At 35.6% G+C, this 219,320-nt stretch overlaps 3 protein-coding genes across 8 annotated transcripts; 1 reads left to right on the top strand and 2 right to left on the bottom strand.

The window, feature by feature from the left end:
* Nucleotides 1–1,953: 1,953 nt before the first annotated feature.
* Nucleotides 1,954–13,574, bottom strand: LOC120624292 (A-kinase anchor protein 1, mitochondrial). Of its 3 annotated transcripts, none has more exons than XM_039890750.1 (8): nt 13,410–13,574; nt 11,408–12,243; nt 11,032–11,251; nt 10,515–10,654; nt 8,696–8,873; nt 6,734–6,952; nt 5,430–5,563; nt 1,954–4,598 (listed from the first exon to the last, which is right to left on the bottom strand). In XM_039890750.1, the coding sequence occupies exons 2-8, from the start codon at nt 12,215–12,217 to the stop codon at nt 4,527–4,529; spliced, it is 1,773 nt and encodes a 590-aa protein (XP_039746684.1). In that variant the 5' UTR covers nt 12,218–12,243; nt 13,410–13,574; the 3' UTR covers nt 1,954–4,526. The 3 variants fall into 3 exon arrangements, with proteins under 3 accessions (XP_039746684.1, XP_039746686.1, XP_039746685.1); XM_039890752.1 differs by having other exon boundaries at nt 8,696–8,867; nt 13,410–13,573; XM_039890751.1 differs by lacking the exon at nt 13,410–13,574 and adding an exon at nt 13,071–13,162.
* Nucleotides 13,575–19,030: 5,456 nt separating this feature from the next.
* Nucleotides 19,031–19,941, bottom strand: LOC120624773 (eukaryotic translation initiation factor 1A, X-chromosomal). The gene has a single exon (XM_039891500.1). It carries the CDS (start codon nt 19,825–19,827, stop codon nt 19,381–19,383), a length of 447 nt encoding a protein of 148 aa, XP_039747434.1. The 5' UTR covers nt 19,828–19,941; the 3' UTR covers nt 19,031–19,380.
* A 28,500-nt stretch (nt 19,942–48,441) lies between these two features.
* On the top strand, nt 48,442–170,374 carry LOC120624298 (ecdysone-inducible protein E75). 4 transcript variants are annotated; one of them, XM_039890759.1, is made up of 5 exons: nt 48,442–48,964; nt 155,595–155,683; nt 163,926–164,070; nt 168,147–168,382; nt 168,499–170,374. In XM_039890759.1, exons 1-5 carry the CDS (start codon nt 48,691–48,693, stop codon nt 170,035–170,037), a joined length of 2,283 nt encoding a protein of 760 aa, XP_039746693.1. In that variant the 5' UTR covers nt 48,442–48,690; the 3' UTR covers nt 170,038–170,374. The 4 variants fall into 4 exon arrangements, with proteins under 4 accessions (XP_039746693.1, XP_039746694.1, XP_039746696.1 ...); XM_039890760.1 differs by lacking the exon at nt 48,442–48,964 and adding an exon at nt 107,096–107,224; XM_039890762.1 differs by lacking the exon at nt 48,442–48,964 and adding an exon at nt 150,166–150,495.
* Nucleotides 170,375–219,320: the final 48,946 nt, after the last annotated feature.

Below are 219,320 nucleotides of genomic sequence, written 5' to 3'. Positions count from 1 at the left end.
AGCTTGATCAGTATTTCTGTTGACTGAACTGGGACTTTTTCCCCTCCCCGGAACTTATAGTTGTTTTCTTGACCAGGCGGCAGGGAATTATTGTCTCGATAATGCTGACACATCACCTAGCACAATATTAAGTTTATAATAGTTTGTTATTAAAATTTTAGTAGTAGTAGAGCTTCTACTACCGTCATACATACCGTGGTTGCCAGTGTTATTTCAGGCACATGAGGCTTGAGACCTAAGCCTCAGATTGATGGACACAGGGCCTGCGGGGGGTTATTGCTCTTTTTATAGGAAGAGGGGTTCTACTAACCAATAATAAGATAAATCGGTGGGTTCTAGTTGTTGTTTGGCATAAATGCTAAGTGGTGAAGGCGATGAAATAATCTATTCCTGAACCAACCCGGCATGTCATCTGATGTTAAATAATCACCTCCGCACTTCCCTTGGTTGATGAAGTGATCCTTTTGTGCACTTGTTTACATGTTCGTGAGACGATGGTTCATTGATAAACTTAAAAATGATGCTACGCGGGTTCTAACCGTGCCCGCCTAGTAAGAAGACAAAACAAACAGTGGCGTATTTTAAGATCCTACGCCCTGGATCAGTCGCCCCATATAATAATAATAAAAAGCAAAACAAAATAATAATCCAAGAATAATATACAACAGTTTGTTGATTTGTATGATGAAAACTAATGAAAGACAACACGCATATACAGAAACTGAAATACCATATATTTAATAATAGAAGGGCAGACTGTATGATGTATCCCTATTTCCCCACTAATGTTATAAATTATCTCACATTATCATTGTAAACTACATAAAGAGTAACAATTATACTTTTTACGTCGGGGAAACTAATTAAAAACCCGCAACTAACGGACGAGGACACGGAAAACAGTAAGTAAAAAGGTAGGTACCTATATTATTTTGAGAAAATGATTCCCTATAGTTCGGCCAACAAAATTAAAGACAGACTTAACGGATGATAGGAATTGTCGATGGCGTTTTGTGGAATAACCCTACTAATTTCTCCATCATCTACTTGGTTTTTTTATTCTACTACAAGTGGAAGTTGGTAAGTGATGATGCAGTCTAAGATGGTAGCGGGCTAACCTGACTACCATACTCCCTATGGTAGATAGGGAGTCATACTCGTAACCTGATTCTACACGACTTCGCACCGGAACACAAAATCGCTTAGCAGCACGTCTTTGTCGGCAAGGTGGTAACTAGTCACGGTCAAAGTATCCACCAGACCAAAGAAAATTCAGAATTATAAATTCCCAAATTGCCCCTGCCGGGAATCGAACTCGGGACCGCCTAGTTAAATTCAATGCGTTAACCGAGCGCCAAGGAGGTTTCCCATCGAGTCACACCTGTTACTTGTTGCGACTGTTTTTTTATTGATGGTTCCCAACGAGTCACACCAGTGCCTCGTTGAGAACTCGCCATTCAGACCAGGGTAAAATGCGATAAGGAACCCAAATCAGATTTTTTTTAACATTTGTCTGTTTGCATATATCACGCCACATGTACTGGCAATAAACGCACATTAAAGATCAACTTATAACTAAAAATACATTCTGTAAGGTTAGTTTTTTCTTTTGAGATCGACATGTAGACAATTTTCTAGCGATTTTCCATCGGAGTAGTCGTCCAGCAACATGATGCGAAATAGAATTAAAACCATTATAATTAAAGAACTAAAAATATTTTATTATGAATTTATAATACCTACTTCTAAAACCTACATGAACCTTGAAATCATGTTTGTTGTGGTATCTTGTACAACTATCAAAACAATTCAGTATAAGATTAGATAACTAGTACATTCAATCATTTAACAACAGTGACTGCTCTTTCATGCAGTATTATAGTTTTCCATTATGTCTCCTCTCCCGAAGGATAGGGTTACGAATTGTGAGGATTTTGGATGAAAAAACAGATACATTTTTAAAACGATAATTTATTGATTTAACCGCAAATATATTAGTTATATACAGTAAGGACGTCAACAAAATGCAAACGGAGAGCCAGCTACAAATCAATTCACACTCTGGTATCAGCAATTCAATGCGCAAACTCTGGGAGTGATCAACCTCAACTTAGGATTTTAATAATAATGTATCTGAAATTGCAGCGTATCGTCGAAACGCTCCTAAAACTACAAAAATCAAAATCGTCTAAGTTATCAATAGCCTGCCAAGTCTACTACGTAATACGTATACAAACTCAAAATACAAACAAACACGTCATTTCTCAAACGTACTAAAAATACTGAATAAATTTTAAGAACACAAATATATCAAATTGTTTTAGTATCTACTTAAACGTTCTATTATTTACATTATTATACTAAAGTCAGGAATATCGACATGCTCATTATAACAATAAAGATTTTCCATTTACTCAACCTCAATCAGCAGTATTAAATTAATATTATATCAATAATTTCATAATATTTGTAAATCGTTAAGCCGCCTGAACAGAATTTGTATGAATTTTATTTTTATAATATTGATCAGAAAGAAAATAGTAAATATTGCATCTAAGATGAACGTTTAAAATATGGTATCTCCATCATAAGTTACAAAAAGTAAACCTGCTAGCCGGTCATCTGTTATTGGTTTTTTATAAACGTAGAATCTGTGTAAATAAAATTGATATCGGAATATTGCGAATAAAAAAGTGTCAAAGTTGAACACTGTTTGTGTTATTTAACATATATTTTATTTATTAAAATGGAAACTAAAACGACCCACCAAAGACCCGCTCTATAATAGTTAGAATACCATATTACGAAGTTTCAAACCTAACCTAACCATTGCTTACAACTATTATCGTAAGAATCCCGACAAACGTGATGTTAGCGGCAACTCATATAATTAAGAACATACAGAAACTCTGTACACAAAACCACTCCAGTTTAGATTGGTTACTCGAAAAAAAGGTTAGTCACTTCATACCATTTAGCAGTTGACAGTAATTGTTTTACCTCTGTTCTCCACGTTCACCATAAAATGGGTAAAAATTGTGACCTAGCAACATTTCGCGAGTGTAAAGTGAGATGTGCGCGCGGCGTTTTCACTGGTTTTTGGACACAATGCGGCAACTATGTATTTTGAAATGAGGATTTTGTTTGAATTAAATTTCCAGTTTTTATTTTCACATATAAATTGATTCGCATAATGCATACCTTTCTCAAATTTTCGCAAACATTTTTAAAGTAATCCCTAACTCTAGAGCTTACTTCTGTTTCTAAAATATTATATATGTAACTTTTATGATACTTTGGAACAATTCAGTTTAGGCGACAAAACTGGTGGCAGCTTAAAAGCTTCAAAAACTTTCAATCATCTTTTTCATACCAAATATATTTTTAAACACCATTCAAAGCAATCACACAATACTAAATTGTACTCTGATATTTTACAAAATATTTAACAATAATTACACATTAAGAGTTATGCACGTGACAAGATTAATTTGTCACATTTAGATTTACAACCTTCTGTTTGCAAAATGCAGGCAGTACAATAATTTATTATACAATACATCATATACACATATCATAGCAAGATTTAGGGGAAGAATAGTGTATTTTAAAAGGCCACAATTAGAAAGGCGAAATCCAGAATTCAGTACAATTATTTATTATAAAAATTTGTTATATTATGTACGATTGCTATTGGCACTGCGAAAAATAAAAAGAAAACTTCTAAGGTAAAATGTTTATGTAAAATGCTGACGGCAGTGCTTTGTTATTGTATTATAATGAGCATCCTGACCAACTCTTAACAAGATTACTACCAAAACGGGTGGCTAAAAACGCAATATTATGATTAACTTACACAAGCGCCAAATTATAACTACAAGTCCATCTACGTAAAAGTATATTTCTTAATTTTGTCGTTTCTATTAACAACCTCTAGTTATAGTTCAATTGTAAGCGTATTGAATTTTAAATGTGTAATTTGTGGAAGTTCAGATACGAAGTAAAGCCAAGCGTCTTATTAGTACTGGATCGGGTCGATTCCTATCGCAATCTTTATTATTTGCCAATAATCAGTTCTGTCTAGATGAGAGTTTTGAGACCCATTTTTGAAAACAAAGATTACGGAGTACGTGACGCGGGGCGAATACCGCGAACTACATTCTTATATAACATATAATTTTAAAGTATATTTGTTCATATAAACATGAACTGGTAAAAATGTTATAACTAGTCAGCATTGGTACGCATCTAAGTCAACAATTAAAATATAAACTGTTCGAAATGACGTTTTTTTATTTCATTTCAAATAGGTACGTCCAAAACACAAGTCACCAAACGTTTACAAACTTAATCAGCTACGAGTGCCAATATATCCAAGGAACGTAGAAGATATACGCGACTCATAATATGGGATCGCTTCACCTCGCTTGTATGAGGAAGGATGGTGACACTGTGTGAGAGGCGCGCAATCTCATATTATTTATCGGTCGGCGCGAGATCGGGGGTCCGCGCTTTGGGCGGCGTGTTCACGAGTCTGGCGGGACGTCCCACTCGGCCAGCCCGCGGTCCACCAACTCTCTATTTAGGAATATTACTTGCTGCGAACAAAACACAAATAATGTTAAACTAAGTTTGCGAGTCGCCGTGAACTTTGTACCACCTCTATTGAAAGTAATCCGATTCCTATACAAGATTACCAATTTGGCTTTTTTTAACAGGCAATAAGGTAAGAGAAACATTCGATACACCATAACTTAATAATATAATTTAAGTCTAGCATCGACCTAAGTATTCCATCAGAAATAACGAGTTCAAACTGTCAATTGTAAAGTTCATTTTTAATGCTGGCCAGAAATGAAGTACGCTGACTGCGATATTGCGCTAAAATTAGCTGTTTGATTATCGAACCTACAAAGTGTGACGTGGGCTGAGCATCTAACTCATCGTTAGTATAGCCTGTTCTCTTTGGAGTAAGCATACTTGGAATTGATAAGAGGCGGATATTGGATTGAAGCGTACTAGAACTGCATAGAGGCATTACTTTGCGGATATATGCATATGTTATGAAAATTAAGCTTAATGTGCTATACTCCGCGAATGTATGGTGGAATTTTTAATTTCAATCTTTATACTCCACACCAAACAGATCTTCAGGAATGTACCTCACCATCCTCAGGAGATCTTGACTGTATTATATAATTGTTAAGTTCATTTGTTTCATAATTTATCATCAGAGTGAAATAAACACTATTTGCATTGTATTAAAGCTCGAATTTGCCTACAATTCTTGGGTTCGGGCTTTTGTCAGAACGTTAGTTAAAACGAAAATTCTGATGTAGGTTTTGAGACTGTAAAACGTGTGACTTAAGGTTTATTTTACCTTTACCAAGTATTCAAAGCCAGCGAATCTTGCACTGAGGGTACCGTACCTGGGGGTTGAGCGTGAGGTAGAGGTGCACGAGCGGCAGGCCCGCCTCGTCGTAGCCCGCCACCTGCGCGTGCAACAGCTGCCCCGCGGTGAGCCCCGCCATGATGCGCAGCGCCTCGCCGCTCCACTCCGCCTCTGCACATCATTCATAAATTGAATACTCGTATCGCACACCACACACCACAAAGGGGGCGTCCATAAATTACGTGAGGTGTTTTTTTTAATTTTCTGTCCCACCCTCCCCCCTGGTGAGATGTTGTGAGATTTTATTCAACCCGCTCCCCCATCCCCCAATCTCATGTAACGTAAGATTTTTCAAAACGTGGGTGTAAAAGCGTTGGATTGTAATTGTAAAAAGTATATTTTTTTTTGTTTCAATCAGAAAAAAACTTGTGTGATATTTGCCGAGACCTCTTTCTCCAACGTAAAATTAGATGAGATTTGACTCCACCCCTTCCCCCCATTAATTCACGTATATTATGGACCCCCCAAAGAAGCTAAACCTAAACATTTAAGCGTGCAAAGGCGGTCTTATCGCTGGAGCGAACTCTCTAGCAGGAGACAAAAGAATATATCCTATATATCCAGTGGCGTGCAATGGAATTTGGAACAGGGTAAGCATGAAGACGTTAAATGGCATAAAATGGCGAAATCCTCCTCTGATGCATGTATGAAGTGCACGCCACTGTATGTATCCTAGTACTTAATACAAGGGATGAAATTTACATATCTGCCAAAGCACGGCAACAAGAGCTAAGAGAAGTTTAAGATTATAAGTGTATTATTAACTAGCGTGGATATACATTTTATCTTTTCTAAAGAATGAAATTTCTTCACCAAATATCATTCATGTCAAGGTTTACACGATCATGGTTTCGTGTCCAGCGACTTCGATACCACCTCCTTTACATTGAGACCCTAAAACACCAAAGCTATTTTACATTCTTGCTTGCATTTCAATTCCAAACACACTTCTTTGTCACATGTAGTACAATAGAAAATTGGAGTACAATGAGGCAAGCGTATGTAGTGTAGATACAGCTTATACGATGATATGTGATGAATAAACAGAAAAGTGTAATATAGCTTCCAAGTTTGCAAATGACCAATTTAAATTGCAGAGTATCTAAAATGAACAAATTCAACACTAAGCACACCTTTAACTCACTGTTGATGTCAATCAAATCGGATTCGTAGTTGATTACTCTGCAAATTAAAGTCTCGCCATTTAATAAACTCAAAAAGACTCGCTATTAGGATTATATATAGCGTTTGAGGATTGGATTTACTGCATATGAATCTTACCATTGTTAGCTGGTTTGACAAACGCTAGAAGCGCTTCAGTCGCCTGGAAGGGAAGTGTCATGAAATCGGACCGGATCTGCTTGAGTTGGTCGTTGTCAACAGTGAGGTAGCCTCCAAAGTCAACCAGCTTCACGACAGACGTGTCATTCTCCTCCGATGTTGATATGACTTGTGCGCGGTACCAGTTGTTTTCCGTTGGGGCGGCACATATTGAGCCCTCTGTAGAAATAAAATAAATAAATAAATATACTACGACAGCCGATTGGCGCAGCTGCTTTCTGAGCCCAAGGCCGTGGGTACGATTCCCACTACTTGAAAATGTTTGTGTGATGAGCATGAATGTTTTTCAGTGTCTGGGTGTTTATATGTATATTCCAAGTATTTATGTATATTTGTTCGATGCCCACTAGTATGCATCGAAACCGGTCCGCGGGTCGCGGGCTCCGCGGGGGGCGACCTGCGAGCTCGAGTTACGTGGCCCACGCCTTCATTCACGCATTGGCGGTCTCAGTGCATTTACTAAACTTTGTAACAAAATAAATCCGAGTAAACCAGCAATAAGTTTAATTTCAATGCATAAACATTAATACAGTCCAAATTATATATACACACAACAATATTATTCATAAAAATATTCATCATTCATCTTAGTACCCATATCACAAGCTACGCTTACTTCGGGGCCAGATGGGGATTTGTTTATTGTCGTAGTATATTAAATAATTTATTTATTTAATAAGCTCCAAAGTAAGCATATAATATTATTATCATTATATTATTATTTTTATGAATATAGATAAATACTTATAAAGGCAAGTGTATTTTGCGCTTTCTCTCACACGCATAAATTATCTTATTTTATTGACCTTTGCTTATAGGGCTCATGCCTATAAGCAAAGGTCATTTTACAATCATTCAGATCAATATTCTGTCATCTGACTTTTGAAATTGGCATTTAAATTTCGCACTAAAAATTTTAAGTAAGTTACTAGATTCTTAAGATAAGAGGTTTGCAAGCAACCAAGTTTTACAATCGGCCCCCCAGATTTCCCCCTTACAACACTCGTTCGGTAGGCGTTTCACCACCCTTGGTACCTACTATTCAAGCTTCACAGCTTAACCAATCTTTATGTAAAGTTGCATTGACGGTGTAGAGTCTGGTGATAACCTTTTAAACAAAGATTCTTTCCCGCTTTGATGAAAGGTTCCCGCGGGATTTAAAAACAACCGAAACCATCGCCGAATATGTCGAGGACTTAGATAGTGTACTTATATGTAAACAGTAATTGTTTTTTGCAATCTTTCACAGAATTTGTTATATTTTATCAGATCATTTATATGTAGGTCAAGATTCACTGATCTAAATAAGAGGAAGCAGATCTCAGTATTGCATTACTGGGGCAAACTTGTTTTTTTTTTTTTTTTTTAAAAAGAGACACCATATTTTTGCACCTCATTTTGACCTTTTGGAGTATTTACTCCATGTACAAATAAAAAAAAAACCACACGAATAGCGAAATATATAAATATCCGTGTCCAAATATAAATTAAAAAGGCATAGATCATACCAAAAAAGTCTGTTAGTTAAGTAAACATAAAATTAATTATGTGTGACACTGACATTTTGTCTTATTAAATTAGACTTTAAAAGTAGATAGACAAGGACACAGTGTACATATTTATAATCTTCACCAATCGGCAAATGTATGCCTGGGTTTTGCATTTTCATTTAACATTTCATACATTTTAGTTTCCTGATATCGGAACAGCATCTGACACCAACATTTAAAAGAAAAATATATTCCATATAATTTTTACAAGTAAAATTACCTTGATATTATAAAGTAAGTTAAAACAGCTTGTCAAGACATATCGGTACATTTATCAAGTAGCAGTAGATACATAAACCAGTCGGTTACACAATTAATTATATTAAGGTAAAGGTTATTAGTATGAGATTACCTTTCACCGGGCGCGGCAACGCCGGCACGTCCGGATTCTGATAGGTTTCGGCCATGAGGCGATGCAGGGCGTGCAGTGAGGGGAAAGTGGGGTGCAGAGGCTGCTGTAGGAAGAAGTGCCCCGCACTCACCAGGCACGTCATTATCGTGTCATTGTTCACTGATTCCACCAGCTGCAACTGATAGTTTGAGCATACAATGTTCGCTAAGTTTGACCAAAAAATAATGTTGAACTACGTAATTAAATCTAGCTCAATTTTTCATTCAGGACTTTTAGTTCCCTGTTTGAATCGTGTTGAATTCAAAATTGGTAGCTTTGGTACCTCAAATATGTAATAAAAAATAATGCGTCCGAAATAAAATCGTTCTACTAATCGATAGCCGTAGATTGTAGTTTTACATTAGAAATACCGAAAAATCATGGTAGATGAGACGTGATAAAATGACGTTTGCTTTAATTAATAGATCAGTCTTTTGTCACGTCTCCACTACGCATCAGTGGAAACGCACGCTTTAATCATTTCACCTGGTAATGGCAGAATTAAAAAAAGAGCAAGGAAAATAAATATATACTAAAGTTGTTCTTCCTTGCTGTGGTATATAGAATCTGATTAAACTACTGCATCTACATCGTTTTTACGGATAAAGATTTACGCTCGAAATCAATCTAATATCTTTACATCACAGAAAAAAATAATCCATACCATCTTTATCTAAGCGCAGGATTGATATCAAATTAAACGCGGAAATTTTACGAATTACAAACTGCGCGGACATAGTTCCGGGCAGCCGCAAGAGCAATTATATATTTTTGGGTATCTTTCGTGTAGATACCAAAGCATGCTGCTGGATATATTTCCATTCGTTTTAGTCGTTACACTTTGCCATTCGCACCAAACCAAATATCGCGCGGTGCGAATGTACCGTGGCTGCACGTTGGTCCTTTATGTAAATTATCATTATCGTCTTCATCATCATCGTCATCATCATTATCATGAGTGTCAAGTTAAATTATGTAAAACATTAACATTATAAAATATTTATGTAAGTTATGACTTTTTCTGACGAATAAAGTTGCAACGCATTTTACGAGTTATTTCATTTCAGTATGTATGCGATTCTAGTCTGAAATAATAGTATATAAGTAATATTCCAGCGCGATGTTTATCATGCGATATTATAATAGAAAGATACAATTGTTACCGAATGAGAATAATGAGCTGAGAATTTTTATTAAAAGTTTCATTCAATAATTTCCCACACCACAATAATCTGTATCATCATATGAACCTATTGCCGGCCCACTACAGCGCACGGGTCTCCTCCCACCATTAGAAGGGTTACTCCTCCCACCGTAGTCCAACGCGCTGGCCCAGTGCGGATTGGTGGACATCACACATCTTTTGAGAACATTATGCTGACGTATGCAAGTTTAATCACGATATTTTAGTTCACCGCTAAAGCAAGTGATTTTTATAATCTGTATACCAAGGATAAAGATACTATTTCTTCATTTTAAGGAGTGGATAATGTTAGTATTATTCTTTGCAATTGCTGCAATATATTCTGTGTTTATATTTATCTCCAAACTTATACTAATTTGCTATAAAACCATAAAAAAATATATACACAATTTTGTCATTTTTCGGTTTGGCTGTTTCGCTTAAAGCTTGTTTAAGATTGCCCATGATTTCCCAAAAATGGACAAATAAATTAACAAAATAAGTCATGGTCATATCAAATATACAAAACATAAAAAACAATGCTAGAAAAACATGGAAAATAAGAAGGTTTTAAATTATTTCTAGACTATAACTTACTTGAAGAAACTCTGGTACTAAAGGAGTCAGTCTTTGATATAATTCTGCACTAATTTCTTGTGTAGAAAAGTTTGGGAATCGCTTCTCAGGGAATTTATCATTTATCATCTCTAAAGCAGCTTCAATTTCACCTTGAGTACCTAGAATACAAAATAAATATAAATAACATAAAACTATAAAAAGTTACACTTTTGCTTTATACTCTTTACAAATAATAAAATATCTGCTTCTATTCTTTTAACCCTGACAAACAGTAAAACAGAAATAAGCAGAGATGTGAGTAGCTGTTATGTGTATTATGAAAATAATCATTCCATTAATTTTTAGTGTCAAGTATATATTAAAAATAATAAAGACATTGATACGAAAACCCTTTTTACTAATTTGTTTATTTTGTCATTTTTATCTATTTTGAAAACAAACCTTAAACTAAAAAGTTAGTTATTTTGTTTACATAAGAATGCAAGTTAAAAAAACAGTAAAGAATATTTAAAAAAAAAGGAAAGTTAAAACACACCTTCAATTGCACAAATTTTTTGTTTGGATAAATCTGGATGTTTTCTGACATAAACTGTGGCACCAGTTTGTGCTTTAATTTTAGTAACAAATGAACCATATTTTCCTATTAATAGACCAACCAGTGTCTGTGGTATTACAAACTGGTGTATTCTCATGTTTATATTTGCAGGAGGTGGACTGGCTGCTTCTGAGCATCCTTTACCACTATCACTGGAACCCTAAAAAGACAAAATTACTTTTGAAGTTAAATATTCTATAATATGAATCAAGGTTACAATGATACATGATTTAATCTACACTGCAACCTGTGCCAAATATACATGATGACCTCAATAAATGGAAGGTTTATAAAAAAACTTTGACATGAAACTTACTTCACTATGACTATCTGAAAAATTACATGTAGAAGGGCTAGCTAACATAGGATCCACAGGGCTGTGGTTAGCAGAGTCTCTTTCTGAAATTGTCCTATTCTGTGAAGCTGAAAATCGGTTGCCACTCTCACTAGGCTCAATATTATCAGATTCCTCAACTACATCATTATTAACAGGTAATTCTTCATCAGTTACAATGCTCTCCTCAAATCTGTCTTCAGACAGAACATCACATTTTGTGCTGTCTGCCTGTAATGTCACAGAATCAACATTTATATTTTCATTTACATGTATATTGACATTGTCCTCATCTGTATTTTGACAGCTGATGTTGTCTTCATTTCTGTTGCAACTAAGCTCAGATTTGAAAGACAGACATACAGTAGCCTTAGAAGCTGTAACAATTACTGAATTTTGAGAACAGTATTGATCCATGTTGCTTTCTGGATTCAAAGACATTCTCTTTTCTTTATCAAGAGATTTTTTTCTTGAAATTTTTTCAATCTCTAAATCAATTTCCTCATCAGTCATTTCAAGGGGAGAGGATCGCTGGGAACCACTTCCATTAAGGATTATGTCTATGGGTGCTGATTTAATTACAGAGCGCTCAATTTTGCCAAGAGGAGAGGCTTGAATGAGTTCAGCTTCAGCACTTAAAGCTTCTGCAAGCTCTTCTTTTAAACTTTTTATTCTTTCTCTTCCACCTGGGTCAGATTTTGCGTATTCTCGCTTTTTCTTGAACCAAAAAATACCTAGCAGAACTGCTATTGATGGGACTGACCACATAAGTAAATGGCGACAAGGTGCCATTGTAATAAGCCACTTTTACAAACAAACTATAACAAAAGAAAAACATTTATTAGTTATTTTCTGAGTTATACCAAAATCAGGAGGCGAGCAAACCCGTTGTGGTTACCAATTTAAATATTACAATTGAAAATAAAAGAATTTAAAAGAAAGCACTTTTGAACTCTTATCAAATGATGTAGAAAAAATTAACCCATTACAAACATGTATGATGTATGTAGAAAATATCATTAAAAACAACTAGCCTCAATAAGTTAATTTAGCATTGTTGCATGCATAAGTTAATTAAGCGTAAAATTCAACAACATCATTATAAGCCCTAGGTCCCTGTTGGACCTCCTCTCCCATAAAAGAGGCTTAGATCTTAGATCCACCTACTTCCTATCAACTTTTAGTAGACAGATTTATAATAAACTAACCCAAGGAAAAAGTATTTTAGGTTACTGTTTTTATTTATGCCCTCATTATAACAGACAGATAACAAGAACAAAGATTGCAGAAGAAAATGTGACAATAGATAAACCTTACATTAATAAATTACAATAATTGTTATTTATCATATAAAATACAAAAACATATAGCAATACAAAATAACTATATGTACCTTATTCAAACATGTACTTAAATAATAACATAATAGTAAACGAATAAATAAATAATACGATGTAAGCATGTAGTAATTAGTATTTCTAATTAAAACTCATCAATATATTACAGTACACATTGCGATTTATGTGGCACATTTTTCAACCCGGCCAATGCCATACGGAATTTGTTAGAAAAAGCATGCATAGGCTAAATGTAAAAGTCGCTCAATCAATGATTAAGTTACAGTTATAAGACACGTATACATTACTTTCTCAGCCATGCTTAGAAATCTGGAACCATGTGCTTTTAATTTAAAATATTGAAACGTATTACGTTGTCCGACGAGGGTCACGAGCAGTGTGGAAACCTTCGCGGCCAACACGTAAGCATTTGTACCAAATTATAAAATGAAAGGTTACGCAATTATTTATATGTCAAAATTTATATCTCCAATATTAGTCCAACGTAGTAGTATATTTTAATACATTGAATAAATTAAATATTAACAATAACACAAAATTGACATAGGACAACCTAATCTGGGATCAACCATTTAAGCTAAATGTGGAATTATTACCGGCGTAAAGATACTCTTCTTAGTACTTACTTTAATATCCAACAAAGAATAGGGACACTTCCTAATTAAGAAATTAAAAAGGTCAAAAAACAAGATAACTTTTATAAATTACTTATAAATTTCACTCAATAAATTAAATTCCAACAATCCACGTGCTCACAATGTTTTCTACCGAAGCACAACAAAATTCAATATGGCGGTGACAGGTTGGCCACTATCTCAATCATTTGGCATCATAGACAATATTTAGCTTTTTAAAGATGAAGCACAGCTCAGAAATATTTGCTTTCAGATAAAGGTTTTCATTTCTATATTGCAAAAAGAAAGAATTTTTATATTGTGACGAATTTCTATTGTTTAATAGTCTAAGTCAGAGTTTGGATCATCATCATCATGTCAACCAATTTTTATATTATAAGTTTTCATAAATATTAAGTAATTATATTATTCATTAAAATAATCTTCAGTCATCTTAGTACCAATAACACAAGCTACGCTTCGTACACTGCTGGACATAGGTCTTTTGTAGGGAGTTCCAAATACCACGGTCTGTTGCCACTTGCCAGCGGCTCCTTCTGATTGGTTTGATGTCATCTGACCACCTGGTGGGGTCTATCATCGCTGCGTTTATGGGTGCGAGGTTACCATTTCAGCTTTTAGGGACTCTATCGTCCATCTGTTCTTCGAACTATGTGCTATTGCTCCTTAAACTTCGCTACTAGTTGGAGTACTAGAATAAGCTACCGACATAACTCTACTAGGTAGTAGAGTTATGTCGGTAGCTAAAGCATAGGTCTCTCCATCGCCCGCAGAGTGCCGGCTTTCTTATGAGATCCGTTGTAAACCGGTTGTTACGTTTCAGAGCCCTATGGCTGTCATAAAAAATGCGGTTCTAAAGCACGTTGGTATGGGTGCTGCGTGCTTGCGGCCTGCAGCACGTCATTGATGCGGGTGGGCGGACTTATTGCGTACGCCAGAAATCTTGTTCCCCCTTGATTCATTGCACTTAGGTACTAGACTACTACTAGAAATAGTAATTTCAATGATCTATGACGGATGCGAATACTTGGCTCCTAAGCAAGTTCTATTTCCGGCTGGTGCTATAATCTTTAAATGACTAAATTGTTATTATTTGGGAATCATTTTGAATAGTTCACGTACAATTTCAGGAGCGCTGATAGCCGGAATTATAAATGGTTGGTGCTTCGGCTTTCCTTTCGGGGTTCCCAAGTTCGATTCCCTTCTAGTACTTCTAACTTTTCGAAACTATGTGCGTTTCTAATTTAAGCAATTTAAATATCAATTGCTTTAACGGTGAAGGAAAATCGTCGTTAGGATACCTGCATGCCTGAGAGTTCTTCATAAATTTCTCAAGGGCGTGTGAAGTCTACCCACCCGAAATTAACCAGCGAGGGGAGCAACGCCTTAAACCTTCTCGTTTCTGAGAGGAGATCCGTGCCCTGTAGTTTCCATTATCACCCCGGTAATCGGTTGATAATTACAATGACGTACATTTTTACAATTTCCCACTACAAGCAAGAAATGCGAGGATAGTCCAGCGAATATGATCGGAAACTGGCATTACTTACTGACGAATTGAATGTGGCATTTTATCAGAGCTAGTTATACCGCTCTTACATAAAACATATCGGTAGAGATTTTCAGTCGCATGCATTTCGCTGACGACATTTTTCTTGTAAGAAAATGTCAAAAGAATTTGTAGAGATCCCTTGAAGAGCTTGAAGATCAGTTGAACAAAGGCAGGAGATGTTTTTCTTTAACAGCCTATTTCCCCACTCATCTTATTCTTTATTTAAGTTGTCTTAAATAGTGTACCTACCTACTTTCCTGTTTTGATTCTCGCCGTATCGACGGAGAAGTCAATATAAGAATAATATGGGGGATGTATGAAGGTGACAAGTCTCATTTGTGATACGCGACACACTAATACTCTTTAATAATTAGGAAAAGATTATGTGTCGATCGTTAAACCTGGCGTGTATTGCTTTATAATTCTGACTATTGGACAGCAAAAGAAACTGATAATAATAAAAAAAATGTGTGTGTAATTATTTGGTGTGACAAGAATGTATAAGACAAAGATAATTGTTGTAATTTACTTAGGGTATGGTTAGTTGTTATGTAATGCGTATAGAAGAAAATCACCTTATCAAAAGAATATTAAAAAATAAATAAACAAGAGAATACAGTTTGAAGAACATGAAAGACAAAATGGATGTATTCTGCGAAAGCGTATATGCGATTAAAAGCTGATGCTGAGGAGACTGCTGACAGGAGTGAAAGGATAGTGATGTACACATCATGTAGCACGACATACAGGCAAGAACAGAGTTGAGGCTCAGTGGTTAGATTGTTTAACTACGGATCATGGGTCTGATTACCGGATCGGGCCAAAAATAGCATAAATGGTTTTTTTGGTCGGAAATTCGTAGTAATAGAAAATACTAGCAAGTGATTGGAAATAACAATAATAAAAAGCTCGGCAACCAACATAGGAGTAGCTTGGTGGGTCGAATGTGGGCTAGTAATATTTCTTTATTTTTATTTATACTCTTTTTTTGTATAACGCAACATGCTAAGAAAATAATTAAAAAAAAGATCTTATAGGATTCTAAAGGGGAACTAAGCGCTCAGCGAACCGTGCCAGGCAACCTTAGGGTTAGAAAAAACTAAAAAGGAAATAAAAAGAAAATATACAAGCATACGAATAACTACATAATAATACAAATTATTCTATCTTTCTGTATAAATCTGCTAATTAACGGAATTATTTCTTTCAATCGCACTTGTAATCCGAATAAACAAACACATTGTTAAGCTTTATAATATTAAGTAGGTACAGATAGTAAGGAAAAAAGTACAACTTTTTTCAACATATTTCAACGATCAACTGAGTGGTGCATTAATAATAAGTATATCTCTACTTGTTCTTGGACCTCCTATCACCCAACTTTTTAAACATTGCAAATAGCAAATTACCGTTCTGTGGGCCGGCGGTGGACCTATGTATTTATAATAATAGAGAAAAAACCACTAAAAATAAGCTAACAATATAGTTCCATTCCCTATCACAAATGACTGTTAATAAGTGGCTTAGTAACAGCACCAAATATTAGTACATTGCGCTGGGTAGGCCAGTAAAACGATGGGTTTCGAAATCCAGAACCGAGCAAGCGATATGGTGGGATTATCGACTGCACAGCACGTCCACCCGTAGTGGTGGGCGATGAAAATGCAATACATTTAAATCTGTTAAGTAGTTTCCGCGTGATGCGCGAACATTATTCAGGGAGGAAATAGGGGATACATTTGTGGGGAAAATCCCACAGAATTAAGAACATACAGAACCCTCATTCGGCCATTTTTGCATGCAGTGTGTCCAAAAAGCTTGAAAACGCTCAATTCACACCCGCGGAATGTTGCTAGCTTTTCCTAATTTTCCCATTTCATAGTAAACGTTGTTTGACACATTATAGGTAAAATAATTACTGTCAAATACTACATGGAATGCAAACCGTTCTAAAGTGTAGTTAGTTGCTTCAATATTAGTCATGTACACAGTTTCTGAATGTTCTTAATTAATATGTGACCTATACTTTCCCCTAAAGCCTGTCAAACCAGCATTGCAGCAATGTGGTGGCTTTAAGCTCTAAACTTCTCACAGAGATGCCCATGCTCAGTAGTACAGCAGCAGATAAAATAAAAAAAACCCTATTTATTTTACATACCATGAAGTTCATTCAATTCAAGCAGGTTTACTTTAAAATTTCTAATGTCTTATGCTTAATACGAAGTAATTATAATGCAAAGGCGGAATTTTTTATTTGTTGCCTACATATATAATAACTACACCAATCTTGATGTAAATTTGGCACATATATGTATCAGATGGACAGATACTTTTAGAAAAGGTCCTGTTCACTCATACTATTCTGTGCTCCTTTTGCAATGAAAATAAAAATATTGAAGTAGGTACATACTTTGTAATTTATTATTAAAAAGCAATTGTGTGTCATAATTTAACCCCAAAGACAAAGACCTCACACAGAAAATTAAGAAAAACAGAAACATCCACTCCAGAAACTGTCTAGTTTAAAATCAACAGCCATTCTTACAGAAGACAACCATACTATTTAGTATCTCATCACCCTCTCACCTTTCAGAATAAGTAGGCTATCACTTAGTTAGTATCTCATGTTGTAATATAAATACAGCCACACTGCATTATCACGCAAGTCCAAGAATTGGCTTAAAACAGTTATAAACTAGTTTTTCAACTCCTACGACCTATTGAAAGATTCTTTTTTATATACTATGACAATCATTTACAATTCCATTTGAATATCCATTGAATTTAGTAATTCATATTTAACTATTACTGAAATAATTCTAGGACTGGCACAACTGTAATATAACAATTAAAAAGCAACTCAAATACAGCTTTTCTGAAATTGTGATTTGATTCAGTTTATGTTAAGATAAAGTTAATAATTAGATTTGAGGCTATTGTTATCTTAATAGAGTATCTCAAATATATTGATATTAAACTTGATTAAAAAAAGAATGCTTTTCATATTGCCATTTATCAATACTTACATAATTTACACAATTTCTTATTTCTTTATATGTGTTTGCAATTCATGAACAACGTTACTGATTTTGATATTTTTTTGTACTTCTGTGTTAATTGGATGGATGGTTATTGCTGTAGTTGTGCGACCTATCCAACAATGTTACCTGGACAATTATCTCTACGAGTTTGTTGTTATTGAATTTTCAACTATAGCTATACATTTATATGATAAACCCAATTCTGTTTTACACAAATCTGCAAAGTTAACTAAATTGACTAGTCTAAAAGTTTTGCCACTTTAATTGTTCTCTTTGGAAAAGGATAGCATAATTTTTTTAGAGACTTGTGGACAACTTCTTCACTTCAGAGAATTGGCACCATTATTTGTACAGTTATTCTTGAACTTATTTCACTGCTGGATCATGCCTAATAAATTTTGTTAGAAGATAACATCCATCCTGATTTTTTTCACTTGGTGGTACATATACCACCAGGTGAGATTGCAGTCATTGTTGATGATGACGATAAAGTGAGTCTAAGATGGCATCGGGCTAACCTGTTAGGGAGTATGTAGCCATACCCCTAATAGGTACACAACATCATCCCAGAACACTAAATTGCTTAGCGCCACATCTTTGTAGGCAGGGTGGTAACTAGCCACGGCTAAAGCTTCCCACGATATAAAATAAATATCCTACTACACCAATTTTAATGAAATTTGCCACATAAATAGCAAGCATCCTGTACAGATATTGCCACTGGTTTAAAAAAAATTGCCTTTGTTTTGTAAAAACAAATAATACACCAATCTTGACAAAATTTTGTACAGAGAGAGCATCTTGGTTATATATATATATTTTAGCCCAGAAGATAAACAGTTCTTGCAGTTTAAAAACAAATTAAAACAACTGCTGACAGAGACATGGGCATAGTAGTCTTGAGTATATCCTTCTTTGAAGCAGCAGCATGGATGTATAATACTAAACATTATAGTGATATATAGGAGGAATAGGAATTTAAACTCTATTGAGTCGTTCTTTAAGTTTGAAACAAATAATAAGTTTTGTGTTTATAGTTATTTAATTATATACATTCCTTACAATTTTATATTTCACATATGATTGTTTAAGGAGTTCAAGGAATGTTGCACTTTTTAATTTGGCTATAATACTATTGTAAACATAGTTTTGCTATTTTTAAAATAAATATTGGGATCATTGTCACCTTCCAATTTAAGACAACACTGGGCATCTAAAAATATTTAGATACCATATTTACTAGAGTGCATCATGGCTTACATGTAATTTTGAGAACAAACCTATTATCAAAATCACAAGACATTTTATTTATATTTATAACGGAAATAAATTTACATAGACTTACGGTAGCTGTAAACATAAAAAGTACTTAAATAGCATCAACAGCGTCTGCTTCGTCTTCAGAGCTAACCTCGTCTCCGAACTCAATATCTTCATCCAACCCATCTACAGAATACACTACTGTTTCATTGATGCGTACTGTTTCAGGGAATTCTCCGTACGTCTTCAGATTCCTGGCCTCATCGGGGGTGTACTTTAAGATGACGTCAGCTTTGGCGTCCTGGTAATCTCGCAAGCCAATGAGTATGATGTCACCTTGATTTATCCACACTTTTTTTCTTAACTTCCCTCTGATGTGGCAAAGACGTTTTATGCCATCAAAGCACATGGCCTCCAAGCGGCCATTACCGAGCATTTTTGTGACTTGGGCGTACTCCTGTCCGTCTTCTTTGAAGACTAACTCACGTTTCTCAGTTTCGTTCTCATTCTTTCCCCTCCTTCGGTTTTTACCACCTTTTCCTTTGTTTTTCGGCATAATTTATATAATCTTGAGTACAAACATATACAATTAAGACTGTTTCGACTACGAAAATCTCTTACATTAGTTGTGTTGACGGATCTGTCATGTGTCGGAAAGGCTGTCAATTGACAGCCTCTGTCATTTGAAAAGGAGAGTCATAGAGAAATAACGCAAGAGCTATTTAGATCACAGATTCGGAATACCTTCATAATAATATAATTTTTACTTTTATTTGGTAACTATGACCCATTTACACTATTACATATCAGAATAATTAAAAACTAAACTAAATCAAAAAAACTTATATGAAATATTAATATTCAATATACAAAAAGTTACAAATTAGAATGTTTGAGTCCAGGCAGCTCTACGTGGAGTTTAATATAAAGCTTTTACACTTTTACATAACAGTGTAATTAAAAACTAAACTAAATCAAAAAAACTTATATGAAATATTTATAATCAAGATACAAAAGTTACAAATTAGAACTTCGGCGTCCAGACAGCCCTATGTGGAGTTTAACATAAAGCTTGTAAATCGGAGAGTCTTATCTATTTATTAAAGCTTTCAGAATTACCCATGTTCTTATGTGGTGTTCTATTGGTTACAATTGGTTATATTGTCTATGTTATACAAACTATGACAAAAAAAAAGACCGTTTTAAGTCCGTTTATCTTATCTTTACGCGTGCGATGGCATGTTACCACTGCCCTAAGAATAATGACAGGACAGGCTTTTGTCATTCTGTTTCTCCAATTGATTGACACCATTTTGCCGCTGTACGTTGCAAAGCAATAATACGAGCTTTCAAAGAACTAATATTTTAATCCATCGGGGAGCAGGGATTGTATTAAACACATAATCGCTAATTATCAAGTTTTATGACATTACTAAAGAGACGTCTGCTAATATAAAAAAAAACAGAATACGCAGTACCCGCCCCGTCAATTTCAGGGCGCACATGAAATCATATAGTATGATTAGAGATAAAAAACTTGCTCTCACAAATGAAAAATAGATAAGAATAGGTATTTTTTTTATTCTACTAAAAGTTAACCCTTGACTGTAGTCTCACCTGCTGACGTTAAGCGACGATGCAATTTAAGATTGTAGCGGGCTAACTTGTTAGGGAGTATGGCAGTTACATTTAACACATACCCCTAATCGGTTTCTACGTGACATCGTACCGGAACGCTATATCGCTTAGCGGCACGTCTTTGTCGATAGGGGAACATTGTCTGGTGTGAATATTGTATGATGGGAGACCACCAGACAATATTTGCCAACCATTATTACTGGCAATTTAATTTTTCTCAGTTAGTAATAGTTAGACCCTTCATTTATCTTAAATGCTGGACACTATTTTTGCGAACGCACGTTTGAGCAAACGAGGGCAAGTTTTTAGCATGTTTGATGCCTAATCAATGGACTTACTCGAGTGAGATCTTCTTGTGATTGGTTCCACCCAGAAAACAAACACGCTCACCGATCGGATGCAGGGTGGACTGCTTGGTTAGACCTTGCCTCGAGAGTTTTGGTCGCACGCAGGACGCATACTTGAACCGCCACAAGTTTTAAGAATCGATGTACCTACTATATTATAATGATGTGCCCTAAGGGAAGAAAGAAGCGGAAACTATACTATAACTACAGGGCTATGTAGTATTGTATTGAAACGCTTGTAATTTTTCACATGACAAGAACGCTTTTCCACTATATCGTTTTCATATTTTATTTTTACCTCGAATTGATTTTTTTGATTGTTTTTCATTTTACGAAATCGTTAACGAGGAGACGGGAAGAGTACCACCGCGTAATAATAACTTATGTTGATAATAAAGACATAACATCGATTTCGAGGTGGCTACTGCTTTTGAAACCTTTTTTACAAACATTCCTGTCTCCACCACAATGTCATTGAACTCTTCACCAGATATTGCTCTCTCTCTATTAAAGGATAACGTGCCCGAGTGTAATAACGCATTTACATTCAGCCATGTTAGTGGCTCTGACGTTATTAAAGGCTTTAAATTAATAACCAATAAAAAAACCAACGACTTGTGGGGCATTTCCGTTAACGTTGTCAAATCATTAATTGATATTGTTGCACCCGATTTATCATTAATATTTAATAACTCTACAGACTGTGCTGTGTGGTGTGGTGTGTGGCTATCGACGCTGGTGTTGAGCTAATACAAAATATATTTCAAGCCTGGGAGGAATCTCGGGATGCGCTTGGCGTTTTCTGTGATTTGTCCAAGGCGTTTGACTGTGTTCAACATGAAACATTAGTCAGAAAACTACACCACTAAGGAATTCGGGGTGCAGCTCTTGACTTGATGAATTACTATTTGCGCGATAGAATTCAAGTGGTAGACGTGAATGGAAAACGGTCAAATGGGTCGGTTGCGAAAATTGGTGTCCCACAGGGGTCTATATTAGGACCTTTTCTATTCCTTATTTATATTAATGACCTTCCGTACCTTGCTAAGGATAATCACGGGATGGTGTTGTTTGCTAATGATACATCACTTATGTATAAAATTAATAGACGTGAATTAGATTGACGATGTAAACAACTCTCTCGCTAAAATAGTACAGTGGTTTGAAGCAAATAATTTGGTTCTAAATGGAAAAAAACCAAATGCATAAAATTCACATTACCAAATGTTAAACATGTGAAAACAACTTTACTACTTAAAAATGAGGAATTAAATCTGGTGGATACGGCAGTTTTTCTAGGAATAACGTTAGATGCTAAACTTCAATTCAAAGATAAATTTAAAGATGTTAAGATAATGACAGTTTTAGCCATTACATATTTGAAAATTTAATGTATGTGCACAAAAATATATCTAAATTTAAGAGAAAATGTGACTGTAATAATTTGAACATTAGAAGCAATAATAAACTTGCAGTCCAATATACTAGACTACATAAAATAAGTAATTCATTTAAAGGAAATTGTATACAATTTTACAATAAATTACCAGTTGATATATTGGAGATGTCTCTAAAAAAGTTCAAAGTTTGTATTAAACGTAAGCTTATAGAAAAGTCCTATCATAGTATTAAGGACTACGTCAACGATAAAAATGCTTGGGTGTAAATTATTGCTCTAGCCAGGTTGTTTCCTTTATTAGTTATTAAAGGACAATGTGAGATGGTGATAACAAAAAAAAAATAACAACCGGCTAAGTTTGTTGTGGGCTTTTTCTTAGACCAGGGCGCGTTTGGAACCCTCGTAGCTTTAGTTTTAAGTTGACGAATTTATTTATCGCCATTAACTCACTCCTATGTCATATTTTACATGTAATGTACGCATCAAAAGTGCCATCTATGGCACATAGAATTATAGATTAATAGAACAAATATTTGAATAAATAATTATTTGACTTTGACTTTGTTAATTTCGTTATTTCGATGCTAGATCTATTAGGCGTCCGATGCTGCGTTGCATATCAGCGACTTGCTTTTTTTTAATATTGAACGTGGTGTAAAAATCGCGCGTTTTACTTTGAAGCTGTGTTTGTTGTGCGTTGCGTAAAAGTGAAGCAAAGGGGATTAAGGAATTTATCAATAAAGTGATAAGCAGTGCAGCTTAATTCAAGTCAAGTCAAGAAGTCAAGAAGTTCCATCCATACATACCAAAGTCTTACGGTGCAGGCATTCGGACTTATTTCATTAATATTTTTGTTACAACGGACGTACTTTAAAGATCTTAACAATAATATGTACCTGACATTAAAATTGCATTGAATGGATTCGCACCAGTATTTCACGAGCTCTCTTGCGTAGTTATACTTAGTCGCTATTGTCTGTATCTTGGCCGCCATACATTTTCTAAGAGTGTTCATACATATTAAGTCCACTCACAAAAGCGGAGGAGACTGAGGAGAGGGACAATTAGAGCATGGACTCGCCACGCTACTCCAATGCGGGTATTTTTGTAGTTGAAAAATATAGTGAAGGGAGACGCCTACTTTAGCTACCTTCAATTGTAAGCTTAGTGCCAAATTATTTTTCTTTGGGCGTCGAGGCTTGTACCTATTTATAAGTAAGTTGGGTTGTAGGTTGCAGAATGGCAAACGTGCAGTCGAGCCGGCGTCAAGGGGCGAGCGTGGGTGGACTATAGGGGTGAGGCCAGACGGCGAATGAACTGCAGGAAGGGTTAATGTTCGCTTCCCCTGCAGCGGCTTGCGCTCGTCCACCTACGTTCAGAAGCTACTGAATACTTATTTTACCCACTCAAATTAGCGAAACGTCAAATGAGATCCTACCTACAACTTTTTAGCTATAATCTATAATACCCCTTTGTACAAAAATTTTGCGGACGGAGGAGTATGAAATTTCCCACACTAATAGTTTATATAGAGGAGTGCAGAAATTCTAGTTGTTTTAAAAACATTACTCATGTATTTGACACACACGCATTATAAACTCTTTTTCAGTAGTGAGTAGTGACATGAGACAAATTAACAATGAGGCCTGGTGAAATCTGTGATTATAATAGAATAATCTTTGACAAAAGAACTTTAATAATTTTCAAACTTATAATTTAAATTAATTATGGATGAATTGCGACCACTAGGCGACCACTTGTAATGATTATTTTACGTAGGTATCTGACCTTTTCCCTTTATATCAAGTAGGTAATATAATATGATCATTTATGATGACGTATTTACTTCTTTCAAAGTCTACTTAGAATATTTACTTTTGAATGATATTTTGCAATTCGGCTGTGATACAAATTCATTGGCTCTTGTCTAGGTATGCAGAAAATAAAAATAAATACGAAACAAAATTCGACAAATAAATAAAAATACTATACTACATTACACACATTGCCATCTAGTTCTAAAGATAGAATAGCTTGTGTTATGAGTAGATGACATAATATTTTTATGAATAATAAACATAAATACTTATAAAATATAAATAAACACCTAGACACTGTAAAACATTTATGTTTAACACACGACCATTTTCCAGTTGTAGGAATCGAACCCACAGCCTTGGACTCAGAAAGCAGGGTCACTGCCCACTGCGCCAATCGGCCGTCAACGTAAAAATTCGCAATTGTCTGGTTTTGAAATAAATAATTCAATTTTTTTTTAATACTTATAATTGACGGTTTAAGCAGATGATGGTAAGTGATCCATCGCCTATAAACACTCCAAAGGGCTTGAAAGGAACACAACGTCTTCAGAGATTTTGGACGTCTGAAATTCGTGATAGGATAAGAATGGAATAAAATTAGTTTGAGTGAGCGTTGTATAAGCGTGGCGTACAATACCTGGCTTAGTGGTAAGGATATCGAAATATCGGATTTGTTCCATGGTTGGGGCAATTTGGTAATTAAAGATTACTGGATTTCCTCTGGTCTATTCTTGTCACCCTACAGAACCGTGCCGCCAAGCGTTTTAGCGTTCCGATGTAATCATCATCATCATATCAACCGATAGACGTCCACTGCTGGACATAGGTCTTTTTTAGGGTGTTCCAAATTCCACGGTTCTGTGCCGCTGGGATCCAGCGGCTACCTGCGACGCGCTTAATGTCGTCAGTCCACCTCGTTGAGGGTCGACCAACGCTGCGCTTACCAGTTCGGGGCTGCCATTCCAGCACCCGGGGACCCCAACGTCCATCCTTTCTCCGAACTATGTTCCCGGCCCATTGACACTTCAGCTTGGCGACTCGTTGAGCTGTCGGTTGAGAGTAGGTAACTCTGGTTCTTCTACGAATCTCCACATTTCTGATTCGATCGCGTATAGATACTCCGAGCATAGCTCTCTCCATCGCCCGCTGAGTGACTCTGAGCCTTTTTATGAGGCCCATTTCCTGTCCCCGATATAATACCGCGGAAAAACTGATTAAGGGTGGGGATTTAATATAACTGCAATACACCTAATAGGTTAGCCCGATATACGAGCACTTAATGAAAAGTATAGAAGAGCATGGAAAACTTATGAAAGATAGTAAATAAGCGATGAAAGTTCTAACAGCAGCGATTGAAAAACAAAACGAAAGTATGAAAAACAGCACTTACGCGAATGTAGTAGCTGGAATTGTTAAAAAGGTGGGCCAGAACCTGCTGCATTGTACTCAGTAGTGGTATCATCAAAGGTCGACATAGAAACAAAATATGAGGTTCTGACTAGAGTAAGAACGGCGATAAATGCCAAAGATGGATGGATAAAAATCGACAGATTCAGGAAAGCAATTTCAAAATTCAAAATTCAAAATTCATTTATTTCAAGTATGCCTAATATAAGCACTTTTGAAACGTCAAGTCTGTCTGTGTGTAGTGACTCTACCACCGGTTCGGAAGGCAGATTCTACCGAGAAGAAGCCGGCAAGAAACTCAGCAGTTGCTCTTTTCCAACATTAACAATTTACATTTTACATTTCAAAATTCATTTTTCTATCTTGTGAGAGATGAAAGCGGAGCCGGATGCTTCCAAGCAACCTTGTCATTAAGAAATTCATCAATTGTATAATAACCTCGCTGTAATAAATGTGTTTTAACACATTCTTAAAACTTATGCACAATTTGTAGGTAAATTATGTTAAGTCATAGAAAAAAGAGTTACTGATAAACTAAAGAAAGCTATAGGACATTTATTGATCAGATAAATTAAGAACAAAGCTTTAATCGTGATGTTAAAGGATGTTTTGCAATATACTAGTGAACGACCAGAATATTTTTTTAACAAAAGAAGAACTAGGAACACCAGCCACATTTTAATCGGCGTTGAATTTAGTATTTCCTATTTGCTGCGGTTTCAAGAAGCGTACCTACAATATCTTACATACCAGAAAGAAAAGGTGGAAATTGGTTCACCATCATGCGATCAAAAGTAAGTAACTTGCAAAGTCCATCAAAATCTCATGTTCTTATTATCTTATAATGAATCAGCCGGGACAAACAAGAAGACCAGTTGAAGTATTTAATAAACCTTTGTATATATTATGAACATATCTCACTATAACTTAAATTGCCGGCCGATCGGCGCAGTGAGCAGCGATCCTGCTTTCTGAGTCTAAGGCTGTGGATTCCATTGTTCCGTTCCGTTGTCGTAGTAATTTTTTTTTTTTATCTAATATGAAGTTATTTCGAAGCATTAGTCAAAAACTATACATTCCAAAAGTGCAGTTTAAAAAAACATTATATTTAATTTAAAAAATACCTGAGTGACTGATATTATGACCAAGAAATCTCTAAAACAATCAAAGGCTACCAATTTGAATTTTTAAAAAATTATATTTTGCGAATTCAAAAAAAAAAATGGAGCATTTCCGCCCATGTTTAAGAAAACATTTACTAACATATTTTTCTTGAATTATTAAATTCGCCTCGTGTGAAAAATAAACATTTAATTTTATCTTATTATTTATCACAATAATATTAAGTATGTGAATAATAATTAGATGCATCTATATCTTACTTAACTATAAATTATGACTTGCGTACACGAAAAAGTTTTTTTTTAATTTTTTGCTTTTGACAGCCTTGCTTACAGTGCGCAGAGAAAAAACTTTGTAACGTAGTTTTACAATTTCAGTGTAAAAAAATATATAATCCATAAGATATCCTTAAAATTTCGCTTAGTGAATTTATTACGAAGGATAAATTGTCGTTCTGTATGTTTTTGACCTTCTAGAGGAGATATGAACAAGTGATCTTGAGGAAATTTGTTATTTGCTTTTAGCTGCTTTCTGGAGCTATAAGAATATATCACGTTTTTTTATAATAACAGAGTTCTATGTGAGACATAGGTCACATAGGGAGTAAAGTGACTCCCGGGTGAAATTAAAATGTTTCTGTCGGAATAACTTATAAATTTTTTGGCCCAAACCGGGAGTCAAACCCAGGACCCATGTTCGATGTTCAGTGTTCGACTATCCTGAAACTCCTAAACCAACCTAAGTTAAATAAAATTATATTATTTTTAATCTTATGGTTATATATGGCACCGTAAAAGCGAAATTTACTTTCTTTCTAATTTCGGATTTTATATGGCAAGAAAAAGATTCTACTGGCTCTACAAAACTGTTTATACGTTATGCTGGTGATGCTGCCATTGACTTGACTAGTTATTTAATAAAGTATCTATTTATAGTTACCACATATTACCGTTTATCGGGAAATGCAGGGTATGAGGATAAGCTGTGACGTCTTAAGCTAAATATGGATATAGTTGTTCTAACGTATTGTGAATAGAAGGTATTTAATTGGATAACTAAGCGACATTCAACTGTAAAATCATGTGAGAAGGTCCAATTCTCTCTCTCTACAAAGACGTTATAGCGGCATAATCTATGTACAAGGGAATGTTGATACAATTTATATAATAAATAGGGTAGGTAGGCAGTATATAGGCCTATTCTTTCGTAACAAGGTCAGGGTACTAGCAATAACGGCGCTTGCGCGAAGAAAGGTCAAGGTCGAATACCCTGGAAGATTTTCATTGAGTTCGTCGACCCTGGTTCGTATTTCAGGGCGAGTTGCTTTGGTACAAATTGGGATGTACGACCTTCACCGTGTTGACCGAACAACACGGCACGTGTATCTGTGCGTAGGTGTAGGTATACAGTAATGAACTAAATCCAGTAATATGGAACCTAACACGTTTGTAGCAAGACAGCTTAACCTATGTAATTGTGGCATATTATTTATAGGTACGTCAACTTTATATAATGAAGAATGGGTAGCAGCGTCTTCCGTTTTCTTCTTGTGGGTCTGCCCATCGTGGTGATTATGCGCAGACCCTTCCGTTGGGAGAGGCCTTTAGTCCACCAGTGGACATTTTGGCTATTCATGACCTATTTGTCCTCATGTCAGGTACTTTCTTCGCTTTGCTCATATATAAAAGATATTCCTATTTACAATTTACTTGTACAACTTTAAATTGTAGAAAACATGTTTTGTTTTGCTTTTTTGCTGTTTAACAAAGTCGTTTTTTTCGTCAAATTTTTTTTTAATATTCTGCGAAAACGGTTTCCTGTACTTTTCCAGGATATCTCCAGGATGCCAGCTTTCATTGTGTCAAAAATAATCAAAATCGGGGCGGCGTTGAAACGAATATAGAATACACAGTTTCGCATTTGTAATATTAGTATCGATGTTAGTGAAAACAACTGCTCTCCGAGGCAAGGGGGTGGACACCGTACTTTTTCGCACTTTGGTTGTTACAGAGATTTCGACTTAAAAGCCCAATACTGGGTTTTGTGTTCTATAACTTATACATCATTCATCAATGTGTTCTATAAACAGTTGCAGCATCTTACGTAAGTACATATTTGCATGAACTTCAAAATTTTATGCAAATTATATCAGGATGACCTATGGTTCCGAAGCAAGGTCGCTAACTATGGGCCTCATAAAAAGGCTCAGAGTCACTCAGCGAGGGATGGAAAGAGCTATGCTCGGAGTATCTCTCCGTGATCAAATAAGAAAAGAGTAGATCCGTAAAGACTACCGACATAGCTCAATGAGTCGGGAAGTTGCTGGAGTGGCAGCACCGCACTGGTAAGCACAGCGTTGGACCCTCAACGAGGTGGACATATGGCATCAAGCATGTGGCAGGGAGCCGCTGGACGCAAGCGGAAAAAAACCGTGGAATTTGGAACTCCCGACAAGATACTACGTTCAGCTGTGGACGGCTATCGTTTGATATGATGATGATGATGCAAATCAAATCTTTTTGAATTTCAAGTAAGTGGGTCTAATACAAGCACTTCTCAAAAGTCAAACTTTAAGTCTTGTTAGAGACTCGGTTTGTAGTGACTACTACCAATTCGGAAGACAGATTCTTATGAGTAGAAGCTGGCACGCAATTCAGCAGTGCACTTTTCCAACGTCGTCGTTAAAATAACGATATTGTGTGTGAATGTTGCAACTTGATAAGTTTAGTAAGACTTAAAAAATTGTTTACTTCTTTACCTATACTTTGCTTGGTATATGCCAGTGCTATGCAGTTTAAATTTTTAGATTTAGGTACTCTTAATGGTTTCCGTATGTTTTAAAACCTGTTCGAAAAACTGTAATATCTCACTGTCTCAAAGTTTAGGATGACCTCAAAATATAAGATTTAGAATAAGAAATTAGCCAGTGGCATGCATAGAGGGTATGCACAGGGTATGCCTAATGCAGATGAAATAAAATGTAGAAAATCTTCAGTAAGAGTTATAAAAAACTTCAGGATAGGCATTGTTAGAGTTATAAAAAAGCCTACCTTTAAGTATTTATAATTCGTACTGGAGATTTTCTTCGTTTTATATCATCTGCATACCCTGTGCATACCCACTATGCACGTCACTGAAATTAGCTAGTAACTAAAGTATATCATACGGAATTCTTTAGTGAAATCGCTATTTTACGACATATTTTCAGGTCAAAATTGAAGTATGAATATGAATGCAACGGGAAAAGTTACAGGTTAATAAGGTGATTTTATAAAAATTAAATAATAGGAAAATCATCTTATACCTACTTACATAAAAATTCCTTAAAGTTCTCCACAGCGGAAAAAAGGTATAGTTCTTATGACCATTAGAGAGGTTAGGTAGATTATTAGATAAGGTAAACATTTATAACTAACTTAAAGCGGTGATAGCGCAGTGGTTCGGACGGAAGTTTTGTGTAATTGTTTTAAGCAATTAAAATATTATTTGCAACAGTGAAAGAAAATATAGTGAGGAAACCTGCATTCCTGAAGAGTTCTCCATAATGTTCTCAAAGGCGTGTGGAGTCCACCAATGGGCCAGCGTGGTGGAATACGGCCGTAACCTATCTCATTGTGGGATGAGTCCCGTGCCAGGTAGTGGACCGGTAATGGCTTCATATGATGATTTCTAACTAAATGGTCATCTCCATCCAGTATACGAATAAATACAATTTTCTGTACAGAAACGAAAAGCAAAAGCTATAACTATAACACAACAAACATGTAGTGGAACTAGTACGAAACTGTGTTTATAGGCTAAAAGTACTGTACAGGATTAGACCTTACATTAACATCAATCTTCGAATGAAACTTGTGACACGCTGATACTTTCGAAACTAAATTATTGTTTTACTGTTTATGGTGCATGTCTTTTAGGTAAATCGTGGCGATTAATTCAGCGCATACAAAATGCTTGCGCCCAATTTTGCTTTACTATTCCGCCCAGATCTCACATCAGTCCTGTTTTAAATGACCATGACCTACTAAACATGAAAAATAGATATAATCTGCTAGTAGGCACTCTTCTTTTTGGTGTTGTTAAAACAAAAGAACCACCATACCTGTATAGGAAATAAGTTTGGCGCGACCCTAGCTACGGTTAAAGAACTACAGCGCCACCACTATCGATGCCACGCCACAGGTCTGCAGCATTTCGTGTCAGTTTTAAATATCTTGCCACCAAATGCTGGAACGACATCCCACCGCCTTTTAGAAATGCCAAATCAAAGTTTTGCTTTAAATTACATTAGTATCCGGAACATTAAGCTGAGTCAGAACCTTTTTATTGGCAAGACACATCATAAACTTAAGCTATTAATAATTAAGTACAAAATTTTAAGTTACTCCGTATGTAAGTCTGTTTGTGTTGTTCTGGTAAATAAACAAATTATATTCTATTCTATTCTATAAGCTAGTGGGGTTTTCATACCAAGTTATGATAAATATTATGTAGGGATTACTTTGGTTTTGTTTAATCTTATTTCAAAATTATCAACCCATTCGCAGGGTCTCCTCTCATTAATCAATGGGATGGGTTAAGACTGTAGTCCATAACGTTGGTCAAGAGCGGATTGGTAGACTCATCACGTCTTTGTGAACCTAATATTGTAATTACTTTTGCTACTAAAAATATTGCCAAAGAAAAAGCCGGGCATATCACGCTCTTAATGATTTTTCCTTCTCGAAGGAAAGAAGTTAGGTAACTGGTGAGTACATAATATTATAATGGTACCGCACGGGGGGTGCGGGGGGCGCAGCGGCTGCGAGCGTCGTCGGTCACGGTCGGGGACGCGGCCTTGACACGCGCAGCCTCCCGGGCTCGCTAGCACGCTTTACATAATTATTTCGTTTACATGCTAATGTAGAGTGTTTCTAACTCGAAATAAAACGTTTTATTGATAACTCTTGCCATATAATTTGATATATGTCACATAATCTAACTTAAGAGAAAACTTACTAAGATCACACGCTGTAAGAAATATACACTTTTACCTTTAATCGTAACGTTATCTATCAACGTATGTTACTTATGTTATATGCAGTACGAGGGCCGTGTAATGAATGGTTGGTATACTTTCTATAGCCATTACCCAGCCACGCTCGGTACGGCTCAGTCTGGTAATAATTCCATTTCCCGTTGGAACTCAGGGATAAAAAACCCAGAATACTATATTATATCTAACTAATAATGACGGTGGAAAATCAAGTTTTGATTTTTTCGTGGCTTATTTATAAGAGATAGGTAAATGGTTTTGGACCTTTATTTAGATCAACTATAGACCAATATTTTGTAGTACATAGTTATAATGTTTGACGTACCATTTAGTCAGCGCACGTGGATAAAGTAGCTCGGCAGCTATGTTACTTCCAGCTTTAAATAACTTTGTAATTGTGTAAGAACAATAAGAATAGATTAAGTAGTTTCAGAGTTTATCGATTACAAACATTAAAATAAACCTTTCTTTATGACTCACTAATTCGCGTCCAGAAAAAAGTGAGTCATTGATTTCTCTCACTATATTTTGATTTGATTTTTATTTATTAAATTTGATCTTCTTTAATATACAACATTGTTGGTGTGCTAAACATCATATTTGTTTTATTTATATTATTATTGAAACTTGACATTGTCGTTATAATAAATAATAATATATTTATTCATATATAATTATTTGACGGCCGAGTGGCGCAATGGGCAGCGACCCGGCTTTCTGAGTCCAAGGTTGTGGGTTCGATTCCCACAACTGGAAAATGTTTGTGTGATGATCATGAATGTTTTTCAGTGTCTGGGTGTTTATCTGTATATTATAAGTATTTATGTGTATTATATTCATAATAAAATATTCATCAGCTATCTTAGTACCCATAACACAAGCTAAGCTTACTTTGGGGCTAGATGGCGATGTGTGTATTGTCGTAGTATATTTATTTATTTATTCCCAATATCTCAATTACCGCCCTACTATAACGCAGGGATCTCCTTCCAGAATGCTTGTTTGGGCCGCAGTATAGGTACCACGTAGGCCAAGTGTGGATCGGTAGACGTCACACGTCTTTCAGAACATTATGGAACTAATAGGCACGCATTTATTCCTTCATTGTTAAATAAATTGATATTTTTTTACTCGAAACGCACATAACTCTGAGTAGCTAGAGGTGAGCTTGTACCCAGTGCCCCCAAAAGGGAGGCCATAGCCCTAACTACTAGGCTATGATTGCTTTATAGTGGAATGTCTGTGTCTGATTCTATTTATCTAAATTTGTCCCATACATACATACATACATAATTTCTATCCACATATATTATATTTATACAAAGGTTTTTTGTTGAACTATCGCCATAACAAATAACATGAAAGTTCCACCACGTCTTGAAGTGAGCTTCTGTGATAACCATCAATAATTACTACATTAACTAATTTTTATTTTGCACAGACTTAAAAGTGTTGTAGAAAATGTTTATTTCTTGCTTTTTAGTAAAATTTTACGTTACATTGTTATGATAGAGCTCAATACGTATGCTATGGAAAAATTTAGATTGTCGGTACGATAAACTATAGTTTATCGTAATGAACTTGTTAGTACTATTATACAGGTTCATCCCGGACGAGTCGCGGAAGCCAGATGGCAATCAATAATCGCTTCGTTTATGAACTGGGTAGCTTGCCAAATGCGCCTCAGAATATTGAGAATATACTATCAAAATCATAATATCTAATGTGTGCTTGATCGTAATCATGATTCACAATCAGAATCACGATGACTCTAATGCAATATTGAGTATTGGGCACTAGTAAAAGGAGATGATGTTTATTTTGCTGATGGTAATTTGAAAAATTCGTTACGGTATCCTACGAAATATGCTTGGAATATAATTAAAAAGCGAGATTTTTTGTTTCATGAATATGTTTCAAAAACAATTAAAGAGACAAATATAAGAATATTGAGAGAAATACTACTAGGTAAAATTAGCGGATGCCCGTGTTAGAATATTCTCGTAGTTTCTGACTATAAGAAAGTATACCTACTTATTTACGTAATATTACATTATTGTATTGTAATGTTAACATGACATTGAATTTAATTGTTAACATAATGTTATAAAATTATATCTATTACTCTGCGGTATTTTTGAGTATAGCATCTAACAGCACAAGTGCGTCAACACTTGTACTGTCGCATCTTTGCAGTTGGTTGACCATAACTGTAGTAGTTAAAGACTTTTTTATTCTTATTAATGTTCTTTATATTATAAGCATTTCAAATGTAGCAATTTCTTCGATATTATTTAAATAAATACAATTGATATGATATTATTATTATTAAACTCTTTATTTGTATACCACAACATTAACATATTTAAAATATAACAAAAACAGAAACATATCGAAAGAAGTAGTAATACAAAATATATATAATATTGAGATATAGCAATTAAGAATTAATAAATATTTACAAAATACTTTTATTGCTATAATCGTATTACAAAATCGTAGCCAATTGAGTCGTAATATTATGTACAGGTTAAGTAAGATTTGAGGGTAATCGTTAATGTTACTTTATTGTAAAAGCAAAGCTCTAGTAAAATTAGGTATTAATATTAAACAATTGAATAGTTATACTTTTAGGTATTTCTTTTCACCATGTTTATTGAAATATTTTATAACTTGACTTATATAATTGTTAGAGATATAGTTTTTACACTTTTAGACATTTATTTTGTAATGCAGTTATATTCAAAATGTTATTAATTTTGAATTATTTGCAAACGTTGTGAAAACCTGTAATAAGCTGAACATTCACTTCAGCGCACAACGTATTAACTTGGACAAGAAAAAATATATTAGCTGTTGGTTTTCCTGAATAAAGAAATGAATAAATAGAGACAAACACTAAGCTTTAGTGTACCTATTTGATAAACTGGCTGAGTTATTACTTTATAAGATAATCATTATTTATATTGCTTATTTTAGTTCACATAATTTGCTACTCCATCTTTTTTCTTTTTATCATGTTTTTACGTATCATTTTTATTGAAAGAAGTAATAACATAATAATTGTTAGAGTCAAACCCTAAGCTTTTATGTATTTGATATTTAAACAAAAAATTACAGCTAAGAGGTTTCTTGCCAAATTCTTCCTTGAATTAGGTTTCCGATTTGGTGGTAGAATCTTAGTATTTACATACAAATTTAAAATACTTAATAATTTTAAAGTGAATTAAAGCGAAAGATAAATCAGTAACTGCTTTCTATCCTAACGTTTAAAGAGAAATAAAACACTTAGATTTTACGAAATTATCATCTTTTATTTATTTCCTAAATCGGTGATAGCCCAGTACGACTTCGACTCCACTTTTTGTCTTGGCCGAATTTGAGTTCCAGCCATCCAACTCTAACTTTTCTAAATTATGTGCGTTTTAAGCAATTTAAATATCACTTGCTTCCTCGGCGAAAGAAAACATGTTAAGGAAACTGAGAAATGTTCACAAAGGTGTGTGGAGTCCACCAATCTACACCGGGCCAGCGTGTAGGACTACGGCCTAACCCCTTCTAATTGGGGGAGGAGACCCCACAATGAGAAGGGCATGCCCTGCAGTAGGCCGGTACTGGGTTGACGATGGTGATGATTTTTTACTAAGCCTTATTTACCTGACAACTTTGACGTGAGAGTCTAGCTCTGTATTTATCTTCTTCTTCTTCTTCTCTACCCTAAGACCCTTTTTTAATATCCGCATCTTCGTCTGCTTCACTGATATAACGTGACATTAAAAAAATAATCCCGCGGTGCCTATGCGCGACTCCAGAAAGCAAGCTACAATGACGAAAGTATATTCAAGGAAAATACAAAATTAAATAAGAATGTTTCCGCAAAATTGCAAATGTTTAATTTCAGCCGATTGGGCCTGTATTTCAGTTAATGAGAACAAAAACTTTTATGCTTATAATCACTATTGTGTGGTCATACGGCGGAACATAGGATCTTCTATGCTAAAACTATCTAAAATGACTAGAGTTGGATAGTGACTAGAGTTGGATCAAACTCCCCGCAGACAATTCGGTAATGCCCGATTAGTATCGAATCGATTGGTGGCTCTGACTCATGAGCTCGTTATACGATGGCGTTGCCAAGACCCCTTACTTATACCTTAAATTATTTTTAAGCGAACTTTGGCACCGAATGCTTGTCAGCGTTACCGTACCCTAATTCTTAATCATCATCAATATTCCTGTCATCGAGACACGTAAAGCTTACACCCATCACAGATTGGTGGGTAACAAAATAATACATCTTTAAATGTCAAAAAAGATTGTCTAATGCTTTCTTACCTTTGGTGCGAAATAGATTTTAAAATTCTTTAAATATTTCGTATTTTAACAAATCAAGACCTACGGATGCATTAAGTATAGATAGCACAGTAAAATTGAATTGTATAAAACAAACTAGCAGTTGCCCGCGACTTCGTCTGCAATGAAATTTTGTTTTGCCCCGAAATTAAAAGAAATCCGCGGGACAACCTACACCTATTTCAAGCACCTCAAAATCTATTCCATAATTATTTCGCTATCAAATCACAGTCAGGCAGTAATACATACTTACTCTCTGCAACTCTCTGTACTATAATATTATTATATCTTTATAAAAGCTCAAGCGTTTAATAAGGCTAGAATTCCAAAAACTGGGATAATAACTTGTAAAACCAAAGACTTCCATACGAACTTTAAGCAACTGTAGGTATATGTAAAACATATTTTCTTAGTGTGCGCACATCATACCAGAAACCTTTTATCGGAATTCCAAATTAAAGTCAAATCAAATATTTTATTTCAAAAACTTAACTTTTTACCGAACTGTTTGTTAACTTTCTGAATGTTATAAATCTAAATCTGTCATTATTTCAATTATGAAGTTTCAACCCTAGTTGTAATTTTTTATATCTAGATAAGCACATTAAGACTAATTGAATGATTCAACAGGATAAAATACTTAGACAGGTAAAAAGAACTTAATATGGAAGTATGTGATCCCGACTGTCAGCGTGTCAGTAATATTTATATATATACTTTGTAATCGTTTTCGTGCAACAAATAAACAAACATATAAACTGGAAGTGATGTAAAAACCGTCATTCACTGTGGCGATGGCGGTCGGATACGGGTTCCCGATGGACTGGTGCAAGGGGAGGAGAGAGCTCGGTGCGGGGCGAGGGGAGCCGGGAGTGCATCGGGACGTTGACTGTCTGGCTCCTGACTGCGTTATCTGCAGTTGCCCTTTCGTACGATGCACCGTAACCCGCCTTCCACCCCCACGAGACGGGGACAGCAGACTACTACAAACCCCTCAGCATTCTAGAAATCGAACCTGAAATAACTCCGCGCACATAGTTTTGGCAAAGTCATCGACTTCACTCAAATTATATTTTAGTTCGTTGGTAAGTTTAAATGTTTTACGGTTCTCAATACAGAAATACAGTGCTAAGTATCTAGGCAGGTATATTTCACAAACGTTAGTAAGTAACTGCTTGTATTTTAATATTAAGTAAAATGTAAAAATTACAAGTAGGTAAGGTAGGTAAGGTATTTTTTTCCCAGTTCGCTAGGAACGAGGTACAAAATACCTATATACGTAGTATTTTTATATTTTACTTAGCACCAGCTTAAATAGTTATATGTTGAAGATAACATTTATTTCTTGTTTTTCGTACTTATAATACCTTACTTAGTAGTTATAGTACGTACACTTGTAATAAAAGTAGTTTTTATTTTTATTAAGTTATAATAGACAAATTTGCGCATCATCTTTTACGCCATCGATTTAGTCTTATCCATTGAGGAGTTCCGTTCTCCATCTCTGAATTCATCAGATCTTCCCTATATTGAAATGAGACTTCGTCAGAAGTTCGGTTTATGTATATAGGCTTATTTCAAGTTGCTTATGAATACACAATTTATCAAGGTCCCCTACGTAGTTTTATTTGACTGTAAATTCTAAAATAGTATTTTGACTATTTAAGTTACGTTTATCAAACTTTAATAAACTTAAATATATATGAAACCATAATAATAATATATGTGTGAAGATGAAGATGTAAAATTTATTTACAAAAAAATAACGATGCCTAGGTTTGATTAAAGCACAGTTGCGAGAAGATCAAGTTTTCAAAAAACGAGGCATTTACTACTTACTCAAACCGCTTTGAGCAATTTACTCCTCTTTTTTAGCTCAGTTTCAAATATATGTTTGAGGTGCACTGTCATCCAGTAATGCAAATAATAATGAGATGAATTAATACAATGGATTTTAAAATAAAAACCCGAGAAAGTACTTACATTTGTAAGTAATCTACACCATCGGTCAACGGACCTATAGTTTATATAAAATCTTAGCCTAATAAATAATTATACTGTGATGCCAGTACCATGATATTTGGCACTTAAATATTGTCTTGTATCACGTCTGGTATTGGTTTTATGAGTTCGCGGACAAAGTCGCAGACAGCTCATAGTTTGTTTTATAATAAGTTAAAAACATACGCACAATGGACAATGTGTGAGGCATTGTTTCCTAGCCGTGGACTCGTGATAACGATATCATATTACTTATAGGCAGTTAAGCCTTGAACCCTAAGTGTATGGACCTTCGCGTGCCTTCGCTATTGTTTCAATGAACCTCCTTACATGCTCCGTAAATATAGCTTTAGTAATTAAAACTTTTCTTTATTCTTTTTTAAATTATTCCTTGGTTTCTACGTAATGTTTATTTAATACACAATGAAAACAATACATGCTTCCAAACTACGAAGTACGTATTTAGGGTACATTTTATCCGAAATTTCAGCACAGTTCCTTTAGGAGAGGTGGTAAAAGTGTTAAAACCGATTTAAATCATTCTTTATGTACTAGTTAGATCTGATGAATATGACTGGAGAAAGAAGACAGATATCCTCAGTGGAAAGCAGCAAACTCCCAAAATTAAGGCATAAAAATCAACTAACAATGCAATTTCTAGCGACTACTGTCCTTAGTTAGTGGGTCCAAAATCGGGAAACCATCCATTTAATGACTTGGGTAAACGTTTCTTATAGACGCTACGACGCTTTCGACAAATATGTAGTGCGGCCTTCATGCCACATATGTGCACTCTTTGTTCTTTTTTAGGGAATTAAAAGTATTTTGGTTATTTTCAACTAGCAATATTTACCTGATAGAAGTTTGAAATAGTGGGGGATAAAATAAACCCAAAAGGCAAAAAAAACTTATGTATTATTCACCCATGCCACAGTCGTTCGTATACATATGTTGAAAGGGTTGCTTTGAAGGTTTGTATAAACGAGTATACCAGCACGATTGATAAAGTCCACTGCTGGACATAGATCTTTTGTTCAGCGTTGCGAACTCCTCGATTCTGGGCTGCTTGTTTCTAACGGTTCCCCGCGACTCGTTTGATGTCGTCTGTCCACCTGGTTGGGGGTCGACCAACGCTGCATTTACCGGTGCGGGGTTTCCATTTCATCACCTTAGGACCCTAAAGTCCATCGGTTCTCCGAGCTATGAGCTGCGCCTATTGCCACTTCCGCTTAGCCGCACATTGATGTATGTCGGCTAGCTAGATGTTAATAAACTAAGCAAAACTAAATAATCAGTAAAACATATAATTTAATCTTAAACTTTATTGTTATTTAAAGATTCTAATTATTTCTAAATACGCTCAATTGAAATCGCAAGAAGCGGCTGGATACAAGCGGCACAAAACCCTGGAATTCGAATATTTTAAAAGAAACCTATTTTCTAAATTTCAGGTTTGTAGATTTAATAATGTAAGAACCTTCATCCCCTATTTTACAACCCTTCATTTTTTTATTCAAAATTACTTAACTAAATGCGAATTTTGGTGTTTTATGAAAACTTCGAAAGCAGGATTTTGATACAAACTTCCAACTTCTGTTATTACCTTTGGGGAGTAATTTTTCAAAACCGTTTCTTATCTGAAACCTACATCTTAGAAGGAACCTTTCTTTTAAATTTGCAACATTTAGGCTTTATACTTCCTGAGATTTCGTGATGAATCAATTATTGACGATTTTATATATATAGATAGAACGATTTAAAAGGTTAGAGACATTAAGTACAAAAGATAGGTTTCTTCTAAAGTGTTGGTATTCATTAAAAAAAGAATTTTACTAAAGTCTAAAGACAAAAGGGATGAAACGGGGGTTCAAAGATTGTATCTAAGTTTCATGTTTTTGTACTTGGATATATTTAAGTCGACTATAAAATTTACAGTTTTAAAAGAACTTCTTGTTAGGGTTTTTGATGGCCATTAAAGTTTGTATGTCAAAATGGTTGATACGCGGACAAAGTCGCGCGCAGTCGTTAGTCATACATAAAACCGATGAGCAGTTTTGGGCAGATCGACCTTGGAGTTGCGTCCTCGGGCCGTGTCAATGACAGCGGCCTCAGAGTGCCCCCTGTCCCTCTCACACCCCTGGTAAGGCGGCTTGCGAAAATTCAACCGACTGCAAATGGCCTTCCAATTTTGTACGCTGATTTCATTTGCTACTGATACATTTTGACGTTTGTTATATAGTATGGTTCGTATTCTCATAATGTGAATTAGACATAAATAGGTGAGAATTTATTCTTTGTTTACAAATAGGTACTTATTTGTAAACAAAGAATAAACCCGTGTTCTGCATTTTACTTTCTTTGGTATTAGGAAATCATAGAACCAGCATTCGCACTGAATAAATTTAGTAACCAGAAGTTGTCAATTGTACCGTGAACAGAATTTATTGTTTACGTTATTTCACTAGATTTTGAACGTTCTCAAAATGTGTTCGGGGTTTCAGTATAACCTTTTAACGGTGACGAACCTAACAATAGAAAAATAGAACCAATATAAGATCACTTTGTTATCTATCCACCAGCCTTTGGTGAAGGTCCTTTTTTATAGATGCTTAGATATTTTATGAAATATATTTTAATAGTCACGTATTACTGAAGGCACTTTTGATACGGCAAATTTAGGCGGAAGAGGAGTAGGAAAGGGATTTTAATTTCAGTGTTGAATTATTACTTATGGAAGATATCGATTAGCTGATCTTTATACGAAAAGTGTAGACAAAAAAGTACCTACTATATACCTCATCGAATAGTTTTACATCAATATGATGAAGAGAAGATCCAGATCCAGAAAGAGAAGGCATATTTCAGTTATTTCGCTTAATCGTTTAGAGTCCTAGCTTTTTCACCATTTTTACGATCTCCTCCTTATCTCTGAATATTGCAAAGCAAAATTTTTATCTGGAATAATTAGGATTGAACGAGGAATATTTATAATATAGAATAATATAATAAATAGCAGTTTTTAGATATTATTTTTGAAATGAAATGCGTTTATTAAATATTTTCCTTCCAAGTTGAACCTAACCTAAACCGTGAGACTGGTCACGGTCAAGTTAGCTTATGTTTGACAAGACTACATCGTTGCAAGTAATTCAATATTGTTTACTGTTGCACAGTCTGTGTATAAAATAAAAGATAATGTTAATGACGATTTTTCAGGCGTCGTAGTACGTCGATACGTACGACGTAGAGTCGGACGAACATAAGAGGCGACGGAAAATTCAAATTCGAATTTATTCATTTCAAGTAGGCCTAATATAAGCCTTATCCATTTGAAACGAATAGTCTGCCTGTTTATAGTAACTTTACTTTGCTTGTGTGAGATGAAGCGGAGCGGCCATCAAAGAAATTCATTAATTGTATATCTTTACAATAGTTTAGCGGCACAAGACCGTGGTATTTGGAACTCCCTACAAAATTTCTATGTCCAGCCGTTAACGACAATCGGTTGGTATTAGGATTCAATTAGACCTTTATGTAATGAGTTTTAATTAATAACATACCTCAATGCCACAAAACACCTCTTTAGCTTTCGCAGACGAAATGCACATGTAGAAAAACTCTCGATCAATTATTAATCGAACGTAGGCTTTGTTATGATGATATAAAGACCTTCCTAGTAGAAAGATGTCTACTAATTGTGCTTATATACATGAGGAAATTCCTTTTGTATTTGTGCAGATTTTACATTAAATGTACATTGTAAGTGTACATTTTCTATAACGATAAATGTTAATACATTTATGGTAAAATACTAAATTATACTTACGTTTTGCGATTGTCGAATAGTAATTAATATCACTATTATTCGGTTTAAATTAAATTAAGTTAATTTTAGAACGCCGCACATATAGAATCACGCAAATTGGCCCAATCATTTAAGACGGCTTAGGTACATTAAAAAATATTCATCGCCAAGCCCAATGTTTTACCGATCTAAAAAAGGAGGATGTTCTCTTCTCAATTAAATACTTTAAAGTCGGTATAAACCTTACTTAATAGCCAAAATCGACAGAAAATACATTAATTTGCCGTCAATCAGACAAACACAACTATTTGACGTAATTTTTATTAAAATCTCACGTAAAACTTAATAGGCCCTTATATTTATTGTTGTGACATTGAATGCTAAACAGTAAGACTGTAGGCTATACGTGTATATTTACTCAGATGCATTTTAAAAGAACTGTTGGAATGGGTTGCGGAGGAGTGAAGAGGAGGCAGGGTAGAAGGGCGACGACTGGCACCTAAAGTCCGACATTGAAATACCCTTGCAAGGGCATTCCACTGCTGCAGTCTTCAAGGCTGGTGGGGTCGAAACACTTGCGAACTATTTTCTGAGCTAAATTTTACAGGTTAAATGGATTCGCTGAATTGTTAGATTGCTTATAATAGAAAAAAAAATTACTTACTTTTCAAAGCATTGCTAATATTTTAATTTTAATTAACTAAGGTGAAAATTATTTAAAAAATAAGTATTCAAGTTTTTTATAACATATTCTACAAGGCTTAAAATTACTTATTTAATGACACAGATTATAGATATGGATATGAATATAAATATGTGCCTAAAATTGTATGTCTAGGATACTTTTTATTAATGTTTATGCTTTCATACACTTTACTAGTATAACAATCAATATTCAACTCTCACTTTTATGGTCAAGCGGTCTACTAACAATTATTTTTAATACTTCTCTGCGTCTAAGAAACACTTTCCTATAAAAGTGCTAAAAAGCTATAACACACTGTATCGCTTATATTAACAGTAGGTATAAGTACCAAGAGTTGTCAAAATTTTAATGTGGCAATTAACAATAACAATGCCTTATAGGATTAAGGCTCTGGTAACAAAGCTTGTGTAATCGCTGCATATTTTCCTGTGTCCGTAGGGAGGAGAAAATGTAATAGAGCTATATAACATTGTCGGTATTCCTTGTATTCAGGGGAAGAAATACTCGTCTAGCCGGTGCATATTGATCGCTGGAGGTCGCGACGGCGGGAACGCCGGGTGAAACTGAATGCAATTACACCGATATTGCAGGATAACCCCATTTGAGTAATCCTGCACTATATTTAACTTTTTTTCTTAAATTTGTATATAACTGTGCGCACGAATTTATGATGATCTAACCGGAACTACAATAGAAATGCCATTACTTTTTGCCATTTGACAGCCAACTGGCGCAATGGGCAGCGACCCTGCTTTCTGAGTCCTAGACTGATTGTTTTTCAGTGTTTGGGTGTTTATCTGTATATTAAAAATATTTATGTGTATTATATTCATAAAAATATTCAACAGCTATTTTAGTACCCATAACACAAGCTACGCTTACTTTGGGGCTAGAAGGCGATGTGTGTATTGTCGTAGTATATTTATTTATAACTATTCTAAACTAATCTTTAAACTAAATGAAAATTTTAGTAAAAATAGTGCGTTTCTTTTCTACTGGGAACATAACACAATGGATTTATTGCTATCTTGGAAATACATTAATTAGTTTATTTTTTAATATAATAACGTGCCGAAATACAAACCAAAACGTTTTAGTGTAGAGATAAGTTCGAATAAGGGCTCTCTTCATGCCTTGGAGACCAGGAAGCCATCAATAATATAATAGCTAAAAAAACCTCCAAATAAATAAAGTCATGTGATTAATAAAGCTTTGCTGTAGATCGACTAAGACCGCCAAACCACACTGTAGCTTTGTGGTGGGTCTGAGTTCTAACTTCTACATCACTCACTTTATTGAGAAAGGAGGTCAGTAACATTAAATATGCTGACGACTAGAAAAACAATATCTATTAAAAAGGTTGAATCAGGTGAACTACGAGCATTCATCTGGTTTCGTGACATAAGTATCAATCTATGTTATTGTATAACACCACAATCGCGGTATGATCTGGCTTAGAAGTTTTCTCTTTGCTAAGTTTAAGCTACTTATAAATTCACGTGTTTTAATAAATATGCTGGTCTTGTTTATCGTCGAATATATTATACATATAATCCAGCATATAGAACTATGATAGCGGGTTATGCTTGAATCTCTCCCCTATGAGAAAGAAGGCATGTGCCCAGAAGTTGGACTTTACTAGGCAGAATGATGCCATATTGATATTATAGAACATCTAAATTTTTTTAGTTTAAGTTTTTACTCAACTATAGTGGAAAGGCAGTGTTGGAAAGTCACCGTATAGCCAAAAAAAAATTTTTTGCAATAAATGTTCGAAGTTTTAATTTTTTGGCCACCGACTAAGCCTTTTTGTTAAATATTCAGGAGGATTTTCAGTTCTGGATTTCTATAAAAATTCTATTTCTCCGTAGTTATTGAACTTTTATTCTATACACTATATATTATTTCTACCAAAACATTTTTACAACTTTAGACATTCGGTGTGACACTAGCTAGCTAATGCATAAGCGTGCATGCACTGCGCATGCGGACTGCGTTGGCGGGAGTCGGGACCCCCTCGCCAGGAGCGTTTGTCCTCGTGCCCTTCCCGGGACACCCGACTTTCACTGCCAACAACTAAGTATACTACCTATCGACACGCAATGCGTACTGCCCCTGATATTTGATAATGTTGCGGAAGTGCTCTACCTACGTTACATGCAAATCAATTTAAATAAATCCTTGCAGATATTAATCGTAAATTGCGTAGTAGGCACTTAAATTGATAAGAATTAATATAATAAAACATTGTAGATATAAACGCGTATCTAGGAATTGTAGGTGGGAAGTGTCACGTCTTCAGGGCTCTTCCTTCTTAATTCACACGTATATTCATAGCAAACTAAGGCGTTATCGCGGAGGCCTGTACCCAGCTGTTTGCTGTGTGACATTAACGATGCTGATTATGAAGATTATAAATAATAATACAGCAAAACAAAAGAAGATCGTTACAATTTTGATTACAAATTTACAATTTTGATTACAAATAAGTAAGGCAACTAACTAACTAGGCTAACTAAGTAACTATGTGGCGTGCATACATACGAGTAATACAGGGTATGCACGAAGCGGGCAGATGATATGAAATGGAAAAAAACATCTGTACAAGTTACAAAAACTTAAGAGTAACCATTATTTTAAAAAGCCTATAAAATTTAATTAATTATTATATAATTATCTATAAATGCTCTCAAAAATTACAACGTGCATAATATTATTTTTAACTCAGCTATTTTGTTACAAAATAAAGAGTCAGACAACTTTGGATTCATAGAAACCTGTCGCCAAAATAGACAAGAACGTCGACAGCGGCCGTGAGCCGCCGGTGGCAGTGACCCGATCGCACCCTGCCATTGCACCACCCTTTTTCTCCCTCCGTGGCCAACGCCGCGTACCTAACCCTCCCCGAACCCCATAGACGAAAAATCCTGCTTAAGAATTTAGCCTACACCTTATGTGGGCGAGAAGAATTGAATCAATACCAGTTTCATAAACACAGAAGGTCTGTCCGTCTCTAGGTATCTCTTCGCGTAAGAGAAAATACAATTCCTACATTGTAATAGTAGTATTTTTTTAGAGATTTTTCGTAAAGCAGCTTTTGTAAACGCCATTTCAACTTCTAAGATGATTAGTACGGCAGACTGTGCAATAAAAAAAATTACCATACAGTGAACAGTATGCCTACCAAACAGTGCAATAATAAAATTATCAGCCTTCAGAGCTTGCTAGTTAAGGGTAGTTTCATATTTGTTTTGCTTACAAATTAGATTAAATAACAGCATTATGCACGTATGCATTTATGAATAATTATTGAGGTCGAGCAGATATTTGATATTTCCGATTAATAACAACGTGAGCTGAATCCAATCTTAATAGCAATTAATACATTATTTTGTAGGACACTTTCGTAGGACCGAGCCGAAGGATGGTACTTAAACGCCAGCGTTTAATCTATAGACCTGCTTACTCTCATATAACCTAAATTAAAGTAAAGTACTCTAGCATAGTTACTATTTGGAACTCATTAGATAGAGAAAATAAAAAAGTTAATCGCAAAAACAACTTCTACTCCAATGTATCAATTGTTAATAAAAATAACTCGATACTACAGGTGGCAAAGGGTATAATGTATTGAAATATGTATACTTAATTGAGTTATACAACTTTTCCAACATACTTTGCAATGTTTGTTAGAAAACGCCGAGTTCAGGGTCATATGAAAGGCTGAATATCAAACGTGTTAAATATACTCGTACATTGATAATGAAATCGTGTACTATCTTCCGTTAATGATAGATACAGATTCATTATTGTTTAAGCACATAAAAGATACCTCGTTCCGTTGCTGTGCTATCTGCTAGATGCTTATCAGATTGTTATCAGTGATCGTGTCCAAACGCAATTTAAGCATTGAACGCGTATCATGTTCTTTGTTGAAGTAACAGAGAAAAAATGTGCGTCTCTTATCAATATAAAACTAATTCAGATCTCGAAAAGTGGGCTTAAGGTTTTTATTAAAAACCTTTACGACTGCTATTCACGTGCAATGAACTATAGCAAGGTTTATATACCAAAATATAATTATAAGGCATAAACAAAAATCAAATCATTTCAAATAACTACATGGAATGGTTTAATGGAATGCATTATCTAAAATTGTAGTAGATAATTTAAATACTTACAAACATATAACACCTACAAGAAAAATTCAAAATTGGATAGGTAACACGGATTTATTGTGTTTATAATATTTTAATATAATTAACATATGTTGCACAATTTAATTTAAAGCAGCGTTTTTTCATCTAAACTGCGAGTAGAAAACAACTCTTACCGGAAAGCCTCTGATATGACACTTTAATATTTTTTATGTTGTTATTTTTTCCTGTGTCACCTTCAGGACAGACAAAGATCATGGACATTCAGTTGTGTCCATTTTTGAATAGACAATCTTCGTCTATTTACAATACTATGATAGTTTGATGATTTCTGGAAATGTGTTGTTAGCTAGTTTTTTTAATTTTTCTCAACAAGCTTTAATGTTTATAAAACATTAATCGCGGAAGGCAATATTTGTGTGAAGGTTATTACCTACTTTACGCATCAAGTATAATATAATATTGCTGATTATGTAGTAGATACAAGCTCTATATACCTGTAGTTGGATGTGACAATTATAATATCTGACCATAATAAATTATGTGTACAATTATAATAATAAATGATGTTCGAGATATTCAAGGTTATAAAAAAGTGATGTGTAAGTATAAATGATTTAAAATTAATACAGTCTCATATACAGTTTAAACTATTACATAATTTATGTACGTAACTGACACAAAGTACCTACCTACATTAAAAAAATATCATTTACGTTATTTCTTAAGTTAGTTAGTAGAAGTTAATTGTGTAGGTTGAAGTCCTAACTTTGCGCTCTTTAACAAAAAAAATATTTTGTTCTCAGTGGAAAACTTAAATACTTTAGAGTAGGTATGGCTGAATATGTATGTCGTAGGATGAGGTCTCCGCGGGTATCTGCAAAGAATGAGAAGTATTTAACCCGTATTCCATCACGCTGGTCAAGTGCGGATTGGTAGGCTTTATACAGTTTTAATAACATTATGGAGAACTCTCAGGCATGCAAGTATCCTTAAAATATTTTTCTTCACCGTTCAAATAAAGTTATAATATTTAATTGCTTAAATTAAAAACGCACATAACTTAAAGTTAGTGGTAAGGGGATTGAACTTGATCTCCCGAAAGGGAGGCTACTAGGGTATCAATGCTTCAATAGCGTTAGACGCTTATATAGCGTTAAACATTAATAATAGAATTGCTGTAGAATTTTAATAACGTATCGAAAGAGCGTTGCACTGGGGGTCAGGTATATAAGGTTAAAATTGACGACGGGCTGTTGCAGGCAGCGTGGTGTTGAGTGTTGGGCGGGCGGTGCAGGACACCTGAGGGCGCAGCAAGGGCGAGGGCGCGCGGGGACGCTGCAGATTCACTTTCGTCCGTCCGCGACCGCCGCCACGCCAGTGAGAGAAAGTTGGCCGCGGTGAGCGAACGAGTCCCGCGAGTTGAGCGGCGCGCGCCGCACCGACCCACTGTACGCGCGATTTCGCCCTTGTAAAGTGTAAACATACACTAGATGCACATGTAGTTAATATTGAAACATTTTTTCGTGAAGCAACTTAACATTTGTGAGAATAAGTTAAAGTTTTTGCGGAGAAGCGTAGACTTTTTATAATTTTTTTAAAAACTCTACTATATTTATAAAAGGAACAATGCAGTGCTACCCGAAGCTGTCGCCGAAACGCGAGCCTCCGGAGCACGACTATGAAATAGACATGATGATGGGTGGTGCTAGGAGACTGGAGTTACCAGCGCCTCCGGGTAAGGAGTTCCGCGCGCCGTGCTTGCTGCCGGCGCCGGCGCCTCCGCCGCCACCCACGCACTCGGTGATCCAGTGCATGCGACCACCGCCTCCGCCACCACCACAGCCGCGTCTCCACAAGCCGCCAATCTTCGAGGAACCTTCTAGCTCCATTCCTGATCTAGGTTAGTCTAATATTGTTTTGTATTAGATTTATTCCTGTAACACATATAGACCATCTCTCGTATGTGCGATATTCTCCAGCTGAATATTTCAAAGAATTCCAGGAAACCTAAAAGAAGAATAGGTCATCTAAAAATGATGAGTCGTGAAGGCATCATAAGTCAGATTAATAAAACCATGCAATGTTATATATTGTTTGCAATGCCGTGATAGGCTGCAATTTTACTTTGCCTTGACCATCGCTGGTTTCCATATTTCCTGCTTCGGAAAATTGTAACACGGCGTTTACAGTTACATAGCAATTTCCGGGTGATGACGGCGATTGATGAAGGTCGCGTTTATTCCGATTACGTGTAGTTGTGATCGCACTTATTATATATGTATAAATGTAAACATTTAGCAAGTTACGTATGCCCACCAATAGATAAAGACGATATAATGCCAAACGCAGTAAGAACGATATTAGTACTACTCTTGTTTGGTAAACATAAAACGTGTAAAATGGTAAAAATAAAATACTCATATGAAAAATTGCGATCATGGGCTCTGGGTTCTATTTTTAGACCATGACTTGATCAAGATCTTTACAATGCAATAAAAGGAATCAACTCAAAAAGTAAACTTAAAGGTGGTATATTATTTTCTAAGATATGAATTTTTTAGAAGTTATTTTAACCGCGTACACGACTAATATTGAAATTACAAACCAATCCACTTTAGTAGTGTTTCTCGAAAAGGCGGTTAGTCACTTCAATTCATTTATAGTCATTATTTTACCTCTAATGTTCCAAACGTTTACCATAAAATAGAAAAAGTTTGTAAGCTAGCAACATTCCGCGGGTGTGAAGTGAGAAGAGCGCGGCACGTTTTCCCTGAGTTACGCGCAACTTCACTTCAGGGCGGTCAAAAGGTATGCAGGCTGCTTTTTTAACCCACTGAATTACGTACGTTACGTTAAATTTTTACGTTATTCTGAAGAAAACTTTTCTTCAGAATGACGTAAAAATTTAAGTTGAATTCGAATTCAGAGTAATCATATTATTTCGATTCTGTAATAGTAGAAAAATAAGGTACAGATGACTTCTAAACTGTTAGTGACCCACAACGCTGCGCCAATCAGGGTTGGCGGGCTTTATTGTTGTATGTTTGTAACTAGCGTTGACGTGTTAACGTGATCTTCGAGGCAAGGGGTGGAAAATGTCAACTTCCTTAGAATTTGTGCATTTAGCCCTCGTGATCCGTTGACCTGCTAACGGCTAGACCAACGAGGGAGTTGTTGTAGTAAAACTAATCATTATTAGTACTATTATGACTAGCATTTTCTTTTGTGTAAATGCAATCAAAAGGGACTTTGATTTGCTATATGCAGAATACAGTTAGTCAACATACATTTCAGAAAACAGGGATTATATGCAAATTTCACACGTACGGCTTAAGGGCAATGGCCTAGAAAATATATCACTAAGTATTTATTTTGATTTATAAAAAAAAATCTCTATATTTAACATACTGGAATTACCTTCCTCGTTGATACTATGGTTAGCTCGTTACAATGTGGATATCGAGGTCCTAGGTACGATTATTAGGGATTGGGTTTTCTCGTCAAGAAATTCTTCGTCATCAGTTATCATCAATAGCCTACACTACTAGATTAAAGGCGTCTTCCCACGGGAAGGTTTGCCACTAATCACCACGCTGTATATATTTACTGTGACTCTGGACGGATTTGTTGGTGATCCAAGTAGATGGTAGTTGTAGCACAGAAGACGCTGCGAGTTGTACACCGTCATATTTCCCTGGTAGCTTCCTACCACAAACTCAGGAAGAGGAGGGATGGTGACAACTGTATACTGTTCTGCGTCAATACACCCGTAATTAGGCAACTTTCATTATCCATCCTTATCCCATGGATCAGAGAGCACGCTGCTGGTCCCGGCCATTATCACTAATATGTAATCATAAGCGTCAGAGCCCGCCAACCCGATCTGCCCCATCACTCTAGAGGATCCACCACGCGTTATAATAAATAAGAAGTAATAAGAGAAAAGGCCCGTGCCCAGCATAGGGACAAATAGGCTTAGGATGTTGAAGGTAGTTATTTATTCTTAAGCAATAAGCATTTGCTTAAGGATCCTTGCATTTTTTTCTGTTAGACACCGACGTGTATGAAAAATGATTGTGTAAACAAAATTTTCGCGAATGGTTGATTAAATAAATATCGCAAGGTCAGAGCGACGAACGCGTGGTGACGGCGCGTCATTCGGTGTCATTAAGGTCAGTGTGACATTGGTCCGATAACAGTGACAAAATAATAGTCGTCCGTATCTTATCACAATGTCAGAAGCGCGGGCGCAGGTGTGCATGACCCTTTGCACCCTAGTGTGTACCTGATTGAATATAAGTTAAGCATATGAATCATCTTTAAATATCGAGAGCTATTTTGTAAAGGCAAAAATGCATGTTTTTTCTTAATTTTTAACTTCTTAAGAGCCGCACATAGCGTTTACGCGTGTGTCTACGGGAGAAAGTCTGCGATTTGTTTACATTTCAATTAGCAGAGGAAAAATGGCTTAGATATAAGAATGTAGTTGAATCTCAAGATACTTCTCTAAATAATGTTTTACAGATGCACGTTTATAGTTTTTCAGACTGAAAATCTCGAATTTCCAAGAATGGTACATTTACTAACGCCATACTCGTAAAATATTAAAACTGTTTTAAAACATTTTTGTTAAACCTCAAGAGAGGAGATTCGTGCCCTATAGTTGAGCGGTAATGAGTTGATAATAATGAATGATGACATGAAGTATTAATGAATTTGTTTACAATAATTTACTATAGTAACTGAAAAACCATATACCATATTATGTTAAATCGAAAATATGTGTTATTCCGAATTCGTTATTCTCAGATAATACTGTATGGAACATACAGCGCAGGCTAGCACAAAACATAAATATAAGATAAAATATTTAAAAAAATCTTATGAGTCGTACCTTTTCTTTGTCTAATGTACTGGAACAACAGGTTTTTAAAAAGTTGATATTTTAATGCCAAGTAAAACAGATTTTGCGTTTTTATAACTTCTCTAATCATTTCCTAATAGGTCAATAATAACTATTGGTGATAATATGAGAGTCACACTAATTATTACTATTATTTGATAAATTCTGATTCAACGAGACTATTCGAAGATGAGTTATACATAATTTTTTCCATCTTAATTACGTTTAGCACATTACGTTATGTTATTATATATATACTCGTATATCTGGTTCTGGTTTCGCAATATTGTACAATGCGGCTGTGCATAGTATAATCCATATACAAGGCAAGAGTCAACCGTGGTAAATACCTAATATGTTATCAGCACGACCTTCTATAAGAGCAAATTACTTCCTACTGATATACATGATAAGTATCGTTTCGTATTTTTATGCTAGTTACAATATTACAAAGTACAATGTTAGCTCATTTTGGGAGTCACATCACTATTTTCCTTTACACTCATGGCTCTTTTATCTACAACCCTTTACCTTGTGAGAGTAACCATACACTCTTTGCAATGATACCATAGGAAGACAAGTCTATACTTGGATGTTCGCGGTAGGTTTTGTATTTGTATAAGTAGATATTTATTGGACAAATCAGTGACATGTTATTTATAACCTCTGTCCTGCAAAAAAAACTGACTAATAAGTCAAAGAATATTCGGTCTATTTAATAGCTGGGATATAATAGGAGATTTATTTTATGAAATTATGTAACTCTTGCGGTAGGTAATGCAAAATGAGTAAAAGAGATAGATGTAAGATGAATTAAAAATACTGCAAAGACGCAGCCATTAGTAGCTCCTTTGAAATGAAAGGATATTTAGGATAAGCTCGCTTCTTTAGTTCAGTAAAATATAAAATGCTCTTTATTTTTTATTATAGTAATATTGTTTCTTTAAAATATAAATATAACCTAAAATAAACTATTTAAAACTAAATAAAATTTAAAACGTCCTCGAAACCACCGCAGCGAGGCACAGTTCCTAAGATGCTGGCAGCATTGCCCCTTTGGATGGCCAAATTAATTCGTTGGCCAAGGTAACTGCCCGCTCTAGGATCACCGGTAGATTCGATAACCCTTTTCGATAATTCTTTGAAAAGGGCTCTTGCCTCCGGACCCCACGGTCCCAAAGTCTCTACTCCAAAAGGCACAAAAATGAAGCTGCTATCCAGGTTTTCATATTTACGCCTCTTGGCCTGCTCGGCACTGGATGCAGCCGCACCTACCATTGACGAGGTGGCCTGGATGTGTGATGCAGCTAGGGTATCAACACAAGTTGCATCCCACAGAAGTTACCTTCCAAGCCTCCAAGGTATGAGCGTGATACTATCAGGTCTCTTGCCATCGTTCCGCGCCAAACCAATAGGTTCTAATACAGCTGGTACGTGAGCGGTAGCAAGAGATCGTCGGATGAAAAATATATAAATTTATAAATGCTCTTTATTAAAATATTTTTAATATAATTTTATGATTACATTTGATGCGTAGCACTAACATCTACTGTGTCATATCATAGTTAGTTTACTAAGATAATTTTCTTGTTTTAGTTGTTACAATAACAAATTAAAATCCGTAGCAAATAACTAAGCATGTTTGTATAGCATATATGACAACGTACCAGTATAGCTAGGTAATAAACGATAGAATACACAGGGAAGTGGCATGCAACCTTGCCGGAGGTCACTTTGCGTCACTCGCAACACTTATAAATTGTAATACATTGCTTCATGGCGCAGATACAGTGTATCATATTAATTAGATCTAGCTATATAGATTTTCAAAGGTTTAGATTGTCTTCCAGAAACAGTGGTTGATGTTTGGTTCGCCTCGCCAGATTTAGTCATAAAAGTTTTACGTTTCAAGTACAGGGTCCGCATTCTGTGAAAACCGGTAGACAATTCACGGCTTACCCTGCTCTAAAAAATTAAGTAATATGATAAATGTATAAAACGTAACATAATCTACGTAAAAACAAATTTCATACTAAAATTTATAGTTAATGAAAATAGTATCGAAACAGAATTAGTATATACGCACATATGAGGCTCGATGCTAGAAAATAGGTACATAATTGCTAAAATTATTAAAAATATTAAATTGACTAAGTTTTACAATTGGTAGGTATGGGAAAAAGGAATAAGATTTCAAAAAGTTTCTAGGTATAACAGGGTGGCCGGTAACAAATAACAAATGAACTCGAGTTAAATACTCCCTACCGACCCTGCCTCCGACATCGGCCTTCACTTTGATCCCTGCCACCCCTTATTAATTTGACCGAGCACAGGTCACGGTCATTTGTATTAAACGTGTAATTTGATTGACATTGAAAATTTAAGTAAACGATCAAAGTAGGTACAATGTAAAGTAGTAACAATGGATTGTTTTTATTGCGCAATATATTTTGGTAGATCAAAACGACCATTTTTAACGCCGATCAATATTTGGAACCTAACGTACGTACCTAAAACTGAATCTTATGGTAAATATATAACCTATTGGTAGTTGGCTAAGTATTACATGTTATTATCTTGTTATGTAATAAATGTACAACATGCAATTATGTTTTTATTTAATTAACATTCCGGGAGTTATACAAAATGTGGCACAATTTTGGATAAATAAATTTAATCCACCACCAATTATATTTTCTAAATCTTCCTAACTTATTCGCTTATTGTTTCGGATAATAGATCATAATAATTAATAATACAAATCGCACTGGTGTGATTGGTAGTTGTGATGCCATGCCATGTTGAACATCAGTTGTCAGACCCAGAAGTTTTTTATCAAATATCTTTCATACAATTTCATGTAAATTTATTTTTCTTTGAGCATTTTTGGTGAGCTTTATATATAAGTCGTTTTCTATGTCACATCATTTTGCGTTTGTTTGCTTAGCTATCAAGTCTCTAGAAGGCGGTAAGCTTGAACATACCTCAATCAAAATTGAGTATTTTGGAAAATATAATGAAACAAGCAACACACAAAAACATAATGGCAATTTCTTAGTGGCTAATTACTTTTTATTTCAATACAGCAATTTATGTTCATACATATGCATATGGTCTGGCCGGGCTAACGCGACAAGTATAAGAAGTCGTGGGAATATTTCACCTTGAGACTTATTACATAAATTATTAGAAACGAAAAGAGCCAAAGTAACGAATCAATTTCCCACCAGATAGAGTGATTTGTATAAAGTTGTTACATATTTTTAGATTTGCACATCCGTCATCGGAGCGAATCGGTTGTTCTCATGGTCATAGCACACGAACTGAAAATACTGCCGGTGACGGTCTATTATAGGAAGCAGAATTAACCTATCATACATCCAAGTGTATGGCAAGGTCAAGGCCCGATCGTAACAAGCAATTTTTTGTCGGTTTAGTAGTCACCAGAGACGACCAAAATTTGGGATACATTGAAATCACTCGTAACAGGACTAAATACTATTTGCAGCCTGTGGTTAGTTTTTCAATGTATTTGTGATTTAAATTTAAATTATTAGTTTAGTAAAATTAGTAAAAAGTTTTGTACTCAAACTTTAAACTTGAGCTCGTATAATTGCGTCGAAATTTAACGTCAAAAAGTTCATAGTTTTCTACTGTGTTCCTTCTTACGCAACAATTTTTGTATTTGTTTATAATAAACAAAGTAACCCCAGATACTAATTGTGTACAGTAAATCTTAAATTGACTTTTATGTTCTCGTTGAATTTTTAAATAATAACATAATAAGCCCAATTTTACAAAAAACTACTTATTAAGTAGTAAACATAATAGAACACTAGTATTTTACTATTGGTGTTGTAGTAAAAGTAAATCTAATATTTGTTTAATTTTATCAGTTCATGGATTCATTTGAATTAAACTGGCAAAAATAAAGTAAGTAGCTAAGTAAATCTTACGCATGAAATCTTACATCTAAAAATACTGTTTTTTGCATCTGCACGATTGCTGTTGCACTGAAGGTCACTGATAAGAAATATCCTTATTGCAAACTGTATGCAGTTCACTTACACAAGTAACATATGCTTTATAGACGTAACAAAATACATTAATTGGAAGAGTTAAGTATAAAGAAAAGTCTAAAACTTTTCTCTTATATTTTATATTGGCTTGCACATCTAGTGCGTTATTGATCGTAGATGTTTACACCCATTTCCCCATTTCCCCACAGTATTTGGGTGATTTGCGTGAATTTTTATTGGGTAGGGGAAGCTTTAGGAGAGTTCCCTTTTCTTTAAGGTACGTTCATTCCCTTCTTTCTCATAACTTTGAAGTCGGTTGTTTTTACAAAAAGTACAACAACAATATTAAGCTTATTTATTTATTTATTCACTTCATTGCACAACCAAAAAAAAAATAGATTATAAGACTTACTGCTAAATTTGACTATATTATAAAAAAATTAACGGCATGATACTAAGAGTCATATGGGTGTCTTCAAAGTGCAATTTATGTAACTTGGTATTTTTAAGACGGATATCATAACATGAATACCATGAAGAAAATATTGTCGGATAGGACATGAAATTTGTATAAGTAGTACTGAATATGTACCTTATTAACAAATAACGGCAACGGGCAAGTTCTACGTATTATTTCGAAAAATAATTTAAAAAAGACTACAAGTGTAATACCAGATATATTATTAACTTAACTACCACCATAAACGCTAAGTTTTTTTTTTATAAATTAACAGGACAATTTTTTTTTCTGAAAGTGTTTTAACCTGACACATCGTATTTAATTTTAACAGAATAAAACGGATTTAATGAGTAGAACTCGAAAGACAATGCCAACGAAAAAACATTTCCTATAACCTTCTGCACTCAAAGGAATAGAGGACAAAACAATATTGCACTGTTAAAGACCTTAGAACTAAACTTTACAAAAAACTATCACTCAAACAACGGCAGAATATACTATAGACTTGACTGTTCTATTGCCAATAGTAGCACGCCCCTGACCCACGCACTCTGCGCGCGTTGCCATGGTCACGGTCGATCGATGCAGGGATGCACCCGGAAAGCGTCTGCTCAAGGCGTTCCGTCTCACGGTCGCTGAGGGGATGGTCCTTGATAAAAATACAAGTTGTTTAGTCGGATATTATGTCTGCGTGGCCAAAGGCTCGGTAACAAATCTTTTTGTAATATATCTAGTTAAAAAAATAAGATAAATAAATCTAATGCTTGATGCATTAGGAAATAGTTGTAAAAAGGAACTTTTAAAATTTCTATAGCCTAAATTTAAGTCTCGGTAATCAGGTCGGTCTAGGCAATCAAATGTTTTAAATAAAGGCAATCAAATGTTCTTATTAAAGTCTAATGGTAATGATATCCGTTTTGTACTATATCCCGTGTATACGCTTAAAAAAGATAGCAATACTTTTCAGATAAGTATGTCAATTTATTTTTGAAATAAATTAAACTTCAAAATTGGCACGAATTCCGTTGTACATACATAAAATATTTAAATCAAAAGAAACTTTGTTAAAATATAATATTCCATTGCGACTTAGTTTACATTCCAAAGTAGTTTCGTTTGTCTATTTTATATTTGTATTATATAAATGAAAAATATACTATTGTTATAATCGCCTTAAATTTTGCACCCGAAGAATTATAAGAAAATGGGTTGAGAAGTCCATTTTAAACATACATATTAACGTATATTTAGTAACGAGATAATTGTAGCTCCCTAGGCGATATTTTCGAACACGCCATATTTAGGGTGCTCTTTATTTTTATCCACGCGTACGTTGACCCAGTCGCCCACGTTACGTGTAATATATAAAACATCTATTGTTTAGATATTATACAGTTTACGAAACTACATACATTTCACTACACTAAATAACAAGGCTCATATGCATTCATCAAATGTTTTAAATACGTACTAAATTCGCATCTTTTCATATAATAAAAATAAAATAACTTTATTGAATTTAAGTGGCATTGAATGAAATCCGTTATCAAAAAATATGCTCAACATTTAGCTTATGATAAATAATTAAGTCACTTAAATACATCTTCGCTTAGTATTCTAAATCTATGTGGTATGAAGTAGACAACATGACATGACAGCGTCATTTAAATATTACGTTCTCTAACACCGGTCATTGCATTATGTTTGTTATAACTTATTTTAACTCCTCATAACCGCATCACTTATTTTACGAAACAATGTTATATTCATCGTTTCATAAATTAAGCATACCAACAAAATTTACAAATATATTATATGACTAGCGGACACGCGCGACTTCGTCCGCGAATAAGTCGACTTTAAAAAAACATGTCTATGCCTATCCAAAAAACCACGTCAATCTAAAACTCCGTTGCGCGGATTTTGAAACACAGATGGGAAAAAAATAGCGATCCTATCCTGTAGAAGCTCTTTGCTTTTCCGGGATAAAAATAAGCCTATGAGCTATGCCAGACTATATTGTAGGTATCTTTGCCAAATTTTAGCCAAATCGGTTCATTCGTTGTCGCGTTAAAACGTCTTAAGACATCTCCATCCATACATACATCCATCCATCCATCTATTCTCACATACTTTCGCATTTAGTAGGATGGTTCGCATGAATTCGATCGTTGTCCCATATGCCTTGCGACTTGCTGTTATCTGCGAAGAATTATGTCCTTGATCTCCAACAATATTCATCAGATCTTCATTAAAATTAGACAAAACATGCTTAGTAGTACACACTGTCAAATAAAAAAAGAATGATTAAAATCGGTACAAATTTAATGGAGATATGACGTAAAATTGATAAAAATTATAATCCCATTTCCCGGAGGAAGCTTATTGTTTATCGGGATAAAAAGTATCCTATATGTTGACACGGGATATCAGCTACCACTATACCAAATTTTATTTAAAGCCGTTCGACGAAAGGCGATGTTTCTGAACTGACAATACACATTACTTTTGATCTTAAAACGAACTTTTAATATAACAATAAAAGTTTTAAAGGACGTGTAGATATTTGATAATAACGTGTCGTTTAAAGGTCACCGCTAAAGTACCAAATAAGCTTGCAACTGAACTGCGTCTGCCATAAAGTGCGAAAGATGTGCACACATCACACATACGAAGCTTATTGCAAATAATTTTACTTGAAATCTACGATGTTCCAATGTAGCGTTTAGAAAGACAAAAAAACTTCTATCGCACTTTAAAACTTATCTTTGATATTATAAATATAGATTAGGTACATTAATCGTTTGGGTTTATATATTAAAAAAAAATAACAGCTTTTGACGAGATGATATGTTTTCAAAAACAAGTGAGCACTGAATGAACTTCAATGCAACAAACACAAACCTTGATTAAGATATCATAACACTGTCAGTTGAATAATATTGTCTTAATCCGTTAACAAACCTATTGTGTTACCGTCATGATTTAATTTCGTGGGAAAGCATTTAAATTAATGGAACTTCAATGAAATTGTAATTTGAAACATAGAGAGCAGATCATTATGGCGTCAGGCTGAGAATAAATATTCCTCTCGCTTTTACCTGATTACTGCACGCAGCACTTACGTGAGGCGTTTCTGCGTGCGTCAGATGATGTTGCTTTCTAAGCAGTGAAGGTGAGGTGCACGCTTGTCGGTGCACTTGTAGTTCAAGTTTAACGTGGCGCGGGCGTGGACCCGTCGGTAATAGTCGAGATCGTTGCACATATTCTAACGCCCCATGAAGGGGCAACGAACGCGTGCAGCTGCCCGGGAAATAGATCCCGTCCTGACTATTTCAGAACACACTTGCTTAGATACGAGTCCCTCTGCCTCTAGTCCTGATCCGTAATATAAGTAGCAAAAAATACACGCAATAAATGATAACATACACTGCGATATTTCTAGCTAATATAAAAGCTATGACGTCCCTTATATAGTACGTGTATCCGGTCGTAGTTATAGTTGCCATTAATCCAGCTGTTTTATACAAATATTAAGTAAACGATTAATTAAATACGCCTGTAGTAGTATAGTATAGCCTTACATATAGTAAGTATCGCGACGATGTTTATTCTCTATTGCTTAAGCTCTGTAATATGCGGCCCAGTTGGCGAAGTTCAGCAGGGCATTGCTCTTTAGATGTGCACCAGGCATCTAATGCGCCCGCGTCGAAAGTGATTCACGTTAGATACTCGTAGGAATCATTTCTCCACGCTATGATATTCTATTGACTCTACAAATAAACGTGCTATAATATTATTTCACAATTTGAGTTGGAGCTCCTATAAAATATCAGAGCTTGATTAAATTACTAAATAACTCATCATCATCATATCAACCAATTACCGGCCCACTACCGGGCACGAGTCTTCTCTCACAATGAGAAAGGTTTTATGTCGTATTCCACCATGCTGGCCCAGTGAGGTTTTGTGACGACGCAAAACCACGTTTATTTTTAAAGATGATATGGTATTTATAAGATATGATTTATGTCCACCAACCGTGTGTATTCCAACTTTTAATTAATAATATCCAGATCATGAAATTTGCTAGCCAAGTTAAAACCAAGCTAGCCCCTCACTTTGAGAAATATTAGGGAATAGTTAAATGAACATTAAAAACAAACAAAATTCTCATTTCTTGTGAAAGTATGTCTCTTTTTCAGAAATTGGAAGTTTTAATATAACGGTTCATGTCACTTCTTGGAGCTTTACCATCGCTTATAGCCTCTACATATTTTCTTAATTATACTACTTATATTAAGTGCGTCAAGGTATATAATATAAACTAAAAACATTACTACTTTAAGCTATTGTCGTACAGCCACTTGTCCTAGCTCGATTATTATTTTTATCCCCATTTCTTCTGTAGCCTGAAGAGTGGTTTACTTAGTGAAGTTCAACAGGGCGTTGCCTTTTAGAGGCGCATCGCTAATGTGCTTGCGTCGAAAATGATTCATATTATGTGTCTAGTTCATTCAATTATAAGTAACCCATAATACATTATGTATTGGTTACTTATACAGCAAAACATAAGGGGCCAGTCAGACTTAATAGAACAGGGGTTTATCGGACATCAGTACCGTGCAAACTGTCAAATACATGCAATTAACTAAGAGATATTATATTCCTTAGATCGGGCATCTTAAACCCAGTGGAATATCAATCCTTAGCCCCTTCTCATTGTGGAAGGAGACTCGTACCCTGTAGTGGGTCGATAATAGGTTGATATGCTGAGGATGGTGCAAAGCTGCTCTTTTAAGAATCCACTGAGATTTTATAGAAATAATTAATTTTATATAAATATTTGTTAAAAGTCAAAAACCGAAATGAAAACGTCTCTAAACTCAAATTCAAATTCAAATTCAAATTCATATTCAAATTCATTTATTTCAAGTAGGCCTACTTTATAAGCACTTTTGAAACGTCAAGTATGCATGTTTGTGTGACTCTACCACAAACGGCACCCAAACTGATAGTTTTTTTCCAAAATTGATATTATGGTATTGACACTTTACCCTAATCTATTAGTGGCACAGTAGCACGACCCACTTAGTGAAGTTCAGGCGGTCGTTGCACTTCTGACGTGCATCTAATGCGCGGGCGTCGAAAGTGATCCGCATACTAGGTTTACTCTCTCTGCGCAGCTAGATTTCATATCGCTCAATACTATTTAACGACTTGGAATGCTGCTAACTACTGAGCCCCAGCTATACTATAAACCGCCGCCTTAAAAAGAGGTGTGTTAAAAGTTAGGCCGCTTTATCTGCCTTTATGATTGTCTCTACCATCAAAAGTTGAACCGATTTTAATGTGACATTTTTTTATTCGATGGAGCGTTCAAATTGATTAATGGATTATTTGATTGTGTGATTTATAAACTCAATTTTTAGCTGGTTTGGGTATTTCTGATTATCTTCATCTTTTTTTTCTATCTATTTTTATAACTTTCTCTTGTCTCATCGTTTTAAAATTGGACACAATCTTAATAGGTAATCTGTATGTTACCTTAACGTGATGCTGCAACGGGGAAAGTTTCTGTACTCCTCACACTCCTCTGTCTTGTTTTTGGGTTCGCTTATTTAGCCTTAATAAAGACACGATTAAAGGTGATTGCGGTGCACTGCGGTTATTTGCCGGTTTTTCAAAAGATTTTTATTACTTGTAGATGATATAATTTAAAAGTGTATTTACAACTACGAACTCTAAGAGAGATCGTTGACTCTTCGGTATGTAGTTGCTATATACTATAGCTCAAACTCCAAAACAGGTTGTGACTTATACTAGTTGTGAAACTATTAAATCATTAAAACTACAAGTTGGCAGATTGACAGCGCGTCACGTTAAAACGTCACTCTGGTGGTTTCACTGCGCAGGGTGGCATTTATACAAATTACATAAGAATAAGTTTCTTGCCTATTATTTTATTATAAACCGTCAGTATTACGTTTATTACACTAAATGAACATACATTCACATTTATAATCGTACTTATTTGCATGCAATTTAAAAAATGATTTAATTGCGCAGGTCGATCGTCAGAAGTCTTGTTGCGACCTTTACCTACACGTGTTTGAACTGATGTGGTTCCTAACACAAGTGTTTTTTTTTTAGCATTATGCGTTATAAACTCAACTAGCACGCACTAAACCCTCCAATTTACTAACAATATGATTAACTATCCACTAAGCCTCAATATTTTTGGGGAATTCTTGCGTAGTTTGAAGGTATAGGGAAAAATTGGTAATTAAAATGCATTGAATATTAATTCAGTAAAAAAGCCCACCTTCAAAGAAAATCGCAAATTACTTACAAACACGATAAGACAGACACGTTATTATAACTCAATAATTGCTAAAACGATTAAAGAAAATTATACTTTTACCTTTAATCAATTTCTCAACACTTGTCTCATATTCTTCAGTTTTAAATATTCTTAGAAAATTCTAAAAATCAAGAAATAAGTCCTAAACTAGTTCCAACCGTCCTCTCTCACGCCGTACAGGGCTAGTTAACGTGCTCAGTACAAAAGCGGCATGAACCCTGTTGACTGGACTGAGCCCGGGAATGCGGCGCTAGAAAAAAAACTGCAATGTTAGAAGTATCTAAGCAAGTCGAGTGCAGTGCCCCGCACGGCGCAGTGCCACTGACCTGCACAGTGCTCGTGCGCCGCGCGTAGAAGTGCTACGAAGCGCCTACGATCTATTCGAAAAACGCATACACTATTACATAACGATTAAAATCTAGTCATATTTATATCTATAGTAGCTTACAACGGATACATCGCGAGAACTCAGGTCTATAAAAATCCCACGGCAAACCCAGCCAGGATTATACTGACTTTAGTCTTTAGGCACTGAGGGATTTTTGTCAAAAAGATTGTGTTATTCTTGCGTAATTGTATTAATGATGCCACTAAAAATCTAAAGTAAATTTTTACGTATATCGGCCGCAAAATAACGCCCTTTTTACATGTTGTGTTATAAATGTTAAAAAAACACGGTATTATTTTTTTTATTTTAGAATATTTTGTTAAATTTATTTTATACGTAACTTACTACTCATTGAGAAAGCTACGAAAAAATAAATTGATTATGATCTTTCTTACCTACGATCTTCAAAGATAAACATATCTTAGTTATACACATACATATGATATTACTTTAAAACAAAGCTAAATCTTACTGTTCACACTTTATGATAAGAGGGAGATTTCTTTTCTAAATTATACAAGGGTGAAATCAGCAACCCCAAGAAACAGACATAAATGCACAATCGCCCTCTTGGGATTCCATGACGTGTCTTTCAGATCAATAGTACCGGGAATCCCTCTCAAGTATCCTGTAGCGATGAATCATTGCCTACAATATCGTCAGACAAACTACAAAGTCAAACTGTTTTTTTATCAAATACAGATTATCATTTACAACTATGCAAATAGAAATATTGTTTTATATGTCAGCTACTTGAGTAATCCAACACAAAAATAAATAAATAACCAAGATTAGTGGATTTGTCTTTTTAAAAGTATAAACATTAAATAGTGTAGATTTATTTTGAAGTCTCATTTAGTTACACCAATCCGATATAAGTATAATAAATAGGTATGTCATAAGTTTATTTTATTTAATAACCTGAATCTTTGATGTAAAAAACCCTATGTGTTTGGATGCACTGTTTGAGACTACATAATGATGATGAATGACTATATCAGGCTAATCTTGAGATCCTCTGCTCAAGAGACAAAATCTCTCTTAAACAAAGGAGAAAGGTATAAATTACGCGAGCAGTGATGAGCAGCTTGTTTGGATCCACCCATTTGCTCGTCTTATCTCATACAAGTTGGACGAGTAAACGGTAGACCAATTAATACCAAATCAAAAAGCCCAAAACCGACACAAAACAAACACTGTCGTAAGTTAGGTATTCTCAGGAGATCTTCGTGGTTGTAGCATCATAGTCGATTAATCACACTATTGCAGTTCCTCAGTGCATAAAATTCCACCATTAGATAACTGGATGTAATATAATATAAATATCGATTGTATGATTGCATAACACAAATTCCTACACGTACTAAATCCCACCTCTTCCTTTCCTTAAATTCTTCAGCTCACAATCATTTTTCCTCTGTAACGGCTCATCATTACCCACCATGTCTCTTGAATTCGGTTACACCAAAGAATAAATTTATGGTAAGTAAGGACAAATCTATTGATAGAATCGTGGGACAACTGGTAAAGAATTTTTTGTGGTCGAAAAATTTGCAGTCTTTAAAAAGGTACATTCACACTATAAAATATGCGCTATTTCACTGCGTTTGTGAGTGTTTTTATTTTTAAAGCGTAACGGCATTTATCGCAAAGTCACGATTGGAATTTTTAAAGCTTAAGTTAACGAAAGTAGTTATCACCAACATCTCGCTGCAATGCTAGAGCTTGACTTTTACTTATTCATGTTACAAGTATTCAATGTAATGAACTTCTTCGTCTTGTAACTTAAAAAATTTACCCATCCAGATTCATCTACCTAACCTAGATGGGTTAATTTACTATACTAACCTTAGTATCTTAAATAATCTTCATGGAGAATCAAGATTGATGATAATTTTCTATTACATTTAAATATCAACTGCACATTTTTTGGCGTGAATTTGACTCTTCTACATACAATTTCGAAGTCAAATAATCTAACAGTAACAGTAACATGTTAACAGGTTATACAATCTGGATTTACCCTTAGATGTTTTCTTGAACATTGATTCAAATGACAATGGAATGATGGCGGCTATCACATTCAGTGAGTTGCGCGGGCAGTTTTTGCTGTTAAGCCGAGTTCGCATACGAAATTAGCGATGCGATACGACCGCTTCGCCGCCGCGACCCGGACGACGACCCGTCCGCGATGCACGGCGTTGACCTCCGCTGCCTGAGCGTTTGCTCAAAGGCAAACCGAGTCAAACATGCATGTATGGCCAAAGACAATCCCTTCTTCTTTACATAGTATAAAACAAATTCGCCTCCGCTGTTTGTACGATTAGATTTTTTAAACTAAGCAACGTATTAGGAGGGTTTTAAAAACATATTTTAGTTCGCTTACAATACGCTTGGCTTTGGGTTACCTTAAGAGATAGATTAAATTCATTTATTTACTACGGAATTGTGTTATTAATGTTTGTTATGATTGTTTGGATGTTTGCGGAAACTTGAGACGACTGCTTTTACGCCACAGTGCGCAAACGTTGTGGCTCCCTGGTGCTAAGATTGCGGGGGAGCACCAACAGCATCCTGAAGATTATTGCTAGCAGGTTGGACTGCAGGTATATGAATCACTGCTGTGCTGTGTTTATGACTAACAAAAACAGGCGTTAATGCCTGAAATAAAGACATTATTATTATAATCCCTCCAAATGTCAGGGACATTGCAGCCGTGGGATATCGGAGCGTGTCTATAGTATATTATAAATGCGAATGTGTTCGTTGGTTTGTCCTTTGATCAGTACAGAGCAAAGATTGACGCGTGATTGTGAGGAAATAGATTAGGGCCCGAGAGTAATATAGGCTTCTATTCATCCCGAAATAAAAATAGCGAATAAGGTAATAATGGCTGAGAGCAATTTTGTTATGTTATGGGAAATTTGATAATACGTCTGATATAATCTTATATCCTGGAAATATATATATATAAAAATAAACCATTTGAGAGTTAGTTTATCGATATTATCTGTTTTTCACGTATTGCTTATATCAAATGTATAACATTAATAGGTAGGTAGGCATTCACAAATAAATTACGCGAGTGAAGCCGCGGGCAGGACTAGTTAAACATGTATACATTTTATAGCACAAAAATATAAAATAGTTATATAGTTGCTTAAATGGTTTGTAGGACTTTGACACTGCTAAAGGTTTTCGAAATCTAGCATAACCTGTCGTTATTGATTGTAATAACATATTTTATTGAAGAGTTTCAGCATGGTTTGCTTTTTATGCATACCATGAGTAGGATCGGAGGAGGTAGGTTGTTAGTATGCGAATCGAAATCTCGGTCGTTTATCCTCTTTCTACCGATGAAGTGCAAGTGAGATGCCGAGTGAAGCATCTCAATATACGTATGTATCGAGACATTGTAATAGGGGCGCCGCGCTGAACAGGCGAGAGTCGACGGCCCCGACCAAGGCCCGTGCGGTCAGGGACGCGCTATCTAACTCGATTACGATTACAGTAGCAGAATCGTGTTAGAATATATTACATTGTACCTACTAACTTTTCATAAAAGTGGTATTGGACTACTATACCCATATAGCTTTATTTACATTTTTGAATGATTTAAATAAAATGAACAACGTCATTACAATATCTGCGCAATAGTCGAATTTTAAAGTTAAGACGTTTACCTAGGATATTCGTAATATATAACGCTTTCGTAATTTCATCTACGCACATGTTTTTCTTCTGATTTTTGTAAGAATTCATGGAGTCCTAGGCATAACATATTGCTGCATAACTTCATGCTGCACAAAATAAATCTGATTTTTTTATTTTTTTTATGTAAGATTGCGACTGTTATTTAAAAATTTAACTGCCTGCCTGCACTGTGAAAAAAAAAGTTTGTTTTTTACAGTGCAGGCTAGCTTTGTTGGCCTTACTTATTTAACATACCATACAAGTCCAGTGGCGTGCATATAGGGTATGCACAGGGTATGCAGATGATATAAAATGAAGAAAATCTCCAGTTCGAGTTATGTAAACTGAAGGGTAGGCTTTTTATAACTCTTACAATGCCTAATCCTTAACTTTTTAAGTCATACATTTTTCTTTTTTATCATCTACCCGTTTAGTACGTATCCTATATGTACGTCACTGCATACAACAACAACTCAACAACGATTCGACACAATTTGATTAGGCATAAAAATTAAAATTTATGGTATGTTAAAAAGTGAATGAAGATAATATAAACTTTTTTTTGTTATTAACAAAATCGTGCAACTATCTCCTGATGGCGTATTTCCCATTTCTAATGCCTCATCCGTTTAATAGCTGTACAAAGAGTAAAAGATAAATGCTGTATACTGGGGGAGACCATTTGATTGAGTTAAAGGTTTTATGCATAAAAGCTTTAAGTCCTTTCAGTGTAAGTGGGTAGATATTATAATAGGAAACATATTCATTTCCTCCCTCTGAACACCGAGGTATCCCCGTATTCCTGTCATTAAACGAGGAAACGGGCTCTTTTGAAAGATTCGTCTTGTAAGTTGCGTGACATAAAGCTCTTTAAGAGATCTTTTTATAGTACACCCGTAACAGCTAGGCATTGTGAGGTGTAATCACACGGCGTGTGTAATGCAAGTCTGTATGTATGTCGACACGTCGTTGCGGAACTGGGGTGCGTCAGGCTTCTCCCGTCTGGCCCCAAACCCTCTGCCGCCCTGTCTGCAAGCCCCCATCGCCTCCTTTGCACCCTGCCCCCCTGTAATTCACTCTCACTAACCCACTGCAGCACAGTCAATCATGCATATCGTACCGTCTAATTCAAGGCGATGGTCATGTCGTATAAAAAAGCTTGGGAAAATATTATAGTTATAGAAGCGTTAAACGAAATTCAAAGATTGTTAATAATAATTTTAATTTTGTTAAAAGTACCATTTACCATTTATGCTCTAATAACAGTAGAGATTTATTTTTAAATTATTTTATTTTAAGTCCATAAATACATCCATATATAATTACGGAAATGTACTTTCCAAATTACGTATGGGAGGGGCGAGCAACTTTAATCTACAACGTCTATTGGTCTACCTTAATAATAACAGTAACTGCACTGTAGGTCTGGTGGTTGGCTTTATCGACTACAGGTCGTTCGCAGATCGGGTCAAGAAAAGTTCGTTATTGGGGAGTTTCATTGAAAGTTCTCAGTGTCTTCTAGCCCGGAGTTGGATAATGGTGATGTCCATCCCCGTGCTTTGGAAAGACGTTAAACCGTTTGCAGTTACTGTCACTAACATATTTTTATAACCGATAAAGCTTGGAACCCTTGTGGGTCTATGCTTTAAAAGCTCTCAACCCAGCAACGGTAACTTAATATAATGATGATAATGATGATGATGATGATGATGATAATGATATTAGTAACTAAAACGATATCTACATACATACATTTCTATATTTTATTGTTAACAAAGACAATAATGATAAACTGAAATACATAACTTAAAATTAAACATAACTTGAAGATTCTGGTATGCACCAGCTCATCAGTTAGCACGCAAGTACTCGTATCACAAATCTGTACACTTAGCATGAAGCTGAAGAGCTTTTTAACGCGGTAATCTAGAAAACTACCAGTCAGATTTAAAAAATCTTTTTTGCATTTGATAGTCACAATCTTCAAGAAAGTCATAGGTGATTTAAGATCACGCCATCTCCGGTTTGAGTAGAGTAACAATAAAAGATTGTTATAGGATAGGCAGATATATTCAAACTTGCTACATGAGAAAGTTTATAGATGTTTGGTACACTATTACAAAAGCTAATATATTTTAAAAAGTTTAGTTCATTTTTGCGTTATCATACCAATAACCTTTTGACGTATACCCTAGCCACCAATTAATTAGAAACAAAGTTGTATTTGTGGGTAAATTTACTATATCTGAATAAAGTTTGTTTTAAATAAATGTGAGAGCAATTAATTACACATTATCTTGGTCGGCAATAATTTTGTTTGGCTTTAATTTGGCATCGGTTGATTGTTACGTAAACGGTTATTTTATAAGAAGAACCGCAACATGATAATATTTTAGAAAATCAAACAGTTCCCAATTAAAGCTTTACGTTAAAATTAACCTAGGGAGTATTAAAATGCTTAGTTCATTTATTTAGTCGTCATCGTTCAAGTGGAACACGAGAGAACTTTTTGTAATTATTGCTGAAACGGGGTTTCATTCTCCAGCAGGGTTTTGTTCATGTCACACACTTCATAAGTTAAAAGCGTCGATGCATTCTGTTTTTATAATGTCTGCAAGTCGTCGGTGAAAGCGTGAGGGTGGTAGCGGGGGTGAGGTGCGTAGGCGGGCGGACAGGGGAAGTGCCCCCATGTCTAGACTGGGTCGGTAGTTTTCCGGGATTCAGCCAGCTTTAACTGCAGTCTGTTCACCCACTCACTGCACCATTATACATGTACGTGTACATACAACCGTCTGAGGACCCTCGTCGCATCAGACGCAGTTTTTGTATTACCTTTTCTTTATGTAGGCGGCTAGCACATTCAGGGAGGAGCGATGAATGCTCTTGTCTGCAAGGGATCCTTGGGGCGGTGGGACAAAAAGGAGCCAAGTTGCTTGGTAATATTAGCTGTCTGAGTTTTAGGTATAAGGGGAAATATCCGGTGCATACACGAGTAGCCACTTAGACTTTTGAGCGACAACAGGTAATCAAACAAAAAATAATGAAGTGTATGTATCTTGAAACCCATTTTAGATGATACATTTGCAAAAATATTTGTTTTGCTAATAACCAAATAGACTTGCACTGATAAAATGCTAGTTAATAAAGAAAATCAGTAAATTTTAATGTTACTGATGGTCATTGGGCATTGATTGAATATGTCACTATTGGAAGCTAACTTGTATGTAATAATGACATCTCATCCCACTGATGATGAATACGATTTATAATGGAAAGGGGTATGGGAAACTTTACCCGAATCCCTGATTGGTTTATACACAGCATCGTACTGAGACGCTTTATCGCTGTGAACGCTGCTAGCATGGTGAACTGCAAAGTCTAAAGAGTTATTTAGACGTATTTAAAAATTATTTTATTAAAAATTTAATAAAAAATTATATTATGAAAATGATTTCACACGTTGGAAAGTATCATCATCGTCTTCTCCAGCATGTTAATTTCTCACTGTTGGACAGAGGCCACAGTATTCGAACTTGGCCATCCACACTGCTTCGATGCGACGATTATTATAGTAAGTGGGACCGAAGCGGCGGTAGCCCAGTGTGAGGACTTTGGCTTCACTTTCGGGGGGCCGAGTTCGAATCCCGAAATTACTTTAAACGCACATAACTTTTCTAAGTTATGTGCGTTTTAAGTAATTAAAATATCACTTGCTTAAACGGTGAACAAAAATATCATGCATGCCCGAGAGTTCTCCATAATGTTCTCAAAGTCGTGTGAAGTCCACACTGGACCAGCATGGTGGACTACGGCTTTAATCCTTCTCATTGTGGGAGGAGACCCGTGCCCTGTAGTGGGTTAATATGATGATGATGATGAACAGGGAACGCAAGCTTAACGTGCTTTCCGATGCACGAGTTTGGACTACATCAATTACAAAAACGGAGTGTTTTTGTTTGACAAAAAAAAGACTATAAAATACACTCTTAAAGAAGCAACCTTAGCACAGTCAATATTATTTACAATATGAATATTATTTTTTATCAGTACTTAAAGTCTTCAATACACCCGCCCTGGACACAGGCAATATTATAAATTATATATTACAATATTAAAAATTATTCAATTTTAAATCAAGTCAGGGTTCTGTAGATTATCATTTTATATAACTTGAGTAGTTTAAAAGTTTCCACCTCCCTGACCACTCCCTTAAATACGAATACGTTGTACAATAAAAGTCGACTTACGTACTATATCATTGGGCATTAAAGGGCACGTCGTCTTTCTGACACTTTTGCCCTTTAGCATCGTGTCTATCCACCAACTATCTGGCTAGACAAAGATGCTATATGTAATGTATGTAGGCAGCTAACAAATGTTTTAAAAGTCCTTGTGATCATTTAAATTTTATTCATATCATTTGGCCATAGAGATTTATAGAGCCAGATTATCTTATTACCTTTGGTTAAATGATATAAATAAAAGAATATATAAGACTAACGTTCGGATTATGTAGACGTTTAAAAATGCCATGAGAAATGTAAAGCAAAGTACCTACAAAATTGTTTGATTCATTTTGTGCATAAAGAAACGACCAAATTAAAAATCACATCTCACTTGTTCAATCACAAATTTATAGGTTTTTCATATAAATACCTCAACATAGATCATAGACAAATCATCAAGAAAATATATACTACGACAATATGTGTTATGGGTTCTAAGATGACTGATGAATATTTTAATGAATAATACACATATATACTTATAATATACAGATAAACACCCAGATACTGAAAAACATTCATGTTTATCACACAAATATTTTCCAGTTGTGTGAATTGAACCCACGGCCTTGGACTCAGAAAACAGGGTCGCTGCCCACTGCACCAATCGGCCGTAATTTTATCAGGTTATCATGAATAACTTCAGCTTCAAGTCTGCAAGGCTTGATAAAGAGTATACCGATGGTTTGCTGCTCTCTCGAAAAAAATGGATTTAGAACTTAGACCATATTTCATTTCGCGAGTTAAAAATAACGTTTAACATTTTTATTCTTGTACTTATAATGCTGCCCACCTGCGGAGTTTGTTAGAAGCTAGTTTTATAAACAACCCGTGCCTAAAATAGACAATGCATTCGACTAAAGCCACCTATTCCATGTATTTTCAGTTATCACTGTTACCACCGGACATCGAACGTCAGCTTTATCAAGGTTTCTAGTTGCACGATAAACAATTCATCGCCGTTCATCAATAGAAAGGTGCCATGAACTAGTAACAATAGACCGTTTACCAGTAATACGCCTTTGTCACAACTCTATGAATTTATAACTGAAACCTAAAGCCTAAGTGAATTCTAGAACACAAATTAAAACTTATTGGTTATCTAACTACATCTTACTTTTAAAAATTTATGTCAAGAGTCCTTGATAACTTTTCCTTGATAAAATCTACGTTACAATATAATATTATGTTGACATGATTCTCATACAAAAAACCGGTGAATTGCGAGTTTGATTAGCAGTCGAACTATTCCGTATCAAGTTGCAATATGAAGAAGATAGACGGACGGAAAGGCGAACAGTAATTTTTTTATAAATATTCAAAAAATTCATATGATTTTCGGACCGATTACTTGGATACTCACTGAATGGAACGGCTAAATCGGTTTTGACAGGAATTTCACAAGTAGATAACTACGCATAGTCTACGTCATGACAAACAAAGTCGCGGATGAATAATAAGTATACAGTTTGTATTGGTAGCATAAATATGTGTTACACGTATTTGTTACTCCTACACGAAATTGTAGATTTACATCTGCATATATTGCTTTTGACGAAGTCGCCTAAAATAGATCATCTCGTACAGAATTACTTTAGTATGCTGCTCCACTTATAGATTGGAAGCTTGAGCATTTGCTTAATCTTCATGCCATCGTCGGACGATTACAGTCTCGAAATAGTCAGGCTAATTGTGTTTCATAATAGAAGTCTGAAGGGAATAGTAGGAGGTATATTAGGCGAGTGAGGAACTAAAGGGGGGTGAGGTGGAGCGGGCAGGGTGACGCGGAAGCGTAGGGCGGGCGGAGGGCGTTGACCGTGAACGTGGGGCGGCATCGATCGGGCGGCCATACCCTCGCGCAACGGGAAAGTGTACCCGCACCGCCGCGCGTCTCGGTGCGTCTGGTGCTCTCTCAAAGAAGTTGGGCGCTGCGCAAACTGATACACTTTAGAATCTTGAATTGTATACAAGCTATAAATACCTTTAATAGTTTTAGTTTTATACAATAAACTGAGCAGAAGTAGAGAAGGCTGGTGTTCAGTTGCTGCCATATCGACACCTCGGTTTGCTAATCAAAAAGTGGTCCATATAACAAATAAGGAATATTTATAATACAACAAACTACTTTTGTTTAGTTAGAAACAAACATTGAACCTAGTGTCAAACTGTTACAAGTGTCGAGAAATATGTTTTGCTAATCAAAGAGTGGTCGGTATATTTAGCGAATAGAACAAATAGGGTCTTATATTTGCGCATCACCTAACGCAGTATATAAATCATTGTTTATTGGTTTCAATGTATTGCAATCAAATCAATTACTGAAAAGCAATTACATCATGTCACAAAACGCAACAGTCGATCGAAATGTTATGTAATGTTTTAACATTTATCTGAGGGGAAACACCATGTCGTTTGACTTACGGAAATATTGAATAATCATCAATTGGTATTTGTGTAAAGTTTTTTTGCTGACTATAATTTTAAGTAAGATTCTCAAGGAAATAAGGAACCCAAGTAACATAGGAAACACATCCAAACAAAACGATTATAATAAATCAATTTCTCGAGTACTTAAGAAGAGGTCGAAACGATGGGGTTAAAATTTTAAAGTGGCGATACTAGGTCAAACACTGTGATATAAAATTTTAAAATAGCCTTTATTTTAATATAAAACCACCCCCCCTTTGATCTCTGAAGTTTACCAAGCGAAACCGAAATAAATGGCGTAGATAGATATTTATATAAATCATCACTCCTTTAGAAATAAATAATCCAATGTACAAACAAATTTAGTAATACGGATGCTGTGAAACGATAAAATAATTATTGCCGTTATTTTTTATGGAACTCTCAGTGCGCGATTCTGTCTCGCACTTGACCGGTAATTCTAACATTGAGCTTATAAAATAAAGTAAAAAATAAATAAAAAAAAACTAAACTGATTTTTGTTTAGTTTAGCAATTTGGTAGGTTGGTAATATAAAATGTTCGCCTAGAATTGAAAACCTTATCCAAGTAAGTTGAATATTTCGTAAAAATTATGCTGCATTTCGATACGCGAGTTGTCTTGACTCGGATCCCTGTTGCCTTCCTTCCCTCAATGTTTAACGAAATTAAAGTTAGTAGGGTGCCTCGGTCAGGAGGGTAAATCGGAAATGTCTATAACACACACAATTGTGATCACAGTGAGCAGTTTCTTTATTTATTACACAACTGCCAAAAAAAGAGGGTAATGTTATCAGGTTTTATGTATCTGTACGTTCTATCAGAAATGCTTATTCAATAGATCGGCTTCATATTACAAAAATTTGCAACAAACAAAACTAAAAACAAGACTAAGGAACATACGCAGTGGTGTTTTTATTTTTCTTTTAAATAACGTTCTGGTTTTCTACCTGAGTTCCATGAAAAAACTAAAAAAAATCCCTCTGTTTTCTCATTGCCAGCCTAAAGCGAGACGAAGTTAAGTGTTTTTCGTTTTCTGTTTAGTGTATAAAAAATTCATAGCGTACATGAATCAGGCTGTCAGTAACTAATAGCATGAAAGGTCTAATGTCTAAATTATTCCCTATTTATAAGAGGGGTGGCCAGTAAAGCTAAGACTCACCACGCTAATCCAATGCGGTTTGGTGGACTTTTACAATTATAACATGTTAGACCCAACCGAAGAGACCAATGCGATGCATCAATGTACTCTACGAAGCAGGGGAGGATACTGGACTAAGCTAATATCCACCAACACATTGCTTGGTTACAAATCAAGAGTTCGCAAGATAGCGTTGCGTGCGAAACTTGCGACTCTTGCGGCAATGTGCAGCCTGCTTTTTAGTGCGGGTGCGTAGTTCGCGCGGTTATTCTTGTACCTGACCTCGCCGCGCTTCAGTTAGTTTTTCACATGGTTTTTACCAGATCTGCAATTGAACTGTGGCATTTAGTTTTTTCTTTGGTAATTAAGATATTACTTAACCATGCGTCAGCAGTGCAGGAATGGTGACAGTGGAAAGCAGTGTCGTTAGATCCCCTCAAGGTGGACAGATATACCAAAATCCACAAGTATCATTGTAAATATGTTTTAAGGAGATATGATTACTTTAACAATGACAAAAGGAACTAAATAAAAATAATCATGGATCGCGATCACTCCTACCGCACCCAAATCTCCTTACAGACAGCGAGATGTGTAGTGATAACGCACCGGGGCGCGAGCGGGTGGCCATGGCGAGTGGGACGGGGAGTTGAATGTCGGGCAAGGGCGGCGTGAGTCACGGCCGCGATCAATACTGCAGCAGGAAGTAAGTGCGTACTCCACTCCACCCGCCTTGCCCGCTGCCACCCGCCGCCCGCCTGCACTTTGACACTGCCTCTACTGCCCCTATGAGTTGAATTTGGCATAGCTATACTCATCGAGTACCATGCAGATTGCTACTGAATTGTAAACGCTGTGCGTGACATCTCTATATCTGCGGTATGGGCATTATGCTTTTACAATATGATTCGCGGCTAAGTCGCCTCGTGGTTAGGTTAGGCCTGCCTTTCAGGGTGACCAAGTTCGATTCTTAGCACTCACCGTAGAGTTTTTAGAGTAACAGAGAAATATTTAACAAAGAATCAAGACAACGTGAGGAAACCCGCATACCAATCCGCATGGCCAGCGTGGTTGATTATGTCCAATATTCTTCTCATTCTGAGGAGACACTTACCCTGTAGTGAGCCAGTAATGAATTGATAATGATGGTGATGATTCCTAAGATAATTTTGGACCTATCAATGCATAAGTTTAAACCTGGTTCTATAACACATTTATTAACAGCGAGGTTATTTTACAATTTATGAATTTCTTATCGACAATGTTGCTTTAAAGCTGCCGGCTCCACTTTCATCTCAAAACAGATTAATGAATGTTAGGCACATTGTAAATTATCAACGTTTTAAAAGAGCAACTGCTGTGTTTCTTGCCTGTTTCTTCTCGGTAGGATCTGCTTTCATATCTTGTAATAGAGTTTCTTCTTCTTTTGCTTTTTTTGGCATAATTGAGTTTTTATAAGCAGATTGACTTGACGTTTCAAAAGTGCTCGGTGCCAAAATTCAAAATTCATTTATTTTAATTAGGCCTAATATAAGCACTTTTGAAACTTCAAGTCTGTCTGTGTGTAGTGACTCTACCACCGGTTCGGAAGGCAGATTCTACCTAGAAGAAGCCGGCAAGAAACTCAGCAGTTGCTCTTTTCCAATATCAACAATTTACATTTTACATTTTAAAATTGATTTTTCTATCTTGTGATAGATAAAAGCGGAGCCGGATGCTTCCAAGCAACCTTGTCATTAAGAAATTCATCAATTGTATAATGACCTCGCTGTGATAACTGTGTTTTAACACATTCTTTCAACTTATGCATTGGTAGGTCCAAAATTACCTTAGGAATCATATTATAAAAGCGTATATTCAATCCCACAAATGACTTCTGCACCTTTCGCAGACGATATGCAGATGTCACTAATTTATATCCACTTTTTGTTTATAAAGACTAATATGTTGTCTTACAAATACTATATTGTTATAAATATATTGTGAGGCTACCGTACCTATTTTCTTTAAATTTTTCACAGAGGGATTCACGTGATTTAAGTTTATATATTGACCGTAAAGCTCTTTTCTGCCATATGAATATAGTTTCAATATCAGCAGCTTTGCCCCATAATAAGATCCCGTAAGACATTAAACTATATCGCAACCCGTAAGACATTCCGCAAAGTAAACAAGTATTGCTGTTTCTACGTCAGTAATCTGTCTAATTTTCCTGACGGCGTAAGCAGCCGAGCTTAGTTTACCTGCTAGTGTATCTCTATGGGTACCTCACTGAAGCTTACAATCTAAGGTCATGCCCAGAAAAACTGTGGAATCTTCCATTTTTAGTGATTCTCCATTTATTATTATATTGTTATTAACTTTCTTTACATTTCGTAAAATAAATTCCACACACTTAGTTTTTTTGCATTTAAAAGTAAATTATTGACAGTAAACCAGTGCGACACATGCGACATAGCACCGCTTACATCGTCAGAGGAACTATATTTGAAATAAATGTATTCTTAGTTTGAATATATTGTTTGGTACTTTTTATATCACATCATTTACTTTGAATAAGATTACCAATGCTGCGGTTACGAGTTCGGGGTGCCTGGACCATTCATCACCTCTGCAATCTATATTTTGTCTGGTTCGGTGGTGGCTATATGCTACCCTATCGCCAACGAATTAACACCGAGCGATTTATACGGTACGATGCCGTGTAGAGGCGATTACGGTATGAGTTTTATTTAACTGCTAAACACGTGACGTTGTACAATCGCGCTGATATAATAAAATACTATAGACACCCTAAAAACCTAAAAAATAAAATATAATTAACATCTTGGTCTTATTTCAGACCTCAGTTAAAAAATTAAATCAAGATAACAGCGCTAAAGCTATAAAATATATTTATAAAATGTCCATTATTGCCTGAGCAACACAGGCATACACGCACACATCAACACGGTCCGTACGACGCAGAACATTTAACGCCAAATACTGTCTTCTATTCTTCTAAAGTAAAAATTCCATTGCAGTTACAAAATATATATGTAGGTAAAAAAAAGGCCGAAGGTGTCACCGCTGCAAATATCACCTTACCCATTTGATATTGAGAGGGTATCCTTTTTTTGTACAATGACTTTTCCTTATCAACTTGTGTATCTTATCTACGATTACCTGCGATGTTTACGGGCAAGGTCACTGTTAAAATTACTGATAATGTAAATAGCAACCCAAACAATAGAGATGTACTTTCACTTTACTTTTTTTATTTTTGCATCATAATCATCAACACATTACTGGCCCAATACTGTGCACGGGTCTCCTCCCACAATGAGAAGGTGTTTAGGCCGTAGTCCACCACGCTGACCTAGTGCGGATTGGTGGGCTATTTTTTGCATAAGGCCCTGAAAATCCCATAGTCACTCAGCGGGCATAGAAATCTCATCTGTGCTCAGAGAATGCTTATAACCAGACCTACTACCTACATAAGAATCAGCGTTACAAACCTTGAGATTCTAAGGTATTGGACTAGCACTGTAAAGCGCAGTGTTGGAGACATTGATTTAATATGCTGGGAGCGAAGCTTACTTATATATTACTAGAAGAGACAAAAGCTGCCCAAGCCAGTAGAGTGTGGAAACCTCGACAATGAACTCTGTCCAGCAATGGACGTCTATCGGTTGTAACAATAAAAAAACATATTGAATTTCTCAAAAATTAGGTGTCTCTAGCTAAAAAATAATGCGGCGATGATCAAAGATCATAATATTTGCTTGCCTAACAGGCGCTAGCCCATTAACAAGAAATAAATGGAGAAAATTATTCTAAAATAGAAAACTAGTTGCCTGCCATTGAATTATATTTATAGATATGCTATTTCAAACAAAAACTTCGTGCAAAGCACGGGGGCCTGCCAGTTACCCGCGGAGTGCAATCGGTTCGTATTTCTTGTATTATTGTAAAATATAATATTATATCATAAACCACGGCAGATAAAATGAAATTGAAAATTTCGTTAGTTTTAACAAACACAAGTTTTCGCGCGATCAAGAGCCTACCATGCAACAATTATCTAAAATGCAGCAATTTTCAAGAGTAGTCTTCTTTATTGATATAAATCAATGTTTTATTGAATAATTTCCCGCCATGGGTGGCTAAAACTATGTAGAAGTATATGTAGAAAGGTATTTTTTGTTTACGTTAGGGAATGCTTCCTCAGTCTATCTGCCAATCGTTTGTCCAATTTTAGCAATCCAATATGAGTGTTAGTTTATGCAACCATATTTTAAATTGGTCGCCAACCCAAGAAAACGCTGTTGTGTTTTTTGTTTATTGCTTACAAATCGTCATCATAATCATTTACGAAGAGGCAAGGGCCAGGGCTGGGTTAAAGACAATCAATTTACCAACAAGCAGCGGAACAGCTTAGTGGGTCTATGCTCTTAAAACTCTCTCTCTCTTATGAGAAAAGGATTTGTGCTGTTGGTGCTCGGCTTTAATGATTAATATTACATCTTAGTTATAATAACCTGGATCTATGGCTCAATGTGGTATGGGCTGGTCTACAAAAATAGACACGATATTTAAAAAAGCAAGTGGAGAAAAAAAATATTTGAACAGAATAAATTCATAATATGTCATGTTATAGCCTGACCAGCACTATGCTATTATACTTGAGTATGTTTAGTGGCATTGGAACTAATAATAATAGGTGAACTTGACATTGAGAGCAGAGGCTCGTCATCGTAACAACACTTGCCATCTCTACCGCACCGGCCGATTATGCGAAGGTTGGACAAGGACAGATAACGAATCTTTCTGTGTACGACTGTTTGTAGGTCAGTCGTGTATTTGTTCCGGACGATAGTCAGAAAGTCGGCTGGAGGTTACAGCACATAGGTACTACATGTATACAAAACATATTTATTGATTTTTCTACTTATCGATCTATATATGGTATCAATGCAATACATTATCAATTTGCATACCTACTCAAATGTATTTAGACGCGGTTCGGATTTTCCATCAATTAATTATGTATGTCAATATTTTTTTTGTTCGTATTTTTGATTTTGCGATTACACTTATTTTATTTGAACACTAGTCTAAAAATGCGAATGCACAGTTTCAATAATTATTTTTTATTAAATAAACAAAAATCAGGATCGGTACGTTACAGGTAAATCTGTTTTAAATTTATCTTTTTGAAGTTATTAAAAAGCCATAGTCATGACAATAATAAAGGGTACTTTCTACTCTGTCATCTGTGAATTCTGTGCATATTAATTATATCTATTAATAATACAATTTACAAGCCTAAACGACAAAAACTATATAAAACAGATATACCCAATATTCTGATTACAGGATTAAATAATGAACTAAATTTTGTTAATTCAAAACGTATCTGAGTAGCGGTAAAACGTAACCTTTAACTGCGTAAAATTTCACGTTAACTTTCTTTGTCGTTGTTCAATAAAGTTACATATTTCAAGACAGTCGATAGAACACACGAAACGACTGGATGAAACTACATCATCATCATAATTTCTACCCAGAGTGACAAGGGCCATAGCCCACCACGCTGGCCTACTGTGGATTGGTAGACTTCACACATATGATCAAGAAACATGTTATATATTTATTTATGAAACTGCATAATATAATATGTTGTTTCGTCAAGTTGGTCAGCCCGGTTCGCATTCACTCGTTCAGTCGAATAAAAAACCCTTTTTTGACACTAAAACTTACAATCAGATAAATCAGAATTTTCAGAAGGAAGTAATATCAATAACAATACTTTATTTTCTTAACATTTATAAAAATAATATATATAAATGCTCTATATTTATTTAGCGAAGAAAGCGATTATTTTAAGGTGTTTTGTAGAGAAGGCAAATTCTCGAGGCTTTGTCACACTGGTTTGTAAAAGCGTAATCTAGTGGCATTTTCGCGAATTTCTTCACAGCTCCGACGCCGCGAAGCCTCTTCGTTCGGGGAAATTCCGCTAGATGGCGCTCTACGAAGCCTTTAACTCTGAGTTTGTACAGACTATCGAAAGATGGAGCTACTATCATAAAATATCTATTGAAGGAAACAAACGTTTGAAAAGAAATAAATTAACATAACTGGAAACTAAGTCTAGAATTACAAAAAAGTGTTGTTTTTATTAAAAATAAATATTTTTGCTATGAAATTTTGGTTCATGTCCTAGATATCATAATGATTACTTATTATTGCTGTGGTTATCAATGTAACATTATAACGATTATTTTATAATTGTTTTTATTTATTCGTCGACCGACCTACAGATTAAGTAAGCATTTGTAAAAGATGTTTTCACTCGCAGCAATGACGCACTATGTTAGCGGTCGTCGCTCTTGTTACAGAAAAAATTACGTTCTTGACTCACTTTGTTTATTGCATATTTACCTGCATTTACGTCATACGCTATTTGTGGCTATAATATATACCTATCTTCATACCTAAATTTCGAATGAATAACTTGTCATGTAGTTAGTTATTCGCTGAGGGACCTTAATAGCAATACCTACCTAATCACTTATAGTATTCCCCAATTACCTATTGCTCTTGCATAGCAGGATAATTATTTTGAGTTAGTAATAAACCACAAATAAAATATTTATAAACATTAAAACCAAAATAAAATAAAATAAAATTACAACGTCTTCGATGCCACTATATTGAGGCATACTACCCGAATGAAATAATATACATTAGTATTATTATTTGATTGTTTAAAAAAAACTAAAAGTTTGATTTTGTTTTCAAATTTAAGACTAATTAAAAAAAGTTGACAATATCCAAGATTTTACATGCCACACTGTCTTGGCTATTGGCAAAGGTTCTTGCATTTCAGTTAATGTTGCAGCTATTCAACAACAGATGGCGCTACATTATTAAAATGTTTTACGTTCCAAAACTATATTCTAAAATGCATTATTAGTTATATGTATCTATATTGTAGTCTACTTCTAGATGTAAATACTTTGACGTTTGCTCGATGTAGAGATTTACCTAATTGGTGACGTTTGTTTTTCATTCGAGTGACTGTTTTTGTGTTGAGGTCGGGTTCCTCTTTGCTTTGATACCGATTATTTTAAATCATACTCTATCGATTTCGTATTTCTCAATTTAAAGAACTAAATTTATGAAGAATAAAAAACTATGATAAGGAGGCACATATTTTACACGTTAAAAATAGATAAAAATATATTTCTATGAATTAATTAAATTCAAAGTCCAGAATCAGGAAGTTACCATAATTTGATATTTATAGTACATTTACATAAATAGGTATCAAAAATTTAAGTCTTGTTCACCTAACCTAAATCAAGGGTAACCTTTTCAATTCAATCATGAATTTAAAGATTTGTTAATTAATTTCATTTAGCATCACACTGGAAAGCTGTAAACTGTCGTGAAGTGTACTAATCTAAAAGACCTTCAGCACAATCGACATTATAGCAATGTAATAAAATAAAACGGTATGTTGGAGAAGGGCGGGCGATATAGTAACTGTAGTTAACGATAGCGCTGCAACCTTGCAAAGTTTGTTGATCCGGCCGCGGCGGGAGCGCGGTCTGCGGTGCGGGCGGCGGGGGGAGGGCTGTAACCTCCAGCGGCATGGTCCTGCGCTGACATACCACGATGCACTAATACCCATTGCCTCCAGCGTATACATAATTCGAATAGGTCAAATATTTACATAACTTAAAACGGCACTTTTAGTAAACTTTAAGCCTCAGGTGTCCAAGGCAAAATCATCATCAACTAATTGAGCAGTAGAAATAGATTCTTTAATCTATAACTTTTCGTAATATATTAAGCAACATTCAACAACATTTTTAAATTCAACATAAAATGCACTGTATTTTAACCGCTAACGCTGGATTAACGCTGAATTGACTGGTCGCAGGTATCTTAAATATAAAGCTGTTCATGATGATATAAACATAAAGCACAACTAAAGAAAAAAAAGGTCCTAAAACGTTACAAATAAACACTACTCGTAAGTTTTGTTCTTGAAACATCTAGAATTCTGTACTTATACGTGGCGTTAAATGACACGTTATGAAAATATCAATAACAATATTTTTGTGTCCTTAAATGCGTTTGCATTATCTATTGTAGAAGTGTGTTCCATGCAAATTCATGGATAAACGCCTATCAGTTCGACTACATAATGATATAGCTATCAACAATCGAACATCGCCCGTACTTGATGAGGTTTATTGTTCCAATTGTAGGTTGTTTACTGCACTCGCATGCGCGTTTATATGTAATTCTAGTCATACAATCATCATTTCATTTGCTCACTCTACATTATATAAATAGCACGTATATGAAGAAATAACAATGTGCCGGCCATCCTGGACTGATTTTAATCAAACATAGCCAATAGAGTAGGTACTCCCGACTTATTCATCCTTCAAAGAAAAAAGGTTCAAATAATAATCGGTTTACGCGTTCAGGAACTACGATGCTACTGACAGATTCATGCACTCACACACACATACACACGGGACTTGAATGTATTGCTATATACATTCAAGTACCGTTTCGCCAAATTTCATTAACATCAGTACAAAGAAATAAACTGATATAGAGTACTTTTGCATGTATCGTAGAGAAATGAAGAAAAAATGAATGAGAAAATTTTATAAGTATTATTAAAAAACCCGTTGTAAATGCTAGATAAAGATGATTTCTTTGTAACATTTGCTTTACACATTCGAGCATAAACACACGAGAGCAATTTGACTCTACGTTATTCGCTTCACTACTTAGCTCTCGCCGATCAGCATACCCACCGAGGCTTATTCAAGCCCCGCGCTCTTTGGTTAACTCATCGGGATTTGGATTTTTAAGGCAAGCAGATCAGCCGATGTATCGAATATTTATTGCCGCATATTCGATTCCTGCCTATTTTTCTCCACTCTTGTTTTTAATAGACCCTACTGTTTACTAATAAATAGTACCGATGAGGGTAACAATTACAACTGTTTTCCGTTGGTCTCTTTTCTTCCATTACCGCAAATATTTATCAAATTATTCTTATTTCGTAAAATTACATTTGCAATTACCAAAAATAATTCTTAAAATTAGCAACGCCTAATAGCCTCTTTTATAAGTCCCCCTAACCCCCTAACTTCTATCCTAGAATTTAGGACCCGTACTGATAAACCGACATCGTACTAAGATCAGGTTCTCAAATAATAATATGCATAAGACCAATCTTGAGACCTGATCTTAGCTTTATGTTTGTTTATTAATAAGGACCTAAGGATACGTTTCCGAAAAGACCAATCAGTATTGAGTGATGACGTTGTTTAATCCTTAATTGTTTTGTTGTAATTAATAAATTACAATAAAACAATTATTTTACAATAAAACAACTTTTTAAATAAAACAGTAGCAAAAAAAAAAAACAAATATGTACCTCAAACCATAATATTAAAAAAACAAAAGTTTAACCTAATTTTTTATGATAATTCTATTTCATATCACTTTATATTTGTATCAGTTACTCCACAAAGATGACACACATACGCGTGTTGGAAAACTGTTGTCCCGTAGGACTGTTCGTTCACCCCACTTTAACCTAATTCTACGTAATACTTGAAACAAGAGAGAACTATTCTTCGTAGACGTGATCTATCTAAGCTTTTATCTTTACTTTCCATCGTTCGGGACGTGATTCCTTTAGAAATGAGGACATGTGGCATTTTGTTTTACTCAGATAATTTCTTTCCTCTCTCTGCTTGTTCATCCAGCTACATGACCTATATATAAATACAATAGAATTATTCATAAGCTTGTTACTCTCGTTGTCTGTATTTACTGACAAATGAGTCAAATGACCTATTTTTAAATAGTAATCATTGCTTATGTATTTTTTATGGTTTGTTAACAGATGTAGGTGTATAAATATACAAGAGTAGGAGTAGGTCGAAATAGTAGAATATAGTCAATAAATGAGTAGGTTTAATTAATTAAATCATCTAATTCTAATTATTTATCAAGCGATGCGTTTTTCTTAAAACTAATTTAACATTTTTAACCTTGTGTTCCAGAGTTTTTTTTGTGGATGTATGTAGGTATGCATTTATTCTCTACTTTTATATTTTTTGCCCGAACATTACAACTTCGCTATTCATTACCTGTTATAAGGTATAAAGATGATTTTTTACTTTTAAAAAGACATATAACCTCTTAAACCAGTGTCTGTCTTGATTTCTTGATTCTTTTAATATGAGGCAACAGCAGTCGGATCTCACGAGGGCGATAATTGTGAAGGTCGCGTCGCAGCTGGATCCAGCGTCACACGCCCAACTCCTCCGTGAGATATCAATATACACTGTGACGATACTATACTGGCCCTCAGCGCCGTACACCGAAGTGGCATCTAAAGCGCGTGAGATAAGACTCAATTCTGTTTAATCCTTGTTGCGGTCGGTGGCCTTACCTCATTAAGGTTCATGCACCCGCGCGAAACTGGGGCACGAACCTCGTGCGCCCCCCCCACCTGCGCTAGCTGCCCCTCGCCGTCCCGTTACCTACCACTAGCTTTCATTGAAATGTTACTATTACTCGAATTTGTAATCTCGTACTACGATATTAAATACTAGAACAATCTCATCACGTTATGATAAGTCAGCCCATTTATTAAGCTGACTGTTCACAAGATTGATCTTCGTTTGATATGACTTTTTATTATGTTTCGTTGAAAGACTTTACATACCACTGTACACTTTACCACCCTGATGGTAATAGAGCATGTTGTATATTGTAATACTTATTTCCATAGGTTCTTAGAATGTAATAAAAAGGCATGGCGTTTAAGTCATTCTTACTGCATACAAACAATGAAACCATGTTACAAGTGAATATTTACATATCGTTCGAGATACGATTGATGACGTCCCGGATTTATTTAACAAATTGAAGTTATACAAATTGTAGTTTATTTAGAACACCTGAGTCTATTTAATATTTTCACACGATCATGGCGTCCATGACTTTATTTATTGGGTATCATACATAAAAAGGTGGCTCAGAGGGAAATGCTGTCACCGACGAGTCCAATGAACCAGTATTGCGCTACGTCGGTTGCGCAAGCACAAAGCGAGAAAGTGCGAGTAAAAGTTGACGCAACTGGCGTCACCACCACGTCACACGCATACACGCGCGTGAGTATAATAAGTTACGTTATGTATACCAATACATATACATAGACGTGTCATGCATTTGACGACACCCGATTACATACAATCGAACGGGTTATACAATCCTTTTAATAATAATTGTTGTCGTTAATTAAAAGTCTCTCCATGCATATTAATTAAATTGGTTTGTATTTAGGAGTGACGCGTTTTAAAATTGCTCTTATGCCACAGTCTACTATTGGTTCAACTTTAAAGCGCTGACTGTGATATATATATATATATATATATATTTATATATATATAAATATATAAAAGTATCAACTTTTCTTCCCTTAGAACAGAGTGCTAATATTTTACCCTACAGCCTTCAAACAGATTGTAAATAATAATTGCGTAGTTTCTTTGAGTGCGTATTTTAGCTTTTGCTTACGATTGTATTGAAATACGTAGATATATTAACTTTATATACCGTATTAACAACTTTTAAACGTAGCTAAGAAACCTGCCCTAAAGAGATAATTGATTAATTTAGACAACGGGATCATTTGAGTACAGTATTCTCAATGAAAATTAAAAATGTAATTTAATTTAAAACATTATTTCAGTATTGATTGATGATTGCAAACTATGTTTTAAACAAGGGGTCACTTGTGTGTAAAGCAGAGTTTTTAAACACCTGCTCATACGTATCTAATAGATACAAAAACTACGAGTATTATTGCTCAAAAAAAACATTAAATGTTTATCTTTACACCTATATCGATATTTTTGTGCCGAGGGTTATAAATAGCTAGTTGAATTACTTGGGATATTTGTAATAAATTTAAAAATGTATTTATGTTCAAATTGTGCGGAAAAGCTGTTAGGAACTCTGAAGCAATCATTAACGGTTAAACATGTCAGAAGTTCGAATTTTAAATTTCATAATAAGGTCTACGGCCATAAATAAGCTAAGGTTACGCTTGTATCTTCAAGGTATTTACTCTGTGTTGTTTGTTGGCCTTCCTCGCCCAATACGCAGATATCGTCTAGCTAATTAACAGCCTCGGCTTTAACAAGCCCTATGGACAACGTAATCAGCAAAATACTTTGATTTCCTGTCAAAACTACAGACATTTCAAAATTTATAAAATTACTCCTTTATGTTCGGCGTTTAAAGGTATTATTTATTTCTATTCTTTATGTGATTGCCGAAATAAAACAAACAATTACGTACTTACCTAAACATGTAACTTATTATATAATAAAGCATACAAAATAAAGAAAGATTATTTACTTAATAAACATTAAAAAAACATTATTTTAGTCTGCTATCTCACTAGAAATATATTTAATTTTTACTAGCTGAACATCAAACGGAAAAAGAAACTCGGAGCGGTAAACAATGACAAATTTAACCACGAAACAGAAACAGAGTTTAGAGTTCTTTGTTTGTAATATACCTGTTACCTTGTGAGCAATACAATCTTAGTTACTTTTTGCTTGTGACTTTGGTCATTTCTATGACCAGCAGAATGAAACTAAAATACAATTTCATATTTCTCTAGTATCAAGTTGTTCGTATTCTATCAATGAAAGTTTCATGCCTATCTCGAATGAACACTAATCACTGGTAAGATCGAAGGAATGAGCCCGCAGCCGTAGCCATTGGTCAGACCAGAACAATGGCATTAGAGAATTATCTCGAATTTGGACGAAAAAAAAGCAATTTTTTAAACTGTCCAAAAAAGAATTGTATTTTTTTAGATGATTATGAATTTCTATCATTTTCTTTGAGTTTTCTGAAATTCGTAATTTTCAAAGTGGAGGGTTGAAGTGAGGGCGTCAGATGAGGGGCAACGGAGCGCGGAGGGAGAGGCGAAACGCTGTGGCGACAGAAATAGGGCGCGGAGGACAGAGCAAGGCTGCCCCGGTTGCCGTTCGTCGACCCGCGCCCGTACCTACGAGAACGTATCTACGGCCTACCGATGCGCGTGTGTGCGTAGCCACTCTACGATAATACGGACCGCGACTTCGCGCCATAAGCCTCGCATATCTATTGTTGATGCATCAGACTAATTGTTTTCGGTTTAGAACTTATATTATTTTTCTTATAAAGCAATATTTTGAAAACCCAATTAAAAAAGTTACACCTTAAACAATTTTATATCTGTACATTAATTAACTTACATCACTAGACACGTTATTTTTTTTTTTTAATTTTTGATTACGCCATCTACCGATTAGAAGACTCAACAGAAGACAGCACAGAGAAACGCTTAGCAATCGCGCCGTCCTCTCCGCCTCTCCCCGCTATAAGGGCACGAGTTCGTTGCCCCAATACAGGCTGACCTCAAAAACGAGGACACTGCAAAATTAGGACGATGACAACGTAATGACTCGAGCGCCATGTTGCTACAAACAAATTTAAACTCTGACGTTATAATAATAAGTTTGATTGTTTTTCACAAAGACAAGCTGAACTACATATATTTGATCAATTAGGCAAATACCTACGCTGACTCCGACAGCAGTGAGCTAGCTTCAAGTATTTCACTCTAGGGTAATAATAGCCTAAGATGTATTGAAATTATTCAGATATTGCTAACTCCAATAATACGACAACCACAAAAAATATTTACTTTGTTAAAAAAGTGCTTAAACATAAAAAAATATTAAAAGTACATTTTTTTGTTACAGGTAAGAAATCAGAGCGCAATGCAGAAGCGAAATTGAATAGTAAGAAATATAGCACTTGTCACGTATAAAGAGTGCCGGCGGATGACCTGAACATTTAAAGCAGCAGAATTACATGCGCATGAGTGCCATTATAGTAAATAAAAAATATTTATTTATACTATACTATCAACATCAAATTTACTTATTTGACATCTAATAAATTGACAAGACGATTATCAAATAGCACTGTAATACTGACAGCGCTCTATCTACGTGACAGTTAGTATATCTTTTGTAACGACTCTGGAGAATATACGCATTTTGATGTTTTTGTCGAGAATTGAGGTAGGTACTCGGATGATAACGTAATGAGGATTAAAATCTAATTTTATAATTGAACCATTACAGCTATATAAAGGACCACAGACAATAAAAAAAACTTTAAATTAATTTTACTTATAGATATAAAATCATAGGAGCATGACCATTGGCCACTAGGTAGGTAGGTAATTCCAACGAAATTTTAGGGAAAAATATGTGCGATCTATCAAAAATAAGAAAGTCTGCTTTTCGAGACGTAATACCCAGGTTAATGTAAATAGTTAAACCATGACTTTTTTGGATTTTAGGTAAATTTTCATATATGTTGACATTTCATTTCGATATAAAATAACACTTTCAACTTTATTCCAATGTTGTTTCTTGCTAGTAAATATTATTACTTGTTTTAGTTAAACTTGACCAAACTATTTCAGCAGGATATAAATCAAGCTACCTTTTTTATTTATTCAAACTGATCAATAGGTTTTTTGAAAAGAAGTAGGGTGCAGTTATTTTGATAGATTTATGCATGTTAGTAATAGAAATGTATAATAGGTTTCTACACTGATTTAATATGTTACTATTGTGGTTTCTACATATAATTCCAACTTGTAAATCTATAGTAAATAAGATTATACAAATAATATTTATAACAATTCATTGCATTTTTATGCTGATAACTCAATTTGAGAGATGCAAACATACTTAAAAACAACTCAAATAAAAGTTTAATCACTTACGCTTTAATAATATGTTTGTACCAAATGAGCAAAAAATAAAATTGTATCGAAACCGTATGTTGAATAAATCTCGCAGATGGGTGACGGGTAAAAATAGGATCACGTGGCGTTTGGAATATCGTTAGACACGTGAAAGGAAATGAGGTTGAGGAGATTCTGAAATTCAGTTATGTGCGTGATAACGAATGCAGTGGCAATAAGTTGGATGCACCGAACTGGGAGCCAGGCTAAAAATACCGAGTTCGTCGCACCGCAAGTAGGTCGCTCCCTCGCCCGCCACCACCCTCTTAACCGATATAGCACTATTAAGTTGACCGCAGACTGGCACAAAAGCCGCACACAGAAAATCTGTACTAAAAGCGCAAATGAAAGCAGCAGCACACACATGACTCGCCAAGATGGTACACATGTGTCTGTTGCGTCCGTTGCTGATTCTTCGATGTCCTGATATAATTGGTTGGGGTTTAAAAAGTTCGTGTTGGATTGCGTGCGGCTCTTGCGATCCTTGCGGCGATCTTGGTGTTACAAGCGTTTAACTGATCAACTTTATTACGTACCTAGCTGTTTTGCCGCGGTTTTAGCCACGTATACTAAGGGTCAAAACTTATTATTTATACTCGTAATATATATTAAAAAAATCGTATATATATATTAAAAATCGTTTATTCATAAACGTACATTTAAACTAGACGTCAGTGACGCATAACGTAATCAAGCGCCACCTTTGTATTAAATCTGGAGCGCTTGATCGCGAGTTTTGCGCTACAGAGATCAAGTAAAATGGTTTTGTTAATAAAAAACCCTTATTTGTGAGTAATAATATCCTTAGTCTTATAATGACGATTGAAATTTACATTTCAATTTACGAATAGCTTTCGACATAAAGTCCGTTATTGTAACTTATGTATAACATATATGTACCTATATTATGGCTTCGCGGATTTTTTTAGATCAAGTTAAGATTGCTACTATTGTACTACATCGTATTCATGTATGATGGACCATTTAGTCAACGCACGTGGATTAAGATAATTTTCTTTTGGCCTGCTATGCAAATATTATTATTTCAGGCCAAAATCTTATTATTAGTTAAAATAAATATTACCTACATTAACTCACTGAGAATATAGCGTGCTATAGTCGAAAGAATTTTCAAAATCGGCTTAGTAGTTTTTGAGTTTAACCAATCTAATTACCATTTTTTGTCCGTGTTGATGTATTATAGTATGTCAAAAATAATATATGACTATAATATACTTACAGTAAGAATAGGTAATTTAATAAAGTAAGGTTAATAATGTTTCAATAATAAAATTATTATGAATCACCTTTACTAGTCATTTTTAAGAAACTTAAACAAATGGGTATGATTAAATAGGGCGACCATATTACTCGGCCCAAAACTGAGACGTCAATTGAATCATAAGACATTTACCAATGTGGGAGCTGCATGATTAAAGAAATTATCAATATAATTACTCGAGGTAACTACGTTACCTACGGACATATGGTTCAACTACTCAAGTATTAATATAAAATCGCAGAGCACCAGACTACGTGAGGACTGTTTTGCTTTATCCCATGAAACTAGAACATACTCAATGAAATTAAGAATAGGATTTTTTATAGGTCAAATTAGCTAATTCAAGATGGTGCAGTCAGTACAATCCTTACATAAGTTACTCACGTTAGAAGTAAGATTGGATGATGAATTGTGTATTCGTCAACCAAAGTATAATCTACGTGTCGACATTGTGGTTGGCTATGAAGACAGGTTATTTTTTATAAGCAACGTGGGTGTTGTTGTTTTCCCTATGGTTAACTGAAGTTTGCTAGAGGCTAAAGCGCGGGTGCGAGCGGTGAGGGGCGGTGAGGGGGAGGTGTCGCAAGCCGGGGGCATGGCCGGCCGTCGGCACCGAGCGACCCTGACTGACTTATCTTGCAAACGTGAGCCGCGCGCAAATTCGCATTCTAATGCTGGCGAATTTTACAACCCGACTATTTACTGCTCAGTGTTCCATTGCTATAAATTTGATTTAACACCTTTACACGGAAATGCCCCCCAAAAATCCTGAATTCGTGTAGAATGTCAACTGTAAACCTACGTTTATTGAGAACGATTTCACCGTACAGATTTCCTGCTTTTCGCGGAGCTTGGCAAATTAAGCTTAATTTTCATATTTCTATAGTTAATAAAACGTTTTGAAACACTCTTTATTACTCAGGTTAAACACCAGCATTAACCATTTTCCTCAACGAAGAGCTGTTCATTAATATTGCACTTGTAAGCAAAACAGAAATGAAAAAGTGCTCAACGGTTTTTGCACCAAATGATAAAGATATATTTTTTTAAGCGTTAAGCCCAATTGCGAGGTCAGTTGCGATCTAAACGCTTTTATGTTAAAACAGGTTCAGTTGCAACTGATAATACTAACACAACATCTGTGAATTGTTATGACAAATATAAACAAATAGAACACAACTCTACATTTTGAATGTTAGAATAAACATAAGGTGGATTACCAAAGCTTTGCCATGAAAGATTACTTCTATAACTAAATAAGAATTAATTCGAGCCCAGGTTTTAATCGTCTGATTTTCGCTATATCTTAAGTTCGTTCCAAGTAGATCTCGTAGATACAAGTGAAATTGTATACATTATCTTTTTCGGTTATAGCATCTCTATAGCGTCTTAATAAAAAAATAACCTAACCAAAAGGCTTTGTTATTTGACTACAGAACCTTAAAAGTAGTCGACACTGAAGTGTTTCTTTGTATTATAAAATTACTAAAAAGTACATTTAAAAGAAAAATGAATAGAAAAATAATCTTCGTAGGAAAAAAATATATCTGCGTGGGAATGTTTTTCTATTCAAGCAGAGTTGTTATAAGCTGGTTTAAAGGCACCAAAAAATAATTAGGGAGCTTTTTGGCAATACTGTAGCTTGATAAATTTCCATTAAATATCTAGATTTTACGACGTGAGTAGTATGTTTTATATTGTAGAAGTGTGAAGATATAAATATGTAATTTGATACATTTATGTTCCACAATATGTAATACACTGTATGTATTAATTTTAAACATATAAATAAAATAACAATTAAATATTTCCATGATTAAAATCCCAATCCCAAGTTCTTCAATTTAAAGCTGAAATAATTGGCATCGTGGTGCCATTTGAAATGGGCTTATTTCACCTTGATGTAATGAGTTACAGGTAGCCTTTAGGTATAGTAAGAGGTAAGCCTAGGATCTCAAAAGCAGAGTGGCAGGGAGCGGCCGCGGCCGAGTCGGACTTTGTAATACGATCGGCCTAGTCAGCGTTCGTTGCCCCGCTCTCGAGGCCGCGACTTGTGAGCCTCACTGTGGAGTGTGGAGCTACAGGCCGCAAACAGCGAGCCGAACGCGCCCGAATGCCAACGGAAATCGCAGATCGAAGTGTTGGCGCGGAATTCAAATTGGCTTGCACAATGCACAGGTTGCACTTGTTAGGGTTACCATCAAAAAAGATTTCTAACTTGCATTTCTTGAAATTTATGGCAGGGTAACAAGTAGCATTGTTTAGTTAAATGTAATGTAAATATTCTGTAGTCCCAGAAACACACTGTTGGAACCCAACAACCCCCATCGGATGATGAAATTTATGTACATACTAATATTTTTTCATATATATGTTAAATTTACACAAAGTACTTTGATTTAATTTGACATAGCGTGGCGTAGTCTCGCAGGCTGGACTGGCGGGCTGCCAATGTTTTACCGACTCTAAGATAGCTTTTAAGTAAAATGTTTAAATGTATGAATATACTTTAATGTGAATTTAAAAAAAATCACACAATCAAATGCAAAGAACCGGTGTTTTCTAAATTAAGAGCTTTTTTTTCAATAAATTTTATCCCCCCAATAGTTGTCAACCAAAATACAATTTTTCATGAATATTACTTTATAAATGTAGGACTTCCATACAAGCTTTCATCCCCTATTAAATTTAGGGATGACATTTTTGAAAGTTACGTAGCCCATAAGCCGTCCTTACAAACTGGGCTTTTAAATGCAAAATAAAATTCAAATGCACTAGTAGTCCAACATAAGAACATAAATTACAAAGTATAAATTATTAAAATGAATAGTGTTCTCTTCTGTCCTGCAATCTTAATGAAAGTGGTAATACTACTGACTCTTGCATCGATTAAGGCCTCGTATGTAATCCCTTGCTTAATCGGGAAGATATAATAATTATTGGAAAAGCTGGGTATGTGTGATTTGGACTTGCATAGGAAGGGTTCTGTACAAAGGTGTATGAAACAATGTATTATATTAACATTATTAAGCGATGAGCAACATAGGAATCTTTTTAATTTTCAAATGTTTTTTTTTATTATTATTTTTTGTTATATCTGCAATAGAAATACACATTATATGGAAATTTCAACTCTTTACCCGAGAGAACGGACCGAATGACGTACAGCGAAGGCTTAGCAATAGGGTAAAGTTGGCACAATTCAAGTACGGTACTCCAGTCATCGGTATAAATGACAAATAAGTAAATATATAGCCGCTCCTATTTTAAAGTTTAACTGAGTGCAACAACATCTTACATTTAGTCCATATAATCCCTGACAATATCTAGTCTCCTATTTTATAGAATTTATCATAAATTCAGAACAGTTTACGTACTTTGTAAACAAAATTCTTTAACGAAATGAAAAGTTATATTTTACGTAACCTCTGTCAGAAAGCGGTCTCATGATACTAACCCAGTGCTGCGGATTCCGGAGGTGCAAGTGCGTCGTACCCGATTCGCATTCATTAGTATGGAGACAGTGGCTCACCACTTTCACTCTCGCGAATAACAAGTGTTACGCAAGAGCCTACACCGCTCCGGCAACTCTCTACTTGCCACTCGCCTGCTATCTCCGAGACACTCCCTCCACCGACCAATCTCTAAACAAGATGAGAATACAGCTTTGCAAGGATGTTGAAACCGTTCGCAGTCTACGTAAGACGCATCCTCGTAGCTAATGACGAACTCAGAAACGAAAGTGTTGTGTTTCGGTTAGTTCATAGTGGGTCAGGGGAGTAGGGCACCTGGGGTCGACGGCCGCGCAGCCTCGCCAGGTGAAAGTGGACCTCCTCGTCCCCGCGCCCTCCCTCGCCTCCAATGGCGGCAAAACGCGTCGGCAACTTGCGCACGCGCTTGCTTTTTGCAACTTGGCCATGGGGCCTATTACGATAACTGCGAAACAGTGCCGCTGCAAATATGTAAACGCATACGCTCTTTAATATATTTGACAAAAACTTATGGACACAGTTTAATCCTTGCCCGCAGAGGTATAAAATGGGGTGGCAAAACTTTAATGTAATTTATTAACACGGAACTTATTTAATTTAATTTTAGTTTTGGATTTAAAATTAAATGTAATTTACATTTCAATTGGTTTTATAGTTAAAATCTTACTTATTCCTCACTTACGTTATCAAACAATTGATCGATCGGCCTTTATTTTAATTATGTGACTGGAAAAAATAAATATATTTAATCTCCGAGCAAACCCACTTATTAAAGATACTGTGGTAACTATTCGTTTCTTAAAACGAACTTAATACTTCAAAGTTCGACGGCTAAGACGTCTAAACAATAACATAGATTACAGTACTTAGAAACTTCTTCGTCGTACCACTCTCCTTCCTATCATAAACCCTGATCATCATGTTGTTGCACTGTTCGGTGCAAATATTGTTGTCTAAAGATTTGCATTCGTCACTTACAAACGTACAGGCAATCTAATACCCCAATGCAAGGAATGGCCTACAGCTAAATGGATTTCATCGGGTGCCCTTTACGACAAGTCCCTTTATGGAGTCATTTTTTCGTGGAGTATCGTATTCCATGAATTTTAGTCAGACTGTGCGCTATATGCCGAGTTTATGTAATAGGGAGATGTTAGTCTGGAATTCGATCCATGAGCCTTTAATCATTTCATTTTCAGCACCACATCTCCCTAATTATTAAATTATTCTCTTCTTGTTTGACGTTAAAAGTCTGCGGATGGTGTTTTTTTTTCTATCTATATGTAATTAACACCGAAATGTCCCTGAATACTTATGATATATTAAAGACTTTGTATCGGAGGGTTCGTGTAATATCAGTTAAATTTTATGCACAAACCACAATTTTATTAAGCTCAATAAATGCTGCAACTATCATACATCTGCATTGTTATCTGTACTATTAAAATAACTAAAATATATTTTTCTTATTTTTTCTCAGTTTCAGTTCACTTTATTCTTTTGTGACTGTGTGTTTATTTCGTGATGCAAAGGTTTCAAAGCTGATCTCATAAAGTAGTTTACATAAGCTACAAAATAAAAGATATTCCTTAAAAATAACTATATGATAAATCTTATCATGTAATATTCTCGGAATCTAAGCAACAAGATTGACACCAAACGTTATGCAAATTGATACGTGTAAAGTTGTCATAACATCTATAGAATTTAAAATGCCTTTTACAAATTATTAAAATTTGATTAAGATCTATTTAGATTTAATAAACACAAATGAAATACATACAATCCACGGCACGTGATTTGTAAAAATCTAATATTAAGATGTTTTGGAAATTAAGACAAAATAATTGACCACTCAGACTAACAACCTATCGCTAAAGTTACTGGTAGGAAAAAGTTTGACATGTTTATTGTTAGAGAAATAATAGTGCTATACGTGAAGTAGTTTATATAATCGACAGACGGTAAGTAGTGATTGAATAGACTCATCTTACGTAAATATATCGTACATACACACGTAATAAGTGAAGCTTATGCAATGTTTACGTATTTAAGACGTTTTTGTTACTCGCATTACGGTTTGCTTGATTTACGTTTGAAATTGAGGACTCCTTCGTTTATTAAAAGTTACGATGCCTTATTATTACCGTCTTCATTCTTTTAACTTTTTTCGTTATAATTCTTCTATGCGAATGCGAAATTTCATTATTCTAATCAATCTTTAAGTACAATTCTTTTTTATTTTATAATTCAAATAATCCATTTTGTTTGCGCAAACTTCTATAACTATTTAAATTATGTTATTAATTTCATTTTGAGTTATAATGTCAAAGTAGATGTCATAATTGAGACTATTATTGGAACTTCAGAATCTGGTTACAATTTCGGTGTCAGACTCGTGTCTGAGTTTCGGCAAAGTTGTATTGTTAAGCGGATGATTGAAACATGCTTGTAATTTTGTTTTAAAGTTAATTTAATTTAATATGCTACGTTTGATCTGTATCGACGAAATCACAGTCAAAATTTCACTGTTTAACGGTGACATTTTTTAAGGAAACTAATAAGTCTGTTTTTATATAGTGTCAATAATATTTATTATTATTTAGCCACGAGCTAGTAGTGAATAGTTGAAGCCCGGTTTTAGAAATTTTTCATTGGCTACCTCTCCACCCCGTGCTTCGATAGTACGCCAAGCGTGCGTTAAAGTTAATTGGAGAAGCTTGGGGGGTCTATAATCTAAAACTAAATCTCTTATGAGAGGGGAGATCTGAGCCCAGCAGTGGGACGACACTAGGCTGGTATTGATAAAAATTATGAGTTTTCCTTTTTAAGAATGAAATCGAAACGAATTCGATGTTACCCATCTATTTGTTTCTACAAAATGGCTTTTTCATTGGGTGCAAAATTAAGACATAAATGCAAAATCATTTTTATGTGAAATCAGTTTATTACTATGAATTTAACCAAAAGTTTGCCACATTATTATAAAAGAGGATACGAAGAAGTAACAGTTAAGAGCAACGCTTACTTTGTTACTTTGTAAAAGCATTATCCACTGCACAAAAATGTAATTCCAAACAATGGTCATGGTTATCATATCGAGATAAACGAACCGCGATTCGATGGTTCTAGAACACCGAGTAATTAAAAAGCAGTAGGTCGATATGAAAGATTATAATATTTACAGCGCCTGTGGCTTAGATGGGTGAACGCTTGATAAAGCGAGCCGAGGTTAAATTGTGAGCCTGTGTGTTGCGACAGCTTAAACAAAGAAAGCGGCAGCGGCCTGGCCTTGGGGAGTTCGATGACCGACTTTTGCGCGTCGCAAGGTTTCGCCAGCCGGGCTTCTCGCAGTCCAGGATATTGCCAATTTGATCAAGCACTCAAGGCTGCGCTGACCGGGGCAAGCCCGTTACTTTTCATAATCTCTAGATTATATTCCAGGTATACACAGTTGGTATAATTTAAGAAAAATGCATAAGTTTAATAACTCGTATCAAGACTCATAACATTGTATAATGTTGACGTTGAAAAAGAGCAACTGCTAAGTGTCTTGGCCGCTTATTCTCGGTAAAATCTGCCTTCTGAACCGGAGGAAGAACCGGAGTCAAACGGTAATACTTAGTTTCAAAAGTGCTTATTTGAGGACCAATTGGCGGCTAATGGCGCAGTGGACAGCGACCCTGCTTTTTGAGTCCAAGGCTGTGGGTTCAATTTCCACAACTGGAAAAATGTTTATGTGATGAACATGAATGATTTTTAGTGTCTTTGTGTTTATCTTTATATATAATACTAATAATTCATCAGTCATCCTAGTACTCATAACACAAACTAATCTTACTCTGAGGCTAAAAGGCGATGTCGTATTACATTTATTAATATATATCTATCATTTATAGATTTTTCATTATTATAATTATTAATTAATTATTATCAATAATGATTATAATAAAAAATCTACAGTAATAGGATGACTGATGAATTATTAATGATTAAATAGCTTGTCTTAACAGTAGGCATTTTGGTAAAGGCTGAAATCGATAAGTAGGTTCATGAATTAGGTAAAAGAAAGATGTAACAAAACCAACAACAGCATAACTCCCTGGATTAAAGAGAGGCATCCAGGGAGTGAGGCAACCTGAGGTGTGACTTGGATAATTGACAAACTAAATTGTACAAAGATAAGCATTTTTAGAAAATTGTCATTTTTCTCCCTTTGGTAATTTTAATTCGTAATATCTGGAATATCTGATGTCATAAAATAATCACAGCTTTGTAGTTACTTCGGAAATGGTTTAAACTACATAGTTTATTATTAAGAGTTTTGCCATATTAAGCTTTGTAGCTTATAACGTAGCACAGTTGTTTTACTATCCGATTTATGTATGACGCATATTACCTGCTACAAAGACAGGGCAACAATCACCTAGTCACGAATGACTTTTTATGTTACTGTATAGGTTTACCTACAAATTTAAAGTTTTGTTCTATTTTTGATTCTCTAACAGTATTCTTTCATCGTTTCTGGACCGTAACAAAGTAAAATAAATGTTCATACAACATTTTAACGGTAAACATTTATTTGCTAGTTTAGAAAACTATTTCATACAACAGATAAAACTATTATTTTTGGTTTATTTCATAAAAGCAGCGTGTTTTTCATTTGGTATTTAGCGTTATAATATTTCAATTTCATTATTGTGAAATAGTCCCTTTCCCCGGGAAGGGCACAAAGCTAGCAAAGGGTCGAGTAAAATCAATTGAAATTATATATCTATTTTTTTTATTTATTATGTAACTAGCAACCTGATTCTTTCAATTTTAAGACATATAAAAAAACTATAACTATTAAATATCCCATTTGGAAAGCTTGTAATCTATATAAAACCTCACTACGACTTATCGATTGATGGTTGGGCGTTTGTTATAATATTTCTTGATTTTTTTTATTTCAACAATAAGTAATATATTTTCTTGATGTATTGTATTTTCTAAGAACTTATTCATAAAACAGTTAAGAACAATCTTACTCGTACGTCGTAACTTGTCATTGTATAGACTTCGAAAGTTTATCTGAATCACATTTCGATATAATATTTCAGTTAGGGAGGTAAAAAGTCGTTTACACACCGTCGTTGGTGCCCTCAATACATTTTGACATACTTATACGGCTACATACATAAATGCATAGCTACAAAATAACGTACTCGAAACCTAGATCCCGTCTAGCAACACGGTTACCTTTATCTGACAATCGTTCTCGAAGGGTAGGCACTCACCTCTGTTTACCTTCATTTCCCGTCCAATAAACTTTCCATTTCAATGTGATGTAGTTACATATTTTAGTTATTCTTTTTGTTTCCGGGCCTATAATTAATCAGTTTTTATTAATCAAACTTATGAAATTAAATAGGTTTTTAAACACATTTCCCGAATGACAAAGTCACGGTTTAATATTAAATGTAAAACAAATCTGACAATAGAAGCGACAGTAATACAATATTAAGAATAATATTTTAAATAGCAATAGCGACAAAATTACGTACTGATCACATACAACACTCGTTTATTAATTTTCTTTAATATATGTAAAAAAATTAAAGTTTAAAAAAATAATGGTCCACTTGACTTATTGACACAAATTGCAACATTTTTGTACTTTTTCATGTAAACATTGTCTTCTATTGGCATAAAATAAATAACATTTACTATTGTTTACTATAAACAAAATAATATTGAGTGCAGGGTTTTTAATTTAAAAAATGTGAATGAAAATATAAAAATGTAGGTAAAGGCTACGTAAAGGTTGCATTATTATTTATTCGTGAAAGTCAAAATTTAAAAACAATGAAGTAAATGTTTGATAGGGCTGCCCCTCAAATAATTTCATACCAGCCAACACTGGTAAAAAAATGATAAATGCAAATTTTATTTAGACGAATTAAGGCGAAATTTTAAGAGTTACTTTTTAATGTAGTAGGTAACCAAACCCATAATTGTTCAAAGTACTAAATAAGAGTCCGCATAGTGCGTATAACAATAAAATCAATCAGGCTTATCAATAAGATTACTGGACTGGCATTCGTCATACATTACGTAAATCAAAACCTGTCCAAGTCAATAAAGTTTTACGATGGACACGGTAAATTGCTCGTTCGACCCTGAATGTTAAACAAAGAGCCGTTATTTACGAGCTGAACTATGAACGTGAGTTGTACAGTGAACTCGTCAGAAATAGTTAAAGAAGCCAAAGTTGCCCTGAACATAATTAAAAATAAAATACTTAGATCAGCCCCTTGCGTTATTTTAGAAAAGTTACTGTTTAACTATGATAGGGACGCTTTGGACGTAGTCTGCTGGGTATTATTGCAGGCGATGCTAGCAATTAATACATATAACAATATTTTTCTTCACAGATAACTCGCTATCTATATCTTTAATTAGTTACCACCTAGGTAAATATAGCGACTCGCTACAGGGAAGCGAGACAATTAATCCCGTCTTAAGATATTTTTTATTTACATATAAATTGATGTAGGCATTTTTTTATGGTTCTTATATTTAAATTTATTTTGTATAGTAGGTATCTTGATGTGTGTTTGTGTGTTTGTTACGTTAATGTGTTTTATATGGGTCTAGTCAACTGCAACAATAAATAATAATAATAATTCATTTTGTATGATAGTCATTAAACCTAAATCACAATAGGTATATATGCATGGAATACATGTCTTAAGTCGGGTAAGATATCTTATCCGCAAATTGTACGTACATAATGTTTTAGACCTAATTTCCTTTGACATAAAATGTTAATGTATTTATTTTATTTATTTATTTAAACTCTTAATTTGTACACTACTACACAGTTAGGAAAATAAAGGACGAATAGAGAGAAACACAAAAAACTGGAGTAGAATACAAAAGGCGGCCTTATCGCTTAAAAGCGATCGTTGCCAGGCAACCTTAGGATTAGGATATGTATGTTAAAGTGGTTGGTAGAAAAACATACTTAATTTACATTGAATGCAGTAGCAACTCTTTATGGTGTACGTTGGTTTTGCCAAGTATTAATCAATGTTATGTTTTGTATAAAATTACCTCAATTATCCTGTTGTGTCATGTTAGAGGAAACTACTCATTACTAATTGGTCGAAAGTGTTAGTGTCATAGGTTTTTGGACAAATACATTTTTAATTATGAATTTTCCTTAGCTACCAGCTCTAATTAATGAGGTCGCATTGACACCGCCATACGGTGAGTTTTGGGTTTAGCATCCATATTTTTAAGACAAATAGACAGAATATACAGCTCCACATATTTTAAACGTTTTAATAATAATTCATAAAACTAGGGGGCATTCGTTTTATTCCCGCTCAAGCGAGCGAGAATGGAATAAATCTAGTAAAACAATGAAATATGTTTTTTCAGTGGTGAGTTTTTCGTTAAAAATTGCATTCGTTATTCCGTGATTAATAATCAAATGATTCGTAGTTTTGGACACAATTTTATCGTGTAATTTTCTTGGACTCGGTTTTGTGAAACTTAAAATGTAGCGTTTTTGATTTTTATTTTTAATTAATAAAGGTAAAATACTAAACATTTTAATTCGATATCTCTCTCAATACTGTTCGTACTCATTTGTCAATATCAAATATTTGTAATGAAAAACTAATTTTAAAAATTACATTCTCCGCTCCGTCACCATATTCAAGGTGTAAAAATTATTCAAGATAGTAGATGAGCAGTACAAACAACAAGATAATACTAAATTATAAACATCACAGAAAATCTCTGCTACAAACTGTTACACCACAACTACTGAGTCACTTTGGGCTACTTATAGTTTAACCTACTTCAAAATGATTGCTATTTTAGGAATTCAAGTTGTTTTTTTTTTTAATACCACTAAACTAGCGCCACCCATTTAGCACTTTATAGTTAAATTAATTAAACCCATTATTTTAATATTCCTAGACGCTTTTTATATATTATTAACTTCCAACGGATGGATGAGTACATACTTTTATCCATGGGGAGGTTGGCATTCCGTAGCTGATTATTAAATTCAATACTCAAACACCCAAGAAAATATTTCTGTTCCAAAATCCGTATTTTTTAATAGTATATCTTTAGTTTTTACGCGGTTTGCTTGTAGCTCATTTGGAAGGTTAAATATATTAAGTATAAGTAATTTAGAATATTCTGTATACTAATAACTTCAAATTTCCTTGCCTTTTACCCACAATATTAATAACTTCAACTTGCCCTAGCTTAAAATTATCTTTTTAATTTCGTACTTCTCCATCGTACTGGAGATTTTAATACCGTGTAAGTCGAACTACTACTACTCAAAATGTGACCTTTTGATTAAGCCTATTTTCAAACGAATAGGTAAAGAGCGCGCTTGTTTGTCATGTCTATTCACTTCTTAATGTAGATTAAATTTAGATTATATATTTTTAAGGATTTCATATTATTATAAGATTCTGCTTATTTCCATTGAAAGTTGTAAACTTATAGGTCGAGATAAATTATCATGTAATTTTTTACAAAGGAGCGAGATGTAGAACAGCTTAAATTACTTAAATATATTTCAGTTTTCTTTTAAATCTGTTTCAATGCAACCTGAAAATGTTTCAAAACAAATAGTTACCTACTTTGTTTACAAATTCTAAAATTGAAAACAAGAACGTTGGGACCTTGGACCAAGCGTCCCTGTTTGTGCAACATATTTTATGAAAGTAGAGTAGATGACGACTAATAAGCGTCAGACAGACTGCATTTACAATGCAATTAGAAAGCGAATTGCACAACTTATAGCGTAGCGCTCGTATCAGAAGAAAGCGTACAACGTAAGAAAGTTGGATCGAGGAGGGCGGGGTGGGGCGTGCGCTCACGCAGCAACAAAAGTGGTACACTTTCGATCTCAACTCGCGTTGGTGAGAGTTGCGCGAAAATGAAAGTGGTGTGTCATTATGGTCCACTTTCCACGCTGGGGTCAAACACCTCAGACCCTGGTGCTCTAAGCGAGTTAATTGACAGTCACCAGATTACCTCGCCTCGCATAGAACTCACATTAAATGTGGTAATCGAGTAAAAGTTATGTATCTTCTGTTATATTGGCACGTCGTATTCACGATAATGTTTGATAGATGATATTTTTAATTTGATGAATGCTAATTTAAATATTATGATGACAAATTGACGGTCTCTTAAATCTTTAAAACCGATTATGAGCAATTTCAAGAATTACCATATCTACCTGTGGCTTTACCCACGTAAAAAGTGGGTGAAAATAGTATGAAACCCCAATTCCGTGTCTACGCGATATCTTACCGGCACACTAAATCTCTTGGCGGTGCGTCTTTGCCGGTAGCCATTCCCCAAACCTTCCACAGTCCACCCTCCCAGACCAGACCAGAAATTATAAAAACCCTAACCTACGTCTTTGCTGGTGATCGAACTTTTACCTCCGACTTATAAGACCATTGCGCTCACCGCTCCGCCAAGGAGATTGACAAACCCTTCCTCACTAAACGTTATAAAAGCGAGAATTACCCAGTAACATGTATAAACCCAAAAATTCACCGATGTATACCTAATATTAGCAGGGTTTTTTGCATAGATATTTCAATATTATAAGTATCCTGTAAGAACCCAAGACTCAAACTCTCAAATAACCGGCGGCCTACTGCTATAGCTTCAATCAGTGTTATTTTAATATTTTTAAAGTTCTTGGCTCAGAATAATTATCCTTATTTTAAGGAATGTCATGTGAAATTCCCATTTAAGTAGGAAGAGTTGATTGACTTGTTAAGAACCATATCTTGTAGTATGTTTTTTTTTTGTTGTGAATACATAAGAAATGCATCCAACCGTTTCTGGCGCACAACAATATATTTGAATATTAAGTACATTCCATTAGTATACTTGATAATGAGTGTAGATCTAATTGCATCTTTTTTACCGGAATAGCACCAGGGTACAGATACCGAGGGATTATCATATCAGTCTTTAGTACAGCTAAACCGAATATGGCTTAACTTTGGAAAAAGCTGTTTGTATACTGGAGACGGACATATCATGCTTAAATCCTGAAAAAAGTAACGGTAAGTTACTACGAGACTTATAAAAAATTAAAAAATGCAAATAAAGGCGCGGCTATTTCATAAGATGAGTTAGAAATATAGGTACGAATAGGTTCGATGGGCAGTATAGGTTCGAAATGGCGCCTTTTTCACAGCAATTTTTTGCCACGATTAACAGTATAATCAAATCTCACTAGATTTTAAGTCCAAAGTCTAAGGAAACCTTCATCGGAAATAATGTTAGGCAAAGACGTGTTCCCAAGCAATTATGCGTTCCGGTACTATACCACGTAGGTGTTTTATAATAGGTGGTTAAATGTAAAAGCCAAACCCATAACAGTTTAGCCCGCTACTACCATAGACTGCTTCATCACTGCCACCAGAGAAGACCAAATTATACATTCAGGGAGTGTGACCCTTTATACACAGTACAATATAATATATAAATCACAACATTTTGGCATTATCATTTGCACATTTCCATATCAAACTAATTCTGATACGATATAGGTGAAGCACCATTGCAGCATGAATATGGAACGAGGATGCCGGGTGAAGGGGTGACGGGTCAATGAACTCGGATGACGTCAGTGTGACCTGATGCTGCCCGGCTCGAGCTTAACCCGAACTATGACCTGATCAAAGCTTCTATATTAACCATTCTGTATTGTGTAACATTTGTGTATAAATTATTGTATATTTTAAGTATATACATTTATTAAGTCCCAGTATATGAAAATCATTTAAACTTTGTTTGTATTCATTGATATTTGAAAGTCAGGCACGTGCTGATATCAAAATGTGTGTACAAATAAAATCTTCTAATAAGACCTCGTTCCTAAGCCCGCATTAATAAATGGATTTCGAGCTAATAACTCAAGTATCTCAAAACCTGTTTTTATGCTTAATGTCGGACCATAGTCTTTTAAAAGTTCGATCTTTTCAAAACATTTGGATTCTTAGTGCGTATTACCATATTTCCTTTTTTTCTTAAATGAACCATTTTCATTTATTCGAAGCTGTCCTTACTAGTAATTAATGAACCAAATTTATAGTTTTTTGTATACCATTTTTTTTTTTTTTTTATACGCCATACTATACGCTTAACTAAGCTTTACTGCGCACGTTTAGCCCCGTTAGTTTAAAATGGCTGATAATACTATTACAATTTTTTTCTGCTACTTTAAATTAATATATCCATGGGAAAATATCACGTTAACTTTGGAATTAGGAATTAAATATATAATAATTTGGGTTATAATTTTTTTATTACTTTATATCATGTGCCCTATGTTTTATGTACCTTATACCTAAAACGTATGATAAAGGACTTCTTCTTTTCTTTCACGGGACAAAAGGAATATATATATCGGTTAAATGCGTCCGTTTTAATCAAATGTTCTAAAGCAATCGATTAGTTGTATTTCTAATTTATTTATGATATTATCTTTAATCAAAATCGTAAAACAGTCTTTAGGTTAGACGACATAACGACTGGAATAGCATAGTAATAATAGGCGGGCAGCCTTCTATACTATATAAAACCTATTATTATACTCGGCAGCAATAACTCTAAAGAACAATACAAGCGATAACTAAGGTTAAGCTTGACGCACGATGTCATCAAGAGGATGTGTAGTACGTTTTCATAGAGTTATCGCCGATCATAAAAATGTTGTGTTTACGGCAGCTCTCATGCTCTTAGCGGTAAATTAGTCGCCTTGGCCTATAAACTCGTCTCCGCTCAACAACCGATTCGCCAATTCTAGATTTAGGTTTTCAGTTCAGTGGGTTGTTCTGGACGTTTTCGATTCGACAAGCGATATTTCGGCTAACGCTTTATTTCGACAAATTTATTTTACGTCGTTTAGATTAAATAAAGGTGAAGCTCGTTTTATATTGATTCAATTATTTTATTAGCATTTGCTATGGTATATCAACTTCAATCGCATTGTTTATGATGAATATGTACTATTAAAAATGTATGTTATACGAAATAAATTGTCGTTAATGTTAGCAATTAGTTAGAACAATAGATTTTTCACTATTTCTCTTATAATATGTGAAAGTGTGGAGGATCAGGTGTCCTTTTGTCGTGAAAAAACAGAGCATTTAAGTTAAAGTTTAGGAATAAAAATCCGTGATTACATATTTACTACTTATCACCTTACTGACAAAGACGAGCCGCGAGGCGATTAAGCTTTCCTGGTTAAAACCGATTGGAGGTGCCATATCCCAAGTTAGCCCGCTACCATCTTAGACTGCATAATCACTAACCACCAGGTGAGATTGCAGTCAAGGGCTTACTTGTGGTGGAATAAAAAAAAGGATAAATCCAGACGAACAAAGAAAAATTGATGATGCGGGAAAACAGTGTAAATTATCACAGTCCCTTGTACAGAGCCAGGCGTTGAAGAGTTAGTATAGTGAATTGGTAAGGGGAGCTCGTAGGGGCGGGCGGATCGTAGACCGTCTACGCGCGCCCCTGTCGTGGCGGCGTAGCGAGCGGGCGCCATTCGCGTTAACGCCGTCGCCGGCCGCACGCGCCCCTCTTGTGCGGCTAATGCGTCTCCCGCCAAAAATGACTGTGACCGAGTGCCGTCAGCACCAGACCCATGACGTCAACCCTCCGCAACCACCTTGCAATGATGCCGATGTGCTCCTCGGCAGAGTACTAGCAGGTAAGTCAGGCCGCTCAAACGATCAGCTGATCGCTATTGTTTACAGCCCTAATGTTTACTATGCAATTTTCATGTGACGTGTATGTTTACATTTTTCCAGCTCAGTTTGCAATATGCATTGTTTATATTAAGAAAGCGATCCATTCTCAGCATTTATTTTGTAGGCTTGATTGCATGTGGCATTAACCTACCTACGTACCTAACCTATCCGATTGCCAAATTGTTTTGTTGTCATTGTATCTTTACTGTGTTAGAAGTGATATAATTGCAACGAATAATAGTTATGGATGGCATAACGTCCTTTTCACTTTCCTGCGAGTCGAGACGTTGTGAGGGCGCGGGGAGCGCGCGGGGTGTGCGGGGCAGGGCGCGAATCTAGGTCAAGCGGAGTTCATTGCCCTCGGCCTTCCCGGCTATATTCGACGTCGCTCGCTAATCACCGCCGCCTGTATCGCACAGTCCGCACGTTCTATGCGAGCACGCGTTTGAGATTCATTTTCGTCTTCGTCAAGAATCATCACTCAGCGTGAACACTCAGCGTTCAGCACTCCTCATCTCGATCTACGATTAATATAGCCGTATTATCATAGTAGTTTAGGTACTATTACAAATAGAACGCATTTAAATTCATTGCACCAATCTACTTAATTGAATGTAATCTTAAAAGGTGACCTAATTATTAACAGATTCAAGGTCTTTTATTTTTAAAGATACTTTCTGTTTTGTAGGTGAATGAATATTGGGATAGATGCGAGCAGGTAGGTTATGATTATTATACCGCCCATACGTTTGAATATTAAAGTGAAAAGATGAGATGTCGGCGATGAGAATTCACTATAGATACTAAACAATGTTGTAGGTACACACCAACACGGAGTTGCTTTATGTGGGGCAAATGATCAGATTAGTCAATGTATAGTTGCATTATTCGTAAAGAGAGTGAGTCGCTAGTCGACAGTCGCCATCATGGTCGAGTCAGGTTTCGCAAGGAGAGCCCATCGCTGAATGCCATTTTATTTTGGAGGCCGCGCAAGCACTCCGAGGGCCCGCGGTCAACGGCCCCAACTATCTAGGTCGCCTCAGAATAACCTAGCGCCGATACTCTAATAATAATCTAAAGAGAGCCTTGGGACATACTGTTGTCCCACTCTCGCCCGTTCACATAAATAGCGACAATGAACGTTTCGCAACACCTAGTTTACAAGCAGCAGCTAACTAGGTTTCACTATCTCCTTCTCTCTTGAAAGCGAAGCTCACTTGACAGAACTAGTTGTGTAGGATTCTAGACTTCATCCCGATTTTAGTATTCGGGAGAATAGTGTCGCAATTTACATGAAGTGTTGAGAGACTTCTGCTTTAATTAATATATCTAACACAATAAAACGCTGTAGCCTGAAATAGGATTGGATTAGAAAGGGACCTTAACATTCCTCTGTGCTCGCGAAACATTACTTAAGTTTGTTAGGTGCGTGACACACACCACTAATATTATAACAATATATCAATTCAAAAAATGAAGAGCAATTTTAAAAATAAACATATATATCTTTACATATATCTATACAATGTGATTTAATAACATTTTTGTATAGAATACTACGGTAAAGCATAAAATATGTAGGTACAATTTAGATAATTAGTATTTCAACCTTTAATGTTATATATCGGATAGAAGTAGGCCTTGCTTTGCGGAATTCCATAATATATTATGAAAATAAAGCTTAATTTGCTATACTCCGCAAATAGCAGGAAAAGGATGGTGATATTTTACTGTAATTAAAATACCTATCATACACATTTTCATCATACAAATCGCATTTCATTTGCTGTAATAACATTACCAAGAAAACTAAGAAAAAAATGTTGTAAACATGTCATCGCTTTGGGAAGTCGGTTGAAAATAGTGAAACAATGCGCCCAGTGACGTAGGCCCGAGCGCACAAGGCGAGCGGGCGGGCGGTCGGTGCGGGGAACGAACGACGGCGTTCGGCGGGCTCACTGCTCAGTATTGCGATCAAGGCCTCGAGTTCGTTCACCCGCCAGCAATTGGGTCACGCCGCCCTGCGCCCCGCACCCCACACAAATAACTGTTTTAAACTCGCACTAAATCTGTCCCTGTAATGTCACAACACACAATATGCTAACAGCTTGCATAATTACCTTAATTACTATGTGGCTTAATGTAACACGCTCGCCGGATCAATGACCCGGGGTTCGGAAAATCTAAATAGGTGTAACTAGTTCCTACGCGCTCTGATCTAGTGATATTGAAAAACATTAATTGTAGACCTAATTCTGTGTAAAACTCAGTATTTATTAGGTAAAACCATTTGGAGAGGTATTTTCCGTTTTATTGGATACGACTACAACAAACGTTTGTTTAATTTTTAACCCCCGACGCAAAAAATACATGTTATAAGTTTGACGCTATGTGTTTTTGTGTGACATCCTAGCTCCCGAACGGATGAACCAATTTTAATTTTGTTTTCTGTTTGATTGGCGAATTAGTCGGGGTGTTCTGAGATATGTTTGATGAATCAGTCTAAAAAATATATTTATTTGTTTGAAACCGTAATCTATAGATAACCTAAACAATACATTCATAATATTTTCTGATTCTGGGAGGAAAAACAAGCTTTGTAATTTTACTCTTTCTTACAAATCGTTTCTACAATGCTTCTAGTTCGATTCAAGATTAAAGACACAATAATTTAATATCAGAGTGGCCTTAATAACGTTCAAACCTATTACAACTTTAATAGCAGTTATGAAAATCCGGAGCTCGAATCGAAGCCATCCTTTTGCAGCGGATCCCGTCGTTGAGCAATTGTGGCTTTAATTATCTTAACCCGGTCAAGAGTTTGACCCGCGTATTCACTCTATTGCAAATGTGTCGACACTCGCAAACTCTTTGCAAATATTTCTCTCCACTTATCCAATACAGTTTGTATTGCTCCATACAATGCTATGAATAAAGTTTGTCAATTTAAACTGGAAAGTTGAATACAGCAGAATTCGAGGAAAACTTTGGTACTTACTTGAAGCAAAATATAAAAAAAAAATTATGATTTTCCTTACCAACGATCTTGTCTTAGTATTATTACATAAAAGAGTTTATCTAGTACTCAATTTGAGTTAAATTTGACTAAGGAGAATTTAGGAAAGGTATTATATATTATATTATATTTAAAAAAGGTATGTTTCTTTATAACTAAAGTAAAGTAAATGACATAAAAACTACGCTTTTTTAAATGGAGTCTTTCTGACATTTTTGAGATGTTTTGTTTTTAAAACGATGTCTATAGCTAGCTAACGCGTAACTGACACACTAATAAACAAACGAACTTACATATTTATCCATTTATAATATAATAATGGATTTGTGTTAAAAATTGTATTTATTTAAACGATTAGTACGATCAGTACATATTTATTTAAAATTTTTAGGTACACTGCATAGGACTGTAGATCAAGATAACCATTTAAGTATTGTAAGTTGCTATAATTCTGTTGCCATACTGAAAACCTGATTAAACTGTTACAAGTCGAATTCCTGTAGCAACTATTCTAAAAAGGGTAGGTTCGGGTAAATTGGGCACGTTGAGCGCGAATCAGAATTTTTATTGAACAGATTTTTAATATTTTAAAGTTAATGTTAAAAAACGAAAGACTTGGGTGTAGCGGCACGTTTTGAGCAGAACATAGTTCTTCAAGATCGCATTTACGACAATAGCTCTGAGTAATGCACTAATGTCAAAGTTAATGTTTAACTAGAAACTAGTTTGTTCAGAAAATCAATTTCTGGTTTTGTTTTCAACGTTTTATAATAACTATACTAGCTGTTGCGCGCGTTCTTCATCAGTGTTTATTAAGCTTTTTTTACAAACCCCTATTTTTCTAAGGATAAAAAGTAGTCTTTGTGACTTTTGCTTCTTTCAACTAACTCTATCCTTAAATCGAGTTAATTGGTTACTTAGTTAAGGCCTCAAGAACTAAACAATAAACCTAAACTACGTAAACAATAAGGCCTAAAGGAACTAAGAAAACAATCGCACTTTCGCATTTATTATATTTGTAAGGATTTATCTAAAACTGTTAGTTATGCGTTATGGAAATATCAACAACGATAACCATCTACTTCAGCGCATAGAATTAGTGTTAATGTAAGGGTAGCAACTATCCTAAAAGGGTAGGCTCGGGTGAAGGGGCACGGTGCAAGCGGGTAGAGGGGGGAGCGAGGCTACAGGTCGACGGCCGCGCCGCCCTGACCCCGATTCAATCGCTCGCGTCATACCGCGGACCTCGCGTCCAGGCACACCGAGCGGAAAAAACCCATTGATTGTTACAACATAACCACTTTATGAAAGTGTTGCAGAAAATATGTGAAACATCAAAACATTGGTCTTACACCTTTACACCCTTATTTTATCTGGTGGGAGGCTTTGCCCGTAACTAGTTCCCTACCGATGACGTGCTTCCAAGATATTCAAATCAAATGAAAATACACTTTATTCTACACCAAGCGATAAAAAAAACACAATTAAAAGAAATAAAGTATAGGTACAATAGCCATCCTTATCGCTTAAAAGCGATAAAAAAGATTAACCCGCTACCATCTCAGACTGCATCATGACGATGCGGTAGCGGGTTGGTTACGACTAGGTGACATCAACTTTTAAAACTAAAAGTCAAGGTATAACTTGTTGAAGGATTTAAAAAAAACTTGGCATAGCGTCGGAATAGTGTCGTAGTGTTTTCTCATACTTGTACTGGCAGCACCTTTTAAATGACAAAGCGTGATAGTGTATTTTCATTTGTATATATTTATATGTATATATGTATAAAAATTAAACCGAATACTATTAGAACATTTTAATGTTTTAGGAATAGCGTAATAAAGTGAAATCATATTAAAATTTGTTACTACTAAAATAATGCAATATGCCAAGGACATTGTTAAATTGTCGATGCATTGACGGAAGGTGTTAAATGATTAAGTAATAAGTCTCTCACTCTATCTATACATAGCTTTACTTTTTTTAACTTCTGTTACGAGAACTGATGCATAAAAATTTCTTCTGACTAGTTTTAATAAACAGCGAAATGACAGTTGGCGAGTACTTTGATTGCAACCTTCTTTTTGACATTTTCACTACAGATCACTCTAACGTATGATAAGAGCCAAAAAACTATATTTTCTAATATTCTCCGCTATGTAAATACAAGAAGACACTCGTTACAAATTTTTGTATAATTATTAACATAACGTGAATATATATTGAACCTAATAAAGGTGTACTGAGAAATTGCGTATATTCTCCATTATTAAAGGACGTAGCAAAGTATTAATTAAACAAAACATTCTCCATTATTAAAAGACTGTGACATACTTAAAACAAAACACGAATAAATATTGAACCTAATAAATATGTACTAAAAATATATTGAGCATAATACTTAAATAACTGAGCTAAGTGTGCCAGTGACCTTATCGTGGAATAGGAGCTAGCGTATTTTTATTATTCGTAATATTTTCCTCTTAACCTGTTAACCTGGAACCGTTCCGAACAAAATCACTGGTTATGCTATTGGGGACAAAAACTCCGAAATTCAAACAAAACGGAAGCGAAATAATTCGAACAGTATCGTTTTTTTCTTAATGAATATTATTTATTACTCGAAGATCTTTTCATCTACACACAGGCATGACCATAGACCCACGCTGCTCCAATGTGAGTTGGTGGGTTTTAACGACGATAATCACAAGTAATATCAACCGTAGATTTTTTGTAAACAAATTAAATGTATTTATTTTGTACGTATATATTTTTATTTCCAGAGTAGGACCAGTTAAGCCTGCCCTCTAGGTGGCAGTTAATCGTAAAATATTCCATCGAAAAGTGTTGGTAATATCACTTTTATACAGGCAGTTGAAACTACGTGACGCTATTTCTGGTTTAATAAAATAAATAAAAATTCTGACGAAATAAAATAAAAAAATAAAACGAAATAAAACCCGAGAATTTATCTACGGGCGAACATAAATAAGTAGTTACCATATATCCTTTTGGGCGTTCGTCAGGATTATTTTTGACATTTTCTATTATATTTTCGCCAAACTGCAACATATTTTTTCAATCGTGGAAACAATATACAACATAAAATTTAAGGAATAAAAAAACTAGCATAGTAAATAAGAAATTCTTTATTAATATTTGTAATCATTAAAGCGTTCAATTTTATATCTGGATGTGCGCAGATTGTCTTTTTTATTGGCAAAAATCATTCTCGTGATATGATTTTCATAACGCAAACGCTACAAAAGAATTATTCTTCTACTACTACCTACCGTAGTTTTAGGACGTACATTTGATTACATGTGTTTGACTACGCAACTGTTACGCTTACGCTAAGCTGAAGTTGATGATTAAGTCCGCTTGAGTCAGCGTTGACCCAGATGTGGTAGGCCGGTGACGGTAAGCGGGAATCTACATGCTCTAAATACTCTCAGAGTAGGTTAGGGAGCGGGGTCATCGACCTCAGCCCGCTTTGCCCTCCGCATACCCGGGCGACGTGAATTTTGAAACAGAAATGAGCTAAAAATTTAAGTAGGTAGGCAATTGTTGATGGTGTTTAATATGTTTTTACGAATGATATTATTTGTTATGTGGATTTTTTCATAGAAGTTAAATAAAAACATTAAATAAGTTCTGTATATACCTATGGTAGCAATAGGAAATTAATACCTTTAATACAAATTTTAAATTTGTGTATGACAACACAATTAAATTAAAAACATAACTTATAAGCTGGTTTCAAAGTTAATATGTTAGTTTGAGATAATGACTTTCATCTAAGAATATAGATTTTCAGTATTCTGTGACTATAGAATAAAAGTCAATCATTTTCGTGAGGAACCATATCGTTTAAGCGCCATCTAGCGTCGAGTAGATTAAACGACAGGATCCAACAGATGTCGCTATGTGCCTGTAAAATTTGTAGAGCATTACAAAATCAGTGTGTGGATCAGGATTTATTATTATTATCTTAATAGTAGATGGAAAGATATAATATTTTTTATACATAATTATAATAAATTGCTATAAAAATTCAAATAAAACAAAAAATATTTTTTGATATTATCGTCCCGCTGCTATGTAACGAAGAAAGATACTTTAAGTACCTACTTATATAATTCGTACGATATTAGTAACCAACGTGTATAGTTTTAGGTAGATTTTTTTTCAATAAAATCCTTTCATACATTTCCCATTTAGCTGAGAACTAAAAATAGCTGGATGGTAAACTCAGAATGGTAGAGTGGTGCTGAGGGGGTGGGGTGGCGTGGCCGTGAACTGCGGCGACCCCATCCCCGTACTACGCCTCCGCGTAGCTATCTAGCTACCTACGTACTCGTACTTCTATAGTATCTATGCTATTATTTTGCTGACTATTATTTCATTGGGAATTAATTCATTACGAGTTATGACAAAAATTTGATAAGCAGATTTAAAGAAGAAGTAAGTAAGAGCAGTTTATTTTTGTCCTTTTTTGTTATTATGATTAAACCGACACTGATTTGTTTTTTATATAATAATTGCCTGTCGCTTGTGTTTTTTGTCCATGGCAACCGTTTTCCTGGGATAAAAAGTCTTTGTTACTCTCATTACTTTCAACTATGCCAAATTCAATCTATTGAATGGGAATATACAACTTATATATATGTATATGATAAATACCAAAACTACATATGAATAAAATATATATAAAATTTATAGTAAGTGCCTAAAGGAGAATTAAATTATTTAGTGTAGCCCTAAAATGTTTTTAAAAGGGGTGTAAAACCGAGATGGAGCCAATTATAATTTAAAGCAGGGAGTAGGGAGGGGGTTGAACTGACGTCACGGGGCGCATGCGTGGTGTTCGCCCACGCGTTTGTGCCGCGTCCCGGCGCTTTCCGCCGCTTTCGCGCCAAACTGCCGGTAGGTTGCGTGCCGTACGCCTGTCATAACCTAAAAAATCTGTCCGTCAACATGGAAGATAAACGCGATGACATGTTGCCACCTGATCGCATAGCAGGTAAGATATTTTAATTATATATCCTCATAGATATTGTTAGCTCATTTCGTTTACGGCCGTTGAACTTTGACCTTAATTGTAATTGACCGTTGGCGTGTCAAATGACCGGTTAAGACTTTGTTATTTATTATATTATTTTAATTATTTACCTGGTCTATACCTCCTATCTTAACAACAACATACAAAGCTATTTTTGCTGATTTTGCAATAGAACGTGCATTCCTAACCAATGTTTGATAGTTTCAAAACAAACATACAGACTTGGCGTTTTAAAACATCCATAGAAATAGATAGACCTCTAAAAATAATGAATGTCTTCGTATATCAAAGGATTTGTTTATGGTTTTATAAAATAAATCTTAGTATAAAAATTAAATTAAAATAAATACAAATATACTTAGTCAGTATATGTGGTGCGTATGTGCATACAAATCTGGTGACAGCAGATCAGAATACAGTTGTCACAATGTGGACTGTTATAGGCTGTTGATAATGACGATGATACGTAAATATAAATAATTTATGTAAACAACTATGAAATCCGCTCACAAAAATAATGTTAACGAATTAAATTTAATGAAGTTTGAACATTTTAATAGTATAGTGATAAAAGTATAAATTAGGTTTGAAGGTGAATAAAAAGCTCGCGGCGCGGCAACTGTTCCGCAGGCGCATTCAGACCGGAACCTGTTACCTCAGTTGCAGCAGGCACGGTCACCGCGCTCCATCGCACCCATGCATATTGCATCGTGCACATCCGTTCCACTTTCCTGCATATCCTCTGCGACATGTAGCTAGCGAGCCTACATATTATATTACTAGCTGTTACCCGCGTTCTTCGTCCGCGTTTATTAAGGTTCTTTACATATTCCGTGGGCACTGTTTGTTTTCCTGGGATAAACAGTATTGTGTATATGTTACTTTCCGTCTTTTCAACTAACTATATGCCAGAAATCAAGTTGATTGATTGCCTAGTTAGGATGTTAAGGAAGCAAAAACAAACTCACTACCACTAGCGGCTTTCCGCTACTTCGCATGCGTACAACTACCGCACTGCTAGCAAGGAGACAAAACTTATATCTTACGATTACATCCACTTACAAGGGAAAAAAGTTTCCTTTCAAGTTAGTTTTACTAAAAGTAAAGGATAAGGAAAAGTTTACTCTTGTTTGATTACACACATTATATTATTAAGATATTTTTTGAGAGTGGAAAGAACTGTGGCACCCCATACATTTTGTCTTTTCACCGTGGAGAAAATGTCTCCTACTCATGCTGCGGGTGCTGATACACCCCGACCCACCGCGAAGCATCGCCCGCTAGCGTTATTACTTCGTATTCTTTAACGTCCTTTTTGACTTTTAGTTCGGCTTAAAAGGGTCGTTGCCTACCTGTAACTGACTTAAAGTTGGGCTATCTAATGCAATAAAAGATTTCTCAAATTGGACCGTTAGTGCCAGAGATTGAACTAAAAACAAACAGCTCAAACTCTTTAGCTTTATTAATAGTTAACATCGTCTAAATTTTTAACTTGAAGGCTTGGTTTGGGGGAAACCTCATCTGTCAATCTATACTGTCCGTTAAAAAATATAGATCGTCAGAATGGGTGTACGTGAGTCCTAGTATAATAGGCCATTATCTTCTTTACCTATGTGCATTGTAGGGCACGTTAAGCTTTCGGTCCTTTGTAAAACTAACGCCTGATAATAATTATCAATTAACGCCAAAAGATTTTTATTGGATCGGCATGGTCTATATTTCCTATGACGGAGTCATTTGCTTAGCTTTTGTACTACTGCTGTTGCACGCGACTTCGTGGAACTCATGGACTGGATTCGTTGACTGCATGGAATATTTTTTTCCCGTGGGTTCAGAATATATTTGCAAAGTATGAAATTAGATTTTTGGAATTTCACTGACCCCGTCAGCTTAGTAAAAGGCTTAAAATTTCCTTATTTGTGATTTGATCATTTTGCACGTGCTTGCAAAATACGTAATATCATTATGATTGAATATGAGCAACTGCTTGTAGTGTAATTAAAATAGAATCTGCTCGTTTTCACTATAACTTGCAGTTTCAATAATTCAACATGTTAACACCGTACACCGTACACGCAGGGTCATAACGGTGACAAATTAGTTGGACTTGAGTGAACTGGGCTACACATATATATTATTATAGTTAAATAGTAATATTATTTACTATTCACATTAGTATAGGATTTTGTTGTCAGTGTTTTCAACTATTTACTGTATGCTTCAATATTTTTTTTTTCTTAGACCCCAGAGCAAATTTTTGTGTTTTCTATACCTACATAAATATAAGATATCGAATGTATATTCAAAGTCATAATATATTACGATAACTGAGTTTTAACTTCGCATACACAGTTAGCATATTCAAAATTTCATTTGACGTAATGGTAAACGAAAGCGGTAATAAGACAGCAAAGACAGTTGTGCTGTCTGATTATATGAATTTTCTTTTGCTTTAACTACAGGGTTTATCATTGCGGTTCTCCATTACTTGCTTAATATAAGGAGGTATTTACACAACATGTTATTAAGCCACATATAATATTTCCACCTTAATTATTTATTTTACCTTGTTCGTATAGATACAATTTCTTTAGAGCCACTTTATTTATTTAATTCAGAAACGAAGCAACTCGTTTGTTTTTATTTATAAATTAAATGCTTTCTCCCTTTTACATATTAAAAAATATTCTAAATGGCCAGTGAGCAAAATAAGCTTAAACGGGCATTTGTTGTAAAATAAAGAAAATATAATTAGGTAATTTATTACAGGTCGATAGTAATCGTTGAAATGATAAATTATAATATTTTCTACATCGCATTAATGGGGTTTTATAAGTAAATTAAGAATATTGACTAAACTATTGTTCCCTTTAAAATTATATTGCCTTTGTAGGTAATAATACTGAAAGAGTTATTAAACCGTGTTAATAATATGCAAATCTTTGTTGATTGTTTATTGAGCGAAACGAGCATTAACCTTTAATTTTGTTGTGCCTAATTCTCAATAATCTTTATTACAAGTTATTGTAGTTTTCGGTATTCTTATTAAAATGTTATTAAGTAGAATTAAATAAACAACATTGATAAAAATTACTTTTATATTGTTGGGTTGTTTATTTTATAGCCGCTTTAATTTATTGGAAATACCTACTTGAGATGAACAGATATACATCTATTGAAATTCTGATGACTGCGTTCCTTACTTGTAAGATAAGTCAGATAGTAATAGTTGGGTAGGTATTCTATAGTAAAAGGTATATTAGCTTCGTTACAAGAATCGCACAATATCGCAGTGGGCGCACCGTAACATAAACTCCTGCGTGAAAGTGTTATCGTCCTATATCGTAATGACAACACAACTGTCTTTCAAGTGTAAATTTTCCTTAAACATAAAAGAAGGCGCATTACACAGGACGGTTTCAATCTCCTTCAAGATGAGGGCTCCTTTCAAGAAATTGTAAAGCGAGACTCGACGTCGCCCTACACAACTGTGGAGGAAAAAAAATAGGTGTGTGACTGAGTGTGCGTCTAGTACGCGACTATGTACTTGGAGTGCATCGCTCCCGGGCGGGTGTCGTCGCACTGCATATAGGCCAGTGCACGCGGTGCCCGGCCCTCGCCCCGCGCCGCTCTCAGCCCCCTCCGCTGCACCTCGCGATTTTCCATTTCCATCGTCCCGTTCGCTAATTTCAGTGTGCCGCGACGCGCGATGTCGTAATGCGGAGAAATTCCACAAACCTTTCTCTGAACGTGTCTTTCGCCTTCCGCTTAAGGGCCTGACCCAGCTCCGATAGACAGGGAAATTGTTGTTTTGTAACTTTAGTTTTTTTTGTACGTATCTTTTGCTGCTTCCGAAGACTTTAGTTTTTATAACTTTTTAGACATAGTTGCATTTGCCACTGTCATTTCGAGAAAACTTTTTTTTATGACTAAGTCACAGCTTCATTATTATCGCTCTTGATGTTATGTGACAATGCAGTCTAAAATGAAAGCACGCTAACCTAAAAGGGGTGTGGTAGCTTCTTTCTCACCCCTAATACGTGTTAATTCGCGTGCGACGGTATTGCTCTGCTGATTTGGTGGCAACTTACCACACTACCTCCAGCTAGACCAGAATTGAGCCAATTAAGAAATTATCGTATATGGGACTTTTAGAAAGTTTTCATTTCTTTAGTTTTCATTGTTATCTTTTCATAAAGGCGAAAATACGTAGCATGATCGATCAGATTGTTCTAATTAAGTTTTAATTGTGAGGACGGGTTATCGATATCGCGAAGAACGGCTGTCGGCTGTAGGTTCAAAGCGCTCGGTAACCGCCGTTGCGTATCCCAAACGACGTATGAACGTAATCGCAGTAAATAGAGTTATGCTGTTTTGCCTTTGTACGAGTATACAACCGACTGCAGAGTGTCAGTTAGGCCGTTTTGCCGATGAGTGCATGGATGTAGTTACAAGTTCCCGCGGTCGTTGCCCGCTCGATGCGTGCGCGACTCCCCTATATCGGCTAACTGTGGCGCGGAAACTAATTCCCGCGTCCCACAGTCGCCACTCTAACGTCTGCAATCCTTACATGCCACGCTACATTCCTTTTCAATTTCCATATTCAAAATTAATCCATTATGAAGTATTTACCTACGATTTTAAAATTGTATAAATGGTTAGGTAAAATCTTTAACATTGTGTTTAATATGTCCTGAACGGCTTATTGTTTTATTATCAAATTGTCGAATAATATGGTTAGTAATAATAATGCAGACTGAATGCGTGAACGCGGAAACAGTTTATGCCGTTAAGTAACTGTACAGGTCTAGTCTAGAACAATCCTGTGCGGGCCCGGCGATAGTATCGGACGACACGTCCTGAATTGATGAGCATTTTCGTAACAACGCATTAAGTTTTTTAAGCCAATATAAAACCATTTAAAAAGGTATTAAGTATCTTATATTTATTGTAAGAAATCGTATCCGAGCTCCATCATCCGCTTACATCATTGGCAACTCTCATTCCGATATCCTTTGGAGACAATATTGCGCAGGTCACTTACACTAGTTGACTGTGTTCCCATTATGTACCTACCTAGAAAAACTAAGTTGTATCCCGATCTAGAGAATGAAGCTCTAAATCGTCTAGATAATTAAATTTAACTTATTAATAAATATGCCTTACATTTAAGTGTTTTCTTTTTTATTTTAAAGATGGCTAGGTGTATTGAATTTTTGTTCATCCAATGTAAATTAATAAGAATAATTCGTAAATGCATACCGACTAAGCTAGGGATTAGATAGAGTCTAGAGTATCGGGGTGCAAGGTGAACGACCGTGCTTGTCGTATTGTCGTGCGAGCGTCGCCGCCGCAAGTGACACTTCGCTTAAGCTTTGCCCGTTGAATGCAAATTCCACATGACATCACAAACTTTCCATCATATTGCTTAATTACTTATATCTACTTTATGTTGTATAATCTCTTTTATGAGCATCGCTTAGAACCATGAACATCATGAGCTAATAATCTTTATATATGTATTTCTTGTGTGCGTGTGTATGTCACTGAACTCCTCCTAAACGCCTGGACCGATTTGAATGACAAATCAGCCCGACAGATTGCGCTGGGGTCCGCTAGTACATATATATATATATATATATATATATATATATATATATATATATGTACATTATACATTTATATATATAAATATATATACATTAGTTGCATTAAATTTCATATAAAGTAACTACTGGGTAGGAAATGATTTTAGGCATGTATGAACTGCACACCACTGGGTCTATAGTATTTATTTGGAGTGTACAAATTGTAGTGACGGTAAATAAGAATACAGTTGTCACCACCCCCCTGCTCTTCCCGCGTGTGTCGTATGAGGTGACTTAGGCTGCCCAGCGTGGTGATTGCATTAGGAGAGGCCCTTAACTTAAGATTTTTCCTAGTTGTTCAAATAACAAAACATCCGTCGTAATTTGGTATATTATTATGATGTTACCCATAAGAATATTAATGCAATGCAAGTAATTTTATAATAGGCAAGCAGCGTGTTGTTACAAAAACTGACACACTTTTTATCTCCATTTCTCATATTAGTAGTACTACTGACGTAAATAGTGTCCTTGATATGAAACAATTCAATAAAATAATCTAGTAGGCACTATGCGGTCACTAACCTCATTCATAATAGGTATGTTTAGCATTCTCGCTATCTATGTAATAGTTCTTATAGTTATAATAGTTCTTTAATGTAGTAAAATATGACGGCGTCATTACACAATTGGAAGACTTCTAGTAAAAACAATGTAGGCAACATTTAATAATATGCTTGCCTGACAAGGGCGTTGCCCTTCGATAACTTATAGGGATACCACGTCGTTTGTTTTCACCGGACAACCTTTACAAAAGTCGGAACAAACACCTTTTTCGCGAGCTATCTGGTTGAGTGCTGTGCTTCATAAGTGGAAGGCCCCGAATTCGATCCACGGCGCGGGCAATTGGTCATAATTTCGGAGTTTTCTCTGGTCTAGTCCGGCTGGAGGCTTCAGCCATGGATAGATAACACTACCAACAAAGACGTGCTTCTAAGCGATTTAGCGTTCCGATACAATACAGCGTAGAAACCGATTAGGGGATTAGGGGTATGGGGATTTAATATTCCTGCCAGACCTCTGACAGGTTAGCCTGCTACTGTCTTAGACTGCATCATCACTTACCATCGAATAAGATGATTGTAAGCTGAGGTGAGATGATGGCTAATTTTGTTTCATTTACCAGATTTACGTACAGAAAGTTTAAAATCAATTTAAAGCCAATCCAAACGTTTATTTATAGAATAAATTTTGTCCTGCAAAAACAGTGTTTGGCTAACCTACGATAACGAAGTAACCTATCGTGTTATGATCAATGCATAATTTACTCGTAGGTACACTAATCTAAATTCGTGTTCAATATAGAACAATGGCAATCAAACGAAAATTCTAGTTCAGTATAATGACGATACATACGAGTAGGATACTTAACTAAAATGATAAGTATGGATTTATTATCGGATAATACAAAAAAATGGAAAGGTTATTTTTTTAGTGATATATATCTTCATATCACCGCCTGAAAATTAATTTCTCGACGGTGGTTTACCCATTTGAATATGGTAAGTCTTCATAAGTCCTTCGGAGGTAAAAGGTAAACAGTTAATCATTCAGAAACAGTTCTTTAATTTTAACAGTATACCTGCGAAGAAACCTACTGCAAGTAGTTTATGTGTCAATCTATTTATTACCTATGTTTGATTATATACAGCGATAGCCTATGGGTGGAACTCGAATTTACTTTCGGGGGTCGAATTCGAACCGCTTTCTTTTCTAAGTCATGTGCGTTTTAAGACGACTACGACGGACTCGTGAAGTAAAACACCTGTGCCTTGATGATGACGATTTTAGACAGGTTTCGTGATGTTACCACTTGGTTAAAATTTGTAAGCTCATATTGGTTAATCAGTTGGAATTTCTAGTTCACCACAATACCCGTTTAATTTATTGTCAATACTATAAACATAAAATACTTGGAACTAATCACATTATTGGAGGATCACTTTAGATTTTCCTTATTAGCGAAGTTATGTGACCGCTATCGACAAGTTACAGAGGGTAACGACTCACTCGACGCGTGCGTTTCGTAGTTTTAGTACGGTGCTTACCTCGATTTTTGGAAGGTTTACTCACTAGTTTTCTAGGTAACAGTCTCATAAAGAATATTAATTGTTCTGCGTTCGCTAACGTTCGTAATTAGTGTCATTATCGTCGATAATTTTGAACATTATGATAGCCATGGGCGTATTTAACCTAAGGCCAAAAGGCCCATTGCTAAGCAGATTGAATGTCACTTTTTATCCTGGTAAAATGCCTAGTTCCTATGGGATAGGTATAAATAAGGTATAAACTTTTATAAACTCTTATAAAAGTGTTTGCATTTCAAAATTTATTGGGGAAATAGGGATACAATAAATTTGAAGTACAGCAGACTAATACCCTGCATGCACTTCTCTTATTAAATAAATGATGTTTCTGTTTTGTTTCTTTCGCCTTTTTAGTTTCTTCATTCATTATTTATTTCAATTATATTATGGGGCTGCCAATCTTACCGGACCAGGTCGCTGAACTGATGATAGCGGAGTTTGGGATGCCTCAAAATCTAAACTAACTGCTTGTATAGTTTTAACTTAACTGGCAAAAAGCGTCTACGAAATGCCTGCTGCACTTATAAGTTTAGCCAATTACGATTAAAACTCTACTCGTACCTTTATAAATTCGTTTTAAATTGGATTAATATACCTACTTTGTTTACCGAACATACCTAGGCTTAAAGATCGTTATAATATAGCAATTGTGTACAAATGCCTTAACGTTCTTCAAACGTATAAGAACTCCTTTGTTTAGTAACAACAAGCGGTGAAGCGAGTGCATTATCAGTGACATACATAGCTCGCTCGATAGCGCAGCTCCGATAAGCCGAACAAAACATCGTTTCGGTACATTGACCCAGAATTATATAAAAAAATCCTCGATTTTGATAACGATGTGACAATGACATTTCGTGTTGACCACGCTTTCGTTGAATGGTACCTACCTTCAGTAGAACTCTTTGTTATCGCGCTTTCACGATGTAGATATTTTGTAATACGCCTTTCATACACGCGTGGCCAAGAAAAGAAAGGCAAATGGTCGTTTGGAGCGCGATCGTTGTTTTTATTGGTTCATGTTAGCATGTTTTTTGTTTAGAATATAGATGAAACACTGACCCTAGGGGAAAAACTACCGTTTGCCACGTTAATATTCAATGCGTTCTAATGCATATTTCGAAAGTATTCTGATACAGAGTTTCGCATTAAGCCTACGTTAGCGAAACCCTAAAAGTGTTTATAAACATGGGTTCGCCTAAGAAGACGCTGACAAAAAACGCTGAAATTGAAAAAAATACTATTTGGTATTTAAGAATTAATTTAGTCGATAGCTCAATAACAGGAAGTGAATAGGTCGTTTCTGGAGCGCATATCTGAACCACTGTAACACGTGGTTGAGTTAAACCGAGCGATGCAGGCTTCGGCGTCGAGCGGATACATGTCAACTTTCTCGCAGTTACGTAACGCCCGTCGAGAGATGTACTAGAACGTTCGGAGTCATCGACCACGGAACTGCTTACGACATTCGCTTGCGTACACTCGGACGTTATTTCGAGAATTTAACACTTTAATTTTATTCTAATTTTGAACTAACAACTATCAACATCTTTTCTCTTCCTCTGTTTTCATTGTGAAGTAAATCCTATCCTCACCTGTTGTGATTGATTTCTTCTGCTTATTATTCAACTCTAACAGTACCCAAGTTCTGCTTTCTAATAGGGAAAATTTTAGGGATAAATAGAAATTGGGTTGCTTATCCCAGTCACCCATTGTGTTATAGTAGTAAATATAAGCCGATCCGAATTTACTTCAATGCCTAACACTTTTTACAAATCGATGTGTGTACTCGTTCACTTTTAGTATTAGTTGATATATTTTTGACTGTGATAGCTGTAGTTCAGATAGTGATATCCGTAAACGTTTAGTCCGTGGGTCGTCGATCGCGCGAACAGGTCAACGCCGCGGCGCCATCAACTGCCACCGCGGCTTGTACGCGGCCAACCAACCACATTGACCTTAAACGCTTCAGATTTATCACTACATTACGTAGGTATAACTATGACTTGTGTGAATTAATTAACTGATTTTTAACTTTATGTAACTGTAAATTAACTTAACCCGTCATTTAAAACAAAGTTACTTTTTATATTTCTTTTGTTCGGATATGACTTTCGTTATAGTTCGAAGTAAACGAATGTAGTTATCACCATCATCTCATTGGAATGAAAAGTTGTATGTACCCATGAAAAGTGCCTTCTATAGGCCTATTTATAAACAAAGACAAATTTTAATTATCGTACGGTTAGGCTAAGGACATAAATATGTTTTGGGTTTGCCATAATATTTTCGAATATGTGCCGATGACATACACATGTATGTCAGAGTTATTAAAAACAATTTCGCAAACTGATACTACATAGAAATAATAAAATGAATTGACTTTTATTTTATTTTTGTGCGGGGACTTGCTGATTTTTCATGTTCATAAATTTGAATATTAGCAAGTCAATATAGCAGCGCTAGTGAATATAAAGTAATAATTGTAAATAGGTCAATATCAAAACAATCTTATTATTTATTTTGGGCTTGAATTATTTATGTCCTTTGATTGTTTGTCTGTGTTCGTTTACTTTCTTCGATATCTAATTTGTAGGTCAGACCAGCGAAGTGTTTGTTTGCTAGTACCATATCAGTTATCCGTATTTCGTGTTTATTAAGTAATTGTTTAATTAACCCGTATAATCCCTCTCTATAATTTTCTCTCCTGAATATATTTACCTGCCTACTTAACTTTACGTTCAACTTTTTGTTCTACTCTGGGTACTCTTCATCCTGGGAAGAAGGAAGTCTTGAAAGTTTGAACATTTTTAGTAAAATTTAAATCAATCCATTAAACTTTAACTTCGCAACCATCCTTATCCTATAAATGTGATAGTGTGGTTATTTGTTTGCTACATCAACCAATGCACCAAACTTGACGAAGTTTGGTACAGACATACTTGGATTCTGGAGACAGGTACAGGACTTTTTAGATCTAGTAAATATAACGTATCTCGAGGGATTTAATAAGAAACTGATTCAAAAAGAAAAACGGACAAATAGCAAGAGGAAATCTTTAATAAAGTATCATTTTACAATTTAACTTTGGTTCCTACTATTTGTGATTGAATTAACGATCTCGAGGTAACCCGTTTAAGTTAACTTAACTCCAAATTCTTATATAACAATAGCCACCCAGTAAACTGCACTTGAATTCACCATGGGAATAGTATTGCGAACCGCGTGCGATGGATTACTTACGTGGGCAGGATCATTAAGATTAGCGGACAGCTCAGAGAAGTGAAGGGGCGGAGGTAAGCCGTGACACATCAGCAATTATAAGTGTGGAGGCGTCATTGAACCCGTGTTATTGCGAAACAACGGAAACCAGTCCAGTGTCCCCCCGTCCCCTTCCCCGCCCGCTGCGAGCCCCTCCGCTCCTTGCGCACTCCTCTACACCTGCTGCGAATTTTTAAAATCCTAGATTATAGTTGACATGCGTTCAGGTCCGATATGACGTGATTAGCATGTTCAAATATAAAGTTACATCACGCGACGACTGTTGGCAACATAAGCATTAAGTTTTTTTTAAGGGTTTTATTTACTTAAGCAGATAAAAACCCATACGCCAATTTTAATCTGTAGCATTAATAAACTCTCTCTAATTAGTAAATCAAAAAAAAAAGATATTAAGTTATCTGTTTAATTTACTTGTCCATCCAAATTATAAAAACAGTCTAGATTAGCCACGTTTGGTTAAAGGGGTTAAGCAGCAGCTATAATTACTTAACAGTACACACCCGCGATAAGAGCGAGGAAAAGTTATTTTGATACAGTGTAAATAAATAATAAATTATGTCATAAGATGGTTATGCTGTCCTTACATCGGCGACCTAAAAAGTGACGTGGCCGATAGTGGTATAGTCAGGGACAACGGCCGCGCTGCCTCATTCGCAGGAATTGCAGGTAGGCTAAGGGGTTAAAGAACTCCAGTGCACTATATCAAATACCATTGAACTCGCTCCGTCTCGCTCGCACAATGCACCCCGATGCATCGCCCGCACGCCTCACCGTGCGAAATGCGAATCCTGTCCGATTACGCGCTTCGCATGCGTATGACATGATCCATAGATAACTAAGATGCACTTATGTGCTATACTTGATTCACAACTAGCGAATGTCCACGACTTCGCACCAAAAAATCTAAATTTTATACCAAATTATTTAACTGGAAACTGCACCTTTTTCATCATTTTCTCGCCTTCTTACAAGAATGTCTGTTTTCGGTCTTTATAACCAAAATTTTTATTCACGTCTGTAAGCATATCTATACAGATTATGTGAAAACGGACTGAGATAATGCTTTTTACTTATGTGAGCAAAAAATACGAATTTAAAAATACTCCTGGTTTACATGATATTTTTAATATTGTAGTTCGTAGATTTGACTAAATTTACATTTACTTCATTCCAAAACTAAAACAAGTCTGTCTTTAAGTTTAATGGAAACAAGTTTTGCCAATCTCACATAACATGGGATAAGTTAGGGAGACAACATGTTTAACCATAATTAGCTAAACTTTGTATCACCTTTATAACAACATTTATTGAAATAAATCCGAATTGACAATTCCCATATCAATGATTTTTGATTTTTTTTGCCTGTTCATTTGGTTTTTTGTCTAATCATCTGTTTTTTTATTAAACTAACCGTGGCATAGAAATGTCTTATATGTAGTAGCTAGGTAGTACATCCAACTTTATTTAAATTTAAATTTTAAAGCCTTTCGCTGCTCTGAGTGTGCCGATTTTGATATTATTACAGTAATTCCATAAATGCAGTGTAATACGAAATGTGTAATCCTCTTTCTAATCCATTTATGTATAAATATAGATTCCATGTTGCCCAAGCAAACAGAAGTACATCGCTGTATGTATGATATTTCATGGTTATTGTGGACGGGATGGATCTTGCGTTTTAATTGTTTTTTTTTTGATTCTGAAGTATTTGTAGTATCTTTCAACAGCAATGCTTATGGTTAAATCTTGGCTAAGAAATGATGCGAAAATGGTATACATAAAGAAGGATGTAAATTTCTGATCTTTCGGTTTTATTTTAGAACTATGCAGAAAATAAAGATCTCTTCAAATTAAAATAAAAAAAAAAGTAAAGCTAAAATAAACTATGTAAAAATAAATAAAATCTAAAACGTCTTCGAAACCACCACAGCGAGGCACAGTTTCTAAGATGCTGGCAGCATATCCAAAGGGGCAATCCCTTTGGATATGAAAGAAATAAATAAATCGTATTAAAGTACCTACCTACTTTATAGCAACTTTATAAATAAAATTTTATTACCAAACATTTTGTACACTTAATAACATTTATTAAAAATATCGTCACAAAGAACATCAACAAGTTTAGCTTAGGTTAAATTATAATGGTTTGGTTTAGTTTAGTTCAAATTATAATGCTATGATCAAGTAAATAATATGATTGAGCGTAAAAAGTGTCTAGGCATCTGTTACGTAACCCATCGTAACTTGATTAGAAGCATCGGGCAACCATATGTCAATAATCAAGTTTAATATGTGGAAAGTTCAAAGAGGCCATCGACTCAGGCGGGGTATGCCGGCTCGCTTTTGCGCGCACTGGCTAGAAAATCTAGTTAATTCGCATGACACTTGATTGCGCGCAGTGATGTGCAGTCACCCCATCAGGAAGAGCTGATGGTCCCGTCTAGAGTTGCTTTCATGCGTGCATCCAACGGGCTTCAATATCGGATTTATTCAAATCCATACTAATATTATAAATACGAATGAATGTTTATTGGTTTGTTTGTTGTCAATGTTTGGTTCAATCATTGCACCGAACTTGATGGAATTTAGCATTCTGGAGATGTACTTTTTATACCAGAAAGGCGCCGTAGTAACGTTACCAGATTTAAAAATATAATCTTTGCTACTTATTCACGGCTTCATAGCTAAACTGCTCTTAGCGAAATTATTCATAGAGACAGCTTGGGTCCTGGAAACTAACGGTTCTTTCTTTTTAATATATCACCCCAGTTAAATTAAATCAACAATTAATATTAGATATATGCATAATTAAACATATGACCAGCACCGGATGTGATGGGACATATACGAAACAATCAATAAAACACCCGATACATGACGTAAATTGACAGACGAAAATAGGTTTTTTATTTATGTAAAACAGTTTTTGGAGTTTGACTTATATAACGTTTTCAAGAACACAACTGACGCGATAACTCCAAGGTAAAATGATAAAATGTCATTGAACTTGATAAAGAGAAATTTAATTGCACGTAGGCAAGAGTCGTGACAGTGAGAAATGGAAATATTCCATTGGTTTGTTTTTCATAAATAAAGCAAAGAGTACGTGGAGAATAAAACAAAGCACATTTAATGTTTTTATCATTGGTCATTTATTCTTAATCACCAGTAAAGGTGGTCGTTTTTGGTACATTCTTGAACAAAACAGCACTGTTGGCTCGCTTTACTCAGCGGTAGATCATCTTCATCATCCACTGTCCTTAGAGGTCGGACTTAGATCGTCAACTGCCCGAATGCGGCGAGATTTAAATAGAGATGAAATGGAGCTCCTGGATCGTAACCAAAAAAAAACGGATATCCAAAATATAAAATATTCGAAACAGGTCGGTCACAATAGGTTCGAAATTAGAATTTCTAGCATATGGTTTTTTCTATGATTGTAGTACGAATATTACCTTAAAAATAAAGTTAAATCATAACGTTAATGTATTTTCTTTATACTACTAAAGTTAATTTAATTATGTAATGAGGTAATTTATTACAAACATTGAAAGATACATATCATAGATTTGTATAATGAATAAAAAAATATTTATCATGAATTAAAACTATTTCTGATACCTGATAAATCTAAAATCCGTAATAATTTCTAATCTCTTATTTCTTATTTCATAAAACACCTGGTTTTAATGGTTATCATACGCCAGTTTCCTAACTCTAAGCTGGAACATGTGAGCCATAGTCGAACATTTTACCTAATGGACCAATGAGGTAAATAGTACGATAATATTATCGCTTCGAATTTTGCATTAAAAACTTCATTTTACGAGCCAGTCAAGTTGGGTTTCGATTTTTTAATAAGATTGGTGTGCCCCGGTGACCAGTTTGTGGACTATTTCCCCAAATAACATGCTCGTGTTTCCTACAGACCTCGAAACCTCGCTACGCTACACGGATTGCTACGAGTTTTCGTAACCCATGGTTACGCACAACCATGGCTCTATACATGATCTACATAGTATTATGTTTCGAATTAGCTTTTATGCGCGGATAGCAATAATGATAAAAACAATTGGATTCACAAATAGTTAATTTTAAATATGCAATTTTTAAAGTCAATTTAAAATACTATGCTACAAATTGTTATGTTAAATACACCTTAATATCATGTAAACACAAATAAAAAAAATAAAAAAATCTTATTAGCAGTTAAATGGCACACAATAGGGAAAAATTAAAAACGAGTATGTATGAAATACCTTTAAAGAATGAGCAATGAACTTAAAATTCCCGGTTCGTCTTGATGAGGCTTTAAGATATATTTAGACGAAAGTGCTTACTAGAATCGTATCTATAGATAAACACTTATATTCATAAGATCAGAAAATACAGTAACCTTTCTTTTAATGGATGTTCTAAAACCGCTATCACTCAATTATTTGCGGTTGTGTAAACAAAAACATGTTTTCTTTCTTAGCATCATTGTTGAAAGCAACTAACAAAAAATGAACGAACCAAAATTAAACTTTCATATGGTTTCCTAAAGAATGTTTTATCATATAACAGTTTTAAACAGCCAAATAAGCTTATTACTTGAGATTATAGATTTAAATTACTTTCAAATAATATAACGTCTTTATTTAATTTAATTAACAGCAAATACAGAGAGCGACTTAACTTACCTGTCTCTATATTATATCTATCGATATATGTATCATGTTTTATATTATGTTTAAGTATTATTCAAATATTAAAAATACAATGAGATTTGTCTACTTCTTTTTAAGATTCTTAAAATAAATGCAAAAGTTGGCAGAATATCTCTAGAGAAATTACATTAACACACATTCTGTGCCAAAATGTATAACTTCTTAATATATATAATGACCTGGGATAAGAATGGTACCTAACTATAGTTAGAGTAGAGTTATAAATATCATCCACCCTAACTTAATTATTATAAATGTAAAAAATGTGTTTTTTTTGTTTATTAGGTTGTCTTTACTTGACGACCTAATTGAGCCACCATTCAACTAGATTTTTTTGACATTGAGTTAGTTGATAAGATGAAAAGTTACATAGGCTACTTTTTATCTCAGAAAAAAAATATGGTTCCCACGGGATTTGTAAAAAAAAACCGTAATAAACGCTTACGAAAAACGCGGGCAACAGCTAGTTTTAAATATTGTGAATACGTAAATAAAAATACGACACTGTTTTGACAAACGACTTCATGTTTAAGCAATTCAAGGCCGATTTACATGCGATATCGAACTTTCGATGTGACTATTTTGAATTCAAGGATAGGTATTTACTTCCAAGGAAAGATTTTAACAGCAAGGTGTACTTCGTCATTTCTATAGCTGCCAATAAATGTAAAATAACAGAAAACAACAGTATAAAAACAAAATATGGTATATAATCGTCATTTCGTCATTAAGTCCGCAAAAGTACCTTTAAATTATTATTTAAATACCACATTATTACTTTACCATTTAGTTTACATGCAAATCCTTTTGTAAATACTGCGTAGAGAATATTTAATATTCCTATATTATTAAAAGATACCTGTGATATTTTTAATCAAAGTATAAGTATTCGTAGTTAAATTTTGCTAATAACCAAAAAATATCTTATATTGGCAAGGTTAACATGTATAACCTTGTTCACACTACATCTAAGAGCTACATAACACACTCATGTATTTAGGGTGTAGGATTGCCACCTTTCTTCTTTTTCCGGGTATTGTAATTTTATTATACAATACATGCGAAGAAAAAATAGCAAGATCTATGAAAACGACATTAGGGCTTTGATTTAATTCATATTATTTAAAGCATCCACAGAAAATATTTAACTTAGATATTGAAACATTGCCTATAATTTCTAAGACGGCTTGCGTGTAAATACTTACAAAGTTTCTCAAATTAAGTGTCATGTTATTTTTTCATGAGAGTAACGAACGGTGTTAAACCTTGCACCTAGTGTGCCCTTCTTATTGGTTTAAGTTTTATAATAAGTTTTTGCATTCACAGATATTATTTAGAATAATATTTTGGATATGGCAACCCTATAAAGCCGCTTTGTGTGTCTAGATAGGCCGCACTCCGCAGTTATCTACGTCGACACTTGTTTACCGCGCCGCGCTCTGCGCAGACCTTGAGATTCGGCAGCGGTCAGTGCCCGGGCCTCGCTCACTATATTGTACATTTTTTATCAACAGCCTGGCTATTTGCACTGCTAAGCTTAATTTAGAAATTTGGCTTATCTACCTACTGCTGGTATTGGCGTAGCTACGAGAAGCTTTGACTTCCTTTGTGTGTGCTTTTGATAATTTTATTTATTTTTCACTATTTAGTAGATATTTACCTATCTTAGCTCTTAAATAACCACTGTTTTAATCCTACCCACCCTCTTTGATTAACAAAAAAATTCTAACTGAATAGACTCTACTATTTTCACATGATTCGTTTGGTACTTATGGTTATTTAGGTTAAATAAATTTGTAGTAGACAACAAACAAAACATATGGCACTCCATTGGCTATAAATGCCCAGCTCTCCCCTTGAAAGTTTGCTTAATTATTGTTGATTGGAAAAGTTAAATCCTATCAATAACTCGATAGACTTCATAATAATATTTGTGATTACTGGTGTCACCTTTGATAGTAAAAGCAATGAAGAAAAAGGTTTTTTGGTGCTTACTTTCTAGATGATCATATAATTTAAGTGTCAGTTTTAAACTTCTTACATTTCGTCTCATCTACCTACGGGTATCAAGTTTCGTATTGGTTCTATCTGTAAGTGTTAACAAACACTTTTTACACCTTCCATAAGCTGTGTTGTGAAATGTGTATGCACGGTACAATAACAAGGAGACACACAAACACAATTTCGTGGTTGTGTTGGTGATTGCCGATTTTGGTGGAAGTTTCAAGGACGACGAGCCCGAGTTCAGTAGCCACCTTCGACTGTGAATGACACCATTTCGAGCGTTGACCCTCTAAATTTCCTGTGAGGCAAATAAAATTCTATATCGATAAGTCGAAACTACTATGGACACCTAATAAACCGGCCATATATTAAACGGCTTTGACTTGGAAACAATAAGACATTAGTATGCAAAACTATATAAATTCAAGCGGATCGAATGTATATTTATTATTTAATCATAGCGACGTTACTTTTGGTGCATTTATTATCATGATAATATATCTGTATCGTACGGTTTCTCTAAGCAAATACCTCCCACAATAAACAGGTTGTAACGCAATAAGGATTTTTCAAAATGGAAATAACAACTGTCATAGGCTTCATCTGCGAATATTATTTACATGCAACTATTAAGCCCAAAAGTGTTTATTGGTTTTATTACATTTATTTCAGTAGCGATAGGTATATAATGTACAATTAAGGAAATGCGTATAAGGAAAAGGAAGAAGGCAGGGTATAAATTAATAGTTATCTATGTAATATTTAAACGTAATTGTGTTAATGATTTAATTTTTTGTTCTAGGTAAGTGTCAAAACTGAAGCTTTACCGCGGATCAGTACGCATTCGGTAAGATTTTGTTGGCAAGTTATGATTGCACGTATTGCGTTCTCGTTAGAGCACAATGCACCAGGCTGCAGTGGTGAAGTCAGTCACCCCGTCCTAACGGAGCTCGCCCTATAGCCGCTTGTGCATCGCGAACTGCTACTGCCGTCATCGCGCCGCAATTGTCGTGCAATCGCTTACTAATGCAACTGCAACTGTACTCCTAATGCATACGTAATATCTGCGGTCACACCAATAAATCTACGCGCCTCGCCGGCACCCACCCCGACAATATATTTCGTATTCGTCCCCCATGCATCAAATATGTAGTTAGTAACTTTACCACAAGCTATAATGATGTCCGAGCGTCCTGCTGGGCTCCACAATGAATGGACCACAGAAATTACAACAGTTACACATTGTTAGAGTAATAAAAATATCTACCCGTGAAGTAGTTAAGGAACAATGACTAAACACTGGACGTTTCCTACAATTATACATTTATTAGAGCTCAACAACTATTATCGATATTTGAAATTTGAGTCTGAGAAAAAAATTATAGTTAGTTTTCTACTAAAATTGAATGTACAATTGATAAAAATGCACTCAGTGATTTATTGTAGACTATTCATCAAAATGGTAAGTTTGCAATTAAAGTCAATTTCTGAACGTATAACTTAAATATGATAATACACTGTTGTGATAATATTTTAAAGTCTCCCGCTGGTATTTTATCATTAACACGGATATTTGAATGAGGGTTTCTTTGCGATATCTCAGCGACGACACAAATACATTATCTATCTGGGAATGTCAGTTACGAGTCGCCCCAACAAAAGGAAGCTAAAAAAACCAATCTTTAAAAAGTTCAATCCCTCGTTTTTGTGCCAAAAAGGTCCCGATTAAACAATAATTTATTTTTTTCCAACTTCACAGAAGAGTTGAATATCGCGAAAATAGTACAAAGATACGCGGACAAAAAGTTGGATGTTACCTGTTAGTGAAATCCGAGAAGAAAGAAAGGGTAGGTCGATTCGCGCCGTGATTTTTTTTATTTTAGGAATCGGTCTTCATCTTACCTGATTTTTTTGCCAAAACCTTAAAAACTTTTATCCTTAAAAATCGAAATGAAAAGGAAGTCAGCTAAGGGTTAAAAAAATTCTATTATCCTATTGTTCACACAGCAGATGGTATAAATTTGCTCGTTGCTCTATGCCCTGACGATAATATGGGTCACAAATAATCATTTCTCATTTTTTTATGCACAATCTGGATAAGTTACATATTTAATTTATCTTTTATTAATATACGTATACGAAGTTCGTATAAGTCGAACTTATCGTATGGAAAGCTAGACATAGGCGACGCAAGGGCGCAGAATTCAGAAAACGTTTAAAAAACATATGTCCAGTGACCAGTGAACGTCTATATAATGTGATCATATTGATAAGACAACCAATAAAACTACAAAAATTACGCAACTACGTTTGAACCGGTCGGGACTCTCGGACAAGAATCATAAGAAGTGAAACGGACGAGCCTAAGTCAAACTGTAGCCGATTAAAAAAAGTAGAAGTTTAGGTAAGTTTACACTTATCTCAACCTAAAATGACAAATATAAATACTCAAGTATATATTACTTATTATTGTAATACATACTTAAATATTTGACGGCAGTATTACGCCACAAACAGGCAAAATTTATAGCTATAAGACACAAAGTTGGTAATTACTATCTTACTAAGCGTTGCCAGCGACTTCGAAAGCTTTTATGTTTTTAATATATCCCGTAGGAACAGTTTACTGCCCCCTTAAAATAATGCAATGTTAAATCTAGGATGCAAATATAGCCTCAAGAATAATATAGCATTCTAAAGGTGAAAGGTTTTTTAAAATCGATCCTATAGTTTTATTCATTACGATCATACAAAAATGCAAATAGTACCTATTTATAATATTAGGGAAGATGTAGATTAAATGACTAGTGTCGGTAAATAGTGATTTATGGATTCTCTAGTCTGCGTGAGTAGATTTAGATTACTACTGAAAAATTAAAATCCAGTATATTTGTCGAGCAGTGGCAAAGTGGTACAGACTCGGTGGGAACCGTTACACGCACTCGCGGAGTTGAGTGCACGCGCGCGCGGTCGCCGACATCACTAGTTATTACAATCCCCTCTTCATAACCATAGAAAATACTGTATCACTCTACCTATTCTATTACTTAAGACTATCGTAAGTATATGGTTATTACTGGTTCCCAGTTTTTACCAGGGCTTTATTATTTTTCCAGTGATTCGCTTTATTAGCTAGATTACCTAGTTTAATAACACTTTTATCTAGGTTGATTGCTATAGCTGACTTCAGTACCAAGTGATAGATAACCATGTAGTAATTTTCACTATTCAATTAATTGGTCTAATTATCTTTAACAATTAAAGGTCTGCTGTATTTACCTATCCAGTTAGGGGCGTGCATCAACATTGCAAAACGAGACCAAACCACAAGATATGACATGCTCTCCTAAGACCAATATATTTGACTATATTATTGTACTATAATAACGAAATATAAATAGAATAAATGGCAATTTTTCTTAATTCTATCTGGTTTAAGAACAAACCGTGTTGTATCTGTTAGAGGTTTTTTAATTGCTAAGATTTAGTTTTCAAATGTTTGAGCTTGTGAGCTTCAAATTTCCGCCGAGATTCATGTGTCTTTGGTGTGTCGACTCTTTATGACGTGGCACGCGATAACAGGCTGCATTCATAACTCTACGCGTACGGAAATAATAGCTTTAATTTTTACGACATTTTTTATAAAGGAAATCAAAAAAGCGAGCTCTTCCCACTTTTACTAACAAGATGACGGTAGGCGGCCACGTTTCACCCATGCCAGCTGGAAAACGAGGAAGTGTGCACACAATACACGAGCCGCGAACAATTATACCGATTGCCAAAAATCGAAACCGCCAGAATGTAAATATGTATACTTGTAAAAAAACCTTACACCGTATGTTCTCCAGACTGCCTTTAATTATATAAATTATTCGCGGTTGAACGACTCCTTTATTGTTAAACATTTTTTATCACCAGAATGTTTGCAATCCGCGATTTTAAACTTTCCATCCCCTCACTAAGGACTAGATTAGAAAAAAATCATTTTTGACAGTTTAATTTTATTAGTTTATTATAACGTTAATCTGATCCTACACAAAATATTACAAGGTTATAAGTTTGGTGAACCTTAGGTTCTAATCATTAGTCAACCGTATTATAACTTATTCGGTAAAAGGTATTTTAGGTACGAGTATACATTGAATATTATATAATAGGAACTACGTACCAACATAAGGTTTTTCTGCTCCTTCACGCTGGTTACAAGTTATTCGTTTTAATTATGTATTAGAAAGAAATTTTAAGTTATGAATAGTCAATGAAAACTTTTTAGAGGCGTGCATTAGCGTTGCATAAGAGGAGCGGGGGCGCCACGCGTTGAAAAAAAGTTATTAAACTGGTCTGTGATGAAATGAAAGTCAGTTAGTTATAGGTAACGTATCTATTACTTTCTCCACGCAAACTGCACATGGAGTTCGTCTAATAAAATATCGTTCAATGTATTTGCATATGCATCTTGAATGATCTAGTAGGTATGTAGTTACCACCCTACCGACGAAGAGGTGCCTCTAAGCGATTTAGTATTTTGGTGCGATGTCGCTTAGCGGCGCGTCTTTGTTGGTTGGGTAAATTCAGAAATTATAAATTCCCAAATTGCCCCTGCCGGGAATCAAACCTGGAACCTTTTACTTAAACTCTACGTATTTGCCTTTTATCTAACTGCTACGAGCTGTAACTCCTATTGTGGACTCTCTACTATTACGTCAGATTGCCATAAATATTTGATTGCTCATATAAGACAACGTATTCAAGAGAAGATACGATTAATTTTGATAGCTAAACATCATGGATTTCGAATATACCTGTAATGTACCTGCATCTAGATATGTTACCCTGTGGCATTTATGAAAACGTAGCAGGGGGAATGTAGAATAGGTAATTTAAATAAAGTCAAGGATCATTTGCGTCGCAAACATCGACGGGGTCAGTAGACTCTGCCGCCCCCGGCCCCGGCTGCCCCTCGCCCGCGCCGAAATTATCGCGGCCCGCGGCATACACGCGCCGCGCGGTTAACGTACGCGCCAAGGCCATGGTGGCTCTGCTTGCCTTCCCCTCGCGGCTATCTCTTCACCAAACCAACGCCCCAGCGTCCAAAAGAGCGCACTTAACACATTCGGACGTAGTAAATACCGCAAAGGAAATTTTTCTAGCTATGAACAAACACTTTTTGTAGATTCATCCAAACAACATAATATTATTATTATCTTAATATAACTATGTAGTGGTTATATAACTTGTAACAACTAGTGTTGTATTTATCGCTGTTTAGTAAATAGTTTGTAATAAGATATTGACATATATAATTATACAACATAAAATAAATATACTACAATACACACATCGCCATCTGGCCTCAAAGTAAGCGTAGCTTGTGTTATGGGTACTAAGATGACTGATGAATATTTTTATGAATAATATAGGTGCATAAATACTTATAATATACAAATAAACACCCAGACACTGAAAATATTCATGTACATCACACAAACATTTTCCAGTTGTGGGAATCGAACCCATTACCTTGGCTCGCTGCCCTCTGCGCTAATCGGCCGTCTGAATTACTTATTTCATAGCTTCTTATTCCTAATGTTACCTGCATATATCTATTACCACTAAGGTTTGCAGGTACATACTTTATAGCATAATGATATTGAAAGGTCAATATCGGAAATCTAATATCGCATTCAGATGAAGCGTGTAGTGTATTATGTGAACAATATGGATAATGGATCTTTTATGGTGTAATCACTGTATACAATAGGTGTGGGCTCTCGATAGGGTGTGAGTGAGGCTGATGAGATGAGACTTATCAGTGGGCGCGAGGTGAGAGCGCGGAAGGTGGCGCGGGTGCGGAAGCGGAGGCGAACGCGGGGTGAGGGGCGAAGGGGCGGGCGGGTGGCAGGCAGTGGCGTCAACGCGCGGCCGTGAACTTTCTACGGACACGTTTTCAGGACCGAATGCTGCGCAATATTCCGCCACAGCCTGCCCTGTAGCCCCGCTCCCCACACCCGCTCACTCCCGCGTACCTCGGATTACCTATTCCTGTCACTGACAGATTTATGAGCCCGCGAAACTAGTTCAATCGTAATCTTTGACGGAGGGAGGTTAACCGAAAAAATAAGAATTAGACTACGGCCGCGCCGGTAGAATGTTCCAACTTCATTTTGTTTTCCCCGATAACGCTCATCAAAATGTATCTGGTTCGAGTTCAAGTGTATTTTGATGTTTTGCTCCCGCATTATGGACGCAATTTGCGTCGTTCTCTAAAATATCGGGACAAATCTGTATAATGCCACGAATTGGCGGGAAACGAATAAAAAGGACGTGAATAAAGTAGCTATGAGTAAAAAATTTGAAATGCTGAAAATAATATGTACCGCCTGCAAAAAGAAAACAAGCTTTAAGTTACTTTCGAATTACAAATAAAAAAAATATTGTTTATTAAGAACAATCTTAATGGAACGGTTACCTATATGTTATCTGTTAATGAGGCCAAGTTAATGTAACAGTAGGAAACGAATACACAGTACACTTCCTCATTCTCGTCCCTGTTGTGTAGCAGTAAGTAATGCAACGTAACATGCACTGCGCAGGCGCATTATACAACCGCGTGCATCATCAACCGGGCTCGACTCGCTCTGATTACGCACACCACCTCACTTCTCTAACAATTACCTACATGCCAAAACCATAGTTATACTTATTACTTATGATGAAAATTTGAAAATTCGAATTCCAATTTTCCGTAAGGATGTTTCGGTTATGCGCATGTCGAAGGCTCAGTGGCCTTAGAGTAAGTTTTCGTGTAACCGAAAATGTCTTATTTTATTTGACGTGTAGTCCTCCTATATATATATCAGTGGCGTGCACAGAGGGTATGCACAGGGTATGCAAATGATATAAAATGAAGAAAATCTACAATAAGAGTTACAAAAAACTTAAAGATAGCCATTGTAATAGTTATAGAAAGCCTACCGTTGAGTATTTATAGCTCGTACTGGGGATTTTCTTAATTTTATTTCAACTGCATACCCTGTGCATACCCTCTATGCACGCCAATGTTTTGACCAACGTAATGATTCTTTATATATATATATAAAGAATCGCCACTTCAAACTTACCAAAGTTTACTTACTTACCATTCAATAAGCTCTCAGGGACTTCTATTAGTTCACATTACCAAACTTATTTTAATTTATTTACCCTATAGTCAATCTGTAATTAGCCTTTCTTAAATGGGTACCTACGAGTACGTACATACGAAGTCTTCGTCTTTATAAGCTGTAGAAGCTAAAATATTGGTTATTTACTTCCTTTATGTATCTATATTTTCGGTTTTTCTTTTGATCACATATGGCAGGCATTAGTAGGTACCATGTACCTACATACAGATACTTATATTCGCGAACATTATATGTATTCATTCCGTACGCAGTCGTCCTCTATCAGGAGCAGGAAGTCTCGCTACGAAGTAAATATCAAGGTAAGTTGCACGCAAAACAAAGTGTAAGAGAAAGGAATTGCTTGTCTTTCAATTATCTAGTAGGTATTCTGGATACTTATTTCCTCAAACGCAGATTCCATTCGTTATTTCCATAATTTAAGCTTTACAGCACAGAAGTTTACGAGCATTTTTCGTTCAAATAAATAATAAATACCAATGCTGATTACTGAACGGAGAATAAAAACAAAAGATCATAAATGGGAAAGGCAATGCGTAAGATGTAGCTTGGCAACCAATAAATCTGTCTGACTCTTAAAGGACTTTGCTTTAAAATCAAGACAATTTTTTGACGCGGGAATGGTTTAAGAAATGGGTTAAGCTTTTTAGCTTATTTTTTATTTCTGTTACTTCCTATCACATTACCGAGGGATAGGTACGCCCGAAACCATAATACTGCATGCGCCTTCGTGCTGCTCTCAGATAGAGGAAGGTTTTGTAAAGAAATACAAAATAATCAAATAAATTAAGAAACTCCAATTCAAAAATCATACACACTCCATTGCATATAGTTACGTGTAGTAGTACTAGATGTAAATTAGCCACCGTCAAAGTTTCCTCGTGTTGATATTACCTTGACGTTACTGACATTGCGGTTAATTCGGTACTATTTGACATTGACACGTTTCTGTATGTAGTTATCAGGAAATAGTTTGCCGTATATACAATCGGATTTCTGGTATACAGGAACCTATTAGTATTTTGACATTAGAAGTAGAGAAAAGGGTATTCGGTATTAAACTATTCAATGTCAGCCTCCTCGTTTTCCTTGGTTCGCTAATGTTAGATTAAGTAGAAAATATATAGTTGTAGCTCATAGGTTGCGTTCTGGACATTATCCATCTAATAAGTTCGCATTTCTAATGAAGAAAGCTAATTATGCCAATTGCGATGTTTGCGTTACGATAGATGATGTCCAGCATTTACTGGCGGAATGTAGCAGATACAATTTGGAGCGACTAGATGTTTTGCGGAGGTACAACATCAACAGATTTGACATAGGTGCTCTAACCAGCCTTGTCTCTCGACCGACCATAGAAGGTTTCAGGTCTGTTGTTGAGATATTTTTGCGTATCTGTTACATTTCTCTTAAAGTAGGTATTATTTTAATAATTATGTTTTTTGTTATTTACCTAGTTACTAGGGATGATGAGGCTGGCACATCGGTTTTGGATAAAAGTCCCAAATAAATAAACAATAAATTAATTAAACACCTATTAGCGTACACTGACTATAGGTCAGAGGCCATGAAATCAAAGTTATTAAATATTCAGGCAAATTATTCTGCGACATTAAAATCGTCTAACGCAGGTATTTTTCATAAATTAACTAAATATTCAATTCACAAATTGCAACTGTTAAGAATGTGATATGCTAAACAAGACTACTAGAAGATAAATTCATGGCAGGGAAATATTAAATTGTTATTTATGGCTGTTAGTCAGTGGCGTACATAGAGGGTATGCAGGTGATATAAAATGAAGAAAATCTCCAGTAAGAGTTATAAATACTTAACGGTAGGCTTTTAATAACTCTTACAATGCCTTCCTTAAGTTTTTATAATTCGTTATATCATCTGCATACCCTGTGCATATCCTCTACGCACGCCACTACTGTTAGTATTTAGCACCTGATTGAAAGTATGTAGTATATATGTAAAGCAGACGTTGTTTCTCTGAGCACCACGTCAAAAAATAACTATTTCTATAAAGCAACTTTGTTCATTTATCAATGAAAATAATCTTCGTTTTGAGCATAAGAAACACAGGAATATTTTTCTCGCAACTAGCTTTGTTGAAAAATAGAATTGGTTGCCCTCGGAAAGTCTTAACGGAAAATTTATCTGCTTGAAGTCTCATGGTCATTCTTTTATATACTAATATTTCAATAATAAGTATTAGTAGCAGCCGAGAGTTAGACGTGTTTTCCTATTCACTCGATCAAAATTAAATAATATCGTTTTATGCCAACTCCTGAAGGTCGATTACGTTAGCATTCATATTTCGGTTATCGACCCGTCCCCAGTTTGCTAATTGGTCTAAATAAATTTATGTAACTGCCAATTTATCGCCAACCTAACGAGACACGTGGCAGGAACCTGAACTCTCATCGTTTGCAAATATTACATATACCTAGTTCTACTAATTTCTACCTATTTACATATAAAAATACTTGGACCTTACATAGGTATAGCTTTTTAGATTGGTGCTTAATGTCTGTCAGGGAGCTTATTACTATTGCTAAAGCCGAATTTTTTTGTTATTTTTGGCTCTTTAGTTTAAAAATTAGGAAAGTGTTTGTTTGTTTGTCCTTCTTTTACGCCCTAACTAAGCAACCAATCAACTTGATTTTTGCCATAGAGTTAGTTGAAAATGACGGAGAGTCAATAGGCTATTATTTATCCCAGGAAAACAAAGGATTCCCAAGGGATTTGGAAAAAAAACCGTAATAAACGCAACAGCAGGCAACAGCTGGTAATCTATATTTTGGGGACATCAAGGGAGAGGTTTATAAAACTGAAATTCCAAAATAATACTTCTAAGCAATTGTAGTTAGAGCCCTGGCGAGATCTCCGTCAAGTATAGTATACTTGGCGTCAAATAATCTCTTTTAGTAAAAAACCACGATACACATCTACCCATCTATTCTTTGTAACACTGATTCCCACCATAGCTGAAGGTAGTATTAGAATTTAGAACTGGGGCCCCAATGGCTATCGCACGTAGCTATTAATTGAGGGCACCCGACGCGGTTGTTTCGACCTTGGCCTTGGCACGGGTTGCCGAATCGCCGAGGTCGATACGATTGAGCTCGTCCGGATCACACGGCCTGTATGTCATGTCATGCTTATTCATTTTAACAATATTAACACACTACAACGTCACGTCATCACATTGATATCACATTTTAAGGCTAATGCTATTTGTGAAATTCTATTCCAATACTTTGTTTAACAATAATTTATTGGTAGTAATAGTCTTATCAGTGATAGGCTCCTAGAATTTCATATCTAACTAAAAATATCAACTTCATCAGTTATGACAGTTGTTTACGTTGCAGAATTTCGAGAACGACTTATGCCCAATTTCTATACTTAATCTATCCGTAATCGACAGATTGATTACATAACATTGTTGTAATTGTCAAAATATATCCATACAATTTTAACAAAATAGCAGGTTTGCTAAAGAACTTATCAACAGATTATAGATAAAGTGAATAAAGAAAACGGACGTTATCCAGTACACGCATGATAGGAGCAAACTAAAAAGTTTTTATTTTTCCTGTCTGCCTAACAAACCTACAGTTTTTGAAAAATTAATAGTAGATACCCTATTATTAACTTGGCTTGGCCAAATCTGTTTTTCACACACGGTTCCACTAACGTTTTGTGAAAACTAATTTATAGAGCCAATGGTTTTTAAAACCTATTTATCAATTTAGGTACAAACAGTCCCCTGAAGAAGCGCCCTTTATGAAAATTGCAAACGTATACCATACATTATAAATGACGTGTACAAGTTAAGTGTTATTTGTAATATAAATATAATTACGGATATCAAAATTAGAGAACGAAGAGAAAAGAGAGATGCATTTGAACCCGCATTTATATAAAAATGGTGACCGGAAGGATGTTCTGCACATAAAGCCACAAGCCGCAAAGTACTCCGGAAGATGAGAGACGATTGCTGTTCGGCAAATTACATTTTTTTATTAAATATAGTTTATTTTTCTAAGTGTACGTAAATCATAATATTGCAGCAACACTTTGCAGCAAGCAATTGTATGGTGGTGTGGTTCTGTGCGCAAGCGCAGTGTCATCATCAACGTCGCAGGCCCGGCCGGGGTAATTGACTCTGGCTGACCTCGCGTAGCTTCGGAAAAACTCGTCGAAGCTCGGCACTCGTCGCCTTCCCAAATGCTTGCGCGTTTAGTCTACATTGCGTCGGATTTATTCTAACATTATTATGAGATTTTTCCAGCATTAATTGTTTTTTAAGAGCTAGCTTAAAAAACTTTGGAAATAGACTGTTAAGATCAAACTTTTTTCACTACCTCGGTACCTTTATCAACTGTGTAGGTGACTACCATACCTACCTACTATTCAGCTAAATAAGTAAACTACTAAACAAAACTAGGTAGGTTCACCCACCTTTCGGTTGAGGTTATGTAATCAAAATAGCTAATAATAATTAATTGTTACGTATGTAATTTGTTTTTAAATGTTTGTGTAGGTACTAAATTACCAACCCAATTTTACTTCATACCTACTTCATCAGCTTTCTATAGAGTTAGTAATTCTAATTTCGAAGTATCGGTAAATAAATTCACGGGAAGGGTGCATCAACATTTAAGTGCCTCAGGTAGTTAATATAATAGCTACTCGTGCATTAATGAAGATTTGTCAGCATTATATATTTTACATAATATACCTTAGATTATGAAGCTTGGTTAAGTATAACAAATACAATAACAACTGCGTGTTTCGCGTATCGCATAACCGCCTGTCAGCAAGACCTTGGCCGAACCGGGCTACAGGCATCCGTTGTACCAACAAACTTCCTCGAGAATTCTCAGAACTCTTCTTCGATATTTTGCTGACAGCTTTCTACTACACAGCTACAAAAAAAGTATGTATAGTCTATAGCTGGTACCGCGCTCTTTTTTAATAATCAGCAATTATAATGTTTTGTCATATGACAAAACAGTGTTATTGCGGTTTATGGCTTACATGGCATGGCATAACAATATATGCGTCTCGTTATTCTTCCACTGACAAGTACTACCTTTCTACACTACCTTATTATAGTCCTCATACGTAGAGACTAGAGAGTAAACGTACAGAATTTGGGCCGTTGTCCACCACGCTGCCCCTGGCCAAGCGGATAAGTAGACTTCAAATTCTTTTGAGAATATTGCAACAATTGCACTTTACCCTAAGATGTTTTGCTTTACCGTTAAGGAAAGTAAATGAATTGTTTTATCTTTTTTAAAACCCATGTAATTCCGAAAAGTTAAGCTTTGTGCTGGAGATCGGACTCGGTAGCCCCAGAAAGGAAGGTCAAGATCGATTCCTGGCCCGCCCTGGGACCTCTAGGCTACCATCACTTCTTCTTGCTCTTGTTAGGTAACTATAAATCTAATGAATGGATACCTTTCATGTATAGATACTCAAACTTATGAATTTTAGAAAACTTATAGAGAATTAAAAATAGGTAAGTAGATAAGTACCTACTTAATAGGTTCGTATTTGTTATCCTTGAGATTGAAGGTTTAAATCACCAGGGCAACTGCGAAATAAAGTTTGCCTAAACATGGGGGACCTTCATGATAATATTATTATACCTGGTGTCCAAGACCCGTTTGTCCGGTGTGGGTTGGGCACGTTCGCCCCCATTGTCTCTGTGTCCTTGGTCCAGAACCGCGAGAAGGCCGTCCGGCCTGCCCTCGATTGTTTGCACAAACTCCTAACTTGTTAAACTCATGTTAACTCAAAGGATAACGATTGCAATTCAGGCAGTCATTATAATTCATACTGAACTGGTCTATCCTTTTATTTATTTGATAGGCATACATACATGACAACCTTAGAAAGTTATGAGTGACAAAAAATTTTAACGAAGAGGAAGTGAAATATGTGATATTTAATTGAATAGTAGTAAATTATCTAAATTGTGATAATAACGTGATAAATTTAATATATTTCTATTTGTTCGAGAACCATTAAGTTCATGGTTTACCGAGCACATAATATCAACTTCGTTACAGTTGACTAATATTCAAAATAATTTATTAATTGTCACACCAGGAAAGCTCTCAGTTTTAATCCGGATATAGAAAAAACGGAAGCCATAAATTGCAAACAATATGGTAGTCGGCTTACTTTTTTATTTATTTGCAAAAAATGAGTCCGATCTATCGAGATCGATAAAAGTGAATCGGCCCCACCGTGCATCGCTGCGGTCATAATGAACAATGCCTCTAATACATGTGGCTACCGACTGACACCAGGCCGGCTTTTTATATGCACCTTTTAATACAAGCTATTATGAGCTTTAGAGCCATAAAAATAAAGATATAATTAAAACGAATTAAAAAGTTGACTGTACAATCTACCATGTAATTTGATATTCGCGTCCCGATATTAAAAAGTGAGGGCAACGGAAGGAAGTAAAAAAATTAGGCAACCATTTCACTTTCACGAATAAATTCGATGTGCACATATGGTATTGTAGTTACTTTGTTTGTTTTTAGTTTTAAGTGCATCCTAAAAAATTTTAACTTAACTTTATTTTTTCAAATGATTGTTCCAACAATACAGGTACTAATAATTAATAAAGCTTTTCTTATAAAATGACAAAACAAGATAGTAAATATACTAACAGAAATAAGGAAAACTGACACAAACTTAATAATTGAACATTTCTTTCTTGTTGCGACATTAATACATTCCTTAAAATCAGATTATGTGGAAAGACAGACGAGTCAATTTTCCCACTAGGATCTGAATTGAATGTAATACGTAATGCTAAACCTAAAATGTATTTATTCTTTATTTAAATAGGTTTCCAGAAATGTAATCCTGGCCCTAAGCCCTCGTTATACATAAATCGTGATGGTACCGAAAAACAAGCACGAAATTGAAATAAATAAATTCAAAAATCTAACTTCAAAACCGATTTTACATAAAGTTAAAAAATTGTTTTGGTTTGCACATAAAGTGATAATATATAAAGTGATAACGATTCAAGAAACGTAGACATTTCAGTGAGGTCTATCACAGAGCATGCACCTACTACCAAATCAAAAATCTAGCAAAACGGCCAAATTATAATCGAGGAGAATAAAATAGCACGCCAATTTTTTTGGAATCCGTTTTATAAAGTTACTATTCGAATTGCGCCCATTAATTTTTTGTGACACAAAGACCTAAAAAAATGGTTTCCTTTTTACCAATCTAAAAGCGTCCATGACGTAGGAGGATATTTGCGAAACCTTAAAAAACGCTCCCTTTGTGAAACTTTTCAAGGAAAAAGTACTACCTACCTATTGAAGGGTAAAAATAACAGCAAAAAGTGTAAACAAAATGCGCCGATAACAAACCACCTTTCAATCACATGTCGGCATGTGTAACCCTTTTAGGAGTTTTAGTTTTTTTTTTCCTTAAATTTTTATACATCTGCCATATACTTCTAATTCATTATAGGAATCATAATTACTCAGTAATAGTCTTGTTGATCCTATCAATCACTATCTTATACTCATCACTAAGATAATAATGCGAAAGTATCTTTATTTAAATCTTCAATCTACTTTATTTACGGCATAGAGCTATTTTTTATAATATTATTTTTCATACGTAATAAACGTGGACGAAAAACGCAGGCAACATCTAGCAGTTATAACATATAGGAATTGTATTTTTTACTGTATAGCATCAGACGATATTGCGGAAGTCCTTGACGTACGTAGGTAGTTTTTTTGTACCTACAATTAATATGCCAAATTCGTATTTAGGTAATTGAAAAAATCATGACGCGCTCTCTCATAATATAAAATAAATATTATATGGTAGACCGATCTATTATTTGACGTTTGCTTAGTTGTTAATAAATCAATACTTTTCTTGTTTACTTGTAAATACGAAGTAACTAGGGGCGCAGCAATAAGTTACCACTTACCACTTCTACTGATATTGTTAAGTGATAGTATTTCTAGTTCTAGTTAACACCAGTTAGGTACCTCGTTATTGCTTTTTTTGAATGATAATAAGCGTGAACGAGGTTTTAAAAATGATCTACAAATCAACGTCACAAGATTTTAAAGACTAACTATTTGACGTATAACCAACAGACACCTCTAAAAATAACACAGATTTTAACCGCCAAGTCAATGAAACGAAAATTTGGCCTTAGAAAGTAATGGATTTTCAACATAAGTTCTTTAAAAAGTAGCGTGTCAATCTGTCCTACGTTGTACGTTGTAGGTACATAATCCACAATCTGTCTCGAATCTGGCGGATTTTTTCCATAATTGTAACTATGGACAATCTTTTTTGTTTTAATCGTAAATTATAGCGCGGTGAAATGTAATAATTTTCAAATAGGAATTGGAGTGTTCTTTTGTGAGTGTAGCAAAACGCCTGCGCGGGAGGTGGCCTTGACCGGCCTGCGCCAAAATTTCCAGGTCGTTCACCCGCTCCGCCGCCCACCGCCGCTCGTCTTTATCTCACATAAATAACTCTTGCTGTAAAGCCGATTGCGGTTTATTGGCTCCAGTAACACGGTTCAAATCACTTTGACACGCATTGCCGGGGATGTTATATAAAATCAAATCATTTATGTAGGTACTTATAGGCTATAGAAACTTGTTTATCAATAACTCCATACTTGCTAAGCTGACGTCATTATTTTTGTTGAATTTGGCGCTTTAATTTGAACGAACTTTTTTTTCGTTTAGTTTTCTTCCTTCCCATCATCACTGACCACCTTTAAACCTTCTGCTGTTTATAGAATTAGGTACTTACCTAGGCTAAGATAGATAGGTAGGTAAGGAGGTAGGTAACTGCTTATTGCATAGGCTACACTTTTTCTTAACGCGTTGCGTCCTGGATGTTTATTATTACTGGGAAGAAAGCGCTCAAAGCGCGATCTCTCCTAGATAGGTTAGTAAACCTATCCATCACCAGTTCCTACTAGGTAGGTATCCTCCCTGTAAATAAAAACATCTGTAACTTGGTAGGTACCTACCTATCTACTTAGATCTATTGAGATAGTAAAATAGTTTGTATGGAGAGATTGATATTAATAGGTAACTAGGTAGGTATGTTAGTAAACCAATAAGTAAAGATTTACCTATGTAACATTTTTGCTCAATTAATGCCGCGTCACGTCGGCTGTTATCAACTATATTTACAAGTTAATAGATAGGGCTATCTGATAGGATAGTGTTGTTAGAGTGTGTGTTGTGTGGGGAAGTTGAGAGTTGTTCCCGGAAGTTAGTGCTAGCCGATGAGGGCAGCCAGACAAGCGGGTCGGCAGCGGGTCACTCCGTCACGCGGCGACCTACACAGCACTCGCTATCCATTAGCTCGATTTCGTGTTCAAGTTCACTCACGTTCCATCACCAAAAATATTTTAGTAGTGTGACGCAACCGACACGGCCGCAGCTGTGTCCCACTCGAACGTTCGGCTGTGCTCTCAGTCCGCACCGCTCTCGCGCGACCTTGGCCGCGGTGCGCCCGCAAGGTTCAGGTCTTCGAACCCGAGCGCGCGGAACGACGCGCGGGGTACGGGGCTTTGGGCCCTCCAATGGCTCGCCGCGCACGTCTGAACGCGCTCGTGATTGGTCCATCGACAACGCGGCAATGACCTCGGAGACCGGAGTTCGAAGCGCGCCGAGGCTCGCTCACAGACAGGCTTCGTATACCGATAAAGGCGACATTCGCTCGGCGGAGTCCAGCACGCAGTCGAAGCGATTGTATCGCACAAAGCGTTGATCATTTTGCAGACTTTCACTCTTAAGGGTCGACGCGCGCGACTACGAACAGAAGTGCGCGCGACCCGAGCTCAGTTCGTCTTTCGAGCTCGACTGAGACGCACGCGACACGTGCAGCGGTAGTATTGTGAGACGAGCGACCTTCATCCTTTGCGAAGTGTCGACCGCGCGTTTCGGCTTATGCACTCCTGTTCCATATTCCCTAATACTGTGCCCAGGACATATGTTAGAGGAATTGTGGAGCTCCAATGTGGATAACGTGTAGTGTAGTGTGAACGGAACTACTATAATTATTTGGTTAAGTTTAAATCATATGACTCAGTGATGTCTCCGGACAGCAGCTATGGGCGCTATGATGCGCTAACTCCGGCCGATACCATGATGAGTTCGGCCCCTAAGGAACGGGAACCAGAGCTGCATATAGGTAGGAGTCAGTTATTTGTTTGTTTACATCGAGCACTTGCGCGCGCCGCTATTAGACTAAAACAGGATACCTGGAACTTACAGACAATATTATTAAAAAACCTACAATAGTTATAGATTGATGCATACTTTGGTGAATAAAATAGATAAATAAGAAGTAAACTTTATTTTATGAATTACATTTAGGTATGTTATTTTCTTCACAAGCTAAAAATTATTCAAATCTGTAGTTGTTACCAACTTCTCAACAGATGGAAAGAAAAAACATGGTTCGTTATAAAAAAATAATAATGACCTTCATACCTACGTACGTAAAAGAAAAATAAAATAAATTGAATTTGAACTGGTTTGTGTTGAAAATAATAAAAAAAAATACTGGCTTAGCTCTACCAATGTGTTACTGGCTTAGCTCTACCAATGTGTTAGAGCTGGTCGATTGGATCGGTGCTGGTCTTTATTTTTATTTAAGACAATTTCGTACATTGGTTTACATTACTAGGTACGTACTTGGTACACTTAGCTATAACTAAAATAACAGTTAAATCCCTTATGTATATTAGTTGTAACCGAACTATGTTAAACGGAATATAGGTAGGTACCTACTTATATAAAACAAAATAAGATCCTACCTGTACAACCTTGTTTTTTATTGATCATATGAGTACCTACTTATAACTATTTTGTACATTTATTTTCGTACGACGCACCTCTAACAAAAAGCTTTCTGATAAGCGGTTAATGACTTTCGATTCTAATTAACACATAGATAAAATTTGTTGCCAAGAACGCATACCTACCGATGGAATAGGACCAGATGTAGGTATGGGTTTGTTTGTAAGCCAATACAATATAGGTAAATATTATTATATATCAGCAGTTAACTGAATCTCGTATAAAGAGTAACCGTATCGCGTAAAATGTGGAAAGAAAAGCTAGGTGCGTACCTACCTTAGCTTTATGCATTCAATTCCAAAAACTCAAGTGAGGCTTGGATTAACCAAAGAGCAGGTTACCAGTGACTAAGAGGAGTCGATATATTTCAATAGGTAGCTAGTAGAAGTAGTAGTTTTGCTGTGGCTCCAATATCATAATTAAATCCCTTAATCTGTAAACTAACTGTTGAGACTAATCTAGGCAAGGCACGGCACGGCTACGGCAGGGCACATGCTGGAGGAAAAAATTATATCCCGCGATTATATCCCCTGACAAGGTATATGATAAAAGTGAACATGGTTTATTAATACACATATATTACTTGCACTGAGAGTTGATAAAGCCAGTGCTCTGAGAGTTTTTAAAGCTGTAGGAGAAGATAATTTTTAATCCTTTCCCCCTGGAGATTTGTCTCCTGCCCATGCTAGCCGTGCTGGTAGAAATACCGTACTTATACCTATAACCTATGTTGCTACGTATTATCCATTTGAGTCTAGACTTTTCGGTAAAAAGTTAGTTCTTAAAATATATGAACGCTATGTATGTAGGTATGTTTAGTAGGTACTTTATATCTCTTACCAACATATAAGAAGGAGTGTAGAACTTTGCCTTTGCGGAGTGTAGAACGCTAAGGATTTAATTTCTTAAACAATTAGTTAAACGGTTAATTTCTTTGCAATGTCACACTTGATTAAATAACATCATTTTTAACATTTCTTATTTGATTAATGGTCCGAACTGAAAGGGTAAAAAACTTATAGTTACGGCTTTGAAAGCATTTAGAAACGAACTGGCAGAACGAAAGTTTGATGGATTGATTGTTGAACATTACTGCCAAGGGCTTGGCGAAAACAATTAATATTTCATTGTGCAAATATTACGCCACTTCAGAATAACGGGTCCTCACTCCCTATGTGCGATTCAATAGGGTCCAATACTCCAGTAGGGACTGTGAAGATTAAATTCCGCAGGGAGCCTATAGATTTGCGTTCGATTCCTAATGATGTTATCGCTTATTTATTGATTACCTTTACAGTTGATTTTATAAACAACAAAAGAGTTAACCGTCGCGTCTGGGAATAAAACCCCCTTCTTTTACAAGTCCGTGAAATATTTTGTTAATGATGTTAATTCCGATTGTAACGATAATGACCTACCTTACTGAGGGACACATATAAGTATTATTGGCAGTTGATTTTTTGCCAATAACTTTCTTAATCGATTTGTTAGCACGAGGTACGTAGGTACCAGTAGCCTGTACTATAGTTTTTTATCAGGCCAGGGCCCTAATGATAGGAAATAGAAAAATTCTATAGCGATTGATGGGCGATTGTACCTACGTTGCCTTTAAGCATTTCATGAGTATACCTCTGTACACTATATGATAGGAATAACTAATTTCAGATACACATCTATGGAGTTGAAATAAATTGGTATTTTTTTCAGATAGTGAAATCCAGTTATTTGGTCGTTATGATATTAGAGAACGCAATCAAACCAATTAATTTAATATTTTCTTCTTTCTATCCGAAATAAAATTCATTTTGATTCAGATATAGATTGTCCACATTTTAAAATTACAATTCAAATTAGGTATGTTGCCTACCTAGAACATCCCTTGAACCAAGTAATGTATAGTGAAAATGTCGTAAACTTAGTAGGTATAATGTTGCTTTCAGTCCACGCACGTGACATTTTACATTACCCTTTACCCACAGAAGACAGCAGCATTTTTATGAAATTTCTCTGACCAAAGACTTTCTACACTATACCTACCTACTAACTTATTACTAAAATAATATTATCACACCAAAGTCATTAGTGGAACTGTGGGTTCAATGTAACGTCAGCTTCCGCCTCACTGTGGCTATCACTTTTACTTTTCTCTCGATTCTCGTTTCTCGTTCATTCCACTTTGCTATTGTGACTGTTGTTTATCTCGAATATAACGAGATAGGTATCTAATATTTTGAGTAGTTTTAGAAGCTGTTTCTTTACGACTTTCAGATGTAATTACAATGTTAAAAACAAGTAAACTCAAGTAGTGAATCTCTTCTTAGCAACTCAGTGTTTCAACTACGCAGGTATGGCTACCTAGCTGCTTGAATATGTATCACTTATCCCTGCTATTAAACAGCTAATAATGCATATTTATTTATTTATTTTAACATCTTGTTATTGCGGCAGGGCCACTTGAACTGACTAGATGGAACTACATTATTTATCGATAACTATAATACAAATGAATGAAAGATGACATTAAACATTATGCTAGACATGATATATTATATATAGTGTACTGTAGAGGAAGGTACTCTGCAAATATTGAAATAAAGGTAATTCAATATTCTCAGAGTACCTCAACTATAATTATAAATAGATAAATAATGATTCCATATTACTGGCGTGACTATAGATATTTTTGCTATACACCAAGAAACTGAATTTTTTGTAGATTAGGATTACAGAAAACGTGCTAAAACAAGAAAAACGTAAAAATTATCTTTACACTCTTTAACGGATAAGTAAACAAGCATTTAACGAGGAACTGATAAATCGAACGTGCTACCCGTGTAGACAACGTAATACGTACGTGAGCCGATGGGTGCTGATGATGGTAGATGTTTTGGTGATCCACTTATTTGCAAAAATCGCCCTGACATAGATTGGTCTCCGCGTTGCACGCTCGGCTGACCGCGTGCCGCCCGCGCCTTCGCCTAGCACGTTACGTGGAGCCAGCACTTTCTAGTGCACTTTCCTTGCCTCTTTAATTGACGTAACGAACGAGCGACTCTCACACGCGCTCCACAGAAAGACACTCAAGTTGCATCACACGAAGAGAAATGAATGCACATTTATGATTCGCTTACTATTGCGCTACGTAGCTACCGATACACTACATCTTTCATAGTTTTCTCCAAATTATTATCATTATTGCACAATACATGTATAGACCAAGTCGTAAATACTAAAGATGATACTCAAATTAAATGTTGCGTCGAGAGCAGCCGTTCACCGCTACTAAAAAAAGAAAGTAACACCATAGAAAGCGACTGCGCCGAACGTCGACCCGAGGCAAGTGGTTGACGCCAGAAATAGAAAGTTCCTTCCTAAAGGCCGGTTCGCTCCCTTAACAAATAAACAAACATAGTAAAGGGAAAGTGAGAGCAGTCGGGGGCGCCAAACGAACCTGTTTCCCGATCGGGGTCCCGCGACGCCTTCGTCCTACACTCGACCGACCTGCTACGTCATTATCGTGTTTAAAGCATTTGTGGCATCCATCCGCCATCTTATCTATCACTGCCCCAATAACAAATCGATTTGATCATTAAAATTTGACTACACTTAATATATTTTTTAATTACGCATTGAGGAGTAATGTCTTTCTCGATACAGTGTTCAGATAACCAAGACTACCAGTTGTAAATTAATTAAAATCACAGACAAAAAAGAAACACGTGAAGCTAGGTAGAATGTGAACGTAGTCGCACTGAAAGGGTCAACGACTCCCCTCAAGTGCACTGGAGAGTTAGCGCTTTCTAAAATAACTATTCAGTGTCACCAAAGCACGCAACATGATGCGCTTGCGTCATTTGCTTTATTAGCTAAAGAAATGTATGTAGCTTGCGTAACAGCCTTTGGTTTGATATTAGATAGGTACGTGTTTTAAAAAATTAACAAATATTAACAATGACTTAGCTTCCTTTAATATATAATATAATTTTAATATAATTTCGGTAATTCAGCAAGACGTGACCTACACAGGAATGGATAAATTAACGAAATTGCAGCGCAATTTGACCAGCGCAGTGTGTTTTGAAATTCATAGGTTGGTCTCATAAACCTTCCTTCCTACTTCCTACTTCGCAACCTAGTTAAAAAAAGGGAGTTGCTAATACGATCCATCATATTGTAGGTTATAAACTTATATTCAACTTTATTTGAACAACGATACGCCAAATTGGTGCAGCAAAACTGCAATAAAACACTTGTGTAACGTAATAAATGAAGGTGAGACAAGGTCACCTTAACACAGGTCACGTGCGCATGTTTGTTTAAAATACCTACCACCGCATAAGTCAGGATGTTTGGCGTTCACCAACGATCTTAATCGCAACAAACGTGCAATAAAATCATTATTTCTCATTGTGTTCTCGCTTGTTTCAGAGTTCGATGGTACCACTGTGCTGTGCCGCGTTTGCGGAGACAAGGCGAGTGGATTCCATTACGGAGTGCATTCTTGTGAGGGCTGCAAGGTAAATATTGAATCTGTTCATCATTTCTTTAAACTGTTATTAATAAAAGCTATCGTTATCAAGCATGCTCACCAACAAGACGCTTTCAATCCTCTTTGAAAATGCCACGCCATGTCCTACCAATATATTTTTCGGTGTTGAAGTAACTACCTAGGTCAAATGCTCCGCAATGCAAAAACATTTCTCAAAGATTCAAAATTCATTTATTTCAAGTACGCCTAAATATAAGAACTAATGAAACGTCAAGTCTGTCGTTTTGTATTAACTCTACCTCTCAGTGGCAGCGTGATATAAGCTTAAGTGGGTCTTTTACCATACGCTACTGAAAAAATGGACAACCCTTTGGTTGTTTAAAAAAAATTGGAAACGTTTGCAAGTCGCTTTATTTTTTTTACGATAATTACTTTTGTTCAACCGTCTCCGTCACTTCTACTTTTAGTCTGACGTCTTTCACGTGTAGGTCATATTATACAAAACAAACGACTTTTTAATTATAGATTATCTAGAATTCGTGGTACTTATAGGTTATTTATAACCTATAAAAGTTTTACATAAGAAAAAAACGTCTTCGTGTATAATCAAGAAAGCAAACACCTCTGCCCGTCAGAAACTGATTGGATCAAATTATCAATATTTTTTATAAAATCGTTAATATCGATAAGATAACTCTCACTATTAGACGTAAACATGAAATAATTTAATTTACATTAGTTTACAATCTCGTATATTTATTTATAAGCGCCAGCTGGAAGTGTTTCAATGTCTGAGTTTCAACAGCAAGGTCGCGACACACGGAAGACAATCTCTATAGACACAGATAACAAAGCTCGGCCGTGATATTTTTGATGTATAAACATTCGAATTCTTTGCGTATTCGTTTTCGCCATCTAATTATAATCTGCAACGGTACAACAATGAACGCGCGTGCTACGAATATCGTTGACGACCTTATTGGCGCAGTAGCGGTAATGATATGTGTGGGGTCTAGCATTCGATTCTTGCCTGAGACGGAATTGGGGAATATATCATAACTCCATTATTTAGTTAGCATACCGGAACTGACATACCGCTTAGTGATTATTTTTCACAGTATTTTGTAGAAACCGATTAGCGTGTGATTAACTGTTAATTTTAACTTGAAGACCCCTTCCAAGTTTGGAAGATTCCATCTTATACCGATTGTATCGTAACGATACAATCGGTATAAGATGAGAAGAAACGAAACATCAGATGGAAACGCAGCTAAGCGTAACCCACAGAAATATTAAAAAAACCCAAGTCTACGCGGAAATCACGGTCAAAATCTAGTTTGGTATCTTTACGCCACGCAACTAAAAGTTACATTTAAAAATAATCTGTTAATTTTGTAGTCGCAAACGAGTTGCCCAGAAATTATTTAATATATTATTAAATTTTATTACGGGCAATCGTTTATCTTATTTTCCATGCATTGAACTGGTATTAAAAAAAAAAATTAAAACCTACTTTACGTAATAGTAGTTTGCTTTTTCATGAACAAGGAAACGACCGAATGAAAATTAATACGGTCATAAAATAATAGTTTTTTTTGATTGAAAACTTTCTTCCTCGTTCCGGCAAAATTCGTTAAACAATTGATTGCCTATTGATATATTTTTATGCAGCAATATGAGGTAGAACTGTTCCATAAATGTATTAGACTCAGGAATCGTGTTGTTATGTGTGAAATAGTGTTTGAGGTCGATGGGTCCCATAGGTACCTGTTGGCTTCGGCTCCGCGGTCAGTCCGTTCGCCCTAATTTTATAAATTTTATTTGTGATACCCTATCTACCTGCCCGGAACAATCACACGGGAACGGGCCGTTCTTTCAAATGTTTCTTTTTAGAGTCCTTTTGTATTTTTTGCAAGGGTCGAGGTCAGACCAACTGATGATGAGGTTAAACGGCTGCCTTTATTTGTATTTCTTTAAAAGGTTCTAAAATATAAATAAAAACCTATTAAACACTCGAAAAATGTAAATACTAGAGCAGTCATGTTTTACAAGCTCTATGCTTGATGGCACGTGGTTACAATAATAGTATAGACCAAAGTATGGATAGAACAAAGAGTTTATTAGATTCAGTGATTCGTACCTACTGGGCCCCAATACATTCTCATCAGAGCACCATATTTTATAATGACTAACTTGCATAAGTTCCATAGTATTGATAAGATTTAAAAATAATGGAATTCGAGATTTATTTAATTAGTTTAACTTGCATTGACACAATTGACTATATACCCCAAAGTACCACTGGACGTGACAAAAAAATCTTGCTTTCCAATATCATCTAGTATCTACACCATTCAAGTATTTATTTCTCAAAGTAAATGCGTTGGTACCTACCTCAATAATTCGTGGATAACAGATGCCCGCATATAAACTTTCCCACTTGATCTTTTGTCTGAGAACAGAACACTTCCTGTATTACTTTTATTAAGAGCTCTTGTAGCGTCTGGGGAGAAGGATTCATGGAAGGTAAAGGAAAAAGTATAACCGTAAATAGATTCCTTTAAAGTTTATACGCATGAGTAATTAATAAAATTAAATAGCTATTTAGTAGATTGAATCTTAATGCTTTAAGACAACAATAATATGCCTTTTTCACTTGCACCACTAAGTTTTCGGGTTTTGTCCGCGTTAAGACGGTAGGTACCTAGATCAATAGTTTTAGAAATACCTAAATGTTTACGCACCGCGAATTGCTTACGGAAAATACCTGACCATTTCATTTCAGTGGCCAGTAAACATATTTGTTACCAAAACATAAGTATCTAGATACCTATCCGTGTGTTGACACGTAGAATCTAATAGCTAAAAGCCTCTCATAGACAAGTAGGTTAGGTAGGCTATACCTTGGCACATTTTACCATTTCAAAGCTTTAAAAATGTACAGCCAATTTGCGTCATGCTATTCGATCGTTATTATGACGACTGCAGTTCAACCAGTTTTAAGGTCGTACAATGGTTGTATGAATACATACTCCTGAAGGTAAAGCGTTGCAAGGAAGACGAGAATAGAAGTGCAAGTGACCGATAACCGGTTTAAATGTTACAAGTTTGGTCGGCCGCCGCTTCAGGGCTCGGGAGTCGGGACAATGTTTGTCCTGGGGATCACCGTCGTGTGGTGTCTGGACCATTGTGGTTCTCTGATCTTAATAGCTTCGAACTGAGACGGGAAATAGTTGTCATTCAACTTCTTTTTTTGGATACATAATTACTTGGATACCTACATACGTAACTATGATAAACAAATGTAAAAATAGGTAAAGTAGAGGTAGGTTAGGTATGTATTTCAAAATATACTTGGCTACCTACTAACGTACCTGCCTACCTATTTTTTATATAAGTAAAACTAGGGGAAGTGGTTTTCCATGTAAATAGAGCTCTGACGGTCAATAAATTGTAGTATAATTTCAAGCCGCGAAGATTGTATTAGATAAAAAAAAAAGTATCTGTAGGTAGGTCCTCTAATATGATAAACATAGGATGGTAAACAAACATTAGTTCCACTTGGTCTAGACTTATAACTATAGGTAGGTTACGTAGGTTAGTAGTTTGTTAGGTATATTAATTTTTTAATTTTAGTTTTAAGAAATTGAATGAAAAATGATAGATAAACAGGGCTGCTATATTCTTAATAACTTCGTAACTGTACAAGTTAATAAACAAATACGTTCTAAAACACTTCAAATAACCAGGTTACCTTTCGTTCCGAAAATTATAGGATATTTTAAAGAAAAAAATATCTAATCTAAAAAAATGATACAAAACAAAAATCAAATTAATAGGTAAAAAGATAACCACTAGCGCCAACTAGCGACGCAGGTAAAGAAAACTAAACTGTAGTTCGACTACTCGCCACGAGATGGCGCCGTGTTCAATAAGCAGCATTCGCTACACATTATCATGTTCTGCGCCTTCAAACGAAAATCGTGAATGAATGGTTTTACGGTCTACTACGAGCGCGCGTGTCCGTACTCAGTGATGTCAACGAACCCACATTTTATTACTACATGTCTTATAATTTAATAATTGAATAATTACCTACTATTTTTAATTTGCTATATTTAAGGTCTGCCTACCTATCGTTACATTGTTTAAATCCGAATGGCATTAACATGATAACCCATTGTTTACACGCTAACTTAAATTAATAACAAGTTATTTAACATCTATTTACATCTAAATAGAACATAATAATTAATGCATAGAATTATTGAAATTATGGGTAAATGAGTATCTTACCAATCTGTTTTCACTTAACATCGAGTACCTAAACCTTTCCTGAGATAAAAACTCTGTAATAATAGGAACAGTAAAAATTAACCACAATTACCTACCTTCTTAAATTATTACTTTCTCGTTCTATTTAAGTAGTTAGGTATAGCCTAGGTGTGTAGGAAATGTCATCAGTAAAATTCTTAAAACTAAGCTTTTTTATAAAAGCTCTTTTGAAGTAGGTACGATTGACATAAATGTCTCATTTATTTAGGTGTCGTTAAAGGTTGCACAATAAGCTTAAAAATATATCCTGGCTTGTATTTTTCCTTTTAGTGTCTGACAGTTAGGTGTTTGCTAGTTCGGTAGACATTTGTTTACAAATGTTTAAGCGCTTAGCTATATAGGTTCCTATGTAATATATTGTATGCAGGTAGTAGGTATTAAGTCGCTGCATTGTTTCAATATTTAATGTTATTGTAATAAAAAGCGCGATACGCGTAAATCATCGCTATGCGCGTTCTTTGTTCGCACGGTGACCGACATACTTCTCGTTGTGGGTCGGTTATTTTTTCGGCACCGATCCGCAGTGCAGGGCGGGCGGTCGACGACCCCGCGCGCTCGACTCACGCCTCCAGCCTCTCCTTGCCGTAAGAACTTTTACGGTCAACGAATGTATGTACGCAACGTGAACGTAACCCACATTATTTTTGAACTGTCAGCTTAAAAGTTCGTTGATCTCGCCGCGTTCATTTTTAATAAGAACATCCCACGGTATATTTTCTTGTAACAGACAAATAAATTTAAGAATACGAATAGAATACGTACAACTTTTCAATATTTACTTACGTTTGTATATTCTTGAAGAATTGTTGACGATTACCTTGAATAAACAACATTTCAGCAATTACAGTTTCTCTTTTTATAGCAGTTAGTACAAAACAATAACGTGACTTCAATCTCGATTTTCTCGATATTGAAATTGTTCTTATATTGACTAAGTAAGAAAGATATACGGAGACTCCATATTCTAAGGTATTGAACTGTAATAACTTCTCAGTTATTACAGTTCATTCGAGACCGGTTCAAGTTATAGCATCAAGCTTAAAATGTAAGAAGTAGATATATTGCTGGTAGGTAATGATAGTTAAGATTATAATTTAAACCCGTAAAATTCTGCATATATAAAGAAAAGTAAAGCCATGAACTAAGAATAATGACAAACATTCTAATCATGTTTTTTAATGAATGAACTGACAACTCAAACGTGCAAAAAGCAATGAAAAAAGGATGGGTATGTAATTCTAATTATGCCAATTTTGTTGCACACGAAACTCTGACCTAACTAAATTAGTATAAAATTAGTAATGTCCATTTCACTGTTTATAATGGAAAAGGTAAATACTATTCCAGTAGGTACCATTCTTTAATTTAGTGCGCAACATTAGTTGTTTATTTACTAAATAAGAAGACTCCACGTTAGTTAACAATACATAAAGTAAATACCTACGTAATGCAATTAATTTTATGACGATAGATTATTTGTTTATTGGCAGTAGTTAGGTTGGCACGCGAACTTCTAATATAGATTTTCGATATGCGAACAGGGAATGAATCACAAGTGATATGATTCATAGTGTTATCAAGTAGGTAAACATCTGTACACCGGCAGGCACGAAGTGGACTGTTAGTCGAGGCCGGTCATCGGTCGACGCTTCCTCGGAAAGTCCATGCGTCAGCGATTCCGAGCTTTCGGCTAAGCCATATCGGCAGTCATTGTCCGCGGGACCGTTAACCGTTTAGATTTAACGCTGGCATGTTATGTGACAATCGTTAATTCATCCAACATCATCTTAAATGAGTATATATATATATATATATATATATATATAACATTAAGTTTTTCTTTTAAATACTTATTGGTATTTATATCTATTATAATTTATTGTATTTGGAAGTTTGAAATATTTTACCATAAACTATGCACAGAAACTTATAAGCAAATAGAAATTATACTCACTAAGGACCTATCCAAATATTTGTTTTTGGAAATTAATTGTGTTAAAACTCATCGGAAAAGATTTAACAACTTCTGTCATTAATACAAATTTATAAGATATAATTCAAAATAAATATTAACGTAGGTAAAGTAGAAAAGTATGTCAATGTACTTTCATAATAAAAATTGTTGATCCGCTTCTCGCGCGTTAGCAACATCGCAATCGAAAATTCTAGATAGGGGCCGAGGTTGACCTACAATAGGCTAGCTAAAGCATTCATCACTATTGTGTATATTTACTGTTTTCCTTTTATTTACATACCTACGTAACAACATACTATTCTTAGAGGAGTCTGACATTACAAGTGGAGATACGGCTACATAGGTTTTTGAATGGTTGCTTATAAATGGCATCATTTTACTCACTAAATCATCACCTATACAATGTAATGAAATACCTAAGCTTATTTGAGGCACTCATATTACAGCGGATGTCCTACATGATTATTATACCTACAAAATACATTATTTATATTTATTATAAAAGTAGGTAGCTACTTAGTCGCTCAAAACACTAAACGATGTCACCGTGTTAATTGTTTCGTGGTCATTGACATATCGAGATGAATATTCTAACATAATAAATACATTTCTAGCACAACGTCCTCAAAGTCGAACGGTCAAATGTTTAAAATCAGACAAATCGTTATTACTGTAATAAAATTCGGTAACAATAAGTAGCAATAGGTACGTTTAATGATGTTTATATTATTATGATAAAGTATACGACGTGTTACATATTCTTGTAGTCTTGTCTACACACCGAACGTAGTTGGCGGGTGTTCAGAAAAGGTTTTGTTTTCGTGGCGCTTCGGGGTCAACGGCCGCGCGGCCGGTCAGTGCCCGCGTTGCGACCAATTATGGGCCACTCGCACAGCGCACAATGGATCGATGGCAGCGCGAAATTGGGCCAGCGGACCGAGTCTCGGCCTGCACCGCGGCCGCCACTCAGCAGCCTCAGCAGCAGCCCGACCATAATGATTCGTATCGCTACTTAATTTGACCTCGTAAACCACTTTTTCAGTAGATAGTTAGGTAGGTATACAAATTTTAACTAAGAGTTAAATTCAACTGTTTTGTAAACAAAATAACTTTTAACTATTAACGTACAGTCTAATAGATAATTTCAACTACAGTTATGTTTCTTTTAGGAAAAAATTACGTTTAGGAAAAAATATAAATGCATGTAGGTGTCCCTCCGATGGCACATGCTACGATATCAAACCAATAAATTAGAGCAATGCACCCCTAGCGGGAAGCGCGCGCGCATTGAGGTAGGCCGTGACGCATGGCTGACGTCACCGGGCGCAGAGCCGGTCGTCGCTCCGAGCTGCCCGTGTCCTAGCTCCCGGGCGACGAGGAGAGCGGTAGGGGTGAAGGGACACGGAGTATGGCTGTTGTGCAATCGAACGGCCGTCGACCCGGGGTGAATGGCCTCGCGCCGCGACGCCCGCCGGGATGCGCCCGGCCTATATCCGGCGCACCGGTGCAGCGGCAGCAGCGCATTCTAGAGCGGCGAGGACCGTTAGGAGCGCGCGCGGGGCACGGCGGTGTGCGGGGGCCAGGGCACTCTCACTTTCTCGGTTGGGTCGGCGGCCGGCAAGTAGGTCGCGCCCGCGCGGGTAACTGTGCGCCGTACGCCGCAGCGCCCGCACAGTCCGCCGTCGGCCACCATCCGTGTCGGTGCAGCGCAACGCAAGTATCACAGTGTGGCTAGGCGCGACTCGCGAGACACGTACTTGTAGCTCTCTCGGTGCTCGTGTGGTAGTGAGTGGCGTGGTTGTGAATGGTAGTGGACATGGCGTGTGGCGCTGAACTGCGCGAACGGCACGCGGTGCTGGTGAGCATGCTGGAAGCCCGCCGTGAGTCAAGCGACTCTGGCTGCTCCAGTGACGAGAGCTCCGATCCTGAACGGGACTCTAATTGTAGCTGTGATCCCCAGGGCTTCTTTCGCCGCTCCATACAACAAAAGATCCAGTACAGACCCTGCACCAAAAACCAGCAGTGCTCCATCTTAAGAATTAACAGAAATCGGTGTCAATACTGCCGATTGAAGAAATGCATCGCTGTCGGAATGAGCAGAGATGGTGAGTTTCAAAAATCTATTTATTATTTACCTGTCTTGCTATTTTTTGTGGAGGAACAAATAATAATATGTTTAATGAAATGTTTTTGTTTATACAAAATATTTTATTTTTTGTGGAAAATACCTAATAAATTATAATCAATACTAGCGGTAGATATGCATTAATCATAGTGTCTGAAGATGATATTTATTTGTTCCATTATAATTTTTGTTTTTTTTTTAAATATAAGATAAATTATTTTGTAACAATTTTGTAATATCCCTCTTGTTCTCGTTCTGGGCTTACGTTATTAGCACAGAAATGTATTTCATTTGTTGCACTGCATACGCAACTCACAGAGTAAGGTCGATCGCGCAATAACGCAGTCACTCGTTGATCTCAACGCGCCAAGTAGGACGCGAGGCACGAGCGCTACTACGCTAGCGCTACTCTGCGGAGCGATCCTATTTCGCTTACCGCGAACCACGAACACGCGGTGGGGCGCGGGCTCCGAGGACGTGTGCGCCGCGCGGTGTGGGAGGTCGGTTATGCAAGCGCGGGTGAGCGCACGCTAAGCAGGTCGACGTCCGGCATCCGCTGCTCGCTCCGCTCCGCTCGTTGCGGGACCCGCCTCGCTGGCGCTCACCACTTCGAACACAATCGCGCGCGGTGAAAGCGGAGAAAGGTGCATTTCGTAACCGCGAAAGTGAAATTTCTGTTTTCACTTTCGTAATGCGATTCATTGCCCTCGGCGGAGACATGTCAATACGTAACCGATTTACAAACTAACTGTACTAGAATTATTTACGAGTACAAATAAACAATAATATTTTACAATAAGAGTAATAAGTACATAGGTAACTCACCAAGTTCGAATTAATTAAATATTTTTTATAATTGACATGGTTAACTAAATATTTTGCTAAACATTTACAAATTTAATACGAACTTAATTTACATGCATTTTATTGATTTACTGATTTATGTCATATAAATGTTAATACTAATAACATTTTTACATACGAAATGCTAACGAAAAACATGACCCCTTTGAATAGTAAAATAGTTTTACAAACATGAAGTTTGATAAGCCTAGGTATACAGCTTTACATCTAGACAAGAACCACAAAAACGTGCAGTACGCAGTTCCGCCACTCGATAATAGATGGCGCTAGAGGCATTTTCAAGACTCACCACGCCTCAAATGCTCATTCATCTCTTATGAATATATTTTATTCCATCAGTTGAAGTTATTAGATAGACATGCAAAAAAAATCTTTGATTACTAAGGTCTATTATTTTTACGCACAACGATAAAAAAAAACTTAAGGAAAAACAAACACGTGTGTCAATAGATTTGAGCGCATGGTAGGTAAAGGAAAAACGAAGTCGAAATTAATATAACAATTCTAATAATAAAACTACCTCAAAGTAGGTTGATAGGTTTTGTCAAAACGTTAGATAATAATTAAAAGCAAACCATTTTTTTTAAACATATTTAGTTTGTATATAATAAGTAATAAATATTTAGTATTTACCTGGTTAATTAGAAATATTTAACCACTTGTAGGTATTTAATAGGTACCTAGGCGTTACTCTAAAAAATAGGTTACTGTAGGTAAATGTATTTTAATTCATTGTCTCAAACCCAACTCAAAAATAATAATAAGCACAATCAACACAACAGACGTTTCTTATTTTTATAAGATTGATTTAATGAAAAAAATATTAAGTTATGTTTATTATTACCTATTTAAATTTAATTATAAAAGGGCTCTTTCTTTTTTTTATTCTATAAATATAATTTTATTTTACTTATAACTTTAATTAATACATAACTATAACCTAAAATAAACTATTTAAAAACTAAATAAAATCTAAAACGTCTTCGAAACCACCGCAGCAAGGCACAGTTCCTAAGATGCTGGCAGCATAAAAAAATAAAGCATAAACAATGCTGGCAGCATAAATCTATAAATTACTTTTGTCTAATATAATTTCTAACAGCTAAACGGAATTAAATAAGTACAATTTATTTTCTCGTCTCATAATTTCCATTTTAATTACGTAATTCTTTCTACTTATAAGGTAAATACTCCAAATAATTAATAACCAAATAAATTCTATGAGACAGATATTGACTTTGTAATTTCGTATTCATACATATCATTGCATTGCTGCACATTGGTATAAAATGTAAAAGTACAAATTTTTCGTGAGGGAAAATCATAATTATCAGTTTAAGAATTATTATAAATATAGGAATTATCAGTGGGTTTCATGGGTAGAACGTTAGGAGAATCGGCAGGGGAGGGTGCGGAGAGGCATCCGAGGGGGCAGGGGCCTGCGCGGAGTTTATTGACGGCGCCCCCCTCTCGCCCGGCCGCCTTCCACCGCTCGCCCTCCCTCCTCAAGTTCAAGGTTGGCGCGGCGCGCGCCGCGGCGCAGTGCGAGGGAGTCCGGCCCGCGCATCGGTCGTCAGCCCTCTTTGTATCGTTATCCGCTATGTCAGTGCGTCGCTCCGCAGTTCGCCACGAAAACTCGAGGCTCGCTCACAGTGATCGCCCAGCTGCAAACCGCTGAGTACATCGCGGTGTGCGAATAATAACAAAACATTGGATTTACCTACCGCACTTTCGGATTTCAGTGCTTGTGCTTAATTAATAATCGTGCTATGTGACACTTGAATTCAATTAGTTATATTATAGTTACCAAACTTATTTATCAGTGGCCCTTGGCTGTGAATAACCTAGTTAATAGTGAAAAACAATTAAAATGGTCTCAGATATGGGTGAAGATTTACCAATCCTCAAAGGAATTTTAAATGGAGTCGTGAAATATCACAATGCCCGTACGTATCAGATATAATATATTTTTATTTAAAAAAAAACATTGAAACTTTTTTTTTCATTCTCCAATATCTACTTTAAATAAATAAGCATACATACCTATTCTTAGTTATACCTTTATATTATGAACGCTAAAATTTACGGACCGTGTATATTTTTGTAGTGACTTTCATACTATTCTTTTATTTCTTTATTTGGTATTTTAGAATCTTAAAACAGCAATTTTATAATTTATATATTTCTGTATTCATAATAGGGTTAGGAAAGTTATACCAACTTATAGATACATAAATTTTTAAGTTTTACCTGTAATTTTTCAAGTCAGGATGATGAAAAGAGTTTGAAATCTGTAGAGTAAGGTAGTTGGTTGTTAATGACATGTTTAACATAGGTTATATATAAAATATAAATATAGGTAGTCTTTTTCTGAGAAAAATCAAACCTTATTGTCAAGATTTCACCAAACTTATACAAAAATTCTTATTAATCTCTGAAAGAAATTAAGATGTTCCTAAAAAATTAATATTTATATTATCACAATAAAACAAATTGAAATATTTCGTAATCATATCAACACATAGCGTGTAAATCAATTAAACGTCAGCAATGCAGCGTTAGTCTACTTATTCACTTATTCGAGTCAGTATAAAAAGCTGCTACCTACTTACTACACATTTGCATCAACAATTGCGAACAATAGGTCATGCATCTGCCGCGCCGTGGCATACTTAGCGCAGGGAAAGTCGGGAGAAATGGCGAGAGGGCGCTCTCAGCTTTCGTTTTCAATCGTGCGCCGAGCGCGCAAACACTTTCACCGGCGCACGGGCACGAAGGCCAAAAGTGGCGCGCCCGCCCTCTGCACATACTACCTTTCGATCCGCGGCATGCCTAGCGCGAGAAAGTTGTAACACTTTTTAGCGTGACCTCGCAGATCGCGTATTGTCATTCGTTTTCCAAACTAGTTCATCCAATCACCAATGTGTTCCGCATCCCGCATTTCATCGTTGGCGACTGCCGCCAATTATTATAACGGGCGATGAACTTTACCCCCTGTCGTCAGCTGCGCGTGCACATGGCTCGGCACCCGCACATACGCGCCTTCACCGACAGCTGCAGCCCAACTGTACGTGTCTGCTTACCCCGCAGCCGCGACCTTGCACAATGATCCCGTTGTTAACTGCTGTAGACTTAGCATAGTATTCCGGTCACCATTAAGCACGCCCTGAATTTTCTTTCCTTTTGTTGCAGCTGTACGATTTGGGCGTGTACCAAAACGTGAAAAGGCCCGAATCTTAGCGGCGATGCAACAATCTTCATCGTCCCGGGCGCAAGAGCAAGCAGCGGCGGCAGAGTTAGATGATGCCCCGCGATTGCTAGCACGAGTTGTACGCGCACATCTCGACACCTGCGAGTTCACCCGCGACCGCGTGGCCGCCATGCGTGCCCGCGCTCGCGACTGTCCCACCTACTCTCAACCCACTTTGGTGAGTTACACTCTTTCTTCTACGATTAAAATTTCCACAAATAAATTAAAAAAAAAAGTCCTTACTCTACTTAATAATGTTATTATTTTTCTAACATGTTATTTCTTTTGTCGTAGGCGTGTCCTCTGAATCCAGCGCCGGAGCTTCAGTCTGAGAAAGAGTTCTCTCAGCGATTTGCCCACGTGATCCGCGGCGTGATTGACTTCGCGGGCCTTATACCTGGATTCCAACTACTTACGCAAGATGACAAATTCACATTGCTAAAGAGTGGACTTTTTGATGCTCTTTTCGTGCGTCTTATTTGTATGTTTGACGCTCCTCTTAATAGTATAATATGTCTCAATGGACAGCTCATGAAGCGAGACTCCATCCAAAGTGGAGCGAATGCACGGTTCCTTGTGGATTCTACTTTTAAGTTTGCTGAACGCATGAATTCTATGAATCTGACAGACGCTGAGATAGGCCTCTTTTGCGCCATAGTTCTGATCACACCGGACCGACCAGGTCTTCGCAATGTGGAATTAGTAGAAAGAATGCACGCAAGACTGAAAGCGTGTCTTCAGACTGTCATTTCGCAAAACAGGCCAGACAGACCCGGCTTTCTTCGGGAATTAATGGATACTCTTCCAGATCTACGCACTTTGAGTACGCTTCATACAGAGAAGTTGGTAGTGTTCCGTACAGAACATAAGGAGTTGTTAAGGCAGCAAATGTGGGGAGATGAAGAAGGATGCTCATGGGCAGACTCAGTTGCAGAAGAATCCGCTCGTAGTCCAATTGGCTCAGTTTCTAGTAGTGAATCCGGCGAAGCGATGGGCGATTGTGGTACTCCCTTACTAGCAGCAACACTTGCTGGACGCCGAAGGCTTGATTCCCGGGGTTCTGTTGATGAAGAAGCGCTCGGTGTAGCTCATCTAGCTCATAATGGTCTTACAGTTACGCCTGTGCGACCCCCACCACGTTATCGTAAATTGGATTCCCCAACTGACTCTGGAATCGAGTCTGGTAACGAGAAACATGAAAGAATCATCGGACCCGGTTCGGGCTGCTCAAGCCCACGATCCTCTTTAGAGGAACATATGGAGGACAGACGACCAACTGCCCCAGCAGACGATATGCCTGTTTTGAAACGTGTCTTGGAAGCGCCACCATTGTTTGATACACCCTTACTTATGGATGAAGCGTACAAGCGACACAAAAAGTTTCGTGCTATGCGTCGCGATACGGGCGAGGCCGAATGTCGGCCCGTGCAACTCACGCCATCTCCTCAACCACCTCAACATCCGCATCCGGCGAGCCCATCACACCCGGCTCACTCGCCGCGGCCGCTGCGCGCATCTCTTTCTTCAACACATTCAGTGCTGGCTAAGAGTCTAATGGAAGGCCCGCGCATGACACCTGAACAGTTAAAGCGCACGGACATCATCCAACAGTACATGCGCCGCGGAGAGATAGCTGCGGCTGGCGCCAGTTCTGCGAGCGAGGGATGCCCGCTGCGCGCGGGCGGTCTGCTCACGTGTTATCGCAGCGGCTCGCCGGCAGTGCCCGAGCCGGTGCTGGAACTGCAAGTGGACGTAGCGGATGCGCCGTTAAACCTCTCCAAAAAGTCACCGTCGCCGCCGCGCTCCTATATGCCCCGGATGCTGGAAGCGTGAGGCCGGCCTGCGGAGCCGTACGTCTCCGCTACCCCACCCCGACCTACGTTAAATTAAATAAACTATGTAGTTAATAATCGTTCGCAAATTGGTTTAATATATTATATGTGATAATTCGTTTAAGACGCGTGTGTGAGGGGCCGGTGCCGGACGAGGAGAGCGCAATAGACTGAAAAATAATTTAAGACTATATAAGTATAATTTATAATGCAATGCAGCGCCGGTCGCGGTGTGTTTGTGTGTGTATTGTATGTGCGTATGTGAGCGTGCTCAGTCATTTGTTTGTTAATATAATGACAGGTTGTCGAATTAAAATTAAAAAAACTTGTAAAAATTACCTATTGAATTTCATTCTTTATTTTAAGTATTCCTGCTTCGTATTAAGATATAAGATAAATATTGAAACCCAAAACTCAATTTTGACACTTAAAATATTAATTAAAAGAACTAAATATTAATAAAAGATACTCAGTAAAGAACTAAAGAAAAATATTTTTCAGTTTTTTTTAAATAAAGTATAACATGTACCTAGTACATGAGAGAGATCTTTACTTCAATGGAAATTAAAACAATTGCCAAGTAAATTAAGAAGCTTACTAACAAGCAATATTATCAAGGCTATTAAAGAAGTCTTATGTTTTAACCGTGTAGCCAAAATATTAGGTTACTTAGCAAAAACATGCAAATATAAGCAGTGGCAATGGTAATAGCGAAGCAAAGAAGGCAGGTCGACGGCCGGCCTAGGCCTCGCTCGGTCTTCCGTTACCAACTGCCGTGCGGCTGACCCCTACGCCGAGCTTCCTTCTTCCGCACGCAATGCCGCTGCTTGTCTGTCGACGTTTCCTCAATCACAAGGCGGACATTATAAATTTAAGTTTATGACATTGAAAATCATTAAAATCAAGGCTTATTAGTTACGACAAAAGATTAAGTAGTTTTTTCTTCATTAAAGTTTAAGGTTAACTTAGTGCTCAGTAAACTTAGCCTTCGATAAAAAAATAGTTAATCCATCTTCTAAATCTAAATTATGGATCGTAGAACCAAGATTCTCTTGTACATTTAAATCTTAACTGCACACGAAATGTCTCTACATATATTGTGTGACGTAAATTTTGGCAACTCTCAAACAAGAACGGTAATTTTTTACGTCCCCCAAATTATGGTTAAAAATTGGGTGACAATGAGAGTCAGAAAATCAGGCTCCAGTAATTGAAAATGTACAACAAATAGCACAAACGTACGCTTGTGGCATGCCACGAACAACTACCCTTTCATTGTCTTGGGCATGCCCATGGTTATGCCGAAATGGTTTCCCATGTATAAATGAACTGCTGAAAGCGTCAATTTGGACTGCATGTGAAGATGAATGGCTGAAGGATTATTCGTTGCTGATACAGATGTTGTAAGTATTGTTTCTAAGGACTAAAGTACTAAGGACCCTGGTACTACTGGGATAAGTATTTGACCTTAAGGATCTATAAAACCAAAGAGAATCTTTGTATTTCAATAAATTACGTCGGTACTATTGTTAATATAATGACAAGTAGCAAAAGAAAAGTCCGCAGCAACTCACGATCTATTGTTCTTATGTACGAGTAAAAAGATTTCATTTAAAACGATAAAAATAAATAAAAACGTCAAGTGTGAGTTAGACTCACGCACCAAGGGTTTCGTAAGATTGGATAATACCGAACAATAACGATTCAAAAATACCGAATCTCCTGTCTTATTGGGTTCGGTAAAGAGTTATTGCTTATTTATAAAAACAAGATATAGTTTAACTTTATCTGTACACAAGCTCTTGCAATTGCAATCTGTAGAAAAATCTGTGCTGGTCAAAGAAATTACTATATATTTCCTAATAAGTAGGTATGTCGTAGAAATTGGTAAAATCGAGTCATTGCGAGGAGGCTGTGCTTTCTTCAGTTTCTTACCAAAGTCTATAGTTATTTCAGGTTAGGTTAGAACGTAAATTTTCGTTCTATTTTACTTAGGTTTTATATGGTAATTAATATAGTAAACGTACGTATCTATATCTAGCTCGGATGACTGCGGATTACAAAAATCTTAATCAATCGTAAGGTAGTACTGATGAATAAAGTCTCATTATGAGGGTTCGTTTTACCATTTTAGTAACGGAACCCTAAAAACAATTTTTAGCAGAAGATTTATACGTAATTACATATCTTAATTATTATTATTTCTGGAATTATTGTCTCCAATTAAATGATGGATTACATTATAATATAACCGCAGTTATACCAAATAATTTACGTTTGGTGGGTACGGTTTACGTTTTTGGTATAAGGTACTGTAGGTAAGGGATTTGAGGACTTATTTTACATTACGGATTGACATTTTAATAACCTAATCAGAATTTGATGTAATAATTCTACACAACAACTGACAAAGCGTATGACTGATTCTTTAATTAAAAACATATTATTTGGCATAACTACTATGTCCTTTGGTTAAAATTTCTCTCTATTTGCTCGTTGTGTACCTAATTTTTCCTGTACAATTGAGGAAGGCTGACTACTGAAACACAGTTTATACTAGTTCAGTAGTCAATGAACAATTGGATTGTTTTACAATTACACATAGGTATTTTGCGATGTAAATGTACCTACCTAATAACTTACAAAGTAGATCCAAAAATGGTCTTAAAGAAAGAAAAATAGTAATTATTTATTTACCTACATACTGACTGAAAACAGCCAGTCAGTAAAAGCTATATAAAAACTACCTTTTTAATAAAACGAAAATATGAATAGAATAAAGTGAATATGCAATATACGAGTAAGTACGCATAAAGTGGAATGATTGTAGATGAGAGCCAGCGGCTATTGACCGCGAGTTGAGCGCAGCCGCTTAGCGTGCATCGGCGCAGTGGCCGTGCACTTGACTCGCAGGCACCTCGCGGGCCTTGCAAAGGGTGCATCGCCCGCCCGCGGCACCTGCCTCCCCAGCCTCACCCCAGCGCCGCCGCCCTGGGTGACAGCCTCCGGACTACCCACGTAGCCTAATCCTTCTGAAAGGTCATCCCGTTCGAATGTCAGGAAATATACTGGGTGAAGCGAACGTTCTAGAGTCTAGATAACATTTGCTCGCGACTTCATCTACGTTGATTTTTTCGGTAAAATATAATCTTTCTAGTGTTTTAAGTAAGTTTATAGTATTTGCTTATTTGAATCTATTAATTTGACTTTGAATAACAAAATTTTCATACAATCTACCAACCCCCATTTCAGTCATGTATGGAAGAAGGATTTCGGAAAATCATAATTTTAACTACACATTGAGTCTATAGGGGAGGCTAGATAGATCCGTTCAATAGTACATCCCTTTTACACGAACCTACGGGATTGCATTTTTTTCGTGATTCAAAAGCGGACAGTCTACGTTTGTATCATCATCATTTCAACCTATTGATTTCCACTTCCAGGACAATTTTCCACATCTGCACGCTATCTTCAGTTCGTTTTCATGTCGTCTGTCAACTTAGGGGAGGGTTTACCAAAGCTTACGTGGGTAAGATGCAACTCCAGCTCCTTGGAACCCATCATCCATTGGTGGTATGTCAAAAACTATGGTGATTCTCATGTCTGATTAAAGCATGCAGAGATATTTCGAGCATGGCTTTCTCCATGGCCCGCTGAGAGAATGAACTATGCTAAAGTTCATTCTCTCAGTACCGGCAACGAACACTGTTCGAAGACTTGGGACTTCAGTCACAGAAAGTTTTTTGGTCGAAAAGATAAAGCGAAGCTTTCCGAAAACGGCTCTTAATTGAGCTGAACTTTATCGGAATTGAACCTATATAAATGAACCATGTATCTTGCATACAGTTTCGAGTCTAGAATTTTCCGTGATTACTGAGTGTAGCGGAACCCAATAAACTTAATCTTCATCTGGTTCTTGTTCATTCTTAGTCCCACTCGTTAGCAACTCTGCCGCATCAATATCTATACCCTTAAAGCTTGTGCACGTGTTGCGTAGAGAGGTGTTGGGCCTCCACGTGGTACGCCCCGCAGCATCAACCCTCCCAGATTTCAGTTGTTTTAATAAACCATTGGCAGTGGCGTGCACAGGGTTTTCGACCACGGAATGCACAAAGCAGGTAGATGGCATTAAATGGAAAAATTCCCGTCCAAAACTAGTTATGTAAAATAATTTGGGTATGCAGTGCTTTTGTGCATGTCTGAAGTGCACGCCACTGACCATTGGCTATTTTTGTTCAATGTAATCAGGAAGTCTAAGTCCTTTTAGGACCGATTAGTAGGACCGTTTTTTTTTGTCTTATAGAACATTTTTGAAGTTTGAAAGTGCTTGCTTTTTTAACCGACTCACAAAAAAGGTTCTCAATTCGGTTGCATTTTTTATCTTTGTTACCTCAGAACTCTGTACAAGCAGTTGACATTTAGATATTATAACTACAGATAATGGCAAATGTATCAAATAAAAACGCTTGAAAAAAATATTTGAAAAAAAAACCAACTTTGTTATACAACTAAAAAGCAAGAAAAAAATTATTTCTACAAAATTTTTAAATCGGTGCGGTGGTAGAAAATTACTACTACTTTCTTTGGGGGAATACGAATTATAATTTATTATCTTCTATACCTAGTAGTTTTCTACATTTTACTTGGCCCCGACTTAAAAATTATGTAGATAATACGTATTTCTTGCTTTTTAGCTTTATAACTAAGTCATTTTTTTTTATTGTTTTATTTTCATAGATCTCTTGCAATCTATTTTAATCACTACAAAACGGCTATTTTTTGGTTTCGTATTTTCCCCTTTCGCTTTCCGTACCTGATCTGATCTTGTAAAACTTAACAATAAAGAAACAAGTGAAACTTCGTAGCTTTAAATTAAAGGACACAATCATAAAGAACCATGCTAATCACACGAATATTTTCTGTGTATTTCAATATTGTTGTGGGAATCTAACCCACAGCCTCGGACAAAAGCAGCGTCACTGCCCACTGCGCCAATCGGCCGTCATATAGATTTTATATGGAGTAACTTATTTTTATTTGTCACCAGATTGCGCTATTTTAGTTACATATAAATCGTAGTCAACTTTGACACGATCGAATAAGTTAATATTTTGGGTAGAAAATCTCACACTAGACACTGAGATGAAATATTTCTTGAGCATACTGGTAAAGTATACTATTTATTGAATTTTAGTTGATACATCTTGAGAGATTGCTCCAAACTTAGAAGTTTTTTACTTATTTACCTTACCCAATGAAATAACTATTATCGGAAGTCATATTTAATGCTAGCTTGTCTTTCATATTATCTGAACTATATACCTACTAGCATAGGTAGAGTATCAACCCTTCTACTATAGTAGGATAGATATTAAAGAAACGTTTACAGAGTGCCTGAGACATGTTATGTAGGTACATTTTAATATAATTTTTCACTTTCCTATTGAGGTCCGAGTATGTATCTCCAAGAAGTTTGAGAACTCACGCAGTGTTTTGTCGACCTCGCTCTGACATTTAAAATGTGCTGTCATTTGAAGCGTGACAAATACACTTCATAACTATTCCGACGTTACGCTGCGTTTACTAATAAAGTAGTAATTGCGCTTTCCAGGATATTTGATTATTTTTTATCATCTTAAGCTATGTCATGAATAAAATATAATAGCTAAAAATACCAACAACCAATGGTCCTTTCGCCCTATGACGTCCTATGACGACCTGAAAAGTCAACCATTATTCATGTAACGGCTTCACAATAAAAGCTGTAAATAGTCAATGTTGAGACCTTCAGGCGACAACGACACACGGAAAACCCCGAATGGCTGCCCACGACCTTGTGCGGGGAGGTCGCCCCCCTCCCCCCACTCGCCTGGCTCACGCCGCCACGCGGAAACAGGATAGCTTATTTAACGTTATTATTTTAGCAATACATAATGTTATTAATTTTTATGTATAATTCACATAGGTTTATTTCCCTTTTCAGTAGAAGCTTCTTCACAAGCACGGTTTTGTGGACCTCCCTGAGTCTGATAGTGTGAGCGCTGTGGCCTTAAATATGAGAGTTTTCGGATAATACGTTGGGTCAGTTTAGAAAATTGACTCAGGTATCAATTAATTCTTATATTCAGTATCCACTCATTGAAAGAACATTGAAAAATTGGTCTACTATTATATTCCAGTTATTTGTTATTTTTAAATCACAGTCAAACATTTGGACACAACAATAGTGTCCATATGTTAATAATTCACCGTACACCTATTATAGGCGTAGTATCTCTTATATACTCGTAGCACGTAAAAATCGATTTAGGGCCTAATAAAACTCCTTCTTAAAGATCGAACAAAGGAAAACATTTCCACCTCCATTTTACTTCTTTAAGAGTGGTCAGTTGTTCTTATCTTTAGCTTTATCTCTTCCAAACTTCGAGTAAGTATTGATATAAATATTAATAAAAAACCCATTTTACCTTACATTCCCTATTTTATCAATCTTTAGGAGTAATTTGAAAAAAAATCTCATTCGGTTCTAGCTTAATAACATGAGCTTTCGTAGACCACTCCCAATACCCCTTCACTTCCTTAGGAAGTTCCTTCTTGAACGTAGAGAATCTGCAAACAAATTCCAAAAATCCTGGCCAGGTCATTCAACCTTTACAGGCTTATAAAAGTCTTACGTTTTGAAGTTATAAAAACAAATTGTTATTTAACTTAAAGTTTTGAAGGGGCGCGGCGGGGTTGGTTAATTCTATTGAGAGAATTTAAATCGGCAGTTAGATAAAGAGTTTTCAATAAACCACCTCAATAAGCGTCTTTTTTTTAAGTTTTAGGAATGGAAGTTTGTTTAGAAAACTTGACTTAAACCAAACTATGAAATACCGGAGGCTAGTACTATAAAAGCTAGGTTCGACTTATAATTAGAATGGACCCGACCGAAGTCGCGGGCAAACTACGTACTGTAGAGCGTAATAAAAATCACCACAAATAGGTATGCCTGCCTGCCTGATGCTTGAAATATTTTTTATTATAAATACAAAAAAACATTTGATTATGCGAAGGTTAATGGTACCCGAACAAAACAATTTGCTAACCCAAACCTTATTTCTCAACAAAGAGCAACAAAAAGAGCGTTGACTGTGTCCTTGCAGTGCATCCACCTGTTGCTTGATGAAAATGACGATAACTCGCACGATCACCCGTGTAGAGGTCGGTCAAAGATCGTTACCTTCGTTTTTGCGTATACCTACATACTACGTGCACATTATTCGTCACCTACTAAATACTTATGGAAGAGTATCACTGCGAGAAATATCTTTTAAGTGTAGAGTTGAATTTTCGGTATGGTCAAAATTATTAGAAACAAGTCGGTATATTTTCGTAGCTTCTTTATTAAAGTAGTTATAAACCTATTTAATTTACCTATTGTCATAATTCAGCACATAAGACACGACTTAGTTTAGAACTCGTAAAAATATTAGTAATTTGGAAAGATTTTTTACGTAAAAGAGAAAAAGGTTTTAAGATGTCTTTATGCACAAAGTATTCCAACTAGTTAAAAATCCATCAAATATACTTACCTACATGTTCATTTCTTCGATCTACCTATAAAGTTAATACCAAGAAGGATATTAAATTTTGCACAAGGTGGTAGGCGCAATGGAGGCGGAAGGGGTAGTGGATGTGTCTGCAGGGGTGAGTTGGGGGTTGTGGGTAAGTTTGTGTGGGTGAGTGGTGGCGGGGAGCGGGGTGCGCAGGGCGCGGGCGGTCGGCTCCAAGGTCGCAGAGTCACAGCCGGGCAAGGTCGCCATGCCCGCGCGTGCCCGCTCGCCCCGCACCTCCTCCCCTCACACCCGATCACACCCTAGATTTGCGTGGGACGCGACCTTTATCCACGCTCCAGAGAAGTAATTGTATACACACATAAATACTTAATAATTTTTTCAGGTTTACGTAACACGAGCAAGGTTATCGGTTTCTAGAAAATATGTGAATAATCTCATTGTTAAATATGTCATTGAAGTACGCAACAACGACGTACCTACTCAAAGCTACATACTAGTTATCTACAACTGAGTCAAATAGGTACCTACAACAACTTACAAAAGCCACTTTCCAATCTGCGTATAACTAACCTAGGTACCTGCTTGAGTGTTTTTATATGGACACAATTTTACGAAATCTGATGTGACTTTACTCACTAGTCAAACTCAATTCATAATAAGTCTCAGAGACAGTATTCAGAGGTGCTGCTTCTGAGACTTATGTGTAAAACTGAAACTTACATAATTATACAATCAAGATTGGTGCACGGTCTCAGTAAATATACGTAGCAAAAAAACGGACACAGTTTAACACCTTTATTTTGACTTTTATCAATGATAACCAAGTCAGAAGGCTTAATCACAGTAAATATATAAAAACAACAATGAAACTACGAACAATCGTTCACACACTCACACAGATGCATGAACCGAGGAGGCCCCAAAGCTTTTATCAGGATTTAAGTCGGAGGACTATCTTTGGGGCCTCGTCGGTGCGTGCATCAGTTTAATGTGCTGTTACGAACTTTTGTTCGTAGTTATACTAGGTTGAGTACATGTACAGCATACTGCTGTACATGTACTCAACCTAGTATCGAGGGAAGGTTAAGGTTAAAGAAATATGAACCTCCAAATTCGTACACCCATCTAGTTGGCACGTAAATGGATCAACGTACGAATGTTTTATAAATCATTACTATAAATGATTTATAGAATAGTATAATAGGATAATCTAATCTACTATTATACCTACTAGCTGCGTTTAGATACACGTTAAAAACGGGTTTCCTTGGGAACCGTTCGTTTTCCTAGGATAACTAGTTACTCTCCATCCTTTCAACTTACTCTTAAATCTAGTTGATTGGTTGCTTGTCCTTTCTCATTTAAAATGTATTAATAATTAGTATAAGCACTTATTCATATGTTCGTAATTTTATAAATGTGTATATTACAATTATTAGTTGGTCGTACCCCAAACGAGACCCCAAGTGGATAGACGAAATCATAAGAGTCGCCGAGAGTCGCTCAAATCAAGGGGGCTAGGACGGTAGGACCATGGATTTTTGAACTCCCTGCGGAAGACCTAATATGGCACTCAGTTGAGAGCAGGATGTTGATGATGATGCCTAAAATTAATATTAAGCATAAACAATTTAACCGTGAATTTTGTTTATGTAGATTCTTTAGAAGGAGCAAATTTCACATGTGTTTATTGCCAGTAGCTTACCGGAAGAGAAAAGCGATTTTAGACGTGTAGGTATAAGCTACGACGCTGAGTATACATAAATGTTTCGATTGAAAAGTTTTGTTAGAGGTTGTGCTGAAACTTACCATGTGTAAGCAAACCTATCTACCTACCTAATAATCATAATCATCTCCAACGCTAGGCGTCCACTTCTAGACGCTTGACAAAGGTATTCTGTAGAGATTTTCACGCACTACGGTTTTGTGCCGCTCTTACGTAAATACTTACATATATCCCTGCTACTTATTTTATGTGTTTTTTAATAATAACTCATTAAAAAGAAGAGAAGAGTCGTTTATTCATTAGTTCAAAAAACACGTATTCTATCAAGACTAGAAATTCGTACCACACACATAATAATTATCTTCGCATCGAACTTATTTTGGCATCGGCCTTTTAACAAGCAGAATACTCGTGCAATTGGAATCAGCTGCATTTTGTTTCTTTGTAAGGTGTACATGGTACACACATTGTTACAAATACCTACTTTGTACCGTTCATACTGCGAAAATTTTGATAAAATATATAATAAATAAATATACTACGACAATACACACATCGCCATCTAGCCCCAAAGTAAGCGTAGCTTGTGTTATGGGTACTGAGATAGGTGACGAATATTTTTTATGAGTATAATACACATAAATACTTATAATATACAGATAAACACCCAGACACTGGAAAATATTCATGTTCATCACACAAACATTTTCCAGTTGTGGGAATCGAACCCACGACCAGATAGCAGGGTCGCTGCCCACTGCGCCACTCGGCCGTCATATATAAATGCAACTTTGATGTATATGCAACTCGGTATTTATAATCTGTCCAATAAATAAATCCAAAATCTCCCATCCTATGACTGAGCTTTCCAAGACGTTTCTCCAGAAAAAAAATTGTGCGTTATTTTGCAATTTTGTTACACTTGCACTCATAAATAAATGATAAGAGTATAAGCATAATATATAGTATACTTGCGATTTGAAATAAAAAAAGATTTCAGGCGTGAAGTTTGGATTACTTTATGTTATAAGAAGTAGGTAACTATCTAATCTATAAAATTAGTATGAAACTGCGTGTTAGGCGAAATTCCGTACGCGGGATATAAATTTTTGAACTTCCTACGAATAAATATCGCGTGGACGGTTTTTGCAGTGCGGCTAGCCAACAGTTATAATTTTATGTTCAAGTAATGAAACTTCACATCTGCATCGCGTTGGTGTAAATCCATCTTTTTTGTATATTCGGGGCAATGTCGTAGTAAGATAACTCAAAACTAAATTTACAACAAACGTAACGCAAAACCTTTCTTAAAAACCCGATGTTGAAAAATACAGCGTCGATAGTTACTTCTAGTAACAGCTTGCATCCCGAAGACAAGACAAGATTTCTTTAATTAAAACGATTAAAAAATCGAATGTTTCACATTAGATTTTTCGGACAAATTCACAGGCAACAGTAAGTTATATATATTATAGTATCTGTTGTATATATCTCTACATTCTGAATTTAAAGAATGTAAAAATGAGGAATTATAAAAGGGGTTTCACTGAAACAAGAAAACGATTTCACTGAAAAAAAACTAAATTCTAAAGAAACGGGCATTATGAGGTACTCGTATATAGCTAATCTCGGTTGTAATTGCTAATTCCTCGTGGCTACAATATTTACGTTTATCTGTTATATAAACATACAAGCATGCTTATCAGTAGGTAGTGTTCGCAGATGTTTCGTCCTCGACCTCCAAGATGTGTACGACGACGTACGTATCACTTATGTACCTAATTAATGTTGCACGTGTCACTAATAATTGCGTAATGTGATTAATTTTAAAATAAATATAAAATATGTCGTACCTAAACGTTATATTATAAAACATTAAACACACTAAAATTATAAGGATTCGTGAATCTAATTTATATCAGCATTTGGTCTTTGGAGGGCATCATATGCATGTTTCACATGCATTAACAACTGGGTAACAAAAACTTTAGATAAAATAAAATATGACTAAACCTTAAAAAATAATTAAAATATTTATTTTTGTATCAGCTGTTGATCTATGGTACTTCTTGTTTAAAAATAATTTACAATAATACATATTAACAATAATTTACAAAGCCGTAATTTAACTTCACAAAAGTAATACTTATTTAAAAACTGTTGGTCAAATGGGATCACCCGGTTTTCTACAAATTCTTTATTGAATTATCCGAAATCTGTACCAGCGAGTAAAGTCCTTGACACCAAATAGGGTTAGGTATACGTGTATAATTCGGTACATATATGATGTCCTTAACGTACCCTGTCTGGCCTTGATGACAGGCATTTCGAGGTTACTTGCGCGGAGGGATCGAGGGCAAACAATATTAAGGAGAAGAATGGATTGGCCCAAATCGGAAATTATTTATGCTGAACAAATTCTGCTTATCAAGCGATTAAGTAAATTGTGACTTCTAACTGACGGCTTCTTGGCGAATAAAAATATAGGTTATTTAATGTTTGTCGGATGGTCGTCCCTATGTCACGTGTCAATGTCAAGCAGTGGACACTGCTGCTGGATGTGGGCCATCGGTCAGGATTTCGTATCTCGGCTTCTCTGGTCCTGCGTATGATTTAGGCGTACAAAAGTTTTACGATTCCATAGCAAAAATTTGTATTATAGCTGAATAGAAATTAAAAATGCATCAATACACTAAGATAATTCAATTTTAATTCAATTTTTAGTCTAAGAATTTATTTTTAAAATATTTCAAAATTTCTTGTAGTCAGAATTATTTAAAAGTTTCATCCTGTATTCAACGTCAAAGTGCAAATATTTCTTTATTCATAGATGGCACTTGTGCGTTCATTAGTAGATACAAAATAAGTACATTGTAGTGAGTAGTGATGGCGACAACTAAATTCGTACACCTAAAACTAAAACTACGAGGATTCCATAATAAACTTAGCCGGGTGTTTTTTTGTTATCACGGTCTCACATTGTTTAAAACGTTCATTCAAAAATAGGAGAAGCAACCTGGTTAGAGCAATAATTCACACTCAAGTTTTTTTATCGTTTACGTAATCCTTTATACTATAATAATACTTTTCTATAAACTTTCGCTTAATACATATTGAACTTTTTAGATACATTTCCAAGATAATTCTTTGTATAATTGTATACAATTCCCTTTATTTATTTGTATGTAGTCTAGTATATTACTTACATATTTAACCACAAATCAGATTTGCGGAATTTGAATTGAATAGGCTGAAGCAAATTAGAAGCAAAATTCGCTTAGAAGCCTTTTAGATTGTTTGATGGTTGCATAACTTATTCCGAGTCCTGAAAGGGGGTGGGGTGGGAACTTGGAACGTGGAGCGTGGAGCATGGAGCATGGACGTAGGAGGAAGGTCGCGGCAAGGACGCGGGGTCGCGGCATCGACCGCTATCTGTAGGCACCTACACGAGCACCTTCTAATTGAACTTTGTTATTTACGTTCTACCTAACAAAACCTTTTAGTTTCATTATTTATGGTAAATAGTAACTGATAGACCAGGAACAACACCCAGTGCTACGGGTGTTTGTTTTGTGTGTTATGCTTCTGACTCATTGATTAAACAAGTATTGCGCGGCATCCATTCGGGTGGCGTAGCAAATATGTTTCCAGTAAAACTATTAATTTCATCTACATATACTTATTATACTTTGTTTTTGAAACAGAATAAGTATAATTATAATTTCCCGTTCTGTGGTTTTGAATACTGAGCTTTTGATTAAGTTTTCTACCTGACCTAGTGGGTACATTTTAGAATTTCCCAATTAAATAAGTAAAGGCAGGTTAGTCCATAATAGTTATAACCTATAAAATATTGTATAGCACCTGTAATACGTGCATACGTACGTGCGTACGACGACGAATGTACGACACGAACAACAAAACTTAGATATGTCACAATTTTTTTTTTTATAAATTACTACCGTGTGGGGTATTTTATTTTTGTTACTAATTTCTATGTATAGAAATTATTAATGTTATTTATGTTAACTTTCGGCAAGTCTACATTCCATCGTAAAACAGGGTAAAGTTCTCTTTATATTCTAACAAAACTAAATTTCAACTTTATCCGTAATCGGAGAAATTATCAGACATCCAAATGCCAAACAGAAAGTGATCGTGTAAACCTAAGGTTTCCGCATTTCCTCATGATGATAAAAAGTTAATCGCACGTTCCGAAAAATAATCAAACAGTCTGAGTCTGAGTTGCTGTAACCTGCTTTTTGCACAAAAAAGAAGGTTTTTTTTAATAAGAACCGCCTTTATGACCTCATGATAAATAAGATATACGTCAACCTTTTTAGGTTCTCTCTGTGATTTCATTTCTGAGAGCCGAGCCTGCCAAAAAAATCACTTTGACTCAAGCACACAAAAGATAAAAGTACCTATCATGTATTCAAGCCAATACTTTATGCGGAAGCCGACTTTAATAGTAGGTCATCTCAACTGAACCTTCCATTCTTCCTGGTTGTTATCTCAAGACTGATGATAATCGTTTAACTTGGAAAATTATTGTTACAGTTTTGCAACAGGAAAATAGCTGAATTATGTGTAATAATGTGTAAGGAATGGAAAAATGTTGATAATATTACGAATGTGAAAGTTCGTAAGGATGGATGTTTGTAACTCTTTCATGCAAAAACACATATCTCTATACATTATACATATATAAGATATATATCTTAATATATATAAATCTCCTGTCACGATGTTTGTCCGCGATGGACTCCTAAACTACTTAACCGATTTTAAATTAAATTGGCACACCGTGAGCAGTCTGCTCCAACTTAAGAGATAGGATAGCTTAGATATTTAATTATAGTCGCAATTTTATTTTATTGCAAATTATTTGTCTATAATTAATTGATAGTCACATGTACTCATTTAAGGCTTCGCAATACTGAATACGATAAAAACAAAATCAAACGCAGACGAAGTCGCGGGCAACAGCTAGTATATATATACATATCTATCTTTATTTGGAAGCCATTATAGCCAGAATATGGAGCTATAAATACATTTAAATTGGATACTTAATTATTATTAAAATAGATACCTTTACCCCTCCGATTTTTAAATAACACAAACTGTATGTACAAGTAATGAACACATATAATTTGAAAGTCATCGACGAGGATCTTGCTCTAAAAAGTGCTAACCTTGTTAACATAAAGTAAGGCCGCGCAGGATGAATTTTTGAATTTTCTCTGGTCTGGTCTGATATAATATCATTGATCAAAAGAAAGACGTAAATATAACTGCTTGCAATGTGGATCTTATAGGAACTTTGCATTTAAACGGAACTTATTATTTATTAAGTCTGTACGAGTACCTACTAGTCCCTGGCCCACAGGGATAGTCCCTATACAAAGATCACGTCATTCTAATGCTCGGTTGCTGCAATATAGAAGGACAAAAAAAACCATTTACATTTCAAGACATTCCTATTTTTCCTATTTCGAAAATAAAATGAGAGATCGTGTTATATATTTGCAATAATTTTTAATCAATTTTACATAAATGTCGGGAAGTAAAAGTGTTTTTTTCTTCACTTTTTTGATAGATGAAAAGTATGCAGCTTAAAAAGAAAACAAATCTGATTTGAAGCACTTTCGTATTTTAGAAATATACTACGACAATACACACATCGCCATCTAGCCCCAAAGTAAGCCTTGTGATATGGGTGCTAAGACGACTGATGTATATTATAATAAATAATGTATATTATTTATATGTATTATGTATATTATTACAAGCACTGAAAAAAAGGTCATGATCATCACACAAACATTATCCAGTTGTAGGAATCGAACCCACGGCCTTTTAAACACAGGGTCGCTGCCCACTGCGCCATTCGGCCGCCAGATATATACTTGGGTCTACAGGATCTGAGAGGTTCCTCTTTTCAATAAAGAGGGTTGAAACCCGAAAATAAAAACGTATAAACGATTCATTGTGCTTGTTTTAAATTTTTCCTAAATAATAATGTCACCTACCTTCGTCTTATCTCTTACTCATTCGTGAACAAACAATTCCATTCTATGAAATCCGTCGGCTGGAAGTTATTATTAGTCCTATTTTTAAGTTGATTACACATTTTTCTTATTTATAATTTAAGTTTTCTTTTAAACAAGAAATAGTACTCTGTTTCTTGTTAAGATGAACTTAATATGCACTTAATTCGTATTTAATTTAATATTCAGTTGTCATGTCAAAATATTATATACCCTATTTTGTAATATTTCTAACATTATATTTCTTATTCATTTAGTAAAGTTACCATGTATTTGGGAAACAACCTGTGATCGAATTATTTCACAATATTGCTTTTACGAAAATCAACTAAGCTAAATTTTTGGTAGCTGTCCTGTTAAAAAAAAGTTTATTGCACGTATACTCGAAATCGAGTTAACTAATAATTGAAAGAGATATTTGAGAGTTTTGATTGTTGGTTTGCAGTTAGAACCTCATCATCATCTCTGCTTACGCGTTTTCAAAATGAGATTACTAGTTTGTCATTTTATCTAGCGAAGGAAAATAGAATAGAAAAGTTTAGGGCTTTCCTTTAATTCGTTACAAAATAATATTTGCCCTAAATAAACTAGGACGCTTGATTGATGTCATGGGATAAATGGCGGGCAGTTAAATTTGTAAGGGCGCATCAGAAATTAGGTCAGTGAGACTATTTGGCCTTGACCTACGGCAAGCCCGCGCCTTTCACAATACCCTGGCCCGAATACAACGGGTGCCAAGACAAGGGCACCCCCCGTTAAGAACTCTATTCAATTTAAATCATTTGTATAATATGTTAATTCATCTTCAAGTACGTGTCGGTATATTGTATGAGAATATGCAACGTTTAAAGATTTAAACTAGTTACTTACTAGATTTTGCCTGTAGTTTTATTCATGACTTATTTAATGTAAGTTTAGTTGTTTCTAGGTGAGTGTAGACTATGCCTGTTTTTTTGTAGCTATGTATGTTCTGCTCTATTAATGCTTAGAAAATTACTTTTAAACCCCGACGCAAAAACGAAGACGTGTTTTAGGTTTGACAGGTATGTGTGTGTGCGTGTGTGTGTTTCTCTGTGGCATCATATTATCCGAACGGATGAACCGATTTTGAATTAGTTTTTTTATTTAAAGGGTTAATTAGTCGGGAGTGTTTTTAGCTATGTTTGATGACAATCGGTCTAAGTTGGCCGCCTTCACAAAGTGATAAATTACATATTTATTCACAAATCCCTCAACATGAATATCAAATGTTAGGGTTCGACTACTAGAAAATACTACGATAAATTTCAAAACAGAGATGGCCGCCACCACATCATGGCGAATTACAATGGGAATGATTTAGTGTCACGGGTTCCCTAAATTTTTAATTTATTATTAATCATATCACATTTTAAAAATTGATGTTGATTGGTTGTTTAATGTTGCCGTCGTCATAAATCCAGTGTACTCTCAACATTAATACGAAATACATACTATAATAAGCGCTATATTTAATCGTTTTAAAACTTATGATATTTTTAAACTTGTTGATTAATAATTGTATGCAAGCATGTTTGAAATAAATGACGTATTGGTACCCGTCTGTAAGTCAAGTAAGGTTATATCAATATGCGACCGTGAAAAAGGAAGAGAATACTAGCACGGTAGAAATAGCGACACGACTTTACCATGACCTTGCACAAAAATACAGCGATCGACATTTCATATCTACGCAGTATACAAAGGAAAATCGCGTTTTCGCGAATTATTCCGGGAAGTACTGATAGAGGCGAGTAACGGGTTGGCTGCGATTATTTAGATATCGCGCGCACACTGACGACATACGGCAGGGTTGCTGCATCTAGAAAAATGTAACGACTTCCTGGTTCTCCGACAGGACCTTAAAATTTAATAACTAGAAATCGGAATTTATGTATATTTAAAGTGTTGAGCCCACCATTCTGATTCACCTTGGATCATGGGTATACGATCTATCTACTACTATCTACGGCGTGATGGTTGATAAGAGGCCTGTGCTCAGCGGGGGGATGTTAACGGGCTGATGATAAATATAATGAATTATAGCCTTTGTTACTTCGTGATAGCTTTCATTTGGTGTTAAAATGGTTAAAATCGGTCCAGTACCTTCAGAACCTATTTGGCACAAACAAACAAAAAAAAAATGTTTCTTATTTTTGATAGTAAGAAAGAGATTACCTTTTTTTTCTACAACACAATAAATATTTTAGGGAACTCATCAAACTTAGATGACTAATGTCACGCCTCTTTTCTTACAGAAGCAAGATATTTAGAGCATATACCAACTAAGCCGATTTCTACAAAACTATATTAATGACATAATTTAATATTTTCTATTTAGTTTACATTAATTTTTCTTAATTATATTTGAGATTCTCGGTTAAGAAACTTCCGAGAAAAGGCGTTTTCTTTTAAATTGTTTTAAGATAAGTAGATGTTACTTATTTGTTACCTTAAGCTTTTTTTGGGAACTGTGGTGACTTACAGAACAACTGACGGACAGACATACATAATATGAAGCGATCCAATTTTTTAGAACTAAAATTATGATAGACTAGCGGACCCGCGCGACTTCGTCCGCAAATAAGTCGACTTAAAAATAAACACGTCAATTATGCCTTTCCAAAAAACTACGTCAATCTAAAACTCCGTTGCGCGGATTTTGAAACACAGATGGGGAAAAAATAGCTATGCTATCCTGTAGAAGCTGTTTGCTTTTACGGGATAAAAAGAAGCCTATGAGCTATGCCAGACTATATTGTATGTAGGTATCTTTGCCAAATTTTAGCCAAATCGGTTCATTCGTTGAGGCGTTAAAGCGTAACAAAGATCCATCCATATATACATCCATCTTACCATATATCTATTCTCACAAACTTTCGCATTTATAATATAAGTAGGACGCATGCATTCGATCGTTGTCCCATATGCCTTGCGACTTGCTGTTATCTGTGAATAATTATGTCCTTGATCTCCAACAATATTCATCAGATCTTTATTTAAATTAGACAATACATGCTTAGTAGTACACACTGTCAAAAAAAAAAGAATGATTAAAATCGGTGTAAATTTAATAGAGATATGAAGTAAAATTTAATAAAATTTCATCCCATATCCCGGAGAAATCTTATTGTTTATCGGGATAAAAAGTATCCTATATGTTGACCCGGGATATCAACTACCATTATACTTAATTTTATTAAAATCCGTTCAGTAGTGTTCACGTTATGCCCGGACAGACAGACAGACAGACAGACAGACAAAAATTAAATAAAAATCTGTGTTGGACTCAGTATCGATTATAAACTATCCCCCAGTCAAAATTTTCAAAATATATTAAATGTACAGAAATCTTCCAGTTACAGTTTTATTATAAGTATAGATATATAATTATAGGTTTCATTTTGTTTATTAAACCACTTACAGAACATATTTTTTAAAGTTGATTACCCTAGCTGAAATTTTTGGTAAACAATACGTAACAAAGTTTTAGAAGGTCACATATTACAAATAGGTACGCAGTATTTATTTTACTAAGACCTATTTGAAAAGGTAAGCTAACAAAATTTCCTAATTATAAATTATTACCATAACAATTTATGTGCCATCAAACGGGCAGCAGCTATGTGCTACTGAGTACTAACATCTTCTGCGATTACCAAGCCGTTTGCCCAGTGCAGCTGCAGTTCTTATAGGCTAATGATGATGATAAATATAGCAGCATGACCGTCCCACTGTTCGGCACAAGCGTCTTCTCACAAAGCAGTAAAAGATTATAATGAGATATTAACTGATTTATAGAACTGAGATCAAGTTGGCCGTATTTAGGGATAGTTTTTACAGTGTTAGTAAAAATAACCGGGGCAAACGGCTTAACTTTCTCTCCCACGCACGGGTCATCATCATCTTCATCATCAACCAATTAACGGCCAACTACAGGGCAAGGGCCTCCTCTCAAAATGAGAAGGGTTAAGGCCGTAGTCTACCACGCTGGCCGAGTGCGGATTGGTAGACTTCACACGCCGTTGAGAACATTATAGAGCACTCTGAGGCATGCAGGTTTCCTCACGATGCCACGATGATTCCTTCCCTACCGTTACCTAAAGCAAGTGCTATTTAAATTGCTTAAATTAAAACGCACATAACTCTTAAAAGTCAGTGGTGCGTGCCGGGGCTCGAACTCGTTTTCCATGAAAGGAAAACCGAAGGCTATTACCGCTTCCTAGGCACGGGTTCCTAGGCACATTCAAATTTATGCCAGCAAAGCAGACGAGGGGAAGGTGTATATCAGCATAGCAGTGTAGGAGACCCTAAAAGTACCTATGATTTTCTGAAGGACTCATTTTAGTTTTACTATTTTTCTTCGTTTTTCTTGGTCAAAATGTTTGTTGTTATTCGATGATTGCATTGCATTACATTTCTAGATTAAGAGCGCCAACTCACCATCAAACTTTTAGTGCAATCTAAATGTATCAATAATAAATGTAATCATTAACAAAAAAAGACGGAATAGTTAACATTTTTAGTGCAACCCGGAAATCAAATCCCAGGTCGTCTAGATCTGTAGTGGAAAAAGCTCACCACTAGACCTACGAAGTAATTGTTAACAAATTATATTTACTGAAGGAGAATGTGATAACCCTATGGCACATATCTAGTGGTATTTATTCGCGAATGGCGCCTGTGTGCGTGTTTGTGACATTGAACTTCACTCTTCACGCGGCAGCGCACGAGTTGCGTAACCGCGCCACATTGCTTCGGAGTCGTACGTACTCGTATCTATAGCGCGTAGCATCAATCATGATCACACACTGCGAATTCGTCAAACGCCTTCGTGTAGCAGTAGCAACAGAAGCGACAGTAACAGGCGATGTGTGCTAACGATTTCGTCATGTTACATGGAATGTTATCATTAATGTTTAAAGAAATAGCCGGCTAATAGTGTTTAATTATTAAAAAAAAACTAAAATAAGCAAGCCTATGTCCTGATTTTAAGCGATTGACGCCTCCCATAAATATCTGCACTGCCAGAGGAGCCATCGATGTGTTGCCTGCTTTTAAAGTAAGCCCCTTTTACAACCCTTAGTCGTAGTATTGAGGGAACACTGTAGATGGAAGTTTGCTCCACAATTTAACAGATGGTAGAAGAATACCTACCAGGCACCCAGGTGGTGTGGATGAAATTTATTTCTACTGCGTCAGGTAAGGGTTGCCAACAGGAATGGTGGTACAAATGCAAGGGATTCATCAGAAGACTATCCCATTACAAAGTTGATAGAATAAACAAAGGATGCTAACATCTCATGGTGATGTTTTTAAGGTTGCTATGGAATGTATTAATCTGGAAAACGCATACATTATCTAATAATATTTGCTACATGCGAAGATTTCCTTACTTAATTTAATACATTATTTATTATATTATAATATATTTGTTACTTAAAATCTTAAACGATTTTCACGTATCATTTTCTGCATTTTCCGACCTTTATTTGTTTTGGGTAAGAGATTGTGTTCCCGTTTGTTTTATTGTGTGTGCGTATGTTCATTACCACTTTGCTTATGAGATGCATTGCAAAACGTTAATACCACAATATAAAAGTACTTAGACATGTTTAACGTTTATTGACCAAGTGCCAAAACTGGCGATGCATTGATATTAAAATCTCCTATAAGTTCTATACCCCTTATCTTGTTTATCTATTCTTTCATTCATCCCACTGACGTAAATTCATCCTTTCTAATAAGGCACAGCGGCCACGTGTCGCATTTGACAGTGACATTGACATTGATATTGACATTGAATACAATTAGGAATACAAGGTGTCGCTCATGACAACACATCTTGTACAAGTTGTGATACCTGCGCCACGCGCATACGTCTAAACATCTTTCCATCATCACACATAATTTACAGCGGTCTAGGTGTAGACCGCTGTAAATTAAAAATAAAGCATAAAATTAGATCTAGAATTTATGTTGCAACAGTAATGTATAAGCTAATTATTCTGAAGGTAAAATCTATACTATTAATAATTCTGTAACTGAAAGATTTCTGTACATTTAATATATTTTCAAAATGTTGACCGGGGATGCTTTATAATCGATACTGAGTACAAAACAGATTTTTATTGAATTTTTGTCTGTCTGTCTGTCTGTCCGGGCATCACGTGAAAACTACAGAACGGATTTAAATAAAATTTGGTATAAGTGTACCTGATATTCCGGGTCAACATATAGGATACTTTTTATCCCGATAAACAGTAAGTTTCCTCATGGAAATGAGATGAAATTTTTTATCAATTTTACTTCATAGCTCCGTTAAATTTGAATCGATTTTAATAATTCTTTATTTAAGTGAAAGCTTGTACTATTAAGCATGTATTGTGTAATTTTAATGAAGATCTATTGAACGCGCTAATATCAGTAAATGCTGTTTCGATTTCGATTTTTTTTGGATTGGTAGTATCAATTAAGGCTATATAACATCACGCTACGACCAATGGCTACCATTATTAATGAGAAATGTTGCAAAAACTGCAAAAAATATCCTTTTGAGAGCGTGTGAACATACGAATACTTTTTGAAGTTGACCCATTCGCGGATGAAGTCGCGCGGGTCCGCTAGTCTAAGTATATAGAACATTTGCCTTCAAAATCCTTTAGCTTCTGAATTACATATTTTATTTTCTTTAATCACAAGTACGAAGTAGCTCTAATTTAAAAAATCTTGCCCTAAGACAAAATTCAAATAAAAAAAAAACATTTACCGATGTAAAGAAATTTTCACAAAAATAAATATTTTTATTTAAAATATACCATGATAAGTGACGCTACAGGGGGCTATCAAAGTATCTATATCTAGAGTCATTTGCTCTGAGGGGTCTCGATACCTGGGAGTCTATAGGAGATAACTCAGACCTATCTCGAAGGCGTTAACTTTTGTTTTACTTTAGAAATATGCATACTTAGCTTACGTCATTTGTGTCTTAGTTCGGGGCGAACCAAAACTAGTAATCGTTAGATAAACTGTAGACTGTTTACTTCGGATTCTGTTTTTTTATAAAATTTTCCTTAATATAGATATTTGCGAATAAACAAACACTTCCGCGTCTCAGACACAGGCTTCCGTGTGTCATTTTAGTTCAACTAAAGTACAACCAAATATTATAATTTGTATAAAAGCACGTTTCAAAACAAAAACTACCCATTTTTCAACAAGTTTTCAACATTTGCTATGCGCATAAATCAAGTTTTCATTATAACGATTTCATCAAGGTTACGGCGCCGTATAATAATTACAATATTCATTCGTCACACTTTATTGTCGTGTATGTGGTATTTGTCTAGTCAAGTTCGTCCTTGGTTAGCACTAATTTGCAAAGCAGCACTTCCGCGTCACGGAGCGAGGCCACCCTGTGTAATAACAATATTTGTTGACTTGACGCGACGCGCGACTTGGCTCGTTTGCCTTAGCCGGCAACAAACTTGTCTGCTTCCATCGCCTTTGTTTCCGCGAATATGTTTGCTTAAGATCGTGGCATGACGGGATTCGATTCCAGATGCAATTTTTTGCAATTTTTGTTTTTAGTTTTGAGGCCTTTATTAGTCCAGCTAATGCTGTACGCCATTGACTAGGTTTGACTAGCAATTTTTTATGCAATCTAGAAGTCGACGAATTCAAAAATTAAATTTAATATTTTATTCAGGTTTTCTTATAGGAACACTTGAAGGAAACATAAGTATGTAATATTTAACAAAAAAATTAAAATAACCAAAAAAATATATTCCAAAATTTTAATATATATCTAAGATTTAAACAATAATATAAATTTATAAGCTAGTTGTTCTTTTTTTATCTTGGCACAATTTCACTGAATCTTGTAAAGCGGATGTTTAAGTGTGTCCGTAAGTATGATGTTTTTCTAGCATTTTGACTAGGGGCTAGTTACAATCCTACCGACAACTAAGTGCCACCTTAAGAATTTTCGCTCCGGTACGATGCCGGTAGGAACCGATTAGGAGTACGGTTTAATATAATTGCGATACCCCTAACAGGTTACTCCTAACAGGTTGCAAGCTTAGACTGCATAATTACTTACCACCAGGTGAGATTGCGGTCATCTTATAGTGAAAAAATTAACTGAGTAAACATTTAAAGAGTGCTGTCAGCACCTCTTAAATGTACTCCTCCACCTCTTAAATGTACTCTCTTAAATGGGCAAGGTAAAAAAAATAAGTTTAGGTACAACGATTAGACTAGAAAAAATGAGCATGTTAGACATTGGCAAATCGGCTTTTGATTGAATATATATAATAATTATACATTTTGAACTGCGCATATTCAAATTTAGAGATCATTTCTTTCTAGTAGATCTTCTTTATGCTCCACCATTGCCGTACTTTATTTGAAAGTACAAAAATAGTTTATATATGCAAGGTGTAACCGAATTACGAAATAATGTTGAAGGATGCATATTTAATAAGGAATCACCCTGTAAATATATTAAATCAAAAATAGCATATTTATTTTCCCATACAAAAAAATCAAAACATTCTGAGTGTATAGTTATGACACTGAAGATACTACCCCATTGAAGATAGAATACCGACAGGCTTATAGAATATACGCTACGCGACGCGTACGTAATAAAGTGACAGGAGTCACATGATTTTAATTTTACATGTTAGGGCTGTATCTGATTTCTTGCAGTAAAACCTATGACAGTGGTTTACTTAAAAAACTATTAGCGTTTCGGATTCACAGATAAGTTTTAGAGACAGTAAATAACGTTCCTCTCAAGCCTGTGAAGTATTATTTCGGTTTCATTTACACGTTGTATATATACATCTTAATTTCTCATTATCGTTTTTCATCGAAAATTGCGTGATCTCATCCATGGCTCATTTATTTGTCGTAGTGAAAGTCGGGTATCAACAGCGACGTCTTGAGTATATTGTTCTGGAAGTGACCGAAGAGTGACAGTCTTTTGTAAAAAACGGCTAAGTGTGCATTGGACTCTCACACGAAGAGTTCCTTCCGTGTCACGGTGCAATATGAATATAAAATATTGGTGTTATTAACATAGGGCAAAGATACACTGTTGTATGTTCTTTAATATTCAACTTCTATATTTTATTATTAATATTTGGTGCATAAGATACACACATTGACACTTTCAACTCTTTTTACGGTCCAAATAGATACAGCTTGCATATAGACAGCCGGACAGATGTGCAGCGGAGTCTTAGTAATAGGGTCCCGCTGCCCGTTGGGTTTCAACTTGGCACCCTTCGTGTACGGAAACCTAAAAACGTCTGTCGAGTAGCGGGAAATTTATTGACTTTCAAAATTAAACAGTCAAGAGGAAATCGGTATCTACTTTGGTGTTTCAATAAATAAGTGGCTATGTTTGGTATACTGAGGAGGAAATGGACGTGAGCAACAAAAACAAACTAACATAGACATAATAATAATGATAAATATAATTAAATTAAAATACATAAATAATATTTTAATGTTTATTGAGGATGACGACGAGTTATGCGGCAATTATTTTGAAATCGCAGACAGATATAGTTTAAGGATCTTAGGAGATATTTTTTTAGTTGTAAAGTTAAATTATTAGGATTTAAAATCATATTGAGTACTGTTGCTCGTAACTTAATCCGCTTTTACGGTTTAAACAATCCCTAGTATTCCTGTAGGCATGCGCGCCATGAGCAGTTGGTATAGAGATAATGGGTAGTATATGTACCCATTATCTTTTTTAACGGTATTTAAAAAATACGAGTAAAGGCGCGTATAATTTAAAAAACATCACATGCAATACATGCTGGATGCAAACTTGTAAAAGATCGCTTCAGCGTCGCGTAGGTAACAAAAGCTTTAATTTCCCAAGAACGTTACCAGATTGCTTTTTCGACATTAAAAAGATCTATTTACAAGATGCAAGCTATATGTGTGTTTTTTAGGCACATTTATATTATTATAATAGTAGTGGATGTGAACATGTGCCATGAATTGATGTATGAGATAAGATGGCAAGTCCGGGTTGCGAACAGCGGCGGTGGCGGGCGGCAGTGTTCTCCTATCTGACCGTACAAATAGCAGTAACCTTCAGATTCGGCGCGCGCGACAAGGTCACCGCGCAAATCGTTATCAGACTGACGTCAGTGTGTGACCTCCGAGAGACCTTCGCTGAGGTGCCCGCGCGATAAGGCGGGCAACCGATGGCGACCGATAGCGCGCACATTAGCGCTGGGCGCGTACGCGACGCGCTCCTGCCTGATTTCGCATGAAAGGCATTTGTATATAATTTAGGGATGCCACGAATCGCAAATAAACGGTTTGAGGTTCACATTATTCTCAATAGCGTGCACAGGGTTTTTGATCAGCCTTATGCAGGAAGATGGCATTAAATGTTAAAATCCTATCCTATCATAAATTAAAAAGTTAAGGGTATCCAGCGATTTTGTTCATGTATGAAGTGCATGCCCTATGGCGTATTTTCAAGTAACCTTACTTAAAAACTGATATTAAAGTACTAAATAAATAAAACTCTCATGTTACCAATATCGAAATGCGAACTTAATTTTTCCATTCACGATTTCTGAGAATTCAGAAGAATGTCTTTTAAAAAGTATAAGCAACTTTAAAAGTTCTGTGTTAAAGATATATAAAGTTCTGTGTTCGACTATGTACTTTTGTTATTGTTTGATGACCAACGATCAATTGTGGATTTTTTCGATTGAATAATATTATAACTCTGATTTTTACGTTTATTATAAGTTTTAGAGTTTGTTTGTTGTATGAAAGTTTGTGTGGTTAAAAGAAAGGCTTAGCGACTGTTATAAAGACCTTTCCAGGTACCTCGCGCGTTTCTATCTTAGACTGATGGACATTACCTTGCCATGAAAATAATATGTAAATAGATATACTATATTAAAAAAAAATGTAAAGTTTCCGTAACAGGATAAATTATTCCTGAAGATAAATGCTGTATGCTAATCTTGCCAAAGTTTTGTAATAAAATTAATTTAATTCAAGAAAAATGCAAAAAAAGAGACGAAAAGCATAAACTCAACTATTTCATCGGTAAGATTGGAATACCGCCAAAAATAAAACATTTGCCGATCTAAATTACTTTCTACGTGCTTATCGTTGCCGTCCGCAAAAATATATTCAGTCGACCTTGTAATTTCATGGCCGCGCAAAAATATCGACTTGACATTCTAAGCGATTTTCCTATCTTTGAGTGGTTAACCAGGAAACATTGATTAACATTGACCACGCCTCGATCCTCGAGGCCACGTTACAAATTTTAGATTGTAGGTACCTGATACATATTAAAAGATACACGCTAAACATTTGAACTTACGACACAGAGAATATTTTTATGACTGTATATGTGCCTATACATCATATTTATTAACTAGGCGACACCTTGCGAATGCGTCCGCGTTCAACATGTGATAAGTTTCCCATACAAAATTTCTTCCGCCATTCTAGACAATATATATAATATATTTGTCGGCCGACTGGCGCAGTTAGCAGCGACCCTGCTTTCTGAGTCCAAGGCCGTGGGTTCGATTCCCACAACTGAAAAATGTTTGTGTGATGAGCATTAAGTGTTTTTCAGTGTCTGGGTGTTTATATGTATTTTCTAAGTATTTATGTATATATAATTCATAAAAATATTCATCAGTCATCTTAGTACCCATAACACAAGCTACGCTTACTTTGGGGCTAGGTGGCGATGTGTGTATTGTCATAGTATATTTATTATTATTTATTTATATGTATTCCGACCAAACGCTTTGACTCGCCCTACTGCCTTCTTCTTGATAACTATAGAATGTACAATTTTCATAAATCCTTCAACATGTAATTTATCAAATTCAAATTCAATTTAAAAAATGTTTTATTCAAATTCAAAACTGAAGACCATATCACAGGCAGTTATGAAGCATTCATACATTTAACATGTTAACACTAATGTTAAGTTATGGTGATAACTGCATTCGTTAACTTAAAACTATAGCTACGAGGGTATCATTTTATTTGTCAGCCTAATGTGTAATTTTAACCAAAATAACTACCTTAGGGGAAGCTTTATAAACTGCATAGGCTTCTCAAAAGTTGGACTATCAACCACAAAAATTATTTTTGAATTCAGGCTGGCAGTTCCAAAGGTTGACACGTTAAAGTAAACAAAGAAACACACTCTTTATTAGTATAGGTACATGAATACTACGCAGCATTTGCAGACTTCCCATTCCCAGACGCACGTTTAGGCCACCAACAAGACTAACTGGTATTTAAAAATCCCCACAAGAGACCTATTTCCAACAGTTAACTTCTATCAGTTTTCTGATGAATTTATGACATATAAATAGGGGTGAGTTATGACTGCCATAAAAAATAAACATTGGGTAAAAACATGACCCCTCAATGAAATAAAAGGCATAGATTTCGAAATAATATTTTTGTTTCATTTGTCAAATAATTATTTAATCTCAAATATTTCCTATTTGGTTAGGAATTCAAATTTAAAATGTAAACAACTATTTACTCATGCTTTTGTTTTTTAAATAACTTAATTAATTTGTTTTCCTAATTGGTTATTTCTTTGCGTCACTCAGTTTACAAAATGGAAAACTGTAAATATCGCGTTATTAACGACGACGTGTTCCATCGTGGTACAAGTGCTGGAGAAACGGCTCGAAACATTATCGAAGTGTAAGGCAGCGGTGTTGCAAAACACAGTGCGTTTTTGATTCAATCGTTTTCGTTCTGGAACTTTCGACCTGCACAACAAGCCCCGAGATTAATGTTATGAAGAATCGTATTCTGTTGTGTCAATTTGTATCAATCGCAAATTAAGTCGAATTGAGTGCAGCAAACAGACAAACGCGCGTCGGCCGCTGCCTTACAATACTCAACCGGCAGAAAATGAAGGAATGATGAAAAGTGAATCCTGCACGATAATTGGATACTAATCGCAATGGCTGAACCCTGCCGGACCAGCTAAATTCTGCAAACCAAGATGGAAAGGCTGAACAACCCACGCTGGTCAATCGCCCTTCGCCACTGCTTTCAGGACAACACTATACCACACACTGCAAACTGACGGAACTATATTAAATTCAAAAAGAAACGCCTCCTTTGCAAAACGCAAATTTCATATGTAAGGATCTAATATCATTATGTATGTTGTGTTCATGTGGAATTAAATAACTATCAGGAAATGTCTACGTCAGTATAAAAACTATGTAGAGATGCAAAACTGGACCACTTTAATTTAAAACATCTCTATTATAAATTTATAGCCAACCTATTTCCTGCAAATTGCCTTCTAAGTTATACCACATGAACATTATTATTAACAGTAATATTATGTTCTACCATTGTTCGACGCATTGGATTTCCCCTGATTTCCCACTGGGCCAGAAATAAAAGTAAAAAACACATTACGTATTTAGTATCTCTATATACCTACGAGTAAATGTACTCGTTTTACGACGAATCGAAACATAACTATACTAGCACTAAAGTTAGTCGTACTAGTTTGTACGTAAATTTTGACAGCCGATTGGCGCCGTGGGCAGTCCAAAAGTCGATTCCCACAACTGGAAAATGTTTGTGTGATGATCAAGAATGTGTTTCAGTATATTTGTATATTGAAAGCCTAAATACCTATTGTCGCTAACTATGTGCCTCATAAGAAGGCTCAGATGGAGGCGCGCGATGGAGAGAGCTATGCTAGGAGTATTTCTTCGTGATCAAATCCGAAAAGAGGAGATTCGAAAAGAGGAGATCTGTAGAAGAACTAGAGTTACCGACATAGCCCGAAGCTGAAGCCGCGAAGCTGAAGTGGCAATGGGCAGGGCACATAGTTCGGAGACCCGATGGACGTTGGGGTCTTAAGGTGCTGGAATGACCCGCACCGACAAACGCAGCGTAGGTCGGCCCTCAATGAGGTGGACAGATGACATCAGACGAGTCGCTGGGAGCCGCTGGAGGCAAGCGGCCCAGGGCTGTGTATTGTGGAGCTCCCTATAAAAGACCTATGTCCAGCAGCGGACGTCAATTGGTTGCAATGGTGGTGATGATGAAATACATATATTTATACATTTATACAGAAAATACTTATATTTATATATATTATTCATAAAAATATTTATCACTCATATTACACTCACTTGAGGGCTAGATGGCGATATATGATCTGTCGTAGTATACATATTTATTTTTATTTTATTTTCACATAAATAACTAACAGTTCCAAATCAAAAATAGTTTTTTAGTTATAATTTTAAATTAAATTCATCTAGGGACAGTACAGTATTTTTGTATTAAAATTCAAAAATTTCGTAAGCTGTACCTATTGCATTACTGGTATTGTTAATGTGGAGCAATGTGTTTGGGCGAGGCGAACACGACCTGAATCCCAATACGGACACGAGAGAAATCAGGCGGCACGGATGCTGCGAGCGAGAAAGGCAGTGCGACCTGTACGAGAGAAAGGATTCGGTCCTTTATTAATAAAACTGAAGATCTAGAACAAAGTTATTTATACTATTATATAAATAAGAATAATTAAACCTATACTTATAGTAGGTATAGTTAATGTACTCTCTTCTTTCTATAGTTAATTCTATACTTGCGGGTTTAACCTATTCAATAAAGTATAACATTTGAACTTCATTAATTTTTATACTAGAAAAAATAAATTGTATTAGTGTTAGAAAGCTACCTATTCATCACAATTTGTAAGTATGATTTGAACTACTTGGGCTAGTTCATGTCATTTACGAAATATTCAACTGTATTGTACTATAAATGACCAACGTTAAATTTAAAATATAATCGAAACATCATAAATGTATACCATCTTAGTTGGCCACTAGGGCAGAAAGCACATATTATCGTATCATAAGTGATATCACCTCAATTTCTCTGCGCCGCGCCGCGAGTCTTGATCAGGGCGCGGTGTTGTCGGCGACCAGACCATTGCAGGGATCTCACTACTGGCTGTTACAATAGACGGAGAAAACGTATGGATGCTGTCATCGTATTTTCGGCTGGCCTGACTTATGACTTACAAAATCTACATACAATCATCATCGATGTGGGTCAGGGCAGTGGGTCACAGAGCCACGCATCGCTGCCTGCCAAACTGTCGAGTTGTATACTCTGCAATAAAAGTAAAACAGCAATATTGTTTGCCGCTGATGAAACTTAACACAACTATGTTTAGTTTTAATAACTTAGATAACTCAAAAAATATTGCATATGATAAACTTTCACATACATTTAATTTTAGAGACTGATAATTAGGTACTTGCATTATGAATGTACCTCTGTTTTTATTGTATTCGTAAGAATACTTGCGAACTTAATTATTGCATTCAAGTTTATAGTCATACTTAGAGAAAATTAGAGATTATTTACTGAATTTGAATTATAACTATTTTTTTAATTCTTAAAGCTCTTCTCTGTTTTAGAACGAATTTCAAACCAACAGTTTTCAACTATGTCGATGAAAGTTAAGAATTCTATTTATGAGGCCACAATTTTATTGTTTTATAGGTTTATTTTGCGATTCACTTGTATTTGTTTATTTAGTAGTGCAACAAGAAGCCCGATTTCTCATGTTTCATAGCGATACGAAACTTCGTGAGGTATTCTTTTTCTTTGGTCACTGACCTGCATTTCTTGCTTATTCTTTGACACCTGATTTTTTTAATACTGATGCTCACTTGAGTATTGCTTTCTTCTTTTGTCAACCAGCGACAAATGGGACATAAAAAAAATCGGGCTTCAAACGTTCTTTTTTATCGAACATCTTGAAAGTATGAAAATAACATTTTTAAAACGATTAAGAATAAGTACCTAAACAATATTTCAGCACTGAATTTATAAGCTGTCTCTGCTACGTTTAGACAGTTTTGTGCGTGCAATTTATGGTTTCATTCGGCAGTGTTGTTTTTATCACTTGACATAAAATAATTAGTCTTTAAGATTTATTATTGAGGGATAAAAATTGTTTAGCAAAGATTTTTTTCGAGTTGTTTATAACGGTAACATAATATTATAGAGTTGAGATGGTTACCTTCCATCAGTAGAAAGTGCAGAATAATTTAAAAAGATTAGTGTTTGTCGCAGCTAGAGAAGGAGTTTTTTTGTTGATTTGGTATGTTATATTATAAAATGAAAATTATATATGACATATCTTGAAGTCCCTAAAATAAAGATATTTTGTAAAAAGATCGTTAACAATATTTAAAAAATGCTGCTTTAATTGATGGTAGTAAACTTCCAGTCATATGTAGCACACCCAAATCTTAAAGTGTGACTGACTACTGTCACAGTTAACAGTGGCCAGTGTGATTTTTTTACACCTGTAAAAACTCATTTAAAGTGGCTTTCGCGTGGTATACCATTTCCCATATATATACCTATGTGTCTAAAAATGTGTGTCCTTTTGGTTATATTTTGCACAGTTACTTGTCAGTAAAACTTCCTTGGTACTCACTACTAATAATACCGAGGTTGTAGCCAGTTGGGTATTTCCTACTATATACGGAATTTATGGTGGTTTAGTATGTTCCCTTGTTCTCTGTTCTACCAAACTTTAGGTATAAGAAAATTGAAATTAATTAATTCGTCTGTTTATTTCTCTGTCAATTTAAACCTGTAAAACAGCTATTTCTTCCGAATAAGTGAAAGTGAATCCAAAACACAGTAATTACTAATTTTATAATTGTTTGCTCATCTATCGATCTATCCTTTAAGGATTTATTTATAACTTGAAAAAATCGATTTTTTAATACTTAAATGATGTGTTAACGATACATTTAATTATAAAAAATTAAAAAAATACCTAAAATACCTATAGTTTAGCGATAATACAAATTTGGAAAGCCAGTATTACAGGGAATATTATAATTTAAAAATACAAAGTAAAGCGGGACCATAAATAATATAATAATGATCATTAGCTGTAAAACCTTGGCTCTGAAAACTGTTTAAAACATATTTCAGTAAAGTCGCAAATACTCGCCAGGTGAATTTTTGTAATTTGGCGTTTTTGCAGAGTGTGGGCGATTTGTTTACAATTGCTATGTGTGTGATTTAGTACTTTAAACACGTTCGGTAGTACGGCGAGTACGGTCTGCAAGGTCATGACGTATTTAAGAGGATTCGATTACAATAGTTGCCGCTGGTTAATACCGCTAGTAATTATTAGATATTAGAAGGAAAATGATATCATATAGATATAGATGGTCAAATACAAGTCATGTAGCTTGGGCTCACATATTTCCTGTGGGTGCATTATAATTTTGAATGGGATTATATTATGAGTAAAATGTTTTTTACAGGTAAATTTTTTTATCGATTCTTGTTTTTTTTAAACAAGGTAATAAGTTATTAAAGTTAATATAACTTTTAAAATATAAATTATACGATGAAACATGAAAGTGCGTTCATTCGTACTTGTACATTTGTGTAATTTATTTAAGTCAAATATAAATTTAAATCTTCTTCAACTATACTTAAAGAATATGAAAATTTATATTTCTTCTAGTAGACTTTTTTTAATTGTTTCGTTATTATTTTATTATTACTATTTCCCTACATAATATTTTTTCAAGTAGGTACTAGTACCGTTAACGGAAGCCTAAGCCTTAAGATTCCATTTAGATTCAGTCACAATAGATTTGTAGGTATCTATATCACAAAACAAACAACTAGACAGACCTTGCACTCAGGCTACTAGGAAATGTCTAGATAAGTTGTAATACTCAGTATGGGTGATATAAATTGATAACGTTAATTCAAATAACTCTAACCCGGAAAAGAACGCACGCTAGAGGGTGGACATTATTTAAAGTTTTATTAGGATTTCTGATTCACATAGTACATCTACTTAGTGTCGTTATATATGTGCCTACATAGAGTATAAGCTAATAAAAGAGAACAATGATAGATTAATAAAAAAATATTTTATGAGGGGTAATGTTCAAACAAGAAAACATGAATGTTTATTTAATGTATCGTGATTACTGACAACAGCTGTAAAAAATACTATGTGGGCGAATGTATTGTGGCGACTTTAAAACAGCCACCATTTAAAACGAAATATAACTTAAGTGTATGTCGCAGACGAACATAAAGTTCTAACCTTACCTAACCTAGGCACGGGATCAATGTGACTACAACGACACTGGAATCCGAAACGATAAACAAAGTGCTTCAAAAAAGGACCACTATCGCTCCTAATTTTATAAAAAATAATAATAATAAATAAATATACTACGATAATACACACATTGCCATCTATGAATATAATACAAATAAATACTTATAATAAACACCCAGGAACTGAAAAACATTCATGTTCACACAAGCATTTTCCAGTTGTGGGAATCGAACCCACGGCCTTGGACTCAGAAAGCAGGGTCGCTGCCCACTGCGACAATCGGCTGTCAAGTACCTCACTTGGTATCTAATTCGCCCACTCAGTATTTAAATTCGCCCGCTTTGTTTGTTGTATCGCAAATATAAGTTGATACAGCCTGTTTAAGTGTCACAGTATCTCAATAGCAGCATAGATTTAACTTTTATTGGACGTTAATTGTAATAAAGGTTAATATTTTCTAAATCCGACAGGTAGTTCCAGGGATTAACGCGGTCAAAGAGTGTAATTAGGTACTTAGTATGCGTAAACGCGTTATCTTTGAGTCTTCACTGTATTCCAAAATTACTTTTGGAAGAAAAAAGTAAGTTTAAATAAATATTTTTTGTTTGTACCTACTTGCTTTTATAAAGACGAATTGTTCTCGATTCGTCTGTATAAAACATATAAAATATTTGCAGTGTAACTCAATTCGTCCGTAAATATTTTCTTTTTATATATTTGATCGCGCATAACTTACTTATTATACAATTGATTGTAATCATTATATTTGCGTTAGGTTAACTATAGTTTCTAAGTTGTCCCATTTTTTTCATTGGACCTTGGACTCAGAAGATTTACCAGGGATTTAAAAGTTAAGTAATTATAATGCGTATTGTGTAGTGATTGAAGTATTGTCTATGGAGCATAGTTCAAGGGCTGGGCTGGAATAAACTCACTACGACAAACTACAACTTTATAATATTAGTATAAAATAACGTGTGTGTACTTATGTCCACGCGTTAAAAGTTATACTTCTTTGTAGTAACAAGATAAAATTTTATATTCCGCCTTATTCTAACGTTTTATTATAACGCATTATCTAGTTATCTCGTTATCGTACAACCAAGTTTAACTCACATTCAAATTTGAGATTTTGAAATGAGCCCGACTAGGACAATTGAAAGTGTAGGTACAGTGTCAAAACTTTTTTTGAAAAACTAACATGTTGACTATAGCTAACTTCAGGGTGTCGGTTTTTAGTGACGGTGTGCGCGCGCATCGTAAAAAATTACTCTCATCATTTTCCCCTAACGCGCCAAAAGAAGTATAACTTCAATATATTAGATAGATATGAAATATTTATAATTATATTTAGGGTGTTAGGGTGTTAGTCAATAAGTGTCACAGAGCTAGTAGATTTGCGCCCTTATAAGGTGCGTACGGAGGAGTGTTGGTGGCCTTGTGGCAGCATCATGCGATATTTTCGCTCTCCGCGTTAATGCGGAAGACTATTTCAAGAGTCAGGGTCGCGACGCCCGTCACCCGCCGGGCTCCACTCGCTAACGTGACGTGTTCGTGTCAGGTTTCCACGTGGTGTGAGAACCACCCCCGGAAAGGAATATGTGTCAATGTAACGCAAAACGATGCTTCCTACAATTGGTAAAAGGGAACCTTGAGCGACTTAGTGAAAGATCGTAGGTACTTGTCTTCCATATTCCCATATCCTCGTTTTTTTTATATAAACATAATATATTAAACTCTGTTCCTTTTAAATAAGGATAAAATAGGCATCCAACTAATTTCAAATAGTACTTATCTCATATCGATCATCAGTATCAACTATCAAGAACAAGGGCAACAGACTTATATCTTAGATTATATCTGTCTAAATAGCTTATAGACCTTTCGACTACATTAATCGAGAACACAATAGATACCTACAGACTACTTATTTACTGTCAATTTGATACCAAAAGAAAATATTTAGATACATCTGATCACCCCCGAGTCTTATCCCGAATACATTAGATATAAATTAACGTTCTTCTTTTGATGAATATAGATCTGAATTCGCCCCAAGGGTAATGAAACTCGCCTAGAGTAGTACATTTACAAACACTGAGATGTTATTTCCTCTAGAATCCGCACTGTCGACGCTGTGCCACTGTCTATAAAATTGTGAACCACTGGGATGTAGCGATCAAATAATGGAACGGTGGATTACCTTATGTCATATCCTTAATTAAGTGGATACATCTGTTTGGTTACTTTAAAATATTTATTACTAGCTGATACCCGCGACTTCGCGTCGATTAAGGTTTTTTTCATTCCGTCGGGAACTCTCTTATTTCCCGGGATAAAAGGTAGCTATAGATAAAAGGTAGGTATTGGTTATTTTTCACGTCTAAGGCTACATGTATTCCAAATTTCATCCAAATTTGTTCAGCCGTTTTTGTGTGATTGAGTAACAAACCTCCACATTTTTGCAATATTACTAGCTTGTGCTAAGTATTATTTTTTTGTTTTTGTTATTTGCGCCTTTGTCTGCAAATTGGGTCAAAAGCTTTGCTCGTTACGAATTCTTAATCTTACCACGGGAAATATTTGAGGGATCGGTTGACACGAAATTCAGGATGAGGAGTAAACCTAAGTTTTAAAAGTTTTGATACAGGCAAGTCTAGAATAAAATATCTCATCTTCATAAGACATCTACAATAAGCGAGTAATATCGGCGTTCTTGTGAACGGTTGTTGAGGTGACCTTAGCCCGCTTGTGTGAAGGTAACCTATAGTAATGTAAATAGACAGGAAACCCATCCAATGTCAGGAGCCCAAGCCACACGAAGCATCGCTTTTGTTAGTCAATTTTAGGATTCCGCTTGTGTAAATAATAATCAACAAAAAGCTTAAAAAATTCGTTACTCAAGCAAGTTTTTGTCAGTAATCGTGAAACTACAAGATATGAGGATTGATTTGTTTGCCCAATTTTTGTAATATTATATATAAAATAATTTTGTTGTTGCGACTATGTTAATTCTTAAGTTTTTATGAAAATACACCTTTTCTTGAATTTTTCATAATTAGATACATTAAAAAATATTTTAGTTTTTGGGTATTTGAGTTCCAAAAAAACCTTTCCTAGGCCATCCGGGCACAGTCTAGGTACAGTGTAAGTACACTGTGCCCGGATACAAATTACATATTATATTTCAGGCAACTGGGCAACTGCATGATAGTCATATCAGAGGACTGTCATGCATATAACTTATTTATATACATTTGAATGTTGATTAATACAATTCAGAAACAATTTAGATTATTGATATTAAGCTCGTGAGTAGGTTAGGTATAAAAAATCAGCACTAAGTAGAAAGGAGATTCCATCTCAACATAAATTTTGTTCCTCGACTTAGACGTAATGAACTCATTATCACGGTCCTTATCCAGTCAATCAATGTTTCGAATTAGTGTTGCCCAAATTCAGTCTAGGTCTTGCAGTCTTGGTCTTGTTCTTGCGTTTTTGCAAGACCAAGACCAAGAACAAGACCGCGTATTTTTAGCAAGACCAAGACCAAGACTGACCGTGCAAGACTTGAGCAAGAACAAGACATAGCCTGCAAGACTCTTGCGTCTTGCAGCTAGGACTTAGCGCTATTTCACGGAGTAGTTAGGTGTAACAGTTCGGTGTATAGGTAGTTAGGTACGCTTAGGAATTCTATGAGACGCAAAAAACTATATCAAAGAATATGAAAAACTGGACCTATGCGCATTACGACTAATACCATAAACATAGCGAATAAAAAAATATCTATTAAAATCAAACTGAGTGCATGCATAGTTATGTTTTAACCATCGGCACTTTGATAATGCGGCATCAAAGGTTTTGTACTTACTTCTCAAAGAAATTTGCCGCTTTTCGGAAGTACATGGTTATGATACACGCGCCGGCGGCTTCTTTTGAAATCTAAAACAATCGTTGCCGCCGCGCCGAAATCATAACATTTGACACTATTCATGCAAAATAATTTCGAATTTTAAGAGTACCTACAGGTGTTCCAAAGAATAAATAAGTTTCAGAGTGCTTAGAATGAAAATGAATACATTATACTGATCACGCAAGTAGTATTATGATTAGGATAAAATGGTGAGGATATGTAGTAGATGTCATAATAATTCATTCTAGTAAGTAATTATAATATTGATTACTTATATGGTTTTAAACTAATTACTTAGGTACTATTATTGTACATTTAGTCATTATATTTCTTAAGTTTTTACAAGTTGTTTTAGCAAATGTAAGCTTATAAATCATAAATGTTTATTAAGAAACAGTTACTTCCATGGAAAACGACATATAGGTCAGTTGATTTTTCGAATTTCTTATCAAATCTTCAGTTATTTATTAATCTGCTTGATCTTTACTATGGCTTTGTTAATTCAAGCTCACAATGTTCCAATTCTAATACGTTTTTCTAAGATTTAAAGTAAACTTTAATAAATAGTAATAGACTAATAGGTAATTGCAAGACTTGCAAGACTCTTGCTGCAAGACCAAGACCAAGACCAAGACTGGGAGCGCAAGACCAAGACCAAGACCAAGACCAGGTGTATTGGCGCAAGACCAAGACCAAGACTGGCTAAGTCTCGTCTTGTTCTTGCATTTGGGCAACACTATTTCGAATGCATTATCAAAATGTAGGAAACCACATAATTAGGTACTTCGTTTATTTTTCTTCCTTGTGTAACAAGTTTTTTTATTCGCATACATGAAAGACTACAAATTGGCGCACAAAAAATCGAAATTCCTTGAACTGACCCTCGAATATAAATCCGCATTGACGAAAAAAATGGTGACTCTAAAAGGCCTTACTGGTGGAGGGCGATGCAAAGACGAATGCACAAAGTAAAAAAACTCAACCGCCTTTCAAAAAAGGTGGAGGTGAAGATTTTCCACGTGCGCTTTACTACAAGTATTGTGTTTAATCCAACATTAGTATGTTAAAAAAAAATACCATATTTTTTAAATCAAGAGCGGGAGTCACAGCTAAGATCATCGTAGCTCCCACAAAGAGCTAAATATCTGTACCGTTTATGTTTGTGGAGACCCGGTCGGTATGAGACCGTTCTCGATCCGTGAGGGCCATGGAATTTTTTAGAGGATATTATTACACTATGTTATTTGCCGTATTTGGTGATGGAAGAGCTGACTAATTTTATCGAAACGGGCCACTCATAAAATATTATGATCGTAGAAATGTAGCCTATCTGTCGGTTGGTTTGATACCTATATAAGAATTAGAATGGCTTATCCAATAGAGGTTTATACAACTACTTAGTTATGTAGGCTGTTTTATTTAGGGAATCCATAGCAAGGACGCAAAGACGCAAATGAGGGTTGAAGCTTGTATGAAGATTCATATATTCTATAGAGTTACAGTTATTAGAACCTGTAATTAGATAAAATAAATATCAAGCGTTTTTGGAGTAATGGGATAAAACTTGGGAGTTGCCCATACAAAGTCTAACTCTAGTCTAAGTTAGTCATAAGTACAAACAAAACAAGTTACCAGAAACCAGAAGATATTAGGAGATTCGAGCATACAGATGATCGTACAGGTAAACCCCACACAATTCCGGCCTCTAACATATTTGATATTACCCTTCCGCAGTCGTGTAAAAAGTTAAAGGTCGCTCTCGATCTGGCTTCGAAAACGGCTTTTCATGTGGCCTAGCTTATTTGTCCTCGAGGTAACCTCCACAAGAAATGTACATCGTTCCACAGTTGTCGTTAGTCAGGGCCTTGAACTTTGAGTGCTCGCCGGTAAACATGTTTGCGCAGCAAGCACTGCGCATTCAATATTGCTATGACGTCTCAATTTACCCTATACGTACCTTATGTTCCTATATATACTTTGTATTGTTATGTTATGTACCGGTTTGTTCTACCACACGCTCGCACGTGGCCGTAATTATAAGGACAATATTCGGATTAACGCCCACTTTTTTATTACGAGATATATAAACGAGATGCTTCCACAATATTGTCAGCAGATGTATTCTAAATACAAGTATATATGCGTAAGTTTTTAACACTGAGTGAATCATTGTAGTTATTTAGGGTTCAGAACCGCAAAAAGGGAAAACGTAACCCTTGAACGATGATCACTTTGTTGTCTGTCTTTCCTTCCGACTGGGTGTCAAAGCCCTTTTTGTCACAAACGGTTTGAGGTAGGTATATGATGTTCAAACTTATAATAACCAAAGCGTAATTCTTTGACACAATAAATCGATGTGCAAGAAATATGGGTACCCATTTTGGCTAATTTGGAGACTACGTAGCAGAGAAGCCTCCGGCGGCTTTACGTTGTCGTATGGTGGTCAATTTCCAGCGACATTCAGCTATTGAAGAAAATGAATACCTCAGCACTCTTGCTGAAGTAACGAATAAAATCAAATATTTATGTTTTCATTGCAAAAGGGGCCGAAATGTTAAGGTAGGGTATATTTATATTGTCAAGGTTAAGGTAATTTAAAAGAACTTCATTTGCTCTGTTTAAAATCAGTTTTTATATCATAGATTTTCTAAATCTTGAAAAATGTCTTAATAAAAGTACAATTTTCTGAGCGAAAAATAAAAAAGTATTTTTGTTATTTGTATAGGTTAAGGTATAGGTTATAGGTTAATTAATCATCAACTAAGTAGGTAGTACTTTACTACCTACTTAGTTGATGATTTTGTTGAATTATTAAACAAAGGGTACTAGATACTGTATGTACGTATATGCCTTATTATTTGCAACTTTAATCTCATAAATAAATTAGATAACTATCATATATTTTTTAAATTAAAATTATAAATATATAATAATTATATATATTCATAATAATATTCCATAATATAATAATTATGTCAAAACTATTAAATTAAGTTTTACACACGTAAATAATTATTACTTATAAAGGAATAATTTGGCCATATTGTTCTTTAAAATATATCCAATATTATGTTTGTATTTATTATTTATAAAAGTAACTATAAAATTGCAAAATTTGTTGAAAATGATATCAGCAATGACTGTGTTCAATAAATATAAAAAGCATAAACAATGATCGAGGAAAACATTCCAGTGTCTATCTACATAGTTATATTCCTTTGTGACGCGATCCGCTATGGTGACCGCGGTGGCCGAGATAATGAGCGCGTCAAGGCCGACGCGTGCTAATTACAATTACCGTGAGTGGACATTCTTTGTTCCAATAATGATTAATGCCAGTCGCGAGTGTCGAGGAGTATCGCAATGAGATAACAGGAAGCGTCCGTGCTCGCCAATGTCATCCGGCAAGGCCGCACCGACTCTGCGCACCCTGTCGCCGTCGGTCCACTCCACTCCACGCCACTACGCGGAACCAATGATTGAACGGTATTACGTGTGGATTACATACCATTATAATTTATTACAACAGAAATATATGTTCGTGCTTGTGCCAATTTCTGCTCGAGGGCAGCGAGGTTTTAGAGCTTAAGGAAATTGCAGTTTGTCAATCGCCTGTCCGTCCGTCCGTCCAAAAGTGCATCTTTCCATCTGTTTGCCCCATGTGTATAGGAGACCGACAGATGGAAAGATATGTATTATTACTACTCATTATGTGTACACCACATGAAGAATTATACAAGAAAAAAAGAAACATAAAAATAGAAGCAGATTACTTATCGCTTAGTAGCGATCTCTGCAAGGCAGCCTTAGAATTAGGAATAAAAGAGGAGAACAATGGTAAAAAACATACGAATAAGTAAATACTAATAATTAAACTAATATACACAAATGCATCTAACATATAATAATTATTTGAAAAAAAACTAATAATATACTATTTACCATATGATAAAAACTTAGATAAAAGTAAATAAATACTATTAAACATCACCTTCAGTTGGAGAAATAAATACGCTTAATGGCTTTTTTAAATATCGCCAGTGACTTTGACTGCCGTATCAGATGACGTGACAGAAAACTTTATTTTCATGAAAGAATTTAAGAAAATAATAACTTTTAATTCATAAATATTACGTCAAACTCAAGGAGAAATTATATAGGGCTACGTATCCGAAGAGTGCCAACGGAGTGACCGTATTACGAGTACTAAGCCACCGCACCGTGTATCAGTCTGTCAGCGGGCCGTATCTCATGAATCGTTATAGGAAGAGGATTTTTTTATTCCCAGCTTATATTGTATTTCACGATGACAACCCTTATATCAACTGTGTTTATATTTCAGGTCAAATGGGGTCACGGGGTACTATGGCAACGGAAAAAATAATAAGTTCATAGATAATAGATAATATTGCAAAAATAATTAAACCACAAGTTCACACGCACACATTTAAACGAGTAAATGTGATGTTAAGTCGTTAAAATTAGTTAGGGTTAGAAACATACCTAGTAAGGTATTATTTATATCTTATTAGGTCTTATTGGCTAACACCTGGGCTAAGTAAGGCTTTCCTACAGCTAACCCAAAAGGAACAAATCACAAACATATTATGCAGCAGTATCTCATAATGTAAGAGACTACGTAGAGTATAAAATAATCTACGTACTCTGTATAAATGCCATTGACCACGCGGCTCTTATTCTTTACACGTGTTGTGATTTTCGCGTTTTTAGGTAACTTTATACAGGTAGGGTTAACGTGATACAGGTAACACAGTTGCCTCCCTCTTGTCAAAGATATCTAGATATGAAATACAACACTAAATGGAAAGCAACTTCCTCTGTGCTACTAGTACCATCTACTAAGATCACTAACACGTCTGCCCATCAAATTCGAATTCAAATTCAAAAATATTTTATTCATGTAGACCTTATTACAGGCACTTATGAAGCGTTCATACAATTAAAATGTTACACTAATTTTAGTGATGGTGATAACCGCATTCGTTAACTTAAAACTAGGAGGACTTAGAACTAGGTTCCAAACGCACCCTGGTCTAAGAAGAGCCCACAACAAACTTAGCCAGGTTTTTTTTTGTTATCACCATCTCACAGTCTAGTTAATGTTGAGCTATGAAGTTAATAATAATAAGAGTATCGTGGTTGCTATGGGCAAACCCTACCATTGGACGAGGAATTTTGTCCAGCAGTGGACTACAGGCTATATGATTGATAAGTATACAACATATATATTTATATAATATTTTCATAACCATTTTCACATAATACCTATAATCTTATTGCCTATCAATACATGTGTAGGTAAGTACTCTGTAACCTTGCAAAAGTAACAAATCAGCAGACTTACAGTTATTGTTTTTTTATACTTACTCGTGTAAGCGATTGCCATCGGTGGAAATTGTACTTTACTACGCAAATAAAAGATTTCATAATACAATGTTCGTCTCTTCCTTATCGCCATATTTCTAATCAGAAAAGCGATGTGACCTTCAGGCTGGCCATGAATATTTTTATCCGGATATTTCGCAAATTTAAATTTTATATATAGATACACAACCGACGTAATATGATACTTTTCAACCTCATATGACTTTAAAGTGACTTACACACTACAAATATCAAAATCGATTGTATTTGGTCGGTTTGTATAATAACCTAAGTACCTACTTTGCTTTTAAAACACTCATTTCTGATGAGATTTCTTTCTTGCTTCTTCTATAACGACAGCGAAACATTATATAAATAAATTTTCAAAAACAAGTAGTCAATAATTTTAATTTGAAAACTAGCGATTACTCGTGTCATTATCCGCGTAAAACCTTTTTTTTTCAGCACTATTTACACATAGTATTTGATATAACTCGACCCAACGCGTCGCATCTCCCGCCCGCGCTGTTATTTCCTTTTTTTTGGTTACGGTCAGGGTCGACTCGTGATGGTAAATAGCCATTAGTAGGTAACTACCTCAAGAGGTTATCAAATGCAAAAAAAAATATTTGCAACTCCGTATGTGTAGCCATATAGCTATACATATCTAATACTTGTTTGTAATCAGCTCATAGTTACAAATGCTTTTATTCCATGATATTTACAGATACTTTCAACTCGTTTTTATATTATAAAAACTCAGTTTTGTCTGGTGGGAGGTTTGGGTCGTAGCATGTTTAGTGTTCCGGTACGATGTCGCTTTTAAACGCCATCATCTTAGACTGAAACATTACTCAGTGCAATTGCCGGCAAGGGCTAACTTGTAGTGGAAAAAAAGTCTGTATCAAACCCACATAATCAAAGTGGCTGTAATGCTAAGTGGAAATGATTCTCAAGGCATAACATCTAGTTTATTTTAGGCATAAAAATAACGACGGATTAAGTTAGTACTCATTATAATCTCGTTTGTGTGACTAACAGTGCGTAGGTAGGTATACGTAACAGGATGAGGTTATTCAGCTTCCTTAATGATCTTTAAATGGTGAAGACTAAAGCCACTCTGTTGGACAGCGAGGTCGAGCTGATCTAGGAAGTCAAGCGGAGTGGCCTCGACCTTGCATGTGCGAAAAAATATTCGGTAGTCGCCCCTCCGCCCACGCTCACTCGCTTCTGCTCTAACAACGCTCTACATTTTGTATAATGACTGATGCCCGCTACTTCGTCTGCGTGGTTTAATTTTTGGAGATAAAATTTACGTTTTAAGATTCACTGTTAAATACATAAGTATATCTGTTTTTTGTCAGAGCTAATTTTGCCGAAATGTATTCATGACAGCTACCAGTTAACCGCGGTTGAGACGTTCTTAATGTTTCCAGAAGATCTAGATATTGAACTTTGAATTTTTGAAAAGGGATGTGTGGTTTCTGAAAGATTTTAAAAATCCAGTGCAAACTTTTTATTTGAAAGGGTAAAAATTTAATGTGTCCATCTGTCAGGACGTCTCCAGGACCCATCTACCTCTATCCCAAATTTCATCATTTCATCGCACATAAATGTGCGTTGATAGCATTACCACTAAACCGATCGAGCATGACATCGTCATCATCATGTCAACCGATTGATATCACTGCTGGACATAGATAGTTTGTAGAGAGTTCTAAAGCCTGTTAAAGTTCCGCGCAAAATAGGCCGTTTTTGAGATTTGTCCAACCAAACAAACGGACTTAATATCTCAAAGCGGGTTTTTCTGATCCAAAACGTGCAAAATTTAATTTATTTGTAGCTTAAAAAAAGGTTTCTATTTCGTCAGACTGGCATTTTTTTTATTCATAGAGATAAAATTATCCAAATGAAGCGTTTAGCAACAGGCGACATGTTCAGGCCACAGACGTTAAAATTACGTCATGGTGTCCTTTATAATCGTTTGTCTAAACTTGAGCGGTTGATAGAATGCGTGTCTGGTTTCCGACTGCTAGCGGTTTTTTAGAAGTAGCTTCATTTTGATCCCGAAATTCAGATTAGAATATTTCAAAAAAAAAAAAAAATTTAATGATAAATATTTACATGGTAAATCTTCAAATATAAATACGGAAGCACTTTCGGATTGCAATCTAGTGTTATCATATACTCATTATTATATGGATACAAATGTAACTATATAAAACTTGGCCATGATGGAATGACGTACGTAGGTACGAATAGTATGGAATAGCATAAATATTACCACATGTGAGTAGTTGCGGAAAACATTGAAGGTCATTCTTAAAAGGGAAAAAATAAATGGTTATGTTAATTATTCCAGAACACATAGGCACGTGTAATACTTTTCTGTGCATAAACTAAACTATGTTTTACAAAATCAAAGCAATCATGAAATTTTCGTAATTCTTATAGACAAAAGCACAAAAACTTTCAGATCTCTATCGGACTATAAGATCATTATCAATACACAAATTTCACACAACTGATTTCCGTTTAGAAAATGATATTATTTTTAATTTAATTCCGGATAGTATTTATATATTTACATATTCTTAGTTTTAAAATCAATGAATGGAAATGGTAGGCAGCAATAGCGGAAATAATCAGATCATCAGAATTATTTTTGGAGATCCTAGAATAGGATAGGAAAAGTACCTATTCAGTAACTGCTACAATGAGTATTTCGTTGTAGAAATAACATGTAGGTACATATCAAGGCAAAGATAATAAAATTGAGTCATTCGTTGCTACGGTGTATGGATATGTCGCCTAAAAAGCGTTATTGCGCATAAAAATAACATAATTATACAAAGTGTAATGAAATATTACTTCACAGGCTTTAAACATACATTAATAACTGCCTCTGAGACTTATCTGTGAAACCGAATAGTTTACCTTAATAGTTTTTGAGTAAACCTCTGCAGTAGTTTTACTGAAAGAAATCAGATACAGCCCTAACATCATATTAATCAAGTGACTCCTGCAAAATTAAAATCAAGTGACTCCTGTCACGTAATTAGATACGCGTCACGTAGTTTAGGTACTATACGCGTGTCAGTCTTTTATCTTCAATAGGGTTGTCATAAATAAACACTTAGATTTTTTTGATTCAATATTTATATTAGGTGATTCCTTATAGAATATACTTATGTACCCTTCAACAGTATTTCGTTATTCGATTACACGTTGTATAGTTTATTAATTTTACGCATATCCCTTTCTTATTATAATCTTACTGTTGCCTGCGACTTCGTTCGCTTTTTCTTTTCAAAATCCGGCATAGAAACCGTTTTTATTTAAAGTATCCTGTCCGTTTCCAGGACGCAAGCTACTTTTGTGGCAAATGTCATCAATATCATAATATTTATGAGTCAACCAGCGTGTGATTACAATAACTTTGCTGATTGTAATATATGCCTGCCTGATTTTATCAAAATTGAGAAAAATTAAAGAAACTGGCATAGTTCAACAAGAACTGGCGTGAATAAGACTGAAATAGGCATATGTTATGATAGTTCAGAGGCTCGTGGAAAGTTCCGCTGGAATGGAGATGACTGCCGATTGGCGCAGTGGGCAGTGACCCTGCTTTCTGAGTCCAAGACTGTGGGTTCGATTCCCCCAACTAAAATGTTTGTGTGAAGAACATGAATGGTTTTCAGTGTCTCGGCGTTTATCTTTATTTATTATATGTATTCATGTAGGTATATTATTCATATAAATATTGATCAGTTACCTTAGAACCCATAATGCAGGGCTAAATGGCAGTGTTTGGATTTTCGTAGTTTTATATAAAAATATATATAGAAATTCACGCAACGTAAGTTACGATAGTAACATATTAAATCAATGATCAAAATTGCCTTCTTCATTCATATTTAATGCTTAATGCAGCGTTAAAAAGTTATTTTCTAATTGCCCAAGATTGTAATCGATATCCTTGTGGTTAGAACTTCACCCCCTTTCGAGGGGACCAAGGTGTTCCCCGGTAAGCACCTTATAATTTTCTCGTGGCTCCACCTAGCGTTTTCAAAATATCCGCACTTGGCTAACGTAGTAGATTACAGCCTAAACCCTTCTCGTACTATCGAGGAGGCCCATGCCCTGTAGTGGGCCGGTAGCGAAACCATCCAATATGTGGGAAGACGGCATCATGCCTGCCACAAGAAACCGCCGTGCTGGACACACGTGGCTCAAGATCGAGTAGAGTGGAAATTACTCTTGTAGGGATTTCCAAACATTAATTACTTTATAATTGCAAACATTCGCAGATAATTGTGTTAATTGTCCAGTACTTACGCAACTCTTTTTTCGTGACATGACCTTAGATTATCTAGCAAGAAGCTTTTGACTCCTCTTTATAACTAACGACAAAATTAACGGTTTTTGTCAGTAGCCGTCTACACTAGTTAGGACATGTTATGCGCAGAAGTGAAGATCATATTATGACCTGACAGGATTTCATGCCAAAAGAGAGCCAAAGAAGGCCGCCCATTTATTACCAGGTCCCCTTTTCTAAAAGATACTAACCGGGTTGCGACGGATCTATACAATATTTGCGATGAATAAACTATCCATTTAATAATAAGGATTTTATAAGAATACGACATATAACTAGACATTTGCAAGTTACTGAATCGACCAGCTTCATACGATTGGTCTAAAATGATATGCTGACGATTAGCATGGGCACCAGAAATATCAATAAGTTCAAGACGACAGATGAGTACGTACGTACGTACTACACTATGTTTTACAAAATCAAACAACGTACTAGTGTGGACATAGCTTAAGATATTTCAATCTCCATTAAATATTTTTAAACGTTGAGATTGCAATATCTTGTTTATATTTTTAAATATAAAAGTCACAAAATGCAGTTACCAGTATAATCCGAAGTCTATGTCCTACATGACCCAGACGAAAGAAAAAGATTATAACATATTGAAGTTGTTATACAATAGTATTTACACCAGTTCATCGTGAGGGCATGATATAATTGTTACCAGTTAATGTAAGATTATTATCTCATTATAATAGATTTAATACTCTATTATCATGATGTAATGTGGGGTTCCGTGCTTAAAATAAACTAGCTTTACTACGCGGTTTCCAACCATAAAAATATAGCTTACATTACTAAGGTATAAAACTACTTATACTTACTGTTTATAAAATTACTTACTACATGCTGCGAGTGTCTTTGAGTGAAATAATAACAAAAAAGAATAATATGAAATCAAATTGAATCAAAAAAATGATTTTTAAATAATACTACCTAGGTAATAAGCTTGGTCTAAATTATTGCGAGAGGTATGTTATCCCTTGAGAAGTAACTACTGCCATCTTCAATGATCTTCCTAAAACTGACTGAATTCCTAAAGATCTGAAAGCATTATCTATCAAAAGCAAAGGCTACTTATAGCTGAAGTAATCTTGTAAAAACGACCTTTCCAAAAAGGATTTGGGGGACTAAAACGTGGAATACTGGAAAAACACCTAATCGCTAAATCATCATCGTCTGCCTTTTATTTGTTGACTGCTGAGAATAGACCTCCCTGAGAGAGGAGACAAGCAAAAGGGCATTTTAAATAATTCTGTTACAGTTTTTATATTTTCTAGCCTTTTGACGTGTTAATCTAGAATTAAAATGTTTGGTTCTTACGTAGCTCGTAGAGTTACTCAGGCAACCCAAGTCACTGATGTTATGGCAATATTTCTTCATTGTCGCCTTTGTTCTTGTTACTTACGCAACAATATTTTCCAAACATTCCAGTACCTCTCGCTCGTTATTATTGGCTATGTAAACAATTACGACGAGGTTTCCAGAAACAAAACATCACCTCATAATATCATCGAGTTAAGTAAAAATTAAATGTTGGTCCCTGACATATGGATTATGTAACATCCAATTGGATTGGACTATAAAATATAGGATCAACTGAATTAGTAACTTGTGATAATACACAAAAAAAAAAATTAAACTGACACTAGATACCTACCAGGTACCAACATTGGTCTTTATGTGTTGTTATTGAATTTTTGTTATTGAAGATATACTTCTTTTGGCGCATCAGGGAAAAATTATGGGAGTAAATTATAACGATGCGCGCGGACACCGTCACGAAAAACCGACACCCTGAAGTTAGCGATAAGGTTTGACAGTGTACACTTTTCATTTTTCAAAGTCTGCTGGCTCATTCCGGTGATTTCATTGATTCAATTGTACATAAATCTCAAATTTTAATGTTGAGTTAATTCCAAATTTAATTACTTATGTTTATTATGTAAAAATATTCTTTTGTTTGTGATATTAAAATAAACTTTATTTAAGTAGATAATGCTTTATAATTAAACTTTCGATGTATTAATTACCTTTT

Source organism: Pararge aegeria, chromosome 6 (genome assembly GCF_905163445.1).
Source record: "Pararge aegeria chromosome 6, ilParAegt1.1, whole genome shotgun sequence".
NCBI classification, from domain to species: domain Eukaryota; kingdom Metazoa; phylum Arthropoda; class Insecta; order Lepidoptera; family Nymphalidae; genus Pararge; species Pararge aegeria.
This window is presented reverse-complemented; position numbering and strand designations above follow the sequence as displayed.

Excerpts from the sequence above, each read along its gene's own strand:
- LOC120624292 (XM_039890750.1), bottom strand. The coding sequence starts at position 12,217 with ATGGCACCTTGTCGCCATTTACTTATGTGGTCAGTCCCATCAATAGCA. Across the intron at positions 6,953-8,695 it reads GTTGCCGCGCCCGGTGAAAG|AGGGCTCAATATGTGCCGCC; the intron begins GTAATCTCATAC and ends TTATTTCTACAG. Across the intron at positions 4,599-5,429 it reads ACCTCACGCTCAACCCCCAG|CAAGTAATATTCCTAAATAG; the intron begins GTACGGTACCCT and ends TTTTGTTCGCAG.
- LOC120624773 (XM_039891500.1), bottom strand. The coding sequence starts at position 19,827 with ATGCCGAAAAACAAAGGAAAAGGTGGTAAAAACCGAAGGAGGGGAAAG.
- LOC120624298 (XM_039890759.1), top strand. The coding sequence starts at position 48,691 with ATGCAGTGCTACCCGAAGCTGTCGCCGAAACGCGAGCCTCCGGAGCAC. Across the intron at positions 164,071-168,146 it reads TGTCGGAATGAGCAGAGATG|CTGTACGATTTGGGCGTGTA; the intron begins GTGAGTTTCAAA and ends CTTTTGTTGCAG. Across the intron at positions 168,383-168,498 it reads CCTACTCTCAACCCACTTTG|GCGTGTCCTCTGAATCCAGC; the intron begins GTGAGTTACACT and ends CTTTTGTCGTAG.